Raw genomic sequence first — 216,958 nt, 5'->3', positions numbered from 1 at the left:
AACTGCCACTTTTCATGCTGAAATAAATTCATTACCTAGGATTCAAACTGCTGTCCTCCCTGCCAGGTGAAAGTTTACAGCACACAGTAAGCCACTGCTCCTCTGCTTTAATAACCCAGATATAGTGGATTATGGCAGATTCCATAAACACAATCCGAGATGCCATGACTGCAAAACAAGAAGGGCCTTGAGGATTGTGCTGCAGGCACCTACAGGGGCTTGGCTGCCAGAAGGCAACACAAACCTTGGCTGTCGTATAGGATGGAGAGGGCTTGAGGCTCAGGAGACTCAAAATGTGCTGATTTCAGGCCAGATTATTTTAGGAGGGCTTTTATGAAATGGCTCCTGTATAATGGAGACTTCAATAGCTTAAAGATATCAATATAAATGATTGCCTTAGATTAATTTCTTTCAGATTAAGTAAGCCAGGCTGATACAGAGATTCATATTGTTGCAGGCCCTATCTAGTGACCGTTTTTTCTCATCTATACTTGTATTTTAAATCTCTTTTTCTGCAGCAGGAAGCATTCTATGCAGAGGTCTTTGCCTCCACTGTGAAGGTGCCTACTATGTCTAAAGTTGAATGAGAGGAAGCCAGGATGTTAAACATGTGGATACTTAGCTATGCAATAAGCCATTTGGTCAATAGGGAAAAATCTGGCTTCTTGAAGGAAAACAGCACAGTTCTCCCTGCTTTCCCTTATTTGTTATTTCTAGGTTTTCAGTCCACTGTACAGGAGAAGGGTGACTTTCTGCTTGCTTTTATGACATGGGAACATTAACAACTACTTGTCAGCTAGGATTTGTCTCCACAAAGCCATTGCAAGTTAGCTATGATAGTGATGACCATGCAGAAGGCAGGTGGCCTTTCTCATCTGCAGAGCCTTTGTTTTGGAATAAGGACACAAACCAGTACATACCAGTTGGCTGGGGAACCAAGGCCACTCCATAGCACAAAAAGCAGCACAGACGTGTCCTCAGCTGTCAAAGTCACTATGTTTTGCACTGATGGCTCTCCAAATGCAGGCCCTCACCCTGCTTACACTTACAATTTTACCAAAATACATTCTTCCATCAGAGTTTGCATGACAATGAAATTACACATGTACCTACACGTCAACAGGTTTGAAAACACATTATGAAAGAAAGTTACTTCCAAATGTAATTTTACTTATTTTTGTGTTTAGTTTAGCAGTTCTTGGGCTGCAAGACTCATTATTTGTTGTGATTCCATGGTGTTTACTCCATTTTGCTTATTGGAGAACAAAATGTGTGGGAGCTCTAGCTTGAACAGGAGTTTCACCATGCAGAAGCATGACAGTGGATAATTAGCCTACAGAAATAACCTAATACATTGAAAGTTTGGAGAAACCTTTTAAGTATTTTCTGAGATTTTTTTTTTTAGAAACAAGCAGCAATGGGTTGGGGTTCCTTGGGTATTCCAACTATTACTTTGGGCTTCCCATATCTGTTAGTTTTTGGAATACAATGGCCTCTCCCACAGTGAGTCACATGTTATTTCAAATATCACGTTGCTAGCTCGGCTTCAGCATTAGGCAGGCACTCACTACTTTGGAATTTTGCTATACACTGAGGACTTGTTTGCTAAAACTTTGTTCTTCAACAAACTCTTTAATCTCTCAATTAAAAAAAAAAGGAGGGGCAAAGAAACAGCCCTAAAAAACAAACACTGCAACTCTGTCAGTAAAAACTACATTGAACCAATCTAGAAAAAAGGAAGTCTTCAAGGAATCTTCCCCAGGAATGAAAACCAGAAGAGCTTTCAGATCTTTATCATGCTTAATGCAAAGCATACAGTTTGGTATTTTTCCTTCACAACTCCCTGTTAATGTCAAAAGCAGTGTTCTAAAGGGAACAATTATAGGGAAATGTGATTTTTTTCTGAGTTCCCCAAAACTTTTGGAAGTTGGGGCTTCTCATCAAAGTGCAGATATAATGGAAGCAGGCACTAAATTTATAGGGAGGGTAAAGTAGAAGATTTTTATCAGAGTTCTATGAACTTATGGAAAGCCCAAGACTAGTTGACATCAGAGTATTTAGTTTACCATTTAAAATTTATTCTTGATACTAAGTATTTATATCATTAGTAATGGATGTATCTGGGCTCTGCACAAATTAGACTAGGGCAGAATCTGTTCACAGCTTCTGTAAAATAGAACTGAGATTTGATGGCATTGTCTTTACGTTGCACTTTTTACACATAACAAGGCTGCTTTTGTGTCATTTAAATTTGCTTCCCCTTTGATCTAGTAACTTCCCCTCTAATTTCATGGCTTTTATGTTCTTTGCTTGTAATGAGAAAAAGGCCATCCTGTCTCAAAATGTTTCTTTTAATCTACAGTGCATTTCACTTAACTTTATTAATTTACCTTTCAGTGTTGTAGAAACTGAGATTACACAACTTCATACCTGCTGCTACCACAAAAATTATCAGCAGTTGCCTGTTGATAATTTCAAAGGTAGACACACTCATAACAAGACATGTTCATACTCATTGGTTTTGGACAGAAAATACCCCATTTTCAATTACTGGAATATCTGGAGTAATCATTCTTTGAAGAAATTGCTCTCTTGATTTATCCAGATCTATGGGTGGAAAGATAATTTAAAATTACTTAAGGAAATTCTTTTCTGTCTGCCAAGTCTCAGCAAAGTGAGGCGGTTTTCTCTCTTTCAGGTCACTTGCCCCTTTCCCTGCAGATTCTGACAGTGTTGTTAACACCACCATGTTTCACCAATCATATGAGACACGTTCCCAAGAGCTGCTGGAGAGACACGAGGGCAAGAGAGTGCTAGATTATGGAGGGGAAAATGAAGACACAGCAGACTACAAGGAGGCAAATTCTGGAAAGAGATATAGCAGAAGGAGCAGAAAAAACGACCATGAAGGAGACAAGTGAATTCCATTTGACTATTCAAAACATCCCATACACTGCAAGTAACCATTTACTAGGACAGTCTTGGTGTTTACTGTATTATTGCAGTATTTTCCTACATCCCAGGTATGAGCCTGGTTTTATGACCTATCCACCTTTCTCACTTTGTCCTTAGCACCCAGTCTTCAAATTGCGTGACACGAAGTATTTGGCCAAAGACCAAAAAGCAGTGACACGCCTGTCCTGGTTTTATGTCCATACGTGGCAATTTACAGATTAATAGGAGTTAGTGCTCAAGCCTGGTTTAAAGCTCGTTCCTTCTCACATGGAGCAAGCCGTCATTACAAAATAAAACCTGGAGAAGCCAACTGGCCTCGGCCGCGTTGCCAGTGCTGCCGCAGGACCCCCGCGGGGGTGCGGGACCCGGAGCCCGGCAGCCGCGACGGCGGGGACCGCTGCCGTCTCTGCCGCTAGAGGGGGTTTCGGGACCTGTTTACCCGAGGAAGAAACGGGAACCGACTGCAGGTTCTAGGGAGCCCGGGCTGTATTTTGGCTCCGGGAGAAAAGGGAAGCGGCTGGGCGCGGATTACAGAGCGGGCAGGCGGTTTGCACGCTGGTTTGGGACGCGGAGTAGCTGGGTGGGTAAGGCTTAGATTGCCAAAGAAACTTTAATGCGCTTCCTCGCTCCCAAAGTAACTTTGTGTTAGAGACTCCCTGTTACGAAACATGGAAGGCTTTCATAAATCAGCGTCATGGCAAATAGGTTGTAAGCTTCTTACAGATCCCGTGCCAGCATGACGGTGTGCCATGCCACTCCTGTAGTGCCCACCTTCCTGTAGTCTTCCCACCCTCGTTTTATAAAGTGAGATGGAAGCTTTGGCTGGCAATAAAACACTGGAAAAGGGAACGAGAAGGGTAGTCATCAGGAGGAAGCCTCCAAGTGATGCTTTCTCTCGGCTTTTCCTCTTTACCACTTGCATATAAGACACAGGGCTGCGGTCCCGGCTGGTCGGCCCCAGACCCTCCATGCCCCCGCTGGATGCTGGAAGCCGCCCTCCGCGCGCCCCCAGAATCCCCGGGCCGGGAGCGCTGCAGGGGGAGGTGGGAGTGCGAACCCAAACTGGGGCCAGGCCGGGGTCCCGCACTCGCTGTGCACCTGGCAGGGCAAAACCCCGTGTTGGTGTCGGCCTGTTTTGGGGTTTTTTTTAGTAAGAAAAAAAAGGAGAGAGGGGAAAAAAAATAAAATGAAAAGGAAAGAAAGCGAAGGTGGGAGCTTGCCCGGAGGGAGGGAGAGCCCCGCGGGAACGGAGGGCAGCCCGCGAGGGCAGGAGGCGGACAAAGGGCGGCGGGGGCGAGGGGCGCAGCTCCTCCCCAGCCGTAGCGTCGCGGCAGCGGGGGTCTCCGCCGGGGCGGGGGGCGGCGGGGCGCAGCCGAGCGCGGAGCCCACACTGCGGCACCGCCGAGGGGGCACCGGCCGAGGCGCTCAACAGGCGCTGCCGCCCCGCCGCGACGGGGCCGGCACATGGCAGGAGCCGCGCTCGCTGCCAGCCCCGTTCCAGGCGGCGGCGGCCGGGAAGGGGCTCGGCCGCACCTCGGCGGGGCTACCGCGCCGCCGGGGCTCGCCCGAGCGGGACCCACCCTGCCCGCTCAGCCGGGGCGGCAGCCCGACCGGCAGCGCCGCCGCTTCCTTTGTGTGCGTGAGGGGAGCTGCGGCGGGTCCCCCCGGCGGGCTGTCAGCGCTGCCCGCGAGGAGGCGGGGAAGGGGAAGGGACGGGAAGGGAAGGGAGGAGGCGAGGGAAGGCGCTGGCAGGGCGGCTCTCGCGTCCCCGTCACAAGGTAAGCCCTGCTCCCCAGGGCGGAGAGCGGCGCTGGAAGCGCCGCGGGGCCCTTTGCCTGACCTGCCGAGCGGCTTCGCCCAGCCCCGGAGAGCGGCCGGCAGCGCCTCGGCGGGTCGCCGCCGCCTCCTGCTCCCCGGCGGCGCGGGGAGCCGAGCGCGGGCTGCGGCGGCGGCTCGGCGCGGCGCGGCTCCGGCACTTTGCGATGGGCAGGCGGCAGCGGCGGCCGGACAGCAGCGGGGGCCGACGCGGGGCTCGCAGCTAAGGCGCGAGGAGGAGGGACCATGGCCGCATCCAGTAACTCCAGTTTGTCCGGCTCGTCGGTTTCCTCCGGTAAGTTTCTCCAGCGAGCGCCGCATTTCTCCCCTCCCTCCATTTTAGCAGGCAGCTACCTGTCTGCAGAGCTCCTCGCCGTCCCGCTCGCCCCGACAGCGCGGCAGGCGCTCCCCGAGCCCCGGGCGGGCGCTCCCCCGGCAGGCGGCGATGCCCCTGCCCGGGGTCAGCTGTCCCTCAGGCGGCACCGAAGGGGAAAGCCGGGACGGGGGACGCGCGGCGGGGCCCAGTTCGCCTCCCCGCCGCCCTGCCGTGCCTTTGTGTGGGGTGAGGGAGAGGGAAGCCCCACGGCCGGCTCCCTCGCCGGGAGAGCAGCATCCCTCCTGGCTCGGGAAGGGGCGCGCCCGCGGCCCCCGCGCCTCCGCGGCCGGCGCGTTACCGGGAGCTCCCGCCGCGGGGTTTGGGGTGCCGAGGGCATTCAAAGACCAACGCGCATCCTCTGCCGTGGTCTCCGCGGTACGGGACCGGCTCCGTATCGCGCCCCGGCGCGTTGTGGTGCTCTGGGGCATGCAGGGGCTCCCAGGCGTGCCACTTGGTGGGTGCTGTGGCACACCTCGCGTTTTCAGTACTTCTACAGGACTGGGAACAATTAAATTCCCGATCCAGATAAAAAATGCTCCAGGTGACGGACTGCCCAGGGTTTCGGCCGCGGGGACCGTGCCGCGGGTGTGAGGAGCTTGTGCCTACTCTGGGTTTTGGGGGCGCTGGGTGGGAGGAGGTGCGGTGCGGCGCTCTGCCCCACTCACGGGGGGGCTGGCTGCACTGCAGACCCGCAGGAAAGCAGAAAAGTTACGGTGCGTTTTTAACCGAGACAGCCTGAAATTGAAAGCAGTGATAAAAGAGTACCACTGCCTGCTGCTTAGCTCACGAGCAGTTACTGTAATATTTAAGTTCTGAGAAATTGGCTGAGAGTAACATCCTGGCATTTTAGTGGGCTGAAGGAGTAAATAGAAGCATGAACAACTTTGGGGTTCAAGGAACTAGTGATTTAGTGTTTTATTTGAGGTGCCAGACTGAGATTTTGTAAGAGCGTTTCTTAAACAGAGCAATATGTGCTGTGAACAGCAGACAAGTTCCTCTGACTATCAATACAACTCTAGAAAAATATAAATAAATGTAAAGGGCAATGAGCAACTACATTTTTTTAAAAGACTATGTAACTTACACAACATATTCTATGCCACTGTTCCAGCGTTCAACACTTACAAAGAGATCTAAAGAAGGAACTAGGTCCTAAAAACATTTTTTTAACAGTTTGAACAAAAAACCACAAACATTGCGAGCCCGTATTGACTTGACTCAAAAGCACCTGAAAGAAGTAGGCACGAGAAATTCTGCCTTGTATTCACACTCACGATGCAAGAGTTGCAAGACCAGAATGAAAATAAGCAAGAATCCAGCCAACTTTATGGCTTGTTAGTGAAGGTACTCATTTGGGCAATGTGGTTTTATTTTATGCATCATTTGTATGTTTTTACATATGAGTTATGTGATAAAACCAGAAACAACTTTAAAAGCCCAGACTGGAACCTATGACTGTCTTCCTTGGTGCTTTAACCATTAAGCTGCAGAAGCATGTTCCCAGCTTGGAGAAAGTGTGTAGCTCCCTTGCTCCATGAATCTTATGGTCTTTCTTGCATGCTGCTCCAGTGTCTGCAGGAGGATGCTGAATGCATACCTCTGAATCCCCTCTGGCTTGACTGAACTGGGCTTCAGGATCTGTCTTGTGACCTGAGAGATATGTCTACCCTGTGCTGTTGGTTCAAATACCTGAAATGCAGGGAAGAGTGGGAGTTCAGGCACATTCTTGGTGTGAGCAGTTGATGTCATCCAACTCCAGGTGGCCTCCTGCTCACCAGCTAACTCTAGCTCCAAAATTAACATCCAGCCAATGAACTGAGGTCTGGGCTTTAGCTGTACATCATTAAAAGATGTATATGTATCAGGAGTTGACAGTACCCTGCTTTGTATGAAGCCTTAGCTACAGCCTACAACGGTTTATGGTTTATCTTTTGTTTTGTATTTTTGCAAGCATGAGCACAGCTGAGTCTTGGCCCATGCCTGGGGCTCTTGGGTGCCACAGTAGTACAACTAATAAATACTGTCAAGTACTCCATAAAGCAACTGAGTGCCCTTGACTTTCATAACTTATGACCTTGGAGTGGTTTTTGGTTTTGTTCCAGTTTATTCAATCTATATTTCTTCTATGCATATACTAACCAGAAGTTAAATTTGCTGCAGCCTGATAAAGTTTCCAATATTAGTAGACACACCATATCTGAGTATGTGCAGCTGTATTCTGGCTGGCTGTGGTTTAAGTTCCCGGAACTCAGCAAGTCTTACAGCATTTTTTTTACATGGTCTAAACAAACAGTCTTGCCTTAAAATTTAATTTGGTAGAATTTATATGTATGCTTAGGTTGCTGATATGAAGATTTCCAAATAATATAATTATTTCTATTCCACAGAAGAGGGAAGGTTGTACTACCACAATACATTTTACTAATAGAAAAACGAAGCGAAGTTTGAGGTTGATAGCAGAATACCACGCTGCAGGACTCAGTTCCACCACTACTTATGAATGCTGCCAAAGCTTGAGAATGTGTTACTACAAGTGACCATTTGTGATGGAGCATTTCTGCTTCAATTCCTGCCAATTCCTGTCAATGAGAAAATTAAACAGTTCAAATACATTTATTGTGAGGAAGCTGCCCAAGAATTTTATGGTGTAGGTATTCTGCTTGCCCACTTATATTTCTGTAAATGTGCAAGTGGGATTTATAGTCTGCACTTGAACTTGTGTCTACATTAAAGGCCAGAATCTGGTTCTGTTCTGGAGTGGTTATTTATGAGCACTACCTGCCCAGTGTCATGGCAGGGTGGTGAGCTGTAGCTGTTGTACAGATGGGGAGCTAACATGCATGGAGAGCTACGACTTTAACTATCCACTAATGGTAAAGCAAGTACTCATACTTAGGAAGCTGTTACTCCTTTGATTTCACAGCTGGAGGATCAGTCCCTCCTTCAGAGCTTCTGTCTGTGGTCTGTGTACTCATCTCAAGAGCCACTGTGAGGCTGCTAATTATAGGTTCAATAGTATTAAGTACTTGTTACAGGCCCCATCTGACAGAAGCCTATGAAGGACGTTTTTCAGTAAGCTGGCACTCACCGGTAACAAAATCTACAGGAGAGCCACGGGTATTTGTATTGTATTTCTTCATATACAGCTCTCTGCTTTTGGTAACAGAACTTAAGCTGCCCTGAAAACCAACTGTCGTGTTTGAAGTGGCTGGAGGAGAAAGAGGGGTAATATGCTGGGGGGAGAAGGGGGCATGGTAAGCAATTACATTACATATTCTTCTTTGGACCTTGGATAAATCTGCACACCATATAAAAAGCTGAAATTATAATTACTTCCATTGGGAATTCCACTTTACTTTCCTGTAATCTCTTCTTTAACTCATACCCAGGTGATCTATTAGCTGTATTCATTGCAAACCCCTAAATTTTTTTCTTCTGCCTAGAGGAAGTGCTGATTTAACCACCACCAGCATCTTTTCTTTCTCTCCTATCCTCTAAAGAGAACTGTGCATGTTTTTATGCTTTCCTTCATGCTGCAGTCTCCTTTAAATAGACATTCCCTTGCCACTGCCTGTCTTAGTAGCGACCCTTATTCTCACTCATTATAATCTTTCTTTTTAAAAACTTTTTTCTGTTACTGAAACTTCTCAGCTTTTTCCTGGCAAACAGTCCCCCTCTCCCACTCTGTTACTAGCTGCCTCCAGTTTCCTCCACCCAGTAGCCAAATACTATTATACAGAACTGATGAACTTGAGACTTGACTTTCTGGAATGTAAATAGAAGCTTGAGTGAAGAGACCTTTGTGGCTGTGCCTGGTTTGCTTCTCAAAAAAGCAACAAATGCAGCATGTTTCCCACCTAGGCTCTGTGCAGTGGTATATCTAGGCATTGTACTTCTTTACGCCATCCAAAGTTAGTACAAAGTGGCCATAAATCCCAGCTGCCTATAAAGCTGCCATTCTGCTTGAGAGGTCTTATGCCAGATACCCTCTGCAGATATACTCAGCAGCAGGTGGATAGGTTAGATAGCTTGGGCTGGCTGTCAGGTGAGGGTCCACACTAAAGGTAAATGCAGGTACAAGCCTGATAAATGACAGTGTGTAATCAGGCTGCTTCCGACAGCAGGACTCAGACTGTGCCAAAACCCTTGCCTGAGCCTGTGCTGTGAGAGCGGTGACACTGCAAGAATTTGGATGAAGACCCAAGGCAAATATGTAAATGTATGTGCCAGTGTACCCAGTATTTTGTTTTTCTTTGAGCTCCAAAGACAAGTTTGCAGGTGTTAGGCTGAAGGGATGGCTCAGCATCTTTCTGCTTCCCATCTGAATTGGTGCTTCTTCATGTGCTTTGTTAGCATTTTGAGTAATACCTGTCAGTAGAGCAGGTGAAAGAGTTAAAACACATAGGCAAGATTTCTGCTACAGGCCTGGAGAAGAGCTTGTGTGTTTTGTCAGGGTATTTTTACTTTTCAGCTGGGTCCACTGCTCTAATAAAAGACAGCTGCTTCTCCCCCCAGTCCCCTGTTTTTGTAAACTCAGATACTGTATAGAAGACTGTTATAAAGTCAAGTCACTGATTTTTGATGGTTTTTTTTTATTGCAAATCAAACTTTTTTTTTTTTGTCTTGAAGCTCAGAGAAAAAGGCCTTTAAGTATCATTTAAGCAGTGATCCTTATTTAATTAATAATTAAGTTTATGGTTTATAAACTAATACTTGCAATAAATTGAAAGGCAACAGATTGCTGGAGTTTTTTAATAAGTGAGCATGAGTTGTTTAAAGAAAGCATAGTCCTCAACTATGTGTTTTTACACACCATCTACATTTTGAGAAGGATAAAAAAACACTTATCAAGGGGAGAAGAAAAATCTTTGATGGTTCCAGTAACTTAACAAGGTCAAAATAAAATATTAAAGGCTCATGACTCTCTGGGGGTCATGAAGGTGCTATGATGTGAAATAGGCAGGATATATTATAAAAATGAAAGTCAACATGGACCAATTTTAATTAAGATGCAAGCAAGTGGGAAGAAATGAAATTACTATTGTACATAGATTCAGAGAGATTCTAATTGGGAAAAAGATTAGTAAATGAAAATAGATGTTTATTCTTAATGATTTAATAGAAATAGTGTTGTGAAACTGGCACATGAAAGCTATTTAAATCATGCTGTCATTATGCTGATAAGGTGCTACTTTTGATTTTTAAAAAGGCAATAAGGGGTTTTTAATTTCTGTTCCTCATGCCAAGCTTCTGCTGGCCAGGGTGTTCTTGCTCTAAATTAAAGCTGAAGTCTTTTGTATCTGATGATTACCAAGAACTCACCATTCTTATTAAAAATAATAGAAATTAAAAAGGGAAAAATGAGAAAGTACTCCATTCTGATGTAGTGATTGATTCAACAGTTAGTTACTGAACATGTAGGCTGTGATTATTGAGAATAAAATAGCCTGGAAACTGGTACAATGCATGTCTGCTTCACAATTTAGCTTGTAAGCACTCATGCTCTGTAAACCAAAAGTCTTATTTTTCTTACGGATCTGCTTGTCTCGCAGACATATGTAGAGGATCAGGTGAACAGTCTTTCATGCTGTCATGCTGATGACCTTTTTGGATATCCGTTCTATTGATGAGTTCTTGCCTCCTGTTTGATGGTCCTAAGGAAGCTTACATATGCCAAATGCTGAGTGACTGTAGACAGGAATGTTTTTACATTGGAGAGTGTTATAATGAGTCCTCTTGTATCCCCATGCCCATAATGTCTGAAATACTTGAAATTATAATAATTTGGCTACTATGGTACATAGGTAAGTCTTAAACCTGGTGTTTTAGACAAAAAAAAAATTAAGTTGATTTGTTTATATACATACCTTTGGCTAAAGGGCAGCACTGGCTGGATTGACCTCGCTTGCAACATTGAATGCTGGCAGAAGCTGTTCCCATGCTGGGGAGGCAGTCTGTTGTCACTCTTTCTTCTCTTCTACAAAAGCAAGAGACACTGAGGAGATTAAATATTTGGAGAACTCTGTGTTCAGGAATGGCACATTAATATTTCATGAAAAAGCTTTTGTTGCAGGCAAATGTAGCAGGATTTATACAAGAGGCCATAAATCTCTAATTCTAGATATATCACATTTTTTACAGGTGTAGTCACAGTTTGTCTAAGAATTATACAGTATCTAGTGTAAATGTGTAGTTTTAACTGCTGTGAATAATGACCCATTCTTGCTGTCTTTTTCTGACCTTTGATTATGAGAATGTAAATTTGAATGTTGCATTTGAAGGTGGTTATTACCAACTGTGAATCATGCAGAATTCAGCAATAATGGTTTCACCACCCTGTTTTACTCAGCAATAGTCCAAATCCCAGGGCTGGAGGGTGAGTGTATCCCTGCAGCAGGAAACTGATTTTGCAATAGTGTTCTCATAACATTAACACACTTCAAAGTTTGCCAGTGAAACTTGACAGCACAGGCTGATGTATTTGGTAAGGTTAGGAGAGGTTAAAGGGTTTTTAAAATTCAGAAGAATACACAAGTATCACATGCCTTGCTTCTGGTATTATTGATCAAGGTCATCACAAAAGAATCAGTTTAGTAAATAAGACATCTGTTCTGAGGATATCTTTATCAGGCAGTCCGATTTCACAGGACAAGGTGTTTCCAGTATGGTGCTATTTCTGACAGTGTAGAAAGTACTAGGTGGGCACTTTCTTACCGTCAGTAAATCACGTGTCACCTGCTGTGACCTGTGTGTCAAGTCACATTTCTCAGTTTCTTCTTACAAGCTTGTCATGTAGCTGTTCCTCTCCTTCCTTCTCATCTTCTTGTTGGCTGCTTAAACATCACTTGTAGCTTTTAGATAAAGTGACGTGTGTTTATGGTGTTACACTTCTTATTTCATCACGGAACAAAAATGGATGTTAGAAGAGATGGAGACCTCAGTTTGTAAGTGAGGCTCAGCTGTTGAGTAGATGTTTAATTGCTAAAAATGTGTCTTATCTTGACAGATCAATTGGTTAAATGTTTGGCTTTGTGTATGGCAAGGAAGAAAAATGACAAGTACACGTCATGTACAGGTGTATGGCACAGCCATTGCAAAGGCAGGCAGAAGGTAGAAAGTAGTTCTGCCTGGGAGAAGGTAGTTCTCCTCCAGCAGTGTGCTGTGTGCCAGAGGACATGTGCTGTGGTCAAAAGCAAAAGAAGCCCAAGAGCTCTTTCAGCATTGTTTGCCATCAAAAGTCGTGGATATCTGCTGTAATATTTTTCTGCTGTGTGAAGCTGCACTGATACCACCTTAATTCCCCAAGAAACTAGATCAGATTGCCCCAAGGGAAAGAGGAAAGGATGGAGGGATCGTGAGAGACCCAGGCAAATACTCAGTTTTCAGCTTCTCCAAGGCATCGATATGGTTGCTGTTAAAGCCAGTTGAGCGGAGCTTTTTGTGTGGTTGAACCCTACCTTTCTGTGCATGTAGCACTGTGATATTTTGGCATATTCTGCAGTGCTGTGGCCGCACAGACAGTGCTAGCCTTTGTATATCCCGTTTTTAAGCAGTTACAATGTGTGTAAGCATGTATAACTTAATAGTAAACCTTGTCTTCTGAGCAAGAGTTCAGGGTTAGACACTTCCTAGAACAGACATACATTAACTGTGGACCTCTTTGGCACGGAAAATTAGAGATGCTGGTGGCTGACCTGGGCTGTTAGCACATTTAGATAACTTTACAGGAGAAAGATCCATCTACTGCTGTTAAGCCCAATGATACCAGCTCTGCCTGAAGTCCCTGAGCTGTATGTAAGCTGGGAAGCTGGTGAAATATGTACGCTATAAAGCTGCTGTATTCCTTAACACTTCCTTATGGATCCACTGATAGTCACTGTGAGAGATAATCTACTGATCTGGCCTGTCGTTGCCGTTCTTATCTGTAGAGCTGGTAGAGTTACTGCTGCTGAATCAGCACACCTTCACTTCTAGCTCCTGAGTTCTAAAGCCAAGGGCTCCTAAAAGAGACAAAAAACTGGGGGTGAGTTTGAAATATGGAATGTTGATGTTATGTTTAGCAGGTTTAAACCAAAACCAAAACCTGCACCTGCGTTACATGGAGACCTGATAGGAAAATCTTACTAATCATGTGCTGTATTGAAAAGTATATAAATTTGTCTCAATCTCCCTTTCTTGCTTTGATTGAAAGGCTTTTTCCCTCTTCTGCTTTGCCTTATGAATACATGAACCAGCTGGATTTACGATCCAGCTACAGCTGGATCACATTTCATTCTTTCTGATTCCACTATTAAGGCTAGCAATTAATGAACTTTCAAGAGCTGTAACAGAATTTTTCATATAAGGTTCCTCAGAGCTCCAAGATTTAGGGCTTTACAAAAAACCTGAATGTTGCAATCAAATTTTTGTAGTGCACAGAAGTGTCATAAAGCTAAATTAATTATTTGTTAAAGATTTGGTTTGTTAATGAAAAACCCTTTATGAAGACAAGGTGTTAAGTCCTGACCCTTCAAGCTGCTTGGTCCCTTCTGTTCCCACTTCATTGAGTTAGTAAATCAGCAGCTACTGGCTGGGGTAGCTGCTTTTCTGAGTAGTTTTATCCAGTTTCCATTAAAGTAGCATTTGCTGTTTTGATGGGACAAATTATTATAAGGTATCTGGTAAAACTCCACTCATCCAAGTACATAACTTATTTAATATTCAGTTGATTTACATTATATATATATATATAACATGTCAGTTCATTGGTGATGAATTTCCAAGGATTATGTACAAGACTCAAATTATATGTAATTTCTATAAATACCTGCTTCTTGAGGGAGCATACTCTCCATAACTCCTGATCTTCTGCCAGGCAAACCAAGATTATGGACAGCTTTTAGCATCATGATGTGATAGCTCTCTATTTGTCTTATTTTGCAATCTGAAGCATGTAGTTAGAATGTTTCATGTTGACAAATGAATTTACTGAAAGAATATTGAACCCTTTGATGCCTTAACAAAAAATGGATAGAAAAATTTCAATTTTAAGCTTCCTCATGCTCATTCATGTCTAATATATTGGTGTATGTTGGAAATTTTGCTTAAGCTTAGAGATTAAATATAAATAATGAAATAGAACTTGCTGTCATGGATGAAATTTAAGGCTGGAAGATATATTAAGCCATGAAAATAGTGATTGACAGGCATGCTTTTTTCTCCTGTTCCATTATGACACTAAAACCAGCATTAAATCAGTATGCCATTGAGAAATAAAGAGAGCAGGAGGATGGAGGTAAGTAGATGTCATACTGGTGAGAATTCACAAAGTTATGTAGACAAAAAAATAGATATGTTTTTATTTTGGTTGTACAAAAAGAAGAATCAGGATCCTGAACCCTGTTTACAACGCAGGTTGCTGTATCAGCCCATGTTATTTACCAGGGTAGAAATGTATGGTTTTTTAATGTAGAATTGCTGGTCATTTTGGTAGTAGATGAGTACACCTAAGCATGGGAGAAAGAGAGCCTGATGCAAAATGCTGAATGTTGGGTTCAGGCCTTACCTGGTGTTTCTGAGTGAGCACATGAACAGATGAGCTCTAAGGCATAGCATCAGTCCCTGGCCACAAAAGCTTAGGTTATAGCCCCTTTTCCTCCACTTGAACCAACAGCTGACTGTCAAAGTGAAGAATTATCCTGTGTTGTGGTAGCATTTCAGGTACACATGTGAGGCAGTATTTCTAGGATACGAAATTCCAGGGGTTTATGGACCTCTCCAAGAGCTGCATTTCCATCGACACAGTGCCTGGAGTGACCAATGTGGTGGCTTTCCCTATAGCAGTTTGAGTGATTTCTCCTGCAATTTGAAGAAGTATTGTGAATACATGAGGTTTTCTGGGCGTGCTTTTGGGTAGCATGGCTGCCTCGTGCTTTTGCACATTGCTAAACAGTTGTTTTATTTCCTTTCAGAATTGATGGATTAATTCCTTCAATAAGCTCCAAGAAAGAAAACCCATGAAACTCTCCTCCCAAATCCATTAAATTGCCTTATACCATTGATTTTAAAAATAAACCTGAAAAAATGAAATATAAGTGCAAAACCAGAGTTAAGTGTATTATTTTTAATGATTACTGTAACAGTAAATCTTTAAGCACTGGCAACTTAAGAAATCAACAGATAGTGTGTGATTTCTTCTAGCACTACAAAATACAGCAGATGTGTACAGGTTTGTTTGTTTGCACGTGAAAGCTATTTTGAAAAAAGGTCGTAAGAGCTATAATGAAAAAAAAATATTTTCAGACATGGAATTATTATGGAATAGTTACTCTGGAACAGCTATTCCTGAACACTGTTCAGTTATGTTATAGTAATGTAGATCATTGACTTAAAAGGTGTAGAAATACAGCATTAATTATACTCATTTGTTGAGTAACGTTAAGCTTCTCATCTTTCTTTTTCCTTTCTGCTGCATATGTTCTTGAAAGCTCATTGCTCCCTTTTTTCAGACAGAATGCATTCCTGGCATCAGAAATTTAAAACTGAACCTGCCATTTTCAAGGAATTTTTTCTTCTTTTATTTAGTTTTGTGTTGTTTAGCCCAGATGGTGGTTTAACTATAAAAGGATGAAATGAAGATAAAGATGATTAATTTCAGAGAAAAACCTTGCTAAACAAAACAGGTCATTATTAGTTAGAGGTGTTCATAGGCATGTGAGAGGTGCAGTCAGGACTGGAGGTCTGCTTTGCTGAATGTTGTTGAACAGGATATTACAATTAATACTGTATCATTTATGCTGACAATACATTTATATAGAGATCAGGTGAAAAAGCCACAGAGAAGTTAGTAGCTTTATAAATATAGAATAAATGCCTGTTGGGGGAACAAAAATCTTGTAAATTGAAAAATGCTAGGAGCATGAGGGTAGTGTGTGTAAACTACAGTCAGAATGGTGAAGAACTGGCACACTTTTGCTAAGGACATGTATCCAAATGTGTGTGTATGTTTAAGAAACTAAAAGGAATGAGAATGTTGAGGAAAATAGCAGGAAATTGCTCCCTGCCCCCCATGAGCCATTTCTTCTTTAATTCTGTTAACTAAGAAGAAGGAGGCACATTGTCTTTAAAGAGTCACTGCAGAGAACTTTGGCGTGGAAAACCTTTTCTGTCTTGTGTTTGTTTTAGATCCTTTGATCTCTTTTGGTTTGATGAGTGTGTGTCATCACTTGGTATTACAATTGCTTCCTCTTGCTCAGATATGACAGTAATAAATACATTCACTGAAAGTGTAATTTAAAATTTATATTATTCACAGTTATTGGCAAGTACTGTAGCTTAAATGATGAAAATGAGGGAGAGTCTGGTTCAGGTTGATTTTTTTAAAAAGAATTTATTTGACTTACCAATAGGCATAATAAGCTTATGAAAATAGACTTTTCAAAAATTAAGTAAGAAAAAACTCAATATAAAATGATTGTAAGTGTAACTGAGTAGTGTAATTTACTTTCACTTTACAGGAAAAGGCTTTCAGCTCTACCTCTTAAGCAGCTTTAGAAAATGGCACACTGACTCCTGGCAGTAGTGTATTGATTGAAAGCGTCCAAAGCATCTAGAAAGCATAAGTGTACATAAATTTGTCTAAAAGGGATGTGTTTTATAGAAGGAAACTCCATCACTGTCTAAGGTTTGTAAGAAGTGTATTAACTTCAAAAGTACCGGAAATACTATAATATATAATTAAAAGCTTGGTAACGGCAGGATTTCTTTAAAAACTCTCTTTTTCATCACCCTGTGATGAAGATTAGTTAAATACTTAACTAATCTTCACAGAACCTGTTTCACAACTGGGAAGAAATTAGGCAGAAAAATGAAAACACTCAGCTACTATCATGAATAAAAATTAAAGTCTAGATGGAGTAAAAATAGAAGATTTCTCAGGAAACATTCTCTGTTCATCAGCGAATGAATTGAGGTCCCTCCTTGGACCTCATTGGTAACTTTGCCTCATATAAAGGATGTATTTTTTCCCCCATTCTTATTGTTTACCTTATTTTGGTTTTGTGTAACAGTGTGTCCTAATTTGTCTTATACATTTTTGGTTCCTTTTATTAAATCAGCTTACAACATGCTTTGTGTCAGTAAAATTTAGATAGATTTCTTTTTGTTTATTCCTCCTTTCTCATATATACTCTCTTCTTCCAGATGTAAAGCTTTTCTATGCTTAGGCTTGCGGTTAGGTAGACTTAAGTTTAAACCAGTTAAGTAACTGCAAGAAATGTCAATGACATGAACAGTGTCATCATGGATTTATGTTCTAACAGTTACTTAGTCTGATGCTGACTTTCCACATCCTTGATGATCAGATTGTTCCCTAGTAAACATTTCAGAACAGATTTATTCACTGCTACGTACTTAAAGAAGTTGGTGCTGTTCATTTCTGCGGCTGTTGAGCGCCATTTGGAATAGCAGCTGCTGAGGTAACGATTTGGACATGTCCCCTACCATCCTTGAAAGGAGAAACATCGTGGGCGCACAAAACCTTTCCAAAATATCAACGACATGCAAGCCTGAAAGCATTTGCATATTTTATTTTAACAGATTTTTTTCCCACCATGAATATGTTTATCTTGCTTGCAGATACTGAGTCTGTTTGTGTGATGTCAAGCAGGAATGACTTCAGGACTTTCTGTATATCTAGGGCTCCCATAAGCTCAGGAGCAAGGGCATTTTCTTTCTGATTACCTGCCAGGTTGTGACAAACTTAAAGAAATATGATCTTATGGGTAAGACTCAGTAGTCAGCTCAGTTTACTGTATCCTGTGATTTATTGGAGCCTGCAGTCCATGTAATGGGAGATGCCAGCTCTCATTTGAAGGAACTCTAGGAAAGAATGAGAAACTCACCTTCAGGCCTGGACCAGATTTCTGAAATACTGAGAAAAAAAGAGATTTGTAGTGAGGTTATTACTTGAAACCAAACCAAATTTTAAGCCAACCTGTCTTCATCTCACTGCTCCTCCAAAAACAGCCAGACCTCCACCCTTCTGCCTAGTAAACAAACCAGTCTTTATAATCCGTAATCCTAAAGGACCAAATCTTGGGGAAAATAAGCTGAGTCATCAGAGAGTCTGGCTTTAAGTGTTCTATGAGAAGTTAAGTTCTAGAACTAGTTGACCTGTCAGAGCAGTGTTCAGTTCCTGTCAGTGCAAAAGGGAATCAAAACAGATCTGCTACTAAATGTCTGAATCTGTAGTTCTACTGTTGGGTTTATATTGTCAGGGATATTTTTTCTTTGGACAGGCTTAGTAAGAGGAATATAAAAATCAGCCTTACAATGATACAAGTATGAAGAGACTATCTCCAGCCCTTCACAGAACTTTGTGAAAATGTCCTGCTCATGCTGGTCCTTGCTCTCCCTGCCTTTGGAAATAGTGGAATAAATGTAGCAGAAGGTAGATGAGCTGAAAAAGTATGACGGGGGACAAACAATATTCCTGCAAGATGACTTTGTCACCATTCTATTTTCCCTGTTCTGGGTCCCTTTGCAGGATATGAGCCCATGCTGGGCAGCTGGCTGTAGCACAGCAGCCAGAACAGCCACTAGAGCTTGTTTGTGTAGGAAGAGCTGCTTGCGTGGCCACAGGCTCAGCTACAGCCCCGTGTCCTCCTTCCACCTGCTCCCACCAGCCAGTGCTGCATAAGGATAGGAAAAAAGTGTGTAGTAAACTCTTCCGGGGTATTCTGCTGGCATCCAGCAATCTGTGGCTTGGGAACTTCCTGAGACAAAAAGCTGGGCTCTGAAGTTTAATATATATTTTTTATTCTTGTATTTGATGTCATGAATTTGGTAAGTTGTTATGTGGACCCATGTAAACTTTGAACATCCTGTGAAGAAGAGCTCCAGACTTTGAATGTATTATGCACAAAAAGATGCCTTTTTCAGTTGCTTTTGAACTCGTAATGGCTAATTTTATTTCATACACCATACCGCTTTTATTTGACTAAACAGTGAAAATTAAATTTTATACATGTGTGAAATCTGAAGCAGCATAAAGCCCTTTATCGTTGTGCCACAGTCAACTCTTTTCCAGCCTGAAGAGTCAGAGGGTACTTGACCAATCCTTGTTTGGGATACCCTACCTATCCTTGGTCATCCACAATTATTTCTCCTCTCCTGTCCTCAGGTAATCCTATAAAAATGGACCAGAAATTGAAACAGTCATCATGTGATGGATGCATTTTATATTTATTCCACTGAAACTAGGATGTGTTTTTGCTTCCTTAGTATTTGCTTTTCTTTTTCTCAAGTGGTATTTTCATGCTTTAATGAGAGTTGTGTTGACTTGCCTAATATAACATTTTATCATGTGTCTGCCAATACTATTCTTTCTAATAGTTTCTACCAATTTGCCCAGTTCAAATATCAGACTGCCGGATTTTTTTTTGGCTTTCTCTTGGGGCCCTTTATAAAACGTTCATGGTGTAAGCCATTTTGCAGTCCTTTGATTCTGAGGCAGTCTGAAAAGAGGCTGTTACTCAGAGTGCTGTTTCATCCATGAGTTCCTTAGGAATGCTTTCATAGTATCTTCTGATCTGTGCAAATTGTTATTGTTCATATGTTCGTTCTGTAGCCTTTTCCACTGAAATCTCCATTTAAAATGTATGATCCAACCAGTACCTCATAAAGAAAAGTTCTGACATGGCAGCTTCTCTTGGTTCTGGATTCCCTGTATGCAGAGCTCAAAATACTTATTTTCTGCTCTGAGTGCTGCTTTTATCGCTTGATCATCTGTTGGCCAGACTGACAGGTTTTGCATTCAGATGTGAAAAAGGGGCTGTGGTTAGTTCTTGTGTCTTCTTATACTCATTTCGCAAGCTGTCTTTTGACTTACCCGATTGTGGTTTGTTTGCTTTCGTTTTGGGTTGATTTTTTTTTTTTTTTACTTATTTAGCCAGCAATAAGTCATGAGTCTTAATACTTCCTTCATTTGGACATGACTCCAGCTTTCAGAAGCATGTTTTTTTGCTTCTTACAGCCTCTCATACCCTGTTGTTCAGCTACACTGGCTTGCTTTGCCACTTTCCCAAATCCTTTTTTGCTATGTGGCATGTATTTGCACTCAGCCTCCAGCATGGTATCCCTGTTTACCATATTACCTGGGAGGGTTTAATTCTCTTAGTTTCCCCATTTAGCTAGCTTCCTTTTAGCAAGATTTAATGTATCCTCCAGGGTGACTTAAAAATCAGATTTCTGAGGTTTTATCAGTCCTGTCAAAATCACCTGGTATGTGTATCAACACTACCTACAGTCACAAACCCATTAAATAGTCCAGACTGTAAGAACTGAGTGTGACTGTAAGCACGTGTGTCTGTTCATCATAGATAGGGAGCAGGTAATCGTTCTTGACAAGAAGAATAATTCTAAGTGTAGAATCTAGGCAGTCAAAGCTGGGTTTTGTTTGTTTTTATCAGACTCTAAACCAGCAGAAACTGTCTCTTCAGATGTGATGCTGCTGGCTCCAGCACCTGTGGCTGCCTGAGGGTCAGTCAAGCTGCCTTTGTACCCAGGGAGTCTGGGAAAGGAGATCTCAGTTTTGAGCTACTGCAGTTTGGAATTTGGATGGAGATGGTTTAGCAAGACTGCTTGTACAATTAGACATACATTTTTTGGAACCAAAGTGGGAAAACTTTATTCTGGGAAGAATCTGGAATGCTCCCCTAAAAGAGCATGTCTTTATCATATCTGACTGTGATAAATCCGTCTGAGGAGTCAGTGTTAGTGAAGAGCCTTAATAAGTGTGGACTGATGTGGTCCACACAAGTTTAGTAAAGTCCTGTCACTTAGCTGTGGTATTGTTTTTGATGAAAAAGCTTTTTAGAGAGTCAGAAGTGTGGGGGTGACTGGATTGCATCATAAGACATCACTGACACTGCTGCTCGAAGGGAAGAGAAACCGAGCAGGATTAGTGATTTGCAAATATTTTAAAAGAAGGTAAAAGGTAAAAGAATTTCAGAAAAGATGAAGCAATGAGCAGACATTCTTCTTTAAACCAGAATGATGCAGTTTGTTTAAATTTAATAGTAGGCTACAGATACATATACATGTACTCAGAAACTGTCACATTACCCAGCCATTAATCTTGATCTAACCTGTTCCAGGCAAGAAGTGCTTGCTCTGTGAACTTTTTTCTTTAAACTTCAAATGTGAGCTCACTTTATGATAATATAATTTTTTCCATGCTGACTTTCTGAACCTTCCTCTGTGTCTTTGAAATTTACAACACTGAGCTTTATCTGAAAGCAAATTTATTTTTAGACCTTGGAAGAGAATAGTTCAGCTGTGTGAGTAATGTGCAGAGACCGAGCAGCCTGGAAATATCCCTCTCTGAGAAGCACCTCTTCTTGGCTGCTCACAGTTGCTTTCAGTTCCCCTATGACACAAAGAGGTATAGGGTGTATGGTTTCAGGTTGCTTATTTATAGTTTAAGAATACTTTTAAAATATGATTGTAAGGGGTGTGGCTCTATGTTAACTAAGGAAAAGATGTCATTGAAATGTGTTGCAGTGAATGACTAGGGAGGTCTATTCCAGAACAAGCAGAAGTAACACCCCAGAGGCTTCCATCTGACTGGGATGATGAGTCCTCACCTCTCCCTTTCCTGAGGCATATCCCTGGGGAATATGTTCCTCCTGAATGCACCTGCCATGCTCTGTGTGGCTCCTCTCCATCTTAGCAAGCCCTGTGCCCTTGCTCACTATTTTCACCTTGATTATGGCAATCCTTGCTCAGGGTAATCCCTAGCCTGGGGAAGATGTGTAGAGTGGGGTCACAGTGTGAAGACCCAGGAGGCAGCTTGAGCAGGCTGAACATCTTGATGCTGCCAGAGAGGGGTGGTGTCCCAGCCTGCTGCCTGCTCCTGCTCTCTGCCCTTCCTGCTGCCATGCATTCACAGCGCTGGCACTCGTCTTGTCCTTCTGTGAGCTGGCAGCCGCCACCGCTTGAGAAGCAGGGCTGACAGTGAAAAGCAGAAATCTCATATGGCCTTTGCTTAGCAATGGTCTCCTCTCCTTAAATATGCTTTCTCTCTCTCTCTTCATACGCTTTTCATGGCATGTTGATAATTTCTAACAGCTTTGCTTGCAGAGACTTTCCAAAATGCCCTGGTCTTTCTCTTCAGCTCCTCGTCTTGCTCCCCACCCTCCCTCCCCTCATTCAGAACTATAAAATCTTTCGGTGCCTGTATCATTTCTTTCATGTAAGAAGCAATATTAACTTTATCAATTGTACATGGATTTTGCTAATTCATTAGTATCTGAGCCATTCTTAGGTTTGAATAGAGTATCTTCAGCTGTTTTGTGGAATTTCAGCACAGCTGCCCATACTGGGAGTTTTCTGAGGGGAAAAAAAACCAAAAAAGAACAATATTCTGTATTACAAACAAAGCAAAAATGGTGCTAAGGAGTATCTACCACCAAGTGATGATAAGCCATAAAATTCCAAAGTTGAGAGTCTAGGTGCACATTTTCATGGGCTACTGTTGACATCAATATTAAGATTTAATTATCAACTGTATGGTGTAATGTTACTTTGCAAAAAATAAAATCACACAGTTTGTGCTTAGAATATTACCACATCTCTGAAACACTGTGTGCTTTATTAGGTGGGTGAGCTGGAACTCAAGAAACCTATTTAAATGAAATGTGCTTATTAAACAGAGATGGCAATAGTCCTATAGCACCAAAGGATTAAAAAAAATAAAGGAGGGAAAAGGGAACTCATGCATGAACATTTTAGACTCCTGCTTTGCTGTCCACATGAAAAGACTTGATTTATTTTTTTTTTCTTCTAAGGATGCAGTCTTTTTTTCTATATTTTTTCCCATGTTCCTTTGAAACAGTAGACTGGAAGTGATGATTTTCTGTGACCTATTGTGTTAACTTGGGCTACTGCCAAGAAAACTTTTCTGCCTGAAGAAATAGTGCCAATTTTCAGGTTCAATATTTCATACTACCTGGGTGATAAAAATATTGTGAATTTCTGTGCAGCTGACAGTTTGTCTTTCCAATTCAATAAAGCTGTTACTAGCAACTGGTTAATTATTAATCCTTGCAGCATTGCTTTCTTTTTTTTACCCAAACTGTCTCTTGAGCAGCTTTAGATAAATAACATTTACTGGGGGTATATTTTACCATGAGATTTTTTTCAACTGCAGCTTTTAAATGCTCAATGAATAACTTCTTTCATACATGAAATATTTTGCAATCGACACTTAGATTACTTTAAGAGCAGAGAGATTATCAGAGTGTGTCATTTTAGGAAACAGATTCCTCTAACTTGAGCACATCCTGCAAACATTTTTTTTAACCTGTCAGTAACTTGGTAAGTTTAAGTTTTCAGATGCATGATAGTCGTAAGTGACATGATAGTAAAATAAGGAACATAAAATCTTTATTCACATGAAACACTTTGGTCCCATTGAATCTTGAGAAACAACGCATAAATCAAGTATCTATGTAGGGACTTTCAGAGATGACACAGATAGTAGTTTAAACTCTGGGAAAAAATAGTTGGAAAAAAATAAAACTTTTAAATCTTTTCAGCACGGAGGAAATGCCACTTACACTTATGTCTCTAAAGTATCTTTGATTGAGTAGAAATGCTTTGGAGAACAGTAAAAGTGGAATTGGCTCTGTGGTTCAGAATATTAGATCCCTGCAAATGCTCAATAACAGATAATGAGGATATGTGAGAAATTCGACCAGGAGTGTAAAGAGAGGCTCATTCTTGCAATGAGCTCCATATGGCTACACATTTCTGCTTTGCAGAACATCACTTCTATCAACAGGTCTCTACACAGTACATGGATCAGCTGTGTAGGGCTGATTGCATCATCAAAATGAAGTGACAGCATGTCTCAGTTGGTCAGCTAAATGTTGTGTGATATTCTTGATCATGGGGATAAAGCCTGTGCTTGTTTTGTTTCCATTACCTGTTTGAATTGTGTGTTTCATCCAGTTATTGTTACAGTGTTTGTTTATTGTCTGGGAAAACACACCTCTAGCCTTTGATTTGGAATGGAACTATTTAGTCCTAACAGCAATTTCTGGGGAGTTTCTGGTGGACAGCGTGGGGAATGGGGACTAAAATAAGGAATTCTGTGAATAGATGAGCATCTTGACCCTCTTCATCCTGAGTGCTCTAAGCTATGCACTGCTATGACACCAGATCCAGCTGTAATACTCCAGGCATTGTCCCTTTCTGCCTTCCCGTCATATGTGCTATTTTCCCCTCTATCCATCTCCCTGCAGCCCTCCTTGATTTCTCCCACCTCCTCCTCAATCTGTAAGCTACTTCTTGAAGTACCCTCTGTATTTTTGGGCTTGGTTGGCTGAAAGTCACCCTGTCCTTTTGTTAGTCTCTAGCTGTATATGCACTTACCTGTCAGGAAATGTGTGCAGCCCGTCAGGGGTTGTCTGTCTCCAGAACATCCCCAGTGGGGTTTTGCTCTCTAACAATATCAGTGGTGTTAAAGTATTTGAGTTCTCCCTGTCTTTTGAGTCTCACAGCCACATAAACCTACAGGAACATCATGTCTTTAAGATTTTTCACCCTCTTAAATTGAATAGTAATTGGGTAGTGAATTACAGTAAGTTTTGCTGCCTGTGGGAAAAACAGCGACTGTCAGTTTGGAACTAAATTGAGACTCAACTTTCTAGAAATGTGAAAGCTGGTTTACTGTATCTGTACACGTGACTGAATGTGATCCCTTTCAGTCTGATTAGTTACATACATGAAAAAAGGGGGAAAATGTATTTGTTAGAGTTTGAAGTATATCTGTGAATGAAACAGTATCAGTATTAATAAACTTTTTGAGTAATTAAAATACTGAGAAACTTCAGCTTCCTGTCATTTCAAGTCAGAATTTTTCCCTTTAATCTTGAAACTTCCCATAACAATAATAGGTAATTATATTTTTAGACATATCTAAATTAAAGCATCCATAATTTGAAATAACTTTCAGTTATATCTGTTTGAAAAGTGATTTGTTGTTAAAGCCGTCCATTCATTTCCACAAGAATGCCAGTTTTGGGGCCAGGTTAGACACTACTAGCTGGTTTGATTCATGATGCCAATACCTTATGTTCATGGAAGACATTTAATCAGTCAGGGAATTTAGGCTCCTCACTGCCTCAAATATACTAGAAGAAGAATTTGGAGGTTAAGTGCTGCCACAGCTTTCCAGCGCAGAGCAAGGTCAACAGGTCAGTGGCAGAAGCTAGAAAGCATCTGCTGCTGCAAAGAAGTTTGTAAGGGAGGGAGCTGCAAGCACCCCAAAGGGGACCTTAGCACTGAGAGTGAAGTAATTGCCACTGCTGGTGTCAAATTAGTCACAAAACAAGCAGTCCACTGTGCTGGTTTATGAATTTCCTCTAAGAGGTGACACTGCAGGCAGCACATGGAGTTTGCACAGAGATCAGCCCAGCACAAATATGAAGGACAACATTATCATCACCTTCAAACCAAAGACACAGACTTGGCACTTTCTCACTCCAGATGTTTTATGAGCAGCTGTCATCATCAAAGTCTATCACACAGTAGCTACATTTTAAGACTTGAAAATGCATTGGCTTAAACAGCAGAGGTAGAATCTGCCACATTTCTCTGTCTAGACATGCTTTTAGCTGCAGCATCTTGAAGTAACAGAACATAAATTTGTAAAAATTGAAATACAGCAGATACCCTTGCTGTAAGGGTGGGAAGGGACTGCATAACCATTTGATCATGACAGGGACATATGAAAACAGAACCTGGTGGCTTATGCTAATGTGTGAGCTGATGCCTTCTTCCCCCACAGCAAAGCTGTGCTTTTCCTTCTTGGTTGAATGATAAATACTGTTACTGAAGCTCCTGGTTATTATTTTTACATATGTAAGCTCTTTCTTAATTCTTTGCAAATACACTTGAAACATGAAGAGTGATTTATAAAATATTAGCCTTTGACCATTGTAAGATCTGCATTCAATAAAAATACCATTCAATTCCCAAGCTAAAAAGGATACAAAGGGATGATGGCTTCATTGTACTATAAAATTTATTTGCACTCCATTGCAGTGACTGCTGCAAGGCTGGGGTAGTTCTCTATTTCAGGTTTTCCTGCTTGCAAATGTTAAGAGTAGCATATCTGACAAGCACAGGTTCAAACTGAGGTTCAAACTGGTAATAAGAATTACTTTCAGTCTTGAGGAGAACTTTTGTAATGAACCAGGGTTTCCACAAATTTTGGGTGAGATACTCTTGACACCTTTGCACTGGAGATGTTAGGATCAAAGCGTGGTTGGACAACACAGATCAATACTTTTAAGGGAGGAAAGCTGTCGGTCTCTTTTCCCAAGGAACAAGGGCTAGACAAGAGGAAACTTGGCCTCAAGTTGCATCAGAGGAGGTTTAGATTCTGTGCTAGGAAAAGTTAATTCACTGAAAGGGTTGTCAAGCCTTGGAACAGCTGTCCAAAGAAGTGGAGGTATTTAAACCTGTGTAGATGTGGCACTTAGGGCTATGGTTTAGTGGTCACTTTGGCAGTGCTGGGCTAATGGTTGGGCTTTTATCTTAGAGGTCTTTTTCAAGCTAAACACTTCTGTGATTCCATGTCCTATATTCCAGAGAGGTATTATTTATTTAAAAAAAAAAAAAATTCGCACATGTTAGGCTTTTTCCTTCCTTCCCCCCCCCCCCCCCCCCCCCCCGGTTTCTCTGGAAGTTTTCACTAACAACTTCTGTCTTCTTAACTGACATATGGAGAAGCCATGATGTTGGCATGAAGTTATCTCCCAGTAACAGTGCCAGCAGAGTGTTATTTTGCAGCATTGTTTAACATAGGAAACTGCTTTGCCTTTTGTCTGTAATTTCAGTTTTTCTGAATGTTTGTTTTTAGATTCATAATGTTAATATTGACAGCTTATTTTACATTTTGAAATGTCTAATAAAAAGGGTAATGGTAGCAAGAAATATTTTTTGTTGATCTTGTATTTCTTTTTTAATTCCTTCTCCTTTATGTATCTTTAATGAGTTCTCTGGGGCAGATATTGAAGAATAGCTGTTCTAGGAAAAATTGCAATATAGAAATGCCAACTTTTTGCATCTGAAAACCTTCTATTAGTGCTAACATTAAGATCCATCTTAGCTGTGTAACAATGAACTGGGTGCTTCTCTGTTAACACAGAAAGCGGAACTGTCAGTTCAGGTCAAATCCTGACTTTTTGCTCACAAGCAGCAGTAGGCAAGTCAGGAAGAAGGGAGTGGGATTTCCACATCCCTACTTGTTTCCTGACCTATGGACTGAGCAATTTTGACTTGTGAAGTAACTAAGCATAAAGGCTTCAAAATCCTTTTAAATAATAACAGCCAACATTTTTGATAGCAAATTGTAGATAAAAATCCTGGCGCTGTTGAAGTCAGCATTAAAAAATCCCAGTGGCTTGAGCAGAGCTAGGATTTAACACACAGTGTTTGAGCACCATCAGGACATTGATTGATTCTCTGTTGCCATGTCCAAGAGATAGGTAGGTAGGTAGGTAGGGAGGTATCATTGCCTTTGATTTGCAGAGCAAGATAGGAAGATGAAATAATTTAATTTCCTTTGCAGAGAGTCAGTTAGTGCTAGGACAGGAATCTGGAGTTCCTTGACCTCAGCAGTCAGTTCATGCCTGACACCATCCTTTATAGAATGCTTTTGCATGATACCCCCTTGTGTCGTGTTGATTCTCCATTCTTTGGCCTTGTTTTTACTTGCCCATCTTTTTACTTACCATTTCATTTATCATGTGCTTCTCTAGCATTTTTTTGCCCCTACTTAATTTACAGTGGTTCTATTTCTGGCCATTAGATTTCCTCTCCTCCTTTTATGGTTATAACAGAGCACACTTGTAAATCATCCTTTGGACTGCATGCACTGGCTGCCTTCTTACTGCAAAACGTGAGCAACTCTACCCTGTCAGTATTATGCACTGACATGTAGCAGATGTATTACCATTGTTCCGAAAGTACTATTTTCTTACCATTTTTAAATGGTTTTTAAATAACTTTACTAGCCTTCATTCTCTCTTCATGAACTTAATATATGCATTCTAAAATGTGTAAATATTTGTTGAAGTATTTGGAAGCAATCTGTACGATCTTAATTTTTGTATTACTTCCGGTTGCAGACTATTCAGCTGGGTGATGTGAAATTCATTTATCTGTCCTGGCTGCATATTGTATTCTACACAAAAACTTAAATTACATTCTTAACGAAGACATCATGTGAACAATGGTGGACATGCCTGGTGTATCCAACATCTTATGCTATGCTTCTGGGAACAAATAATGGGCTATCTTTTTAAATTTCCTATTCATTTCCCCAGTCCATTCCTTGTTGTACTTGTTTTCAGTTTAATGTTGGCTTCTTTCCTCTATCAAATGAGATCTTTTGGAGTACCTTGGCATGTATTGTGATTTAATAGTCATTAACTGGGTTTTCTCTGTGGACAAAGAAAGGCTGGCACAGACAGAACTCCCTGGGTCCCTCCCTCCTTTCTCTTCTCTCCTGGAGCCTTGTGCTCCAGCTTTTTAACAGCTTAAACATTCTTATCTGTGTTCCCTGGTATTTGACATGAGGGTTCATCACTTGGTAAAAGAGAGTACTCATTTCTTTTAAGAGTTGTGTCCAATGATTTTAGAACAGCATCAGATGGCTTGGGCTAAGTGAGCTGAATCTGAGTTTGAACACAAATTTTCTGTGGTTGGTAGTGCTTATCATTTTGTTTTTCACTTCTACTGCACAGTCATGCTGAAATTTGCAAGTTTAATTCTTTATAACAAAATGTTGAAATGTGGCAGCTTGGTAAGTGAATTGCCACTTGCTTTCTACTAAGCATTATAATCAGTTTTGGCTCCAAACTGAAACCTTGTTCTCAAGTACTCCAACATTTTGATCTGGGAAAAATCCAAAACCCACAGAGTATTTGTCTCCTGGTTCTGGTTGAGAAGGCATCAGGCTTTGCCAAGAGCAGTGATTTTTACCACATCTCAGTGTAAGAGGGAATGATGTCTTTGGAACAAATAATTCTGTGAGATTTCTACTAATTTGATGCAGCTATTTTTCAGAGTTACTGCCTTTCCTCGCAACTTGGGTTGTTCTTGCTGCCAAAGCAGTTGTTTGATCCATGTCTAAACTCTGGTGTAAAACTCACCAAAGTCTGTGCCCAAACTAATGCTTCTCAGTGTATCTTCAATGTGTTATCACATCACTATTGATTTATTTCCAAAGTGGAGGGGAGGGAAGGATAGAGGAGGAACCATCATCCGTGTGAGCAGTTTCATTCATTATATGCTCAATAATGCATTCTGTGACTATAGCAGGCTATTCATTTTAAATGGTATTATTGCTGTTCATAGAGGCATAGCTGAAATGCTGGCTTGGGCATTAGATCATGTGTATTTAAGTGCTAACAGTTGTAAAAAAAATGGTAAGCACTTAATAGCTGTGTAATTTATTACTGAAATGACCACATGGATTGGTCCTATTTTCTTGTGTGTCTGAAAAATACGTAGGTTGCTTTGACTCAAAAATAGGAATGTACCTGAATATGCCTAGAGGAATGCCAATCTCGTATTTTTTCGGAAATTTTGGAATTCTGTCCAGATAGATACAAATTCTAATATTCAGTGATTCTTCTGTCCCTGAAATATTGACTGAAATGTAACAGAAGATGATAGCAGGGTTCATTCAAAAAATTTTGAGTATTCATTGACATCTAAGAGTGCTTGATTCTGTGAGTAGTCACTGAAATACAACTGTACTTGCTTTTTATGGAGGAATTCAGTATTACTGGAAAACCATTTACATCAGAGCTCACTCTTCCTGCATTGTGCCTGCATTGTGAACAGGCCAGATGGTGCTTTGCTGCATGTGAGCACAGCAATAATTGCAGTTCTCAAAGTGAATGACTACATTTTGCAGCATGACACCAATTTTAGATGAAAATGAGGCCTGGTGTATTGACAGACACAAGCAGAGTGAAGCCATGGCCCACAGAGGGGGAGTGGACTTGCTGTCTGGCTATTCCCTCCTATTATTCCTTATGTACATTAACAAATGTCTATGTAAATTAGGGCCATTTGACGAGATATTTGGGTGGGGTGAAGTTTCAGAAATTATTTTGTCTTCCCCAAGGCTGTATGTTTCAGGATCCTGACAAATTTCTTACAGTCTTATTTAAAGGTATTAAGGGTAATGGATGTTAGTATGTATTTTGAAAAGAAAGTTTTAATTGGTAGAATTGGAGAATATTTTGCTGCCAATTACCTGTTATCACCTAGTTGAAAACATTTGTCTCTTAACTCTACACCAACTTGTTTTCAATTTCCAAATAATATGATCAACTTTAGTGTTAAGTGCTTTTTTGCTCCCTTATTCTGCCCAAAGTCTCATCACTAATCTCCTGGTCCGCTCAGAAATTAGTAAGCACCGTAGGTTGCTTGCCTCCTTTTCCTGCTCTTCTCTTTTCCCTTTATCCCACTTGCCAGGACACCTTTTCTCCTCTCTCCCTTCTTTTTGAAATCACAGTGTTCAGCTACCTGGGCCCTCTGCCTCCGCTGTCCTCTTTTGAGGTCCCAGACTTGCATTTTTGGATGGGAGGGAGGGAGATGTTAAAGGCAAGTTGTCAGCTTCAGCAGGTCTTAATAGGAGAGAGGGATGGGGAGTTGAGGAGGAGAGGGGGCAGGGGTGGGAGAAGGTTGCTATGGATTAGGTTTCCATCTGCCAGTCTTTCATCTGTCCTTACGCTGGCCATGAGCTGCCAGTGCTCCCCTCCTTTTCTGCTGTTGAAAAGAAGGAAGAAAGCACGGGCTTTTGTTTGTTTAAAAGCATAAAAGAAAGAGGGAATTAAGCTCATTAGTTCTTCCTTTTTAGTCACCAGTGAATGTAGAGAGTCAGCTTGAGTAAGTGCAGGCTTGCAAAATGGTGTAAAATCATTCAATAGCAGCAAAGGGGAAGCTGAAAGTTTTTTTCCTGCAAATTTGAAAAATACTGAAAGAAGATGATTTTATATCAGAGTATAAAAATCAAAATCTGACATATTGTATCACCAGTTGCTTCTTTCCCTCTTACTGATTGTCAAAAGAATCTAAATATTTTTGAAGCAAGAATTTTAATTCATGCTTGGGTTGGCTCTGCAGTACATGCTACAGACTTGGAGTGTTTACTGCTGTATGAATTCTAAGAGCAAATTTTTTACTTTAAATGAATGCTCTGAGGTAATGTATATAAATACTTACATCTGAAGTACATGAACATTCTCAAATACTGTGTTTAGTAGGATATTGTTCTACTTGCAAGACAAGTTTCTGTTTTCCTGCTCCTGGCTTTTTCTTTGATTGATGCTGTGCTAGAAAATAGACCAAATTCTGTGTTATCTGCTCTGATAAGAACTGTTTTCTTGATTTTAATCCTGGAAAGCGAATTCCTGTTGACAGGTTACTGGGTTTACCATAATTAGAAATTGGCTGGGTGCTGAGTGCTTAGTTAACTTAATCTTTATGATACAGAATGTCTAAATGCAGGATGTAAGTAATTTGCTAGGATATTTTGAACATACCAAAATGGCAGCATTTGACAGTGAAACAGTACAAATATTCAGAAAAATGCAAAACCCAGGTATCAGTAACCTAAAAATTCCCAGGTAAACTACTGATGCCTTTTACTGCTGCTGCTGTGTTGGTGACTGCAGCTACTAGTAGCCATGCTGCAAACTCAAGATATTAACAGGAAAAATCATCTTGGGAAAGCAGTAATTAGTGCATTCTTAGCACATTTACATGTTTGGTGAACACAAGAGGCAGGGTGATGTATTACCAGGTGCTTAGTGCTATGCCCCCCTCTGCCCTCCGTGCATGTGTGTGTGGGAGAATCCAATTTGCATCAAAAATTCTCTTAGGCTGGGGTGGCAGTGGCAGGTGGAGGTGGTCACTTGTGAGTAGGACATGTAGAAAAGGGAAATGGGCACTAAAATTTCATAGACAGTGCTATTGTTTTCCTCTTCCTTTTAAAGATTTAATATAAATGAGGTAGTTGCTCCTGACGTTCTTTGAAATTATGAACATGAGTGTGGATCATTAGTATGTCTCCATGAAGTTTATTGTGTTTCTACATTATTTGCATGCTCTTGAAGGAACCAGTTTCAGTGAAGACATTTTCTCACAGGGTTTTAAGACAAATGAGAGAGAACAGGCCATTGTTTACAGTACTTGTAACACCACCTTTATTGATATGTCTCATTTTTTAATATCCTTTTATCTACATGTCTAAAATTAAATTAGGTCTCCATTACTAAAATTAGAAGAGTCATTGGATTAGAGGTGCTTTCTTTCTGATCCTTAACTGAATGAAAGGAGCTTCTTTTGATAAAACCATAATAGAATTAAATGCTCTACATCTCATGTCCCAAAACCTTATGGATGGATATTAAGTTTATTATATCCATCAGACTAAAACACCTTAAAAGGTGGGACAGAATTCTCTGAACAGGAAAATAAGGTCTATGTCAGTAAGAGAGATTAGTCATTCAGCCACAGTATTACTCTGACGTACTGGATTTTTGTTCAAGGTAGCCTTTCTACCTTGCATAAACAGAACTCCCATTGTATTCAACACAAGTTTTGCTTGTTTGAGGCAGCATGCTTTTCATAAACTTCATTGGATTACACTGGTGCTTAATACAAAGCTTGTGCATAAGTATTTTTACTAATTGGGACCATAGCATTCAGCTTCCTTGAGCTCTGGCGTCTCAAGGACTTCAGGATTAATTCTACTTCTTGGCACTATTACTCAATATAGGCAGTTTGTATGGTTAAGTATTTTTATGTTTCTAAAATGCTTTCTTTTCCACTCCAGAAATCATCCATACCTGAACCCCAACCTGGTTCTTTTCTGAAGTTTCTGGCTTAGAGGCATTGAGTGAATCTTCAGTAGAAATGGTGCAGGGAAAGAACAAAAATCCCAAAAGCATCTATGCCTTTAACAATTTCTGAGCTCAAGGACTGAATGGAAACATAAGAAAAAAGGATCCAAACTTCACATTTCTCAATGAGATACATCCTGTTAGCTGGCCAGCAATTATTTGAGTATTAAAAGCCAGTATCATCTTTCCTAGGACCACAAAAAATGTCTACATTTTTCCATGATTTAAAAGTAGCAAGATCAAACACCTTCAGAGCAGTTTAGCAGAGCTTGTCCTTGGGAGGTTTGAATCTGTCAATGTTTCGGGGGACTGCGGATTCATCTGGTGTGAAATGGAATCTAAACAAGTCCTTTTCTGCCTGCTGCCAAGAAGCCCTGGCAGATGACACTGCATGGTGAGTGATTGAAAAGTGAGCTTTTTTTGAGCACTTTGACGCAAAATCTAATCTATGCCGATGCCACACACTGAGGTTATGGGGTCAGCTGGGATGGTGCAGCAGGATGTAGCATGGGAAGGTATGTTCAAGAGTTGCCTGAGTTCTGTCCACTTTTTTACAGATTACTGCCATGGAGTGCTGTGTCTCATTTCAAATCTACTCATCCAATCTTGCCAGAGAGCAAGGGCTCAAGTTAAGAGGACTACATTTTTGTGGAGATAAGCCTATTATGTAGCTGTACGTGCCAAATTTTGCATGTACCCTAACAATCAAAAATTCAAAGTGAAGAACATAAAAAGCTATTTCGTTGACACTATTTCAATTGTTGAATGATTCTTGGGGTGTGAAATGCATATGTCTTTGAATTTATCTATTAACTTGTCTTTGAGATATATAAGCATAATCAGCATTTGGGCATAGGAGGGAAAGCTGGTGTTTAAATTTCTTTCCTATGATTGGGTCATTCTCCATGAAGAAATTTTCCAACTGCACTAGGGTTATTTTAGCATGATGCAATGTATTCTGTAGTGTGAGCAAGTCTCTTTCATGTCTGATATGTTGCTTTTATAAACAGAGCTGTAGAGGAATATCTTTGAGAACTTCTAAGGTGATACTTGCAGTTTTTGTGACCTTTTATTAGTGCCTGTTCAAGCTGAGATATCTTCTACCTGAGCAGTTCCCGAGCTTACCTGCTTTGGTCTCTTTTCCTGCCTTGCAGCCTTGAAGTGCAGATTCCAGATGCAAGTTGCACTGCTTTTCTGGAGTTGAGACACCCATTGAAACCCTGTGTCTGAGTGTTGGGATCCCACCTGGTCTTGTGGGCCCATGTCCCGACCTGACGTTTTGTACAGTAGTGTTAAAGCCTGGCTGGCCTCTCTGTATGTAAACTGATGTGACATGCTGTTGTGTTTGCCACAACCGGTGATAAACATGAGATTTATCCAGCAGAAGGTCCAGGCCTGCAGGAAGAAGGCAGTTTGTTGTCTTCCAGAGAAACAACAGGCAGCTACTAGGGATAATGAGAATCTTGATGGAAAGGTTCATTGGGAGGTGCTGCCTGTGAAACGGTGGAAGAAGACTGGAAGAAAGTGAACAGTGGGAGATCTGGAATAAAACCCTCATCTGCAGCAGGATAAGTTAACTATGGTCTGTAGATCCAGAGCAAGTGGGGCTCTAAAAGTCATGCTTCACAGTTCACATAAAGGATTTATTCAGAAGGGTTGGTAAGAACATAATTTTGGTGGAAAATGTGTTGACCATGAAAGGCAGGCGGACCTAAACATAGATCAAGCAAGTGTAGTACACAGGTTATGGAGGTGAAGTGCAGTCTTCAAATGAGTCTGTCTAAGTCTCATTATACATTTGGGTTTAAGGAATAAGGTAGGTTATGGCTTCAATCTTATGCAAAGTGCTGCTTACAGAAACTGAACTTGCTCCTATTGTTTCTTTTTAGGCTGGAAGGGGCTTGGTAAAGGCTAGTCAAGTTCACAGAGCAGGATGTAACTGGAAACATTTCCTTGTGCGCAGTGAAGCACTGATCTGAGGAGGAAGTGTTTGAAGGGTGGATAAATGCCTGTATGTATATTTAGCCAAAACCTCTACGACAAAGGGCAGCAGGGACTGGAAGGATTGCCAGGACCTTGGTGTGCAGCAGAGGTAGTGGAGGAGCCTAGAACAGGCAGCACCCAACCTTCTGTCCAGTCTGGGTGCTGACAGCAGGGTCTGACCTCACAGAATTTCTAAGTGCCCGGTATCATTTCAACATCAGTACAAATTAACAGTTTAAAGAGTACTATTTTTTTCACATATATTCCAGTGAAGGCTGCAAAAACCTGTACCAAACCAGCATTTTACTTAATTTGCAAAATCTGTGAAGTGTGGAGCAATGCACCTGCTTTACTGTTTACTGAGAGCAGCAAATGTTTTGATGTTGTGATCAATTTTTTGAAGGAGTGTTGAAACTACAGGAGAAATTAAAAATTCAAATTCAGTTTTGTTAATTCAGGTATATAAATAGGTCATTCCAAGTCAAAGGAATTGAAATAGCCCGTGAACTAAAATCTCGGTTTACAAATACAATGTTCTGTTTATTATATATGTAATATATTTTTTAAAAAAACCTTTCTGGCTTGGGGATTTTTTATTTGAGGGAGAAAAAGCCAAGTCTTAACTTTTTAGAAAATGCAGTGTTTTCTGGAATGCTTGTTTCAGCATATATAAAACTATGTTTTGAGAAATTTATTCCACTTAACTCCATTAAAAGAAACCTGAGCATCTGGCAGCCTAATAGTAAAGACTGTAGTGTGTTTCTCTTCAAAATGCAGCTGAATGCAATCTTCTCCCTGATAGTTCTCTGAGTATGTGATAGCTGTATCAGCTATTTCTACGTTACTTGTTTTGACAGATTAACATTTTGATGGGAATTTTCCATGGAATTAATCTTTTTGTAAACATGTACTTAATAAATTAGAAGTTGACTAACAGGCAGTGATGACTAAATTATAATGTAGGAAATATTAATATGACAAGAGTTCATGTATCTTAAGAGTGATTTGAGTTTCTGGTCTGTTTGAATATGTTGCTGTTAGCAGCAAGCCAGTCAAGGAACAAACAATCCATCCCCTTGGTATATTTTTGCAAGTTTCTGAAATAATGTCAAGTGAAAAACCACACACTTTCGTTTTCTAAAAGCAGTTTTACCTTTCCATAGGAAAAAAGGATTGGAATGCAATTTAATGCAATTGATACATTACAAAAGACAAACTGAAAAAAAAGTTTTATCCATCAGTATTTCTGCTATTTCTTGTATTTGGGTCTTCAGTCTTCCGTTGTCTTTTAAGTATCGTTTTCCTATTTCTCCTCCTAGAACACCAAGAACATGCATATGCTGAAGAGTGTTTGGCATACAAAAATTCATGTAGCGATTAAAACCTTAGGGAATGATATGTCGGACAAGGCAGTTTTCCTGTTAAAACCCATAGTCGGATTAGCAGAAAAGGTGATGCTGTTGGGGCAATGTGTATGCTAATTTCTGAACGCTTGAAGTTTATTCCTTTTTCCTCCTTGATGTGTCTTCTCAATTGATGAGTAATAAATCACTTTTAAGCCAGGCCACAGGAGACTATGGCATGGAAGAAAATGCAAGGATGACAGGCTCATTTACTGGCTTAGCACACAAACATGTTGGGCATGTTGCCATTACTCATCTTGAGTTTGCAGTTCAGTTCAAAGAGATGCTTGTCAATGCATCTCCAAAAGGATGCGTCATTTCCATAACGATGCTGGTGGTGACTGCACACTCAGTAGAAGCTGTGAAGAAACTGGAACTTCCTCTTTGTTCTTGTTTTGACATGGGATATATGGTTTATACAAACTAGGTTATAAGGTATTAAAATTAATGAATAATTATACATTGTTTTCTGGCTGGAAGAAAGTTGAAAGCACACTTTTCAAAACACCAAGCTTTGCCCAGACTTCGTCTGCTACATTACCAAAGAGAGAACATGTCCTGATTTGTTTAGTGGATCAGCCTCATCCAAATGGACTTTCTGGGGCCACAGCTGGTCAGAATACGCTGAGGAAGCGGGGATGGTGAGGAAGCCCTTGCAGATGGCATAGGCTCTGTCACGTCTGTCCTCTGTCCTTCCTCCTCTCCTGTTTAAGAAAGGCAGTGTCTACAAACTCATTGAACAGTGGCTCCAAGTAAGTCTCAGCTGGGTGACATTTCCAGAGAGGTTCTAGAAGAAATTCAGAAATGTATGTAAATGAATTGTCAGAGAAAAAACAAGACCCCAGAAAATTAATTTTATCCTGCACAACCCAAGAGAAAGTGTTCTACCTTCTTTTCTGTCCTGCTTGCCAGAATGAGGTGTTCTGGTCATCCTGCAGGAGAATGTTAAATCTCCCTTTTAAAGAGCTATTGTGGTAAGTGGCAGGATGTGGTGATGCCATCGGAAAACTTTTAGTACATGCTCTTTCAGAAATAAAACACAACTTCAGTTTCTCAGAAGAAACATCAAACAAGGGCTAGATTGAGGAGGAAAAATCCTGATAAAATCCTTGTGGTGTTTTTTTAAAGAACATTTTAAAACAGACAAACGGTCTGATTCAGCAACTTCTCAGCGGCCATAATACTTACCTGAAGTTCAGCTGTGGGGCCCTAGGTACTGCCATGGATTAGAATTGAGCAAGCCTGTGCACCTTAATTGACCTGTGTCCCATAGATTATACTTAAACAGTTTTATTGTACTTGGAAAAAAAAATCTTCTGAAAGGAAGTAAACTTTCTAATACTTTTTCAAATGTATGAACTCTGTTAAAATCAAGCTCTTTTTAGAGAAAACTCCATGTCTATGAAGTCTTTCTTCCGAAGTATTTGAAAATCAGATAAAATTCTGTATTCTAGTCTTTGTATTTAATACTTTGCATATATTTCTTGTATCTCAGTTCATTTGTTTTGACATCAACTTTTTACTACCTATCACTGAACCCACAAACATCTGTAACTTCCCTAACAAAATTAATTTCTTCTATTAATGAGAGACTTTTTCCCTGTAGAAATACATAATCAAAAATTGATTATACCAAACTAAACAAAAATTTCCATGAGCTTGAATCTGAGGAATTCCCAGTACAGACAATAGAAATGGAGTGCAGCTAGATCAGTGTGACTCCTGTTCATAGTTATTTATACAAGTAACAGGAACTAGGCTATGCTAATAAGCAAGTCAGCCTTTGAAGTACAAAGCGTATGCAAATGCATTAGCCAAAATTTAGAGTTTGGAATGTAATTAAGTGAGCAGAAGAAATACTGAGGGTGCAGAAAAGTTATGGAACTATGGCCCACTTTCCAGGTGGAATTCACTGAATTTTGTGAAGTTTTTCATCAGGTCCCAGGTCTTTTTCATTCTTCGGATTGTAATTTCAGGTGATAAGTGATACTGTAAACTGTAGCAGTTTGTGGATACATGTTTTATATGTTAATGTTCATGCATTCTTCCTGCTGTTTATGCAGCTAAGGAACTTGTGCATTTACCTTTGCATTACTTAGATCTTAACAAGCACAGCATTTTTGGGAATGCTCAAACTTAGGTAATTTTGCTCCTTGATTTCTCTTAGCTTCTTTCCAGCAGCAGCATTGACCCAATATACTCACCAACTCTAAGGGGAATTTAAGGGAAAAGGTTGGTCCAGACCTAGGGGTATGGAGAGGTGAAAGATGAATGTATGAGTTTGAACATTAGGAAAATGAAAAAAACTACTCATGAATGGATGTAGCTGTTTGTAGAAGAAAAAGCCAATAGAGTATAGAAAAGGGAGAACATAGGAGGTCAAGAAGGGAAATTTTGAATGCTTGGATAGTAGCAGAAAAGAGTAAGTGAAAGAAGAAACTTACCATAAGTAAGAAGCTGATGTAGATTTTTGAAGCATACCAAGCCCATCCTGGCTTTTTCTGTATGGAGGTCTTCATACCTGAAAGTTTTATGTGTTTCCTTGTGCCCAATTCTGACTTTTTAGAGAACATGCTGCAAGAGAGAGTTGCAGTGGCCCTGCTCTCATGCATAGTGAAAGTTAATGAGTGAAGGTGAGTACTCGGTAATGTGGGATGGAGTTCATTGTTCACTGTCAGGAAGACAAGAGGAGTTATTCTGGAAAAATAATATTTGTAATATGCAAATCCACTAACTGTATTGTTCACATGAGCAGCTGTTGGAGCACCAGGCTGTATTCATGCAAAATCTTAAGGGCTGGGGTTGCAGTAGCACTATCAGAGGGGTACCAGATTGAGTCAGAGTAGGTGCTTGGAAGCTGAATTACCTCTTTCGATTTCTTTAGTGTGTTGACCCATACAGGACTGGTAGAATTTAGTGACAGATTTTAAAGGTAGCACCTGACTAGCAGTGGAGGGAATCTCTGGGAAACTGTGCCTTTCATACATTAGTCATCTTTGTTTTGCAAGACTGTTGATAAAAAAATGCTGGTGTTTTGGTTTATGTTCTGAAGTTTCTTATAACACAGATGGAATTGAAAAAGAAATAAAAAAAAAAAAAAAGAAAATAGAATCTTATCCAAGAGAAAAAAGCTACATGGAGTACCTTGGCACTTCCTGGAATATTTGCTTTTTCTTTCTTGGTAAAAATAGAAAGCTTTCAAAACAAATTTGAAAGCATGGATTAGGATGTGTGCCCCATGTATATGTCTCCTGTTTGTTTATTAGGACAATATACAAAAGTAGTAATAGTACATACAGTAGTAATTGTCCAATGCAAATTACAGATTAAATTCTGAAGGGAAAATCTTCCATAATGAAAAGAATCTTCAGAAACATATTCAGTTTACTGAAACTGAATTATCAGATGAAAATCTTTTCCACATCCAGAAGAGTCAAGTGTTCAAAATTCATAATTTTTACAAAGACTTCAAGAAGTATAAAAACAATATAAAACTAGAAATCTCAGGTAGTAGAAAAGCATAAATTTTTAGTAATATTGAGGACCCTCACAAAACACTGGAGTCCAGGATAAATATCTTTGTCTTGGGTTTTGTTATTAAAAGTCTGCCTTGAATTCTCAGTAGTGGAACACTTCTGAAAGGCATTTCCTATCTCTGATTGTTGATTAGCATGGGTCACAGGAGTAGCTGGTGAAGCTCGACAGGAAATGATCATGTGCAGCCCCGCACGCTTTCATTCCCCTCTTAAACTGTTCATATCCTGTTTTTTAAACAGGTAATAATTAAATGTTTCACAGAAAAACAGAACCTGTAAGGTGTGGTATTCTAGCTTTGTTTATAAATACTTTTACATGCATGTCTCATTTTTGACTGTGTTTATAGTCTGATGTTTTATTGCCATACTGCCCATAATGTTCAAGCTGGGACTGGGAACCTTGTCCCACAAGCCACCATTTGCCACTTCAGAAAACCGTACTCAGTCTATGTCCTGTGTAGTACAGAACACTTTTGTTGGCAGAAGTGATGGTCAAGCTTAAGGATGATAAAATACCATTTTAAAAGATATGCTTTTTAGGCAAGTTCTGGTTCCCATTTTGCTTTCTGCTCAGCAAAACCAGCTGGGCATGAACTGTATAGTGTGGCTTCAGAATCATAATTCTGCTGCTGAGGAAAGGGATTATTTACCAAATGCTTCAGGCTTTTAAAAAATGAGACTGAAACCAAGGAATATTTTGAGATTTCTGCTCACATGCACAAGCTATGTATTATTTCCCTTTGGAAAATACTATTTTGTGTGTTCAAATACTATTTAGAAATGGCTCTTGTGTTTCCTGTACTCCAGGAGTGACTGTGAGTGGCAGTAGGAGGTTTGGGAGTGCAAGGAATATACATCAGAACCATTCTGCACAGATCTTATTACAGACCAAGTACATAAAACATTGAATCAGATCTCCACTGAGAGAAAACACTGAAGGTCTGTGGAAATCTGCAGTCATCATTGGCATCCTCAGAATTAGAATGAGGTTGGAGAGCTGCTGGCTAAGACAAGCTGTCTAGTTCACATGGATAGTATTTAGGTTTTGGTCTTACCATTTCTTGGCAAATTTACTCTTGGGAAAAATGTTAGTTGGGCTTGATGTAACTCGGTAACTTCATGTATGAAAAAATAGTGATCTCTGAGAATATTTATCCAATAGCAAGTTTAAATACTGTTAGAGGACTGAAGGCCAAGAAAAGTTATTAGGATTGTCCAGCCAGAGGTTCTTAGAGCATTGGAGACCCCAGGGCGCTTCTGAAATCATTATGTTGATGCAGCCTTCCCTCATATGATCTAGTTAGACCTACAGTTATTGAACAGATCAGCAATCCAGACAAGAGCTGGTGGGATGTGAAGAACAATTTTTATCTTGTTTGGGACAGGAGACAACCCGAGAGGTGTGAAGAAACAGCACTGCATGAACACGGCTTGGACAAGGGAAGAAACAGAAAGTGCCTCCAGCTTTTCAAACGTACTTGATAGAGTGGTGGGTAACACTGCGAAATGGCAAAAGGCAAAAGCAGACAGAGTTTCAGAGACAAGGAGTGTTGCATTTCAAAATAGAAAGGTCCTTTCTGAAGATTGTCTTTAGACAACCTGTTAGAACTGGGTGTGTTAGACTCTATCTTTCTTTTAATGAAAGAAGACCTGAATGTTTTATGGAGTAACATACATTTGCATGCTGTGGAAAGTGATTTTTATGTTAAATGTATTTATTCCGTAAGTTCAGACAAATGCCTTGAGGAACAAATGTGGTATAATCAACTTCAACATTACCAAAATTTTCATCAGGGAGAAGCTGTTAATGCAAGACTAAAATGACAATTTTGAACTTTTTTTTTTAAGAATTTGGAATTCATTGCATATTTCATACTGTACATGTTGCTTAAAATATACTTCATACATACTGTTGTACTTAAAAAATTGAGCAGAAAGAAATCAGTGGTTTCCCATCTCTGGGCAGAAGCCTCAGCACCACTCCCAGCTTAATCAAACATTCCAGATTCAACAACCCAACTCAGAACAGTTTGGCACAGCTTCATCCTGTGTTCAGGGATGATTTGCTGAGGGACCTGCTTACTATTTTTGGGTAGTATGAGAAGCCACAACGGTATAACTACCATGGGTCTCTTACACAAGATGCCAAGATCATGACGAATCCCCCAGCACTCCTAAGTAATTTTCTATATTGGACATGAGAAGTGGAAATAAATGCTTCATTCTTGGTTTAAAATTTAAAATCTGCGTAATCTATATTATAACAATGTGCCTAAACTAGGTCATTCTAATTCTGGTTTACCCCTTCGTATGGTGTTAACTGGAGAGGTGGAGTTTTTGTTTCCCACCCTATTTCCAATGCCATCAGGAAAACACTTTTAGTAATAGGTTGACTTCGCTCCCATGTCCCAACTATCACTTACTTTTAAGTCTATAATTGGTTTTAATGTCTATTATAAGGAAGCAAAACATGACTAGATGACTTTGAGAAATCAGATGTGTAAAGTGTTGTGAAATAACCAACCCAGAGCTATTAATTGCTACATGTATATAAAATACTTTCTATATTTTTTTGCTTATATGTGAGAATTTTTAATGGGAGGCATGATTCCTAAAGCCATGGGGCATATCAACAATGAAATAATTGTTTTAAGAGACACTGTACGGATGATAATCCCAAATTTTACTTACATGTTTTTGTTTACTTTATGGGCTTGGTGCTAGTCTAGACCTGCCACTAATGCTGCTAGCTTCAAAGCTGCTTCGGTACAAGAGGAGCCTCCCTCTGCCTTTTGTACCTCTGGCAGTGTGGTTGTTTGAAGCTGTTCGTTGTCTTCAGTCTGCACATCATAATGTTAGTCTGCATATAATACAGACATTCAGGTTCTTTCAGCTCTGTGTAGCAATAAGATTTATGAGAATGTTGTTAGGGTTGTAGTGGAAATGTTCATTGATATTGTAAAAGTGTGTTGTTACCTTAGCTGTACCTTTCAAATCACCTCGCTGCAAGAGGGTGTCCCCAGTAATTCAAAATTACTGAAACACAAGGTTGAAAAGAGTCAAGACCAAATGCAGAATACATTTTGAAGACTGTAAGATTACTTTGGTAGTGTGGAGCATCCCAGGTGAGGCAGTTGGCAAGCCTGCAGGGACTCTGTTGCATGAGTATTTAGAATAACTAGGCTGTTGAACTTTTAGGATCGTGGGCATGCAGCGGAGAACCTAAGCACTGAATATGTATGTGGAGGTTTTTACTTCGCAAAAAGGACATGAAATGTGACATAAACCAGTGACTTCAGTAACAACTGATGATTAGTCTTTCCAAATTTTAGGTGAGCAGCTTGGTGCTCCAAGAACACCTGGTTGAAAGTTTCTAAAGATGAAAAGTTAGGACTCAGAATCTCTTGAAAACAGGGCCAGTGCCCCAGCTAACTTTAAATTTTCCCTGCTAAATTCATAGTATTTGAGAAGTATGAGCAGTTGGCAATGTGCCGATGCTGATAGGAACACAGAACTTGCAGAAAACCTCATTTTTAATACTTGGTACCTGAGGACAAGTATTTACCTGTATTTTGCTTAGTAAACACTCATTCTTTGTAACACAGACTATTTGGTAAAAGATTTGCATGTTGTTTTCCCTTTTATTTCGTTCCAAAGTTTAACACGGTCTTAAATATCTTTTAGTATCTGATTCAGATATGCAGTTCTCTCATAGGACGTTGGCTTTGTATCCAAGTGTGATAAGATCATTTGCTCTTAATAATCAGGTGTAGGCTAGAGAGTATACAGAGTACTGTGTTAAGTTTATGTGTATTTACCCTATTTTCACTGCCCAAACAAAAATGAATAAATAGTAAGAAAGGAACCTGGCAATTTCTACCTGTGAGTAACATGGCTAGCAGGTTAATTGCAGGCTTAGGCATGAATATGCAAGGACGGAGATGATTCACAATTGCAGGAATAAAAGGACAATGAATGGAGTCTTTGGCTGGATGTACAGTTATGCCTGGCACCAGAGAGGATGAATATAGTACTTCCTCAATTGGGCAATCATCATGATCAAGAACAAGTTCTTCCATGAGCAGAACTGCAATGAAACCTGGTTTGCTGTGGGTTTGTAACATTCACCTCCTTGCCTTGTGCTTCATCCCGGTATCTGCAGCTGCAGTTTCTGTGGTCTTCAGTGCTCCCTTGCCTCAAAGCAGTCCCCTGTACTCTCTCCTGTCATATTTCCTCCTCCCCTCATGCTCCCTTGACTGCCAGCTATGCAGTTATACATTGCTCTTAAATTTAACAAACCAAACTCTTAAATCCCTTCTGTGGCCTTCCCCACATTGGTAAGTCACAAATTTTAACCCTTGTTTTGAGAATGCAGCTGATACAATGTAAGCCTTAAGACACTTAAGACAGTTGCAGCCTTAAAACACTATTTAGATGGGAAAGAAAAATTTGGGATGTTGAAAGTCTAAAATTATATTGGATTGTAGGATCTCAGAAGCTTTTAGAAATCTCTAGTCCTTAAGATGCAGAGAAGCCCTTGAGTAAGTCCTAGTTAACTCTTACCAGCTAAGGAGGAAAGTGAAGAGTTATCCTTTTTATCAGTCATGTATTTGTTGGTGGGCTTTTAAGTTTTGCCGTTTCTTTGGTAACTTGTTTGCAGTGCTACATAACGGATTAGATCCTGTGTTGGATAATATGAGTGGTGCACTCCGTGTGGTCTTGTGGCCATAAGGATTTGCAAAATTCTTATTTGCAAGGTGACAGAATACTAAGATGAATCTGGACAGTCTTCCCACACAACGTGTTTTTAGCTGCAGTAAAACTTCACAGTTAATCTGTTGTGAAAGTTGTGGCACTGGCAGTTTTTGCTGTTGTTTCAGTGCACCACAGTTGCATTTCTCTTTCTCCCTGGTTTTGCTTTATGCTCTGTGACAGTTGAATCACTTGGTGAGTGTTGATGAGCTCTGCTTTTTTTTTTTGTGGCTTTTCAAAATGCCTGAGTGATGAAAAGAGCTGGAAAGAAATGGGATTGGCCCTACTTGTGCTTCCTTGCTGATTTTCTGCAGATTTTTTTTCAGCGTGATTTCAATGTGAAACAGATGATAGTGTGGTGATCCAAATAGGTCTGAAAAGTAATATGACATTTGCCAGAAAGTGCTTATGAGGAATAAAGACTGAATTGGGTTTGTGGCTGTTTGGGTTGTAGAGGAATGAAGCTTTGATCAATAATCTTGAAGTATACAAAATTGATGCTGATGTCTTTAATGGATGTATATAATGAGGACAAGGCAGTTGTGCAGAACTGTATGCTTATCTGAACCACCCCAAAAAACCCTCTAAAGTAGTTCTTGCTTTAGAGGGTGATCTCTGATTGACTGTGTCAGAATGGGGCTACAGTGTCCCAGCAAACTGGTATTTGAAGACTGATAGTGAAAACACAACTCGAGAGAGGCTTTTACAAAATGAGCTTATAAGCTTCAGGAACATGTAAGTAGGGCAGTAACTATCAGGAATAGACCGATGGCTTCCAGTATGCATGTCACGGGTACAAGTGTGTCTTGGGGTGCCCTTATGATGTGTATCCCCTATCGCTGTTCTACCGACTGAGCTAGCCGGGCCCATAGCCCAGAGGGTGGTTCCGATCCATCGACCTCTGGGTACTAGAGTACTGGTACTAGAGTACTGAGTCAGTCCTCATCTCCTTCAAAAAGGAAGTTGTAAAATGGAACAGCAAACAAGAGGGACAGCAGAGATAGGGTCTGAGTAATGAATGAGTCTTATACAATAAATGTAAAAAAGACATCAGGCTTATTTTGTCTTAAAGGAATTTGAGGGAGAGCTAGATAACAGCGTACAAATTCCTCCACAGAGGAGATATGGAGTGCTAAAGGCTTTTTAATTCAGTGGAAAATGACTCATAGTCATAAACAGAAACCAGATAAAGTCAAAGTAGAAGTTAGGTACTTGATTAAATGTGAGAAATGATGAATGAGCAAGGGAGATGGTGCAGTGTCTCTCCCTTGATTTCTTCCAGTGAACACTGAACACTTCTCAAAAAGATGCATTTCCGTGAAATATTAGGAAAAATAAGGATGTGATATGTAGAATATTACGTAGCCTCAGGCCTGGTGTCCTATGAAACTTACTAAAATGACCAGATCCCTTTGAATGAAGACAGAAATGTAGCAATGAATCCACAAGAAGCCTATATGCAATTACAGTTACTGTGCCTGCTCTACACACAGACCTGTTTCAGTGCTGAAGTAATGCAATGGTTAAGCTCCTGGTGAAAATTAGTCACAAGCTTGTCTCAGTCATACAATTTATGTTTGTCTTTTAAAGCTCTTATCATCTCACAACACTTTTATTTGTAAAGCAGCATTACTAGTTAGTATACACATGATACTGAAAACAGTGGTAGGCAAACAGTGCTCAAAAGCCAAGAGAGGAAGGGTAAAATACAGTTTTATTTGTAATTCACAATAATTACTTGCTTTTCTTCAATTGAAGGAATGGCAGTGGTCTTGTGGATGCAGAGCAAAGTGTGAGATGTCATTTTTCTAGGAGTTTGTGGCTTTAGGATTATCTCTGGATTGGAGAAGGCAAAGCAGGAGGGAGATGATCTTTTCCAAAGAGTTAGACAAAAATGTTTCAAAATATATTTTAGGGTTAGATGGCTACAAAAATAATACTGATTGTTGTTAGAGCAACTGCAAGAACTTTTTAAAATGTCATTCTTTATTCTGAACTCATTTTCTTCTGTAGGAGGCTTTCAGGAAAGATTATAGGAATTTGAGGTGTAATATTAACTGCACTAATTTTAGAAATGAGGAAGATGCTTCAGTAGCAGTACAGCAGCCAGAGTGGTTTTTAAAATATAATTTAATTTTTTTTGTTATTGTTAGGATTTTTTGCTTAGCTATATGGCCTTTTCATTTCTTTAAAAGTAGCTGCAAGGAAAGATCAGTTGAGGGAGTACAGCGGATGCCTCCTGGGAGGGGGACAGAGCTTGAAATACAAAATACCTGGTCATTAGCACCCTCCCCAGAAGGATCTGAGTGCTGTAATTAAATGCGGTGCTGTATTTTTGTATTCAGCTTTACTTTTGGTAAGTGCTAAATACCCTCAATTTTAACCATTCTCAAATCTGCAAATGACCAGTTGCAGGAGCAATTCATGGTCTTACACGTTCTGTACCTTGCCAGACTTTTAATGGTATCTCCTCTGCGCCTTGACCTCTGCCCCTTGCACACTGATCTCTACGAAAAGGACCAAGAAGACTGTTATGTTTAATAGGAAGGACATGTCAAGAAATGTTAGATGGGTCTGGAAGAAGAAAGCTGTCAGTAATACATGATATTTGATTCCAAATGAGGTGCAGTTCCCTAGTTTTTTGTTTTCTGTATTTTTTTTCTTGCTCCAGAGGTTGTGCTGTGTTAAGTGTCAAGAGAAGCAGCTTGTAATTTTCCTTATTTTTGCCATCCTAGTCATTTAAAGCTAAGTTTGGGTCATGAATTAGAATAATCTTCTGTTTCCTTCCCTATCATTAGTGGGGCTTTGAGTGCTGAATGGCTTTTTAGGAGAATTACACATTTCCTTTTATTTTCCTCTCTGGTCTGCAGAATAAGCTACAGGGTTTTGAAATTTTATTTCACTGAAGCATTCCTCTTGGAAAATAAAATGAAAGCTATGCCACAAATCCAGCCCCAAGTATCCAGTCTGGGAAAGGCTAGTGTTTGATAATGTCTTTATGGATTCTGATGGGTTGTGTGACAGTTCCAGTTTCTGGAACCATCTTTGTGAGGGCAGCCTGACATTCTACCCACCTGGGAATGGAGAGGAGACCATCTTCAGCAAATGAGTACCACGTGAGAGAAAAAAGTAAACTTCATTATTGTCACTTTTCAGTTCATTTGAGGAAAAAACATGTTCTGATATCGAACTTGGTGTTGCTAATTGCCATTTACTGTCACCCTTTCCCATTTTCTTTGTTCAAGCATGTGCCCACTAAAAAATGAGCGAATGTTCTTCATGAAGGGAACTCCTTAAACTCAGGATTTAGAAACTAAAACAGTGATTTCCTGTCTCTCTGTCAAAAGAAATCATTTTAATTATTTACAATTCTGTTCCCATTTCCTACCTTTGTTTTAAATATGGTTGAAAGAATTCTTAGGTGAAATAAGTACAGATACAGATAATTTTTAAGCAGAGCTACGCAACAGCCAACATCTAGTTTATAAAAAACAGATAGTAGGTCTGAGCTGCAGGAGGTATTTGGGGGTCTTCTTTACATTGGGTACATTCAGTTCCTTTGGCATTTTTTTTAGAGGTCCTAATGTTAATAGGAAGTTTTTTACATAGCAACAGCAAAATATATAGCAAAATTTTATACTGTGGATTGGAAATTATTTTCCAGTGGTGATTTCACATGATTTGTAACTCTTGAGGGGAAAATGTTGTTCTCCTCTGAAATCTGATCCCATGAGATCTTTTCTCTATCAGCATTCTCTTAATTCACATGGGGAAAAGCATTTCAGTTTTAGACAATTGAAAGTGCAGCCTTGCTCTGAGCTACACAGATAAGGTCATGTATGTGCATATATGTGTTGTACACCTCCTTCATGCATGAACATGTTTAGGATCTCTTCATAACCTTGGATGATAAATTCTTGGCCTCAGAATCACGCTTCCAAGTGGCTGAAAAATTTAGTTAAACAGTATTTTTATCTAGTCTTTATCTTCTATCTTCTCTTTCAGCACACAGTCGCATAAGCAAATTCTGTGCTGTAGAGGTAGAGATGAAAATCCTCTCAAAACCTCCCCCATGATGGACCACTCATCAGAGTGTTCTGAAATGGCTTCTGCCCCATGGCAGAAGTGGAGAGATGTAGCTCCCTTGGTGGGAGAAGGGAGTGAAAGTGGGGTTTATTCTGTCCATCTTGCACAGAACTCAAGCACACTTGGAAGCTTCTCTCTAGACTGGTACTTAAAGTAGCCTAAATTATTAGCTGAGACCTAGATTCACAGCTTCTCTGTCACTAAGTTGAGACAAACCCCTAGAAATATTTTGTTGCGCTCACTCTGTCCAGACATAGTCTGTGGACAGTCTGAGGCCTGACAGAGGAACCAAGCCAGTTTGGTTACCAGCTTACCAGTAACTAGGATTCATGTCCAGGTGTCTCAATGCAAAGGTGTATCTAAAGTGTGGTAGAAAGTAGATCAGATTAACCTGTTTTAAATAAGTATAAATGACATGCCAGTCTGACCCATCATTTCATTGGCAGATTCAGGCAAAAGGTAATGTTGATTTTATCTTCTTTGGAAAGAGTATACTAAACACAGCATCTCTGTGTTGTCTGTGATTTATTCTTTGTGACTTTTGACAGGGTTTCAGCCACTGGTTTATCTCTACCATCACACCATCAGAAGCTACTAGCTAAAGTTTTGACAGTTCTTACCTCTTTATCCACTATCATGACACCATTTTACTAGCTTTGCACTCTATATGCTTACATGCGTTGGATCTTGACTAAGCAGCTAATTGGATTATGTTAATCAGCTTTTAAACTGCTTTTATTGGAGACCTTTGGCTGAGATGTTAAGGCAGTGTCAGCATGGTTGGAATTTCTGCTTGGATGTAGTGTAATAAATTTTAAACTACAGATCTGATGAGTTTCACTCTTTGAGAAATGTGATGTATGTCAGTGAGCTGGACCTGCCTGTTTGGTTGGAATTTAGAAGAAAAGAGGATAAGACACAAAACTTCTTGCAGCTGTTTGTAGAACGACTGTGGGGAAGTAAGGAAGGTGTAAAGCTGTTGGTGTATATAGAGCCATCCTGGCAGAAGCTAAGAAGTTACATAGCAGCTATTGCTAACTCTGAAACATGTTGCAGCTTTTTATCCGGCCCAGCCTCAGTTTCTTATCATGGCTGTAGTGCTGCAAGTAACTATTTTCTCAGATCTTCCCACAGATAGGCTTATTTAAGATGTTTCCTGACCTTGTTCCATCCAAAACAAGCTTGGTTAATTTATGCAGCCTGGAAAACATGTCTGTGTTTAACCCTGCCTGATGCACTTTTGTGAGATGAGGCATCTCAGTTTGGACTTGATGATCTTGGTGGATTTTTCTAACCTCAATGATTCTGTGATTCTATGGTCTGGCAGGAGGGCTGTGTGAGTGAGCTGGGCAATAATCTTTTCATCAAATCATAAAACAGCTGGGCGAAAGGGGCCTTTGGAAGTCTTGAATCAAAACTATTTCCAGCACTATCTCTGGTGAACCTGGTCTTTGTCCTACTTAGTCTTGAAAACCTTCAAGAATCGATGTTGCACCATCCCACTTGACAGCCTGTTCCACTGCTGCCCAGAATTTTGTTAATCACATTTGTCAAATCTGAAGCATCCAAGCTGTAATTTGTGATGTTTACCACTTGTTGCATTTCTGCTACTACCAATGTGAATTTGTGTCTCTCAGCACTCCAGAAGCTCTTTAAACCATTGTAGGCTGCTACTAGATTGCCTCTTGACCTCCCCTTTGCCACCCTAACAAAGCCCAGCTGCCTTAACCTTTCATTGTGGGTCACGTGCCTGCTGTATGGTGTTTGTGTTATTTGTGAAGAAGGCACACTGTTGGTTCCTATTCATTTGGAGTGCACCATGACCTCCAGGTCATTTCAGCAGGGCTGCTACACAAGCAGTCGATTCCCAGGCGTCAGTGATGTATGGAGTTAGTCTGCTCAGAAACCAAACTTCACGCTTGTAGCTGAACGTGATGAAGTTTATGTTGTCCCAGTCCTTAGCTTAAGGAGTATTGGGACTTCACTGGATTCTCAACTGAATCTCTCAGGGAGAGATTGAGCTAAAAAGTAATTTACGATTGTCCACAAAGTTGCTGAGGGGTCTGTTTTATCACTCAAGTAGTTGTTGAAGATACTGAACAATATTGGCCTGCTACTGATATTGGGGTACTCTGTTGATTACCAGAGCAGTTGTAAAGTCCCTTCAGGACTGTCAGCCCAACCAACCAATTTTCAACAGACCTAGGAGTCTGTTCTTCTAGCCCTTACTTCCTCAACTCTCAAATGAGTATGGGAGAGTCACAGTGTCAAAAACTGTAATAAGTTGAGATATATTGTATCCACCTCTCTCTCCTCATCTCCCCAGAGCAGGTTATTTTTGTTACAGAAAGCAGTCAGCTCGATGAAGCATGGTCTGTGTTGAGTTTTTTTGATTGCCTCCTTGTCCTTCATGTGTCTGGGAGTAGACTCCAAGGAATGTTTCCTGTCTGTACAAGGACTGAGATGAGGCTGACTGACTTGTTGTTCTCTTGGTCCTTCTTCTTGCCTTTCTTAAAATAGGCATATCAGTCTTTTTCCAACCCTGGGGACTTACTCTGATTGTGTGCATTTTCTCATACATGATGGCCACACAATCACATCAGCTAACTCTTTTGGCACCCCTGGATGAATCCCCTCCAGTCCCAGATGTTTGAATAAATAACATTGAATTTTGCTGATGAGTCCCTAACCATTACTTACAAACTGCCAACTGCCCAGACTTTCTAAAGCTGCAGTGGTCCATGCAGGGGTCTGGAAGCAAGTTTTCCATATTGTGATTCTCCTCCCGTAATCTCTGGGCCTGCATTTCCCCTGAACTTCCTTTTGCTGCTGGCATTGCTTGCAAAAGCCCTTCTTGTTTCCCTTTGCCTAGCTGGCTAATTCAGCTGTCGCTGGCCTTTGACCTTCCTGGTGTTAACCCGTAGTGACCGAGCAATGTGTTTATCCTCCTTCTCTGGTGCCTTTCTAAGCAGCAGAACTGCTTGTTGGAGAGGATGTGTGCCTGCAGCTTGGGTGTTCATTAAAGCACCAGGAAGCTGTGAGTGCACAGACGGTGTTCCCGTCGCTCTCCCTCCAGGGCAGAGGAGTGCCTGGTAAAGATACCATCTTCATATTTACATCATTTCAGTCACTTGCTTTTGTACACATGTAACAGGTCATGAGAAACTATTACTTTCCATATCCCTGATGGCTATTTGCAGTATGACTAATCTATCTCACCAGGCACTCTATTATAAATATGTATTATATTGGGATAGTGCTGTAAATGGCCATGTTGTTCAGAGGAATTGCTCTGGTTCAACATAATACTTTTACAGTTACACTACAGTGCTACCATTTTTTAATTCGGTGCAGTTAAAGTGTCATAAAATTGAAATATAGGAAGTGAACCTGTCTATTTTTTGCTTCAGAGACCACATAATGGTACAATCTTGATACCATCTGTATTTTAAAGCTAAGGTAAAGCAGTGCATACATAAAACTTTGCCCATGGTTTTTCCATATGGATACTGATGTGTGCCCTGGAATTGTTTATGTCCAAAAGCACTTCAGAGTGACTGGGTGTGATGGACCTCTGATGGTGACATGTGGGAAGAAATCTCCTTCAGCTTGGTTGTCCTGCTCTCACATTCTTTGGAAACAGTGTGTCGGCTGAGACAGGCAGTTTGTTTTGCCTTACTATCGCCACCTCTTTGTTCTCATGACTTTTACACGTTGTTACTTTTAACGTATACATATTTAGTTCAAGTGAATGTGTTTTCTAGTACATTTTATTAGTAGCTACAATTTGTCAATAGAATGGATAAATAAATAATTTGTGAAAGCTTTTCAAGTCAAACTTTGGGTGGATGTGTTTTGTAATGCATTAATGGCAGCACAAATATCCACTATTTCACTAATTGTATTTCTTATTCATGCTGAAATGGCTTATTCCTGGGTTAGTTTCTAGTACCAGAGATTAACAAAAGAGCATTTGACTTTAACCTTAATTAAGTTTACTCAATGAGACACAGTGTGTAAGGTCTGCTGCACAATTGTGTTTCAGAATTATGTTTCTTTTAAGAAGACATCTCAAAGGTCACAAGAGACACTTCTCGAAAGACTTTCAAAAGCAGCTTGTTTGCAAGATGAAATTCCAAATCAGTAAATGAATAATGAACAGAGTTGGAATTGGATATATAACAATAACTTTTAGCAGTGGGTAAGGTAGAACATGTCCTTGTCCAGTTTGAACAGAAAAAGAAAGTACACGACTTAAAATCAGAAAAGACACCTGAGCTGTACAGCTATTTGAGATTTAGCTTTTTTCCTGGATAATTCTGTCTGTCCCACCATATCTGGATTTTTTTTTTTTGTTTGCTGGTATCTTTTGTCTCAGTACTTCAGTTGCTTCCTGCACTTATCTGCTTCTTTGTGGAGTTAGGGAGTACTTTGTTATTCATGAGGAACTAAATCAATCATCACTTTCTCATGTCGTCTTGCATTGCATCAGCTTCCTTTTTCAGATGAAATGGATGGGTGTAACTCCTTATGGAGTTTAGGAGTGCTGTTTGCTGTCTTGGTTTTGGGTGGTGGTTGCTCAATATTAGCTTAAGCATTTAAACATTGCAGTTAATTTATGTTTATCCATGCCAATTCAAGGCTTGGAGTTTAAGCACTGTTGAGGTAAATGGGCATTTTAATGCAGTAATGTTCTACCATTATCCCTACAGTCATAATTGCAAAGATTTGCATTTTCAGTGGAAGTGGGTAAGGATTAAGAACACAAGCAGGAGAGAAGTGGGTTGTAGAGATATAACTGAGAATGCAGTTTGTCCTGCCAGCATCCTATAATTGCTAATGATGCCTTAGAAGAAATAGAAGAACTTGGGACTGTTTGCAAGATCGCCAATTAGTTTGTTTACTGGGGGGTTGATGGAATATATTATGGGGTATGAGAGCTGACAGGTAGCAAAAAATACCTTATCATTTTCAGTCTGGATCTGCATTCAGGTCTGAGTAGAATTGAAATTCTATTGAAACAGAAAAACTGAGGTTTTCTTCAGTGCATTGTATGGTCTGCTCCACTCTGATTTAGTTCCCTGATGTCATAAGAGTCTGCTACCTAAGTTATTACATTAATATTCATAGGGTAGATCAGTATTGCACTGTTGGAGCCAATAAATTCTAGTTTAGTTTAAAATCAGAGATGATATTTTATACATTATGTTAGCATACAATTTTTATTAGCATATCAGACTGGGAAAGAGTGATGCATTGCAGTAAAAAGCCAAGTATTTCAAGTTAATTGCTGTTCTATTAAGTAGAAGTGGTGGTTTCAGCTTAAAAGAGTGTAGAGAAATGTTTGGCTAATGAAAAGAGCACTCTGAGTGATAATAATTGTTTGATGTAGTGACGCTGCTGGCTGAAAATACTCACCTCAGCAGTCAGAACTGAAGGCCCTCAGAAGGAGGTGCTGAGATGGGACTAGTCCAGCACACAGAAGCACTTACGGGATGAGCCCAAAAGGCAGTGGTGCCCACCAAGCCCCCATTGTGGTACTAAAAATAAAGAAAGAAATAAAGAGCTGCCAAGATAAGTATTCAGCAGCGGGTTTGTCTAACCTGACCTGCTCTTTTTGTCCAGAACAAGTAGCACAAGAGAGCCAAAACCACATTAAAGCACTTGGTTAGAGGGTAGCTGGTAGATGCAGGTGTGATCCAGCAGATCCTTCTGCACCGTGCAGTGCTGGTGTGTTGGGGTCCCTCCCCTGCCGTGTAGCCCTGGGAGAGGGGCCCTGAGGGCACAGACACGGGGCTACCCTGCCCCTGCTCAGCCTCGTTCCCATTGGTTGGTTTGTGTTCCCTGCGCAGGCAGAAGGACCCTTGGTCCCGTGACTGGAACGGTTCCTGGGCAGAGCTCCGGCCATGCGGCTGGAGAAATAAACATCTCTCTGAAACAGCTAGCAAGAATCTGTCTGTCCGTATATATTTCCTTTCCACGGGACTCCTGGTTTGATATATGCGTGTTGCAGGATCCCCACTGCAACAAATGGTGGAGATTTGTGAGCAGAACGATCCCCGATCCCTAACCGACTGATTTGTGTGAGTAAACCCTGGAAACTTTGGATTCCTCTTCTTGGTTTTGCTTTGCTATTCCATATCTAAACTATGGAGGAACCGTGGGAAGACTCTTGGCTCTCAGAGCCGCATATGGACATTTATCTTAAACTTAAAATGATTCTTGAACAACGATTTGTAAATTTTAGCTTGATTCAAGCTCAAAAAGAACTGAAACACTTCCTGGCATGGTTGTTTAAGAACTTTTTCTATGTTTCTTGGGATTTAATTCTTACCAAGGGCTTTTGGAAAACCGTTTGGACACAGTTAATACTAGAGTCAAAATATATGCCGATGGAAGAATATTTTCGTGAATATTATTTAGTTACTGAGACTGTTGAGCAATGTCAGCTGTGTCCTGGCGAAGGGAAGCCTGGCGCAGGGACCGTGCGGCCCAGGCCACGTGCACCGAGCGCTCTGAGAGCAGCAGCGAGGCAGTTCCCGCGCGCGGGCGGAGCCACGCGAGCCGCAGTGTCGGTGGCGGAGCGAGGCGCGGCGGGACCCGGCGGGACCCGCACGGCGCAGCACAGCGCGTGGTGGAGCGAGCCCCGTGAACGCCCGGCCGAGAGGGGCAGCGCGCGGGCGGCGGCTGGCGGCGATGGCGGTGGAACGGAGCTGCGCCCAGCCGAGACGCGCGCTGGAGCAGGGCGCGGGGGAGTCATCGCTCGGGGGCCCGGCCGAGACGCGGGTGCAGCGCCCGGCATCGGCAGCGAAGCTGCGACCAGAGGAGGCGACGCACGGAGAACTGAGCGGCGTGGCCCGGCCCGGCCCGCGCAGCCCCGAACGCGACCCCGGGAAGAGCGCGCAGGCACGAGCAGCCCCGACAATTCCAACACGGGAGCGACCGAAAGAGACAGCAAAGACGCAGCGAGACAGAAAACAGCAGCCACTCGGAAAAAGGAAAAGATCATAGCAACTAAGACCTTAGGGATAGTAAAATGGTATAATGTTAAGCAAAATTATGGTTTTATAACAAGGTGTGACAACCAGCAAGACATATTCGTGCATAGAACTGCTATTAAAAAGAATAACCCTGAAAAATGCATCCCAAGCTTGGGAGATGGAGAGGTGGTGGAATTTAATATTGTACTAGGGAGAAAAGGGTTACAAGCATCGCAGGTCACTGGGCCTGATGGTGTTCCTGTAAAAGGCAGTATATATGCAAAAAATCGTAGTCATGTTAGACAGTATCTCTATTGTAAGCCCCCCCTACAGTTTCCCTTTCCTAATCCCACCTTTCCCTTTTACCCTATGTCCTATTACCCCCAGTGTATTCCCAATCCGTTTTTTCATCCATGGTTTCCCTCACAAAACCATGCTTTTGCCAATTGTTTCCCCAAAAATCCCTTTCCAATGCCGAGTGGGGGATGAAAAGGGGGAGGGAAGAAGTTAAACCCTCTCCTGCCTCAGTTTCCCCACAAAGCATGCTCAGAGAATTCTGTCTCCCTTCTGTCAGCCCTAAGATGTTCCAGAGAATCTGTTTGGACATTTAAAGACTCAGGAGGGTGGCTTGTTTTGTTTTGAAACTGTTCTTGTTATGTTTATCCAGTTGTTTTCATTCTCCTTTTATTAAAATAAAACGGGTGAGGTGTTGGGGTCCCTCCCCTGCCGTGTAGCCCTGGGAGAGGGGCCCTGAGGGCACAGACACGGGGTTTCCCTGCCCCTGCTCAGCCTCGTTCCCATTGGTTGGTTTGTGTTCCCTGCGCGGGCAGAAGGACCCTTGGTCCCGTGACTGGAACAGTTCCTGGGCAGAGCTCCGGCCATGCGGCTGGAGAAATAAACATCTCTCTGAAACAGCTAGCAAGAATCTGTCTGTCCGTATATATTTCCTTTCCACGGGACTCCTGGTTTGATATATGCGTGTTGCAGGATCCCCACTGCAACACTGGTGCATTGCCAGCTCACACAGCCAAACAGCTCCTCTCACAGGGCCACAGTGAGGGCAAGGAATCAAGGCAGGTGGTTTTCCTAGCTGCTTTCCTTCTCTCCTGCTCACCTTCCTGCTGTGCTTTGGGCAGGTGTGGAGCCATCACTTCTTGGAATGTGCCTCCAGTCATTGGCAGCTCCTTGCCAGTTCTCCCCAGTTTTCATACTGAGCATGATACTCTGTGGCAGGAAATATTGTTCTGACCAGCTTTGGACATCAGTGTATTATCAACATTATTCTCAGCCTAAATCCAAAACAGCACTGTACAAGCTACTAAGGAGGAAAACTAACTCCATCCCAGCTCAAGCTCCTTCTTCATTTCCTTCCACACCCACACCGTCAGGTTCTTACTTCCTCTGCCATGACAGGGTTGCAGATTAAACCAGGGTGGAGGAAGGGAGTCCAGCTTTTGCTGACTGCTATGGATATCTCTGTTCAGGAATGTTGAATGAAAGCTTCTGAGATACATTTCGATTCATAATCCAACAGCAGTTTCCTTCCCCATGCCCTTCTTCAGTGATGCTCTCAACAGCTGCCTCGGATTTCTGTGCACTGATTTGAGCACTGCAGCACCACAGAGTTATTTTTGTCAGATTAGAAATATCCAATCCATTGAACTTTGCATTGAAGATTAGATTTGTTTACTTCAGTCTCCCTCTCTTTCTGCTTTTCTGCAGTAGAGAGCTGCTTGGTTTTGAAATGTGTCCTGTTATTTGAGTCAGCAGATTTATTTATGGCTCATTTTGTGATGATGTCTAAAGGCCAGATTTGAACAGGGATTCTGCTGCTGCACAAGACTTGGGGTAAAGTGGCTCCATCCCCAGGCAAGTTCAGAGATGAAGTTTTTCTCTCACTTATAGCAATGCAACATAACACAGGGAGCATTTGGAAGAGTTAGAAATTGAACTCAGTGTCTGAAGATTCGGTACTGTCCTTTAATTGCAAACCCATTCCTTATAATTTCTAGATGTCAGGGTGTTCCCTCCTGTTACACCTCTTAACTGTGTCACTGGTTTGTCTTTTGTCTAGCTGAACCCGTGAAACTCTGAATAAAAACTTGATAAAACCATAAAATTTATTTTGGAAGTCAGTGCAAAGAAGGAAGAAAACTTAGTGATTCATATATTATGAAAAAATCCACTGCAACTATAAGGGATCAAAAGAGTTGTAGTGAGCGTGTGAGAGGGATGGAGTACACTGATCATACGTGTAAGAATAAAGACAGAATATTAATAAGCAGATACGGTAGAGAAATCTATGTCTATATATGCTGGTAAATATATATGAGCATATTCAGAAAAAATAGTTGGACTTCAATAAACTTTTTTATCTACATTAAGATATAGTCATTGGAAATACCCATTTCAGAATCTGATTGTGCAACCATGGTGTTTGGTCAGGTCTGCTGTTTTTTACTTTGATTATAGGTAAAGATTCAGCTTTCCATTCTGTAATGAGGTTATCTTGACAATATTTAAGGATGAAGGAATTTGGCTTAAAATGGATTTGAATTTAAAAGTGTTTGATACTGCTTCTATTTTGGGATCTTGGCAGGTTTTTAGATCAGCTTTTAAAGAGGTTTCTAATAATTGTTTGGGAGTTTTTTCCATCAGGCTGGATACTTCTTTCAGTGATTGGCAGAATCTATTTGTCCAGTTCAATGAATATACTTGTGTAGTTCCATAGGTCTTTTTAATCTTTACTGCTTTAGCAGTGCATGCAAATTCTGTCATAGGAGAGTACTTTTGTAGATCTGGACATGCCCTTTCATGTAGATCAAGTGCCCTTTAAGTGGCAAGAGTCCTGGACTGTAAGGGATAATGAGAGTGGCAGGCTATGGTTAGTATGATATAGTGCATGAATAAAATTATTTCAATTGGTAAACGTAAGTAGAATATATTGCAGTCACTGGTACTGAGCTTACCACAGGAACATGAGAACCATCTGCAGTTAACACCATGACCACTGGGATTTCTGAGCTCACAGTGCTTATATATAACTCTAGACAGCTCTTTGGCTGAAATAAATCACTCTCACCCTACTGAAATCAATGGAGCAGTTGCAAGTTTTATAAATCAAAGTTTGGCAATCTCTGATATAAAATTTTTTATTGAGTTGAAGCATCATGGAGGTCTCAGTTGTAGGCTACATTCATTTTTTACCTCCTGGGAGATGTCTCTTCAGTACTAATTATGCTACTTTATTCTTACCTAGGTTCACTTTTTGATAAATTTTAAGCTAGTACATATTTTGTGGCACTTTTTAAAGTAAACCATGCAAGGACTTGTTACCTATTGCCCAGAAGACAATAAATGTAATAATGGAGATGCAGAATAAATAGTGCAGGAATGTAGTGCACCAGTCTAGGATATACAAAAAATAGCTCTTCTGTAGAACAGCAGGAGCAGTCAGGACTCAGCTCTGAAATCCTCTTTGGAACTGGTACAAAAAGACACTTGTACTCTGAAGGACATTGCAACTTCAAATTGAAACTGTTTTAAGAGAAGTCATAAGAGCTGCAAAGCCTTTCTTCAGAGATGGTATCAAACCATTTTGGCACCTAATCAGTCGTTTCTCTCGTTGTTATAAAAACACTGAAGCATTTTCAAGGGAGTGTTTTGAGAATAGCATTTGTACAAGGCTCTCCTGCTGTATTAGAATTGCCTGCAATGCATTTTTTGAGGAGGAGTGTTTTGCAGCTAATGATCATGAAGAACCACCTCATGCTAATACTCTTCCAGACCTTTTGCGCACAACCACTGGGTTGTTTGATGGAAGCTCACATTTCACGTCTCCTCCTATCCAGGGGTTACGTCATCGTAAATAGCCTGTGGCAGAACTTGGCATTCTCCCGAATTTCACTGTCTAATGGCACCAATCGGGTGCCTCGTGGACCTCATCAGGTACACATGACTGCTCTCAAATCTGGCCTCCTCATTCCGACGGGGGCTGAGTCTTGGACCCTAATGGGTGAGAAGCTGGGAGGAAATGTAGTTCTTCTAGACAATAAATTAGGTTCAGAAAAGAAGCATTTATCTGTTGAAAATTTTTACCATTTGGGTAATCTGGACCAGACTTTGCAGAGCAGCAGTGTAAGTAAATTGACTGGCATCAGATAAAATGATGCACTGAAACCAAACTGCTAAACAATAGGCTGTAGACATGTCTTTGAAAATACAATGAAGTTCTCTGTTGCACCTTAAGCAGGGAAGGATATGCCCAGGGTGAGCTGCAGTTTGCTTTGGAATAATTCACTCTTCAGTAAAGAAAGGTTATTATAAAACCTTGATCCAAAATAGTTCTATTTTTTATGTGATGTGTCACTTCTATAAAAATGTAACATAAATGTATTGAAGTTGTTTTTTCTTGTGCTCTCAGAAGAAACTAAATCTCCACCATTTTTCTTAACATTCATAAGTGAACCTCTCTCATGTAATAATAAATCAGCTTATCCTAAGTTACTACTAGTGTATTTATGTGATGCTCTGTGCTGCTTCATTTATTTTTTTTTACCAGCATCATCTGTTTTCTAGTTATCTTTTCATTACATTCAGATGAAACTACTCTCTTAATAGTTAGGGGAGGATGCTGTGACTGGTACTTATGGCTGACATGGATAGCACTCCTGTTGCCCTGTTCCTTTTCCATCTCTTTTCCTTTTATCTGTTGGATGCTTGCCACACACTATAATCACAAGCACTTTTAGGTCAGCGACTGCTGTGTTTTATTTTTAAACTGTACTTGTTAGCAGTTGGACGTAACACCGAACCTGATTTTGGGTTGCAAATGCTGCCATAATGGGAATAGTAAATGATAATAAAATGCTTTGCTTCTCTCTCGTTTAGAGTTCCACCTAATCTGACTAAGCAATCAGCGGTTAGTAGGCAGATCTAAATGAAATATTATTACTCTATAAAGCTGTTTAAATTTGAATGACCTTTTATTTAAGACACATAAGCATTTTTCCAACATTTGGACTGTTAAGCAAAGTATATGCTGTAAAAGAAGCATTTATTGCTTGCTTGTAAAAATAAAATACAATATTGGTAAGTTAGCTGGAAGCTTGTAGATATCCTAAAAAGATGACAAGGTAAGATAAGCAGTAGAGCTAAGCCAAAATTGCTCTGGAGGTCTTTCTGAATAGCTGTCAGTTTTATGTTCCCCTAGCACAATAATGGGCACTCCCAGGAGGTGGGAGTCTCATGGGATAATTACTCTTCTGAGGTTTGGACTGGTTTTGCTATGCCTTGTCCACAGATTGGTAAGACTGCCTTATAATTATTCTCCTCCTCTTTCACTAGATTTTTCTGATGTAGAAATTAATAGAATTAAATTTGTATACATGCACTGTACTTACATTACCTAGCCTATTAATGAATTTCAAGCAATATTGAATGCTATCAGATGGCAATAGTAAGTGGTCTGGTTAGCTTTTATCTTGCAAATTGGATTTAAGTCTCACTGCCCTTGCCTCTTGAGATGTGTTTCTTTTTAATATTCAGGTCTATTTTCTGCTGTCGTAAGCAGGCATATTTACTCTCTCAGACTGGTATACCTTTAACTATCCTTGAAAATATTAAGAACAAGAAGTAAAAGTTTAAAATAAATGTATATTTTACAGCTGTTGAATATTTTCATAGCTCCCAATGCACGAAGCTGCTACAGTTGCTCGCTATCTCCCTTGTGAGTATCAAATAATGTTGATGAAATGAAGCAAAAACCTGGCAAAACCTCAGCTTCATTTGGGGTGGGTTGTTGGGCAACACACTGTCTCAGTCATTAGTTACAACTGATGTTGCCAATAAACCCACAGACAACCAGCAACCTTATCCTCTGGGCTCTCAAGGAAATCTGTATTTTGGGAGGTTTTGCTACTAGAATGATCTGACAAGCTCTGACAGGCTTTCCTGTGTGATACAAAAAAAACATACAGGAAAAGCAGGAAGAACTTTTTTTAAAAAGATACACATGGATTGGTGTCGCGGTTCTGTTAGATGGTAACATGCTGTGACCTTCCCAAAAGCGCCTCCAAGGAAGCCTCTCGGTGCAGCCAGCACACTGGCACACACATGCTGGATAGCCAGCTAAAACAGTCCAACGATGAATGAGCAGGAAGAGTCTTCCCATAGGGTTCTGCAGGAGAGATTTAATGCATCCACACTCGTGCACGGTTTCAGAGAAGTCCCGGGGCAGAGCAATGGGGGGTCCAGGGTAAGGGAGCTAATTGAGAAACTGAGGGTGTACCAGGTGACAAGGGTTGTGGCGGCCAACGGAGCCAACCAGGGGAGGAGAACTGGGGTACATTAACATAACAGAACAGAGCATTCTGGGGCAAGCTTTTCAGTCACCATACTCTGGAAAGGAACCTAGGACTTATCCCACCATAGGACTCCTTTCGTTCCTTGTCCGGCAGGCCCACCGGCCTCCACAGATTGGTGTCTTTACAACATGAAATACCCATCCTAGATCTGGTGATGTTGGACATGAGTGAATTAGCTCATCTTTTTACCCAGCTTTCCTGTCTCCCAGGATGAGAAAAGAACTGCAGAGCAGTGGTTGCTACTGAGACTTGCAGTTCTTGCTCATAACCAACCCTTCCCCTTAGCTTAAAAAAATTGCATTGTTTTACTTTGGACATTTGCCAGATCCTTCCAAAGGAAAGACTTGAATTTTTTTGTTCTTCCTTCTGTGCTCCAGAGAAACATTAGTCAGTTTTGAGTCTCTGAGCGTGTAGATACACGTTTGTCCTTCGGGAGTGATGAAATGCTTGAACGCGAACCTTGCTTTGTTGGGTAAAGATCAGTGTGTTATCAGAAGAACAAAGCTCTCCTTGGTTTCATTGCTGGAAAGCAATTGATGGAAAGCGTCTTTTTTGTGTCCATAGGTATTGATCTGCCAGAGTGCTGGTACCTCCACATGAGCCCTGGGACAAGGACAAAACAGCTTCTGTAATTCTGCCTTGCATTTGGCCAGGTTTCATCATCAAGGCTGTGGTTATGCTATGGCATTTAAAGAATTCTGACTCATTTGCTGTTTAAAGGGAAGACTGTGCTGGATCATATAGATCAGCTGCTGATTTTGGCCCACAGAAAAAAAAAATGAAGACATTTGATGTCTACCATTCAGGGTATAAATCAAAGTAGAAAGTGTACTTGCTTAATGGTATTGTATTGAATATTGTTTATTATTTACCTGCTGGAAGCCTACAGCAAATACGTTTGCAGAACTTTGGATGACTACTGCTTCTTTTCCCTGAGCCTCTGCAATGAAATATATTAAATATTGTTGTGCCATAGCCATATTCATAATTAATTGTCCTTACACAAAGTGTTTCAGTGGGATGAGTTAGAGGGTTTGTTCAAAATTGTGCAGTTGGGTGAATCTTTAAAAATAACAGGATAGAGGAGGATTTTTTTTCCTTACTGACTGATTTTTATGATCGAAGGTATGATGGATGTGCTTTTAAGCACTAGCTTTACCATCTTCTGAGTCTTTCTGTAAGATAAGTGGGGTAACAAACAAATTTTCTTTGTTATTTTTACAAGGGTGAAGAACAATTCCAGAAAAGATACTGAGAAAAAGTGTGCTCCTTCCTTTTTAATTTATTTATGTAAAAATAACCAACCTATCTCTGATTATACAGAAGCAAAATCTATTTTACATAGGAATTACTGCTTTCGCTCTATTTGATTTACTTACAGCACGTAAAGAAATTTCATGTATTCTAAGATATTTAAATATGGTGTTCATGTGCTGTCTGCATCTTTAATATTTGCAAAATAGGAAACCAGGATATTATCCAGGCTGCAGTTGTATCTTCCTTTATACATTGTGGGTGGCTAAATCCTGTCCTCTCACTCGATGCCGCTGGAGGCACTGGTACAGCTGTCCTATGAGCACCAGTTTGGAATTGTTTTAATTGACAATGAAAATGCTAGAGAGACATGGGGTTGGCCTCATCTGACACGCCACTGGCCAGAGTTTCTCTAGGGAAAACGCTGCCAACATTGCAGTTTGCAAAGAAGAATTGCGTCACCTATGCCCAGGCACAGACCTGTTGGTTAGTTTGATAAAACTTTTGGAAGACCTAAGTGTATTTTAAATTTAGTGATGTTTAATACAAGGTATTTTGTAAATACATGATTCTGTAAGAACCCATTATCAATTTTAAAAGTCCCAGGCTGTAGTAAAAAGCTCTTGGAAGAATTATAGACTTCCACTTTTAATTGCCTTCCAAGGCAATTAAAATTCCGCCCAAGTAAAGAAACCATACATAAACCATATTCTTCTGAGGGGAAATACTCCATGATAGTATTTTAAATACTGGTAGTGATTATTTTATGGCTAAACTTGCAGAGAGGAAAGTGTAGTTACATAGATGTTTCTGAGACATAAGGTTCTTGTCAGCATAAACATATTATCATGGAACTGAATTTTAAGAAGGTCAACGTTTCTGTAGTATTTAGATCTGAAGTAGGAAGAGCATGAACAGCTGTAGTGGGAAAGCATTTAAATGGTGGGTGATGGTAGAACAGATTTGTGAAGTGTTTGTCCAACTGTACAACATACTTGCAGCTCAGTAATAGCTGACCTTAATCCAAACTATTTTCTTAGAAGAGATAATTGAAAATTCAGAGACTAACTTCACATAAAATAATAATTCAATTGGCCTTTAATGTAGTTGATACTCTTACGTAAAACTGCCCACCAAAGGATGTGATTAATTGTGTCATGTTTGTCTAACAGGGGAAGTATGTAGGTACAGTGTTGCTTCTTATCTTAGGAGCCCCAATTATTCTGAGTGTTATTCAAGAGCTGTGGGAATGATAAATATGCTTTGTGGGTAGGTGGTGTTTTTCCTGTTTTTCACGTTTTAATGTATAGACACAAATACTGCAGCAATACTACAGGACCTGTAAAGCAAGCCAAAGTCTAATTATTTGCTAAGCTTTTATTCTTCTGCAGATCATTATGCCTGCTCTGAATGACAGGATACTTCTCATCTCTCATGTCCAAGGCTTGAAGTTGTGTTTAGGCCAAGGAGTTAATGAAGGTCCCTGGCATATGCATAGCCCCTATGCAAATACAACACATTTTGTGATTTTTTTAAAGTTACCAGTGTAAACTCTCTGATTCCCATGGCTTTGCTGAGTGAGATGAATTACTGGATTTCCATTTCATTCTGAGTATGCAGTTTCAGTCTTTAAAAATACTTACATTTCTGTATCCAGAGAGGGCCAAGCACAGGACTGCATGGGGCAGATGGGGATGATCTCTAAAAGATGATGAAGAGCCTCCACAGCTAACTGCAGGTTTAGGACCACCTCGTACCCTTGAATAGACAAGCACTTGCACCCTTGCTTAGAGAGGGATGATAAAATGTCTCATGTCAAAAATAACAGTTACCAAAAGCAATGATTTGGATTTTGCTAAAGTTTAGTAAGTTTTCAGGGAATGTGCTGGCTCCTTTGATAAGCCAGATCAATGGGTATCCTGTCAAGGTATGAGTGAATTTCTGGAACTGGGAATGTGCTGGCAATACTTCAACAAAAATGTTCTAATTGAAATACTTCATGGTGACCATTTTAATGTCATTTTTTGGCATTCTTGTGGTTATTTCTGTCATATGCTCTTTCCTACCATGCCTGAACTGCTTTGCTGAGTCCAGGGATCATTGGCTGGAAGGTTGTGGGGGTTGTGTTTTAGGATGCAGTAAGTAAATGACTGGAAATGCACTGCCATATCCTGCACAGTGATAAAATTACTGCAGCAGAACTATTCTCAGATATGCCAACTGATTATCTGGTTTTGATTTTCAGCCAGGAACTAACTGGTCATTAGTTAGAAGCTAAAGTATATCTGTGTAAGATAGGAGGTCTGCTAATGTGATGTGATTTAACTTATGTCATGTGCTTATTCCCAAAAAAATGTCCAATCTCTCAGGCAGAGCTCTGATTATCCCATTTTAATGCCTTGATGCCTCTGGTTGATAGGTTAAAAAAATGAAAAGGTGAAAATAACTGTGTTAGATTTTAATTACACTGGCCTTAGTGTTAAAACAGAGAATGGTAACAATCATTGGGGTGTAATTTTTAGTGACCAAATTAAATTTAATGGCAGCTAATAACTACAACAGATTTTTTGACAATGAAGGATGGAGATATTTTTGATTTTTTTTATTGCCTACCTTTCTAGTTTTTAGACACAAATCTTTAATGATCTGTATAAGGAAATTCTTCATTATTGCTCTGGGTAAAAAACACTTCAGAACACTTAAATTATGGAGGTTCTTAAATGCCATCCAAGGGCAATAGATTCAGTGTGATTCAGCATTATAAAGAACCTACCTGTCTTAAGATTAGGTGTGTGAATACCTCTCTGGACTCTTAAATCTTGCATATTTCCCAGGAAATATTTAAAGCATTGGGAATATTTTCATCAGCTTACTTAGATCCGTGTCAGCTTCTTGGATTTGCACTCTGGAAGAGCTTGTTTAATTCTATTTTCTGGGCCCTAAGGAAGACTAGACTCCTAAAGAGCATTTGAAAATTAGAACTGTACAGATACCCTTCTCTTTTACACTTCTGCTATTGCAATTGAGAACCCTGATTATTCTTTCTCAATTTCCAAATCTAAAATGGTATTTTCAGTGCTTTTAATTATCTTTAAATCTGTGCAGAATAGAAAGACAGATTTTTAATTAATGAGATATTGCTCCAATCTGATGGTCATAGCTGGCTGAACACCACTCACCGACTGCAGAACATGGCTCTTTATGCTTTTGTTCTACAATTTGAGCTGTGGATTTAAAAAATTAAAATCTCCTGTGATCTGTTGGAATACATCCCTAATAATTCACTTACTGCACAGTCATATTATATTTGATAGTTGGTAACTCTTCTAAATTATTAAATTTACCTATTTGCATGATCTTTCACCTGCATTTTAGTTAAACAGACACGTGCATTAAACAAAATTAACCATGGGCTGACCACATGTCTATTAGTGGAAAGATACAGTTTTGAAATCTGAAGCAAAAGCAGGAGAGAGCACAATTTGGCATGACCCTGATTCGTAGAACTGGCTAAATGAGCTACCTTCACAGCAGTGGCTTCTAATAGCAAGTTTGTGGTAGGCAAAAGCAAAAGATACAAAATAGCTGTCAATTTATATAGTGGTTATTAAAAGCTTACTGTTTCAGCCTAATTGCTGTGCTAGAGAGAACTCCACCCCTTTTGTGAGCTTTTTTTGACATTTAAATTATACACTATTGCTGATTTTTAATTTTTTTTAAAAGAGAGAATAGCGCAGTGGGAAGCTCCCATCATCTGAATTAATACACCAATTATAAACTCTGTTGCAAGTAAACAGTTTGATCATTTCTGTACCTTATGCTGAAAGCTAGAGTGCCTCATTAAGACAAGAACTGAAGTCTCCTTCCATATTTTAGCTGTCCATGTACTGGTGATGAGAAAGTTCAGTGATAAAGCTGGCAACTGCTCACTCCTCCACAGGCAACTATTCGTTCTGAATGAAACATTAAACAGAGTTTTTGACATGCTGAAATGTTTCAACAGCTACATTGCTAATTATTAACTGCAAGAGAGTTAATTTTGCTCTTCACAGGAGCAGTGACTTTTCAGGAGTTAGAGTGGGGGACTCGTTTGACTCTATGATTATTCATGTCATTTGAAAGTGTGATTATTTGCAACTTTAAAAATAAGAATATTCTTTCTCACAGTGTGGTCAGATGTTCCTGTAAGGGTAGTTATATGTAATAGAAGTCATCATGATGTCCAAAGTGTATGCCAAATGAGTGCAATCAAACATAGAAAAACACACCAATTTAAAGTCATTTGCAAAATGACTGCAAAGTGACACAGTTGTGTATGTGTGCATACTAATTGTTGAGAGGGCAAAATAAATTAAACCAGCCCTTCATCAGCACAAGATTAGCCAGTAGGGGATCAGCTAAGGGGAAAATGACTGTCTGTAAATGGTATTTATTAATCACAGAGTGGAAACTAAAGAATTGATCTATGTTTTATGTGTCAAAAAAGAACTGATACCCCTAAAGAAGCCCCCTTAATTACTCTTTCAGTTTAGTCTCCATCCACCAGTGTATGCCAAGGAACAACCCAGCTGGAGAACTGCTTGGCAGAAAAGGACTTGGGGGTTCTGGTGGACACCAGGTTGAAAATGAGGCAGCAATATATCCTTCCCTTGAAGATGGCTGATGGGATCCTGGGCTGCATTAGGAGCAGCACTGCCAGCAGGTCAAACGAGAGGTGATTCTTCCCCTCTGCTCAGCGCTGCTGAGGCCACACCTTGGTTGCTGTGTCTAGTGCTGGATTCTGCAGAGTGAGAGAGCTATGGACAGCACTTTCATGCTGGAGAGATTCTTATAAAGGACTGGAAAAGCTTTGCAGGGCTGGAGGATCTCTTAGGAAGGGCTGAGCGGGCTGGGACTGTTCAGCCTGGAGAAGAGAAGGCTCGGGGGAATCTTTTCAAAGTATAAATATCTAAAGAGAGAAGGCAAGGAGAACAAAGCTAGCTCTTTTCAGTGGTGCCCAGTGACATTACCAGTGCCGATGGGCACAAAAATGAAACACAGGAGGCTCTTAGAGCATCAGGAAACACCTCTTCACTGTGAGGGTAACCAGACACTAGCATGGGTCACCCAGTGGGGTTGTGGTGTCTCCATCCTTGGAGATGGACATGGTTATAGGTGGCCATGCTTCAGAAGGGGGTTTGGACCAGATGACCTCCAGATGGAAGGTACCTTCCAACCCCAACCATTCTGTGGTTCTGTGATGGCCATCCACATTATAGTCAATTGAATAATAAAATTCTGTCTGCATGAAGAAAAATGTAAAAAACCCCACGTGTGTAAAGAGTGCAAACACTGTTTATCTTTCACAGAAGCTTTTACTCAGCAGTTTTATGTTACTCTTCTATATATAATTACATATATAAAAATAAGAAAAATGTATTTAATAATATATGCTAACTTAATGTTTTGGAAACAAAGTAATAACTATGAAAGTATACGTGGTAAACCTGTGAAAAAACTCGTTAAAGGAAATATACAGAGGACATTAAAATACTCATAATTATTAGTCTTGGTCCTAAAATAACAATGGAAGATTAAAAAAATTAGTAGCTAGACTTGTTCATCCGGTGAATCATTTATCTGCACACTGCCAGTAAACCAGTGGCTTCCAGACTGGCTTTTCCTCACACACAAGTGTCTTTCCTTGCACATGCAGGTCATAGTTTTAAAATTAGTTGTTACTGGAAAGGAAGTCCAAAATTCAGACAATGGTGGCAGAGAATCCAGGCTGAGGCAGTTCTTCCAAGGTGAACTACAAAATATTTTTTTATAATCCTTTAGTAGGAACAAAGGCAAAAAAGGGAAGATCTTTACTCTTTTTCCATAGAGACTATAAGAAATCAGCAAATAATGACAGCTCCCCTTTGGTAGCTGTCCTGCTGCTAGTCTTCTTAACTCTTCAGTGTCACAGGAATCACTAATACTTTTTAGCGTATCTAGAACTGGGCATGGCATATAGCTACAGTATGGATATTTATTACAGTTCTCCTTATGCCACTTATAAGTGAGAAATATGTGATTCATGTGGTCTAATTCGTGGGCTTTCCTGTAAAAAAGTTTATGCTTTCCAGTGCGTTACTGGTCTTGGCAGTCAGAGGAATCACTTTGAACTTAGTTTCTTATTAGACCTGCTTTAACCAAGTCAGTCTCGGTGCTGGTAGCACAAACCCACACGTGTTGGCATTACATCATCATTTTCACAAAGTACAAGGAAGTAATAAAAACCAATTCTGTCATTCCAGTGTCTTTCACAACTACATCCAGAAAGGTGTCACTTTGGTACAGAGCCAGGCCCAGTGAAGAGCAAGGGTTGAAGTCCATGGATAACTTTACTTACTGTATAATTAATGTAAGACCATTTCTCAGAAATGGCTTAAGAATGGCTCTGAGTAATGCATTAACCCTTTACTGCCCATTATTGGCAGTAATACTGTATTCTGTCTTCATGTTTCCTGGAAAAAAAATTCTTATGTGGTTCTACTTTTTATCTGTCTGCTTAAAGCTCTGCCAACTTTTCAGTCCTCCCTTTGCTGTAGTCTTTCTATACTTAGCTTTAAGTGCTCCATCAGCTTTATGAGAGTATTTTTTCCTAAGACCCTTTTCATCCTCTCTGCTCTGTGAAGAGTAAAGCAAATAAAGTGAAAAAATAACCTGTTTTTACCTTACTCCCATTTTCCAGTTCCAAGTATCATTTTTGGTTTGACAATTTTCTCCAATATCTTTTCATGTCAATTTTGTGTTATGAGAAACCTTCTCAGAGCTGTAATATTCCTCAAGAGTCAGCATTCTGCTTTCCTTCTGCCTTTCTGTTTAGCATACAACTGACTTCTAGTACTTTTTTAGGTCTAATAAATATTCACTTTCTCAGCCAGTATGTTTCAAAGCTTTTCATTAACAGTCTTGCCTGTAATATTATTTGTGGAAGTCTCTCATGCTTTTTTGCCAGTCCTAGTCTTTCCAGTAAGTTTTGCCAAGGTCATTTATGATACAGTATTGAGAAGACTCAAAATAATTTTTAAAATACCTGAATTGGACATTCTGTAATTCTTTTACAGTGACTCTTTCTTATGCTGACACTCAGAAAAATGTGTCACAAATGACCTTGGGATATTTTGTTGGGTTTTTCAGAACTGTTACTCATCTTGTGATCTGAGTTTCTCCTTTGACAACTGCTTTCAACCTTAGCTGGCATTTTTTCTGAAACTAGACAAGAAGTCACTGTAGGAAATATGAACCTTTCAAGAAAAGAGCAATAGGAAAGACCCTGTCTTATCACCTGAGAGTATCTCAGTGAGCCCTTTTCCCCACGCTGCCAGTCACGGTTTTGATAGTGGTTACGATCAAAGTTCATGTGAGGAATATCATTTCATGAGACATCAACGCAGGGCATTTGTCATTTGTGCCAAGTTGGATTGATTGATTGATTGATTTTTGTTAAGTGGCTCAAAACTGAGGTTCATTGTCCTTGCTGAGACCATTACTATGTGCAGATCTAAAGTACAAGCTGTATGAGTTGAGGTGTCCTGTAGCAACTGAGCCGACCACCCAAACTCGTATTCGTGACTTCCGTGAGCCAGAACTGCTGTTTAAAGTCCAGTCATGGAGAGTGGAGCACAATTTAATGAAAAGAGCTGTTGTGTAATACAGAGGAATAATAAAATATAGAAGAACAGAAATTTCAATGAGGGCAAATAGCAGTTATCAAATCTGCTCAGGCAGGATTTGCCTCTTTTGACCTTTTGATTTAAGAAGGGTTGAAGTTCACCCTAATCTAGTCAGCCAGGATGGGGGTCCTAAGACTTTACCATACAAGGATGAGAGTTGCCTAAGCAGGGGCCTAGCAGCCTCCTGCCATGAAAGAAGAAAGAAGTTTCCATCTGGGTTGCATTAGACCTCTCTCTGGTCCTCAACCATGACCCTTGTCTCCAAGTTGTATTTAAACTAATTATTCTTTATTTCCCTACAAATGGGTGCCATCAAACACATGATAGCTTGGCAATAAACTCTATTAATACTCTCAGCTCTATGGCATTTTGTTCCCTGTGATTTAGGGATGTGCTTTCAGCTGAAGGGATCACAGAGGATGTAGCAGCACCTTGTAATGGTGAATGTGGAGCTGGTGACACGTGGGTTTCCTCTGAGTGTGCTATCTTTTAGAATTATTTTAGCTATTGAGGAATGGTTCTGTCCACTCTTTCCGGGGCTGACAGATTCATAACCGTGACAAATCAAATGCAATCATTGAGAGTTTTGTTTTATGACTTATCTCCTGGATGATTCTCCATCTCGGCTGCAGTGTTTCCTCACCATCAGTCTGTCTCCAGCTAATGAAGCACTTTACAGCCACTTGTAGATCAGCTTTCACTGTTGAATTTACTGGGCGCTTTTTAATTAATTTGGAAGACTAAAGTGACAACTGATACTTGTTGGTTTTTCATTGTTTCTCCCCCTATTACTTCTTTTTCTGAAGTCATAGTATAGATAATAACATATTTGCATTATTTCAGTGTTTCTTCTTTTGGAAAAATATAGTAAGTGAAGAAGGAAATTCAGAAATTCTCTTGCAGTAGCACAAAAGTATTGAGGGAAGAATTTAATACACAGTATTATGGTGTTGTGGTAAACTATATGTGAAGCGATAGATGTATGGGGAAAAAAGAGTTACATACTACTGTTACAATTTGAGAAGAGAAAAAATTAGTTCTTGTATGAATAAATTTCATTTGTCTCATGAATAGCTTCATATAATTTAAAATAAGTCTTCTGCATAATGAACTTGCAGGCTAATTACTCTTGGATTGCCACAGCACGGTATAACTGTGTCAGTCTGGGAGCATTTTGAACTTTGTCAGTGCTGTGAGGTGGATTCAGCTGAAACTGAAACTGAATGGGTTTCCCAATCGATATATCTACAAATTGTTGCAGGGTGTTATTCCAGGCCATAACTGTGATTGTTGCTAGATTTATCCTCTTTTAAAACAATAGAGTTAAAAGTGGCAGATGGTAGTTAGTGATTAACATTCCTATTAAACAGACTTTTTGCAGGAATATATTTAAAGTAGTTGTGTGTGTGTAAATAGACAGGGAGCATGAGCTATGCAACTATAATTGAATTAGATTAGCATAACTTAAGTAGAAGTTTAGTAAATAACAAACACCTTAATTAACCTGCACAGTATTGGCAAGTTAATGACTTAAAAGTGTTTGGCAGTGTGACAGTTCAGAGCCAAACTAGTACCCAGTACCCTACCCTTTGTCACTGGTGTTGCTCCTTCTGTCCCATCTTGGCTTCTGCTGGGATTTCTGTAGGTTACAGCAATTGATTTTCTTGCAGAGAGCTGGAAACCTCCCCATGGAGTGGTCACTAACAAAAGACACCAACTCTTCGTGCGCCTTTAGTCAATAATGCTACAATAATGGAACTTGTTTGTAATGGCAGGTTTTGCAGTCTTTCCTTTTTCTATCTTTTTCACATTGTTTTTGTTGATTCAGCTTCTGGAAAATATGCCAATTACCTATGCTAGTGGGTTCAAGAAGTGTAATTGACTCTTGTTGAAACTGTCAGGTGTGTGCATCCGAGTCCAGCTTTAGCTGTGCATCTTTTTAGCCCCAGCATGTGTAATTCATGGATGCTCATTCTTAAATCTTACTAGTGGGGTTAGAAGCCTGACTGAAAACCAGTAGTGATTTATCTGTTTATCATGCCAGGTAAAACAAATAAATAATGTAGTTACCAGTCCAGTTAATTATTTTAAAAATACTGGTGAGTATTGCAGATTGGTAAAAAACTAATTTCTTTTACGTTTGAATAATTTGGGAAAAGCATGTTGGAGCTACAAGTGGTTGAAATTTGTATTCTTCTCTCACATAGCAAACTGTACTGTAAATAGGCTATCATCTCTCTTGGGAAAGAAATGTGAATTTTGCTGACAAGTAGAGGCCTCTCAGCAGAAATGTGCATGCTGACAGTTTGACCCAGCGGCCAAATGACTGATTTCTTTCCCCCTTTTTTTTTCTATTTTAGATGCTGAAGAATACCAGCCTCCAATATGGAAATCATACTGTGAGTATACAAGAAATTTGAATAATCTTAGTACCTTACCAAGGTGTCAGTCACTGTTAGGTCTTTTCTCTTTTTTTGTTTGGAAGGGAGACATAAATGTACTAGAGGCCTGTACAAATTATTGTATGGGACAGCAGCAAAACCTGAACTTTTATGGACTTCCATGGAGCAAGGACAGCAGGATTATGTGTGCCAGATTCCCTCCATTGCCTTAAAAGTGTGCAGCTCCTGGGTTTCATGGTTTCTCTGCTGATATTTTCAGGAAGGATTGCAGAGGTAGAGGTTAATGCTTTGTATGTTTACTAAAGGTCAGGCTTGAGAATACTTGTCTTTTTATATGGGTCACCAAATCACTTTAAGATAATAATATTTTTGATCCTTAGCAATAGAAGCTGATTTTTGAAGTGGAGGTTTAGAAGCTGGAGACAGCATTATCAGCTCTTTGAACCTTCCTGTCTGCCTTTAGAAAAATCATTTACATAGAGTGCAGTGCAGAAGTGCATATTTTATGCTCTTTTGCTTTGTTCCAAATGTATTTTCTAATAGAGTAGCACAGATCTAAGACAAAATATTGGCTTTTAAATCCCTTATTAAAGATGGCCTTTAAATTTCATCGTTTTATTTTAAACCCTTCCTGGAACTTTAATAAGAATGTAGCTTTGGGTATAGAGAGTTGTTTTATTTTTTTGGTTTTCAGATATCCTAAGGAAAAATCATCTCTTTTATGGTGGCAAATTCAGTATAGTGCCATTACCAAAATGCAACTACAAAAAGACAATGATCACAGTAGCTACATGCATGTACATGTGTAATTTTAAAGACTGGAATAAACTTGTTGACTTCACTTATATGCACATTAAACTGTCTTGCTGACTTCAAAGACATCACCTCTGTGTTACCTGAGAATTACATTCTGCCCCAGAATGGACTGGGATTTTTTCAACCAAAATTTGAATATGCCATTAAATTACAGAACTTGCTTCTCAGAACACTGTTTTCTGGATACTTTGTTGTTGTTGTTATAGTTGTTGTAATGTTTTGAACATGTAAGAGAAATCTCCTAAAAAGTCAGCAAGAGTGTTGGACCACTCCAGCATACTTTGCTGACTACTTGAGAAGAAGCAGACAGTTGAGTGGTTTTTTTTAGAAGAGGAACCTGGCTTACTCAAAATCGATGAAAAGCTCCCATTGACTTTGAGAAGACTATAGCATTTCAGATGAGAGATATTTCCTTTTTAGCAGTAGGTTTTCATTAAAAAGTCAGGGAATGAGCACATAGCTTTATCTACCTGCTCTTAGTTGCCCAACTTGTGCAGCAGACAGATCACTGCATGCAGTGAAAAAGTTTGGTTGCTTTTATCTCATAGCTTACATCTAGTCCAAGGAAACATTTTTTTCAATGGAAAAAAAGACCCAACAAAAGCCAAAACAAAACCATAACAAATGAATAGTCTATGAATATATAATTTCCTATTCTACTGTATGTAGGATGCCAATATTGTGGTAATGACAAAATCATGGCCTCAGCGTCTGAACTCCATGCATGAATGACCATGGAAAAAGTTACACAGCTACAAAATGCAGAAAATAGTTTAAGCTTAGAAAGATTTACTGCTGAGACTGCTTAGCCACAGATAGACATTTTCTTTGCAATGGTAGGTAATGTGTGCTTCTTTACTCAGCTAGAAAAATTCTGATCTGTGCTTCTTTACTCAGCTAGAAAAATTCTGATCTGGTAAATTAATTATAGAGGTTATGTCCAACAGTAGTGTTTGTCTATGATTCAATCTGCTGCCCTGTCTCATGACAGTTTTAACTTAGGTATATATTTCATGCTTAGCACTTTGTCTTTGCTGCCTATTTAACAATTATTTTCAATGTATTTTGCCTAGTAACTTTTAAGGTTTGCTAACATACTAGTAAGATACTTTGCATACAGTTTTGATTTCTTATTTTAAGTCCTGGATAAATTTAGGTGACTATGTTGCCTTTTTATTGACATCATGATCAAGGCTTCAATCCTTCTAGCTTCTAAACAAAGGCAGATTTTCCTGTTTGTGCAGACAAAGTATCCAAATAAACAGTGTTGAACGTCTCCATGGTCAAATGCTGATCAAAGTGCAACAGTTTTCAGAACTTGAGCCTTACTGTTTTGACATAATGTACAAATTTGTTTCAGCTATATTTGGAAAACATGGACACTTCTAATGCAGAAGATCCTCACTTGCTTATGAAGGTTTGTTAGAATTTCACATAGATTTTGCAGGTCACAAAGTTTTTCAGACTTCTTCTGATAGCCCTGTGACACAGACAATAAAAGAAATGGCCAGAATAATTTGTATTAACAGGAAAGAACCTGGGGAAAAGTTTGGAAAGTTTCTAGCAGCCAGCAGTCTCTAGGCAGTGGATTTGATAGCATTTTTACCTGAGAAGCAGATCAACAAACAACAGATTTCTTATATCATTCCAATAACAGATTCCTATTTGTAGTCTGCCATATGTTTACCACGAAAAATGGTATTTTGCTGTTTTACCATCATTGAGGTAGTACAGAAAGAAAGATAAGAATCACAGAATGTGGGTTGGCAGGGCTTCTGGGGTGAGCTGATCTGGCTTCCCACTTGAAGCACAACTTTTGTTGGCTGTAGAGCAGAACAGCCATGGCTTTGCATAGCTGAGTCCTGAAAACCTGCCAGGGTGGAGCCTCTGCCGCCTTTGTGGGTAACCTGCTCCAGTGCTGCACTGTCCTCTTAGGGGGGAACCTGCTTACTTTACCTGCTTCATGGGAGAAGTAGGCAATTTGTTTGACTGAAACAGCATAGTCCTTGGTTTCCAGCCTCAGCATGTATGTGCTTGAATTTTGAAGAGGTGTAAAACTGCTCTTTTCCTCCTTTTATTGCAGTTGAGATGGCATGTGCTGAGTCAGTCATGTGTCAATGCCACTTCAGTGTTTGTTTGCATTATTCAAGATCATGTGTGTTGGTGGGAAGCAAAGTGGCAAGGCACTGAGCATCAGCTGATGCCATGCTTCAGCTCCTCACGAAGTTTCCCTGCCTTCTGTCCTTCATCAAATAATAGGCACAGTGTCCGAGACTCATTTTTGTTAGAAATTAAGTCTTTGTTTCAGCCAAGCACTTAGGTTCCTAATTAAGCATGTGAGTAATCCTGCAGAAATAGGACAGCTCATATTGTTCAAGCTCAGCACATGGATAAACTGCCTGACTGAGATGAGGCTGAGGAGGTAAACTCAGGAACTCTGCGAAACATTCTGAGACAGAAGGCGGTATGTTTCCTTGCTGCTTTATAAAAACGATGATAGGAATTTTTCCTCTCCGCTGGAGCATCACTGAACACTCATCATAGGTGAGTTAAAGGAGAAAGCTTGAGGTCCTGACACACTGCAGAATTAAAAAAAAAAAAAAAAAGTATGAAGAAATGGGTGATAGCCCTTCTTCCCTGGCAGAAAAAGAGTAAGTGTTGATTTTTGCGTGTCATCCCTTTGTTTCTTACGCAAATTGGATTTTGGAATTAGACAGTTCTTCCTAAAACATACTGTAGAATTTCCCTAGCTCAGCCCCTGAGACAAGACTCGTGCTCTAACGGGAACAAAAGAGAGAAAGATATATTCTAACCAGCTACTTTACATCTCAAAGAAATGTTCCTCAAGTAATTCAATAATAAATTAAAGTTTTGTTAACACTGTAAGTCCCAATGATTGTGATACTATGAATGCTGGCAAGCTACCTGAAGTATGAAACTGATAAAGATGTTCAAGGGTCAAATAGAAGCTACTGCATTTTCTGTTGCAGAGCTGCATTTTTGCCTAATATTTAATGTGTATTATTACTGTGCATTTCATTTGCATCTGATGCTGAACAAAAAACCACTCCCAGTCTGATGCTGTTCTCTGAGCAATAATAATACATTTTCTTTTTGCATGCAATTGACTTTTTATAAGGTTAATTTTCTCAGGGCTAAAATATTAATGCATCATTATGTTCAAGTGTCATCTTTTCTATGATCACTGTGGGTTTGTCTGAACCTGCCTGTCAGTTCTAAATCCTGGAATAGACTGGGTCAGATGTCAATCACTGCTTGCCACTGCATTAAATTAGTGTATTTTTCTATTATTTCACCTAACCATAGTCTTATACATTGATTTCTGTTTTATGGTTTTCAGAGATGGGAAAATGAGGCAGAAAGGCAAGGATTGTTTGTCATTTGAGCAAGTAGTGAGAGATGTGCCTTCTGAATCTCTGACCATCCCCTGGACTGTGCTGGGGTCTTGGCAATGTCAGCCTCAGTGCGAGTGCCCAGCACTTTGGAAAAAGTGTATAATGAAATCAGGCAGAGCTGCAGGATGTTCAGCACTTCTGAAAATGAGGTCACTTAATGAGGTGTCTGTGCTCATTGGAACTTAGCTGTAGGGCACATTTTTCTCAAGTCACCTTAGCCATAATACTGCACTGTATTCATAGCCCATTAGCAGGCTTTCTCGTAGCAATCATTTGAAGCAGAAACAGCAGAGACCTTTCTAAAGGAAAACACAGCTTTTGGTAGGGTCACACTGGCTTTGCTCCTTAATGCCTTAGTCTGTGAGATACTGCCTTCCTTGTTTTCCACTTAACTGAACTTCCACTGTCATTTTGCCTTCTCCATCCTTGCCTTGCTGTGTGTCTTTACTGGGCATCCTTGACAGCTGTGTGTCAGTCTGTCTGTCTCTTCCCTGTTGTTTGTCTCCCACTGAGTTGCTCGGTGTCCCTTACCACAGTGCCACTGTCGGTTTTCAGTCCTTTCTCTGCTCCCAATCTGTCTTCTCCCTCCATCTAATGGTTCTGTATCTCCCTCCAGTTGTTCCACTGGTTTGTCTTTCTGTCAGTTTAATGACTATCAATTTAAAGCTAATATGGCCAAATCTGAATTTTTTATCATTCAGGGGAAACCATTTCCCATTCATGACATTTTCTGTGATTACCACCATTCACAATCTTGATCGTGCTTGGGCCATTTTCTCATCCAGCACATTTAGCATATAATTTGTAATTATTTATTTGTATAGTGATAATCTTACTATGTTTTCTTCTGATGTATTTCTAAATCAGATATGTTTCTCAGTTCATATTATTGTGCTGATTGATTACCCGCCTCTCTCTGAGAATGACAGCAACCTTTCCCAGTCTATTCAAAATACAGTTGTTAAGATGATTTGTCTTCTTGCACTCATCATGAGTCCTTGCACTGATTTATCCCACTACATCCTATAAGCATCCATTTTTTTGTGTTTGCTTTCAGGTCTTTCATGTCTGTATCTGCCCTTTCCTGTTAATCATTCCTTCCTTTGTTTTGTGAAATGCTGACTCTTCTCCCCACCATTTCTTCTTCGGTGTTATCAGCCTCAGAGATCCTTTTGGTCATGTTAGAGAGCTCTTTGCTTTTTTCATTTCTCAAAAATGTAGCACATCACAAAGATAGGCTTCCTGTGTGTTCTTCAGACCAACTTGTTTTGCATCACTCTTCTCAAAGTTGTCTTAGAAACAGCTCCACTAGCTTAATTTGCTGTGTCAGTCAATGTTTAAGAGATTTGATTATTGAAAAATAGAATTTTTATGAAGTATGATTTTTCAATTAAAATTCAAATTAATTAATTGGGGAAATAGATAATTTACTTTAAATGAGAAGCTATCATATTCTTGCTATGTTTTGAATCCTTAGAGTTCCTTCTCTCCACTGGAAATGGGGGGAAGGAAAAAGTTGTTATTTTCCTATTGGATGTGTTTAGTATTAACATCAGGAACTTGCTCAATCAGTGGTTATGCTGATTTCAGACATTCAGAACTTAATTCTAAAGTTATTATATTTGGCTTTAGAATAGACAGAGGTTTAAAAAACAATCAGTAATTTTTGAACAAAATTTTCATGCCCTGTTTGACACTTCATTCAAACACACAAGTCATTTGATCAAAGAAGAGTAGAAGTCTTTGAATCTTAGTCACATAATTACAAGACGTAAAAAAGACCATATTTATCATCGAGTTATCAAAATATTATCAAGTTACCATAAATCTTGTGCAAAAGTAGCAGGAGATCTGACAGTGCTGAATGATGCAGAGTAAATACAAAGCCTTAGTATAAATGTAGAGCTGGATCACATCCATATGCCTTAAAATTGGTAGGGAATATAAGAAATCATGAGCTGTCTTTCTGTGCCCCTCCAAGGAACCAGGGATGAAGGTTGGGTCAGGAAAAGAAGAGGTTATGGGCTTTTCCACTTTGACGTGAGCAGAAAGCAGGAGCCCCCAAAGCTTCCACATCCCATCAAGTTTGTGTGACAAATTTGGGTGCAAGCTGAGGATTTCCCCACTTTCCAGATTTCATTGCTTCTAGCCCCATTTAAAGAGAAGGTGCAGAAGGTGCAAAAAGGTGCTGAGGGCTAACACCTACCTTTTTGATTCACTTTCTGCAACAGGGCTTCTGTGTTTATCAAGCCTAGAGACATTTCTGTTCCTCCCATAATCTACCACCTTTCAGGGCATAATTCTCAGCTTCACTAACATTGTGAATAAATGTGTCCTGGAAACTCAGTCTTTTAAAAAAATTCATAGACACGACATGATCTTTCCAAATACAAGAAGGTCAGCATACAGAAGGCCTCTCTCGAGGGAGGCAGTCCAAACCTCTGGGATTTTTACTGGAGTTACAGAGAGACAGTCTGTCTGTGCTGGAATTGATTACTGTCATTGCATGTCAGCTTCTTCTCACGACTCTGGAGTGGAAGGGAGGGAGAGGATCTCATTAAATACATGCAGTGAAGAGTCTGGGGGCCAGGCAGCAAGTACCCCTAGCCTCTGGTCTCTCTCCTGCAGCCCTCAGAACATTTGCAAAATTGATCCAGGGCCATTCGAATAGGGCGTAATTGCTCTAAAGGAATGTTTGCTTGCTCCTCAGTAGTTGCCAGCAAATCTTGAAATGAATTACGAGATTGTGATGAACCCATTCACAGGCACTGAACTTTTTCTCGGCCTATCCAAAAACTGCTGGTGTTACTGGTAAACAATCTGTTCTTGGGTTGTTACAGCATGGTATATGCAAAAGTGTGGGGTTCTATCCTGAGACAGACCTAATAAATGTTTCTGGCTAGTCTTCCCTGGTATAGAAACGTAAAAACCCATTGAAAAGGATAATACTTGTAACAGTTTAAAGCACTGATCACTTGAGTTTGTTTGCCGGTCCACAACCAATTTTCATATAAATGACTTAGACACACTGAAATACCTCATTTTGCTGTCATTTTCTTTACATTTGCATTTTTCTCTGCAGCCCCTGGCTAAAAAGACTCATCTGAATAAAAGTTTGTGTATGTTGCCATCTTCTAATGATGTGTACATTTTTGTGTTTGACAGTGTATCAATTGCAACAAGAGGCACCACGTCCCAAGAGAATCATCTGTCCTCGGGAGGTCAGTTCTTTTGCTCTACCTCGTTATATCTGATAAATTCTCAGCAGCATATGATTACCAAAAAATCTTTTGTGCAGTCTGTGGGTATTACTTTCTTTAACTTTTCTATGCCATTATTTTATATAATTATTTTTCTTAATTTTGATTAATTAAAGCTGGATAATATTTTCTAATTAGGAATGGCAGCCTCATTCCACCATTGGAAGAACCTTCATTAGACAAGTACTTATTAATCATTGTTTAGTGTGCTTTTCTGTGTAGTACCTAAAGTTTTGAGTTTCCTTGTCAAAATGAAGGTGTATTTTTCTTCCTGCATCTGCATAATACTGTCTATGTGATATGTTTCAACATGATACACATAGCTTCAGTTTGTTGAATGCTTCCTGCCAGGTGCTGTGTTCAAGTTAAAATACTGAAATGGTAGCCAGAAAGCTCTGTTCTCTCACAGAAACTTTGAAGATTATAGAATATTTAGAAATATGCAAGGCTGCAGGTTTGGCTGAGTCATCTTGTCCCCCCGTTTTCTTTTTCTGTATTTCTCCATTCTTACTTTAGTATGTCAGTTCATCCACCTGCATGGCATAATAGTAACAGCAAACATGTAGATGTCTCTGCTCAATCAATAAGACTGCGATAGCTTTATCTTCCATAATGTCAGGGACAAATTTTGTGCAAATAGACATGTAATACTAGCAGTAGAAATGCTAAACACATGAAGTGATTGCACAGGGTGTAAAAGATGACATTCAGGAAGATAGAAGCTGTGGCTCATCAGTGTGATATATAGCTCTACTCCCAGACATCATCCTGAGCTCTGTCCTGCTTCCCACACTGTGTGCCCATGCAAGTGAGTCCTAGCATCTGTCAAACATTAACATACTGTCTCAAAACACTTCTGTGTGTGGCAGGAGGTTTTATAGCAAGGCACAGGTACTTTCCTGGCTTTGTGAAGAAAACCCATTGCAAAGCCAGGAACTGAGTATGGTTTACCTGAGTCCACCCAGGGCCTTAACTAAAAGAGCACTGCATTTTTCTCTTAAGTGCCTTCTACTAGTTGCAGGGCAGGGAGAGCAGGCTCTTGGCCTCAGACTGGAACTCTTCAAGTCCTGTCAGTTTGGGATGGTCCCAAGACATATACACAGGATGCTAAGAAGGACAAGTAAAACACCAGAATGGGTGAACCCTTGTGTCATCCTTTCCCCCTGTCAAAGACGAGGCCTGGGGAGAAGAAGCATGTGCCAGCCCTCTGGGACTTCAGTGCACATGTGCTGACAGGTTCTACCAAGACCTTCCTCTCTGAAATCCTCATGCAAACCAAAGGACAGTTAGGTCTCTGTGGCTGATATTCTTTAAAGAAGAGGACAGTAAGGTTTTTACTGAATTAATATCACGTTAACAGGTATCAAACTAGTCATGGTATAGTTAAAAATATGAAGTTTTTAAGGTAAAAAATTAAGGTAAACAATTCATTTTCTTCCAGCACAGCCTTAGAGGAGCTTCTTTCTTTTTTTGAGATAATAGTTTATCTATTTTACCTATTTCATATTGAAACTACTTTGAGGAAGAACTTGTCTTTAGAAAACCTGATTAATAACCACTGAATGCTTAGGAATCCATGTCTACAATAGGAACTCATCTTTCTTGGATTACAAGTTAATCTGCATAAATTTAATCCAAAATAAATCATGCTAACTCAAATTTAAGCGTTTTCTATTTTGCCATCATGAGAGAAAATTTGAATCAAGGTAAAATAGTCAAAGTGTGGTAGCAATTGTATTCTTGTTCTAGAAACAAGATTATCTACACAAGGGGCGTGAATGCGCAGCTGTGAACTCCTTATCAGTGTGCTGTATTGAACTTACTTCCTTGAACTCAAGAACACGTAATGTACAACTGGAGTTACCCTTTTTACCTGATGTTTGAAGACAATACATATTTAGTGCCGATTCAGGTCACTTCCAAAGATTTGCAGGAAGAAGTTAAGATCATATTAATTAAATAAATACATAATTGACAAAGCAGGACATAACAAAATAAGTAAAATATGTCTGTTCTGCATAATCTGGGTTTTGTTCTGACTAATGAACCATTTTCAGCTGCTCACTTCATGGACTGCAGAGTCCTATTTTGAGTTTTTTGGATTTCTGTTTTAAGTTAGTTAAAAAGCTGAAAACAGAGAGGCTTTATTTAGGGTTAGGTGTATAGAGCAGTATGAATTCCCACAAACATGATCTTTGGTTCTTGTTACTTGGATTTTGAATCCTTGTGTAGCTCAGTTCTATGTGTTCACAGCCTGATTGCCAGAAACACAGATTCTCTGACCCAAGAGCCAAAAAACCACTATGACACTGCTGATGTGCTTTATTTTTTTACATATAGTTGGGGAGGTGGGGCAGATGGGATGTCCTGATACCTAGAAGATGGCAACATATACAAATACGTGGTTCATATTATCAGTTTATATTATGAAGTAGAACTACATAGTGGTTTTACAGAGCATCACAGATTATTTTAGAGAGGAAATTCAGGACTCTGTTCCTATGGCACCTATTAGCTTTTTCTTAGCACACAGTCTGTAAGGTGGGTGTATTGGGGCTGTTTTTCTCGAATCTAGCTTGATTTCAGTGTCATCTGATGATTTTACAGGCTTGCTTCACTAAAGATTGTGTTTTATTAATCCTGAGTTTGCCAGTTACATAGAAAGATCTCAAAATTGAATTTTGTGTTGTTTGTGAAAATACATTAATTGGAAATATAATAATTGTTTAGTACATGACATGATGCTTATCCAGCATCTGAAGAGAAGGTGTCAGGAGGATGTGTGGCTGATGGAAAAGATTTGTCTCTCCATGTGCATATTACGGGAAGTGGACTTTGCTGAGGGTGTTTCCATGTGTAATTTAGTATTCAAACTAATTCTAACAAATATAAAAATTGCAAGTAATTTGAAGTCCTTCATGCTTTTGGGAAGATGTCTTTCATTATTGGCAAATTCTACACTGTTTGCAAGGAAATTGAAGCGTCTGCTGCAAACCGAATCTGTGACAACAACACATAAACAAGGATTGGGGGTTGGTTTTTTTTCTCTCACCATTCAGCGTTTTCATCATTCCTCCATCTTTTCCATTGCCATCTTTCACATTCTCTACAATCATTTGCTCTTCCATTACTTTTCTGTTGCTCCATAGTCACAGGGGCTTTAGCCTCAGATCTATGCAGTTTTACCATCTAATTTGTGCAGATTTCTTGATAAACTATACGCTAGAAATCACCTCTCCTGATATGTAAACCACCAGACTAAAAGCTGGGACTGTAAATAAAACATGAACGTTTATATCTTTGTGTCTTTGAGCTTTGGTATCATGATTTTCCTTTTCTTCTTTTGGTTGCATAAATATCTTGTCAGCAAAAGCAGGTTATTCCTGCAATGGGAATCATATTGAATGAACTGTTTGGGCTTCAGGTATCCAACATCTTTTAATTAATCACCACGGGCAGTGGACTAGTGTGAATATCCTACCTTCCCAATAACATTGGATTTCTGCCAATATCCTCATTTGTAACCGTATTCCTTCCAGCAGTGTTTTAATGATTTAGCTTTTAAATAGAAAAAGTTCCATTTAAAAGCTCTGTTCAGCGGGAGGAGTAACTTTTAAATATTGAGTGGTGTGGTGATCGGCACCAAAGAATCAGATCCGTGTTGCGGGGAAGTCACATTATAAAGTGTCTTTTAGGGTTTTTTCTACAGAAATGCTTATGAAAAAATTACATTCTCAGAAAATAACTCAAGCTTTCAACTTCCTTGTTTTATTCAAAAGGAACTTGTCAAATGAGTCTTAATCTTAAGAAGTATTTCAGGAGTAGATATTCGAAGTTAAAGAATCTTTTAAAGAAATGGAGGCTTTAACAAAGTAAAAAAATTAAGAAAGGATGGTGACATTACTTTGGACTATTTTTGGTTAAACAATAGGCATATTCAACATTTTTTCGAAGAGGGGATGAGTCTTACTCATGAGTTCTTGGATTATTTGTGTATAAATATTCATACCTGTGAATGGTATTCCCATTCTATTCCAAGAAAGCCTTAATTGCTGATAGCAATTTTTGAGGCTGGTGAATTTGTCTGCATTAGACCTTCCACATTCCTAACAGTGCCTTGGCCAAGCCAGTGTCAGCAGCATTGAGAAACTTGTCTAAATTTCCCTAGTGTAGACAAAGCCTTAGAGCCCTAACTTATATTATTATGTAGAAAAATGTCAGTTAATTGCCTTCCTTGCCGTTCTGAATTCCAAATAGGTTGTGTCAGAAGCTATAGACATTATTGTCTCTGCCTTTAAAGCATAAAAATCATGGTTTCTTGACTAAAAATAAATATGATTACAAAAGGGAGACTGTTCTCTGAAAAAAATTCCCTTTTTCTTTTTGCTTAAGTCATTGTAAGAGATTAAAATAATGATGGCGTATTACAGTGTACTGCTGAGAGTCTTAAACCATCCAGAGGGTCAGAAACTGTTTTGACCCTCTGGGTATCCATTACCTACATTTATCAAAACAAGTCTGTAGACAGTGGCATTTCATAGAGCAGAACTGTTGAAATGGTCACAAGCAGGTTTGTAAAGCTGTTGCCCTCTTGTGCATTACAAGCTGCAAATATGCAAGATTATTACACATCTCCAAAACTGAACTGTTGGAAATTACTCTTTGCTCAGTTCTCCTCAAAGTTTCTTCTGAAGCTGAGATTCAAGCTAAGAACAATGCAATTAGAAGAGTATCATTTAAACGACTGCAATATTTAAAAACTGGTTACTTTTATCAGTCCTTCTTTCAGATACAACAATACCTTAAATTTGTACATTAGGAAAAGCTTGTGATTAGGCAAGCTTGAGCAAGGTTGTTAAAATTCAGCCTTAGTAAGATATTTGCATAGTTTATCTGACTGGATAATAAGTATTTAATCCTTGCAATAAGTCTTCCATGAATTCCCTTATTCTGCTCACTTAGTGACCTTTACAAGCTGAATATTTCCTCTTTCCTTTTGCCCTCATCTTTCTAAGAACAATTTCCATACTGTGGTAAAGTACTAGAGAGCTGTAATAGGGCATTGAATTTGGCCATAAAATTGGTGGTAAATAATGTGAGTAAATGGGAATTTTCATGGCACTTGTTCAAATTACTCTGCTGCAAATAGTCAGACACTGCCATGAGGTGTCTTTTACTGTCAGTCCTGAGAGCTTATCTGAGATAATTCAGAATATTATATTATCTTTCCCTTAGAAAGAAACCTCAGAACACACACAGTGACACACCAAGAGACCCCATTAGCCAGCAATTAAGTGAAAATGAGCAGAATAGTGCTGAAAACTGTTTTCATTAATGAAAATGTTTGTACATGTAAGACTTAATGGAGCCTATATTTTCAAATTCTTATAATATTGCTGATGCTTTAATCGTGTTTTTATAATCCTCTTTATGATAGAAACAAAAAGAAGCAAAGAGGACACAGCAGTAGTCTGTGGGTTGCAAATGAAGCTAAAGAGCAATTTTGAACAGACATTGACAAGAGGAGGAAAGTTCTTCAGCTGAAATCCACAGCAAGGAACTAGGAAGCCTGGCTGCACTGGTGGTGGCTGAGAAGAGTAGAAGGCCAGGAAGGGTGCTCAGTTAAACTGGTGCAGAGGGCCTGTGGAATGTAAAATATATTTTATCCAGCATCCCTCTAAACTGACTACCTGCAGGCTTTTCTACATAAATTTAAAATGTGGGTTTAAAATTTTACAGAAAAATGTCATTTTTCTGTAGTATCTCCATAATGAATTTTGCCCCACAGAGTGCCTGTGGTTCACAGCTGAAGGAAAAGAAAGAAGGGAGGCTGGAATATTGCTTGCCCAAAATTCCCTTATACTCATCATATCAGAGAAATTTGCAGGTGTTTTTTTCCAAGGCATTTTAATGACTGTCAGGAAATCTCATCTCTAGTAGAGTCCATGAGTCTTGCAGTCTCACTCTGCTGCAATAGTAAGGTGGTGGAGCACTCAGATGAAGCCACATCATTCTCATTTTAACAGTCCATTGACTACTGAATGGAGGAGAAAGCTTCCTAATTATTCTGCAGGCATGATAGTAAATATTTCATTTAAGTAGTTACAGCTAAACAAAACTAGAAGAGGTTTATCTGTTTCACTTGAATTTCCTCAGTTTTGATTTGCTAATGGTCTAGGTTATGATTTGCAAATTAGACCAGTGTTCATCTTCATCAGAGGAATATGGTATGAATCAGTTGGTGCATTTATTGATCACTGTGAAATGGGAAAGTTAAAACCATCTTTTTAGAAGACATGATGGCAAGCTCTGACTTGTTTGATGAGCACAAACTGTAGGTAGCTGTCTTTATGGACTGATGAACATGCTAATTATCCTTCTGGGTTTGCTTGAAATATTTGCTCCTTTCCATCTCTCCTTGGAAGTGGGTGATGTGCATGTGTCTGTGTTTGTGATTTTGCTATTCTCCTAGATTTTTATTCTCTTTTATCCTTGTTACATATCACTCTTTTAAGCTGGTTCTTTTTATTTAGACATAGTGTTGAATATAAGAAGTTTTCAAGCCAAAATAAATGAAAGCCTCTTTCATATTTTGACCTAAAGTTTATCAATAAGCCCACATGTAGGTGAAAAAGCTATGTGCTTGTGCAGATATACACACCTGTTCCAATTCAGGCCAGTATTCCTTTGTGTGTGGTTAAGTAATGTCCAGAAGGGGGTCTCGCTGTCTGTGCTCTCTGATTGATACTTTTTGTCCGGTACTTTTTTCAAATTTCAAGATGAGGAACTGTCCTGGTTTAACCCCAGCCAGCCGAGCCCCACACAGCTGCTCAGTCACTGCTCCACCAGTGGGATCAGGGAAAGAATCAGAAGGGTAAAAAGTAGAAAGTTCATGGGTTGAGACGTCTTAATAGTGAAAGCAAAAGCTGCACAGACAAGCAAAGCAAAACAAGGAATTAATTCACTGCTTTCCGTGGGCAGGGAGGTGTTCGACCATCCCCAGGAGGGCAGGGCCCCATCATGGGTAATGGTTACTAGGGAAGACAAATGCCATCACTCCAAATGTTTCCCCCTTCCTCCTTCTCTCCACTTTATATACTGAGCATGATGCCACATGGTCTGGAATATCCCTTTGGTCAGTTGGGATCAGCTGTTCTGTCTGTGTTTTCTCCCAGTTTCCCATGCACCCCAGTCCCCTCACCAGCATTACAGTATGAAAAGCAGAAAAGGCCTTGGCTCTGTGTAAACCCTGCTCAGAAATAACAAAAACATCTCTGTGTTACCAGCTTTCATCATAAATCCAAAACACGGCCTCATACCAGCCACTGTGAAGAAAATTAACTCTACCCCAGTCAAAACCAGGAACTCAGAGTATTGAGCAATTGATGAATTTGTATTTCCTAATATGAATAAATACAGAAACTTTGCCCATCTCTCTGTCTTACTTCCTGTACTTCCTGTACATATATGTATATAGTAGCTACAGACAAGAATGATTGAATCAGCCAGTTACACACATCTTTTTGGAACTGTGCACTGTTGTGGCATGCGTCATATGAATGTTTGAGTGCTTCTCACTTGTTACAGAAGGATCCAGAGCACTGATGTGGCTTACTGCATTTATCTGCTGCTGCTGGGGATATTTTTCTTCCCATTTAAATGACTCAACACAGCATTCTTGAAAAAAAGGAGCATCGTTTAAATGCTGTATTCAAATTTTTCATCTTGCACTCAGGGTAACATCAATATTCCTTTTACATTTAATGATGCCCTTACTGAGTGAATGGAAGCTGCATAACAAAATAGATGACTCCTGCTTTTGCTGTTGAAATTGCTTGAACCTGACCCTGTCTCCCCCGACTGTTTAGCAGAAGCTTTCTTGATTAAGATTTATTTCATTTTATTTTAGCTCATGTTCAGGAGACCATTATTTTCTTTATTAGGTGAGAAAGTATTTTGATTTTATTTTCTTCTTCAATCTTGATCTTTTCTGTTAGAGCTGAGTATATACAGAAATATATTCTGGTTTAGTAGCAGTAGTGATGTCCATGTTGGGAGAGATTTTTGTTACCTCCTGGAGTTTATAGTGTTTTGTCTGGTGTATTGATTATTGGCTGCTAGTCAGTTTGCTCAAGGTCATAGAAGGGAAACAAACCTGAGTTAAAAATACCCTCAGAAAGGATGGCTTAAAGCAGCTCTTTTGAAAGTTTGGTACAAGCAAATAAGTAAACAAGTAAATTAAATTATTTGAATATCATTTGTCTTTAAAAATGGTAGAAATAACCTTGACTGAGTGGAAATCAACCTGCAATAAGTGCCACAGTAACAGTCACATCTGCTGAGCTTCCTGTGTTTCTTTGCTCTGTGTTATCCTTCTGCAAAAGAATCACTGCATTTTACCTTCTCCTTAGGTTGCAGCACGCCATCAGAGCAGAGATGTTGTGCAGCTTTGAAAAGCAGTTAAGAAAAGCATTCTTTGTGCTCTTCACTTTTATCTTACATTCTTTTACATTCTGCATAATGGTGACGACCACTCCTACCTTCTCCCTGGTGCAGTAAATTTTTCCACAGAATTATTTTGTTAGAAGATACCAAACACAGTTTGGCACTTCGTTATGATGATGGATTTAAACTGGCTTCTGTTATTTAGTTTAGTGGTGACAAGTTTATCACGTGAAGGCTTGTTTTTCTCCTCCAGAACAGTTCACTTGGTGCACTGCCTTCTCAGTGCTGCCTTCTCTCCTGAGAGCCTCATAGAGGTGGGCAGAGTATTATTGTGGTTTTATATGTGATTTGTACAGCCTGCTCAAGTCTTCTCCCTGCTTATCCCTATCTCCTGAGAACAGTCCAGGCAGAGATGAGGAATAGGCTGGACTGTGCTACCTTGGGGCCAGAAGAAACTCAAGATGTTGTCATTCCTATGTCAAGAAGATAGGTTTGCAAATCCATTTATTAAAGCCTTGAAAAAGGCTTCATGAGGATTTCTTGACTGCCTCTGCTTATTTATTCAGTGTTTAATTATTTTTAACATTTTCCTAAGTTCTATCTTCTTTTTAGCAGTTTAAGCCTATTTCTTTTTGTTACATCTAGTCAGCGCACAGACAACAAATTCATTTCCTCTGGAAAGCAGCCTTTTTTGTACCTGTCTGCTACAGCCCCTCTCTATCTTCTGCTCTTTAGGCCAATCTTTCTTCATGTCTTTTCACGGTTGCTAAATCCCTGCTCACTCCATTTATTTGCTCCAGTCCTTCTTGAGACGTGGTGCTGAACCCACAGTCGGTATTCCATCTAGAGGCTTTCTGAGTGGACATTGCAAGGAGAGGATTATTCTAAGGTGTCTTGTCGGCTGCATTCCTGGGTTTGTACCTCAGTGTGACATTCTGGGTTTGGCAGTTTTTGCTACAGACAGCATCAAGTGATTCAAGTTCATTTATTGATCTGTAACGATGGCAGGATCCTTTTCTGCAGAGATCTGTCTAGTCATTGGCCCTCCGGTGCTTTGAATGGATTTGACATCTTGCTCCCAGCTACTTTCTTGGAGGCACTATAATCCCTCGCTGTCTCGTGGCTGAATGTGCATCCCTCAAGTGGCCATAACGCTGGCGTCTCCATGACTCTGTGACTGAATGACAAAAGGAGATGCACACTTTCCAAACTATTCATGTCACCTTTCTCTCTGGACAGCCTCTGAGACATGGGCAGTGCGGGTGGAATATGTCCTGGGGACTTGGGCATTGCCGGTTTCTTTCTGAGGAATGCCTTTGCTCCTCACTCACCACACAATCAAAGTACAGGAACATACTCATGACATTACACGTGCTGGATAGGCTTGTCATATGAAGCCTGTTGGATCAGTCATGCTGAGTGACATTGACTGAAAATCTTAAGGGAGAAGACCATCTTTTTATTGTGTAGGTACACTTTAAGTTCCATAACTGGCCTGTCTTTAGCTGGGAACTAGGCATGTTGCGTTGCTGCTACTCCTAATGACAAAATTAGCAACAGACTTTATGCTATGAAACATTTTTGCAAAACCAAGAGTTGTTTCTCTTTGAAAACATTGGTGCCAGAGAGCCTGATAAGATAATAGAAAACAAAGTGGTTAAAAGGTACAAAAAAAACCCCCTTAGATAAATATTCCCCTTCCAAAAGAATGTTCTCCCAATTTAAATTGCTTAAGAATCATTGACGTGAAATAATTTGTCCTATTTGGAGAGAATTTTAGATATGCTAATTGATCTAAGTAGGATTTTCCTTAAAAAATTTGGAGGCAAAAAGAAAGGTTTTGTAGGAGTAATGAAATACAGCATAACTTTCCTTCATTCCATGTAATGAGGCCTTGCAATTTCCCTTAATCCGTTTTGGTTGTTGATTGTAGGTACAAAGTTTGCATTGGGCTTATGATAAATCTGCCAAAAGCTGAACAATACAGACAATAAACTCCTTTTCTTTACAGTCTTTTACTGGGCTTGTCTTGAAAGCTTCTCTCCTATTTCTCTTTATGTCAAACTGAGCTGAAAAACATATTTATATCCAGTCAACCAGAGTTACTGAAAAATAATTAGGATTGTTCCAAACAGAAAATATATCAGATTAAACTTCCTTTGGGAAAATGCCTCACTGCCTGCTCTGAGTAAACACACCAACATTATTAACTTGTGGATCTTGTTTCTCTGTTCTTTCTGTGTGTTGGAAAACAGAGAACCAGGTGCAGCTACCCACCTTATTGTTTCCCTTCCCTTTTTATATTCTCATCATGGATATATTAAGGTAGTGGCTGAAACAGATCCACAGTACACAATGTTGTGCTGTGCTGGCCCTTCTGAATTAGAGAATTGCTGTCCTAGGAGTATTTCTAAACTTTCATTCCAGCATTTCTGTATTTCAGCTCTGGCTACTGGATAAGAAAATATGTCTTGTGCAATGAAGCTGAAGAGAAATTAAATTTTTCTGAAATTAGGGTTATCCTGTTTCTGTGGTAGTACTTAGGCTGAAAGAATTCTTCAGGGTATCTTCTAATCTTCAGTGTAGTGTGGCTTGGATGTCAATGCTTGCAATGAAAATCTGTCACATTATGGGATGCTCACCTCCTGCCTGCATGATTCCCAGTAGTTTTGTGATGAGCTATCTTGCAGAGTGGTGTGGGATTTTAATACAATAATCTGTACATTAGTGGGAGTATGTCATGCTAGGGCTAAACCATCCTGGCCAGAAGAGGAGCCACAAATCCCAGTGCATTAAAATTCAGTAAACTTCAAAATTATGTAGACATAGTATATTGAATTAGCTCAGATAGCTAGCTCATTTTAAGAAGGCTTATTTTCTTCTCAGTGTTGACATCAAATCCAAATACAACTAACTCCATACCTTGAAGAATATGCTATAACACTGTTAAAAATTACGTAAAAGCAGACTGTGAACAAGTAAGTTTTTTTGGGAGGTGGGGAGAGGCAATCGGGTTTGGCAGGCTGCGAGTATGCAGAGTCTTTCAAACACGAGCTTCCAAAGGCCTTTGTAGAGTGCCAGGAGAGCTGTGCAGGGTTTCATTTCTCTTGGAGCATGTATCAAGATTAGATGTCATTGAATGTTGCTGTCTTTGTAAGATTACTGGATTAGTAGTGATTTAGGTTGTTTTACCATACATCTTATTTCCTGATCAATGTGAAAAGAGTTTTAAACAATTTTGGCATTCACTGGTGTTTCACAATTTATACAACGATGAATTTCATTAGTGATTTTCAGCATTTTCCCTATGGTTTCTGGAACAACAGCCAGAAATGCCTGCTTTGGAAGAACATTTTTGGTTTGAAATTGGCAATAATACCTTTTTCTAAGCCAAAAAATTACCATCTCACATTTGAATTGAAAGCTGCCATGTACTTCTAGTGGAGAGGGAGAAACCATTTAATTTATCTTTTGTATGGGAGAAGTAAAAGCAAGCCAGGATGCTCTTTAAGGCAAAATATGTTTCCACTAGTGAAGAGCTTTAATTTGCCTTATGTAATTTTCCTCATTTTTGTACTTTGTTTTTGTCTGTTAGCGTAAGAGTCCATAAATGATTCAAACCCTCTGATCTCTCTCCTTGCTCAATGTCCAGGGAGTGATGCATAGAGCCAGCTGGTTGCCTGGGAAAGGTGGCTCTATTTTCAGCAAGGAAATTGTGAGGACTGTACTGAAAGTGATGGAAGTGTTCTTCATAGGCATTACCGATGCAAAAAAAACCTGAGTGTGTGTGTCCTCAGAATAGGACTGATTGTTCTGGGCTCCTACCACCAGGAAACAGTCACTTCCTTACCTGTTGATTTTCTGCTCTTTCCACTGCTAAGAGTTCTTTTAGGTGGATCTGCTTGACTTTGTGTGTGCAAGCCCATTTATAACAGGAGAGGAAAAGCTAATCCCAACTGAATTTAAGTCACCTTTGCCTTCTGGAATATATAGAATTTCCCTTGAAGTTTTTACACAGTCTGCAGTCGGCACAAAACAGACCTAGTGGCTCCTTTGATATTTTTAAGCCTCTGCTTCATCAATTGTGCAGGCTTTTGGTTTATTTCCAACTTCAGTCCAACATTCTGGTTTTGATGTAGAGACCCTGATGTTATTTTTGATCTGTTATCATGCTTTAACTTTGTTTCCTTGTGTTTGTTCCTAGGGATAAATTTGGTTAGGAGAGAAATTATTATTTCAGGGTAAAGGTTGCAGTGAGCACAAGAGGGGATTTTTAGATTCTGAGGCACCTGGATGGTCTGACAGATCTGGAGCTTCGTTTTGGGAAATACTACAGTATCTTTCCTGTCTATAGCCAAACACTGAAGTTGTGGTGATTTTAGACACATGAATGCTAAAAGATGTTAGAGTGAAAGTTTTGTTCTATGGAATAGGGGAAAGAAGAGAGAAGTAGAGAGGAGAAGCTTTGTGTGGATTCTCAGCAGAGCAAATCTTTTGGCTCATGAGCAGCAGGAAGAGTAGAAATCACATTATCCAGGGTGGTTTAGTCAGTTGCTAGTTAAATGATAAAAATTTCACAGAAAAGTTTGTATTTTTGCATAAATAGTGTGAGAAGGATGAAAAAAGTGTGCCTCCCTTTGTTCAAGGAGTTATTTCCAGATTGCTTTTATACTTTCTATATCTATTGTTATATATATATACATATATGGGGGAACTTGTGCTTAAAGGTAATTTTGAGGGTGGGTGCTAGTAACTAATTTTTCTGAGGTAGATTGGGGTTTATTCTGTATATAAATGCAATCAAGGTAAATGAGTATTTTTAAATAGAAGCAGATTCTGACTACTAAATGGAAGTCATGCTTTATTTCTATACTCTAAAGGTTTTATTTGGCTATTTTCAGTGTTCTGAATAGCCTTTGTTTCCACGGAAGAGAAGATTGCATGTGGTGGTCTTACCTAACCCAGCTTCTGATACCCATTTTTTAATTGAGTTGCCAGCTAAATCTATGCTTTCAAGGGTTATTAAGGTCTTTAAGGATGACAGGAAGGCTGCACTGTTCCAAGATAACAAAGTCACATAGTGCTATTGAAGATGAACGTACGAACAACCTCCTTTCAAGACTAATACGTCTTTTCTTTATATTATTTTTTTACTTATAAAAATAGAAACTTAAATTGAATTTTTACACTTTCTTCTCTGAGTTCCCATATATGCACATAGAAACACAGCACCTGCACTTGGCAATTCCTTTGATTCTTCTCACTCTTCACTTCTGTGTTTTCTTTTCCCTCTTATTCCTGCCCCTCAGAGCTCAGAAATGTTTGTATCAAGGTATTATTCCTGGGCAGGAGTTTCAAGGGTATGATACTGCTATTGTTAGTGCCATGCTAGAAAAGAAATGCCGAGCTGGGAAAGAAACACAGTAAGGACTTGATTGAACTCCCATAGGTTTTCCATTGAAGATTCTCATTATCTTGTACAGACTTTTGTTCATCTTGTGCTGTGTTGTAGCCCTAGTGACTGCAGGGTAGAAAGTCAGCTGCTTCTCTTCTGTGCTTGGTGTGTAGATTATTGAATCAAAAATGTGACAGTTATGCATTTGCTATTCAGAAAAAAAAAAAAGGAAAAAGGAAAATCTTTGCCAATGAGTGAAATAATAAGATATTGTGAAAACAAGAACAAGGGCACTTGTTTCCAGTCAGAGAAATTGAGCAAAAATCACTAAATGGGTTTTATGCTAAAGAATGAAACAGTCTTGAAACCACAATTTGTCTACATGCATTAGCATGTATGAAGTAGTAATTCCACTGATATAGACATCTTTATTGAGATATACAGAGCTCAGGTAATCTTCTTCAATAATTTGGAGGCTTCATGTTTATTTTATATGAAGTTCTGTCACACTTGTATGAAAGCACTGACTGAAGCTGCAGCCCGGCGAGATGACACTATTGATACGTGCTGCAGCTGGAGAGCTAGGGGCTCCTTCTGAAGACACTGAGGTGTGGATGCGCCCGAGCAGAGAGCCGGGCTACGCTGATGACCCATGGCCGGGCTGTGCTGATGACCCATGGCCGGGCTGCGCTGATGACCCATGGCCGGGCTGCGCTAATGACCCATGGCCGGGCTGCGCTGATGACCCATGGCCGGGCTACGCTGATGACCCATGGCCGGGCTGGGCTGATGGCCCCTGGCCAGGCTGCATTAATGACCCATGGCCGGGCTGCGCTGATGACCCATGGCCGGGCTGCGCTGATGACCCATGGCCGGGCTGCATTAATGACCCATGGCCGGGCTGTGCTGATGACCCATGGCCGGGCTGCACTGATGACCCATGGCCGGGCTGCATTAATGACCCATGGCCGGGCTGCACTGATGACCCATGGCCGGGCTGCATTAATGACCCATGGCCGGGCTGTGCTGATGACCCATGGCCGGGCTGCATTAATGACCCATGGTCGGGCTGCGCTGATGAACCATGGCCGGGCTGCATTAATGACCCATGGCCGGGCTGCATTAATGACCCATGGCCGGGCTGCGCTGATGAACCATGGCCGGGCTGCATTAATGACCCATGGCCGGGCTGCATTGATGACCCATGGCCGGGCTGCGCTGATGAACCATGGCCGGGCTGCATTAATGACCCATGGCCGGGCTGGGCTGATGACCCATGGCCGGGCTGCATTAATGACCCATGGCCGGGCTGTGCTGATGACCCATGGCCGGGCTGCATTAATGACCCATGGCCGGGATTCATTAATGACCCATGGTCGGGCTGCGCTGATGAACCATGGCCGGGCTGCATTAATGACCCATGGCCGGGCTGCATTAATGACCCATGGCCGGGCTGCGTTAATGACCCATGGCCGGGCTGCGCTGATGAACCATGGCCGGGCTGCATTAATGACCCATGGCCGGGCTGCATTGATGACCCATGGCCGGGCTGCGCTGATGACCCATGGCCGGGCTGCGCTGATGACCCATGGCCGGGCTGCATTAATGACCCATGGTCGGGCTGCGCTGATGACCCATGGCCGGGCTGCATTAATGACCCATGGCCGGGATTCATTAATGACCCATGGCCGGGCTGCGCTGATGACCCATGGCCGGGCTGCATCAATGACCCATGGCCGGGCTGTGCTGATGACCCATGGCCGGGCTGCATTAATGACCCATGGCCGGGCTGCATTAATGACCCATGGCCGGGCTGTGCTGACGACCCATGGCCGGGCTGCATTAATGACCCATGGCCGGGCTGCATTAATGACCCATGGCCGGGATTCATTAATGACCCATGGCCGGGCTGCGTTAATGACCCATGGCCGGGCTGCGCTGATGACCCATGGCCGGGCTGTGCTGATGACCCATGGCCGGGCTGCGCTGATGACCCATGGCCGGGCTGTGCTGATGACCCATGGCCGGGCTGCATTAATGACCCATGGCCGGGCTGCGCTGATGACCCATGGCCGGGCTGCATTAATGACCCATGGCCGGGCTGCATTAATGACCCATGGCCGGGCTGCGCTGATGACCCATGGCCGGGCTGCGCTGATGACCCATGGCCGGGCTGCATTAATGACCCATGGCCGGGCTGCGCTGATGACCCATGGCCGGGCTGCATTAATGACCCATGGCCGGGCTGGGCTGATGGCCCCTGGCCAGGCTGCATTAATGACCCATGGCCGGGCTGTGCTGATGACCCATGGCCGGGCTGCATTAATGACCCATGGCCGGGCTGTGCTGATGACCCATGGCCGGGCTGCACTGATGACCCATGGCCGGGCTGCATTAATGACCCATGGCCGGGCTGTGCTGATGACCCATGGCCGGGCTGCACTGATGACCCATGGCCGGGCTGCATTAATGACCCATGGCCGGGATTCATTAATGACCCATGGCCGGGCTGCGCTAATTGGGGCGCCACGGGAGCGGCCCCGTGCCAAGGCCGGGCGGGCAGCGCCCCCTGCCGGTCCCGCCGCGGGAGCCGCCGGCATGGGACACGGGGACCGGGAATGGCACAGGGAGCCGGGGCTGCCGAACGAGTCACCCGGCCGCGCGTGCTCCGAGCTCATGGCATCCCTAAGATTTGGTTCCAGCATCTCTGAAATAATTGGGAGTTCTCCCGCCGACTTCCAGTGTACTTTGGGTCGGGCCCACAAAAACTTGAGACTTCACAGAATGTAGGACTAGGTGTAAATACATAAAACCCTGTTTGTTCAAAGCATATTAGACATTTTGTTTTCAGTCTGTTGCCATGTAAAGGCAAAAATGTATATAAAGGATATATAAGTATATATAGTATATATACATAATGCATATGTAATATAGATAAAGAGTATACAAACGTATACAAGGGGTATATAACAAAAATGGTCCTACTTTATGTTATAAATACGAGATTGGCAAAACTGCAGTAAAATATTCTTTGGTCAGATTTCATACAATTATGTGTAGTTCTATTTTTTGACCACTGATACGTGTTTTCCCTCCCAGAAATATATCAATAAAACCACCTCTTCTGTTTTCATTTTTCTGTTCTTCTGTGTAGTCATGTTCCAGTCACAGTTCTGAATGTGCAGAATTTTGTAGCTTGGATGGGTGCAGTAGTCCTCATTATTCATCAAGAGTAATTTATTTTTATGTAGTTTATTTGGAATTATGTTTTTAATGTTTCTTTCCTTCAAATTTTAGGTGGAGAACAGACCAAAGTATTACGGAAGAGAGTAAGTGTTTTCTCTTTTAACTGTCTGTTGGATGTATCCAAAAGTTGTTGGTCTAGAACAAAAAAAAAAAAAAAAGAAAAAAAAAAAGGCACCATAGAGGTCTAATAAAATATTTTATTTTACCTTTCACTTCAAATGGGAGCCAAGTATAATGAAAGCTTGATAGTATAGCTGTGTCACAGTCCATTACTGCTGCTCACAGTCCTTGGATTATGCTGTTGTGTGAGCCTGCATGTTTATTTTACTTTTCTCAGGAGAGTTTTGGGGGGGAAAAAATTGCCTGGGGTATTTATTCCTTTTATTTTGGTTGCTGCTTAAACCTGTTAGTGGTCCTGCACTGGCCTGGGGAGGGGAAAAGCAGCTTGTCTCTCTCAGTGCCTTTTTGTGAATGTTCCGATGCTTTCACCACCCTACTGAGTTGTGGAGGTATGTGTGTATACTACTGCTTGTGTAACTGCTGCTCTCCCTGCTAAAGTTACAAGGTCCAAAATACCCAAAGAAGAGGTGTATTTTTGTTTGAAGGAAAATAACAAACCACTAGAGTGTGATTCCTTTGCACTCAGCAGTCTTTTTGCTGATAAATAACTGGGAAGGGGCTGTGTTGTGCGTTAGCATGGAGGTCTGGGCAGGTGAAGTTGAAAGACACAGCCACTGCAGCAGCCACCCAGACTTGGCATTTGGCCTTTACTTGAGTAATATGCTGAGACCCCAGCCCTTATCACTAGCTAAATTACTTAGATCCTATGTTCTTTTTTTTATTCCATCCCAGACATACCATCTGTGTTTAATGATCCTTTTCTACCATCAGAAGGCTCAATAGCCGGTAGCTTTGGCCCTGATTACTGAAGTTTCATTTTTTAAATATTATCTTTGCCAATGAGGAATTCAGATGCAGCCACTAGAGTACAACAGAGCTGAAGACAGCAGCCAGTTGAGTAACACTTCACACTTCCTACAGCAGGACTTGTAAAACCATTGCTGCAATCTCTTACCAAGGAACGTGCTTGGGTTTGTGGAGCAGCAGGGCTGGCAGGAACTGCAAGACATCACCCTGGTGAACCTGTCCAGGCAAGATCACCTTAGTTATTATCATTCAGAAAGGAAATTTCAGAAGTACTGAGGCAGTCCTGTAAAAGCAATTGACTCAGTACTCAGTAGTACTTAGAAAGAGAAAACAGGAATTTCTAGGGAAAGAAACTGAAAAACCCATAATTACATTACTATATAATTCTGTGATGTGGCTGCATTTTAAGTAGTGCACATAATTCTGGTCCCTCTCTACACTTTCATCCTGCATCCTTTTCACAAAGGTTATAGGAGAAGAGAAAGGTACTGTGAGGGGCAGCAATGGTGGAGCGAAGGGATGCAGCTCCTGCCACAGGAGAGCAGGTCTCCTCAGTGGTGCCCAAGAAAGGGACATGCACAGCGTCCTTTTCAAGTTCATTGCCAGAGGCAGCTGCGGAGGCCAAAAGCACCGAGATCTAAAAGGGTTTACAAGTGAGATTCTCACATACATGAAGGGCAAGGTCACCAGAGATCAGACACGATTGTGTCTAAAGCAGTGATGGATAGACAGGGATGTGAAGTGAAAGAAATCTGTCACTGCTTCCTGCACTCTTTCTGTAAGCATTTCTTGTCAACTGCTGTCAGAAGCAGGCATTAGTTCAGGGGATCTTGTACCACATACAAGCTCTTTTCATGCTCTTATAAAAATGTGCTAAAAATACCCATAAGAAAGCCCAGACTACCCAGTGCTTACCACTCATGGTTAAAGAAATTTCGCAGGTGCCCCAAGTATCCCATACAAGTGATTTGTCCTAATATCTAACCTAAAGCCTGGTGTATTTTGTGGGGAATAGCTTATGCTTATTATTTTCGACTAAAATTATGAATTTCCCTGAGTTTACTGGTAAAATCATGTTTAAGTTATGTCATTTAAAGGCTGCTCATCCCCCACCTGTACAGAGAAAAAAGATGAATGAATTCACATTACTTTTAATACAAAGTCACTCTGGAAAGGTCATCTAAACCTAATATTTTCAACATGTATTAGCTGTGAAAAGGCAACGTAAAGAGAACGGAACAATTGCATTTACATCCAGTGTGTTTTCTTCTCTTTCACTACCAAGCCAGAGGCAGTGTTAGGAATGTGCCACTTCATATGTATTGTCAGAAAAGAGAAAATGCTGAAGGCCAGTACATTTTAGTGCCTTTTTTTAGACAGCAGCAAAAATAGAAACTTTCAAAACCTCTGAAGAGACCTCAGAGACTTATCAGCTAGCAAGATGTGCGTAGGAGTTAAGACTCAAACTGCTGTCAAGTCTGAATTTGTACTTAGGGAAAGATCACTGCTAAATATTGGTTTTCATAAGGTTAATTGTGCATCCTAGGCCCTCTTTCTTTCTAAAAATAGCAATGACAAAAGAATCAGAGAAGTATTGCATTTTTCCAGCACTGAATGAGGAGCTCCTTGACATGAAGAAAACAGTGTTCTTCTCAAGACTTCTCTGAACCTTCTTCGACTTTAATATATGCAGAATAAAATTTTGAATAATTGCTTCCATTTTTGTCTGTTTTCGTTACAAATTTGAGGAAGCAATATAATATTAGAATAAAGCAAATTGATAATAAGAAGACCTATGATTTTAATTATACTTAAGTATTTATGTATATAAGTGCATATCTTTAAATAAGTACATATTTAAATACAATAATTGCATTTTTTTTAAAATGCCTTTTTGCCTAGTTTTCAATTCTGTTGTAAGGCCATTAAAAAGGAATCAAGGAGGAGGGGCGTAGACTGGTAAAAGAGCAAAGTTGTGAAAAGACAGGTTATTTACAGAAAATAATCTCGGTTGCAGCTGAGTTTATACTGACTGAAAGTGCCTTTACAGTGTAATTGTTGTGTCTATGCTGAACTTGTCCAGGCCAGGTGACCATCCTGCTCCTTGGATGCCACCCTGGTGGTTTAGACCACGGTACTCTAGAGTGCTGAAGTTTTCAAATGGTTTCTGGGGTGGAGAAGGATGTTTTTCTGGTTGGATTATTCTATAAGTCACTGAAATATCTTCCCTTAGGTTTCACGGGATCATTTCTCGGGAGCAAGCAGATGAAATACTTGCTGGCGTAGAAGGAGCCTATATTCTCAGAGAAAGCCAGCGGCAACCCGGCTGCTACACCCTTGCTCTCAGGTAAATGCTGTTTTAATAGAGGCTTACAGTTACAATGGAAATGTGCTTAATGGAGGGGATTATATTGGTCCCTTTTACGTGAAGTCTGTCTCCACCGTTACTTAATACACTGTGTGATACCAGAGTGCTTTTACACCCTCTTGTCAGCAGTTTGACCATCACGGTACTGCAGCAACCCAGTCTCTCCTTCAGCACCTGGCTAGGAAGTCCTTTTTCAGAAGCAGATTGTGCCCATTTTCAGGTGTTTTTTTTGCCTAGAGTTAAGTTTTGTAAAGATGAAGCATCTCCTTGAAAACTCTGTAAAAGATGTGAGGAATACGGAACAGGAATGCGTCCCAGTAGAGGGCACAGCCAAGTTGTCCTCTGAGCTCAGTGTTGTGTACAAACATCAACAACTATCTGTGATAATAACCCCAAATAAAGCTGGGAAATCATGATGTCCAGAAGCTGAAAACTGGCAGTTTCTTCAGGCAGTAGGAGCACAAGTTTGTCATAGAAACACGTGAAGCATGGATGCTGCTGCTCAAAGAAGGAAGAGTCTGCTACTCAACTGAATGAAAAATGCAGTGGGAACCCAAGCTCCAAACTCACTACCCCTCATAGGTGCCTTTCCTGGCTTAGCTGTGTCATTCAAAACCTGCCCCCTCAGGTCTTAAAGACACTGTGTATTAGTGGCAAGAGGACAAGATTTCAGCTGGGTTTTGATGAAACCAACTCCTTGGCAATATTTTGCAATTTTTATAGCATTATTACTCCTGTGAGATATACACAAACTAAAAGTCTCCATTTTTACCCTTCTGCTGGTAAGATACGAAGAAAAATCCTTTGAGGAGTTACCCCAAGTAGCTGTGATACAGTGCTGAAATCATGCTTAGAATTTGTATTGACGTGCAGATGGTAAAGCTGGAAAAGCTGGTGAGTCATGCCAACTAAAAAGTGGTGTAAATTAAAACCAATTTGTGTCAGCTGAAAAAGAACAAGCACAATTTTTTGGGATTTTGGAGGAGATTTCAAAATGAAGAATAAAAAAAATAATAAAGGATAAGAATTATGGCAAAATGCCTATTGTTTTGATGAAACAACATGTTTTCTAAATCCATCTGGATAATTATTTGTAGAAACAAAAAATGAATTTAATTATAAATTGGGAATTCATATGAAAAATGTGGGTGAAAAATAAGAGGCTTACACCATGTGATTTGAAGGCCCAGCAAAATCTACAAAGACATGCAGTTTTGATGCAATAAAAGGACCAGTTAACACAATATCATATCTTTGAATGCTGTAATCAATGATGGGATTCCAACCTCAGTGTCACAAACTGAATGTACTGCTACAGCACTTGGATTATTAAAACACTTAAAAAATCCAATAGATTACACCTGCTGTAAATAGGGCTAGAGTTTTCCTACATAACTTTGGATATTTAATTGGGCCCTGAATTAGGAGCTTGGTCTCCCTGGCTTCCTTACAGAGGGTGATTCAGACCCTTAGGATTTTGACTACTTGGTAGATGTCCATCTCTTTGTTGACTGTAAATATGCCCATATGTGGTTAAGCACCCGCTTTCTGCACCTCAGAAATGCTTCAGGATGGAAGAGCCTTCAACACAGTCTGAATTCACTCTCTCTTTCTTCTCTCCCTCTATTTTTTTTCTGGTGTTTGCAGATTTGGTAATCAGACCTTAAACTACAGGTTGTTCTATGATGGGAAGCACTTCGTTGGGGAGAAAAGATTTGAATCAATCCATGATCTGGTTACAGATGGCTTGATAACATTGTATATAGAAACAAAGGCTTCTGAGTATATTTCCAAAATGACAACAAACCCCATATATGAGCACATTGGGTATGCCACTTTGCTTAGAGAAAAAGTGTCCCGGAGGCTGAGCAGAACAAAAAATGAATCAAGAAAAGCAAGTGTAACGAGTGAAGAAAATACTCCAGTTGAAAAGGTAAGTATTCAGTTTAAAATTTTTGTAATTAATACCAGTCTTTCTATCAAACCTGAGAGGAAAAGGTGTTATGTCAGAAGACCTGTCCCTATTTTTCTATACTTTGACAAGTATTGCTATCCTACTGCAAAATTTACATCCTGTTAATATGATCTTGACTCCCAACTAATATTTGACTGGAGCTTATGATGAAAACTTTCTAATAAGTACCTAATGCAAATGTTTTCACCATGTAAATATATGGGTATATACAATTTAACTTAGGAGCTACCTCTAAAATTGGTCACAGGTTATATTTGTCGATGTATACACTCAAGCATTTTCCACAGTAGGGTTATAAATCTGGTTCCCACTGACCCTTCACCACAGCTCAAGTTTGTTATCTTTCTGTACATGGTCCAAAGCTCCTCTTCTCTGCCAAGCCTTTGGTGGATGGGTCTCAAGTTGGGATATTGTGTGTTTTCTTTCCTTTTCATGGATCTGAAATTGGGGTGTTGTCTGTTTGCCTCCATTTCTTCTTGCTCTTCTCGTTTGAAGTGGGCTTTCCTTCATCTCCTTCTCTCATGCACCGTATCCCATAGCATTGTATGGACTAGGACTTACATGATGATAAACTGAGAATTTTGTGCAGTTAGCAGCCATCTGAAGATGTAAAATTAGAAATTATTTTACATATGAGAAACAGCCTTGTAAGCAGTGACATGTGGATATTTTCATTTCCCAGGTGGTATGGCAGTAAGAGCTGTCAAACAAAACTTTTTTTTTGAGTCTGGTCCTTGTGCTGAATTGACTTACTGACATCTGCTAAGCATACTTCTGCAGTGTGACTGTTGATTTTAGTGCTGGCCAGCTAGTTGGGGACTAGAGCCAGTTTGTATTTGGAAAGCAGGGAGTGAATTTGCTGTCATATAGTCATGGCAAGTATGAAAAGAGATCAGCTTTTTTTGTGTGTATCCTCATCTCTAGGACACTTTTAGCAGAATTATCTGTTGGGTTCACATATCTGTGTTGGCTGATTATATACTGGCTTGGATTTCTCAGTTATAATAATTCCTTGAGTGACTGACCTGACATGTAAACCTATTCATCCTCTATAACAAATTAATTCAATTTACAATGACATTTTTAGGGAAGGCATACTGATGCAGGGAAGGCCTTCTGAGAATGGCACAAGTCTTCCCTTCAAGTTTATTTCGAAATGAATCCAGTGGTAATGGTAGTTTTTGGTTCAATTGAATGGTATTGCAATGTCCAAGAGGAGTAGATGCCATTGAGACATCCAGTGCTCGTTCACTTGATTCCTGTGATTGGTCACTGGTTGATTTTGAATGCTGTAACAGGCATGAGAAAGGGAATTTTTACTTTATTTGAGGCACAATAAGAAGTAGACATAGTGCAGTGTGACAAACTTTTTTTGTGTAGATGTTTCTGTGTAAGTAAGAGAATGGTCCAGAGGGTGTTCGGGAACGGGTTCATTAGTGGGATGGTTGTAAATATTATTACATTCATGTAGTGTAATAAAGCAATCATGATGATTGAAACCCATGCTACATTCTCTAGGAAATCAGAAGAATTTGTTTTGTACAAGGAAAAACACAGTTTCAAAATTGTGTTTAGTTTTACTTACAGTTTTTGCAGTTGAGGAGGAAGTCTTTTGTAATTCTCGAAGTGCTCTAAAAGGCCTCAGAGGAGTTTGCTCTAGTACCAAATATTCCATAACAGATTGTGTTTTCTGTTGTGCTTGGGGTTGGATGTCATTATTCAGGCTGGGCAGCTTTGAGTAGGTGGTGTAAAAATTGTAGACCAACAGAAGGCAAACCATTGCTGAAGGGACCCCCGCCTCTCTCCTTCACCACCAGCTTTTTACTGACATACGGTTTTGTGCAGCTACACAATAGGTGACACTAGCAAACAGCTCCGGATTAAAACTGACTCAGCCAGAAGAAAGGATAAGTGAATTTTCTGCTGGGTCTGCTACCTGATGCAGCTCATATTAGTGGAAATGCAGCACAGAGGAGAGTCCAAGATTCTTCCCAGATGACAGCTTAAAAACTTATTATATTGGCTTAATGTGAGAGGAGTGCTACATTCTTAGTTCCAGGTACCTGTGCTTGAAAATGTTTGGAGTTAATGTAATGCTCTGGCAATGGTGAAAACACACCTCTGGACCTCATTAGTGATTGTATTAGGTCTTCTTTTGTATTGCTGTGGAATGAAATTTAAGTGTTCAGAGGATTATTTACCTCTGAAGTGGTTCATGATGTGAAAGGCATCATGAAGGCACAAGGCCTACGAGGACTTGTGCTCATCTAGATTTCTGTACATGCAGGCAGGAGCAGCCTGTAAGGCTGGGCTCTGTGGCTGTGCTGTCATGTAAAAATAGCTGGCTTCAGCTAAGCCACTACACTGTTGGCAACCTTCTGTGCCTTCTCCTATGCAGAAGGAGGAATAGCAGCTGTTTCTAACATATTTTTCTTGCCAGGAGGAGTAGGAGCAATCACAGCTATAAGAGGAGTGGGGCTAAATAGGCAAGGGGATCTGCTCAGGCTGGAGACCTGATTTAGCAGCTAAAGCCTCCATATTGATGATTAGGACTTCTCTACCAGTACCAGTAGTTTTCCATCATCTCATGCAAATACATGTGAAAAAAAAAGATTACATCAACTGAAATATTGGCAACTAAAAAGAAAAAAGCTCACAAACGTCTGTATGGTGAAGCCTACCATAGCTGCTTTTGATTCATATTCTCCTGGGGGAAGTCATGAGAGGTTTGGTAGTGGACAGAGACTCAGGGGTCACCTTCCATTTTGTTGCTCACAGTAGCCTCAGGTAAAGTATGGACTTGGCTTTGGAATAAACTGGTGAATTATCAAGTGTTTGTCAGTACTAACAAATGGGGATAAAACAGAATAAAGGGAATTTCATGTTTGTTTTTATATAAACTTTAGAAGTCCTCTAAAATAGAAGAATATTATGGGGAAGTGGTAGTTCAGTGAGAGTTCTATCAGATGTTTTGCTTGAGGCTGACATGTTGTACAGTGTATTAGACAAAGGCCATGGTTTGCCCACAAATCACAACCTTCACCCACTTCTGTAACTCCAGTAAATTTCAGACCCCTAGAAATAAGTTAATGAATATTCAGTATGACATTTTCCTGCAAAGTAAATTCTTTGCTGAATGTGTGAAAAAACATTCATGGTTTTTTTTCTGGCCAGCTGAACAAATAAAATATTAAAAAATAAGATTACTGAGTTGGTTTGTTTGAAAGTGCTGCCTAGAGTGTTTTGAATGATTCAGAAATGATAGGGAAAAGCCATACATGAGGGACAGAAACTTCCATTATTTCTCAAGAGGAGGATGAGAATTCAGCGCTCTAAGGTTAAGCACCAGTACTCTTCTAAGAAATTAGGCTCTTTACAAGCGAGATTTTCTTTCATACTGAAAGTAGTTCCAGAATGTGAAAGTGCAGCTGAAGGCATTCATCTCCTCGGTGGATTTGTTAACACCATCCAGGGAGTCTGTTCGTTCTGTCGCCTCCCGTGTTGACAGCAGGGATTATTCAATGTCTCCGTCACTCCAGTGCCACCGCTCCCATGGGGTGGGTCGGCCACCAACGCACAGGCTGGCAGGAGGAGCCAGCATTTGGATGAGATATCTTGGTACTGCCTGGGGTACTTGTCTATTCCCATAATGATAATTTCTTTGAGGTTGTAATTAGTGGAGTCATGCCCATTCCAGAAGGGGGATGTGATAATTGGTCTGGATTGAGCTGTTGTTGTTCATGCTTTTTTATCCAACATTTTTTATATCAGGCCTAAGAAAACATTTATGCTTTAACATACTTCATGCTGGTGTTTAATCCAAAAGTTATTTCTGTCTGACTTTGATGAGGTGCTTGATCTGTAGACACAAATTCTAAATTTTAGTCTCAATAGTTTAACAGATCTTTAATCTGAAAGGAACCGCAATGATTTTTAGGAATGAAGTGTTGTGGGAGAATAGCATGCTGCATATTCTTTCTTAGCATTGTAGGCAATTGTCATTTTAACAGGATCCAGGTTCAACAAGGATTTTGGATAGAGTTTTGTCATGCAAAGAAAATTTGATGATCACATGTTGTCTTTTTAGGGTTGTGATTTAAGCTTGGGCAAGTTGTGATCGCCTGCTTTATGTTTGTTCTGTGTATGGAATGCTGTACTTGGGGCAAATGAACACATACTAGAAGATGTAGGCCAGATAAGTACCTGGTACCAGTACGTCCTGTAATTAATTACCAGTAGTTCAAGTTAATGGTGAATGTAGGAGAAGTGTAACCTGCTGTAAGCAATTAATCTTCACATATAGGAGTGAAAAAAATTGCAGTAATCTGTCACTAAAATATGTAGTTCTGAAACATTTATTGCTATTGTGTTTTCCTGAAAATGCTGCCCTTACTGAGTCAGCAGTCTTTGTGTCACAGACAAGGAGAAAATAGTACTCCTTTCTAATCCTACCTCAGCAAGTAAAATTTGGAAAAATATATTCGAGGAATTAAGTGTTGGAAGTAAATGCAAGCTGTGGTTTCATGAATGCTCTGATCAGGTGTCACAGTTGCTGATGGAAAGCCATCCTGGTTCCACTTTCAATCCCACTCCTGTCACCTGCCCTGTGCACTAGTGCAACCACCCCATGCCTTGGGTGAGACCTGAATGCTGTGACACAGTGCCCTGTGTCAGAAAAAGGCTGTGCCCCACAACTTGTTTCTTTGCTGTGCTGGTCTGATGAGAAGAGCAGGCTGGAGTTAGAGAAAACCCTTGGCAGTGTTTGAGCTTCAAGTGTTTGCAAAAAGAATGATCTTAATCTATCTGAAAGAGGACAAACTGTTGGTAAGTGCAGTAAAGATTAAGGAAGGCTTTTTCCAGTGCCAGGTCTCTGCTTACTTGGATCCTGGCAAAGCTCCCATCAACTTCTCTCCTAGTCGGATCTGGCTCAGTCAGTTCAAACATACTGGTTGTACGTGAAATATGAGTTTGCTTGGAGCCGGGGCTGGAGTGCTTGTTCTGCTCTCTGGCTGCAAGTACATGCCAGAAGCAGCACGAGGCATTCAGCAGTGATGATCTGTACAGAACAGTGCAGAGTTTGAGCTAAGCCAAGAGCAAGCTGTTTGTGAAGTCTTCACTTAACAGTGGGACAGTGCAGAAAACTCTGTGTTGCTGTTTGACGTAGTAACCTCTGTGTATCTGTTTTGCTGCAACTCATAACTGGGCATTGAAGTGCAAATGATAGAACCCACAATTAACACTGCAGCTAGAGCTAAAGAGCTGGAATGATTAGCATATTGTGAAGTCTGGGAGGCTGTAGATTTCCTTGGCAGAAAATTCCACGCAAGTAATAGACAGTTAAGAAAACTATTCCTATTAAGGCAAAGGTGACAGAAAAGGAAGAATAACTTTGCTAGAAGTTGATATTACTGTTCTCATTACTCATGCTGCTCACACACAGTTTCCCATAGAAGAAAATGCAGGACTTCCAGGAAAGACTATTTTCTAATATCCCTTAGTTGGAGATGTAATCTGGTTATGGAACTAAATTTTTAGGAGCACTGCTGTTTTTCTTACATCAAAATTGTACAAGAGGCAGTCAATTTTAAAACAACCTTGGGTTTGGTTCAATTTTTGCAGGTATTTGACACTTTCACATTGTTATTCACACCACGTCCCTTTCTGAAGGCTTTTTAGCCTCATCTTACAACTCCATTTTTGTCTCTTCATTGAATTTTCTGCAGGTACTGCTATTAGCAAACAATAAAGAAATCTTTTTAGTCTTTCATTTATTCATTATTCTTCCCATTCTGCAGCTCCTCTAAACCTCTAATGATCCTATTACAGGTTGCTAGATAGTGTTTAATTCTCTGCTGGGATGTCTCTCCAGATGTTGAGCGTTTCCTTCCACAGGAGGGCTGCAGGGTACTGTGCTGCCCCAGCAGCAGATCCTGGGGTTAAGAAGGTAGTGAGCAGAAATACCTGTTCCTGCAGACTCTGGGCTGGAAAGGCACTGATAATCTGACATGTTGTGTTTTACATTGCCTTCAACTCCCTGCTTTTTGCAGCATGCTTGGTCAGAACAAATTAAAATGCTCAGTTCTACATGGATGTTAACAACCCACCATTGTTGTCTATTAGGGGTTACAGTCACACTCTTGTATGCGTGGCCACAGAATTCACAAGGGGCTTCTCCCTGGCCATATTGCTTCTGCCCAGAAGATGCTCAGACACCACACTGATAAAAAGCAACATAAAACCTGTACACAAAGGTGGCCTTTATCTGCAGGGTTAAGTAATACATGCAGTGATAAAATGTATGTGTGGCATTTTTGCAGCTAGAAGCAGCAAACTAATACATCCAAATGACTTTGGGAGTAAATGAATTCTTTTCATCAGTCACTCAGGCTTGTCCTGCAAGAGTAGTATTCTACACATAGGTTACCACATGTATTTACTTAATTGTAGCATGCCTTGACATGAGTACTTAACTACATAGCTGGCTCTCTTCTTTAAATAACTGTTAGCAATTCAGTAGTGATTCTATCCAGAATACTCTTTGGTATTATAGCGCAGCAAGGAGGAGTTTATATTAATACAGTAAGTCTACCAGCATATATATTTTAGTAAATTTGTATTTCAAATGACAAACAGCATCATACCAAAAATATATTCAGCTGATCATTTTCTTTTGCCCTTCACTGTTGCCATTCTTTTGTATTTTCTGGCTGTGTCTCTTTGCAGCTTTTTGTTTGTTTAATGCATCTATAAAATAGATACTATATAAGAAATAAGAATAAGAAAGCTACCAGAGTTAAATCATGGAAAGTGTCTTTTTCAATTCCTTCCCTCTGGCTGTCTATGTTTGTGCACAGGAAAAGGGACAGTGCTTTGTAGTTGACTGTGGCACTCCTATTACCTAATATTTAGCCTGATTAAAGAATGATTTTTGAAAGGGATAATTTGTTTTCATTATAACAATAGTGGATATTGAGGGAATCAAGAGAAAGAGAGGTACCAAAGGAAAGCATTTGCTTACGTTGCTTCCCTGAACTGTTAACATCTCTGCAGGTTCCTGGTTTATGTTGTGTTATTACCATCAGCTTAGAATTCATGACTTTTGCCTTAAGCAGAATAAGTGATATGATTATGCCTGAAGAGAGCTTGTAAGTTGGAGACAATACTGATTTACACAAATGGCATGATACAGTGGGTATAATCTGGTCCAAACACTACTGAATTAAGGGGAAGACCTCCAAGGATTTCAGAGTCTTGGAGCAGTTCAGGGCATTGCTAAGCATATGGAGCAAAGGTAAATATCAAGTTTGTTACCACCATAGTGTTTCCCAATCCAGTGTTTTTGAAAGGCAGCCAAATGGAAGCAATGTGAGTATCACAACCAGGTTGAAATTTTCTCAGATGAAAATTTCAGTTTAGTACTAAAAATTATTCAATACACCAGAAGTGGTTATAGTACTCCTAAGGCAAATGCACCTGGCTCTTCAAATACAGTACCGTGTATCTGCAGCTAGGCTCTACTAAATTCATAAATTAATCCTTTTCTCTTGGGTATTTTCCTCTTAAGATCTTATTAATAATTCTACTAAAGCTAAATGTTTCTTGCATAAAAACCATGCTTGGTTTGATGTACTAAAACTTAAAGCTTATATGAGGGTGTATTATCTTGGCTTTTATACTCTTTACACTGTTTGATGGCATTCAATTCATATAAACAAACTTCCACAGGGATTGGGATGGAGCCTTCAGCATAAACATTTCATTTGTCTAGCCACTGGAAAATGAAAAGGCATCTTTTAAGTAAAAATCTATACTTGATTATCTTGCATGAAATTTGAGACACTGTGTAGGAATAGGCACTAAAGTTTTACAAGCACCTTTAAACTGTCATGTTTTGATATTGGAAGACAAGTGTTCAGCTTCTTAAATACAAGAGAGAGATTAATTTCTGGTAGTGGAGGACTTGGAATTAGTGTCAAAAAGAAAGTATTTAAATTGTGAGTAGCATTTTTTCTTTATATTTTGATTAGAAAAGAAGTATTTTAAGTGACATTCATGTCTAGGTCATACATTGGCTTGGGCAATTATAAGGAAAAAAATAAGCTGTCCTCTGTGTTCATGCTGGATATGACAAGAAATGATAGGACCGAAATACAGTGATGAACACTGCAGGTTAGCTATTAAGGGAGGAAAGAAAAGAGCAGTGAAATGCTGGGCTGGACCAGCACCTGAGGGGGGTGACAAAATCTCCCTCATCATAAGGCATAGAAACATATTAGAAAACATGTGGCAGAAATGGCACAGATAGCGTGGATACCTGAGGCAGGCTGGAGAAAAACATCTTACAGTACCTTCTAGTCCTATTTCTCAGTGGTTTTCTGTGTCTGAAAATATATTATCTAGGCTCTGATTTATCTTGGCTAGATGAAGACAATGTACTAAAGTAGCTAAGGGCCGGTTATTTGATTCCTTCTGCTGGGAGGAGGGGACATTCAACCTTCAAAATCGCCACTGCACTGGAGGTGAAATAACTGCAGCCAGGATCCTAGTGTCCAAGGCTGTCTCATCTGGTCTCTCACCACAGAGACAGGTTAGCAGCCTGCATCCACATCCTACTGCTGGGATACTGGGAATCCAGGTGCAGGTATCTCCCTGGTCACCTTTAGGCTGTGTCAGCACCTCGAAGTCGGGCAGTCTCAGCTAGTAGAGCTTGATGGCTCTGCCAGGCAGGAGGAGGCAGCAGCCTGGGCAGAAGGACAGCTGATAGTGGCCACAGTGAAGCAAGTGCTGTTGACTGTTCTCAGCTGAGGTTTGACTACAAAGTTTGGGAACCAATAGTTTTTATAACTGCTCATATTTGGGAAAGAGGAGGCTGTGGAGTGACAAGTACAAATGGTAACAGTGGACTCTGCCTTGTAATGCATTTTTAGCCCTGGAGAATGGTGGGACTGCACACAGTCATCAGCATGGCTTATAAAGAAGGAATGCTGCCAGTTACTCTTGATTGCCTTTTTGATGGATTTACAAAAGTACTGAATGAAAAGAATGCAGCAGATGCAGAATAATTGGATTTTTAGTAAAGTAGTACAATCTCTCATGAAACTGCACTCTTGACATTAATTCAAATTTGGTTGGCTCATGAACATGGTTACACGGACCAAAAATAGGTAGAAGAATTTCAAGCAAAGAATAGAGATAGACAGCAACTTGATGAGCTGGAGCAAAGTGGCTGATGAAGTACTGCAGGGACAGGAGTTTCATTTAAGATTTTTATTGATCTGGAAAAAGTGCAAACAAGGCATTACGGAAAACTCAGGACAGTTTGTGCTATGATGTCATTCAGTATAGGAATTTAATCCCAAGGAACATAATGAGCGTCCATGACAGAAGCATCAAGAGAATCTCAATTAGAATTTTTAAGAGGAGAATTTGGCAGTTTTTAAGTGCATAGAAAGGAGCCAAGCCACATACCTGCAGTAGCTCTTCTATGGGGAGGGTTGTTTGCATTTAAGCCAGGTGTGTCACTGTTAAGCAGGGCTGGAGGTGATGAAGGAGGAGATTGCCATAGCTTCAAGAGAAATTTGTCTTTACTGCTTTGTGGAGATGCTCTACTTTGAAAGCACCTTTCCCTGATTTTCTCCTGGTTCTATCCATCAAAACAGTACCTACATGGTATGTATGAGTTACCTATGTGGTAACTCATCCCCCTTTGGCAAGCTGTAAGCTAGAAATAGTGCTTCACCTTCCTGGAATAATTCTGCCCACTCCCTTTAGGCAGGGAGATGTGGGAAGTCTGTGCCAGGTGCCATTTGGCTGGTGGGACAAGGCAGCTTTTCTGAAGTCTGTCAGGCTTGCTTAGGACCTTGACAGCAGGAATGACCCTCTGAGGTCAGTTTTCAGTGCCTTCTGCATTGCTCATGGTAGTCTGAGCTGTGGGCTCCTCAAAAAAGAAGGATGAGCTGGGAGTGTAGCTTGGAAGAGCTTATCGGGAGCAAAATAGAAGTTGAGACGGAGCTTTTTGTGGGGAATGGAGGGGGCAAATCTGGAGAAGGCATCTCCAGATAACTCTGCTAGATTCTTACAACCCAGACTTGCAGGGAACAGCTTGGGAGGAATCAATCAAGATGATTTATGAATGAAATTGTCACAATTAAACACTAGGTGGCATGTTTACTTAAGAGTTTCTGGGGACTGAATTAGGGTATCTTGCACTGCTGACACCCATTTGTGCTTGTGCAATGAGTGGTTTAATGGGAACATGACCATCTGATGCCTTTTTTTGACAACAAGCATTCATCTTGTTCTTAAAAAACGTGGCATGACACCATTGCTTACTTCAGCCTTAGAGTTAGTCTTCAGCTTCTCACAGTCACTTTTGTTTTAAAACCCAGATTGTGAAATGCAGTGCCATAAGGAATAGGTGTGTACATGGCAATGGTCCTACAGAAGGGTCCAGTCTCAGAGGACTTATGTAAATAGTGACAGGGGTTAATATGCAAAGACATCATATGATTTACTTGTTTTACTTATCTGAATGTCTAATGTGGGACTATATAATGCATTTAAAAATTCAAATGAAGAAACCCCAACATTTATTCTTATGTGAAGGAAAAGCACAGCTTTTGATTTCAGAGCTGGGATTTTAAAGTAATGGCATCTAATAGTTAGGCCCAAATACGCATTGGCAGAAAATACGCTTTTATTCTGCATGTTTGTGTGACACCTGTTACATCAGCCAGGCTGCAGTTTTACATATGCTTTTGCTTCTCTGTCAGTGAAAGAATAAATGCAGCTATCTTCTGTTGTGTGAAAAAAGGCCTTTTCACACAGTTCATCCTTGAGAAAAGGCAGGGCCACAGCCATCACCAGGGCAGAGCACTTAGCCTCTACCAAAAAAATACTGTTTAGTATGTCTGCTCTAAAAATTCTTATTTCCTGCTATGGATATTTTAAGAAGACAAATAGATCCTTTGGACTAACTGCAGATACTGTGAAGATAAACTTTGCTCATGCAGGAGATATCCATATTGCTGGTTGCACAGGGTTTTGCAGTTCTCCCTGGAAGGGAGTTGTAGGTCCCCCACCAGCCAGAATTCTGGGGTGAATCCTATTGTCTGTCAGTCTGCTCTGCCATAACTCGTGTATGGACCTGAGTTGACAGACCTGGTTTTTGCTGTGGAGTGTGAGCTCATACAAACAAGGTTGGCCATATAAAAAGGGAGCTAAATATGTAGGGGTGTGCTCATTATTCCAGTACTGAGAAGTGTGGAAAATAGACTTTGCCATAGGAATAAGATTATGGAGCTAGATCCTCTCCTTGCCTAGCACTAGGTGTGCCCCAGACGTGCCTGGTGTTGGAATTAGGTGATCTTCAAGTCCCCTCCAATCCAAGCCATTCTATGAATCTATGATTCTATGATTTTAACAGCTTGCCTTAGGATATCACAACTGTGTCGAAAGCATCTGTGCTCTGGCATCAGGAGAGTCTTTGTGGTTTGTACCACAAAGATGAATTAATGTCTGTTTTCATTCTCAGTAATTCTGGTGCCCATATTCTGTAAGGGGTTTTATGTCTGTTATTTTTGCAGTCCTCAGGAAAATATTAATAGACCAACACGTAGTTTGGACAGTGAGCAGCTGTCCTGCATGTCCATGGCTGGATCCCTGATTGCTGCCAGGCTGCATTCATAAAACTGTGGTTACAGTGGTTTACAGCCTAAGTACATGGAGAGACACCTGAGAAACCCTTTCAAATAAATTAATTCTATTTATTTATATATTTTAGGAAGTAGAGGAAAAATAAGTTTCCTTTATCTCCGTCTTCCCCTTCCTTTAATTTGATCAATCCAATCAGTGGACTGCTCTAAATCCATCTGGTCTATAATGCGTTGCTGAATGTGAGGCCAAGTGAATTTGCAGACAGCTTAAGGCACTTCCAGAATGGCTGAAAATGAAGTATGCTGCCAGAGATTGGACTAAAGAGAGTATTTTCAAAGACAATATTCACCTGATCTGGTTTGTTGTAGACCTCACAGTACTAGGAGTTAGGAGAAAAGTCTGGATTGTGGTTTCTTTGTGGGCTGGCAGAATCCCAGTTGAACAGAGTCAAGTCATCATGTGGTATAACTTGCTTTTTAATGAGACACTGCATTCAATGCAGGATTCATATAACTTCCACATGATACTTTGTAGGGAATTTTTCCATGTGTGGTTTTTTAATGAGCTCTCAATTCAGTGACTTATTTCCTTCTCCACAGGCCAGCAGTGTACAAGCTCTGTATCATGCTCCTATAGACACTGAATTTCATTAGGAAAATAGATGACCTTCTCTAATTTCCTTTGTTTTATTTCTCACTAAATTTTACATTGCAAATATAAAAAAGAAAAAAGAAAAAGGTAGCTAGGGTACCTGCATCATTTTCTTGCTTTGCAGGTCACAGTGTATGCTCTCCAACAAAGGTGTGACACTGCCCCAGCTGAAGTGAGAGCAAGCCTGCGCAGCCACGGGTTGAGGTACATTGCTGTCCCGTTAGAGCTGCCCAGGACTACAAATGTGGACCTGTGTGTTGTGGTGCACATCCGCAGGGTCCAGTGCCTTGGGGCTGTGCTGAGCCAGCCTCCTGAGCAAGCACAGCCTGAGATGTCTGTGGAGTAACAAATACTCATATCTTCTCAGACTCAGAAGAATCCTCTTTGGTACTAGCAAATGGAGGTGGTGAGCTTGATTCTTCTGCAAGCTGTATTTGAGGTAGAAGGCTGCAAATAAAGGGACAGTAACTGAAATGTTAATACTTTTCCAGTTTATTGCCTATTTTCCTTTTAAATACAGGAGTACAAGTGCTTGAATAAGGGTAAGAATCATGACATTAATAAGAAAGAGGAGGTTTAAAACTTCAGCCATCAGCAGCCTTTCGGATTGTATGTAAATTGTCTTAACAGCTGTGGAGGTTTGCGCTCTAACACCACCACCTACTTTATCTTGTCAGGTGCTGCCAAGAATAATTTAGTGTTTTGAACAGTTGTATGTTTAGAGATGTGTGCAAGAATGCAGAAGAAGTCCTTGAATATTTAATATTCCAATAAACAAATGAAAAAACAAGTTAATGCAGTATCTGATAACACTTCCAATCCAATATAACATTATCAGACTCAATTGAGAAAAGAATATATTCCTATAGATTTTCATTACTTTTTCCTTCTGTAAAAATTTAGCAGATAAATTTGTGCCTAGAAAATAAGTCTTGATATCCTCAGCTTCATATGACTTTAAAAACCACAAATTCTGCATCATCCTCAAGGAAAAAATCAAACACAGTAGAATTCGGTAACCGTATAACTGAGTATTTATTGCAACAGGGAAGATGTATTTTTCACAAGGCATTAAAAAGAGCCAGGGGGGTTGGGAGGGGTGAATTGTTTGTATCTCTGAAAAAGAGAAATTGGCAAATAGGAAACAGTTCTATAACAACTCATGTGGGACTGTGTAGCGTTTTGGATTAGCCATGCACCACAGGTAATACTAGTTTATCTTTTTTTTATTGTTGTTCCATTCACAATTCAGTGTATTCCGAGATGCTATCCATGGCATTTTGGGGTATAATTACATTTTTCACTTGATCTGTAATTTAGTAGCTGGAACAAGAAGACAAAAGGTTATTTGGAATCAGACCTGACAGCTAGGAGGCCAAAGTGCTGATGTTAGTCTGCCTCTGACAGGTCTAGGCCTCTTGTTTTGTCTATGCGTGTGTTTGTGATATATTTAAAAAGCAAGAAACTTAGTAAAAAGGATTCTCAGCCCACACACAGATGCAGGCAAAATGCACAGTAATGAGCATTGAACTGTCTGTTTTATTTTCAGCAAGCTCTTTTTTTGGGGGGGTGCTGGAGGATTTTTTGCTTGCTTTCTCTGAACCCAGTGATAGTAACTGTCACGCAGAGCATCAGATGCTTTTCTCCTTCCATAGCAATGCATATTCTGTTGAACTTGAATCCATGTTACTGAGCTGGTTGTCTGCCTTGCCATTTTTACACAGCCCAGTTGGTCCCTTGGTGAACCTCTGTACTGAAAACCTGTTGTGTTGTCGTGATTGACATTTGCTAGCCAAATAATGGGAAGTTCTTCACTTTCTGCCTTTCACCTCTGTATGTAGCCAGATGAACTAATGTCTGTATCTCAGCAGTTGGTGAGATCCCTCCTCATGGCTTCCACTAAGACCTTATCTCTGCTGTTGTTGCACGAGTGACTTTACATGTGGACACATTCTTCGATTCACAGAAGGGAAGGCAAAGATGCACAAACAGTGCCTTTAGGACAGAAATGCAGATCTGTCTTGTTCAAGAGTGGTGTGTCAGTGTCTGTGGTAATTAGAGTTGTTTTGTAAATATGGTCTCATGGTGATTTATTTGGAATAGTAATATTGATGCACGATGTATTTTGTATACCTAACTGCTCACAAAAGTCAGCCTGTAGAGGGTGGGGTGTGGTGGGGGGATGTTAAGGAGGCACACGTGTGCTAGTGGAACTCTCACTAAAGGTCAGGGTTCTACCCAAGCATGTCTCCTTGACAAGACAAGACCAAGCCTATTTTGGCATTGTAGTCAGGGCCACTGAGGTATTGTAGCCAAAGACTGGGATAAATCCCAACAGAAAAGTACAACCTCCAGCAGATTTTCTTTTAATTAACATCTCTTTATTGATCTCAGTGGCAAACGCAGAAAAGACAGCTATTGTGAAGAAACTACAGAGCCATGAGGGGCAGAAACAATAGCAGAAATGGCATCAAAGGCTTTGAAAAAATTGCTTACTGTTCTCAGTCATCAGCCTTTTTCCTTGAACGTTCTTCTGTGGCACAATGCCAAAGTCAAAACATTTTGCCTTAATTACATTTTTATAGATGTCTTGATAGTTCAGACTTCTGGATCTAAAAACTGCAGAATTTTTAGTAGATCTATGTAGGTACACGTAAAACAAATACAGAAGAGACAGTGCTACAAATTTCATCAGGTTTAGTTGCCAAAGCCTGAATTTCCAAATTCCCTTGACTTTAATGAATCTTCATGCAGATGAGTAGACAAGCATGTGATTTGCATCTAAACATAGCAACACAGGGACGTGGTGAGCCTTTGGCTATTGGCCGTGAGATGGGAACAAAGGTTTGAATGTAGCAGCTTTTGGCTCTTAGTTCATCCCTTGGTTCAACAGGTCCCACTACCTCAATTTTTCAACTCTGAGTAAGATTTCACAGTGTGTGCTTAGGAGAGACTTAGTAAATAGAGTGTCCTTTTTCCAGTTAAACATTTCGCAGCTTCCTCATCTATGACTTTGCTAAGGCCTCATGGGTGTATCTCTGGTAATGGTGCTTTGAGCTCTACCTTCCTTAGCTTTGGGCCCTTCTCTTCAGTCTAATTACTAATTGCTTTTACAGGGCTTTACTTTTTTTCTCTCAAAATCAAGCTTGAGAAATTTTGGTGGTGTAATAAAGGAGTCCAGGGAACTTGTTCTGACAAATGAGACTGTCCAAGACAGAAGCTGGGGAGAATGATTTTGAAATACGGTCTCTAAAAAAGTTAAAACCATTGGACATTTGTAAATCTTTCCTTCTGTTTGGATACTACCCTGAAGGGCAGGAGGTCAGCTTCAGTCCCTCTTCAGCAACATGAATCTCTTAAAAGGGGTGAAATGACAAATAATTTTGGCATTAATGGGGCTTGAGGTTTATCCAGATTCTGTTGCAAAGAGAAACACGTGATAAGAAATGTGACTTACTTTGTTGCTAATGAGGAACAGAGCATTAATAATTTCTTCTGACAAGTGACATCACTTCCAAAGGAGCAATGAGAAAAAAGGAAACATCACAAATATGAAATAAATATCTGTCTGGGCAGATATTAGTGTCTGTTGACTTCTCTTTTCGTTTAAACAACATATACACATATCTAAACAAACTCTCAAGGATCAAACATGGGAATTATTGAGGGATATACAGAAATTGCCTTCTTATCTGTTGTTAGTCTTAAGTGACATTGAAGGCACAGCAACAAGTGGAAAGAAGTCTTCCAAATTCAGAACAAAATGGCCGTATATTACAGACATATATATAATATATAATAAAAAGTTGGATCCAGCTAAGCTACAGTATTTATTTTTAGGAGAAACCCTTTAAAATACCCAGAGATTGTTATACATGTTGTACTTACCATCAGTTAAAGGAAGAAGATTATTAAGAAATAAAACTAATTCTTTTTGGCCCCAAATGTATACCATAACTATTATGTAGATATTGAATACTACTAATATATGAATATGAAAATTATGTAAAGCAGAAGAAGTTCCAAATTAAGAAACTGTTGGATGTGTTTCTCCAACAGCTTGTATCAGCTTGAGGCTGGTGTAAGATCTGCCTGCCAAAAACAGGCATTGAAGAATTGGAAGCATTATTTTTGTGGAACACACACACTTTTTCTTTTTTTTTTCTTTTTTTTCCCAATAAATTTTAAGGAATTCTATGTCCATAATATTTCTTTTTTTTTTTTCTAGAACAACACCACCTTTTTTTTAAATTGTGCTCATATATACAAATGGGGGGAAAATGTTGGTGCTGTTGTCATTGCCCTTTTTTAACTTCCTTCAACAAGGTCATCCAGACTGGTTGTGGGAAACCCTCACTGGGAACTATTTTTATATCTGACATTAGGTGTGTGGCAATCTCAGCTTTTTCCTTATTAACTCAAGAAATTATGGACATCACAGAATGTTGGTCATAGCAGGATTAATCAGAGCAACATCAGGACAGTCTCTGTAAGGCTGCTCAAGCCCTTGCTGACTTTTTTCAGAAATCAAAGTGGAAATAAGTGGTCTCCTGGGAATCTAGGAAGAAGGATGCCCATGAAAGGCTTTTCAACCCAGTACATGACTTGGTTTCCTTCCCTGAAGCAGATGCTTATCAGGAGGCATTCTCTTTTATGTGTAGTTTTTTTGGAAGAAGAGCATGGAAGGGGGAGGAGAAAGACTAGTGACAGCAGGGATCCAGACTGGAAAAAAAGCAATTCAGAGCTGCTCCATGAAAAAAACCTAAATACACCTGTTCTTTAGGAGCCAGAAAGATTGGACTGGCTGAGAACACAGCCTGCTTTGTGTTTCTCCTCAGCTTTCTGCATTCCCTGCCAGCAAGCAAACATGTTGAGCCTCAACATTTTAGGTCTCAGATTGGGATTCTATGTTGAGATGCTGCCTGCAAAGTTCTCAGGTGTTGCTCTGAGTAATCCTGGAGGAAATGACATTCAAGACAACTTTCACCCCAGTCAGCTGTGCTAAAGTGCAGCAAAGGTTGCAAATCCAATTGCTATATAAAATTGTCTCTCAGAAGCATCCCCCAGCAGGAATTTTGCCTTAACACTCTAAGAATTTAAGGAGAAAGATCTTGGTAAAAATGTCACATGAGAAACCCACAGACTTCTCACCAGCCTGATGCACTGAAATATCTCCCCCCTTACCTTGTGGTTTTTCCTTCAATCGTTTTTATTTCTTTTATTTAAGCTATCATCCTAAAAACCACTCTATGCCACCCTTAGTTTTCCTCATTATTTCCCCTCTTGCCTTCCCAGGACAAGAAAAAGTCTTTCTTTTGGCTTTTTCCCACTTTATGCTTCAGAAACCCCAACACAGATACTCTGGTTTCTGCCTATGGAGCACCGGCGCAGCAAAGGAAAACTGTCACCTTCTGCCGCAGCACAGAAGATGCAAGAAGGACCAGCAGCAAAGGGGTTAAAGGGAGTCCCATAGCAAAGATATGCAATGCCTTGAAATTTTAGGCACTAAAATCGATGAATACATAAAAGAATAAATCTCTGCAATTCCAGATATTTCTGGTTGACACAAAACACTTGGAGCCAGTTATAAAGGGTTGGGTTTTTTTATTGTGAGCATTGGAATTGGTGATGCCTGGGTTCCCTATTCATTTGTGCTCTATCTTTCTGCACACCTTACTCCCACTTCAGCAAGCCCAGCCATCCCTCCAGACCTTTCACACATCCATCCCTCATCTCCATTCCTCCTTCCTCTACCCTCTTCTCCCCTTATTTCCTTTTCACCACCTGCAAAGGAGGCAGAAGGCATTGCTGCTGGGCTGGTCACAGGGGAGCACAGCAGCTCAGACCACATCTCTCACCTCAGTCAAGCAATCAAGTTTCATGATACTCAGACTGTTGCTTCATCAACTTCAGCTAAAATCAGTCAGTTGGTTCAAAAGATAGGGCAGATGGTGAAAGAGACTTACATACACTGCAGTCACATTTCTAAGGCAGCCTGGCTAATTTGAAGCTGATATTACTTTTTTTTTTTAATAATATTTTTTAAGCTTCATAGGTACAGTTTCCAGGCATATTTTTACCTTCCTGAAAGTGTAAGTGTAGTGATAAGATACACCTCTGCCTTTTGTTCTGCCCCATCTTTGTAAACATACTTCTGTCTGCAAAATAAATGGCTGCAGGGGCTCCCCTGGTTTCCACCAGTGCCACACAGCCGGCTTCTGGGTGTTTGTGACTTGCCAGCTCATGATATTCCACAGATTGGCTTCGGGTGGCTTAAAAAAAAATCCAGATTTTGCTTTTCCCCGAACACCACAGGTGTAGCTGACCGCAATTTTCACTGCTTGATAGCTGCTGGAAGAAAATGTGTCTGTGAGTGAGTTGGACACTTCACCAAAAGTCTGAGACCTGCTCGTTTGGAATTGTGAGGAAGGTGAGTCCTTCCTCTCCAAAATGTGGCTGGTGTTTCTACATGGGGTGGAGGAAAAAAAAGAGGTTTTACTCGAGCTGTTTTTCACACTGTTGAGTAGCATCTGGCTCCCAGACTTCTCTCTTTTCAAGTGGACTGAAGGGAAGAGAACAATTGATTCTGCCTTTAACTTCTGGGAATAGCAGCTTTGGAAGGGGCAAAGAGCCCTTATCTTTACTTATAGCAGATAAAATTGAGGAATCTCTTTCCTTTTCCTCATCTGTCAGAGATCTCTGAGAAATTTCTCATTTTTACCTCCTTCCCTTGAAAGGAGGGCTCTGGGTGAAAGGAGCATCACCCTCCTGTGATGGAGTTAGGTCCTAGATAAGGAGCACATGCTGCCTCCTTGCAGCAGTGCTAAGAAGGGCCTCCAGAGTGGGTCTTGTCTTTGTACCTGAGTAGACACTAGAATCATTCAGGACAATCTGTTCTGAACCAGTTTGCAACATCCAGTTCCCCAGATTGTGCTTGGAGTTGCATGTGCTCAGTGATACAAAAAAAAATATACAACAGAAAAATATGCATTAAATGGCATCCTCTAGAGGTTTTTTTCTGCTTTAAATCTCCTATTAGGCTATTTCTTAAACTTGTTCTCCATTTTTCTGACTGCCCTGATTCCAAGAGAGATTGAGTTTCGTTCTCTTCTTCAATGGGACTGTTCTCTCTCTTAGTTGTGCAGAGGGATAAATGCATGATTTTGTCCATTTGAAAAAGGCCCAAAAAACATTCTGCTCAGCCTCAGCCATTTGGCTGGGAGGTTTCCACATATGTGTCAAGCTGGATTTTCTTCTCTGACTGCAGAAAACTACTCAGATGAGTTTGAGGGAAAGGACAAGCTTTTGACAGCACGTAGAAGATTCCAGCTAATTTAGTTCATTGGGGATTTTTCTACATAGCATTTTTCTGTTGAAAAATGCCAACTCCTTGTGGTGGAGGCTCAGCTCCAATAAATTGCTCACTTTAACAGATAAGAGCCTGAAGGAGCCTGAGGTTGTAGAGGCCAGGCTCAGGCTGGTGCCCAACAGGGTGGTTGGTATTTGTACCCCATGACACTGTCCCTTATAGGACTTAAAAATCTGTGCCCAAAGTCTCATAATTGCCCTGTTGTCAGCAAAAAATTGTGAAAATTCATTGATTCCTAATGCTCTTCCCATGACTGACCCATCCACAAAGTTACTACCTACTCCTTGCTGAGCTGTGCTGATTCATACTGCAGATGTCTGTCCTTGTTGTTTTAAGCTTTGGTCCAGTCTGGGCAATTAACCATGTTGGAGTCATTGGGGTTCCCCAACTCATACTTTTAGCTTGGGAAAGGGATGCATGTTGTTGCAGGAGTCCAAAGAAATTAGATAAAAAGAATCAGTATTAAAAGAGCTTCGAAGGCACAAAATCAAGATAAGGAATGTCTGACAGAGGGTCAACAGCACAACCTCAGCTGTGCATTTACATGACGAGGGAGGTTTTGGTTACCAGATCTCTTTTCTTTCTTGTGGGTTTCCTGCCTCGTTCAGTGCACTGGAGAGCCTTTGCTCGACTAAAGCAGCATGGTTATATAGTTAAACATGCTGTTTTCCCTGGGTTGAGTTCAAGCTGTTTAAAAGCAAGAAGAATTTCCAAACGTTGCTTTCCCCTGAATGCCACAGCTATAGCTGGCTACTATTTCTATTGTTTCCACTTCTTGATGATTATTAAGTCATGGCTGTGAGTGAGTGGGTGGCTGTGGGCAAGCAGCTTTGCCTTGCTATTTATGGAAGTGAAAGGCATGTGATGGAAATGAAAAAGAGAAGTCTACTGCAGTGATGAAACTGGTTGAAAGTTGCACAGTGGTCTGGATTACATCCCTGCCCAGAGCCTTCATTTTGTGTTGGCAAGTAATTCAAACATGTTAAAAGGCTAATGAGGCTACTTCTGCTACTGAGTGCACACATTAGATTCTGCAGAAGTATTGATCAAGTGCAGGTGAAACTAATGGGATCTGTTATCTAAATATAGAAAATAATATACCCTATTAAATGTTATTTAAAAAATGCAAGCTGCAACTCCAATTAGGTGCCAAAAATGAGAAAAGATTAGTATAATGAGTCAGCCTCTTGTCAATGAACCAGGAATAATATCAGCTTTCTGATGAAAACTGTTGTGCAGCATCCAGACTCCACAGCTTCCTAATTCCCTGATGAGCCAGGAGGGAAGGGAGGGTCATTAGCATTCTGGATTGTGGAGAGTTTGAGAGGAATGTGCATGATGTGAACTAGCTTGGAGAAAAATAGTCTGTGCTCATGTAAACACAGACAGCATCATAAGACTTCAAGGGTCAGAGCTCAGCTTGAATTAAGACAGATCTCTCTTATTTAATATTTAGTATTGGGAAGATGAAAGAAGTATTGCCCTAGAAAAATCAGTTTTAAAATTCTGCTGGATGCTGGGATTTCACTTTAGAAATAAATAGGGATGTTCTTTCCTTTGCTGTGCACTTCAAAGATTTACATACGTGACAATGAGTAATCAGTTGTTTGCTGCGTGCAAGTCAGTGTGGTAAAAAAATAGCCACCGGTTTGTTCCGTGAAGTCATGGGAAGAAACAAATAAAACAAATGACACAGGGAATGCTTGATGGTTCTTTAAGAACATAATAAGGCTGATTAGAGCATTTTTTACCACTAAGGGTAACAACCGTCTTTGCAGTTGTTAGAAGCAAAAACTTTTAGTCAGAATATTGTAATAAAAAGGAAAATAATCAGCTTTTTCAGAACATGCTCTGGAGGGTTTATCCCTAGACCATTCTCACTGTGACCCTCAGTTTGTCATTTGCTTCCCATCACCCAGAAGCAAGCATCTGCTCATGTCATAGATATCCTGAAGAATACTATTAATAGTTTCTCTTCTTATTAATATATTTTCTCTTTAGTATCACCAATGTAGACTAGGCACTTTATGTACAAATAAAGAAGCAAGTTACTTTTCCTAGAAACTTGTAATCAATTGGGATTTGCCTGAAGTAGGGTAAAATGAATCTTTCTGGGCTGTACTTATTCATCTATTACTTGTAACAATTTATCTTTCATGCACAGCTGCAGCAGGTCTTGTTTTTACAAAACCCAAAAACGTAGTAGGTGATCCGCAGCAGAGTCTAAGCATAGCCTACAACTGGAATGGTATTTTCAGGGAGATAAAAAACCAGCCAACCAACCAACCAAACAACAAAATCCAAAAAAAAGATGATGTTGGCAGGTCAGTCTTGCTTGTTACTCTTCCTTGCCATTCACCCTCCAAAATGCAGCCATGTCAGAAACCCGTCCAAGTAGATGTTTCTGTAGCCTGCCAAGTTTAAACGTTAGAAGGAAATGGGAGAAGTGAAGTTCCCAGTGCTGCTGGAGAACCACTGGGTAGAAGTGAATCCCAGGGAGCCCAGTGCAGATGCTGAGTGCTCTGGGCATCCTGTCCTCACCAAGAAGAGAAGACTGGTGGCTACAGCCTGGCATGCAAAGCCTCAGGTGGGTGCTCCAGGGTTGCTCCTGAACAAATGGTGGGGAAGTTTCTTCACCCTGGAGGCGGTCAAGCAGGGAAGAGTCTTGCAAAGTCTACGTGAGAGAAAAAATTCGCATCCTCATTGGCATTTTAAATTATGTAAGGCACTGCTCTTCCTGATGGCTGAGAAGGGATACTAGCTCTAATAAATTCTGCTAATTGATGATACCATTTTAGGGAAAGATGATTTACCTGCCTTGGGTAGACAGTTTAGGTTCTTATTTACCAAACACGCTCACTGACAGAGCTGCTGGAGATTCCTGCTTTAGTTGTATACTTCCTTGCACAATCCTTTTTTAAACAATAACATTTGAAAGGTATGCAGGAAGGTGACACGTTTTGATTTAAAAAAACCTTTCTTTTGATTTGACTATGAACTTAGATCCATGTGAAAAAAATGTGGTCAGTCTTTCTAAATGCTGTACTTTTCCCCTTTATATCCACTACTATAAAATACAATTGTGTAGAATGGTAATATCCAAAATTGTCTAAAATCCAAAAGTCTAAATATTTGCATATTTCTGATGAAACATCCTGGTTATTATATTTACCCGTACACAATTTAGCACCATAGTGTCTAATTTAGAGTCAGACTCTGTGTGTGTGAGGGTGGTATTTACTGTGCATGGCTCCAGTTAACATGCCAAGTCTTGCTTTTGTCTTTAATACATTTTTCAAATATGGACAACTAATTAAATTTAGATATAGAGATTGTTTGGTAATGATATGCATATTATATGCATATGTAGTATGTGCGTAGCATTTCAAAAGGTATGTACATATGCAGACATACTAAAGACAAATAGTCAATGTTACATTACATGCCTATAATAGATTCATAAATATAGAATACTTTCACCGTTCTTTGGTTTCCAGGCAGATTTACGGTCTATCAAATGGATTAAAGCCTGTGGCTGCTGCATAGTCAAGTAGGCAGCTGCTCAATATTTATTTTTATCTTCATTGCTGAAAAAGTAGGCCCACTGCTCATTAAATTAGTCCTGGTTCTTCCAGTAAGCACTATCTCCTTCAGCAGGAGTACAGGTTAGAGATATTTGGAAGTTTTCCAGCAATACCTAGGGTATTTTTCTTTTTTTTTCCAGAAAAGGTATATTTGAGCCTGAAATGTTGCAGTCAAAAGAAAAAAAATACTTTACTGAGTCCAAGTGACCATATGTATTCACACATCACACCTCCACCCTCAGCATTCACACCTCACTACTTCCTTGGATTTCTTTGGGTGTCCTGAGCCTCAGTTTAATCTGCCTGATAGATGGGCTAATTATGTTGAAAGCTAATGATCCCTGGGCCTTAGGCAGTCTGCCATTAAGCTGAGAACCCAAACCACTGTCTGGCTGGCAGATCTTCCCCAGGCACAGCAGACCTGAAACCGGGCCATTTTTGCCAGAAAACTCCTTCCATCAAAAGCCCACCATTTCCCCTGGAGTTTAAAATTTTGGAAAAAAGACAAGAAATTTCACAGAGAACAAACCCCATGCTTTTCAGCCAAGTCTAGTCCATTCACACTCAGATAAATCATGGTGTTAATCCACAACACCTTTATATGAATATTTGCCTTTTCCTATTATGTTCATGGAATGACAGACTCTATGAGTACATACATACATATATATATATGTTATGTATGTGTGTATATATAGATACACACACACCCCAAATTAGACAAAATATGTGGTCTGTAATTAGGTAGATTTCTGTTGTGCCCAGAAGGGCAAGGGGGGAATTCTTCAGATAGTTCTTAGCTTTGGTATTTCTTGGCTCCTAAATGTTTTAGTTTGCAGTCTATTTATAAAGTTAGAAAGTTATTTTAAAGATGTATTTTAATGGAAAGTCTAAGAGAGGCTCATTTTGAACTAAACTCCTTGTGATTTTTCAGTAGATGTTCTAAAAATAGTTTTGTTGTGTATGTAATGTGGACTGCAGAGTTTTGCAGTAGGAGAGTTCTTGGGCAAATTGGGTTTTGTCAGGAATTACATTACAGATTGAGTATAAGGTTATAAAATAATCTACATCCCATGATAATACTCAGGGAGAACTCTAGATTCTTATAAACATAGAATACATTGACTTTCCATTGTTGTACACATTTCTCTCTTGAACTTGTGCTGTTTTATTCCCTGAGGAAATAAGGGCTCTGGTTATTCTGGGCAAAACAGGGACAGTAAGGAGAACAACCTTTGAATTAAAATGGGATTTCTACTTCTATCCTCTGCTTCATTTGCATTTTAGTCAGGAATTCAGCACTTAAGCAGAGACAGGAACTTTATTACTTGGGGTACTACATATAGTGCACTTTTAAAATACTCTAGTAATTTACTATTGGGTCCTTGATCTGATATTTGAAAATTCCTCTTTACAGCCTTAAGTCTCTTGTGGTTATGTTTCATTTCATATGTTTTTTCTTGTGTGAAAAAAATGTCCTTGTTCCGAAGGTGGGGCAGCTCTCTAGAGTGTAAGCTCTCCAGGGCAGGGAACATCTCTTACTCCATGTTTGTACCATGTCGCTGTTGCCTTGACCTGGTCAAAGGCTCGAGCTCCTGTGCACTGTTGCAATGCAAATAATAAACACTACTGAAAAGTGAAGAGTCTGTCCAGTCAATTGGAGTCTTACCCAACTATGAACAGAGGGAAATTGGGTGTCATAGTCAATGCTCTCCATTATAGGTTGTTTCAACATGTAGTGACAATTTAAAATAGTAATGAGTTTTATAAATTAGCTGTTCAGCTACTTGATAATTTGCAGACTTTAGAAGATTTGCTGATGGTAAATATGATGACATTTCTTGTTAACAGTAAATAGTGAGACTGTACAGATTTACCAAACAAAGGAGAATTCTTGCTCTGGGATCCTGCCCTAAAGGGTTTCTGTAAGTATAAATCTCTGTAAACTGCAGAATTGCTAAAGCATAAAGCTAAGTACTTCTGTAAATGCAGAGAGTTTAATCACTCAATTCACTACATGAATTATCATAAAGGTAACTGTAGAGGGCATTTCTTTTTTTTTCCTAAAAAAAATAAGTTTCTCTAGGCAATGACTTACTGTGTAGTAGTGATTCCAGGCATCTTAGCAAATAAAAATGGAACTTTACGAGCTGAATTAGCTCAGCAAGTATTTTTCTCATTTGATGCTTCATGCGGTTATGGGATCAGAGTAATCTCAGTTGAATGTGAACAGGAAATCATGGGAATATTGATGGTGTGGATAGCATATGTAAAACTGCATTGAAAATAGTGGCCCAAATGTGTGCAGTTGGATGGATGGCCCATTTCTAATCTGAGACAGGCAATTACACAAGGGCAGGAAGCAGAAGGTGAAAAATATGCAGGGTAAAAGTCTGTTGTAGTGACAAGGCAGGGATCATTGTTCAGAGCTGGAGCCAAACTACAGGAGAGTCTCAACTGAACATTCCCTGAATTATTCTTCCTTCCAAGTGGAACATTTTATTGTACAAAAGTAAGAAATAAAAGAGCTGCTGTTGTAAGTTTTCTTTTATGTTGTACTTGTGGAGGAATGTTTTAGACATTATTCTGTCTGCTCAGGACAACTTTCTTGTTGCCTAGATGATGTTTTTTGGATGTGGAAAAATCTGCCAGAATTGCCACTGTTGTTCTTCACTTGTAGGTTAAACTTCCCGTGACATTGGTCTGTGTGAAACCAAGGAGCTAATCTCCTTATCCCTGACTGATCTCCAAGGTTCTTCTGATCTCATTTGGGGCTTAGCACTGCCATGGGTTTAAGAAGTGATGCTTCATCATCCTCGTCCCTTTCATTTGCACATGTTGTGCCAAAAACCCGGTACCTGGTCCTTATTGGCTGGGTGTAGAGAGCTGATACCTGGATGGTTCCTAACTCTTCTCCTTATCAGTAAACATCCATGTTTTTTACACTGCTGAGACCATCACTGATCACACTATCAGTGCAAACAGCTGTCAGGGGAAACAGCCATAATTGCTTTTTAGTGGCTTTGTTGTTAGCTGAGAGCAACCACTTGTTTATTTCCAGGTGTTGGTTCTTTGCCCTGGGACAGATCTTCCCCCTTGTCTCTGCCCTGCCAGAGGCCAGGCAGCTGTGGCACTCCAGGGGTGTAGGGCTTTGTCTCACCCACACCTGGTTGATTTGAATCTTGTAGATGGAGTCATCGATGTGGAAGTCAGCAACACAGGCAAGTTCTAGATAACTTGGAGCTGAATCTGAGTGATGTGGTGAAGATACCTGGAAGTCTCTTGAGGGTCACAGCTGCTCCTTCAAGTCCCAAAGCTTGCCTGTGGTATGCTACTAGAGGCTGCAGCTGGGTTATTGCTGCATCCTCCACTGCTCTTCAGCACTTACAGGCAATGGTATCTAGTAAGGGCACTCGCTTGTCTACCTTACAACTACCTGGGGATTGCAGCAGTTTCCTCTAGAAACATTAATTGCCACCACAGTCTGCCCCATTGCTGCTACCAGCTGCATGTTCCTAAGAGCCAAGGAGAAACGGATGTTGGAGCAACAGCCTCAGTGGTGGCTCGTGCATTGCAGAGCGAGTGGTACATGTGTTATGAAGCACGTTTGGCCTGTTGGTTTGCAAACAAATTTAGCAAGTTAAGGCTTAAAAGGCTTGAAACTATAAAGCTTGAGATGATTTGTGAATTGTTGTCTGTAGAGGTAACCTTTCTCTTCCCAACATTTTGCTACTGCTGGAGTTAATGAAGAAGATTAGTAAGAAAGCAAAATAAAAGCCAGACTGGGAAGAACTCATTCTACACATCAGGAAGGTATCCAGGTTTGATGCCCTGCAAGTACCATGCAGCACTGAAGGCTGTGAAACTGGGATGCAAATGAAATGTTGAGCACAGGGGAAATGGAAGCAACTGGCTTGCTTTCCATGCCAGTCTGTGACATTACTAAGAACCTGTTGGAATTGTAAAAAGAAGAGAGGCCCGGGACTCTGGCGGGGGGAGTTACTTGCAGTCCAAAACCAATGTGGTTGATAAGAGCAAAACTCCGTTTATTAGCAATCCAGAGGCACTTATATAGTATACCAGCTTGTTAACTCTTAAGTGGCTTAAAACTTATCAAAGCACATTTCTACTTCTACCTAATTGGACTTACATTGGCAAGCTTCTACAGTTATGTTATGATTAAAAGAATTCAGTGTTCACCCTCCTCCCTCCGGGTCTTATCTCCACAGCTGTACCTTTTCAAACTCCCTTCTTGTTCTCAGCCCTGTTTTTCACACAGGGACTTTCTCATGGAGAGTTTTTCTCACACAGGCCTTTTGCTTGCAGGCTTATTGCTTGTATAGTTCTTTTATTGATCCCAATAATTCTATCAATGATCCATGTCTTGCAACAGGAACCCATGTTGGCAAGTAGCAAAAAATTGCTATAAATTAAAATAAAACAAGGGAAGCACGCAATCATGATGATGTTGATAGAAGATGGCAGGTCATTTAATGAAATGTCCCTGTATTACAGCAATAGTAAACCAACTTGTTAAACTTCTGAAAGCAAATTAGATGGTTTTAAAATGAAGTGAAAATGCATTTAAGTGATAAATTAACTTACTTTGTTTGAGTGAACAATACAGTGCTCAGCTTATTTTTCAAAATGTAGAACCAACAAGCTGTTATTTTTAATGTGGCAATATTTATTATTTTTTTTAATTTGGAAATTGATGTAATATAAATGGAGGCTATTAGTGTGCTGTGAAAACATACTACCCAAAAGGACATGTGTGGAGCTATGGTTTTGTCTCAGTGCAGTGAAGTCTGATTTTAGTTGCCTTGTGTTGTGGCAAGTTTTCGTCTGGTTTGTGTAAACTCCAGGTTTAAAATGCTGTGTTGTCTGGTCCTGGCTGAGTAAATTCTTCATTAATGCCCTTCTATATTAAGTGTGTCTGGCCCCTCCACAGGGACTGAAGTGTGATACTTTGCAAACAGCTGAGAGCCTTTCCAAAGCATTCCTTCAGGGGTACTTCTCGTCCCTCAGCCTTCACAGGGGCATGTGGTGTGGCCCCTTACCTTGCTGGCCGGGTTAAGAATGTCTTTCAGCTGGAAGTCCCCAGAGAGCAAAAATGAAAGCAGAAGATAGCCATGATTCACATCAGCGTTCTAGTTCATGAGTCTTTTGTTACTGCTTTCTTCAGCTAGAAGAATGAGATTCTTTCCTGCTTGAAATTATGAAGTGTTTAGAGATGTGCCTTTTGTTTTAATAGCAGAAAAGGCATTCTCAGCGGTACTGAGGCTGTCATGGCAGATTGAAAGAGCCCAGGGGAACAACTGATTAACAAAAAGAAAATTAATGTAAAGCCCTTGTGTCTCTGTATTGAGCTTGTACAGGGGAATACAACTTGCTCGGCAGTCATCATTAGAAGATCGCCTTTGAAACTAACATTTTATCAAAGCACATAGTGGAGGGTTGTAACAGTAATGGCTAATTTCTGCCCTTCTGTTTTTATTTCTGTCTGATTTGCAATAAAAGTAAAACTCAGCTTTTCATGACCAAGCACTGAGGAGGCAGGATAAAGGCAGAAAAAGACTGAAGTTGGATTGACTGAAACTGTTCCAGCTACTTTTAATGTTTTATTAACTGCTTTAAAGAAAACATTTCTAACTGGAAACAGAGAATTGGTTTTTAAAATACTTCAAACCTAAGTGTTTCCACATTTAAAAAAAAACCCCATAATTTGGCTCTTGGTCAGAACTTCCCTGTGCAAAGTCCCCAGTCTGATGAGTCACAAGTTCTGCAACAAAAAGTGTTTCCCTAAAAAATTCACCCCCGGGTTTAAGCATATTGGCTGATAAGATGTTCCACTCTTCAGATTAGCAAATAAAACATGATAGTACTTTATACTTTATGAAGCAAATGCATCACCACTGCTTTTAATCATCGCCTCTGGTCTAACTCTATGGTTTGCTGAATTCCTCCTGCTCTGAATTAGTGACAGCAGAAAAGTGTGCAACATATTGTTGGTTCAAGGCCTTCCACTCTGCTGGTGTTGCCATCAGCATTGCTGACACAGTAAAAGTCAGAGTGTGTTGGATGGGAGCTGTTACATCTCTTGTCTCATCAGCATCATGGTTTTCTGCACTCCTATCCGCTGGTCAGTGCTGTGCAAACATACTGAAAGCCACAGCTTTGCTCCAGGAGTCTCCCAGAGAGAGCTGGTTTGTACAGCTGGCCTGAGGGAATAACCTGGACCTTACTCTGGGGGGTTACATGCAAGGAAAGGCTCCACTTGGCTTTTTTAGTAGAACCATAAACAGACAGTGCCTCTCCCATAGATGCTGATCAGCACTTAGGAGCAAAACAATCCTCGGGCCTGAGCCTGATTCTGGGGCTGGAGCAGGAGCTGCACTGTAAGGTGATGGGTCCCAGCCATGCATGGAGGAGTGCATCGCTGATGTTCCCAGACACTCAAGGAGAGAAGAAATTGCTTGCTTTCTTTCCTTTCAGGGCAAAACAAAAACAAACCCCCACAGACACACCTGGAAGGAGCTTTTTATTCTTTATATTCTTTGAGGAATGGCTTCACCTTCACGTGGCGGCATTCCTGCACATCTAGTGCCTGCCAGTAGCATAAAGAGGGTGGTAGCAGCTACGTGGCCACTTTGACAAGTGTCTTCAATGAGACATCTGTTGCAGAGCAAAAATCTCTGCTCTGCAGAAAAACATTGGTGCAGATGGCACCAAGTACCAAACATAGAGACAGGCCAAATTCCTGTGTCCCAAACAGTAATCAAGTAATGTACTTAAGTTAATAAATAAATTCAGATAAATACTTTTGGTGTCTGATTATCACAAAAAGAAGAATTCAAGTGATTTCATAGATCTGGAGCTGAATTAAAGGCAGAAAAGTGACAACAAAGCTCACTACTTCCAGAACTAAAGCTTCACACTTTTTTTTCTTGTTTTGTTCTGTTCAATTGACTTAAGTGGGGCTATGAGACATGGATGAAATCTTTTACCTACAAAGTGTTATAGCAGGATTGGTCCTAATGGTGAAAATCATTTACTCTATTTTGTTTCCCCAGCTATATGTTATGAACTCCTTCATCACAAGTGAAACAAAATAAATAAGCTTTAAACCAAGTTACTGCAGTTGAACTACAGCCATGGATAGAAGGAGTGTACAATATCAGTCTTACTTTCAGAGTACTTTAGAAGTGCTGCTTCTGATAGGATAGTATATATTCAGATTAACTAAAAACTGCTAAAGAACATAAATATTAGAGTGGTGGCAACTGTATATTTTAAAAAAAAAATTCATTTACTGTGCAAAATACAAGCTTTTTCCTGTCCATGGGCAGAGTCAACTGCAGTGTTAGTCCATGCCACTGGTAGCCCCACAGGTCCCGTGAATTAAATCCCAGGCTGAGGAGTGATGTCATTCCCTCAGTTCTTTTTTAATCTCCTTTTTGTGCTGAGAGCAGCCATCTGTCCCTCTCCAGACAATGATGGAAGCAGCTGTGCACGGTGTGCCATCAGGAACAAAAGCCTCTGCTCCATACCAGTGGGCACTGGGCTGTGGGTCAAAGGGGGTTATAAGGATATCAGGGTCAAATGACACCTGTACAGGAAAATAAAACTAGGATTATACAGCCTTTGTGTGTTCTTTCAGTAGCAGAGAAGTGGGGTCAGCCTTTGTCTGGCTGTTTCTCTAATGGCCATGGGAATGTGTATGTGCTTTCAAGGATAGCTGTGCCGCTACTTACCCATGGAGTAACGGAGTAACAAAGCCAGCTTCAAGCAGAGAGCTAAGTAAGTAAAACACAAAACAATTATTTTGAAGGTAAAATAAAACAACTTGGATACATTCTGGTACTTTATGCAAGTTCAAAGAGTGTGATCTCAAGTGGTTTGCGTACCCTATAACATGCCCTTATAAAAGTGCAGTGAACCATGCTTTTCGTGTACTGTCTGCAGCACACAGGAGTTCCCTTGCTGCTTTGTGGGAAAAGGGAAGTGGAACAAGGGCCAAGGTGCTCAAAACCTCATTTATGAGAAGAAGAAGTTGCTTATACTTTGAGTGGCTTTTTCTGCAAGGTGAGCTGGAAGGAGTTGGAGGAGGGTACATATCCCATAGAATGAAATTGCCCATTCCTGCAGATGCGTTTGTGCTTTTCCATACGTGGTGCCAGTCCTGTCCCAACTTTTATCCTCTGTGCTGTTCTTATATCACAAGGGGAGATGTAATACATTCTTGGGGTAAAGTTCAGGCATATAATGAAATAGGTAAGTGAACCTGGCTGAATTCAGGGCTTTCTGATTTTTCTTTAACCCCACATCACTTTTGCCTGCATGGATTCCTTCTCTGTTTTTAAGCAAACACACATTCCGAAGCCAGAGATATACCAGGGGCTATACAGCCTTACCACTTCTTTTGGGATGACGCTGTCTGTCACTACCAGGGTTAATGGCATTCCTTGGAGGTGATGGGACAGAAGCACATATTTCACAAACAGGTAAGCTGTAAACACTGTATGCTCCTGTCTCAGGGGAACGTGTCCTTGGACATTCATGGATATACAAGTGAGCTCAGACGAGCTGTCAGACAGCCATGGCTGGGCCATCACCAAAACCAGTGATGGCCTCCATGCCACAATTTCACTAGTGCATGTGGAAAGTGGCTGCCCATTGCCCTCTTTGGTTTTTCACAATGCAATTCATAAAGGATACTGAAATGAAACTTCACAGTCATAAAGCACAGCATTTTTATAAAACTAGCCTTTATCCCTTTCTTTGTGGTTAAGGGCTGTTGGTTCAGGCTTGTTAAAAAGTATTCTTTCAACCTGAAAACATGTTGTGTTCTTATTTGCTAATTGCCTACTTTGTTTCCTAAATGGCATGAATAAGTCCTTTCACCTTACATAGTCTAGTGAGTTTATGCTTTTTTAATGGGAAAAAGTCACAAGATGCTGCAGTAAAAGGGGACAGAAATATTACTAGTGGTAGGAAACACATGACTACATTTCTGTGTCATTGTACTGTGTAGTTTATCTGAAGGTGCCATGGCTGCTGAGCAGCAGTGTAGTTCAGTAGTGTGAATTAAGTTTGAGACTGAAGCTTTAGAGTTCCTTCACACCACCAAGAAATTGCCAAAACTAGAGAAAAATCCTGTTTGCCACTTGATGCTGATGTTGGCACTGTCCTCCCTGCAAATTGCTTATCATTCCCATCTCCCTGGGAGTGCTAAATGAACAGAGCATCACACCATTGAGAATCCACTCCTGAACTGTTACCAGGAAGAATTTTATAGATTGCCAGTTTTTTAGACAAGATGATCACCAGTTCATGAATCACTGGTTCACAAATTATTTGTTCCCTTTCAGTCTGCATAAATCTCTGTTTAACCCACAATAAAGTCTCTTGTTTTAAGCTGTCTTAAGCTGGGGCAAAACTTGGGGTGCTGCTGTTGGTTCCTAAGACTCCCACAGCATACTTTACATTCTGGCAGATCCGTCAGCGCTGCTTTACAGATCCTCCAGAGATCAGCCGGCTCTGCCGAGCGGTTAGTGGCTCTGGTAATAAATGCCATTGCTCTCTGACTGTTGTTTCTGGGAAACTTTCATGAAGCCTGTTTTTCTCCACATTTTACCATAATCCCAGGAGGGGCAGATTTTTTTCTTCTCTATATAAACAGGCACTCTGACTGCACTCTGTAAGATTCAGCCCAGAGCATGTGCTGCAAGGCTGAGTTGGTCTCACTCCAGAAGTTTACTGTCACTAACATAGAGTATCAGAACTCAAAGTGAGAAACAGAAGAACTTTCTCACTTTTATTTTTTGTATTGTGTTTATTTTTGTTGTGTTAGGTTTTACTGTGTGTGGAGAAGATAGACAGTTACTGTGTTTCTTTGAGATAACACATGGCTGTAGGGTGTAGTAGTGTTTGAGACAGAGAAATGAGAATTATCCCAAAAGTGAGAGTGTAGGTGTTTGTGTAGGGTGCTGTGTATACATTTGGGAATGTAATGAGGTATAAGGTCAAACATCCAAGCCTTCTGCCCACCATATAACATAGTAGCTGTATAGGACTGGGATTTGTTAAAAAGCTGATATTACACAGACTTAGTGCAGTCTCACAAAACATGGTCCTCAGTCTAACCCTGTGTTTGAGCATGACATCCAGCTAGCTCCATTAAGCAGTTATGGTTAATGACAACCCCACATGAACAAGCCTAGAGGCTCCAGGACTGCTGTTGGCTATGGCGCCTCCAGGCCTTTTGCCATCTTTTCCTTTTCCCCTAATCACAAGGGCACTGTGCCACACTCATAGGAGTTGTCTTTCTCAGAAGAGAGATTCTTGCCTCTCTGCCTCTCCCCAGACAGGGAAGTAAGAGCGTTAACTTCTCCACTTCTTTGTGGCAGCCCAGCGGGTTTGGCTCTGGTTCAAGCTCTGCAGTCTCCTTGCAGGGTAATGACAGTTTTAATCAATGGCAAGCTGGCTTTCCTAAACAAAGTGCTGTTTCTTTGGAAATCAAGAGCTTCACAGTGAAAATGTAAAAATATGAGCAGGTCATATAGGTGTATAGCTTACATGGTGCTGAGCCAGCATTCACTGGGGATCTGGATAAAAACTGTAATGTTTAGGCTATTTTTTTAAATCTCTGTCTCTTGACTAATAGTCCCATATATTGCAGTCAGCATGAGTCACTTCCTTCTTAACTCATTGAGGCCACTCTATGTCATATTAAGTTCATTATGTTGCTAGGCTATTTCCTCTGTGGGTGAGGTGTCAAAATACTGGCTACCTACATAGTCAGTGTTAGAAATCTCTATTAATGTAGACTCTTGCCCCTACAGTTACACTTCTTGAAAAAGTTCATTCAATGAGCCCAGATAAACCTATGAAGTTTTATAAAGTTTCATGCAGCTGTGTAACAAATGATACAGTAAACTGGATATACCACATTTCCAGAGCATGAGTCTTAGCCAGTCTGAAGTATGGGGAGTATTGATAACCAAAGCAAAGTACAGTTATTAATCTATAATTACTTATAGATATGGTTGAGGCTGATAAAATAAATTATTCCTTACTTAATTTATTCTAAAATTGAATAGATAACAGAACAGATACAGAAAATAGTACAGAGAGCTATTGATTTTACCTAATTTTGAATATCTTAAAGTAAACCTATCTGTTTCTCCCAGAGTCATCGAGTTTTCCTATATGATCCATAAATGACCTGCAAGAAGACAATTCAAGCTCATCCGTTTTAGACTTGACCTCTTATAGAAGAGGATGAATCACTGTCTGGAGGTTTCTGTTTTTCTCCTTTGGTTATAAAGCAAGAACGTGTTACTGTTTTAGCGTAGACACCTGCTATGTATCCATCCATCCATCCATCCATCCATCCATTCAATTCTTAAATGTCTATTTGTTAGAGAAATACTGTGTTAGTTCTGTTGTCAAAAAAATACCGTCATCATTGACAGAATAACAGGATCACTGCCAATACTTTGCAAATATCAGGATAAGTATCATGTTTGAATTTTCATTTGCCTACAAGCCAGATGTTATCATGGATACATATTGATCTATATGTGTGATAACAGTACTCATTGACATACACTGCAGGCAGGCAAATTCAGTCAGTTGCATGTGTTTTATCCCCAGGGAGAACAAGAGGCAATTCAGAAATCAATCCAGTGCAGTTTCCCTGCAAAAGCCCTATTTGCAGATGAAGCGGCTCCTGGCAGCCCTGTGGGGGCTGGTGTTCCGTGGGGCCCTGGTGTTCCTCTTCCACCACAGCAGCAGCAGTGGCTGTGGTGTGCAGCTCTGCTCTCATCTGCCCCACTTAGTCCTCATGCTTCTTCTCTTTTGTCCCTCTGCTACCATTTTGGTCATGAATTTTAAGCACAGAGGAGAGGATCATGAACTTGGCCAGGAAAACGTCATTAATAACCTTGACAAGTATGGAGATGGATTGGGAAGGATAAAGGAGAGAGTGGGAGGAAAGGAAGTCGAGACAATAAATAGGCTAGACCTGCTGTTAGCATGTTAATCTCTACAGGGTTATTTGAGGGAATTGCTGTGGTAGTTCATACTGTACCAAGGTCCTTTCCCCATTTCTGCACTATTTCTTCCATGTTACTGACACAATGCATATCTATTATAGTTTACAAAAATAAGAAATCAAAATACTATTTCAGACATACTGAATACAAAGGTGGATGGGAAATACACAAATTAATGCATTAAGTGATAGAATTGCCTGACAGCATAAAAGCTTTTAGTCCACTCACTATTTCTTAATTGAAGATGGCTATGTAATTGCATCCCACTTAATGTGATCTCCAGTTGTTCTTCCAAAATAGACAATAGTTTATTATATTAATACACCATAAGAGGCTTACAGCAACTATTATTTTTAATAATAGTCTCACTAGTGCCTTCCTGATTATACAGTATTTCACCTTTGGATGTTGTATTGCTTGGTTCACTATATTGTTTTGAGAAAAATAATCATGATGCATACGGAAAAATCTGTTTGAGGAGGATTTAGAAAGGGGATCTGAAGTTAAAGGGAGATTAGATTTCCATTTGCTGTAGGTAAATTGTATCTTTTATCTGTGTAGGAATGGACTGAATAGCCTGTCAGAAGTGTGTATAAATGACAGCTGGTTGCTGTGATGCTAATAAATAATCAATCGCATTAATTTAGGAGAGGTGTAAATATTACTATTTTAATAACTTTAGCATCAAAACATGTACTTCAGAAGTCTTCCTAAATAAACAGGTTTCTTTGCTGTGGATTATCTGCAAAAGATAGGTGTGAATGGTGGTGATGGAAGTGCAACCAGCCTTTCCAGAACAGGAGCCCAGTGTAGATAATCTGCTGCCTGAACAGCATATTGTTGACAGCAGCTCAGTCATAATTTTCAGAGGTACTGGAGGTTATTAAAAAAAAAAGTTGAAATGCCAAGTCGTAACAAAGAAAAACTATAGATAAATCTTAATCCTTAAAAAAACCACCTGTGGTTCTTTGCTTTTTCATTAAAAGTGTCATGTTTACTGAGTGACAATTCACCTTGAAAGGAAGTTTTCTGCTGGGAACAAGAGACTGTTGGGTTTGGGGTGGGGAAGGGGCACCCTTGAGGAATCCTAGTGGACCTGCACTTGGAGGAAGCTCACAGTGATTGCAGGTAGGGCTCTGTTGAACAGACCTGTAACTTTTTGATTCCCTAGGAGCAAGAAGATGGTGTTTCCACCAAAAAGCAAACAGCCCAGTAGCTGTGCAATCTGATTTCTCCCATAGCCCCTGGCCACTGCCCACCTCTGCAAGCTCTGCTCACGTAATTGACATCGGGAGCCTTCCTGCTGGAGAGAGGGTTTCTTAGGAACGTGGGTTTTGCAAGATCACGTTGGCAGGCACCACTCTGCACACATTGTGCTTGGCTTTGTGTTCAGCATGTTTTCTTCTTGGAGCCTGTTTCCTCCCACTGTTTGTGCAGCACAGAAGCCTTTTAATGGCAGCTCACAGTGCTGTGGCAGTAGGAGGCATGGACTGGTGGGATTGTGGTATGGCAAAGGCCTTTGGCTGACTGGCCTCCACCACCATTTCCCTTCTGTGTCCTGTGTCTTGCTAAGAGATGGCTTCTTTGACGTGTTCTGAGCACCTCGTGGGAAGAGCTCCGTGGGAGAAAACTAGGACAAACCCAATAGCTGCAAGATTCCTGCTCCATGTGTCATCTCCACCACGTGTTTGCGATTGAGCAAACATAATCTGTCTGGCAGATAACCGAGTGTGCCGTGCTTGCGAGGAAACAGGCCTCTCTTTGACCTGTGACTGTATCTATGTGCAGAGTTAAGTGTGTTTAGTTAGAGATCAGTCATGAATTTGTCACAGTTCCTCATCATGGAGGAACTGTTTCACTTGTGGTGTCATCCAAAGAGACATGCCCGTGCTCCTCCTTTCCTCCCCACAGCTGTGTCCTTTGTCAGGCAGAGCAGCAAGCCAAGGATGTGCCCCCTGATCTCCCCTCCCTGCCAGCCACAGTTAGGCATGGTGGCAGCTCAGGGAGAGAAGCCATCACTCCCACAGTGTCACTCCTCACCACATTGGAGCTGGCACAGAGTAGCAGGGCAGCATGCAGAGTTCCCCCACCACTTGCTTCCAGCAAGTCCTCTGCACTGCCCACACGACTACAACAGAAATCATACCACATGTACAAAACCAAAAGCTTTTCATAGTGCAGTTCGTTCTTTCCTACGCCCGAGGCCTTTGTTAGCAAACAAGACGCCAGTCTTTGAGGGGAGAGACAATGGTGTGGCTCAGCTCATGCTGCGGAGGCGCGCTGGAAATGGCGCAACAGATGAGTCGTCGCCCTCTTCCCCCCTGCTCTGCCCCTTAGTTTTATTATTCTAGTTCAGTGACGTTTATTTTGCTCTAAATCCCCAATTTCCTATACAGCACATCTGTTTTACAAAGAGACTAGTAAACTAAAATTATATGTTAGGCAGAAATGCTTTGGTCTGAAAACACAGATAACCCATATTCGCCTTTCAGCTTTCACTAGCTTTACGTTCAGTGACAACCAGCAGTAATATTCTTAGCCACTGGCCTTCTCCTTTTTAGCTGCAGGCTAACTCACTAAGTTGATCAAGAGATGCTCTTTGAACGAGTTGACACCTTGTGCAGCCGATTTTGTACTAGGAAAAAGAAAACAGATAAAAGAAGAGCACTGGGGTGAGCCTGTGATATCAGGAACTGATTGTGGCTGAGAATTTGTCATTGCTGAAGTTTTCACTGTATTTAGAGAAGGAAGTGGTTGTGTTTGGGGTCCATGCTCATCTGACTTTTGCAGCACCATTTAGACACCAAACCTGTCAGGGCTTTGATTAAACTCCTTAAGAGGATGCACTCAGTGCTGGCCTTCTGTGCACATCCTGTGTCTGCAATGAATCCCCTTAAACAACTGTCTAAACAGGGCCCAAGCAAGGCAGATACCCCAGGGATAAATAAAATTTCATATATGATAAACAGTAAATACTGCTCTGCCTTAGTCATAAGGTTTGGCTGAGTTTTCCTCCCCCAAGTCTACTAAGTTTAATGCTTCTGTACAAACACTCAGAGTTTCCATTAAATATGTCTGTATGTCTGATCCCAGGATGACACTCTGATATTCCAAATATAGTTTAATAAATTGAAATTCCAAGATGTATCATCATAAGCCTGTCACTTGAGTATCAAATCTGCCATGTTATGTAAAAAATATTGGTTATATAATGGGATTTTTATCAGTCTAGCGACATAAATGCAAATATTAGAGCATTATTAGGAAACCGACCTTTCTCTGACTTTGGATCTGTTATGCTGGAAGTTAGAGAAAAAGTAGCTTATGTATATATGGGGATTTAGATGCTGTAGATTCAGAGGTGTCTGACAACCCAGAACTAGTTTGGGGGTTTTCTTTCTGATAAATATAAGTACATTTTAAATAGCACTGAGGAAAGAAACTGGAATGTGATAAGAACTTTGAGAAACTCCAAGGTTTTCTTTGTGACGGCCCAAACTGAAGCCATTGCTTCTGAGGGATCAGAGATGTCCCAAAAACCAGTACTTTTTACCTCTTGAAACACATGAAGAGAGAGCTGGGGAGCTCTGTCTGTCTGTCTCCTGGAAAGCAGATAAAGGTCCTGAGCTAACAGAAACTGGGACTCACTACAGGAGGACATATGGAAGAGCAGCAGGGATTTCCTGCAGGCAGAGCAATGTCCATGCGTGCATCACAGCCAGTTGTCACCAGTGGTCAGATAACAGTGCCAAGCCCTGGGGAAAGGCTGAATGGGCAGCAACAGCTCAGGGAGCAAAGGGTTTGCATGGAAATCCTCCCTACTGGGGACCAGAAGCTTTGGAGTAAGGGAGCATGTAAAAAGTGGTGTTGTGAGCTCCCTGAAAAAGAAAGGAATTAAGTATGCTATACATAGAAGTAAGTGCATGGTTTTATGGCTGAGAAGCTGATTTTGCAGGTTGCACAGCTTCTTGAAAACCCTAAGTAGGGTACTCTCTGAAATTGCACAGCCTGATGTTACTGACGGACAACCATCTGTCCCCATGGGCTTTCAAATCAGCAGAGCATCACTTTTACTAAGCACAGGCAGTCTGTGTGGTGGAGGGTTTAGTAAGTGAATTAGATGAACCTTCTGACTTTTCAGCCTGAGGTAAAGCAGGCTGAAAAAAATAGATGCAAGGCAACGTCACAAGTTAATATAAGTGAATTAAATACTTTAATTTCACATGTTTTCTGGGTTAGTTGAAGTGGGGCAGACTGTGAAAGGCTGATGTGCTCTTTAGTGTCTCCAGTTCAAAGAGACAGTTTTCCCAGTAGCACTGGCAACTCCCCACTCTGCTCTATCACAGCACTTCGAGCATTAGGCACACCTTTAGACTTAAATCTCACCGTGCTCTGCTGAGCAGGTAACTCCTATCCTCCTCTTATGGATGGGGAATTGGAATACTTAGTAAAGGAGTAAGAGAGGGGAGCTGGAGGGAAGGAAACCGGTGGGGAGGCAGTCCTGAGTGTGCTTATGTGCTTCCCAGTGAATGCTCAGTATCAGACATCTGAGTCCTGGAACATGGAACTACCTGCCTGTAAAAAAGTGGATCACGTGTGGAAAGTAACACTGAAAGCTGTAGCACAGACTGGTCAGGGTCCCAATACCTCCTGTCCCTGGGCTTTAACTAGAAATTAGTTCCCCTCAAAATCTATAGATGCAAATAACCAGAGCAAAGCACAACTGCTCTTGCCACCTTGAAGACCCCGTTCTGCAAACAGGGCTGTGCGTGTGGGCCTCCTACATCCTTGTGAAGCTCCCCTGCTGCCTTCACTCGAGTGCTGCACAGGGCTCCAGGGCTTCCAAGCCCGCATAGTCCCAGCTGGGCTTTCAGCTTTCCCTGGCAGTGAACTACCTCAGTGCTACCAAGTGCACACTGACAAAATGCTTAATTTAAACCATGGCATAAAAATGCTGTTAGTGCTTGGAGTGGTGCTGGATTTTTTTTTCCCTTGTACAGAATATGAAAAGGGAAAAAAATAAAAGAGAGAGAGATTTTTGCCCTGTAAGATTAAACAATCATCATGGTTTTAAGAGCTTAATCTGCTGGCATGCAGACTGCTGGCTGATAAGTCTCCAAGTCTGAGTGTAATTGGATGCAGCATCAGATTCAGTTGTGAGGGCTTTCCAGGGGCTTTTTGTTTGTTTGTTCATTTTTTAACACACCGCCGAGTTGAAGAGATCTATCCCTGGAAATGCCTTTGGGGGTGAAGCTGTAACGCTGTGTGTCCCCCAGCCGGTATTTCAGCAGCACCTCTCTGGAGACCCCTGCTCAGGGAGCACGGTGGGGGAGGCTGCTCAGTGTATGAATTTGTGCTATTGTTCGAGGCACACATCTGCCTCAAGAAGCTGCACGGCACAGGCCGTTACTTATTCAGATGCAGAAGCTCCTTCCGTCCCACAAGACGGCCCATTCAAGTCACATGCCAGAGGTCTCGGCAGAATGGGCTGCAGCTGCTTCAAATCTGCTGTCTAACATCAGAAGCAGTTGGACAAACTGTACCGTGCTGACTACAGTCAGGCTCCCTGGCGCTGAGGAAGACAGGGAAAAGATTTGGGATCCCAGCGCTATGTTCTCAGAGGATCTGTGGCTGGAAAATGAGAAAAACTGTGCTGTTGTTCACAAGTCGAAGCGAGGAAGGAAGCGCCAAGAGCTCCTGGCCGTGGCCCTGGGGGTGAAGGTGGGAGTCAAGGGGGCACTTTTGTGGCAACCTCTGAAACTCTTTGCCTATTCACAGATCACCTCCTTGGTCAGAAGAGCAGCCTTAACTCAGAACGACAACCACTTCAACTATGAAAAAGCACACAATTTTAAGGTAAGCACAGCTTGCTATTCTTTTCAGCTGAAAAGTTCTGTTGAGATGCCTCAAATTTTATTTTTTGTTGTGATGAGGTTTGCATGCACCTATTTATACTAGCTCTAAGGAAGGGTTGAAAAATGCATTTTTCTTTCTACTTCAAGTTCTATTAACTGAGTTCTTAGTATGCTGTTACATAGGCACTTAATCCAAATAATGGTTTTGCTGCTCACTGTGCTACTTGTCTGGCAATTTAACTCTTTTTCACAGATTGGGTTTTCTTTTTTATTCAGAAACAAAGTACTTCATATTTGTTGTCTTTATCTTAAGTGTATCTACTTTTAAATAAGAAAAAGGCCCTTTTCGAAATCTAACTATTACCAGAAGCCAGTAGTATTTTACCAGCAAACATTTTGGACCATTTCTGATTTCAGAAGTTGGGGGAGCTTGGGTGCTCCTAACAATAAAGCAAAGCACAGTGGTGAGTATTGTCTCCCAGCTTTTGTTCCCTCACCATATGCTAAGGAAATGTTCTCAGAGTCTCACTGAGCTATAGGATCTGAGCTTGTGTTTGCTTGTCAAACTAAAACAAATCACTGGGCAAACACAGGGATGTTTAAATGGATCATCTATTTGTGGTCTATACAGACAAAATCAGATTCTTAGGGATTCTTTTCCCGAGTGCTGTCTCTGGCAGACCGCAGCAGGGAAGTGACTCAGCTTTGGAAACAGACCTTCCAGGCAGCTTGTATTAAAATGTTTTGCCAGAAGGACTGTGCTGGTTTCAGAGCATGCCAGCCAGTTACCGGAGCTAATGCTGTCAAATTGTGTTTTGATGCTTATCGGGATGAGCATCAAGAATAAGAGGCAGTAACAAGACAAGAAAGGAATGTATCTCAGCTTTGAAACATCAGTTTAGTTAATGCTCCTTGAGGATCTGGGTCACTGTCAGAATAGTTCAACTCATTAGCAGAACAAGAATTTTCTGATATTCATCTCGGGCCTGTCAAAAAGGGAGAAGTACTGATCAAAATCATTTCACTTAGCAAAAAAGTTTCACTTCTTATTTTTCTACATACTCTGCTGTGCAGACATTGCTAACCTCTGCAGTGCTTCTGCTGTTGTTGGCAAATCAATCATTTAATATTAGTGAACAAAGCAAATAATAGCAACCCTTTTCTCATTCCCCTTCCTTGACCCAGTCTACAGAAAAGTCGATATTTACCTCTCTGATCAGCACCAAAGGAAATAGGGGAAATAATCTGTGTTTTCTTGCTTGATTAAGCCAACATTTATTCTTTCTGGGTTTTGCCCTCATTATCATTTTAATATCAAAACTATTTTAGTTTAACTAGAAAATATTTTCTCATGACTGGAATTTCTTTCCACTTTGACCCATGCATTCTTTCCTCTTCAAAACTTCCCTTGTTTTGTCTTTGATTTATAATTGGACCTGTGCCCAGTTAACTTTGAGTTTGCACAATCTAGCTGCTGTACAGTTTCTGTTCCTTTCTGTTTTAAAAGAGTCATAGTTTAACTGGAAAACCACATGATTAAAATAGATATGTATTCAAAGACTTGACAGCCAAAAGTAATTGTCCTATCCTAGTAAAGGCAATAACAGACCTTAGGGAACAAACATTTTTAAAATAATTGTACAGAAAGGTCAATCAAAAGTGTTACATTTGCTTAATGGACAAGTATGTTCACTATGCAAATACAGTTAGTTTTCCAAAGGAATATATTAGAACATGTCTAGTTGTTAAACAAAAAATGTGGATAGTGTACTCAGAATAAAACATTTAAATTTAAAACATGGCTCAAGGCTAATATCTTTAATATATTTCATAGTCATTACATAAAAGGGTTAAGAAATGATTTTAAAAAGAAAGAATGGCTTTATGGGTCTTGGGGCAAAATGCTTAATGGCTTTTGACAGCACTCAGGCTATGATGGTATGGGATTAATCTGAAGGACAACGCTATTTCACAGATATTCAAAAAGTTGTCTTCCCCATTTTAAGGCGAATACTGATGTGTATTATATCATTCATCTCAGTTTCTAGGGATAAAGGTTATGTGTCACAGTGTCCCTCATAATCTTGTCATAAGCAATTCTTCATGAACAAACAGGCACTCTTTGGCTTTTGTCCTTTAACCATGAAGAATCTTAAAAATGAAGGGCACATTTCTAGCAAAGCTGATGGGATTTTTGTACATCTTACACCAAAGATCTTACTTACTGCAAGAGAGAGGGAACAAAAGGAAGAAATAGATGCAAGGCACAAATTCAGAGCAAGGACGGCTCTCCCTCCATCCTTGCCAAGCTCATACAAAAATTAAACAGCATCATTGAACTTTGGAGCATGAGGGCACCAGGTTTACACCCTTCTGAGCATCCGTGCTTTCTCATTCAACCTCTCTTCCAAATTTCAAGACACTCAAGGCAAGTGAACACAAAGAGATTTAGTATCCAGGCTGATTTGTTAAGCTGGGTTCATCTTGAGCACACCACGCAGTCACATGGATTTAGGTTTGGAGCTGGCGTCTGTCTGGCGGGATAACTTTGCATAAGCCAGTGTAGACATACCATAATTCAGGAAAGCGAATAAATCTCTGAAGCCCTGTTTAGAAAAACACAGAGGTATTTCTCTAGCTATGTGGGTGTCAGCCTAACTGCATCCCAAAGTCCTCTTGTATCTTGTTCCAGTTCGGATCCAGCAGCCTCATTTGGATGTGCTTTACCTGCCAACTTCAGTGGGGTCCCAGCTGGTGGTGAGATCAACCTCGTGCTTGAGGGCAGCAGCATGGAGTTTGAGGATGCTCCATGCTTTTTGTTCTAGGCTGGGAATTCATGAGAGGGCTTCTGTGCTGCTTTAAGTGAGCAAATACAGCTGAATAATGTGCATTTACCACAATACTGTGCCTGTTTGCCACCATAGCATGGGCAAATCCCATCTGCAGGCGGGCTAGTGGAGTAAAGGCAGCTGATTACAGACAAGTCAGGAGATCTGCTAGGAGAGCAGGGGCTTTGGGATAAATTTCCCCTTGTGTTAAGCACTGCAGATAATACTGCTTCTGGGAGACAAAGGGCTTGGGGGAGACATTTTTTACAGACATCACGAAGATTATGTGTTAAACAAAAATAACAGCAGAGTCAGCTTTACTGCCCTGCAAATGGCTCAGGTTCAGCAGGAGTCCACAAAAGAGTATAAATGTGTCTGTATTCAGGCAAAAGTCTGAAAAACACTTATTTTCTTGGAAGGCAAGTAGAAAAGTCTTCAGACCTTCACATAAACCCAAAATTGTCTCAGCAACAATACTGTATAATGTCAATTAAAAAAAAATGCATTTCAATTCAAGACAATTGTTTTTGTCCATTTCTGCAATATTGCCCACGGCATTATTTTGTTTTGCCACTGTACTGGCATTCCTTAACTTTGGTCTCAGTTTCCCCCTCTGTGAAGACAACTCGAGACACAAACTAGAAGTGAGTAAGGTAGCACCTTCAGGGGGAATGCTGCCTTTTGAAAGCAAGGGCACTGGAGGGGTGAAGGGCAAAGAGAACCGGAAGGCAGCAAGAAGAGACGTGCAGGGTAGTGTTGTGTGAGATTGTCCAGCAGAGAAGAGACAGTGAAGCGACTTTTCGTTGGAAGAGGGTGAAAGACTGAACAAGAAAAGTAGAGTGTATAGTCTGAAACATCATGGCTTTGGCTTATTTTAAGAAATAGTTCCCTGTAAATTCTTTTTAAAAGTTCAAATTATGTGTCAGCTCTAGCCCAGGCAGCTCAAGTCTATGCTGTGTGTACACAGAGAGGCCTACTTCAGGATGGGGTAGGAACCAGCAATAAATAGTTCCAGATCATAGTTCCAAAAAATCTATGCCCAGTCTGTTTGCAATGATGTGGTTACAAAGGGTGGGGCAAAAACTTAAACTCCATCTCAAAAATCTAAGACCTGCTGTTACCTCTCCCAGTTTGAAACAGAGATGAGGCCAATCTTGCAGGCAGAATTCCCATTTACCATTCAAAAATGTTGTGTTCCTAAGAACAGGCTTCCTCTGTTATTTCTTTAAAATTAATGACAAGAGGCATAGTTCAAATTGCCTCTTAAGGGATTTTTTGCACCTTCATCTAGAAACTTTTGAAGTTCTCTCTTTTTTCAGGTAATTTCCCTGTTTCAACTTGGCCAGAAACCACCAAGACTAGCTTTTCACAGGGTATTTCAGCTGGAGGCTTGCCATTTGAGCTAAAATGCAGATCCGTGAAAAATTGAAGTGAATGAATAAAGAGAGCTCAACCTTTGAGGGCCACTAAGCTGAATGGAACAAGGGAAGGGTGCGCTGTCAGCACTTCTCAATTGGAGCCCTCAGTCAGCATTGATGACTTTCCAATTAATGGCAGGAAAGATCAAGGAATAATCAGCTACCATTTTCAAAATAAGCCTCAGCCAGATTAGTTGAAATAAGCCTTAGGTAAAGTGAGCAAGTAGCCCCCAAATATCCTAGCAACTGCAATAGACTTTTTTTGTGAAATGGCGCGTTTTTAAAAGTCCTGGCTGAGCTCTTACAGCCACTTCTCACAAGGTTAGCTTTTGTAAACTGCTGCAAAGCAGAAGACACAGCTAGCTATCTTCCCACAGCAGATGATTTTCACCCACAATTAAGTGCAGGTGCAGACCTACTAATTATGTGGCTTTCAGTCTAAAAATTATAAAGATGCAGGCATAATTAGTTTTATCTGTAGTTTTGTATCCACTGAATGTCACATAGTGCATATGACTGAAACTCAGGTCATCAGCTGTTACACACAGCCATTTACCCCCACAAAAAGCCATGTCTGAAGTTCATGCTACCCACTCTACAAAATAAAGTAAAATGAAATGAGAAAGAAGTGTGGGGCTACATCTACTAATATATCTATCTCAAACTTTATTGCAAAGTCTTGTTTCACAGAAATATGTGGTTTTCTGAGAGGTAAAATACCACTTCAAATAAAGTCAAACATTCCAGTTTTGACCTTTCATTGTCAAAAGGGAGGAAGAACTACTATTGCTTTAAGTTTGTTACCACAATTATTTGACTGTGAGTAGTTGGTCAGGAGCCATTTGCAGCCAGGCTCACATTTTTATCTCAAAATCAGGAAGAGAGGTCTGTATTAAAATCAATTCATTTTTCTGGACTCAAGAGTACAGGCTTGTGTAGTTGTGATCCTGCAGACAAATGGGGCAAAAACATTAGCATGCAAAATGCTTGGCATAAAACTTTACAGTTTATCTAAAAAAGGTCAATGACTGTTTTTTCATTCTATGAAAAACAGAGAGCAGCTTTTCCCATCCCAGGGGTGGAAGTGGCCTTTCAGCCATCCACCCGATGGGTAAACAAGAGCAGAGAGAAGGAAGGGATGCATTAGCAGCCAGAGTGTGCATGATTTATGTTTTGTTAAGCTCAATTAAGTCTCTGGCCAGAACTAGCTCATACCATGCCCATTCACATGGGCATAGACCTCACTATTTATTCTTCATTTCAATGAAAATTCAATGCTTACTTTACCAGAATACACATCTTAAATAAAAAGATTTTCTGCTGTAGCCTTTAGAAAAGCAGTGGCAGAAGCAGTCGTGGTGTGCAAGATGTGGCTGGGGAGCTGTGGGCTCTGTCAGCACACAAATCATTTTATTCTTCCTTATTTGCTCATGTGTGGACTGTAGCAAAATGAAGTTTGGTCTGCTGAAAAAGAGTCTATTGACATCTTTTCCCTATGTGATTCCAAAATACTTGCTAGAGTGGGGAAGGCTGCTTTCATCTACAGTTCTTCGGATTAATAGTTCTTTTTTTCTGATGGTTTCCTCCCTTCTGCTATAGCTAGAATGTCAGCAGGCAAAAATTATTTGTTTTCAGTGTCATCCACAGCCTGGTTCTCTGCTATGTTAAGCCTACTGAAAGATAAACTTCAAGATCAAAGCAAATTTCTGTTCCCATGGTTTATTTCATCTAGACGTTGGAAGGATGTGGGCACTATGTGCTAAAGATTTACTCCTACTGAGTTTTCTGTTGTTTATCCATTTCAGTTGCTCCATCTGTCAGACCATCTGCCTCCCAGTGACCCCATTTCTTTCCCCCACCCCCATTTGTATTGCAGGTCCATACGTTTCGAGGTCCGCACTGGTGTGAATACTGCGCCAACTTCATGTGGGGTCTCATCGCTCAGGGAGTGAGGTGTTCAGGTAGCACTTCAACATTTTCTGTCATTCTCTTGAAATGCTCAGACATCTGTCCCACCCCAGCCTGCACTTCCTGCAGGAGTGGAGGGCTGGGATTTCTTTAAAGGGCAAAGCAGGAAATCCTCCCGCAGAAGTTAGAGTATTTTCATTTGCCTCATTAGCTGGTTTAGAAATGAAGCCATCAGCCCTTGGTTGCTGAGCGACATCCTCTAGTAGTACCTTGGTCCTGCCTGTGCCTGTTCCTGTGCCTGCTGTATACGTTCAAACTTGTTCTTCATGATTAAGTTGTCCCTGATGTTTTTATGTTTTAAGAAGCAAGCACTGGAAATGGCAAAGCCAGCCAGCAACCAGGCTTCATAACTCCTCTTTTTGCTACCGGTTGCTGCGAAGTGCCCTTGTCTGCAAAAAAAGACTTCCACCTGTTTCCCATAAAAATACCATGCGTTGCTGCAAGCCTGAAGTATCCCACCTCAAAATAAAAACAAAAAATATGACCTTCAGTTTCCAAGAGGGATTAGTTTTCTGTTGCCTTTATTGGCATTTTAGTAGTGCATGAATTATTTTTAATTTGTTTGTTCTTCTGTGGAAAAAAAATTATCTTGGAAAAATGCAATAATCATCACATCACTTGCTTTCGGATTCAGCAAGTGAATCAGTATTTGGTGCATTAAAAATGGATTTTCATAACTTCTTTCTTCAGATCTGCAATCTCTTCCAAAAACTGTTTGTCTTACCTCTCCCTGCCCTGACCTCCAGGCATTCCTGATCTCAGACTGGCACCAAACACATCCAACCCTGACATCTGCCTTTCATAGACAGAGGAGGTGGTTGTTACCTAAAATTATTTTGGGCCACAGTTTGAAGGATCAGAATACCTTTCACAAATGCACAGTTTTAATAAGTATAGTCTCAGCTACTGCTGCATCTTACCTCTCTCTAGGTGAATAGTGGTAACACAAAGAATGTGGGAAGAATATATTAAAAAAGAGGAATAGTAGTTTGCTTTTCAAGCTATTTGATCTTAAACACTAGTGTGCAAAACCTGACCTCGCTAATGCATAGCACTGTATTTGTTCCCATACATAAAATATTAAACTTATGAAAAGGCATATTTATTTAGTATGAAACATAATACTCTCCCTCATAAAATTACCAGCATTTAACTCTAGATAGACAGATGCATTTAAATTTAACTTCACATGCTTGGAGAACAGCACTGAAGACAAGGCAGGCAGAAGCCTAACTGCAGCTTCTCACATTTGTTTAGATTTCACAAACAATAATGTATTATGCAGTAATAGCTGTATGGAGAAACACACAAAAACCTACCCAATTCCATTAAATGTTTAGGTGGGCTTATGATTTTGATTGTTTAATATTTTATAGAGTATAATATTGAAACACGCTGCAAGTAATAGTCCTGTTTACGTTTTTAATAGCTTGATGTTAAATTATCTCAAAGGGTGCCATCAGTGATGGGCATGACTGGGAAGGCATTAAAACAGGAATCAGAGCTATGTAAGATAATGCAACTCACGGTGGTGGTGTTTGCTTTACTGAAGCTTATAAATTCATTTGGCTGAATAGTTGAATCTATTAGGAAAATTCAATTTGTGAAGGTGAAGCAGGGATGGTTTAACAGAAATCCACCTGTGCAACTGAGAGTAGTATTTGGCTCCAGAGTAAGACACTGAGAACTATTTGTAAAACAAATCACTTTTTTACATCATGCCTTTCACAGCATTTTATATGCCTAAGCTGACCTACAGACTAAACCACAGGGGCCACTTTAGTCACCAGTGAAGTGATGAGCCCAGGAGGGGGAGTCTGCTGGTGTGGCAGAACAAGCCAAAATGTGACACTGCAAGAATGTGGAAGAGGGAGTGAGGCATGCTGGCTCACAGCACTGTCCCAGCAGGAGTGCTCAGGTGAACCTTAGGTTCTTTGACTGTGACCTGTGCTAAGCCACAAGACAGCCAGCAGAAGACAGTCATTACTGTGCCAATTTTATTTAAGGGTAATCTAAAATACCCAGAAGTTAAGTCTCACATGTTTAAATGCAACACCTTGAGCTATGTGTCTAGTAATGAACCAATCCAGACTCCACCAGCAGTCACCTACAGCTCAGAGGAGTGCAGGGGACATCCAGAGTTTCTATAGCTTTTTAACCACCCTGCTGGAGTTCACTTTTCCCACCACGAGATTTTTACACATTTTCATGCTCATCTTTCTCATCTCCACACTATTCTATCTTTCCTGACTGATGGGAAAATTGTGCCCCTTGCTTGATGTGGATCAGGGAAATAAATTGTTAGACAAGACCTGTCAGCACTGGTATTAATTAATTAATTAGTTAATCTGGCTAACTCTGCTTGCAGACTGTGGGTTGAACGTACACAAGCAGTGCTCCAAATACGTGCCCAACGACTGCCAGCCAGACCTCAAGAGGATAAAGCGAGTCTACTGCTGCGATCTCACCACGCTCGTGAAGGCCCACAACACCCAGAGGCCCATGGTGGTGGATTCCTGCATTCGGGAGATCGAAGCAAGAGGTTTGTGTGCTTGGGAGAGCAGCAGACACAGCAAAAGGAGGATGATTTGAGTTACCTGCTAAACTAGAACAGGGTGCTGTGCTCACGCACACCGAGGACAGGATGAGAAAAGGGGTTTCTTAGTGTAGGTGATACATTGCTTTGCATTAGCTAGTAAAATTAAATCATGGCATTTCTTAATGCAATTTCCTGAAATGCTTTCTGAAAACATGTCAAAACGTGTATTACGTTACACTTCTGAAAGGGGTGAACTTTAAAGTGAACTTTTAAGTTCAGGTTTATGTGTCTTTTTTCATTACTTTATTTTAACATACCTAGGGACACATCCAATTTTGGAGTAATCAGTTTAAATCAAATCCATTATTAATAACCTTTACAGACACTGTGGGCAGGAGAACACAAGTAACTGGAAGTGACTCAGACAAGTGAGGTCAGAGGTTGTGGTGTTTTGTGGTAGGACACAAACTGCACAGGGTTTCTCATGATGCTTGGTTACTGACTGATGGATCCCGTGGCACAGGCAGCATGTCACTGCCAAAACTCAAGCTTGTGACAGGTTTTTGGTAAACAGATGTGTGCCAGATTGAAGGAAATATATATCCCCTTCAATAATCATGTATCCCCTCCGTAATAATCATGTATTTTTCCTTGGGATAGCAAATGTGCATGTTGTGCTGCCCAATAAGCCAAATTTTCCTGTTAGTCACATCTTCAGCACAGGAATCTAATAATGTTGAATTCATGGCATCCCAGTAATCTGCATAGCAACACAGTGATACTAGCCATAGGGATTTCAAACCCACACATCATCTACTGAATTGAATCAAAGACTTACTAGTAAATCCCCTGCACTGCTCTGAAAAGCTCTACCAGGATTATATCATCATTGCAGGGACAAATGGAAAGAATAGTATGGACTAAGACAGAAGAGCTTTACTCTGATGATATAGCAGAAAGCTACATTGCATTTGAGATCTAATCACTTACTTGTACATTTATTGATTGAGATAAAATCTGCTGCCTGCTCTCCATTTTTTCAACATCTTTGTATTTCTTTCCTTAATTGCCACAGAACTATGAAAGATTCTGATTTTGTTCTTAAGAAAACAAAGAATATTGGAACTTATAAGTAGGTTAGCACAGAGCATAGTTACAATAATGGATTTCAGAATTGAAATAAATAATGTGTGTGTATCTTGGCCTGCTCTGCTGAGCTGCCCTGCATTTCATGTTGGTGTGCAGCAACGGGGAGAGAGTTGTGCAAGTGACCAGATCTCTTGTGGTGGAGAAGAACTGTATCCATCACATTCATCAGTTGTGTAAAAGGTGACAGCAAAACAGGAAAAGAACTGTGCTCATAGGGAGAGGCAGTCTTTTACTTGCATTGCTATTTACCATTAGGCAACTGGTAAAAAGAAGGGAGACCTCTAAAGCTTTATTAATTATGGCCAAATCCAGGAAAATCTCCTACATAAAATGAATAAATCGTAATAACATCACATGTCTCACCATTAGCAAATTGCAGTATTTTCCTCTAACATGATCAAATCAACCACATACCTGATAAAAATCAGAAAGTATAAATTCTAGAATGCTTTAATCCTTTAAAAAAACCAGTTTAACATCATCTTCATCTTTCCTTAACTGTTCCAGAGTTTCACAATTACAGAGAACATTTTGCTATGCTTAGTAGGTCTGTTGTTCTTGCTTTATTGTTCTTAAGCCTAAATATCAGTTGGTTACTGAAGCTAAGTTAACAAGAACTTTTTGTTTCAGGTTTAAAGTCCGAGGGCCTCTACAGAGTTTCAGGCTTCACTGAGCACATTGAAGATGTGAAAATGGCCTTTGATCGAGGTACACTATTTTTTAATCTTGTACAATTTTAATCTAAGCTTTCAGTTCTAGGACATTTCAGATCTTTTGTGACATGGTAATGAAACTCATGTATAAGCAGAAGTACAGAAAGTAACCTGTCTGTTCTGAGTTTGAAGTGATCTGTAGTCCTTTTCATAAGAAGAAATCATGTTTCATAGTTGGAAGGAATAATAAAACACTAAGTATCGGTGCGTAGAAACCTAAGTAGGGGACTGGCTAATTGCTCAGCGTAGCAACACAGCCTAGACTCCTAGTTCAAGTGTGAGCCTAGATGGTACCAGGTGGAAGTTGTTAGTCCTGTCTTTAAAAGACTCAGTGCTTTACAATCCAATAATCTATGAGTTTAAGGACCAGGAACTCTAACTGGGAAGTCCTTCTGCCTGTAGCCTTGTAGAAAGCACTGTACCACTGTGCATGTGGTTGCATCTGCACTACAGATGAGAGGGGCATTGAGGAGATTGGTTGTACAGCATATTGAAAAACTAACAATTAAAACACTGGCTACCATCCTCATACCCTTTCTGAATTGATTGAGCTGATTGTGTTGGTTCTGGTTGTGCACACAGTCTTTGCACACAGGACTAACTTTGAGTGTGTAGGTAAGTGAGCGCAGGGTAGGGCCTCCATCAATAGAAAACATTTGCAAGTACATTTGAGATATTACATGAATATTCTTCTCCTTTCCCATAAATAGTCGTTTCCTACCTACTTAATATTTTCAGGTATTGCCTCTGCTGTGTTAGGGGATAGGGTCAGACACAGCCCTGTGATCACAAGTCCATGGGTACGAGCCAGGTCCAGGTCAAGCCGGAGAGTCAGCCTGGGGTGTCAGGGTAGTGGGGTCAGGGTAGTGACCAGAAGGGTGCGTGGCCCCACACCATCATGGTGCAGCTGGAGACAGCTATGATGTCACTCAGGAAGGGACTGAGGGCTCTGGGGGCCCATGGGCAGGAGGTATGGGGACTCCAGGGCAAGCTGCACAGGCCAGAAAGGTCTGTGGATGGCACATCTTACACTTGCTATGCCTGAACACTTCGTGTTTGGAGGCAGTAGTGCAGACATCTCCATAAAGAAAGTCCAGCTAGGAATTTCCAAATTGACTGTTTGCATGCTGAAATATTCTTTAAAAAATAATACATATTTTAAAATATGTTGGATGCTACACTTGTGAAATACACATATACACACATAGGTCAGCCATTCTTTGGGCCAGAGAGATGCACGGTGATATGACTGCTATCATGGCAAAGTAGTGTTGCAGATGTGCCACGTGAAGCAATGCTACTGGGAGGCTCACAGTCCTCACAGGTCTCATTCTGCTCCCTGCAGGTAGATCTGGCCTGGAAAACCCTTTTGTTCTGTGTCTTAATTCTCCTCTAAGTGTAACAACCTGGATGAAACCCAGAAGGAGAGGCACAGGTTGTAGAGGGAGGAGTTGGAAGAAAGCAGATTTAAATTTATGTCTGAGCATGACTTCAACACTGCTGCAGCTGTAGCTCCTTTGCAGATGCTTTGAACCACTGGAGCCACTTCAGGTTATTGCCTATTTATTAAGTATACTCCCAACATAACTGATGGCAATACACACTTGAATTAGACCCACAGCAAGGAAGAAAGTGTGATTTACAAAGGCAGCAGCACCTAGAAATAGGAAGAGGAAGGTGACTAGCAGTATTGGATTTCCAAAGGTAAAAAAGGGTGGATAAACATGAAAGCAGAGAAAGCAAGAACAGAGTTTGTGTACAAAGGTTGTGGGGAAGACCACTGGGCAGAAATTGACAGAAATCTGTCTTCATTTTTTTAATGGTTTCAGTAGGGGAAAGGACTAAGAAAGGAAAGAGAGGGTGTTGCCATGAATAAAAAGGCATGAATAGAAGCATGAATATAATCCTGTTACGGATTGGAGGACTGAAGTATTGCTGAGACCAGAAATTGACAACTTTCAAAACCTTCCAGTTTTGAAAATTTTTTCTCTCTTGACTGGGGTGGAAAAGCAGGAGAAGTTGAGAGTTTTTGCAGGAAAAGATTTAAAGAAAAAGAAAATAGGTTTTTTTGTTCTGATGTGTGGGCTGTGCAGCTCGAAGGCTGGCAGAAGTTTGAATTGGCAAGACACTTCCAACCTGACAGCTCAGGGCTTGCTTCCCTGTCAGATCCTTACAGAGAGAGGGATGCCACCCTCTCTTTTGCATCCCAGCCCCATAGGTAGGAACACACTGCTTTTCTGTTGCCCTATTAACTCTTCCTAGTACTAGAAGCCAGAGCAGCATGGAGTGAACTACGTCAAGAGTGAGGAGTATCCCAGTTCTCTGTCCCAGGTGAAAGACCTGGGAGAGAAAGGAGCTGAGTGCCAGGTGGCAGGTCTTGTCTTCAACACCACCTACAAGTTTTCTGTTCAAATTTAATTTTCTGCCCAGAAAGTGAAGTTTGTGAGGGTTTCACAGAATTCGTATTTCCACATTCACTACAGGAAATTTACTTTTTTTAAAAAAAACCTAAATTACAGGAAAATTAAAATTACAGAAAATTAACTTTTTTTTTGGTGGGGGGAGGATAGTTAAAGGTGATGCTGAGAGCAGGGGTATGAACCAGAGAAGAGAACTCTTTAATCTAATTGATAGTCTTGGCACACTACTGGAGGATGTGCACTGGCTAGGAATAAATTTCATTTAACAATTTAAGGACCATTTTTTTACCATCTGAAAGCAAGGCTTTGAAACAACCTTCTCATAAGAGCAGGGATAAAAAGCATTTGCTAGTTTTGTGAATGGAAATTGCAGAGCACGACACTTCGGCATTCCAGAGGTCCCTCCCTGCCCATCGTTTCTGAGTCAGTCCTCAGGCACCTGGCTAAAATGCCAGGACACTTTAGCACCTCCAGAAATGCAGAGTTTAATGAAAGGGTTTGAAAATAGACAGGCAAGGAGTCCTCCCATTTTAATGCACTGAATGTGTCCTTCAAATGATGCCATCAAGTGTTCTGGTTCCCAAGCTCTTTGTCAAGCCACAGGGGCCAGAAGACAGTAGGATACAGGGAGGAGGCGTGGGAGCTGACTTGGCCATGGGGACCTCTCCTGCTGATCTCATGTGCAGCTGAAGGGGTGCAGTGAAGAGAAGCCAGCCCTCCCTCTGACTAATTCTGCCTTGACAAAGAGAGAGTCACTTAGTGCTTCCAAAGAATTACAGCAGGAATAGAAAAAAGTTTCCATGTCAGGAAGAGAATAGCATCCCACATAGTATTACTTGGGCCCAGTGAAGCTGTGATAGTTGGTTTTAAAAAAGGGTGAAGTTGGTCCTCATCTGATTTAAACTGCCTTCCAAAGCCAAAGCAGTGTAAATACCCCTACTGTAAATTAGCATTAGGCTCTCTGAGGCACTGACAATGTTCCATTTCAGTGATTTTTGCAATGAGAAGGAGGGGAATAATGTGGATTTATTTAATCTGGTGAATGTTGGTGCTGTAGAATGACAGTTGCTCTCTGTCAGCATTGTTGAGCTGTGGCGTTGTGGCATCCAGAGAACAACCATTGTACATTTTATCCACAGAGCTGCCATTGTCACCATCGCATTCTGTCCCCCCACTTGTTTGTACAACTGGCTGGTACAATACACTTGCTAAAAATATTGTGCTGTTAAATATTACATGAGTACTTAGAGGCATTCTAATTCCTACTCGCTCTTTTGCCAGTGTGGCTGAAAACCTGACAAATGCCAAATCCAAGAAAAAACAAAAAGAAGCATGTTAGCATGGTAAAGGTTGTGCAATAAAACCAAAACATTTAGGAGAAAGAAACTTAAATAAAATCTAATTCAGTATTCAGAGGGCAGGGGTGAGGCTTTAAGAATGTAATACTTATTCTATTTCATTCTTTAATGAACTGCTGATAAATTTCTATGGCATCCAAAGTCAGCTGAAACCTTTAAGGAAAGGAATGAAAACTTTATTTGTCTTGAGATATTTAAATTTCAACAAAATGCAACAAAATACATTTAGAGTCAAACTAACAAAGGAAGAGAAATTATGGGGTTTGGGTAGAATTAGGTTTGTAAAGCTGAAATTGACTATGTCTTTGTAATCCAAAATATTAAAAAAAAAAAGCTATATTAACATATGGACGCTGCAATGATACTGAAAATACCAACTGCAATCTGAAAAAGTTCTTGTATTGAAGAGTGAAAAAAATTATTGTGATAATGCAGAAGGTACCATATAAACCACATGTAGTTCATCCATGCATACATACACCAACCCCTACATATCTGCTGCAGAAATGTGCAGGGTATATTACAACAGATGTATTGTCAGGCTCACTTTAAAATAAACTTCAGTGCATTTCCAGTGGATGTGTATTTGTCTCTGAAGAGAAGAGTAAAATCTTTGACTCAGGAATTCATAATTTTTCCTACAGTAAGCAAATATGTAAATAAGAGGTATGTTTGAAGTACATTGTAGTTGGAAGTACCTCAAGCTGAAGTGCCCCTTTAAGGAAGCTTGCTGGGCTGCTTTGTAAAAGTACTAAATAAATAACACTTCCATTTAGTGTACTGGTGACCTGGATAATAGATGTAAGCTTGTGATTTGCTATATCTGTTCTGAGGCAGCTGCTGGCTCCTTGGAGGTATCTGTTTTCAGTGGAGCATTTTGAGTGCTCAGTGTCCATCAATTAAATAGAGCTCTCCACACAAAGCTTTACAAGACTAATGCTACTGTGCCCGGAATGTGTGGATTAAACAAAAGATTGGGGCAGTGTAAACATCCTCCTAGGGCTTATTGATGCTGTATTAAATTAAATGCTGATGGATGTATTCAGACTGCTCAGCTGCATCAAGAAAGGCTGTTTGTTTTAAACAGTTAAGCATATAATCTCCTCTTGATGAGAACATGTAGTGCTATTAGTCTTAATGAGAATTATGTGCATACGTTGGACAGGACGTATCCCTGCAAGATTAATGCCATAGTTTGGTATAAAATGTCTGCAATCAATATAAACTCTTTTACTGTGCTGTGAAGCCTTTATCTCCATCTTGGATGCTGTGTTTCAAGCACCCCCACTCATCTGTCTGTATCAGGGCATGTCCACAAGCACTGTTACTGTGAGACAAGCAAGGCAATGGCTTTACAACATGTCAGCACCTTGCTGGTAACAGCCCAAGCTTGTGCCTGCACAGAAAACCCCTCTCTGCTGTTCAAGCCGGCAGAACCTTGCATTGCCCCACTCATCATATAGTCCTCACCTGCACCACCTGCCCTGAGGGAGGCGTAGTACCCTTAGTTGAATGGTGGGAAATAGGGACTACGGGTTATAACTGATCTGCAAGAAGCCTGAGGTAAAGCTGGGGGTTAAATCCAGACAGCCACACCCCCTACTTGGCCTGTGTCCTACCTGTCTTTCCACTGGAAGACCACCAAGACAGACAGGTCCCAGGACGGGAGAACAGCAGAATTTCTTGATCTGGAGAAAAATGTGGGTATGAGAGTAATAGGTAGTACAGAACAGAGGTAGTCATTTGAACTTGAAAAATGATAGTGATCCTGCCTTGCTGCTAGTTCTTGTAATTTCACTCATTGCAAGCCAGGACTTCCCAGCAACACTTGTAAACATTAAGCTCGTGTGTTTTAAAGTGCTCTGTAATAGAGTTCTGACTAACTCTGTTATAATGTGGCAAACAAAATGTATGCCTTTTTAGATGCATAATTCATCTGTTTAGCATTTCATCCATTACAAGTATCCATATTAATTTAAAAAATTGTGGTGCACATTTCAGAATAAATTGTAAAGCTAAATGCCTTAGCATGCCTATTTAAATTCAGATCTTTGCTATAAATAAGTAAGTCAAATATTAAGACATTAGAAGACACCAGAAAATAAGGCAGCTTTCATTCCAGCTAATCACTGTAGATATGTTGGTACAAGATGTGTACAAGATTTGGATGTTTCTTGATTTTTCCTACTGCTCTCCTGAGGGTCATTGAAAATGTATGTTATTTCTCTATGCCTCTGTTTCCCCAAGTGGAAATGAAAAAAATGGTTCATACTCCTATGCACCAATCTACAGATGGAAAATATGACATCAGAACAAGTTACTACTATCCTAGTTTCAGTGAATAAATGGGCTAAATGCAATAAATAAATTATAAACATGGTTTTTCATCCAACATTAAAACAGTATGTTTGAGATGGTACACTGCAGATATGGATGGTGTAATGACCAGCCCCTCCAAAAGATGTAAGCAAATAAATTGCTTACTGAAACAACAAGAAACTACCATTCCTCATCGATACACTGTAAAGTTGGTAGCAATATATTCTCGTTTAAGCCTTCCAAATGCTTTCAGGTTGTTTTTTCTTGTCAGGTTTCACACAATAAATCTGACTTAGAAGTCTAGCCTTGCTTGAGTCAAAATTAGGGTGGTTTTAAACAGATTTCTTCCTCCTTATCTAGATGGCGACAAGGCTGATATTTCTGCCAGTATGTATCCAGACATAAACATCATTGCTGGAGCACTGAAGCTATACTTCAGAGACTTACCAATTCCCGTGATCACCTATGACACCTATTCCAAGTTCATAGAGGCAGCAAGTAAGTATTGCATAGTCATTTGTACCAATCTTTATTTACATTTCCCATTCGTAAAGCTGTCCATGTTAAAGGAAAGCACAGAAGAAAAACTGGCAAAAACATGGGTGCTGTCTTCATTCCTTCTCCACCATGTCCTTCATTCACATGAAGCTTATGCCCGATTGTTCATCAGATGGGATATCATGCAGGTTAAAAAAATAAAAGTAAATATATGGTCTCAGAATAACAAACTAGTATCAGAAAGTGTGGTTTCAGTGTCTTTTTGTATGTCAAGATAAAAAAATACTGTAAATCCTGCTCAGATTTTTAGAGAGATTGCCAAACAGTTTTAAATGAGCACTGGTGCTCAGTATGTGTAGGTATCACTGATACCTACATATTTAAATACAGTTGAAGTAATTCCGTGCCATTTCAATCTCTAGCTAAACTTACATATTCGAGCATAGTCTTTTAAAGTCATATATCCACACTCCCATCCAGTTCCAAAGGCTAATGGAAGTAATCTTTTGTGATATTTTAAAGGGACAGTTCTGGGCAGAGTAATATTATGAAGCATTTAACAAAGCTTGGGTACTGTACCTATACAGACCTGTAGATAGAGCTACAGACCATGGAGATAACTCCTGGGTGGTCTTTGTTGCTGATTTCTTTTGAAAGATCTTTTATTTTTTTTGAGGATGCAGAAGTTGCTGATAAGCGTCACATTTATGAGTGCAATATTTATCCCTCCAAGCACAGTCAATGGCTTGTAAATGATTCCATAATAATAAGTTATCTTCCTGATTTATTGCTGTGTACACATGGAAAGCCCTATTAACATTAATCCTGTTTGGTGTTTTTGCAGAAATCTCCAATCCTGATGAACGACTAGAAGCAATACATGAAGTGTTGATGTTACTCCCTGCTGCTCACTACGAGACACTTAGATACCTAATGATTCATCTCAAAAAGTGAGTTAATTGACATGCAGGGTAATTCTTGAAGACCTTAACAATTTTCTGCTTTGAAAGAGAAATATTACAGAAAATACTAATAAAGCTTCCATTAGGGCACTGCCACTAAACCAGTAACGTTACAGATAAGCAGACAAGCTGTTTGTGTAAGTGCATATAAGCTGTGCACTCATATAGCATAGATCCTTTTGCTGGCATATTATTGCAAACCTTTCAAGAGTTAATTGACATTTGTCACACTTCTCTGAGGCAGATAATATCTGAAAAATACTGAATGGTGGGTACTTCAGAGATGTGCTAAAGGTGCTGCTGTGAGGCACCTGACCATGCTTTGCTTCTGCCTCCACTCACCTCCTGTTTTCTCTTTGTGAACAATAACCCTAAAAGGAAAGAGCTGTCTTGTGTGAGTTGTTTGCTCACATCACAGTAAACCAAGAATCAAGCAGGGCCTATTTTTTTATGACTAGTAAAAGCAATACAGGTCCCAGTTATATCTCTCTTGGTTTTAAACACGCTCTGCCTCATTTGCTTTCCAAAACTTCTTTATGCATGCATAAGACATACATGAGGGGCTTCATAAAGGTTCATAAGGCCTACAAAATCTTCAAAACTGCCTAAATTTAATTTTTCTAAGTTACTTAGGAGTGTACTGCCAAGTTTTCCAAGTTTTCAGCTAGGTACCTTGGAAAATCAAGGACTGCTCCAGAAAGGATGCCCAACTTCCACTTGTTTCAAGCAAAACTGTTTTTCAAAACCATGCTAACTCTACTTTGCTGCTTTGGGTATTTACATGCCTCAAGAGGTCTTCTTTGTAAGTATTTAAAAACTGAAGCTGAGTACAGACTGGTGCTGTCATCTCAAAGCCTTCATTTATGGATATATTGCCCAAGATTTTCCTTGTCTCTGGTTAAACTTTGGTACTTGGAAACAACAGAAAAGGGGATAAGGGAGGAATAAAGCTACTGATGTTTTATTCAGAAAATCTTTGATCTCTTCTTAGTTGTCCCACTATTTGCAACACAGCTGTAAATGTGGAGTACTTTCTGGGTTTCATCTGCACTATTCTGCACTATTAATGCCAACCTACAAAGAAAAAGACCTCAGTTCATATAAAGCTGCTCAGAGAACTTGCATGAAGTGCATTTCATGCTCTATTAGGTTCTCATTATGCAAAAACTTTTCCTCATTTTGAATCAGCTCAGGTCATTAGAACTGAGTAATTTTTCCCCTTGATGAGACATTACCTGGGCATGCAGGAGCTTCTTTGGACTGCAGAAATGAGATGTGCAAATATCCACCTGTGTCAGTACATACACATGGACAACTGATGATGACTCACGCTGGCTTTTAAGAAGGCCTGTGGAGGCTGTAGACAAGTGACCTGCACACAGGATCAGTACTTTCACGTCCTGACAGCAAATTTTAATAGACATGTTTGGACTTGCCTTCCTTCTTCTCATGTACTGCAGTCCAGGCTTTGGTCCAGCTGTTGAGCTGACCTACTGATGAGGCAAAAATAGTCCAAGGTACTGATTAAGCTTTCTCTTTCAAATATTTGCCAATCATGCAAAGAGTTTCCTCTCCATTCCCAAATCATAGCTTTTGGTGCCTGCATGGAAATCAAATGCACATCAGTTCCTATGGAGAATCTCTTGGAGAGATCTGAATGTGAAAGAGGAAAGAATCATTAAGGTTCAGACTATGCTGTTCTGTAGGTTAAACACAGAGTTCCAGCTTCAACCCCCTAGGAGTCTTCCTGCATGAATAAAACCTGGACCAGTATAAGGGAGTCTATGGAAAGACTGCAGGGTCACAGCCTCTACCCCACTGCTGTTTCTCAGTCAAAAAGAAACTGCAGAGTTGTTGTTAAAAGCACAGGAAGATCTAGCAGAGGCCAACATCAGCAACGAAAAATGAGTTTTTCAGTCAATTAATTACCTTTCTGATAACTTTGCTCAAAACTGAAGGAAACGCAATAGCATGAGCTGTCCCCCCTGTGGTGAAATACATACAACTCCATCCACACTGACATTGCAGTCAGGCTCTGAATATTCTCTGTGTTCACCCCAGCTGTGCAGCAAGCCCCCCACTACTGAACAGAGGTGCTAATAAGATCTGTGTAGCTTTGCACAGCTGTTGAACATCTGTGCTGCATACAACCACAGAGGGAAAGCAGACTGTCAGACATACACTTGCACAGAGGTGGCTTCAGCTTCGCAGCCTTGGTTTGTCTTTGCTCCTTGCAAAGCACTGCTAATATATCTGTGCTGGAAGATGAGGAGGTATCTGTAGTAGGGGCACAAATGGACTTCTGTCCTGAAAGCAAAGAGGAACAGCATTTTTCTGTGACAGAGCCATTCTTTGCAGAGAGATGACAGTAGAACCAAAACCAAGTCATATGAGTACCTTGCAAACAAGGGAAGACCAAAGTACTTCTGGTTTCAGCCACTTTGTGCTCCCCTGATGGCATGAGTGAATCCACTCACAATGCCCAGCTGGGAGTTGCCATGGCTGGGGAAGGTTTCAGCTGCTGCCAGGAGAGCTGTCTCCAAAACCAGATGTGCTTCACCCTGGCAGAGGAGTCGTGTGAAGGAGATGTGAAACGTCATCCAGGCTGTACTTATCACAGCAAATGTCTGGTCCTTGACTGATCAAGTACCATGATGGATCAAGGGACTGTGGCTGTCCTGCACTACAGCGTAAGAGCACTCTCAGGACTGAACTCAATATGCCACTCAAATGGGACAACACTGATGTGATCCAGCAGTGTTACCTGGAGGGAAACCTTGAGCACACCTTGCATTTTCCAGCAGGCCTGACTGATCTTCCAGTCAGGGCTGACTTCCCTGCAGCTTGGCCAATCCTTGGTGGTCTTTGTTTGCTCCAGCCACAAGCAGTCCATTTATTCTTGAATGTACATTATATGATGTATGTCGGCAAACAAAACAGCCTGGGCTCTTCCCTGAAGTGCCTCTGTTCATTTATAGCAGCCTGATTTAAGCAAGTCACCTCTCCAGGCAGGTGCAGGATTCAGCCTACTCCTAAAGTGTCACAAGTAGTCGGAATCACTCAGCTGCTGGTTGGCCTGAGGCAGCCAGCAAGGCAGAACATCCGTGTGAGGGGTGGGGTTCCTGCAGGCTGGAAGCATTGGTAGTCTAAGGAAAATCCATGCCTGTATTTGAGGAGCACAACCACACCCCCCGTGTGATACACACCAAGCACAACCTGCCAGAGAACTGCAGTCACTGTAGCATAGAGGACTGTTCCATATATCATCATTTCAATCATGATTATGCTTTTAAAGAAGAAATTTCCACTAATTCTTACACCCTAACAGACAGTCACATGGAAAAATTACTGAAGAGGCACATGAGAGGTGTTTAAAGGCACTAAAAATCAGAGCCCCTCCATAGTTGCACTGTACTTGTTGTGGAAACAGTTATTATATAAAATAAAAATTGTTGCTGAAAAATGTCATTACATATCAGTGCTTGATGTGAAGCAAGACTAAAGACAGAAATGCAGATATTCTTTTTTTCGGGGAAGCAAGCAACTAATTACTTCCTTTTTCTTATTTTTTTTTTATTTTAGGGTTACCTTGCATGAAAAGGAGAATTTTATGAATGCTGAAAACCTGGGAATAGTGTTTGGACCTACTTTAATGAGACCTCCAGAGGACAGTACCCTTGCTACACTGAATGACATGCGGTACCAGAAGTTAATTGTGCAGATTTTAATAGAAAATGAAGATGTTCTCTTCTAGTCAGAGAGGCATATCTTCAAAGCCGTTTGTTTTAAGATAATTAGTCTGAAGGAAAAGCAACATTTCTTTAAATTTTTTTAAACAGAAAGGAAGAGTTCCTTGACTGCACTTCAATTTCTGCAAAGTTGCAGATGGATGCCAAAATGTTTAGGGAAAGCCTATGTCTCATAGACATATGCCTCTTTGTAGAAGGGAAAAAGAAGGTCAGAAAAAATCCTCTTACCTTGTATCTTTTGCCTTGTCTCAGATGTATATTTGTTTTGAGAAGTTTCAAACAATTTTATTGTTAACTTATTAAGAAACACAAAACGTATTTTAATACGGCTAGAGAAGCAAAAAGGTACTTAATCAGTGTTACTTGTATACACCCTATACATTTCCTTCTTCATGAGACATAATTATATATGTCAATTGTGAAACAGAACCTATATTATAAAGATATTTTTACTTTACCTAGCTGAAAGAATGGCATTTTATTTTAGCAAACTATAAATCAATGCGGTGCATTGATTATTTTCACGTAATTCTTTCCTGCATTTTTGCTATGATATATTGAAAAAATTGCCACTAATGCAGTATTATCCTGACATACCTCTTCCATTGCAAGTGTTTTAAAGGAGAATACCTTTCTTGTGCATATTTCAGCTTTCCTTAGGTTTCTTTGCATTTAGGCACTAGCATCCTAAGATTGTACACTTTTAGCCATTTCTATTTCCCAAAAAATATAGTGTTTTCTCTTTTTTTTTTCCTCCCATGTCAAATACAGTCTTGAGAATTTTTCAAAAGTCCTGGTGGTAGTATCAGTTTCACATGACAGATTTTTCTTGGATTACAGTAATATATGAGTTACGTGATGCTGGGACACTGGATATTTTCTGGCCTTGTTGAAAGTCAGCACTTTCTTGAGTGAATGATGAAGGATTTGGTTTTTCTGTAAAAATTGAGTTATGTTTTGTCATGTTTCTCTATTTATAAATGTACAGTAAATCTGCTAAAATTGTAGGTATTTATCTTGAATGTGTTTCCTGATGGTTTGTTTAAAAAAAAAAAAAAAGAAAGAAAGAATGTGTAGGACATGTGGGAGCTGGTAAATTTAATTATTACCAAATTTTAATATTTTTCTCCCCTCACAAACATTGACCTACAGAGTTCATAGTCTAACTGCAACTTATTCCTAATGTTAAAACTGTTTCTCAGCATGACGTGTTTCTGCAAGCATAGAAAATCAACATACTTTACTACCAAACACAATTTTCAGTACAAAAAAAAATCTAATACTCCCTCATCTTGATCATTTGTATCATATGTGTGGTAACTCAATGATGCAGTTTCCTGAATTATTTCAGGGAGCACATGTTTCTATTCAAATTGAAAAATATGTGTAACTATGATAATGAAGAGAGGTAGAGGGTATGACTGTAAATTTGTCGTCTTCTAGAGAAATAACTAAGGGCTAGATAGATTAACCAGATTTCAGAGCAAATGCTAAATAGTCTGAGTTCCCAATACTTCCATAGATCCTCCTGCCTTGTACAGGACTATTTGTTGTAGGTTATGTACTACTTAATACTGTCATAAAAATGATCTGGAAATGGTTTTATTTTGTGAAGTGAAATATGCTTTGTAATTTATGATAGTGTAAATGGAAGGAAAAATCCCATTAAATGTGTTAAAAGAGTTTTGGTGTCTGTCACTGACTACACGGCAAGCTGCCAAACAAAAATCAATTGCTAATTACCATTCTGACATTGCTGGAAACTTTCCTGCTCAAAAATTTAGAACAGTTTTAATGCATGTCGGAGTTTCAGATTGGCACTAGGTTGCCCATACTACCACAGCCAAGCCGATGCACACATTTATTTTCAGAGACCACCCTGAACCACCTCTGTGCAAAACTTCAAGCAAGCAATGAATCCCAGCATCAATCTAATCAATATCTGAGAAGCAAAGCCATCAGAGTATTTTTCCACACCCTTGAACACAGACATTTGACTCACAATGATTTTCTTTATTTTTTTCTGGTCAGTTCAGTTATGAGGGTTTTTTTAAGGCAGCACACGGGTAGCTTTAGCTTGTCTCACCATCTGGAGTCTCCAACACACGTCCCATCTTAAGGATTTGATGACAGTACAAGGCAGTGTGCCTAGGAGCACCCATGCTTCGTATCTGGAGAGCAGAAGTTTCTCATCTGTTGGACAGAAGAATGAGTATGATTCTGCATCTTAAAACACAAATATCTACTAAATTGTTCATGTTTCACTTGGCTAACTGATCAGCCGACGTCCAGCATCCTCGGGGCATATTGAGAACGGAGGTAAAAGGACCCTGTCCCCTCCACACCTCATTAGTGCCACCTTGTGCTGTGCCTGCTTCATCTCTTGTGTTGCACTTGCCGTGGCCATCACTGCTGCACCTGGGATTGAGCTGCACAGCTGAGGTCAGACCGTTTCACATTCACCATTTGAGGAAATAAAAAGGCAGGAGACTTCCCTTTGCAAAACTGACTGCTGAAACAGTAGAAAAATCATATTTACCTTTAATGGAAACCTATACTTCAGTACACAGAAAAAAAAATGGGTCTGACTGGATTAAACCGAATCCTTCTCTTTGCTTCAAAGCATTCAGCAAGAGTATGATGAGTTATCTCACATGAGGCACTAGCAGAGAGTGTAAGAGTCCTTTGGAAGATGCTCCAGGAGGCTGTGTGTGAGCCCATGTGACTTCCCTGCTAGGTCATTTCATCTCGAGTAGAACACAGTTCTGCACCTCTGGGAGCAGCTGAGGTACCAGTGTCTGACTGCAATGGATCCTGCCTGCAGCCAGGTGTTCAGCAGAAACCTTGTTCCCCTCCAGCTACTGGAGAAGGCCTTTGGTGAAACAGCAAGGCCCCTCCTGCAGCCACCCACTCCCAATTCCTGTCTGCCATTCAACCATCCCTATGTTCTGGGTGATGCTCTGTGCCCCCTCACAATGACTGGGGTGAGACAACTTGCCTTGCATAAGGCAGAAGTGTCTTAGCCACAATCAGTGAAACATTACATCAAGTTATGTTAATGATTTGTAAGGTGGTAGCTTTCCAAAGCGCCGTGGAACAGGTGACATCTCCTCTTTATACTCATCTTTGTGAGACTCACTGCTGTCAGGTTTAAATATTTGGAGCCCTCCAGAGAACTGAGCACAGGAATTGTTTTCTGACACCACCACGCTGGAGACAGGCAGCACGCTCTGTGTGCACACATGTCCTGAAAGGGCACTGGACAGGGAACTGTCAAAGGGTTTCCTCAAATGAGACACCGATTCGGGGCTCCTCCACCCAGAGACCAGTTGCTGTGAGGCTTAATTATCTCTCTCCTGCTGTCAAATACTGCTGGAATTGGACAAAGGATGTAGAAGTTACTGAGGAAGAAGAGTTTGTGAGGGGGAGGGGGGAAAGAGAAACAAAGTGCATAGTAAGGGAAACTTTTTTTTAATATGAAGTTACAAAGTACAAAGACAGAGCTTTGTTCTCAGCTCTGTGCTTTGCGAGCTGAGGTCAGTTTAAGCTTCAAAACAGGTCTAACAGAGGACAAATCTGGGTGAATTGGAACCACATTCATTTTATTTCTAATGAAGACGTCAGACTACACTTTCCCCCACACTTAGCATTCTCAAAGCTCATACAATATTTGAGTCTTATTGACAGAGCCCGTGCTGCAGGGGCACTTGGCCTAAGACCCTGGGAAGGAATGTATCAGGTCTGGGGTCTCTTCTGAAACAAGGTTTTTGACAGACCTGAGCTGTGCATTACTGGCAAATGCAGTACACAGGAGGGAGAAGGGATTGCAGGTGTGGTATTGAGCTAAATTCTGATCTTAGAGAGACCTTGGAGAGGTGCTGGGAATACCTGGAGTAATAAATAGCTGGGCTGAATCATAGAATCACAGAATCATAGAATAGTTTGGGTTGGAAGGGACCTTTAAATGCTATCTAGTCCAACTCTTCTGCAACCTCCCTGCAGGAACCTGTCTGGCCATCTTCTTATCTCTTTATTGGCAAGTACAGAGTGAAGTTCTGCAGAAAAGAGAGGAAGAAAATTCCAGTGCAAATAGACCCCCCACCCATAACCAGGGACTGAAAGCACAAAAACTCTTCAGGAGGGAGGTAATTCACAAACACTTAGGCAAGAAGAATGCCATCTAACTGGATCTTCAAAGCAGAATTACATTGATATCCCTACAGCTATCTAAAGGGAATGAAGAGACTGTAGGGCTGACAGAGATAAGGGTGAGAGCATCAATACGCTTTAAGTTCTTTAGCTGTAGAGATTAATCCCTTGATTAAAGATAATGGTTAAGGTTCAGAAATCTGAACCTTAGGGAACTAAGATTATTGCTGAATGCTCTAGGGGTTGCAGATGCAGGACATCAGTGCATCTTACATGGGGGCCATACTTTACATTATCTTTCTCCAAAAGCATGGTTTTTCTGAATATAGTTGTGCTGATGCTACAGGTAGTGCCAGGACTGGACATTCAGCACCTGAAGGCCATGGATTATTGCAGAATGTTTTAAGGACTGCAGTTAGGAAGAAAGTTTATGTCAGATGGAGCCAGTGCTTTGTAAGCTACAGTAGAAATGAACAGCTGCTTATAAGTAGAGAAACTGTCTGGGTTGAGTTTACAGCAGATTTGGGGGTGGCACAAACCAAGGTTGCCACTGGAAGTCACTTTCACTGCAGGGCCTGACAAGGTGCCAGCCAAAATACTCTCTCTTTTCTTGAAAGTATGAGGCATTTGTTACCACTAAAAGGAATGTTAGAATGAGGAGTAGGGTTAGATTTAGGGTTTGGAACTGTAAATCTTGGAGAGCATAAATTGCTGCCAGCCATATTTGTAGATACCTAAATTTCTGTTCCACTGTAGGGCACATATGATGATCAATGTGCATTAAAAAATCCATATTAATTACCACATGCTGCTGCCCAAGAACTTCAGGAGACTGGGCTCCGTAGGTACCCATAACATCCACTGGTAACAGGGTTAGGTTAGGAATCCAAATATTGAGGAACCAGTAATGTCACTGCAAGCTGCACAGCCCTCAGTATTAGGAGTAGGGATGATGTCAATAAGGGGCTATTGTTCATGGCGGGGTTTTTGTTGTTACAAACATGAGTGTCACGGTTGCAATTAAAGTAGGAATTAGGGACAGACCTTGGAAATCTAAAGCCTGAAGGACTGAGTGGTTCCCAAAGTTGTGAAAACTGCAGGATGCTGGTATCACTAAGGATCATTCAATCTGTGGATTCTCTGGTTAAGAATAGGGATATTGGATGAATGGACTTTTTTGCAAGGCCTGCAGAGCTAGGAAGGGTAATGGTGTCAATAGTCACCATATATATCCATATTTTTCTCATCTGCTGAAGGAATAGGACCTTAGTTTTATCTTCAGATACTGTAAGGGTGAAAGAGAGGACAAATGTTAAGAGTTTGGGATTAAAACAATCAGACTGAGTATGCTGCTGGACATACAAATGTAAGAATAGGGCTGGTGTCAGAGGCTGGCTGGGAACTGAAAATTGGAGGAGCTGTGTTTATGGTCTGTTTTGATGAAGTTTTGGCCTTCCTTATAGTTATGAGTATTTTAGGTAAAGTTTCAGAATCTGTTGAGTTCTGAGACAGATTTTTTCAGGCAGCTGAACTTCCCATTGAATGAGGATGAGCACCAGCACTAAGCTAACAGCTTGCATTCTGCTACAAGACTAGTTCCCTTCACAGAGCTACCTTAGGGCCTGTGTAAATAAAGATATTGTCTGCCTTAGTGTTGGAAGTAAGATCAGAAAACTTAAGATTATATCTGTGCCAGTCAATGAAATGGAGTCAAGGCAGTCATGCCCAATCCATATCACACTGTACTTAAATGAGGTCCTCTCAGGGGCCCACGGTGTCACCTGTGGCTTTTGAGAGGCTTTTTTTTCTAGAAGCACTGATTCAAGAATTGTGCAAGGGCTGTGTTTCAGCCCATCAAACTGCTGTTTTCATAGTCAGAGGCTATGATGCAATGCATGTCCTAGACTGTTACATGAGGAGTGGTTGTGAACTGAGTGTTTGGAGGGTGCAAAGCTATGGAGGGGACAAACTTGTGTAGTTTCATCCATTCCACCTAAGGGGAATAATCCTTCGCTCTCACTGCCTTGAAACCATGCCTGACCAGTGAACAAAGACTGACAGAGGCCCAAATTCGAAATTATGCCAGGGAGTCACCACTATAAGCTACATATACCAAGTGCAGGGTTCAAACCCATGCCCTAGTTCTAATTTTTTTTTTTTCTTGGCAGGGCAGACATAGACTGGTAATGAATACTGTAGATCCACAGTCTTGAGCAGCAGCCTGGTTTCAACAGGGAAGATGGTCTCGCCCATTATAAAAGGGTTGGAGTCCTTCCTGTGGTTATTATAGTAAAAGCTAAGATTTGAGAAGCTGCTAGCACTTGGAAATCTCAATCTATGAAAAATTAAGTTACTGCTGGCTTCTTCTGAATTGGCAGCTTGATACAGATGGGACACAGTTGTTTGTGTGGTCTTTTCCTGTACACAGAAGTCCACAGAGGTTTAAATTAACATGACATTTAGGCTCTGAGACTTAGGAATTACAAGAACCAGTTTCATTGCTGAATGCTAAAGGGCCAACTTGTGCCAGCAGGTATCAGTGTTGCTTTTTTTTTTTCTGAGTCAATTACTCAGTTGTATTTCAGGGTTAAAAGTTTAATTGAAACTTGAAGAACCAAATATGTTGAATATTACTGGGAATATGCACCTTGGCAGAGCTCTGCTCTCTATAGGTGCCAGTGCCATATGCTCTTTTCAGTTGGCCTGAACATGACCTTGGCCTTAAGGCTAGCATTTGAGAAACCTGCATTTCAAACACCCAGTATATTGGCTGGATGGTCTGGGGTTTCAGGGTACATGAGAGCTCTGACACCAATATTCACTAGGGCATTTTATGCTTCTGGGGGTCCCCTTGGTATAATTGTAACTGCATTTAATATCAGAGTTTTGGAAACCAAAGGGTTCCATGGTTTTGGGAAGGCCGATGTCTGCAGTGGATGGTGCCTCTCTTGTCCTGCTAGTAGAGATGGGTCCCCTCAACACAATTAGGTGAGAGTGTGGTTTGGCAATCCAAGCTTTCCAGAGCCCAGTTTCAGCTTGAGCACAGCAGGGTCTGCAAAGTTTGGAAAAAGGACAGTGGGAACTGCAACAAGCACTACTCTTTTTTTGTTCACTGCAGTAAGTTAGGGGTTGTAAATAAGATTAGTTTGAGGGCTGACATCAAAATCAGTCTTTGAAAATCTATATCTTGAAAATACCAGGATATTTCTGAATTTTGGAAAGCCTGCAGAATTATGAAGAATCTTATGTCAATATGGTCCAACTGTACAAAAAAGGAGCATGTTATAATGTGAAAAAAGGGCCCTAGTGTTTTATTTTGCAGTGTACTGGGGCATCTGTTAGAATCCTGCACAGACACCCCAGCTGGGACTACAAAACCCCACTGCTTTTTATCACAGCCTCCTGCAAAGACAGGACAGAATTTAACTGCAGCATTCTTATTAAATGAATGTGCTGTCCAACTTCCATGCATTGAAATAGGTTATTTACTTTTCTGTTTAAATAAACACTGTAAATGTATGTATCCTGAAAGAATACAAGTACTTGCAGCAAGAAAGGGAGAGAGCATACATTCTCACTGTCAGAGTTGTTTTTGTATAAACACTAACCTTAGTGACAATCTTGTGGAACAGCATGTTGTGACTTTCAAAAGCAGAGCAGGTTTTGCTGTCCTCCTGCACCACCACATACTCATGCAGGCAGCATCCTCCCACTCCCACGTCTCTTACAAAGCTTTCCAAACTGCCTCTCTCTTTTCAGCAAACTCTGCTTTCAGTACACTGTCAAAAAGGAAAAATCTCTCATTATAGGACTGTTTGAAATGGGTTTAACTGAAAAAAACCCACACTGATTTGAAGTAAATTTGGCATTTTGTGAGCTAAGAGGTCAGGTGTATGGTAGCCTATTTGCAGAGTGAAAGCTGTAAAACACAACCAGTAAATTTTTTTTTTTTTTTTTTTTTTTTTTTTTTTTTTTTTTTTTTTTTTTTTTTTTTTTGTGAAAAGAGCATTTAAAAATACTACCTTTATTTCCCTTTTTCCCAGGCACTTCCCTGGGACACAAGATGGAGAGAGATGCTGGGGTTGTCTTTCTCTACAGATACAAGGGAGTAGCAGAGCAGGAGAAACTTGACCCTATGGTTTACTGCTGCCCTTGGCCCAAGAGAGCCTGATGCCCTGAGGCTTTGTCTTGGAAAATGTTAGTTGCTTACTTGTTAGGAGGGAATGTAAAGGCTGTCTTTTATCACTGGAAGTTAGTGTTTCATTCCATAGAAGAATTTTTTTGGTGTTGAATTTAATTACTATGATAGTTTGGAGTACTTTCAAGTGTGTATGCTTCCCTAGCCAAAAGCCTTTGCCTTTGAAGAGGACAATCTACAGAGTAACATAAGTGCATCCCCCAGGCTCCTCTGCCTCAGTAGCCTGCATTCACCAATTTCCATACCTCTTTTCTTTATGGACTATTCAGGGAAGCTGCAAGTAGCAGAAGTTGATCTGCAAAAGAAGATGAGGCTGAAATATGATGCTTTCGCACACTCTTCCACACCATCATAGGCATCTTTGAGTGGCTGACTGGGTAGCTGATGGGAAGGGTGTTAGGAATCAAATGCATATTACATGGCATAGTTCTCCAAGAACAAATCATCACTTGTAACACATGGTGTGGCACAAGCAAATCTTTTTTTCTTCTTTCTGGGTAAATAAAAAAAGTGAAGTCGTTTGTATGGCCATATATCCATCAGCACACATAAAGTCAAAGTCCCAATGCTAAGTCAGTTTGAATACAACTGTCAGTGTGACCTGCAGCTCCACTCGTTTTTTAAAGAAGGGCAGTTAACCACAATTCTATTTTCTTCAAGGCTATAAAATACCCACCCACGCACATGTATCACGTGCACAAACAAAAAGCAGTGATATTTTGTTTCAGCCATGCACGCTGGCAACTGCGCATCCATCCACCCTCGGCAGTCCCGGATCTCACGGCGCTGCTTCACCTGCGCTGAGGCTTCCTGCTCCGCCTCCTCTTCCTCTTCCCCCTGTCTCTCCTCCGCCGGGTGTGACTGCAGGGCACACCGACCCTCCTCCCTGCAGCCCCGCGGACTCGGGGCCGGCCCCTCCTACCCCGTCGCGCGGGAGCCGGGCAGGTGAGCGGGAGCCGCCCGGCCCCGGGGCTGGCCGGGCCGCCGCTCCGCCCACGGGGGCGAGCCGCGGGGCCGGCCGGCACCTGTCGCCGCGCCGCTCCGCACCGCCTCGCACAGCCGCCCGGCCGCCCTCCCCGCCGGCCGCTGCCCTCCTTCCCCGCCGCGCCGGGGCACCGCGGGGCCGTGCGGCGGCAGTGGCCGCGCTTCCCGTGGGGCAGGAGGGTGCTCCCGCAGCGCCGGGCGGGCGCCGCAGGTCAGTGTCGCCTCCCGTACCTGTTGCGCAGGGAGCTGGGGGGCGGGGAGAGGAGGGAGGGAGGGAGAGAGGGGAGCTCCAGGACGCCTCGGGCTCCCGGCCTCGTCTCGCGGGGACGCAGCAGCCCCAAGGTACCGGACCTCGGGTCTACTTCTGGGGATGGGGGGTGGCGAGTGCAGGGAGTGGGTCCCGCGGCTCAGCTCCGGGGCTTTATTTACCTGTGACTGTGCGAGCCGCGCACGGAGGCGGGCGGCGCTTCCGAGCCGCTCGACGGGGCGCAGAGCGTCCCGCCCGTGCCCGCCCGGCCGCCGGCGCAGGACCCGTCCCTCCCCGCTGGCCGCTCCCGGGCGCCGGGCACACCTCCCCGGCAGCGCTGCCCGCCCCCCGGTGCTGGGCAAGAGGGGTCCCGGCGCCGCCCGAGCGGGGAGGCGGTGTGCCCAGCTGCCAACCTGCCCTCGCCCTCTTCTTCCCCGCAGGAGCCCGAGATGGCGGACAGCGCCGCGGCCACCGCCGCTCCTCGGGCCGGCGTGAAGAGCTCGGCGGGGCCCTGGTGGAAATCGCTGACCAGTAAGAAGAAGCACAAAGAAGCGGCGGTAGCCCCTCCGCACCCCGCCGCCAGCGAGACCCCCACCGACCCTCCCAGCCCCGACGGCCGGGAGGAGCAGCCCCCTCCCTTCGGCAGCGGCGATGCCGCGGGAACGGGAGTCGGCAGCCGGCGGAGCCTCCGAGTGTCGCACTCGGGCCGCTTCAAGGAGCGGCGGAAGGTGCGCACCTCGCTGCTGGCCGACAGCCCCGAGGTCTTCGACGGCGGCGGCGCACCAAGCCATGCCGCCCAAGGGGCCGAGTAGCCCAGGAGGACATTGCCGAGGAGCTGCCACTGGATGGGTGGCCGGAGAACTGGCGGGACAGGCGGCCGGAGTCAGTGACTGCCCCACAGCTGTGCTTGGACCCATGCTTGGTGACCTGTAGGCGTGTGGCAGCGGCCTCCCGGACACTGCGGGGAGCCCGGCACCGCTGCCAGGCGACGGAATCGCGTGTTGTGTTACATGAGCACCGCCAATACCAAATCCCCGGATGATGGGACGATGTGATTGTCTTTAAAAAAACCCACAAATAAACACCCCACTCCCTGTACTGTGGTGAGCGGACTCAAAGGTGCTATCCCAAGGCCGATGGTGGGGTCTCTGAACCTTCCCGCAGCCCTTGCCAGGAGCCAACGTGTTGACTTCTGAGGCCTGTGACCCAGCTCCTTTTGGCTCTCAAGCCGAGGAGGTGCAACAAAGTGCTCTTATCTAATTTCAGGGCCGAGGACCTCCGGCGGTGCCGAAAGCACGCCTGTCCTGCCGTTAGCCACGAACACATCCTCCGCCCCCCACGGGGGTCAAAAGAGAGGTATTGTGAGGGGCAGGCTCTTGCATTCCCTCATGTCCCACATCAGATCACATTTACACATGGAAAAGGCAGGACCATGCTGGTGTTCTCCCTCTTCTTACTGTGTTGTTGAGCAGATGTTTCAGAGACTGGTCCCTCATAGTTATGTTCAGAGGGAGGCCCATGTTGTCTAGCAATTCGCACTATTTATCCAGGGGATACATGATTTTTGCATAATTGGTGATAACTGGCATAATGAAGCTCCAATGAAGAACTTGTGTGATAAGATGCAAACATTGTTCTGGGAGATGAGACCAGCCCTGGAGAGCACAAGCAGGGTTGCAGTTCTAATGTGGAAATAGGCTTGGGTACCCCTGGAAGTGTTTACTGTTTACCACGTCCAAGGCTTTTGAAGCAAGGTTAAGTGCCCCAGGATTTCTTATTATGGTGAGATAATTTGCTTTCACTTGAGCAGTTATCTGCTCCCTCTAAGTGCTCTTGGATTTTTGGACGAGTAAATATAAGCCAGATTTGTACTGGTGGTGCGTGCCTTACAGAGCAAAATTAGTTAAAAATACTTGGCAATTATACATTTCTTGATAATAGGTGATGTAGCAACAACTGACTTATTTATTTTAAAAGCATTTGCAATATACTTTATATTGTTAAAATGGTTTTAGACCTTTTCTGAATACAAGATACTACATAATGGCAGGGACTGAAGATTATTTCCTAACAGTCAAGTATTTTGCAGTTATGATTTTGTTTGGTTGTAACTAATCATTTGCGGTCAATTAAAAATAAAAAGTGACTGGAAAGGAAATAAGAACTGAGTTCCAGTTGAAAATATGGATTAAACCGGCCACTGACAATCACTGAAATGATGCACTAGATGCTGGGCAAGTGCCCCATGGTTCAATGTGCACAATAATATGTAATGAGCCTTGAAAGCTCCTGTGCAATAAACTCAAGACAACCTAACTGCTGAGGTGCTCACTGGTCATTCACTCCTTCAGACTCTGGAACCCAAAGACAAAGGGACTATAGCATCAAATCGATTTCCATGAAAGCTTTTTCTTTTTTACCCACTGTGTAGATACTTGCTTTTTAAATTTCATTAAGTAAAACTACAAGGTACTGGATTTGGACTGCCTTTTTATGTTGTTGACTCCATGCTGAGCAAGCAAAGATCTGGGGCAGGGTGAGGGGAGCTCTTTAAACTTTCTCCTCAGAGGTGCTTTTCTTACGGGAGGCCTCTTCAGTCAAGGGGCATCTGAAAGACTTCTCTTGAGAGGAAGCAATTGGAGCAAACCTATTCTTGGAAAAAGGGGGGTGAGAGAGAAGGAGGAAAGTTTAAAAGCTGGAATCAGAGGTGGATAAAGAAGAACCGTATTCCAGTTACGGTTAACCCAGGATGGGAGTGAGGGGTAAGGAGGCAGAAAGGGATGGCTTTCCTGCCAGGGTTGTCATACTACCTTTGGAAGGCAAACTGTTCATGTTTGTCACAGGCAGAAACAGTCTGCCTGTATTTATGTATTCTATGGTCCAAAGAAACGTTTTTGTATGTGTGTCTCCAAAATGGAAGAACAAGTAACTAGAAATTGCACTGATGCATTTCTTAACTCCTGTATCTGGTTTGGTGTGAGTTCTGTGAGGGTCAAATCCTCAGAACTACCCAGAGGGTGGAGAATGAATTCAGGCTATTGTTTTATATAGCTCATGTAGATGCTTTTCTGTATTTTTAATCCTTTCACTTTTGTGAAAATACAGTTTCCTCCTCTCTTCTGTACCTCAAAGCTGCATTGTTCTACAGTAAACCTCTGTTTGCTCTTTGGAAATGCCTCAGGTTTGTTAGTTGCAAATCTTTACCTAGGCATAAGAAATCTCCGATTTGGTTTTTATTTGAGAAGTCTGGCATGCTGCTGCTAAGATTCAGTATCAATACTGGTTAATATGTGACTAAATATTAGCCATGTCTTAATCCTTGCATATGATACTTTATCTTGGAAATTTGGTCAGAATATGGAGTCAATAAACACATGTAAAATGCCTCACAGCCCTCCTCCATCTTTATCCTGACCTTGAGCTGTGGGAAGGAGACGTAATTCTATCTTCCTGCTCAGTCAAATCCTTGCTTCAATGAATATGATAGCAGCCACTGAAAAACTAGATCCATGAGAAAAGGGGCTGACTGCCTCGTCTCACTTTCCTCACCCTCTGTGACAGCAATACCTGCAGCTTAGTGCTCACCCATGTACCAGGAGGAGGGAGAAGGCCTCTTGGCCATAACCAGCCTGTTGCACGGAAATAGTCCTCTTGTTTCTCAGCCTGAGCACCAAATAAAGCTTAAGTAATCTGTACACATGTAAATGAATTAAGCTGATACAAAAAAAAAACTCTTGGCATTTTATGGAGCACCTGAATCATTTTTTTTAACCCTTGAAGTGGAAATCATTTCTTATGTATTGGACAATACTTGCTCTGTTGTAACAATAGTGCATTTCTGGGCATTGGATTATTAAAAGGCAGTTTGCACTCTTAATGTGGGTATTTTTCTCATCTTCTTTATAAAGATGATGCATCAGAAAGTAAGTTGAGGAAAAATAGGGTGACTGAAAAAATAAACTTGCAGTTTATTTTTAAAAGCAAACAGTGACATATTGACAAAATAAATGGAAATAAGCAGATGAGGTGAACCTCAGTGGAGTCAGTTCTAGTGCAATTTTCTTAATATTGTCCCAGATACTAAGGATTGCTGGTTTAGGCCAAAAAATAAATATTTAGCAAATAGAGAACTTTTCAAATAAACTTGCAAAGTATATGCTTGCTTATTCCTGCTCTTGCCAAAACTAAAAATAAATCTCTGAGTGGTTGCCTGGTGAATCATTCCCTGCTATTGTAGGTTGGTCAGTCTGGACCTCAACACAGATTATAGGGAGCACCTGCAGAAAATGATCCTAAATTGGAAACGCTGGAATAAATGCCTTGAAAGCCTCAAGACTTCTAACCTCAGATGTTATGTCAGGGTATGACTTAAACTGAACGGAGAGAATGGAGCAGGGACCTTACCGTGCAGGGGAAGAGAAGAGTCTTCACTGTTTGGAGGGTTGTTTAGTTGTTTTTGGTTTTGTTTTTTTTTTTTTTGGGGGGGGGGGGGGGGGGAGGGGAAAGAGAGTTGTAGGCTTTTTGAGTTTGGTTTTGGTTTTTGGGGTTTTTTTTGGTTTGGGGTTTTTAGGGGTTTTTATGGCAGTAGTGGTGGTTTTTTTGGTTTGTGGTTTTTTTAGTTCTCTCTTCATTTTAGTGCCACCAGTGATAATTTTATATTTAAAATATCAAGTCTCTTATCCCTTAGCAAGATAACCTCATATGAAGGCTAAAATCTGAAGGACAGAGCTCCTGGCCTTGGCCTGGCCAGGGCAGCTGGATGCTCCACCTTAAAGCCCATGTTTAATTTGGCTCATTTAAGCAGCTGGTATCTCATCGGAAGGCAAGCTGTTTCAAGTGCACGCACAAACTGGAAGCTCATTTTGCTGCCTCTTGGGATTCTATCTGGTAGAACAAAACAAAGAAACCCAAACCTGGTATTTTCTAAGATGCCTTTTAAAAGCTGGAGCAAGAGAGGGTTGGTTATAGAATGATATTTGAGACCATATAATTACACTGTTTCCAAAAGCAAACCTTTCCCCTTCATCACTAATTTATTATAAATAAGGTGGGAGACCTGCTGGCTGTGATTTTTCATTTCAGAATACAACAAAAGAAAGAAAGTTGCTCAGTTTTATAGACACCAGAAGTAGTGAAGTAGTTTATCAGTTTTTCCTTAATGACACATCTGAAATTCACAAGTAGCTCTAAGAAACAGTATTTGAATGTAGTCCTCAGCTAAAGCATATTGATTAGCAGCTGCAGCTTATGAATTTGATTTACTGCCCATTTTATCTAGATAAAGCAATATAACATCAGCTAACACGTGTTTTGGGGATAGCAAGTGGTTTTCCACGATAGCTGTAAGGCATAGTTTTAAACAAAAAATCTACCCTAGTGAGTAATCCTCATCAGATCTAAACATCATGTTTCTTGCAAGTAAAATGAGATAGAATGGTTTTCTTCAGGGTATTAGTTACCAGACTATTGGGTGTTTCCGGATGTGGGAAATAGGCTTGATTCTCAGACACAAGCCTGTGTGTTCTGTGAATCTTCTGCTGCCTGTTTGCAATGTCTCAGGTCTTTCCCCTCATCCAAAGTTATTCATCGTGCTAGTTCCTTTTACATCAGAAGGTAAACAGCATGACTCTCCCCATTACCGAAAATAAGAACCATACCTCTGTATGCCTGTTGAAGTGAAAAATTACAGGTAGTGTGCACTTGAACTTTGGTGACTCACTTTTTTTTTCCCACTGCTGACTTAAGTTCATTTTGCTTTCCAAGTCTTTGTTTTATCCTCAGTCTGTAAATGTTTGAGCAGATAAACTGTCCGCTGATCTCACAGGAGCTTCTCAGTGACAGGAGAGTGGGCAGCACTTCAGTGGCCAAGGGAAAAGTTAAAATAGGTCTATTTCTGGGTTCTTTCCCACTGAATTTTATGAACAGGAGCAGAACTGAGCCTTAGTTTTGATTCTGGAACTATGACTACCTGGGAAACAGAAGGAGCCTCATAGTCTGTGCATTCTTGGTTGTGTTTATCTTGGCATGTGCTTTCAGTGATAAGTTTCCAAAAACCAGAATTGGTTCACCTGTCCTGTTTAACATCATTGGGCCCAGGACTAGGACCATGGTGTAAACTTCAAAGAGAAATCCGGCCAACAGTACTTCCTAGAAATGCTGTAGCTCAGACCTCTGCAAAAAGGAGGAGGAGGAGGAGGAGGAGGATGAGAGAAAAACATATTTTCTGACTTCTCTATTCTTGTGTTCCTTTCTTGGTATACCAGTGCTAAAACAATCTCCCTGCTAGACCCTAAAACAGCTAGAGAAGTAGAGTTTATGAAATAGGCAGATGTACAGAATATACAAGGACAGCATTTTGCACTGGCACGCATTTAAGGAAGAGACAAACCCACGGCTAGATACTGCACTGGGCATTTAGAGGTAGTTTAATTCTTCCTGCAAGGCTGGCAAGTTATGTTTTGTTCCTGGCTCAATTCTCAGCTGACTAACAGTAGATAGGAAAATGCCTCTAGGTAATATATTAGCTATCACAGGTGTTAATTAACATCTGCTGAATTGCCTCTGAAATGGCAAAGAGTGAAAAAGTGAAGAATCACCTTAGAACAGCAAACATTCCTGACTATGACTGAAATCACATAAGCTTTGAAAAGCTGAGGCCCCATTTTAAATGATCAGTTGAAGCACTTAAAATATTATCTGTTTTTGTTGATGACAGCTATTTTTCCTTAATCTGTATATTTTTATTTTTCTGCTGTAATAGTTTACCATGCAGATACCTTTTTAATAAGTATTCTTACACACTTACCTCTTCTGCTGAAACAGAAATTTGGCTGAGCTTATCACCTGCAAAAGGTTTCCATAAAATTTGAAGATATACCTATGACTTATGCATAAACTTAAACTCAAACTCATAACAATACCTTGCAGTAGTGGCGAGCTCTGGAGAAGTGAGTTCACCTGAAGACTGATCCTTTCATCTTCCTGAAAAGAAGCATGCATCATTCCTACTTTAAAGAAAGGAAATGCAGGATATAGGGCTAATGTAAAGCTTCTAAATGTGTGAACAAAATTATGCATTAAGTCTGAGAATAGAAATCAGACTGTGCCAAAACTACCTAAGAAAACCAAGGTGTAATAAGCGGTGGCAAGAATGTCAAATGGGCTTTCTAAAGTTTTAGACCTCTGAAAGGAACCTTTGGGTGTGTGGGAGTTTTAACATGACTTAAACTTAGCACATCATTGCACAGCGTCTTGCAGGGCATGGCTGAGACTTCAACGAGAACCAGAGATGGGCAGAAGGGGAATTGCATCTGTGGCATTGGCATCCCACTTGCACACATAGGAAAAACAATTTAGTTATATCCTAAGATGTGTATGTAAACCAGTGTGATTGTGTGGGAATATGTCTTCCCTCCTGCACCTGCAGATTTCCAGTGTGGTCAAAGGGTCACACTGACAAAGGCATTGAGGTGTCTGATTCCATTTACTTCAGTGGTGTCTCAGTACCCTTGTGGCTCTAAGCTTCAGTAAAACCTCATAAAAAAGGGACTGCAATTACACAAAACTGTCAAAATTGTACTAGATGAGAAGGTTAAAAAGGAAAATTTCTGGTTTATTTACCAGTGCAAATGGAATTAACAATGCAAAAAAGCTGCCTAATATCACATGTATTCTTTATTCTGTATTTTCAGCTGTTTGTGCTGAAGTAGTGTAGCTGCTTTCTCCCCTCCTCCCTGGTATATTCTTGCTTTCCAGCTGCTATTTGATCTTTTCCAGTCTCAACTTGAAATTATTCCTTAGCGAACCTCAGCCCCGTGTAGCATTTCGGCAGGGCTATTGTTCTTTTGTCCACTGCCTGTAGATCAGCTTTTACTGCTAAACAGCTTCTTTATAAACCCCAATGGAACCTTCTCTCGTGCTTTTGTTTGCTTTGAGAACAAGACCAAAGGTTGAAGAGAGTTTTAAGTCCGGAGGTGTGCGGAGCCCCGCCATCCCTCCCCGTGTTTCTGTGTTAGTTACTGCTTTGGCCTTTACCTGTTTTGCTTTGCCAGCCAGGATGGGGCACACCCTCACACAGCACAATACAAACCCCTTCAATTAAGAGCTGTTCAAGCTCTTTTTTAAAATATTTGCTTCAACAAATGCCCATGTCAAGCAGCAGTCATACGACACCTTTCGAAACCCTTTAATCCAGAGTAGGAACCAGCAGTACAATGTTAACTTGGTTTTGGGTCTGAACCATCACTGTAAAGGTTCTCAGGGCTTGTTCCCAAGGCTGGGGAAAGGTCACTTGCCAAGGCTTTGCTGGTACTTTATGGCATTTGTGTGCTCTATAACAGTCTCTACAAGTGATACCAAAAAAGTGCCTGTAATTAGGGAAGAGGCAAAAATAGCAGCATAAATTTGGCTTCTTGAGATTGGGAACTTCTGCATGCCCAGTGTGCACTAGCAAGTGAGATATTTTCAGGATGTATTTGACACCCAGCCTTTGGCATCTGCATATAAGATGCCACCTGCCAGTATGTGTGAAGGATTTTCTTTTAGACATGGACCTGTGCAAATCAGCATGCAGGAAACGTTTTGAAAATAGTGTCCTTCCTGTCTTCCTTGGGAGTTGGGGCATCCCTGCACACCCCATGTGACTCCTCAGTGGCACTGGGCCTGAGGAGGCCAAGTCTACCGCATGTCTCCTAAAGCACCTTGGCAGTCCCTCGAGAGGAAAGAGAACTTGCTCAACCAACAAAATGCAAAGTAGAAGCTACTTCCAGCAAAGTTAATGCCACAGGGATTCTGCAGAAGTGCCTCTTCATCTTCTTTGCCAAATCAAAGCTACTTGTGGGAGTTGTGTTGCTGCTGCCTGTTGCTGTGACAGCTTTACCACCTGCTTTCATCTGCCTTTAGCATGGCAATATCATCTGGAAATGTTTGACAAATTTAAGAAGGGGAGTGGTTCACTGAAGGCTTGTCTAAGAAAATAACTTGGAGAAAAGTAATTTTTAAGTGATAAAACAGAGCTAAATTTATGGGGAGAGATTCCCTTGTTTAAGGCCTTATCTGTTGATTAACACAACCAATAAATTCTTGTGATTGTGAGTGGCAGGATCGTATCTGAAGATGCAGCTGACTATGGGGGATGGATCTAGGTGCCCTTACACTCCAGTAGGAAGCAGTGTGTGTGCTCTGAAGGACTTTAAACCTGAGGCTCTTTATCCTTTCCGATGGATGAGATCCCAACTTGTAGAGAACGTGCAGACTTTTCACTCCTATAATTGGTTTTTAAGAAAGGCACATTGACAGTCCTCTTTTAATCAGTCTTCCTTACAGCTGCTCTGTTACCGTGTGCTGTTAATCTTCATCCTCAACCTGCCCAGAGGCTATTAAAAATATGCCTGAAGATGAAGATGCCTTGTGGTATCAGGCAGTTAGAGAAACCTGCCCATCCAATAGACTGGGAAGATTTATGGCCCCAGGTATCTCTTGTGACAGTGGTAGGTCTGAGTCCCCTCAGGCATGAGGGAAACATAATTGAGGAAGCCGCCCTCCTTGTAAGTGCTTTAAATGTCAAGTTAGGTATCTCAGTGCTGTTGATGGGGCTCAAAAACTGTTAGGCAAATTCCAGTACAAAGATGGGGTTATAATCCCCCAATAGTAATTTCTCTAACAGTTGGTGTTGATGTCTTGTCAGAAGTGGGAGAGCTTAGGAGAAGAGTTATCCTGTGTTCATCCTATTCAGGAGATGAGAAGGGAGTATTTGCTATCAATTACTGTCAGAGGGTGCTGGATTAGATGAATGTTTGGTGTGACCTGGTAAAAACCTGTATCTTGTTAAAGAAAAAATGAAAGTAAGCTCTGTGTGTCTTTGTGGAAGAAATGGTGCTGGCATATGAGCTCTAGAAGCAATCCAAGGCTCTGGAGGTAGCCTTGATGAAAGCATGATCCAGCAGAAAGGTAGGACACAAAGTACTCATGACTGTCCTTAGAACTTTCACCCAAACCCAGCACCTAAGCTTTGAGGAGTCCCATGCTGGAGTGGAGCCCAAAACTGCAATTCCTTAGGGAACATGGCTTTGCTATCACACCAAAAGTAATTTGTACCAGAGCAATGACCCTTTACAAAAGAGGGCTGCATTTGTCAGTGCTGGTTTCTCTCTGGTTCAAACCTAGCAGGTACCTTTTGCAGCTGCTACAATGAGCTATAACTTTGCCAGATTTTATCTAATTGTGGCTGTGGCTAATTTTTCACACTGTGTACTTGTTCACAGGCAGATAGTATTTCCTAAATGCTTTTGAATTCCTCTGCATGGGAGCTGCATGAACAGAAGGGACAGCTTTCTGCTCCTAGGGGTGAACAAGTACTTGGCAGCAGTTCCTGTGCCTGCACTAGAACATGAAGTATCTTCAAAATGCTTTGTCATGTTCAACATTTTAAAAAAACCAAAACAACAATAAACACAAAAGATGGCTCCAGGCATATGCAGGGTGAAATGGCATGCTGGTGTTTATAGCAATTAAACTGTCCAAAGTTCAAACAATAAAATATTCAGAATTACACAGTAATAGACAATGTCCTTCCTGCTACAGGGAGAGGCTGTTGTGAAAGGCCTCATCCTTTGGGAGGTTTCATCTCTTTCCCAATGGAGACACCCAGGTCCGTCATCTCCAGCTTTCCCTTGCAGTAGAAGATAGCTTTTACACTCATGTACTCTTTCTAGTGACTCTAGATTTTAGACTTATCTACCAAGGGAAATATTTTTTAAATCAGTTATGTTGTAACCTTAAGATGATCTAGAGTATGCCCTGGTAAAATTTTAATGTGCAAGAAGGGTGAGAATTTTACCTGTACAACTCCAGCCATGTGAAGCTGACCCTTTCATGTGTACATAAAATTGCTTAACATTGATTATTTCCTGAGCTGACACCTAGTAGCTTCTTATAGTTTATGTTCATAGTTTATGTTTTTAGGTCTTCATTCGTAGTTGTTAGAGCATGGTGCCAATAAGGCCAAAGTCATGAATTCAAACCCCCTATGGGCCATGCACTTAAGAGTTTGACTTGATCCTTGTGGGTCTCTTCCAATAGAGAATATTCTGTGATTGTGTAGGATTCTTCAGCAACAGCCTCAGTCTCACAGAGAAAGACTATTTTACACCACTGTAATAACCCCAAGGAAAAAAAAATCACTAAAAATACTTCTTCTGTCATATGTACTTCACAATCTGTTTATAAAACAACAACAACAAAAAAAATCCAGAGTTTATTCAAAGGAACTCCAAGTTCCTCTGGAGCAGGGGCTATTCTAAGCTGCATCACCAAATTAAGGCAAGGAAATCAGACAACTGACTTTTAGTAACTACTGAGATTTTAACCTGTAGGAATTGTGAATCCCAGATACAATCTGCTGCTCACAAAATTTTTTATCTCACCCTCCTATGAGTTTGAAAACATGCAGTTTACAAGTTTTATTTGTTGGGCACTGACAATAGCTGCTGCTGTTGATTCTGGTTCTCCATCAGGAGTGATCGTGTTTGGAGGATTTAAGCTTTCCATAACACTTAAACCTTTTGCTCTTTGATGCATCGGTCTTCACACTCATTCTGCCCTCTGAGGTCTCACGAGGCATACTGAAATTTGCAGACTGGTACGTCAAGGGAAAACACAACCAGGAGATCCCAAGAGGTTTTAATCAGGCTTACAATTATGTTAAACATAAATATCCTAAAGCTTTATACATTAGCAACAGTGGTATAAATGTTAATTTTCATGTTTGCAGGCCTTCCTCTTAACACTGATGACTCAGCTAAGGACACAACTTTCCCAGATTTTCTACAACTGACTGCTATCCACAACTAATGACACACTATAGGATTAACTGAATTTGTCTTAAATTTAAGAGTAATGTATATAACTAAACCAGGAGTAAGTCAGGCCTATAATTTTATTAGATTCCTTGGGGAGGAAGAGTTAATCTGATGTTCTTAATACTTGTGTAAAAGGATGTCTGGGTGCTTAAGGCATTACAAGGGATGAATGGTTCGCTCTTGCCAGAAGTGGTGGGGAGCTTTAAAAAATAGCACATAGGCATCTCACCAGTTGAGTGTATAAACATTGTTTTGTGTTGGGCCTGGAGTAATCTCAGTGGGCACCAAAATAGTTTTTAATCTCTCTCTGCCACCTTCCCTAGCAGATCCATTCACAAGGTGTGGTTGCTGCTGTCCTCTGCTCAGCAGTGTGTAGCTGCTAAGGCATAGGTAAAAGGTCCTTCGCTCTGAATTCTCGATGTAAGGCTTTTTATTTTCCATCTGCACGTGCTGAGTAGCTCTGCTTCTTGCTGGCTTAGAAAAGATGATCAATGGATGTCTCCCACACTGCATTCATGCACACTGCCAGCTCCACAGGAGAGATGGCACAAGACCCATAACCCACTGACAGTCTGCTCCTGAAAATGTCAGAGAAGGCACCTGAAAGGGGGAGCCAGAAATCTGCAGGGCAAAGTCTGTCTCTCCCCCAGCCAGAGCATGAGGAATACAGTTCATTCTTTGTGATTTTGCCGTGAGTGCTACAAATCCTGTTGATCTGAACCGTAAATTGTGCCAGAGCTGGAAGGTTGAAGGAGTAGGAAGACCAGAAGCTGAGGAGCAAGACATCATGTGCTCTGTGTTGGTTACAGATGCAGCAGGGTAACCTGCCAGAAAGGAACAAGGCATGACAGCATACTGTCTTCAGAAGGGACATCCATTGTAAAACAGGTTTGGACGTAAATATTTATGCATATTGTGTGCTCTTTGATGGGCAAGCAGTCTGCTTTGGTATGGTAAGAAAAAGAGCCCACTAACAAACTGGGGGCAGGGTTGACAGTCGTTCTGTCTTTTATTGTTATTTGCATTATGAGCATGACACAATGCCTATTAACAAATCCTATACTGGCATTTTAAATAGTAATGTACTAAAGCTAATCCTGATCCATGGCTGGTGGATGAAAGGACATTTGATTTCCCAATTGAGAAAAGCTGCTGAGGACAGAAAAACTTTCCTATTATGCTGTTGATATCTGATACTCAGTGGAGTATACCAACAGTCCCTGCTGGCCTCAGCCACAAGAGAACTATTATGAGTTTTTCCACTTTTTTTATCCAAGTTTTATATGCAGAGACATCTTGATTTCCTGCTGCTTTGGAAAATAAATAATTGCTGGTAGATACATGGAGAGCTTTACTGGACCCTAGCACTATTTGGCCAAAGCAATGTTTTACTTTGAGTGTGCAGCAATCACCATATGTATTTTAAAATTATACATATTTGACTGCAGGATCCAGAGCTGTTAGGTATAAAGAAAGACATATCTTTTAATTCTTGTGTGTGAAGACTGAAGATCTAGGTATAAAAAGGGCATGGATTTGAAAAGTTCTGTCTTCCACAGCAATCAGAACTGAGGGGAACAATTCCCTTGTTACTTGGGCAATAAATTATTTAATTGAAAAAGAAATAGTCCTCTCATGAATCAATAATATTTTAAAAGACAAAACTTTTAAAGGGTAATAAATGGTCAAGTGCTGGAAGCAGCTCTCAATGAAAAGGCAGTGGAGGGCAAGGTGACAAGACTATTGATTATTCAGAAAAGTCAGAGTTTAAACTACAGTCTCAAGAGTTGATAAATAGAATGACAGATGAAAGTCAAAGTCAGTACAGTAATGGGTCCAGAGAAAACAACCCTTACAATGGTAAACTCTCCAGAAGTTATTACTGTGCAGTAAAGAGAACTTGAAACTGTTGCGTTGGCTATTTCAGCAAGAATGCCAGCTCAGTACCCTGTGGCAGTCCAGAAAAGAAAATCAAATGTTAAGGTTTATCAGTAAAGGAACAGAGGGCAAACCTGAAGACTGCAAGTTCATGATGTGACCACAGTGTGACTGTCAAAGGCAGTTCAGGTCCTTATTTCAGTGAAAAGATGGTAGGGCTAGAAGAGGTGTATAGAGAGGTGAAAAGGCTGTCATAGGTTTGAAAAGGTTTTTGTTCAAGATGAGATTTTACAGATTTTCTTGGGCAAAAATAGTGATATAATGGACATAACACACCTATACAAAATCACAAACAGCAAAGCAAGGTGAGCAGAACACCATTGTCTCTCTACACAAAAGCTTGAGAAAGCTGGTTTAAAGCAGTTGGGAAGTATTCTTCACAGCCAATGGATTAAGATGTGTAGCTCCTCACCATAGGGTGTTGTGGACACAAAAAGTATAAGCCGGTTGAAGAAAGTGTTATGAATAAATTTGCAGATGAAAAAAAAGCCATCAAAACTATTAAATACAAAGATATGGATTAAATCCCTGTCTCGGGTAGGCCCCAGCTAGTCTGCTGGATCTGTGAGGATATACTAGAGGAAGTATAACTGTGCACTTGCTTTACTCTTACACTCTTTTCCTAAATATTTGCTCCTGGCTGCCGCAGAGCCCAGCTACCAGCCCGGATGGACCTTTGCTCCAATCCAGTGTGACTGCACTTGGGCGCCATAAATCTGTCTGAGAGGCAAATACTGAAATTAACTTTGTACATCAGATAGTGCTGGAAGATACACACTATCTTGTGAGTCCCATAAAAAGTATACAAGCCATTTATCATTCCCTTGTAAATACATGGCAGGGAGCCATTTTAAAACAGCACGATGTGCTCGTTATCTATGCTCTGTCAGACTATTGATACTAACTCAGTACTGTTATACTGCAACAGATTATGTTATTTTCATAACACAGGTCATGGCAGAGTCTTGGCGCCAGAACTTAGGATAGTAAAAAAGGTTATTTCTCTGTTAAAGTCAAATAGTTGCTTTGAGATCAGGGTCTTGCTACCAATTGGTCTGATTTAACAAATTCTTATATAGGGTCTTAAAAATTAGGATATGCCTAAACTGCAGGTCTGAGGTGCATTAGACTTCAGAGTTTTAGATTAATCTCTGAAAATAAAACATGACTTCAAAGAAGTAAGGGTTTACCAAATATTGTAAACCTCAATGAATTAGCAACCCTAACCCTTGTGTTAGAGAGGGCTGAGAAAAGGATTTTTTTTCGTGATTAGAGGAAGATCCAGACTAAAGAGTGATTTATCTTTAACAGGGACCAACCACATTTTCCCGTTTATGTAGAAACATTCATTATATGAGGAGCTCAAAGTGCTTTACAAACATGAGTTAGCTAATGGCTATGAAGCAGACAGACATTGGAGCAGCCTCATTTTTTAGAATGAGAAGACTTCCCTGAAGAAAATGTAAATGGTTTAAAACAATTCCCCTGGCAAAAGGCACCAAAAAAGTTATTTTTGTGAGGACAGCTTTCCATGTCTCTGCTGTGCTGTATTTTCACACTATTTTAATATGTTGCACTTTGAATAAGGAAGGATGAAATATTTACTAAAGGGATAGCTGAGAGTCCAGTAGTTATAAAAAAAAAGAAAGAAAAGCAACACCTTCCTGTAGCTGTGGTTGAGTTCAACTGAACTTCATGTTCTATAATCCTGTTCCTGTTGGCAAACTCCACTTCTGCAACTGCATTTCCCATGAGCTCATGACTCACAACAATGCCACCCTCTGAAATCCTAAGTGCTAAGCTGGAAATCACTCCTTTCTCTGGAATATTCCCTACCAGTTAAGTTCACTTACTTTCAATAGCAAAGGCATTATTCACTGATCAGCATGCATTCCCTTTTTGAAAGGGGAGAGAGAGTACAGCATTTTGGGGAAGCTGGAAGCTGGCAAATCAGGTGGAGCAAAGCTGGTGTCTGCTACTGCCCTTTGCTATGGAAATGGATGTTTTGGTTCAGCTGGAGGATCAGTAATTAGAGACGTTTTAGCAAACAGCCTTTGGGGTTGAAGACAATGAATCACTTCATATTGAACAAAAAAAAAACCCACAAACCCCAACAAAATAACTCCATGACCAAACTTTCAGTGGAAGCCGTCTGTGCCCCCGTGAAATGGCTTGTGAATGTAAACAGTGAGTGCAAAAGAAGGGCAAGAAGGGAAAGCTGAAGGTGAGCATGGAGGTAAGGCTGATCCTGATCAGCCACGTAACTTCACTTGTCATCTGCTGAGTTCTGAAGGGTGGGTGGGAAACCTGGCCTCCTAGTAAATGGATGGGATATTTCCAAGAGAAATTAAAAGGCAGGTGAAAATAATCCTGGAAATTAACACTGCCAAGCTGAGCTGGCAGCACTGGCTAAAATGCTACATTCTGCCTCTCTGTTGGCAGTTCATTTTCTCAGGAAAAACTGAGCTCCTCCTTGAAAATACTTTAATTACTTTTCGAGCTGAGTACCCAAACCATGAGTCACTGCTTCTTGCACTAGGTAGTGATCAACTCGTGTTCATGTATCTGTTTAAATACCTTGGTGTTTTCTGTGGAATATTTTCCACAAAGTACCAAGATATGTTTCAATGTCTTCTATTTTAAATGAAGTACATTTCAATGAAGAAAAGCAACAGAAAAGAAGCTGTCTCAGAGAGAAACAGAACAAAGTGTGGAACTATCCCTCTTTAAAGTCTTTTTCCTTTCACGGTATATGCTCTCTGTAAAATGAAACATGGAATTACTCATGCAAGTAGACAAAATGTTGAGAAATGAGTCCCAGTATTTTCAGGGAATTACAAACAGCACCCTTTAGGATTAAAAATAATTTATTAAAAACAATGGACCATTTATCTTAAAACGTTTCACATAATTCAGAGGCCAAGCAATGTTTCACAACTGAGCTTTATAGAATTCTTACTGATTTTTTTTTTAAATGTTAATATGATTTAGATGTCCAACTTCTGCTGCCATCAGTGGGAAAAATGCATGGAATTCCCCTAGCTGTTCTTGAAATATCTCTTCTAGGTTTCAGTTGACCTCAGATGAAGCAGCCTGCTGGCTTAAAGGAACTGAAGGAAGACAGGGAGGAGTTTAGTCATCGGTTTAGAGGGAAATCGTCATTAAGCACCATGGGAATATGGCTTTTAGGAAGAACTTTGCTCTAGTATGGCATTTACCAGGAACATGCAAAGACTGCATACAAATGACAGGCTGTGGTAACAAAACAACCAGGGCAGCAAGAATTGCTGCAGTCTGGACGAGCCGCATCACAGAAGTAGCTCAATGAAATGAAGAATGGTGGTAATTTACCAAAGAGTCTATATCCTTAATGAGGATAAGATCCCCATAATCTTACTGACAAGGCATTTGATGTACTGTTCTCCAGTTTATTGCAGAAACAGCAGGAAGTCTCTTTGAAAGCAAAACAACATCAACAACAAAAAAACCTGTAGAAAAGTAATGATTGATTCATGTGTCCAAGCTTCTGAGTCCTTTTCTTCCTGAAGGTGCATTCTGACCCCTGTGATGAGGAATGCCAAGCTGATACCTGAAGTCCCTTAAACACCGTGACTTGTTTTTTACCCACCAACAATGCTATTAAACTCTTGCAGAGAAGGTGTTGAATCAAGGGTAGCGTGGCCTGGGAAACAATGCCTCAAGTCTGTTCTGCACTGATGAGATTGCAATTGGAATGTTCATCCAAGCTGGAATCCTTCAGGCATTAAGAAATAGGGAGGGTAAGTAAAAAGAGTTTATGAGAGGTATTTAACATGCATGAGCAGAAGCCTAGAAAGCATGATATATGAGGACAGACAAGAGAAATTAAAGGTTTTTAATCTAGAAAGGAAAAGAGAGAACAGGAAACATAATGGTCTTGAAACACCTATAAAGTTGTTGTAAGAAAGAATAATCTGCTTCCTGTGTCCTTGGTAGCTAATGCAAGGAGTAATAGGTCTCGATTTCAAAGTGGAAGCTTAGGCTCAACATTTGAAAAAGCAAAGGTTGGAAGGCTTGCCTTTGCTATACACAGCTTTAAGATAAGGGCCCCTCAGAAATATAGCTGACATTGCCTTGGGGCAGCAGGCTGGAGCCAGGGATCTCTTCGGATTCCTTCCAGCCTTCCAAGCAGCTGGTTGTAAAGGGAGAAATAGTGGCTGTCAGTCTCTGATGGCTGTTTTATGGACACTGGAGGAGCATTCCCACCAAGGAAAGAAATTTATATGAAGCTGATCTTGCGTAAAACGTTTGTTGGTCCTGGGAAACATGCTGAATAATTGCAATCCCTGTATGTACCTAGGATATTTTTGACACCAGCAAAGGCCATAACCACCGTCACAATACCTGACATGTACTAAGGGAAGGTAGCGTAATATAAAGAAAAGCCTCTTACTGGGAATGATGCAGGGTCTTTCTCAGCAGTAAGATCTGTAAAGGTGCTGTAAATGCCAAAACTTGGCCCTTTCCACAATGACTCTGAGGATTGCAGCCATCTGGCCTTGGAGAAGCTGAAACCGTAAATGACTTCTGCAAAGTGCATGTTAAGAGGAATGACTGGCTCTGATGAAGAAGAAGGAGATAAAATCTCAGCAAAAACTGGTGAGAACAGGTGTTTCCAGGGTCCAGAGCAAACCAGTGTGGTAGGATTCCAAGTTTCATGTGTTTTACTCTCGCAGTACTTCTCACACTGTGTCCAAAAACATTTACCTTTTCTAGCCTGAGCTGGAGCAACTTGTTTCCTAAGCAAGTAAAAATGTTGTTTAGATAGTTTGGTCTGCATCTAGAGAACCCTAAAACAGGCATGAATCAACACGAGGGAATGTTTCATCTCAGCCCCTTGCAGCAGTCCCTGGATGTTTCATTTACACAGCAGGCAATGCAGTGCCCACCCTGGAGCTGCACAAATCCAAGGAGACGGCAAATGTTCACATTCCCATCTGTCAGCAGCAAGCACAGCCTTGGCACGGTAAATCTGCCAACTTAATTTAGCAATTTGCAATAAAAATCCAATTATTAAATAGCAGCAAAAGTCTTTGGCAGTTTATGGCAGAGGAGTTTCAGAGCGTGGAGCAAGAACTGGCATTTGCTGGCCACCCATTTGGTTCAACAGGAGGTTCATCTGTTCATCTAATGTGGCTGGGCCTCCTTATAGCAAGATGAAGACAAGCTTTTGCTGATTCCTTGTAAACAAATTTCACAGACTTCTGATTTTTGTGAGAGATGGAGCACAGGCTGAAAATTGTCTGGGTAAACCTGTGCCAAAACTGTCAAGCAGGAGGGAGACTGCAGAAGAGCATGTCCCTGAAGCAGGAAGATGTAGGTGCAGATGGGTGCTCCTCAGGGAGCAAAACCTCTGCAAGAAGAGCTTGCAACCCTGCTGCCCTCACTGTTGCTGATCAGGAGTTGATCCAGCTTCCTTCTAGACAGAAGGATTTGGCCATGTCCTGGTGCTCAACGACCTTATCACCCTCCAGAGCTCCCTGAAAGGAGTTTGTAGCCAGGTGGGGGTCAGTCTCTTCTCCCAGGCAGCCAGGGATAGGACAAGAGGACACAGTGTTAAGCTGCACAGGGGAAGTTTAGTTGGACATTAGGAAAAAATTCTTCACAGAAAGGGTGATTAGACACTGGAATGGGCTGCCCAGGGAGATGGTAGAGTCACTGTCCCTGGAGGTATTTAAGGAAAGACTGGATGTGGCACTCAGTGCCCTGGTTTAGTTGGCAAGGTGGTGTTGGTTCATAGGCTGAACTCAATCATCTCAGAGGTCTTTTCCAGCCTAATTGGTTCTGTGATTCTCTGATTCTGAGGTATACTTGTGCCTCCCTCCTCCCTGCCCCTTGACAGGACAATGGAGGTGGGACAGTGGAGATGGGACAAGCCTCTCCCTTTCAAAGGTGTTTAGATTTCAGTTTTAAAGCCTGGATGGAGAAACTGCAAGGGAAAAAAACCTGATCCTTAAATACCTTGATTATAAAGTAGGGCTGATAAGGTACAGAAACTGTTATGTGTAGAAATATTCCTGGTAAAACACTAGCTATTTTATTAATAGTCAAAAGAATACCAAAAAAAGTTTAAAAATTTAGTAGTTAATACTTGACATGTCCAAAATCTCACTGTTAGTGGGAAATTAACATGGTTGTGTTGCCAGTAAAATCTGTCATGAATTGGCTGTTATTTTCATGTAATTTAACATTTTTCATCAGTGTCATGGAAGAAAAGAATAATTCCCGGTCTTAACAATTACTGAAGTCTTGAGCTTACACAAAGACTGGAGATAGTGGGTAAAAAATGAAGAGGTGTCATGCACAAGGACCAGTCTGGGTCTTCTGGTTACATCAAACAATGCATAGAAACAAAAATCAATTCCTACAGAGACCATAGGGCGATCAGACCATGAGAAGCAAGCCCTCTTTGCAAGCTTCCAGTGGCCAAAGAACATACCATAAACCCTGATGTGTGAGCAGGAGAATGGTGAGAATGAGTGGGGAAGGCATACTGCCTCCGTCATTCCACTGGTGTAGCCACTTCTAAAGGAACATCTAGCTCGTTTGTCTGGGAATGATTAGAGAGAGGACTGATCATTTAAGATCATACAAGAATGATTAAAGCACTGGAAAATAGATCTCAGTGTGAGACAAGAGGAGTTCAATCTATTTAGCTTAACAAAGGAGCCACAGCATGACAAAACTTTGATCTCAGGCTCCTTCATCTCACAGACAAAGATATAACAAGATCTGGGACAAGGTGGCAGCAAACACAGATTATAAATAAGATGTAATTTTTTATAAAATCATTGCAATTTTAGGGCAGTAATAAAATTATTTATAGAAAAGAGGCTTTAGTTCAAGCAAGAAATGTTCGTCAAAACCTCCTACTTCATGGTGTATGGGAAGTCAGATTCATTAACCAAAGTAATCCCTCAAACCAGATAATCTATGGGTTACTAAAAAAATTTCCCACAACTACTACTTTATTATTTCATTATATGTTACAAGCATGTCAAGAGACTCTCATTAAAATCCACATTTCTTTGTAGTCAGTACTATGCACCTATGTCTCAGAGATAAAGTCTCTACCCCAAATGGGTTCTAAAAGAAATTATTTTATGCCCTATTTTGCAGATTAAGTAATTTGACCAGAATCAGATGCAAAGTTTGACAAAAATGGATTTGAATCTACGTAGTCCTTAGTGCTACCTTAAGCAAAATGTCATCCACACCTCACTGGGACATCTGCCAGTGTTCTGTGCTTACAGAGTGAGTGCCCTTCCTAAAGCCTCTGCAGTGCCTACGTGCTGGTGGCTCACCCTTTGTGCCACAAAATGGTGATGGAGGAGTGCAGAAGGAAAGGGAATGTTCACATAGCTCATAGGGAAGGCACCTCAACTCTTTCTGATGGGACAATACTGATGGGATTTCTGGATCAGTTTTCCCTCTTTTTATTACAGCCTGCAGAGGACAATAAAGTCAGACTCACATAATGTGAATTAGGTATTAACCTGTCAGTGCCAGAAACAGAGATATAGAGTGCAGTGCATGAGAAGTGCAGGTCTGCACTCCTGATGTGCTCAGAGCTGAGGATACTTCCAGATTTGTGCTGCTCTGAAAGCATTTGAAATGCAGCCCAGCAGCTGCATCTCAGCCCCCTATAACCACAACCACGCTCTGCTCGTGGGAAGCCATTGCCTCTGACGGGTTGTGTCCTGGCTTTGGATTGCACTGCAGGCTGCCCACGGTCCAAGTCCCACTGCCTCCTCCAGCTCTCCCTGTGTGCTGTTCTTCTCCCCATTCAGAGAAGAAAAGTAGATGATTCTTCTCTGCTTTTAATTTTCTTTTTTTCATCCCTGCATTTTCCAACTGCATTTCTAATGAAGCTCAACATTTTGAGAGGAGTGTTTCTGAGTGAGGGTAGAAACAAAAAATCCAGGATTTTCATTTGAAAAAATGGAAGCCCATTGTCAGAGAGCTCTTGTATTGGAAGATATGTATTTCCTACAAAGTCTGTAGGAAAGAATCACCCAGACTCAGTGGCTATTCCTTTGGTGGATATATCCGTATGCTTCATGGCTATGTGTAATGCAGAGTGGGGAAGAGAAGCCTTTTCCTGTCCAGTGCCTCCAAGCATGCACATGAACACACACAGTCAGACACTGCCTTTCCCTGCATCCTGAAGAGTCAGCTGGTGCTTTCAGGTGTTTATGTAACACTGTCATTGCTAGCTAATGCTTTGGAAGTTCTGAGCAGAATTAAATAGCAATTAGTAAGCTGAATGCTTTATTGTAGTCATAATTCCTTTCCATTTTACTCAGTGATGGCAAGAATGTCTTGGCCAAAAGCCAAGTGATTGCTCAGAAGGGTGATTCTGCATTTCCACGGCACCCAGAGAGTTAAGTTTCCTGAAGAAATCCAAAAGCCAGCAAGGAAGACGTAAGTCTGTGAGATGCATGGCAGGAATGACTACTATAATAATGTTACATATGGACAAACATTTTGGAAACAGTTCTTTGGCAAAGGAGCTGCACTCCTCCCATCTCATAGCTATGCTAAGGGCTTTTTCTTGCCTTCTATGATACTTGTTTTTTATTGTTTCATACTTTGAACACTTCTTAATAACTCCAAAAATTATGACACTTATTTTCTTATCTCATTAGGATAAGTAAGAGATGAAAGTTGTGGAGATCCAAAGACCCTTGTCCATTTGGTCCTGCTGATCTCCCCAGGATGTTCTGTGACTGAAGAAGGTGTATCTCAAGCTGTTCAGCTGTAACTAAGCTGACTAAATGAAAACAAGCGAGCTAAGGGTAGTCGGGTGTGGTGCCAACCTTTGCTCATGTGCTTTTGTTTGCAGTTGGCAGAGTGCAGGCTCAACATATTTGTCTTATTCCCTGAAATCCATATCTCTATATTTAATTGTTGTCAAAAGGAAATGGGCATGTCTTGTGGCTCCTGATTGAGTTAGGAAAAGGTAGTGGTCACCTCATATTAAATCTAATTTTTTTGCTGCGGGACTGCAGTGCTATGCAGCTCGTTCTCACTGGAGTTTTAAAACACTTGTTAAAAACTTCAACAGAAGTATAGCTATTAAAAAAAGACTCCTTCAATCGTGTCTCAGCATCAACCAGAATAATGCTTAAACTACAAGTACCTTTTCAAATAGATGCAGTAAAATAATGCACCCCTCTGTGAGGCGTCACTTTTGTAAACCTTCTCAAACCTGGGAGATCTGTCAAGGCATGCATGACCAGCTTCTAGTTTTGTATCTAACCCATAGCATAGCTCCTTTTAAAAGCTCAACTAAAGTTCAACTAATTAGAAGAAATTGGAGTATACAACAATGTTTCTATACAGACGGTGGCATTTTAAGGCTATGAGATAAACCCATTTAGAAACACTCTCTGTGGGCAAACATACCCTCAGTATATTGAAAAGGCTAATTGCTAGCTTTCTCAAAAACATTTCTCTATTTTTCTTTGTCCTGTTGCTCACATTGCCTCCTCCATTTTCATAACTGAGGGCATGATAAAGGAATTGGTGTATCTGCAGAACCACAGTTGGTAGGTCTTCATCGAAGGTAAGGCCCTGATGGTGACTTCCTAATCTGGACAATAATCACAATGAGAAGAAATCTATTTTAAGCAGGTACTCCACTCTTACTGTCGAATGTAGAGAAGGATAGTAAAGAACATGCACAGTGGCCTTGCATGTACTGAAAGTATGTTAAAAATCAGAAGAGCTTTGAATTTGGGAAGCAGCAGTGTTTTGAAAGAAAATGGTCACCATTCACTCTCAGTACTTTAGTATTTGCAAAACTCTATAAAAGAAAGGACAAATTCAAAGGTAGATTAGCTAATATGACATTACATTCTTAGAGAGCTAGGTGTGTCTAAACCTTTATTCATTTTTATAATAAATAGGTATACACTTGGGACTTGCTGACATGACAAAGGCACTTCAGAGTGCAAGCAGAAAAGTTTTGCTTATCTGTATGTATGCCAGGAACAGCAAAACCCCCAACAGTGACTGAAGACCAACTGCAATTCACTTTGAAATACACGCCAGTCAGAGAGGATTTACACCTGAAACATTTCCTCAAAGCTGTGAGTTACATCTCTTTCTATTTCTGTAGAAAGACCTTTGTTTCTTCTGAGAAGTCATAATAAACTCTGTAGTACTTGAATACTTTGGCACAGGTGACGTTACAAATGATGGTATTGTTTTCAGCATAGCCACAACTGCTGGGATGTCTTATGCCTAAAAAGCAGACTCTAGGATATTGTTTTCCTCTGGATAGACTTTATGACTCCTATTCTAATGTGTTAAAGTCTTATCTCTGAGTTTTCCTTTACTTACGCCGAAATTAAAAGAACGAGCAAGATACTTTTAGCTTACATAATTTTTAAGAGATCGCCACCAAGTGGTAAAAGGGAATTAATACAAATTTCCAGCTCCCGTAGGCAGCAGGTGTATGGCACTGCTTGGAAGCGACGGTGAGGATCAAAATATCGCCATAATAACACATGCAAAGTAAATATTAAGGATCATGCAATCAAAGGTAGTTCTTATTTTAGAGTGAATTAATCAAGGAGGTAAACCATTTAAATGTAGATGACATGGCTTTCACTACCATGCCGGCATTTCACTACAGCCCTAAGTAGGTAACTTTTTATTTGAACCACTGACATTGGTTATTATGACGACAAGAACCACCTGAACTGCGCAACTCTGACTTATCACCATTCAGAAAACTCAATAGAAATGATTGCATTAACACATCTACCTTTTTAGCTGGCTGGGTTTCATGTAGCTAAGTCCCTTAGAAATTAGCATGCTATTATTTAGTCACAATTTTTCTGGCCTAATAAATATTACTTGTAAACTCTATGATTGCAGGGAGAACAGGATTACTCATAGCGGGTTCTGGACAACAAGCTGGACGTGAGCTAGCAGTGTGCCCTTGTAGCAGGAGTCCAACAACATCCGGGGCTGCAGCATATGAGGAAAGGCTGGGAGAGCTGGGACTGTTCAGCCTGGAGAAGAGAAGGCTCAGAGGGGGTTCTCATCAATGTGTACAAATATCTGAACAAAGGATACACAGAAGATGGATCTCTTTTCAATGTTGTCAAGCGACAAGACAGTGGGCATAAGCTGAAACATAGGAGGCTCTGTCTGAACATCAGCAACACTTTTCATAATATCATAGAATGGTTTGGGTTGGAAGGGACCTCTAAAGATCATCTAAACCAGCCATCCCTGTGAGGATGACCTGCACTGGCACAGGCTGCTCAGAGAGGTTGTGGAGTCACCATTCTTGGAGGCATTCAAAAGGCATCGGGGCACTAGCTCTGCTTCCATTTACCACATCAAGTTTATCAAAAAGTATTGCTTAAGATTCTTGATTCACAGAAGGAAACTGTCAACTTGAAAGTGCTGAAAGAAGGGAGAATGGCAACTTCATGTGCTACATCTACGTAGTGGTCAATGGGTTTAGTCCACTAAATATAACTTTGCAATTACTTTATCTATTCTTGTTTCCTTGCCTTTTCAAAAGTATTTTCTGTATTCTATAACAGAAGTCAGAAAAACACACAAAATAATTGCCATCATTGATTCTTCTGCAAAACCAATACATTTTTACATCACTTTGAGATATCTTAATTCTTGGGATCACAACTAGCAAATTTTTTTAAGTAAAGTCATCTTTAAATAGTATTTTCAGACTGCCTTCATTTTGTGTTTCACAGTGCTGTTGGAGGGCTCTGCAATAATAAGGCTTTCTGTGGTCCCACATTATTTGCCATTTATGAAAGCCAGCTATGCAGAAGGAAAACATGGTCTTCAGGAAATTTGTATTTAGCTTCAGCTACAGAATCTACAATCAGAGGTGGCCAGCTCCTGGTCCATGGAGTTCCCCTCCCATGTTCCTGGACTTCATGAGAAGCCTTTTCATCCAGAACTGCTGCAGGCTGTATTCTGCCACCTAACAAAAGCAAGGGCATTTAGGATCCTGTCCTTTGTGAAATTTAGTGCTTACATAATCATTAATCCTCTCCTGCACATCCCAGGTTTTTTAAATAGCACTCACTATGTGGGGGACAAGTCTCTGGTTCCACATGATTTATTAAATTAAAAAAAAAAAAAGCTAAAGAGTGACTTCTTTCTGGGCTCTTAAACAAAGAAAGTCTTCTATGTCTCCAGTGATCCACGAACCGTCGTGAAATGTTTGTGTTGGTGATTCAGGGCACTGTAACCAACCACATCACCAAATGCAACCAGCTCCAAAGACAAAAAAACACACACATACACAAGACAACTTTTCACTCATTCTCTGGATAAGGAGCCTCCTGCCAACCATATTATACTCTGTTTTGAGCCAGTGATCCAACACAGACAACCTTGTCTTGGGAACCTTGGCTTGTGTTTCATCAAACCACAGATACTGCTAACAGGCTTCCTGTTGAGCAGCAAGGACCAAGTGCCTCTCAGGAGCAGACCCAAAGGAAATTTTACTTAAAGATCACTGCTTTTTAAAATAAGTTTATCTTTCAAGACCAACTGCATGCCTAAGTCCAACTTGTAGCAGTGGCATTGAAAACCAAACCTGAAAATGAGCTCCAGCTCCAGTCACTCTGTGGACATCAGAGGAGACTGTGCTCAGGATGTGGCCACTATGTCACAGTCACAGTGTTACAACATGTACAATTCATGTCCTGAAAACATTGTGGCAAAACTCAAATACCCAATACTTTCTCATGCATGTAGTTATGCAAACATTGCTCAGGATTGGAATATGTTCATAAAACCGTGTAGCTAGGTATGTGTTTGTTTAAAAGCTGGGAGGAATGCCAGACCTCTATTTTCCTGCTTCCTGTTGATTAAAGGAAGAGGGTGCAGTCGAAATTTGTTGTGTAGTGAGCAGCATGGAGTCCTAAAGAGTGTGGGAAATGAAGGCTCCATCACTCACAGAAGCCCCCGTCCTCACTTTGTGCATACAAATCTGTGAGGATTAGCTTGGATTGTGACAATGGCCTTGGTCAGGACATGAATACGGGCTGGGAATAAATTCTAAATTCAAGGGATTAGGTCAGCCTTGTTTTAGCAGGATGATGGTTAGCATGTTAATTATATTTGGTTTTAAGCTGATACAGCTTAAACAGTACAAATATTAGAGGTTAACTGGGCAACAGTAGGGAATAAAGATGCAAAGCACCTCAGTATCAGTGTGTTATCTGTCCTCTACTCACGTAGCTGTTCCTGGATTAAAATGCCTGATTTATGCACATCGTAATAATTGCGTCTCCAAATTGATCACACAATTGCAATCCCTTGATTAGTGTAACACTTTACTTGGTGAAGGTACATTCACGTTTAATGTCCCAGTCTACTCTGTGGACAGCTTTTACATGACAGGTGCTGATGCTGCTGCCTGGGATGTGGTGCTGTCTAGTCATATTTACTAGGCCATCTTCTCAGTCATATCAAGGTCTCACAAGCAATTTCTTTTGTGCAGTGGAAGCCTGTGTGCAGGCTGCTGCCTTGACTGATACATTAAGGAATGAACCTCAGACCCTGGAGGAAACAAACCTCAAGGATCTATGTGCTGCTATAGTTTGAGCTGAAGATCACTGGCATCGTAGCTGTGAGCCATAAAACGCCTCTGTGCATCAGCACAGATGGGATCTGTATCACATACCACAAGGGGTTTGCACCTCAGTTCAGCCGAGTCTGCCTACCTCAAGCAGATGAAATTTGGCCGGGGGCTGAACAATGAACTGCTGTGTTTAAACTCCTACTGGTTTAATGAATAAATAGCTATGAGCACCACTATCAAAATGGTCTCTTAGTCTGTTTGCCTTTATTTTTTTTATCCTACAGTGATGGCAGTAGGAAAAGTGTTAGTTTGTGACTTGTAACCTCTGTGATGTGACAAGGTTATTAATCCTTTTGTCAGCTTAAGCCACGTTGAGAGACTGAAGTAGAAAACGAGGATCAGCTTTCTTTAGCAGCACCCTCCTGTGTTTGGGTGCATGTATACTTTGCTACAGCAGTGACAATTCTATTTATGTCAAACCAAACCCTTTTCCTTCTTACATATTTATATACATTAATGAAAATTTAACATGCTTTGTGTAGATTTTATTTCTCTGTTGTGATGGAAATAGTCACTATTTTGGCAACTGTCTCAGAATACAGGGATTTGCTCATGGGTCTAAGGTAATGTTTGGTTGTTTGCTGCGCGACTCCCTTGATTATAATGTGTTTATACAATTTCATTAATGTTAAAGTAATGAAATAGTGAAGTAGGCCAACTGTCTTCTCTTCACAGACCCAATGCTGCAATGAACAATCTGTTGAGGACATAAAAACTCTTACAGAAAGTAATAACCTGACTGCACACATTCAGGGCAGATTTTGTAGGCGTCCCATGATTGCCCTTATCTCTTTTGAACATGTGGCAGCCTCCTGGTGACTTGGCAGGATGATTTTGCTGCACCCAGTTCCACTGGTCTTTGACAGGTGGTCTTGTTCTTTATTTTGGAGGAGGCTACTAAATATCTTCTGCATATCATTACATAATTGATAAAGGAAGAATATTCCTGGAGTTATTAGCTGCAGGGAAGACCCTGAGAGGCAAAAATTCAATCCACATTTAGCCCATATTTAGCTCATTTTTGGAAAGAAGGTTGAGCTTGGGCATTATTGAGTTTTGAATGTTGGGGTTGCTTTACTTCCACTTTTGTGTGTTAGTAGGGCTGAAAATGTGGATAAGACAACATTTGTTCAAAAGCAGTTCTGTTAACTTGTTACAGACCTGTTATGTTTCATGACATGAGAACAGAACACTCTCAAAGGAGTTCTTCCCATAGGCCCACCCTGCACTGGCTGCTCCCCCAAGGCAGGCCTCACTCCAGCTCCTGGCTCCCCGGGGTGCAGCTGCTAAGCCACGATTGCCTGCTCCTAAATTTATTTCAAATCCTATTTTTCCCAGCAACCAAATTCATTCCCAGCCTTGCTCAGCCACAGAGCACAAGCTGACACAAGATTTATGACTAGCCTTGCTTTATTAAGGCAGGATAACAAACAGGAATGGTCTACTGTCAATCAAGCAGTGGTCAGTTGCCCAGCTCCCAGAATTCCATAACCCTCAAGCTGCAAGTGTCTTCTGTATACATTTATTTAGCTTCTTATATCTTGCAGCATATTGTTGGGTATTCTCTTTTACCATTCCCTTTCTAAGTGGTTGCATACCTTCCCCAAGCCCTAAGGAGGCGTACAAACTCCAAGCCTCAGCCATGACAGATCCTCAGGTCAGACTGTTTCTTCTAAGGCTGTAGATGGGCTTGTCCCGGTTCCTGGATGGACTACAGACATTCTGCTTATTTGTCTGGTATTTGAGCCCTTAGCAGTCACACTGTTCTCTTTACTTCAGCTGCTCAATTGTCATAATTAGACTTGCAGCTTTCCCGGCCCCTGTTGCATTGCATTAACCTCTGCCTGGCTGCAGTCTGCAGCTCCAGCATTTGCAACACAAATGCACCTGACGAGGGGCCTGCAGCCCTGGCCGTGCCTGCCAGAGTTGCCCCATGACTACAGTAAGACTGCACCAAGGTCAGCCACAAGCAGCAGCTGCAGACCCCAGTCCTGCGTCTGTCGTCCCCTTGGGCGCACCCAATATACTTCTCTCTTCATCCATCACTTTTGATCAGACCTTTGGAGTCTCGTGCATCAGCAGCCAGGTGAGTGGTCTGTTATATAGCAGCCATTTGTTTAGAAAGGGATTCTCTGCCTTTGTGTACATTCTTGTTTGCATCCACTTCTTTCTCTCCTCTGTACTGAAAATCTTCCTCTATTACGACCTCCAGCCTGCAATGTTTAGTGCAGACTTCCACGTAAGAGCAAAGTATGATAAGGTATCTGCAGCAACAGCCAATTAAAGTTAAGTAAAAAAGGGGAAGATTTTCAAGGTTAAATGTATAGCAGGAGGTGATTTAATTACTCACAGGGTAGGGGATAGAGAGCCCAAATAGACAAATCAGTGCAGCTGGAATAATGACACCCAGCAGCCTCCCAGGAAAGTACATAGGAGAGATAAGTCTGTCATGAAAGAGGCTTAAGATAACTCATATTATATCGCATTTGCTGTGGGCTAAGCCTGAACACAGGACAGTTGCCATGGCTTAGCTGATGTGCAGTAACTTCTTGGGCTCTTATACCTCATTCACATGTGTGAACCCTAAGATTGCAGAAATACCCACTAGATCACATTGGCAGAGTTCCATAAAAACACACAGAACTTCAAATAGGAAAAGAAAACAGAAACTAATTCGGGAAGAGAGAAAAAACCACTTTCTCCAGGATTTTTTTTGTAGACTCAGTTCAAATTCCTCCAACACCTTAACCCTGCAGTAGTGTGACAGAAGAAAGGAACCACTACAAGAAGAGTGAAAGTCAATGATGTGAAAGTGTGTTGTTGTTAACATAATGTAAACCTAAACATAAATTACAGTTGTGTGCTGAACTAACTGAGTAAAAAGAAGACTGGGGAAATGGGTGTTTTGATGAGAATCAAAAATAAATCTATGCTTTGAGAACTAAGACCAACATCCAGGTTTAGCGATAGAGTCATGGAAACAACACTTTTTCTCAGTCTTCCCAACAGGAGTTTTTCATAGAGTTCAAATGTCCTTTAGGTCAGAGGGCAAGGAATGGTACAGCTCAAGGCACTAGTGTGCATCTTCCAGGGGCAGCTCTGATGACCAGAGTTGATACACAAAGTGGAGAGTTTCAAGAGCAGAAGCTCAAACACTCCCTAAATCAATGACCAAGGCACTCTCCTACAACATCAGACCTAAATATAATTTCTTGCTCCAAATCAGGCAAGGAAGGGATCTGAGAATCATCTTCCTGTACCCTGAGAGCTGTATGTAGATTTAGGTCAACTGTAAGCAGCAGAGACAACAAAAGCTATACTACAGGCTACAGATAGCCATGGTCCTGCTTCTCATTTTGTCAAAGCTGGGGCCTGAAAACCTAGTCAGGGCTGTTGGTTAGGGCAGGGAATGAGCCATTTCAGAATAAGCAACTGGCATCCTCACCCCTTCTTCTGGCAGCGGCAAGTCTGGCTTTCCTGAACGGTCCTCCCAACTTTCATCATAGTCCTGTCCTTCCCCTTCCTCCCTTCCTGTGGTAGAATGAACCTAGAACTTATCTCCAGGCAGGAAAATTCATTTTTCCTGATGCTGCTGAGATGCCTTAAGCTGAGTCTGATGTAAGCACAACACTTTTGCCTAATAAATCTCATTTTATTTAAAACTATATATACAAAAACTCACAAAGAAATGTACCATCCTGCAGAAAAAGTTTTGTTTAATTCTCAGGATATTTACAAACCATAAAATATAATAGTTTTCCAGTCCAATCAAAAGGATTTTTCTGTCTTTTCTTCAAAAGACAAACTAAAACCAGGAAAATCTTAGAAAGGTGCGAAATAAAGGGTGTTGGGGAAGATGAAACAGGAAAGCCTTATAAATATGATTGCCTGACAAAAGATTTTGGGAATATGAAAACTACAGGCAACATCGAAATGAAAGCCACTTTTGAAATACCAGGTCTTAGTTACTGAACAACTAGAAAACAATGGTATGGCCACTGAAGATAATCCCCTCTTGATGGAACAATACCCTCTGCTTGCAAGCGGTCCAAGGGTCAGAGCAGACCCTACTAGCTCAGCAGAAGGGGTCCAAAGAGTAGTTTTTAGAAGTTAAGATGTAACACTCTATGGTAATATAAGAACTCTTATAGGCTGTATGTAAATGCTATAGGATTTGTATCTTGTATTAGATTGGTTAGTGACAATTAGAATATTCAGTACAGAAGATGATTTATTGTATTGTAACCAGGACTTCAGACACTTCCATTCCTTTCCTTACTCCTGCTCTTACTTCCACTCTCGCTCTTACACCCTCTCTCTCTCTCTCTCACCCACTTACTCTCCTGCTTGCTCTCTTGGGCCTGCTCAGAGCTGAGTCTGGCAGCTCTGAGCAGTGCCCCTATACCCAAGCCTTTTACAATAAACCCCATGTGTCCCAAGACCTGCCTATAGAGATCTCTCCGTCTACGTCCGGCCGTCCCATAACCTACAAAGGGGAAATCTGTTACAAATCAGAATGAAAGAGACATAGATGATCTCAAAGATGAGTAGAGAAAAAAGATCCATTAAATAGAGATCACTAAGTACATTAAAAGCAGTAGCTGTGGTAGAAGCCACTTTGTGTGAAACCTCTGATTTCAGCAAAATCTGTATCAAAATCCCTCCCTTTTTATTGAGCCCTCCAAAAACCACTCCCCAGCTGGAGAAAAGGGTGGTATGCAATACACTGGAGAGTCCTAGAAGGCAAAGAAAAGGCAGAAATTAGCTCTTAAGACAAAGTGGTTGCCTGCTGGGTAAAACGAGAATGGCATAACCGAGGAAGACATAGTGACCTTGTTGCCTGGAAACATTTAAAATGTGCTTTGTTAGTGACTTTCCAGTTGGCTGGGATAGACTTGGCAGTGCAGTACAAGCCAGAGGTGTTGGCTGATTGCGAGCAACTTGCCGGCGGCTCATTTTCTGTGGGGTCACTCTGCCCTTTGTGTCAAGACTAATTCGGCTGGCGAAATGTTCTGCACCACGTTTGCTGCTCCAGAGCACCTGCGGTGTTTAGCACCTGCCCTGCTGCAGAGTCTTCTAGAGGGAAAGGGACCTGAGAGCTACCTGAGCTGCTTTAGGGGAAGGATCTCCCATTCCACAGCCCTCTCGTGCTGGACACCAGAATAATCAGCCTGATTAGTGCTGAGCTGCTCCTCTGCACACTGTCTGTGCTAACCTTGGAAATTCAATTAGAATTTATTTCATCTGGGCTGGTTCTGTTTATTCATTTAGCTTTTGAGCTGAAGTACATGCCATGCTTGTGAGATGAGTTGATTGGGCAGTTCTGGACACTGCAACACTTTCTAAGGGAACACTTATTCTTGTATTCTCTTACTGTTGTAATATCAAGGATCCTCAGACAGTTTTCTCTGATCCTACCATAAACACCACACTCCAGCCTCAGAATAAAAATGTGATCTCTGCCTTGGTACATTTCATGTCCCGGTATTTTCTAAGAATGTGTTCAGCTTTGATGCATTTTACCTCATGTTCAGGTAAATATTCTCTACTTATGAGAGTTTATCTGAGGATGAACATAGTGACTTGATAAATATATGATTAAAACCAAATGAAAAAGCACAATAATAACATGAAAAAACAGGGAGTTCGATTGCAAGTTTCTGACAGAGAAAGCAGAAAAAAGATCTTGCCCCAAATTCTGTGCATGTGTTTTCCACTTGTGGGACTTCTGCATTTTTATAAGTTACCATCTCCTCTGCAAAAGACTATTAATTTTGTTTTCCCTAGGGAGTGATGAAATTATTGGTGTTACCCATGTTGCCTTCTACTGAGAAGCACCAATGCTTGAGGTTATTTGGGCTAGGTTTACCACAGGTGGAGAAATCAAAGAATGAGAGCTGGGTTATATTATTGGTGTTTTTTCATCTCAAACCAGATGGTAGCAAACTTTGCAACAGCAGTTTTCACATGTCAAAGAAGGTGAGGCATCCTTGTCTACATCAATAAGAACTGTAGTGGGTCTGTCTCAACTCATACAAACTCAAAGGAATCCTGCTTTGCTCTTCCATCCTTTAATATCATTCACTTCACAAACCAGACAAAACTCACAATTTTATTTTCATCTCAGTATCTTGAACAGATGAGTTGGCAATTAAGCCTTTTCTATGCCCTACAGGGGAAGTGGATGCAAACAGGAAGATGAAAAACAGTGGTTTTGACATACTATGCCTTGTGTAACTTGCAGGACAGTTACTGCAGGCAGTTGAACTATTTCTCTGGAGAGTTTTATCTCAGATACTTTTACATCTGGCTTTTAATGCAGAATTCATTAGCACTTTAAGTCATAATAATGGAAAGTGCATTGAGATCCTGAAACAAAAACAGTTGTTATTACAAAGTATTAAACATTGAGTAAAAGAAGCAGCTCCTCAGTGGCACGTCACAGTTACAGCTTTTATCCCACAAATCACTCAAAGCCACTTATAACTACTATTATTAGGCATAAAAGCCCGCTTGGGTTTTATGAATGCTGGAGAACTGAGACAGAAAGATTGCTTCAAAGAGAACAGTGTCTTGATCATCATGAGTCTTTTGGCCCCTGTTTGGACATGGTCATAAGAAAAATGGAGATTATACCAGTCCAATTGCATAGGAAAAAAAATATCTGAAGATTTAGACACAATGTATCTACAAAGATTTTATTTTAATTAGAACACAGCAGAATAACAGCAGCAACCTGCAGTGATATCATCAAATCAAGGCTGTTTCTATGGGAACACCACCAACTCCCAGAAATTATCGTGTCAGTTTGCCATAAATAGAAAAAAAAAAATAAAAAGGGGGAAAGAAAGAGAAAAAAGAGAAAAGAAAGAGGAAAAAAAATATTACAGAAGAAAGAGGATGAAGATAGTTCAGTCCTCTCCTTTTGATACTTATTGCCAACATGTTGTCAAGTTTTATTCTAAAAAAAGTAGTGAGATAAAAACGTCAGTTGTGCTGCTCCTGCCACCCATTTGATTCCACCTTTTCTGAGGACTTTCTAAAGTGTTTTATGGAAAGAAAACACACACAATGCATTGTTCTATACTGATCTCCCTGCTGCCTGCGTTTTCTACAGCATGAGTGAGCTCAAGGTTGGTGTGGGAGAGAGAAATACTTTTGATCATAGATACTTGCTGTATTTCCTCATTTCCATTTTTCTGCTAGCTCTGTAATTTGAAGGTCTGGCCTGAAAGGGATACAACTACAGAGAAAGAAAAGTAAGTGATGAACACACAAACAGAAATTATTATTTCCCTCCATATGCTTATCTGATTGTCTCCCTTTCCCAGCAATCTTCTTTCCAATAGCTACGTCCATCCTGGTGCCTTCATTAACCACATAAACAAAGGGAAACCACTCAAGTTCCTCCCGGGAGTACCTAGAGAAGTCCTATCCCTTTGAGACTCCAGTCCAGCAGCATTTCTGCACACTGACGCTCAGCGAGCTTGTTTCTCTGGCTCTCCTCACCACTGACACAGGCTCCCTTCTGTGGAGGTAGTGCCTTTCCAAAGAGCAGCCTAGGCCAGGAAGAACAGATTCCTGGCGCTGTATTCCCAGCTGTGAAACTCTCTTGCTTATGGTTTGTGACTACTATTTTTTCCCAATTGCATGATGTCTGTTCTATTCTCAATTATTTGCATTAATTTCTCCCTCTCCAGCCATTCCTCCTGCAATTATCCATTATAATCTTTTTGAGTCTTGCCCTATTGTTGTTATTAATGTTTCCTGAATGCCACACCATAACCTGTATTTGTTTTATATGAGAAGAAATCCTCCACTGAGAAGTAGCCCATGATAATAAATTATTATTGAATTTTACGTCATCGAATGACTTAAATAACAACATCACTTTGGGCAAAATGAGACAGTGGTAGTAACTGCTGCTGAGAATATTGACAGTGAATTTGATGATAGTCCTTCAAGTGCAATCTTTCCCCCTTACTAACTTGATTGAAACTCCTATCTGCATACAGTGCAGCAGAGGGCACTCCCTTCTTCAGATCCCCACGATGAGTCTAAAGTACTGTAAGTGGGCTGGGAGAGATAGCAACTACATTTCAAAGAGAAAAATGCTTTTAAACATATATTTAAAGGTTGATTCCACCACTTGTAAAGAACTGTGTGAGCCTACTTGTTCCTACAGGTATTACATGAATATTTTTCATTTGCAACAGAACATAGAATTTCAGATTTTGTTGTTAAGTGCTGAAATGCTGAACAGGCATTTATGAACATTTTATTTACTTCATAGAATGGCTTGGGTTGGAAGGGATCCTAAAGATATTCTGTTCCACCCCTGTCATGAACGGGGACACCTCTCACTAGACCAGGTTTCCCAGAGCCCCACCCAATGTGGCCTTGAACACTTCCAGGGGCAGGGTATCCACAGCTTCCCTAGGTAACCTGTTCAAGTGCCTCACCGCCTTCACAGTAAAGAATTTCTCAGTTTCAAAAGAGAAATCTTATTTTCAAACAAGGCTATACTTTTCTTTAGACACAAAGGGCCAAATTATTACTTCAAAGAAAATCTGAAGGATTTTCTATAATATATCCACATGTTAAAGCTGAAAATTTTCTAATGCAAACAAATCATGAGGCCTGCTACCTGCCTGCCTCCTACTATCCAACAATGCAGACTGACCCCTCTTTATAAGCATGATTTTAAGGACTGAGGAGTTGAACAGTATTTCAGGTATGACTGGTGGTGAACTAGACAGGGAAGAGGAGCACTCTAGAGGCAAAGAACAAGGAATTACCATAATTTGCTGAGAACACTCAGTTAAGCCTGAGTTACCGTCAGGAGCTGTAAGGACAACCTGGTCACTTGTACTCAAGAGGAGCAGATGTGGACTCTCACCTCACTTTGATTACGCTGAGTTGCACATGCAGTGTTAATAGCTGTGCATGCCATGATGTAGGAGACTTCCATTTGCTGCTCTAGGTAAGGTCTGAGCTAAATCTTGTACTTGACATCAATGCTTAAAAACAGAATTGTTCAGAATAATAGGCCTGGGATGTAGAAAAAACGCTAATGCTGCTTCTCTGCTGCAATGTGATAGCTGAAGCAAAAGGAATTTCGAGAGGGAGGGGTGGGAAGAAGGGGAGGGGTAGCCGGGGGGCAAAGTCTTGCAAAGATCACAAAGTATCTTTCTATTTCAAGAAAGTGGCAAAGGAAAGCATCCCCTTCGAACACACTTTCTGTGCCTCCTAATTATTATCTTCAAGTAGGCTCCCCCTGGTGGGGGTGAAAAGGGTACGCTCTGAAAAGTGAGAGCCCGAAATGGTATTCTGATTCTTGCCCTATTTCACTTTTCACCCTAATTGCAGAGTAGCACCGGGCATGCTTTCAGCTCATTATTCTCTGCAGAGGCCTGCTAATGGTAGTTCATCTACTGCCTAATTCTACAGCTTTAACGTGGTAAAATTCCTTTCAAATTCAATACCGATGAGAGCAAACAGTAGGTCTGCCTCTCTGCTTTTTGTTTAGCTGCTCAGTAACTGGATAAACATTAACCAGCTGGATAGTGCAATTATAATTTTTTTAAAGGTATTGTAAATGCTTGCAACAGCATAGTATCTGGCAGCCTCACAAGTATTAATGAATGCATTCTTGTTCCACTCACACTATTAGAAGTGATTAAGTACTTTCACAGAGGTCATGCAGAAAATGAATGGCAGAACCAAGCCCTGAGGAAAACCCAAAGTTTTTTCCTAAGAGATACTTTTTAAGACATCCCACAGCACAAACAGAAATAAGCGGAAGAAATACAATTAGCAAAAGAATTGACATTGGGCACTAATTATTTACTAGGAGCCTGAACATACTTAGACATAATTTCCAATGAACTCAGCAAACAGCTTGCTCAACAAGATCAGGAGTAAGGGTTTAGGATTTGGATTAAAAACGCTGAAAAAAGTAAACACTAATATCCTCCTCTAGGGAAATCATCTCTACTAATTATTTGTCTACGGCTTTCCTCAATATTGCTGTCTAAACTGCATTTGTAAACATGGCTCCATTGTTCTGTAACAAGCAATTCGTGCACTTTTAGGAATTTCTTGCTAAAATGTATTGGAGAAAATTAAAGTTTTGAGCTATTATTAATTCTCTATGGAAAGTACTTCATTTGTACTGATAATAAGGGAAAGGTAAATATTTGGAGACAAATATATGGGAATATCTCTGTTCATACATAGGAATGTCTCTGTTAATTGTGTTAGCTCTAAAGATAACAAAGTCATCAAACACAATGGCTGAGACTATTATTGTAACAATTTTCAAATGTTGAAAGCTATTAAGAAGTGTAATCAAATGGCACCCTGCAAGGAAGCAACTTTCTTTTATTTTTGCCTTAAGCTTGTAAGTTTCACGCATTTATATGCAGCAACCATTTTTTACATTATTCACAAATGCCTTGACCTCTGGGTATTTTTGTTATGCTTTACAAATGCATGCGTAAACAAAGGCAAATACAAACCAATTCATATTTTCTTTGATCAAAGTTTAAAGTTGGTTTTTTATGTGTGTGTTAAAGTTATGTATTTTTTGTTTGTGTTCAGTAGTGACCAGAAAGCTTTACATGTACTTCTTATTCAAAATACCAAGGCACAAATGCTTTAAGAAGATTTTCAGCTTTTTCTTATATTGTCTGGAGGGGAAAAGAAGTGTAAGTACTTAGGATAAGTATAAGCAGTTCTTTGGCAAGTATTTATGTTGACACATGCCAGCAAAGCCTCACAGATTGTTGTTCTCAAAATCAGTAACCACGCCAAACAGTACTGATTCTTTCTCTGTTTGGGACATATTATCTCCTTTTACTTGGTTTCATTTATTTCAGGTATTTTTCATTTTCTTGTGTGGGATTTTGAGGAGCCTTAAAGATGACAGTGTCATAAACACTTTTAGTGTAGAAAGGTATTTTTAACGAAGAAATGGTCAATGATATATTTGCTAAGAATGATCATCATCTAGTATCAACCAGTTATGAATGAGAGGGAACTCCTATGAAGTTATATGTGGGTTTTTGTTCTAATTTTCATTTGTTTGAAGTAAAAAATAATGAATCAAAATGTAATTTCTCTCAGTCTCCATCAGATACTGTAGCAGCTCACCACAGGCCATTCACATCTCTCCTGTCTTTAATGGCCATGACCTCTTTATATAGAAGACAGAGATTCTGCTTCCTTCTGTTTTAGTTTAGATTTATCCTGTCATTCATTTATTCTCTTGTTAGACTACACTTTTGTAATGTTTTAGAAATTATAGGCTCATAATGAATTTGGCTTCCAGCAGAAGGGCCAGGACCAGAAATGGATGAGTGTAAAATTTTTCATTAAGTCTGACAAGGCTGAAGGCACCTGCAGCTGGGGTTCAGCTGTGCAGGACACAGCAAAGGAAAGAAATGTAGGAGAAAAGTACCAGGTGTAGCAGCTGTCTGTTCTGTAATACAAAGATGACAGGCCAGGGCTGTTATGTTGCTCAGCACAGCCACTCAGAAACTCCTCTCCAGATCAACCTCAGAGACATGTTCCCAACCTGTGACAAAACCCAAAACAACACTTACATTTACTGGGGAAATGGTACAAAGGAGCTACAGAGAACCAGTAGCCTGACTAAGACACACACAGATATTCTCCTTTTCTAAAGAAACTGATATATTTTTTGATCCATGATAAAATGTAATTGTGGTACACAACATAATTTTTAATAATTATGCAGACAGAATGTATGGAAAATAAAATTGCATTTATGGCTCTGCATTGTAAAACATATCAGTGTTAGCGACAAATAAGTTTGAGGCAAGTTTGCAGTATTTAAAACAGTTCAAATAAACTGGTAGATAATAAAACCCAGGAAAAGCACATCCTGTATGATAATGCGGAGTCAGTTTTATCCCTGCTGCATTATCCTGTGATCTTGGATACAGCTGGGAGGAAGATGAGGAGAAGGAGAAGAAGGAGGAGGAGGATTACATGTGGAGAACAGGAAGAAATGAGTGTTTCAGTGCACTGGCCTTCACAGAACTCCTTGAAGTTTGTACAGAAGTCTTTGGCCTCTTCCACTGCCATTGTGCACTCCAGAGGTGCCTTCCTTCTGATTCAGAACTGGAAAGGGAGCACCTCTTTCCTTTTTCCTTTTCATCTACAAAAGACAAAACAAAAAGAGGAGACTTTCATAACTCCCAGGCATGCAATCCAGTAGGATTCTCAGAATGAAATATAATGCTTGACAAGTTTCTGTAACTAGCCAAGAGGCAGTAGTACGTCCTGCAGTGTATTAAATGTGGGCAAACTATGTACCACAGCAAAGCTGACTGTTTCAGACCAGACCAGTGTGCAAACTTTGTACTGGGTCAGTCCAGCTCCATAGGTGGAAATGGTTGCTGCTGCACTGGACAAATTCTGCAGTCCTTATGTGGAACTTGTTGGGAAGTGAAAGGAATTAAATGAAAGAAAAATCATAGATATGGGACAAAACCAATTTTTTCCTGCAGCTCTTGCAGCTCATTCCTCTGAAGTTCTTTTTCTGTCTAATCCAAAAGGTGGACAAAGTTCATTTCAGCATTAGCAATCTAAAATCAAGTCTCAGCTGAGACTAATTTGCATGAATAACGAAAGCCATTTTCAAGTGTGGTACTATACATGTATTTTTTGAAGTAAATGCTGACATTTTGATTTTTCTGGAGCACTACGCATGATCCTCTTGGCTTTGTTTTGTGCTTTGCAGTTCAAACTAGTGACCAGCTTGAAATGGGTTTAGAGCTACCTGACCACTGTGGAAGCAACTGGGGCAGATACTTAGGCCTGAAAACGACTTAGTCTGGCAAGCAATCAGGAGGATATTTTCAGAATAATAAATCAAACTCACACCTCTGGACAGACAGGACATGGAGATCTAGAACACTGATTTTTGTGCCCTGCCCTGATGAGCAGAAGTACCACAACAGCCCATTGTTGACTTTCCGCCAGTCTCAGGCTGACATTGCCATCATTCAGGTCCAAGTGACATTGATTTGTCCGGACTGTTTCATAAGCAAGCAAGGCAACATAAAACCCCATTTTACATTTCTGTAATTAAGCAGGTTTTCCAGAGAAATCCAGTGAAGATGGGTCTGCCTCTCAGCCACCTGAAAACACCATCCAAAGGCTGCCAGGCAGACCAGAGCCCACATTATGATTTTTAAGTTATTCATCAGCATCCTCATGCCTGAGGCACTCACGCGTGACAATCAGCGGGTGCCCCATTCTTCCAGCTGTCTGGGAGACTGCTCCACTGCAACTCCCTTGCTCTGACAGAAACATGGAAGGCTCATTAGGGCAAGACCTTAATGT

General features: G+C 40.8%; 2 protein-coding genes and 1 long non-coding RNA gene across 5 annotated transcripts; 2 read left to right on the top strand and 1 right to left on the bottom strand.

Annotated features, from left to right (window-relative positions):
• The first annotated feature begins 4,916 nt into the window (after nucleotides 1-4,916).
• CHN2 (chimerin 2) lies at nucleotides 4,917-168,209 on the top strand. The gene is made up of 13 exons (XM_048302692.1): nucleotides 4,917-5,065; nucleotides 73,543-73,581; nucleotides 80,982-81,037; nucleotides 98,214-98,245; nucleotides 101,323-101,436; nucleotides 103,105-103,390; nucleotides 144,529-144,606; nucleotides 150,728-150,812; nucleotides 153,188-153,361; nucleotides 155,138-155,215; nucleotides 161,678-161,815; nucleotides 162,660-162,765; nucleotides 166,360-168,209. Exons 1-13 carry the CDS (start codon nucleotides 5,017-5,019, stop codon nucleotides 166,529-166,531), a joined length of 1,407 nt encoding a protein of 468 aa, XP_048158649.1. The 5' UTR covers nucleotides 4,917-5,016; the 3' UTR covers nucleotides 166,532-168,209.
• Nucleotides 168,210-168,518: 309 nt separating this feature from the next.
• LOC125325563 lies at nucleotides 168,519-176,389 on the bottom strand. 2 transcript variants are annotated; one of them, XR_007203407.1, is made up of 4 exons: nucleotides 176,287-176,389; nucleotides 175,119-175,366; nucleotides 174,284-174,454; nucleotides 168,519-168,719 (listed from the first exon to the last, which is right to left on the bottom strand). It is a non-coding gene; the product is annotated as an uncharacterized LOC125325563 (long non-coding RNA). The 2 variants fall into 2 exon arrangements; XR_007203396.1 differs by lacking the exon at nucleotides 176,287-176,389 and adding an exon at nucleotides 175,669-175,853.
• On the top strand, nucleotides 175,940-179,981 carry PRR15 (proline rich 15). 2 transcript variants are annotated; one of them, XM_048302703.1, is made up of 2 exons: nucleotides 175,940-176,068; nucleotides 176,545-179,981. In XM_048302703.1, the coding sequence occupies exon 2, from the start codon at nucleotides 176,554-176,556 to the stop codon at nucleotides 176,914-176,916; it is 363 nt and encodes a 120-aa protein (XP_048158660.1). In that variant the 5' UTR covers nucleotides 175,940-176,068; nucleotides 176,545-176,553; the 3' UTR covers nucleotides 176,917-179,981. The 2 variants fall into 2 exon arrangements, with proteins under 2 accessions (XP_048158660.1, XP_048158669.1); XM_048302712.1 differs by lacking the exon at nucleotides 175,940-176,068 and adding an exon at nucleotides 176,124-176,199.
• The last annotated feature ends 36,977 nt before the right edge of the window (nucleotides 179,982-216,958 follow it).

The sequence above is a fragment of the Corvus hawaiiensis genome, chromosome 1 (genome assembly GCF_020740725.1).
Source record: "Corvus hawaiiensis isolate bCorHaw1 chromosome 1, bCorHaw1.pri.cur, whole genome shotgun sequence".
Classification (NCBI taxonomy): domain Eukaryota; kingdom Metazoa; phylum Chordata; class Aves; order Passeriformes; family Corvidae; genus Corvus; species Corvus hawaiiensis.
Note: the sequence above shows the minus strand (reverse complement) of the source record. Positions and strands in the feature narration are given on the sequence as shown.

Bases quoted from the DNA above. Each gene is read 5' to 3' on its own strand.
- CHN2 (XM_048302692.1), top strand. From the start codon at position 5,017: ATGGCCGCATCCAGTAACTCCAGTTTGTCCGGCTCGTCGGTTTCCTCC. The intron at 144,607-150,727 runs GTAAGCACAGCT...TTTGTATTGCAG, and splicing joins AAAAAGCACACAATTTTAAG to GTCCATACGTTTCGAGGTCC. The intron at 153,362-155,137 runs GTTTGTGTGCTT...TTTTTGTTTCAG, and splicing joins TCGGGAGATCGAAGCAAGAG to GTTTAAAGTCCGAGGGCCTC.
- PRR15 (XM_048302703.1), top strand. From the start codon at position 176,554: ATGGCGGACAGCGCCGCGGCCACCGCCGCTCCTCGGGCCGGCGTGAAG.